General features: G+C 48.5%; 28 protein-coding genes and 1 pseudogene across 51 annotated transcripts in view; 13 read left to right on the forward strand and 16 right to left on the reverse strand.

Annotated features, from left to right (window-relative positions):
- The window catches only part of LOC134039826 (ubiquitin carboxyl-terminal hydrolase 2-like), a 12,080-nt gene extending 4,655 nt beyond the window's left edge, over positions 1 to 7,425 (reverse strand). The window contains exons 1-2 of one of the 3 annotated variants that reach the window (XM_062485925.1): positions 7,053 to 7,147; positions 6,298 to 6,809 (exon numbers count right to left, since the gene is read on the reverse strand). In XM_062485925.1, the coding sequence (XP_062341909.1) occupies positions 6,298 to 6,777 (480 nt within the window). In that variant the 5' untranslated portion in view covers positions 6,778 to 6,809; positions 7,053 to 7,147. Of the gene's footprint in view, positions 1 to 1,985; positions 2,403 to 6,297; positions 6,810 to 7,052; positions 7,148 to 7,361 lie in introns of those variants that run through there. The other 2 variants (XM_062485923.1, XM_062485926.1) reach the window with 2 other exon arrangements.
- Positions 7,426 to 9,039: 1,614 nt separating this feature from the next.
- tecta (tectorin alpha) lies at positions 9,040 to 26,847 on the reverse strand. The gene is made up of 24 exons (XM_062485298.1): positions 26,784 to 26,847; positions 25,758 to 25,897; positions 25,166 to 25,453; positions 24,202 to 24,339; positions 23,933 to 24,098; positions 23,411 to 23,823; positions 22,531 to 23,101; positions 21,613 to 22,223; positions 20,920 to 21,453; positions 20,007 to 20,552; positions 17,986 to 18,628; positions 17,463 to 17,662; positions 16,957 to 17,337; positions 16,700 to 16,801; positions 16,319 to 16,503; positions 15,728 to 16,008; positions 15,112 to 15,222; positions 11,584 to 11,786; positions 11,315 to 11,478; positions 10,853 to 11,101; positions 10,601 to 10,763; positions 10,248 to 10,332; positions 10,005 to 10,124; positions 9,040 to 9,258 (listed from the first exon to the last, which is right to left on the reverse strand). The coding sequence occupies exons 1-24, from the start codon at positions 26,845 to 26,847 to the stop codon at positions 9,161 to 9,163; spliced, it is 6,456 nt and encodes a 2,151-aa protein (XP_062341282.1). The 3' UTR covers positions 9,040 to 9,160.
- Positions 26,848 to 34,195: 7,348 nt separating this feature from the next.
- On the reverse strand, positions 34,196 to 42,180 carry tbcelb (tubulin folding cofactor E-like b). 6 transcript variants are annotated; one of them, XM_062485305.1, is made up of 11 exons: positions 42,120 to 42,163; positions 40,824 to 40,876; positions 40,637 to 40,678; positions 40,409 to 40,572; positions 40,043 to 40,182; positions 39,566 to 39,747; positions 38,688 to 38,944; positions 38,395 to 38,521; positions 37,646 to 37,766; positions 35,095 to 35,420; positions 34,196 to 34,665 (listed from the first exon to the last, which is right to left on the reverse strand). In XM_062485305.1, exons 4-11 carry the CDS (start codon positions 40,551 to 40,553, stop codon positions 34,647 to 34,649), a joined length of 1,317 nt encoding a protein of 438 aa, XP_062341289.1. In that variant the 5' UTR covers positions 40,554 to 40,572; positions 40,637 to 40,678; positions 40,824 to 40,876; positions 42,120 to 42,163; the 3' UTR covers positions 34,196 to 34,646. The 6 variants fall into 6 exon arrangements, with proteins under 6 accessions (XP_062341289.1, XP_062341284.1, XP_062341286.1 ...); XM_062485300.1 differs by having other exon boundaries at positions 34,196 to 35,420; XM_062485302.1 differs by lacking the exon at positions 42,120 to 42,163 and adding an exon at positions 41,292 to 41,430 and having other exon boundaries at positions 34,196 to 35,420.
- An 803-nt stretch (positions 42,181 to 42,983) lies between these two features.
- Positions 42,984 to 49,699, forward strand: foxred1 (FAD-dependent oxidoreductase domain containing 1). Its single transcript, XM_062485247.1, has 11 exons — positions 42,984 to 43,373; positions 43,869 to 44,089; positions 44,358 to 44,468; positions 44,743 to 44,861; positions 45,234 to 45,328; positions 45,421 to 45,522; positions 45,730 to 45,806; positions 46,300 to 46,460; positions 47,358 to 47,487; positions 47,755 to 47,859; positions 48,061 to 49,699. Exons 1-11 carry the CDS (start codon positions 43,223 to 43,225, stop codon positions 48,313 to 48,315), a joined length of 1,527 nt encoding a protein of 508 aa, XP_062341231.1. The 5' UTR covers positions 42,984 to 43,222; the 3' UTR covers positions 48,316 to 49,699.
- cry5 (cryptochrome circadian regulator 5) lies at positions 49,675 to 54,199 on the reverse strand. The gene is made up of 11 exons (XM_062485246.1): positions 54,085 to 54,199; positions 53,478 to 53,694; positions 53,162 to 53,356; positions 52,860 to 52,978; positions 52,424 to 52,578; positions 51,999 to 52,139; positions 51,529 to 51,696; positions 51,315 to 51,455; positions 50,535 to 50,686; positions 50,130 to 50,380; positions 49,675 to 49,902 (listed from the first exon to the last, which is right to left on the reverse strand). Exons 2-11 carry the CDS (start codon positions 53,690 to 53,692, stop codon positions 49,844 to 49,846), a joined length of 1,596 nt encoding a protein of 531 aa, XP_062341230.1. The 5' UTR covers positions 53,693 to 53,694; positions 54,085 to 54,199; the 3' UTR covers positions 49,675 to 49,843.
- Positions 54,200 to 56,019: 1,820 nt separating this feature from the next.
- On the reverse strand, positions 56,020 to 56,946 carry LOC134040080 (odorant receptor 131-2-like). The gene has a single exon (XM_062486304.1). It carries the CDS (start codon positions 56,944 to 56,946, stop codon positions 56,020 to 56,022), a length of 927 nt encoding a protein of 308 aa, XP_062342288.1.
- Positions 56,947 to 60,042: 3,096 nt separating this feature from the next.
- Positions 60,043 to 60,954, reverse strand: LOC134040081 (odorant receptor 131-2-like). The gene has a single exon (XM_062486306.1). The coding sequence runs from the start codon at positions 60,952 to 60,954 to the stop codon at positions 60,043 to 60,045; it is 912 nt and encodes a 303-aa protein (XP_062342290.1).
- Positions 60,955 to 70,140: 9,186 nt separating this feature from the next.
- Positions 70,141 to 71,104, forward strand: LOC134040082 (odorant receptor 131-2-like; annotated as a pseudogene).
- Positions 71,105 to 72,521: 1,417 nt separating this feature from the next.
- LOC134039609 (odorant receptor 131-2-like) lies at positions 72,522 to 73,668 on the forward strand. Its single transcript, XM_062485580.1, has one exon. The coding sequence runs from the start codon at positions 72,578 to 72,580 to the stop codon at positions 73,556 to 73,558; it is 981 nt and encodes a 326-aa protein (XP_062341564.1). The 5' UTR covers positions 72,522 to 72,577; the 3' UTR covers positions 73,559 to 73,668.
- Positions 73,669 to 74,523: 855 nt separating this feature from the next.
- pgap2 (post-GPI attachment to proteins 2) lies at positions 74,524 to 78,957 on the forward strand. The gene is made up of 6 exons (XM_062485945.1): positions 74,524 to 74,745; positions 75,135 to 75,303; positions 75,454 to 75,703; positions 76,215 to 76,321; positions 77,358 to 77,466; positions 77,620 to 78,957. Exons 2-6 carry the CDS (start codon positions 75,136 to 75,138, stop codon positions 77,748 to 77,750), a joined length of 765 nt encoding a protein of 254 aa, XP_062341929.1. The 5' UTR covers positions 74,524 to 74,745; position 75,135; the 3' UTR covers positions 77,751 to 78,957.
- Positions 78,958 to 79,641: 684 nt separating this feature from the next.
- Positions 79,642 to 85,953, reverse strand: LOC134039834 (rho-related GTP-binding protein RhoG-like). The gene is made up of 5 exons (XM_062485947.1): positions 85,448 to 85,953; positions 82,396 to 82,562; positions 81,995 to 82,165; positions 80,846 to 81,267; positions 79,642 to 80,591 (listed from the first exon to the last, which is right to left on the reverse strand). Exons 2-4 carry the CDS (start codon positions 82,522 to 82,524, stop codon positions 80,992 to 80,994), a joined length of 576 nt encoding a protein of 191 aa, XP_062341931.1. The 5' UTR covers positions 82,525 to 82,562; positions 85,448 to 85,953; the 3' UTR covers positions 79,642 to 80,591; positions 80,846 to 80,991.
- Positions 85,954 to 86,068: 115 nt separating this feature from the next.
- Positions 86,069 to 100,403, forward strand: LOC134039832 (stromal interaction molecule 1-like). Of its 10 annotated transcripts, none has more exons than XM_062485935.1 (14): positions 86,069 to 86,465; positions 86,823 to 86,943; positions 91,281 to 91,411; positions 91,717 to 91,831; positions 92,064 to 92,175; positions 92,405 to 92,526; positions 93,604 to 93,778; positions 95,622 to 95,799; positions 95,975 to 96,142; positions 96,256 to 96,356; positions 96,452 to 96,687; positions 97,003 to 97,089; positions 97,840 to 98,239; positions 98,675 to 100,403. In XM_062485935.1, the coding sequence occupies exons 2-14, from the start codon at positions 86,832 to 86,834 to the stop codon at positions 99,099 to 99,101; spliced, it is 2,364 nt and encodes a 787-aa protein (XP_062341919.1). In that variant the 5' UTR covers positions 86,069 to 86,465; positions 86,823 to 86,831; the 3' UTR covers positions 99,102 to 100,403. The 10 variants fall into 10 exon arrangements, with proteins under 10 accessions (XP_062341919.1, XP_062341918.1, XP_062341921.1 ...); XM_062485934.1 differs by having other exon boundaries at positions 86,072 to 86,356; XM_062485937.1 differs by having other exon boundaries at positions 86,072 to 86,356; positions 92,405 to 92,520.
- Positions 100,404 to 103,426: 3,023 nt separating this feature from the next.
- dub (duboraya) lies at positions 103,427 to 111,353 on the forward strand (the record flags this gene model as incomplete). Its single annotated transcript, XM_062486030.1, has 6 exons — positions 103,427 to 103,731; positions 109,067 to 109,153; positions 109,329 to 109,406; positions 110,099 to 110,167; positions 110,718 to 110,954; positions 111,153 to 111,353. Coding segments are annotated over exons 1-6 (678 nt in total), but the record flags the coding sequence as incomplete, so codon positions are not given.
- A 4,688-nt stretch (positions 111,354 to 116,041) lies between these two features.
- On the forward strand, positions 116,042 to 118,838 carry guca1d (guanylate cyclase activator 1d). The gene is made up of 4 exons (XM_062485412.1): positions 116,042 to 116,363; positions 117,602 to 117,751; positions 118,330 to 118,417; positions 118,549 to 118,838. Exons 1-4 carry the CDS (start codon positions 116,169 to 116,171, stop codon positions 118,674 to 118,676), a joined length of 561 nt encoding a protein of 186 aa, XP_062341396.1. The 5' UTR covers positions 116,042 to 116,168; the 3' UTR covers positions 118,677 to 118,838.
- Positions 118,839 to 119,811: 973 nt separating this feature from the next.
- alg8 (ALG8 alpha-1,3-glucosyltransferase) lies at positions 119,812 to 126,373 on the reverse strand. 2 transcript variants are annotated; one of them, XM_062485400.1, is made up of 13 exons: positions 126,355 to 126,373; positions 125,166 to 125,244; positions 124,817 to 125,010; positions 124,486 to 124,595; positions 124,115 to 124,182; positions 123,487 to 123,613; positions 123,250 to 123,353; positions 122,979 to 123,099; positions 122,643 to 122,782; positions 121,967 to 122,106; positions 121,651 to 121,748; positions 121,473 to 121,545; positions 119,812 to 121,270 (listed from the first exon to the last, which is right to left on the reverse strand). In XM_062485400.1, the coding sequence occupies exons 3-13, from the start codon at positions 124,918 to 124,920 to the stop codon at positions 121,042 to 121,044; spliced, it is 1,314 nt and encodes a 437-aa protein (XP_062341384.1). In that variant the 5' UTR covers positions 124,921 to 125,010; positions 125,166 to 125,244; positions 126,355 to 126,373; the 3' UTR covers positions 119,812 to 121,041. The 2 variants fall into 2 exon arrangements, with proteins under 2 accessions (XP_062341384.1, XP_062341383.1); XM_062485399.1 differs by lacking the exon at positions 126,355 to 126,373 and adding an exon at positions 125,669 to 125,824.
- ccdc90b (coiled-coil domain containing 90B) lies at positions 125,822 to 128,311 on the forward strand. 3 transcript variants are annotated; one of them, XM_062485403.1, is made up of 10 exons: positions 125,822 to 125,838; positions 126,160 to 126,268; positions 126,402 to 126,521; positions 126,631 to 126,734; positions 126,826 to 126,927; positions 127,031 to 127,072; positions 127,267 to 127,338; positions 127,466 to 127,519; positions 127,594 to 127,708; positions 127,891 to 128,311. In XM_062485403.1, exons 2-10 carry the CDS (start codon positions 126,178 to 126,180, stop codon positions 127,944 to 127,946), a joined length of 756 nt encoding a protein of 251 aa, XP_062341387.1. In that variant the 5' UTR covers positions 125,822 to 125,838; positions 126,160 to 126,177; the 3' UTR covers positions 127,947 to 128,311. The 3 variants fall into 3 exon arrangements, with proteins under 3 accessions (XP_062341387.1, XP_062341385.1, XP_062341386.1); XM_062485401.1 differs by lacking the exon at positions 125,822 to 125,838 and adding an exon at positions 125,845 to 126,090; XM_062485402.1 differs by lacking the exon at positions 125,822 to 125,838 and adding an exon at positions 125,845 to 126,074.
- LOC134040083 (ankyrin repeat domain-containing protein 42-like) lies at positions 128,290 to 130,531 on the reverse strand. Its single transcript, XM_062486307.1, is given in 10 exon segments — positions 128,290 to 128,415; positions 128,580 to 128,714; positions 128,994 to 128,999; positions 129,002 to 129,117; positions 129,283 to 129,410; positions 129,517 to 129,699; positions 129,732 to 129,865; positions 129,996 to 130,103; positions 130,235 to 130,404; positions 130,510 to 130,531. Coding segments are annotated over 10 exon segments (1,071 nt in total). The 3' UTR covers positions 128,290 to 128,346.
- Positions 130,532 to 131,502: 971 nt separating this feature from the next.
- On the reverse strand, positions 131,503 to 140,663 carry pcf11 (PCF11 cleavage and polyadenylation factor subunit). Of its 2 annotated transcripts, XM_062486376.1 has the most exons (17): positions 140,287 to 140,663; positions 138,219 to 138,344; positions 137,709 to 137,879; positions 137,356 to 137,553; positions 136,253 to 137,268; positions 135,948 to 136,125; positions 135,263 to 135,830; positions 134,219 to 135,112; positions 133,716 to 134,182; positions 133,519 to 133,588; positions 133,270 to 133,386; positions 133,058 to 133,175; positions 132,701 to 132,884; positions 132,428 to 132,583; positions 132,202 to 132,294; positions 132,076 to 132,111; positions 131,503 to 131,985 (listed from the first exon to the last, which is right to left on the reverse strand). In XM_062486376.1, exons 1-17 carry the CDS (start codon positions 140,527 to 140,529, stop codon positions 131,779 to 131,781), a joined length of 4,842 nt encoding a protein of 1,613 aa, XP_062342360.1. In that variant the 5' UTR covers positions 140,530 to 140,663; the 3' UTR covers positions 131,503 to 131,778. The 2 variants fall into 2 exon arrangements, with proteins under 2 accessions (XP_062342360.1, XP_062342359.1); XM_062486375.1 differs by having other exon boundaries at positions 133,716 to 135,112.
- Positions 140,664 to 141,690: 1,027 nt separating this feature from the next.
- On the reverse strand, positions 141,691 to 143,151 carry cysltr2a (cysteinyl leukotriene receptor 2a). Its single transcript, XM_062486377.1, has 2 exons — positions 143,061 to 143,151; positions 141,691 to 142,778 (listed from the first exon to the last, which is right to left on the reverse strand). The coding sequence occupies exons 1-2, from the start codon at positions 143,065 to 143,067 to the stop codon at positions 141,730 to 141,732; spliced, it is 1,056 nt and encodes a 351-aa protein (XP_062342361.1). The 5' UTR covers positions 143,068 to 143,151; the 3' UTR covers positions 141,691 to 141,729.
- A 482-nt stretch (positions 143,152 to 143,633) lies between these two features.
- LOC134039280 (transcriptional regulator ATRX-like) lies at positions 143,634 to 159,624 on the reverse strand. 2 transcript variants are annotated; one of them, XM_062485033.1, is made up of 35 exons: positions 159,407 to 159,624; positions 158,796 to 158,896; positions 158,643 to 158,692; positions 158,437 to 158,489; positions 158,213 to 158,337; positions 157,748 to 157,861; positions 157,413 to 157,522; positions 157,224 to 157,291; positions 155,306 to 157,116; positions 155,083 to 155,155; positions 151,650 to 151,807; positions 151,388 to 151,543; positions 151,175 to 151,280; positions 150,969 to 151,074; positions 150,382 to 150,552; positions 150,170 to 150,311; positions 149,974 to 150,083; positions 149,544 to 149,687; positions 149,194 to 149,371; positions 148,957 to 149,094; positions 148,447 to 148,622; positions 147,599 to 147,716; positions 147,388 to 147,518; positions 147,205 to 147,278; positions 146,842 to 146,975; positions 146,475 to 146,631; positions 146,106 to 146,206; positions 145,910 to 146,018; positions 145,581 to 145,758; positions 145,265 to 145,459; positions 144,661 to 144,804; positions 144,457 to 144,570; positions 144,272 to 144,367; positions 144,059 to 144,187; positions 143,634 to 143,949 (listed from the first exon to the last, which is right to left on the reverse strand). In XM_062485033.1, exons 1-35 carry the CDS (start codon positions 159,424 to 159,426, stop codon positions 143,896 to 143,898), a joined length of 5,844 nt encoding a protein of 1,947 aa, XP_062341017.1. In that variant the 5' UTR covers positions 159,427 to 159,624; the 3' UTR covers positions 143,634 to 143,895. The 2 variants fall into 2 exon arrangements, with proteins under 2 accessions (XP_062341017.1, XP_062341016.1); XM_062485032.1 differs by having other exon boundaries at positions 157,745 to 157,861.
- A 934-nt stretch (positions 159,625 to 160,558) lies between these two features.
- pls3 (plastin 3 (T isoform)) lies at positions 160,559 to 173,021 on the forward strand. 2 transcript variants are annotated; one of them, XM_062485373.1, is made up of 16 exons: positions 160,559 to 160,701; positions 165,250 to 165,352; positions 165,505 to 165,668; positions 167,584 to 167,713; positions 168,000 to 168,132; positions 168,223 to 168,304; positions 168,771 to 168,936; positions 169,313 to 169,455; positions 169,944 to 170,039; positions 170,286 to 170,481; positions 170,577 to 170,655; positions 170,745 to 170,862; positions 171,052 to 171,185; positions 171,932 to 172,055; positions 172,452 to 172,576; positions 172,821 to 173,020. In XM_062485373.1, the coding sequence occupies exons 2-16, from the start codon at positions 165,292 to 165,294 to the stop codon at positions 172,951 to 172,953; spliced, it is 1,884 nt and encodes a 627-aa protein (XP_062341357.1). In that variant the 5' UTR covers positions 160,559 to 160,701; positions 165,250 to 165,291; the 3' UTR covers positions 172,954 to 173,020. The 2 variants fall into 2 exon arrangements, with proteins under 2 accessions (XP_062341357.1, XP_062341358.1); XM_062485374.1 differs by lacking the exon at positions 160,559 to 160,701 and adding an exon at positions 161,754 to 161,859 and having other exon boundaries at positions 172,821 to 173,021.
- Positions 173,022 to 175,192: 2,171 nt separating this feature from the next.
- On the forward strand, positions 175,193 to 180,334 carry cnga2b (cyclic nucleotide gated channel subunit alpha 2b). The gene is made up of 7 exons (XM_062485748.1): positions 175,193 to 175,310; positions 176,539 to 176,645; positions 176,820 to 176,930; positions 177,118 to 177,294; positions 177,459 to 177,566; positions 177,679 to 177,785; positions 177,912 to 180,334. Exons 2-7 carry the CDS (start codon positions 176,545 to 176,547, stop codon positions 179,384 to 179,386), a joined length of 2,079 nt encoding a protein of 692 aa, XP_062341732.1. The 5' UTR covers positions 175,193 to 175,310; positions 176,539 to 176,544; the 3' UTR covers positions 179,387 to 180,334.
- A 568-nt stretch (positions 180,335 to 180,902) lies between these two features.
- On the forward strand, positions 180,903 to 186,920 carry nup62l (nucleoporin 62 like). Its single transcript, XM_062485726.1, has 14 exons — positions 180,903 to 181,044; positions 181,529 to 181,864; positions 181,993 to 182,203; positions 182,240 to 182,498; positions 182,607 to 182,696; positions 182,832 to 182,942; positions 183,129 to 183,275; positions 184,311 to 184,425; positions 184,667 to 184,811; positions 184,913 to 184,962; positions 185,105 to 185,239; positions 185,734 to 185,845; positions 186,079 to 186,145; positions 186,244 to 186,920. Exons 2-14 carry the CDS (start codon positions 181,551 to 181,553, stop codon positions 186,333 to 186,335), a joined length of 1,848 nt encoding a protein of 615 aa, XP_062341710.1. The 5' UTR covers positions 180,903 to 181,044; positions 181,529 to 181,550; the 3' UTR covers positions 186,336 to 186,920.
- rraga (Ras-related GTP binding A) lies at positions 186,643 to 190,595 on the reverse strand. Its single transcript, XM_062485736.1, has 10 exons — positions 190,387 to 190,595; positions 189,678 to 189,785; positions 189,406 to 189,505; positions 189,198 to 189,264; positions 188,857 to 189,079; positions 188,507 to 188,602; positions 187,990 to 188,112; positions 187,772 to 187,863; positions 187,569 to 187,684; positions 186,643 to 187,347 (listed from the first exon to the last, which is right to left on the reverse strand). The coding sequence occupies exons 2-10, from the start codon at positions 189,702 to 189,704 to the stop codon at positions 187,244 to 187,246; spliced, it is 948 nt and encodes a 315-aa protein (XP_062341720.1). The 5' UTR covers positions 189,705 to 189,785; positions 190,387 to 190,595; the 3' UTR covers positions 186,643 to 187,243.
- A 312-nt stretch (positions 190,596 to 190,907) lies between these two features.
- Positions 190,908 to 193,897, reverse strand: LOC134039802 (charged multivesicular body protein 1b). The gene is made up of 8 exons (XM_062485888.1): positions 193,735 to 193,897; positions 193,259 to 193,356; positions 193,012 to 193,158; positions 192,674 to 192,742; positions 192,487 to 192,594; positions 192,309 to 192,352; positions 191,891 to 191,963; positions 190,908 to 191,536 (listed from the first exon to the last, which is right to left on the reverse strand). The coding sequence occupies exons 1-8, from the start codon at positions 193,748 to 193,750 to the stop codon at positions 191,492 to 191,494; spliced, it is 600 nt and encodes a 199-aa protein (XP_062341872.1). The 5' UTR covers positions 193,751 to 193,897; the 3' UTR covers positions 190,908 to 191,491.
- An 822-nt stretch (positions 193,898 to 194,719) lies between these two features.
- Positions 194,720 to 198,918, forward strand: LOC134039717 (terminal nucleotidyltransferase 5C-like). Its single transcript, XM_062485749.1, has 3 exons — positions 194,720 to 194,982; positions 196,016 to 196,651; positions 197,924 to 198,918. Exons 2-3 carry the CDS (start codon positions 196,025 to 196,027, stop codon positions 198,500 to 198,502), a joined length of 1,206 nt encoding a protein of 401 aa, XP_062341733.1. The 5' UTR covers positions 194,720 to 194,982; positions 196,016 to 196,024; the 3' UTR covers positions 198,503 to 198,918.
- A 4,495-nt stretch (positions 198,919 to 203,413) lies between these two features.
- On the reverse strand, positions 203,414 to 218,858 carry brwd3 (bromodomain and WD repeat domain containing 3). The gene is made up of 41 exons (XM_062485746.1): positions 218,672 to 218,858; positions 218,464 to 218,522; positions 218,351 to 218,380; positions 218,097 to 218,156; positions 217,441 to 217,591; positions 217,102 to 217,200; positions 216,407 to 216,567; positions 215,803 to 216,024; positions 215,116 to 215,216; positions 214,640 to 214,710; positions 214,343 to 214,443; positions 214,208 to 214,248; positions 213,728 to 213,832; positions 213,104 to 213,254; positions 212,790 to 212,924; positions 212,461 to 212,589; positions 212,115 to 212,340; positions 211,637 to 211,792; positions 211,282 to 211,456; positions 211,064 to 211,157; positions 210,555 to 210,725; positions 210,258 to 210,445; positions 210,139 to 210,226; positions 209,787 to 209,903; positions 209,547 to 209,654; positions 209,326 to 209,450; positions 209,142 to 209,224; positions 208,671 to 208,782; positions 208,296 to 208,357; positions 208,058 to 208,213; positions 207,863 to 207,983; positions 207,552 to 207,677; positions 207,222 to 207,294; positions 207,046 to 207,099; positions 206,640 to 206,783; positions 206,387 to 206,539; positions 206,113 to 206,282; positions 205,937 to 206,037; positions 204,889 to 205,026; positions 204,129 to 204,676; positions 203,414 to 204,086 (listed from the first exon to the last, which is right to left on the reverse strand). The coding sequence occupies exons 1-41, from the start codon at positions 218,703 to 218,705 to the stop codon at positions 203,787 to 203,789; spliced, it is 5,439 nt and encodes a 1,812-aa protein (XP_062341730.1). The 5' UTR covers positions 218,706 to 218,858; the 3' UTR covers positions 203,414 to 203,786.
- Positions 218,859 to 219,093: 235 nt separating this feature from the next.
- Positions 219,094 to 221,751, reverse strand: LOC134039712 (non-histone chromosomal protein HMG-14A-like). Of its 2 annotated transcripts, none has more exons than XM_062485744.1 (6): positions 221,590 to 221,751; positions 220,691 to 220,717; positions 220,491 to 220,520; positions 220,316 to 220,360; positions 220,060 to 220,179; positions 219,094 to 219,840 (listed from the first exon to the last, which is right to left on the reverse strand). In XM_062485744.1, exons 1-6 carry the CDS (start codon positions 221,602 to 221,604, stop codon positions 219,793 to 219,795), a joined length of 285 nt encoding a protein of 94 aa, XP_062341728.1. In that variant the 5' UTR covers positions 221,605 to 221,751; the 3' UTR covers positions 219,094 to 219,792. The 2 variants fall into 2 exon arrangements, with proteins under 2 accessions (XP_062341728.1, XP_062341729.1); XM_062485745.1 differs by having other exon boundaries at positions 220,060 to 220,164; positions 221,590 to 221,750.
- Positions 221,752 to 223,955: 2,204 nt separating this feature from the next.
- The window catches only part of si:ch211-26b3.4 (connector enhancer of kinase suppressor of ras 2), a 27,941-nt gene continuing 24,396 nt past the window's right edge, over positions 223,956 to 227,500 (forward strand). The window contains exons 1-2 of the mRNA XM_062485747.1: positions 223,956 to 224,273; positions 227,420 to 227,500. The exon at positions 227,420 to 227,500 is cut by the window's right edge and continues 83 nt beyond it. Of these exons, the coding sequence (XP_062341731.1) occupies positions 224,207 to 224,273; positions 227,420 to 227,500 (148 nt within the window). The 5' untranslated portion in view covers positions 223,956 to 224,206. The remainder of the gene's footprint in view (positions 224,274 to 227,419) is intronic.

Raw genomic sequence — 227,500 nt, forward strand, 5'->3', positions numbered from 1 at the left:
AGAGAGAGAGAGAGAGAGAGAGAGAGAGAGAGGGGGGGAAGGCATGCAGCACAGGGCCAAGGGCCGGATTCAAACCCGCTGCGGTAAGGCCTCAGCCGACATGCTACGCTCACTTATCCGGCGAGCCAGCAGGACGCCCTCCTTGCTGTCCGTCTTGTGTTTGAAGTAAGAGGAGAAAGGCAGGGACTCTGATGTCACACACTCAGACGGAGGCTCTCATTGGCTCACTCCCCAGCTAAGACCAGAGAATGGAGGCATGCCATTGGTTGGCACAGGCTGAAGTTAGAGAGGAACGCTCTGTTCCAATCTTACTGTAATGCTGGGGGCCAAACATCCTGTGACTGAGTAAAGCACACACACACACACACACACACACACACACCTCACTCTAAAAAAGAACACCAACAGACATTCTTCTGCTCCTAGCAGAATATGTCCTCTCTGGAACAAACACATGTGTACACACAAACACACACACAGAGAGAGAGAACACTTCTGTACATGCCTATCAGATTGTTTTATCTGAACGATAAGACAGTTATTAGCAGCCTGGGCTGATGGCAGCACAGCATGCCATGCCCAAGCTCATAAAGCAGGGCTGTTCAGGGACTCCCTCCTGCATCAAGATAACGCCAGCATTCTCACAGAAGGCCCTTATCTCTGAGTACATAGCTGATGTGCACACCCTAATTGTTACTTTGACACAGGGCAGATATGCTCCTGATTAGCTGAAGGTGTCTTGGTTACGTAAGGAGAACCAGGTTATCACCTGCGGGTGCTGATAGAGGCCTTCTGGAAGCACGGCCACGGAGAACCAGACCATTCTGCCGGTCGGTCACTGTGACCCCTGGTAGAAGAGGAGGGGGGGAATATTTACCCCTTTATGAGGGGAGGGGGGCCGATTTGACCCCCTTTAAGAGGGGAGGGGGTCAGTGTGACCTCTGGTAGGAGGGGAGGGTGAGAAGGGTGTTTGAGGGGGACAGTGGATGAGTTGCCTTCCCCTGAGGTCACTTCAAGATACCTGAAGCAACAGGTTGTGCCTACTTATGACAACAATGTTATTAATGGACACACTAAGGTCAAGAGTGATAGTATATATAAAAAAAAAAAGTTTCTGTACTATGCCTGCTTCCCACTCTCTAAATAGACGTACACACTTAGCTGGTGATTATGACCAGGTTGTGCAAGCGTAGAATTATGTTTCTAGACTCCTTACAGATGATCTGAATATAGGCTTACATTAAGGAGCTAAAGAGTACAGCTGGGACGGCGAAGGTTATGCGTGTTACAGTGTTCACTCCGCCGCCAGAGGCTGAGAAGACGCCTTTTGCTCCGCGTCGTGTTACATAACTCAGCCAGCCGCGCGAGGTTAACCTCGGGGACATGCTGCGGTCAGCTACCGAGCGCCACAACAACGTATAGGAAACCTTTACAGACAGAGTTTTAACAAAACCGTCAATATCGTAATTCCCATTGCACACCCTGAAAACTAAACGAGTTTTATAACAAAAACCAAGGCGTTAAAAGTGCGACTTGCACCGTTTCATTCCATTCATCATCTGCACCGATAGGCCACTAAATCTACAATAGTCCTGTTGGAAACCAGTCCTATAGCAAACCTATCCTGTATTAAAGGCCTTCCGTTTGCGCCTACTTTGAAGGAGCTCAACAACTCAGGGACTGCGTATCGTGTGCTATGCTTCTTGAATTACAATACTTGTTGCAGGCTTTACTGAATGTTGAAACCAAGCCAGTGCAGTTTCACATCTCGAATTTGAGCTTTTCCCAAGAAATCGGATGCTCTCTGGCTACGTCTCCTACGTAGGTGACGAGAACAACATGCGGATTTCTGTCTATAGTTGGTGGAAATGCAACCAAATATGACTGTCCATCAAGTGGCATCATTAATGAGCCCACTGTCCGCTATCACTAGCCCACTTCCAATAAGTCTCAACCCCTACGCAAACACTACAGTTTAGACTCACCTTTGCTTGATTGATAAGGAGACCCACAAATGTTGACACCAACATGGATCGCGACATTGGAGGGCTTTTCCGCCGCAGGTCTTGTTTCATGAAGGGGAACGCGGTGGCCGGAGCCTCCTCGGGAACAGTCACCGTGTATGACTGTCGCATACTCGGCATGATGGCGCGGTGTCGTCTACAGCGGACGCTTCAATGAATTGTCTGTCGGCGATGAAAAGTTGTCTACTACTGCAATCGCGATATAACCTGGTCCTGGGTAGGCTAAGTGTACTTGAAAAGGTAGGCTAATCAATTCTTACGACGTAGCCGATCAATCTAAGTGAAGTGCACCACAGAGCAGACTTGTACAATAATTTGGTCCAGTCTATCCCACTGGCCTGTGGTTGCCTTTTTCCTAGTGCACCGTAGGCTACGTCCTCTCGGTAATGTGTGTAGGTCGAAGAACAAACGCGAACCGGCTTGCTCTTTCGTTTTACTACGCACTGCACACGCCCCCTCGGAGTCGGCTGACGTCACGAAATGCCTCATGCTTGTTGAGACGTCAAACGGAGAGGGGGAGAAATTCTCCCATTCACAGAAGTGGAAGGAGAGAGAGAAAGCGAGGCGGTGGAGACAGGGAGATGAAAGAGAGATTTATCTATCTGAATGTGTCCACATGATGTAGATTACATGCAGATTAACTCATAATGTGCATGAAAACATATTGCACTTAAATATTTAAGTTATTAGACAATTCCTGCATTATGTAAAACAGCCTCTCTCCCTCCCTCCCTCTCTCCCTCCTTCCCTCTCGTTCTCCCTCTATGCTTTCAACACTAACCCTCACTGTTGCCCCTTACCCCTATGGCATTAACCTTTGTTACCTAACCTTTACACAAGGATGCTTTCACTAAACCCACACTGACCCCATTCAAACACAGTGTAAGGCCAGTTCACCCTGCCCAAACAAACACCAACTAACACCCGCAGCCGTTAGGTTGTGTTGGTGAAGCGTGAGACGTGTGTTGGCGTTTGTAGGGGCAGTGGGTAAATCCCAGTTATCTGTGGAGAAGGTTTGGTGTTTGTTGGACAGTGTCCGGACATCGTCCTTAAGGCCTCATTCCAGCCATGGTGGTTAACGCTGGGCCTCCAGGCTACACGGTAAAAGACCACAGGTTGGTGACAGGTGAAAGTACAGTTTACCTGTTCAACCACAGTCCACCACAGTGCCCATCAAGGACTACAATCCAGTTAAAATGTGTTGTTCAGTGAACACTCACACACAAACACACACCACACACACTCATACACCCACACACAACCTCACCCCCCCACACATCCTCTCACCCCCACACATCCACAAACAGAGACGTACGTCTGACATCAGAGCAGAGGAGCGGGCAGTGAGTGACGTGTCTGTATCATACACACCCAGCCCTCCTCCTTGGAGAGAAGCTAAACGACAAACAGCAAAACACCCACAAATAGGCTGGATAATAACGCCACTTCTCTGTTCAAAGGGAGCGCAGGATGACTGTGACTGCACTCCAACTGACAACAGAACACTTTACCCTTCTGCACCCTACACACACAAACAGATCTGACAAGCTCCATTTTCCATTTTCAAACACTTTCATCCAAAGCGACACGCTAACAGTGTGTACAGACGGTCAGGGATCAGGAATGCTTGGTCCTGACAGTACCACGGTAACGCTTGGTCCTGACAGAACCACGGTAACGCTTGGTCCTGACAGTACCACAGTAACGCTTGGTCCTGACAGAACCACGGTAACGCTTGGTCCTGACAGTACCACGGTAACGCTTGGGGCTGGGGCAGGGACTGAGGCAGGAACTGGGGCTGGGGTAGGGGCTGGGGCAGGGACTGGGGCAGGGACTGGGGCTGGGGCTGGGGTAGGGGCTGGGGTAGGGGCTGGGGCAGGGACTGGGGCAGGGCTGGGGCTGGGGTAGGGGCTGGGGCAGGGACTGGGGCAGGGACTGGGGCAGGGACTGGGGCAGGGACTGGGGCAGGGCTGGGCAGGGGCTGGGGCAGGGACTGGGGCAGGGCTGGGGCTGGGGTAGGGGCTGGGGCAGGGACTGGGGCAGGGACTGGGGCAGGGACTGGGGCAGGGCTGGGCAGGGGCTGGGGCAGGGACTGGGGCAGGGACTGGGGCAGGGCTGGGCAGGGGCTGGGCAGGATGCCAGGGGCTCCAGGTCATCAGGGGACAACAGTAGAGCACTCATCAACACCACATCTTCCCCAGAGCCCTGACCGACCACCAAACATCACATCTGTGAGGTCAGGCAGCAGGAGAGGAACAACATGGGCAGGCAGGGGCATGAGAGAAGGGCTGGACTGCTGCCAGAGGGCGAGAGACAGCTGAACACACTGAGACAGAAGAAGAGAGGGGAAGAAAAGGAGTGAGATAATAGCCTTGGTGGGTGAGAGGAGGGAGGAGGGAGGAGAGCAGAGCAAAGCGGGCGATAGTTTACAGCGGAACTTCACAGAGGACAGTCAGGGAACAAGCAGACCCAGAATGTGTCCACAACAAACACCTGGGGACACATTCTGGCACCAGCTTGGCTGAACACCTACATGTGTGAATGTGTGTTAGAAAAGAGAGAGGGAGAGACAGAAAGAGAGGAGGGGAGAGAGACATAAAGGGAGAGAGTGTAAAAGAGAGAGGAAGGAAGAAAGGGTTTTAGAGCGGTAGTGAAAAAGCCCTCACTTGTGTGTGTGTTTCCTTTCATACACATTGCCACGACAACAACTATGTTCTGTTCCCTACGGAACAAGCAGAACCAGCCAGAGGGATGAAGGCAGAATACTGAGTTCCACTGGTGTGCACTGTTCCTCTGCTACAAGGAGCCAGACTGCTCTCCCCCTTTCAGGACACAGAAGAAAACACACACAGGCAGACAGACAGACAGACAGACAGACAGACAGGCAGGCAGGCAGGCAGGCAGGCAGGCAGGCAGACATGCAGACAGGCAGACAGGCAGACAGACAGACAGACAGACAGACAGACAGGCAGGCAGGCAGGCAGGCAGGCAGGCAGATAGATAGACAGGTAGGCAGGCAGGCATATTCTGGTTTCAGTTTCTGACCCAGCGACCTTCATATCAATCACCTGACTTCACAGTCCTAGGATGGGGATTTAGTGCTGACGTCCCTGGCGAGCAGGTAAACTTTATGGTTGTGTCCATGGCTGGACAGAGTTCAATGCCACGTTAGTCTGCTGATTCAGATCTCACTCAATACTGTCAACTAGCAGTAACACACACACACCCACACTTCCACTGTCCACCCACATTGCACACACACACACTGCACAGGCACACACACACACAGGCACACACTACACAGGCACACACACACAGGCACACACTACACAGGCACACACACACACAGGCACACACTACACAGGCACACACACACAGGCACACACTACACAGGCACACACACACACACAGGCACACACTACACAGGCACACACACAGGCACACACACACAGGCACACACACACACACAGGCACACACACAGGCAGGAATGTGGGTTGTGGTTAATCATACGGTGGGGTTCAAGTTCAGCTAGACTCCTGGGAACCCTGTATTTTAAAGGTGGGGCTATGTCACCTAGGCAACGGCCCCTGACAACACACCTTGGTGATGAGTAACACAGCTTGCTATGGATCAGATCATGAGTACTGGAGAAACGTCAATTATAGTGATCAAGTGAACCACACACTGTACTGACACACAGAACAGCTCACAAAACAAAAGCAAACAGCCACTGGTTGAACAAGGGGGATATCATAAAACTGTTGCCTTGCCAACTGTCACTCCATCATGTTGCTGTAGCCAGATCCAGGCCAAACAGGTACGCTCCCAGACTAATCAGAAACAGATTCCACTAAGTACTTGAGTAGCTGTTTGCTCTTGCAAATTAAACATGTAGGCTACACAAAAAGACTATTATTACTATAATAACACAATGGAAGTTTGTTTTTATTTCATTCATCGTTAAAAGAGACTTAAGGAGTATGTGAATCAACGTTAACTTGTTCATCATCCCAAACTGGGAGTGAAAGCAGCTTAAGGTGTTAATAAATAAACACTGCCATCTAGTGGCATGTTGGAAGAACTGAATGTACAGATCCATTACTACCGCCTCGGCTATTATATCCTGACCTGACCCACCCTAACCCTCCCAAGAGAGTTTATACATCTCAGATAACCCAAGTCGAATTGTTTCTCTCTTCAGGTTCATTCTCTCTCAGTTGAATCCACCTAATCTCTCACATGCATGTTGCTTTCGGATAAAAGCGTCCATACCTCATAGCTCCAGAGCAGGGGGCCATAGCGGTCCGTACTGCCCACCTCCAGCCGTCCTCTGGCTGGGCTGGGTCTCCTGGCGAGGGGGGCTGGCTGGTCCCATAGCCCCAGGGAGGTCAGGTCCTGGGTCAGACCAGACTGGCCGGCTTGGCGGTGCCGGTGGGACAGGGGGGAGCAGGCCGCAGGGGGCCCCAGACGAGAGGGGGAGGGGCCCAGACCACCTCTGTTTGCCCCCAGGGCACGGCTGGAGCTCTCGTTGCGCCTGCCTGCCGGAGGAGCCTCAATCCTGGGGAGAGAGAGGAGAGGCCTCCCCCTGTCTGGCTCCAGCGCTGGGAGGCAGCCCAGGTGTCTGGAGGTGTGGTACCTGGAGGAGGAGGAGAGTCCCTGGGAAGGGAAGCCCACAGGGGGCTCGTAGGAAGGGTAGGGCCCCAGCAGGATGGGGCCTGGGTTGCATCGCAGGTTGGACGAGATGCGGGACATGCTGGAGGGCTCAGTGGAGTGAAGCGGAACACCTGTAGGAGAGCAAGGGTTAGGGTTCAGTCCAATCGGCTATATCAGGAAAAACACCTCACACACACACACACACACACACACACACACAAACAGAACAGTCACCAGATGCTCTAGTACAGTCTGCTATCCATGTCCTGTATAGAGACTGAGCACTACAGTGGCAGTTGATGTTGCTAATGTACACATCAAACACAGCTCAAACACATTGTAGCCTAGTCTGCGGTTGCTATAAACACACTGACCTGCTGCTAGACAAGAAAGTGACAACAGCAGTCTGTCGTTGCAATAATAATTCCTCTCGTCACGCGAGGAAAGGGCGAACACCCGGTCGGATTTACCGGCGTTAGATTTACTTAAGCCAGGTACATCGTGATAAAGACGCTGTCTCTAACCCTCTGCACACGTCTTCTGGAACCGCTAAAACTCACAGCTAGACTGTACTTCCCGCTTAGCTGTTGCTGTTGTTGTTCAGGTCTTAAAATAGATTTAAGTTACAGACAACTTTGTATACTGTTGAGAACGTGGATGCGGTTAAAGTAACGATATCCTACCTGTCTCAGTTCCTCACGTGTCGCTCGTTCCGTCCACCCAGCGGTTGTCTTGGTGACAGGACACAGGTGAGCCCCCCCCCCCTTTTTTTTCAAGCTCCCCAGACTGCATCGTACAATTTGGTAACGCGCTAAAAGTGTCCAGAGACAACCCATTACTGATTCCTCCTCCTATCCTCCTCTCCCATCCTCCTCCCTCTCTCCTCCTCTCCCATCCTCTTCCCTCTCTCCTCCTCTCCCATCCTCTTCCCTCTCTCCTCCTCTCCCATTCTCCTCTTGATTTAACAATAACAGAAGTTTCGCGGCCAAGGCAGTGAAATAGACAAAGGAAGTATGAATTTGCTTAATGGTGCATTTTTTCAATAAAACAATAGTTTGATACATAGTTTTGGGTTTGGATTACTTTTAAATGAATTTGAGGGAGACAGGAAGGGCAGTGAACTGCAGTTCAACTATTGTCATGCAAACTAATCACGTGCGCTATTCAAAGTAATAAATAAAAATGCGTATACTTCGACATATTATGAGAACTGTTCAGTTTATTTCCGTGCTTTTCTGACATATGACAGTAACTCTCAAATGAAATGAATACTCAGATGTTGCTATGGGTCACTTATACGATCCAAAGAGCTTATATCAAATGCATCACATACAGTATCATATAAAAAGAATCATATCAATTCAAACTGTACATTTTGTACATAGTGAAAATGTAACAAGATGTCCCCAAACAACTCCCAATGGAATAGCGCACACTTTTTGCTGACATGCAAACCTTGCTCTCGTCAGGGTTAGAGGCAGAGGCAGGGACAGGGTTAGAGGCAGGGGCATGGTTAGAGGCAGGGGAAAAGAGGCAAGGGTTAGAGGCAGGGAAGAGATCGGGGCAGGGTTAGAGGGAGGGGCAGGGTAGAGGCAGGGTAGAGTCAGGGGCAGGGGCAGGTTAGAGGGAGGGGCAGGGTAGAGGCAGGGTAGAGTCAGGGGCAGGGGCAGGTTAGAGGCAGGGGCAGGGTAGAGGCAGGGTCAGTATCTGCGCAAATAGGAGGGCCATACCACAACTGAAGCTCTGTCCATGATGTGCAATAGAACCAAGATCAATTAAAAACTGTATTCACCTGTTATTCAGGATAATTAAGAAATAAGTACAAAATAAAAAGCACTTTGGTATGGGCACTAGAAAGAATGGCAATCAAAATGAATTGGCTTGGTAACATCTGAATGACTTTCTGTTATGCACATCTTAGATATACAAATTATGAGATTACAAAAAATATGTGGTGAATGCAATACCAACAAACCCATCCACTTGCACACAGGGAGAGAAAGGAAGATTGTGGTCAATTCACAACCGTCTCTGACATCACACATAAATAAGAATTTCATACAGAAGATCAGGATTTCCATCTAAGGCCAAAGCAGGACAAGCTAAACCTTTCTAAACATGCTCTGCATCTAGAATCATTCCTACAGTCGTTTTGTGGAGTATACCATTGCTCATCTGGATGGCTACATTCTACGTGAGTAAAAATGTCTTCAGAAGGATTCCCCCCGTATGATCCAGGGGGGGGCTGTTAGGCCTGGGCACTGCTTACTGCACGTGCTCAGAGCTGCGGCTGGCCTCTTCAGGAAGTGAGATGAAGAGTAGGAAGTGAGAGGGACCAGGAAGTGAGAAGAAACAGGAAGTGAGATAGAAGAAGGGTGCAGGAAGTAAGAGGGAGTACGAAGAGATCGTGTCGTCAGCTTGTACTCCACATCTCTCTCCTCCTGTTGCATCTCTGTTTCCACGACTGCCTGCCGCCCTGGGGCTAACAGAGGAGGCGTGGGAGGGCTGTCAGCACGGACAGCCCCAAGCCCAGAGCCAAGCACCACACCTGGAGGTGCAGAACACCACTGGAGCCCACTGCTGTGGAGGCAGAGGACCAACTTCAGTCACACAGACATATAGGATGTGGTTTTATACATCTACATATATGTATGTACTGTATATATACAGAATATTTGTTGTTGTATATCTTGTTAAGGGTATTGAAAGATACCCGTGTGATGTACTTGTGACAGAAGCCTGCACACACAAACACACACACACCCTCTGTTGTAATGGTATCTTTGCTCTAAGGAGGTCAGGAGGTAATGTCTCCATCTCTCCTTACAGCAGCAAGATGTGAGGGTGTAAACACAGGAGAGGAGATGCAGGAGGAACAAACGGGTGTCTTGTATGGGTTTACAGAGATGTGGAACACCAGGAGCTGGGTGTGTGGGCGTGTGTGTATTTGACATGCTGTGTGTGTGTATTTACATTTTACATTTACATTACATTACATTTAGTCATTTAGCAGACGCTCTTATCCAGAGAGACTTACAGTAAGTACAGGGACATTCCCCGAAGGCAAGTAGGGTGAAGTGCCTTGCCCAAGGACACAACGTCATTTGGCACGGCCGGGAATCAAACTGGCAACCTTCAGATTACCAGCCCGATTCCCTAACCACTCAGCCACCTGACTTTGACATGTATGTCTGTAGTTGATGTGTGTGTCTGTAGTTGACGTGTGTGTCTGTAGTTGACGTGTGTGTCTGTAGTCGTGTGTGTCTGTAGTTGACGTGTGTGTCTGTAGTTGACGTGTGTGTCTATAGTTGACGTGTGTGTCTCACCTCGACAGGTCGTGCCATCTCTCTGCAGCATCCCAGTCACACAGCTGCACACGGGCCCCGCTCCCTTACTGCTGCAGATCTGCTCACACCCTCCGTTACCCTCCTCGCACCAGTCAGACTCTGACACACACACACACGTCAGAACACACGCATGTGCATGTCAGAACACACAAGCAGACATCAGAACACGCACATACATATATACACTAATACACACACACTAACACCTCAGCATGTGTTTACCTCTCCTCCTGATGGGGCCCACAGACAGGATGTGCTCCTTGTGTTCACTGTCCTCTGAGTACATTCTCCTGTTGTGTGGACAGTTCTGTAGACACACACACAGTCATATAGATACACACTCCAAGATGCATTAGGGTAATAGAGTATATGGTTAATACGGTAACACTAACAATGTAGTATCAGCGAGAGAGGTGACAGTAGTATCAGCGAGAGAGGTGACAGTAGTATCAGCGAGAGAGGTGACAGTAGTATCAGCGAGAGAGGTGACAGTAGTATCAGCGAGAGAGGTGACAGTAGTATCAGCGAGAGAGGTGACAGTAGTATCAGTGAGAGAGGTGACAGTAGGTGCTCACCACTTTGCAGGCGTTGGTCTCGGAGTCGCACAGAGACACGTCGCAGTGCAGGTGCACCTCGTCGTAGTCGCCGATGAACTTGAAGACGGTAACGTGGAAGCGGCAGGTGAGAGAGACGCCGTTCTCTGCCATGCCGATGGTGTTGTCCTTGATGTTGGGACACCTTTACGACAGGAGAACTCTGTTCAAGTTGCAGGAAGACCCCCAGGTTCCTAACCTCCTACCATCCCACCCTCCTACCTTCCAACCTACCCTCTCTCTATGATGATGTATCTCAGCCGGTCACTGCTGTAGCGAGACGGCGTGGCCCAGCACATGTTGACAATGAGGATGAGCTGGTTCTCGTCCGCCCCCTCCACAAAAACGCCCACGAACAGGATGTCCCTGGTGCTCAGGACTACCTCTCCCTCCCGGTACGGCTGCCGGTAGGTGGAGTTCTTGTACAGCGCCATCTTGGTGATGAAGTTGCCCTCCTGGGTGGGCAGGGTGAGGTTGATCACACTGCAGAGGGGGAGACAGATGAGGAGATTATTGATAATGTATTTAGTTATATTATATAGAATATTGGTCAAATCAGGTACTGGTACTGGCTTCTTGCGAAAACGGAAAATCGTGAAATTATTTTACGTGCAGGGATCGTAGTGGTCGTGTGACCCAAGTAGTCATGTGATCCATCCTGTCAGGTGACCTGAGTGGTCATGTGGTGCGACCCACCTGAGCATGGGCTTGAGCACGGTCTCCAGGGAGATCTTGAGGTCCAGTTCGTAGGCGCAGGAGAACTCGACGTTGATGGTCTTGTCCCTGGTGATGACGTTGCCTGTGTTGTTGACGCTCTCGATCCACACAGTGTTCTTGTACAGTATATGAGTGCCGTTCGACTGTGGGAAACAGAACAGGTGTTCAGAGGGAACTCTACCCCTGTTGGAGCTCTGCTCCCCCCCCCCCCGCCCTGGACAATGAAGCCCCACTAACCCCCTCCTAACCTGGACAATTGAACCACAGTGTCCCTTGGTGTTGTTGATGTGGAAGGAGATGAAGTCTTCTCCCTCGATGCCGGGGCAGTGCTGGTCGTTGATGCGGACGTCTTCACGCTCGAAGCCCAGCTGGAACAGCTTGCACTTGGAGATGGACACCTGCATCTGGGCGTGCTTACATGTCACCTCAGCCTGTAGGATGTCATCCTCTCCTGATGGGTCAGGGGTCAGAGGTTAGGGTCATGGGATGAGGTTAGGTGGTGGGGGGTTAGGGTCATGGGGATGAGGTTAGGTGGTGGGGGGTTAGGGTCATGGGATGAGGTTAGGTGGTGGGGGGTTAGGGTCATGGGATGAGGTTAGGTGGTGGGGGGTTAGGGTCATGAGGATGAGGTTAGGTGGTGGGGGGTTAGGGTCATGGGGATGAGGTTAGGTGGTGGGGGGTTAGGGTCATGGGATGAGGTTAGGTGGTGGGGGGTTAGGGTCATGGGATGAGGTTAGGTGGTGGGGGGTTAGGGTCATGGGATGAGGTTAGGTGGTGGGGGGTTAGGGTCATGGGATGAGGTTAGGTGGTGGGGGGTTAGGGTCATGGGGATGAGGTTAGGTGGTGGGGGGTTAGGGTCATGAGGATGAGGTTAGGTGGTGGGGGGTTAGGGTCATGGGATGAGGTTAGGTGGTGGGGGGTTAGGGTCATGGGGATGAGGTTAGGTGGTGGGGGGTTAGGGTCATGGGATGAGGTTAGGTGGTGGGGGGTTAGGGTCATGGGGATGAGGTTAGGTGGTGGGGGGTTAGGGTCATGGGATGAGGTTAGGTGGTGGGGGGTTAGGGTCATGGGGATGAGGTTAGGTGGTGGGGGGTTAGGGTCATGGGATGAGGTTAGGTGGTGGGGGGTTAGGGTCATGGGATGAGGTTAGGTGGTGGGGGGTTAGGGTCATGAGGATGAGGTTAGGTGGTGGGGGGTTAGGGTCATGGGATGAGGTTAGGTGGTGGGGGGTTAGGGTCATGAGGATGAGGTTAGGTGGTGGGGGGTTAGGGTCATGAGGATGAGGTTAGGTGGTGGGGGGTTAGGGTCATGGGATGAGGTTAGGTGGTGGGGGGTTAGGGTCATGGGGATGAGGTTAGGTGGTGGGGGGTTAGGGTCATGAGGATGAGGTTAGGTGGTGGGGGGTTAGGGTCATGGGATGAGGTTAGGTGGTGGGGGGTTAGGGTCATGGGGATGAGGTTAGGTGGTGGGGGGTTAGGGTCATGAGGATGAGGTTAGGTGGTGGGGGGTTAGGGTCATGAGGATGAGGTTAGGTGGTGGGGGGTTAGGGTCATGGGATGAGGTTAGGTGGTGGGGGGTTAGGGTCATGAGGATGAAGTTAGGTGGTGGGGGGTTAGGGTCATGGGATGAGGTTAGGTGGTGGGGGGTTAGGGTCATGGGATGAGGTTAGGTGGTGGGGGGTTAGGGTCATGGGATGAGGTTAGGTGGTGGGGGGTTAGGGTCATGAGGATGAGGTTAGGTGGTGGGGGGTTAGGGTCATGAGGATGAGGTTAGGTGGTGGGGGGTTAGGGTCATGAGGATGAGGTTAGGTGGTGGGGGGTTAGGGTCATGAGGATGAGGTTAGGTGGTGGGGGGTTAGGGTCATGGGATGAGGTTAGGTGGTGGGGGGTTAGGGTCATGGGATGAGGTTAGGTGGTGGGGGGTTAGGGTCATGGGGATGAGGTTAGGTGGTGGGGGGTTAGGGTCATGGGATGAGGTTAGGTGGTGGGGGGTTAGGGTCATGGGGATGAGGTTAGGTGGTGGGGGGTTAGGGTCATGGGATGAGGTTAGGTGGTGGGGGGTTAGGGTCATGGGATGAGGTTAGGTGGTGGGGGGTTAGGGTCATGAGGATGAGGTTAGGTGGTGGGGGGTTAGGGTCATGGGATGAGGTTAGGTGGTGGGGGGTTAGGGTCATGAGGATGAGGTTAGGTGGTGGGGGGTTAGGGTCATGAGGATGAGGTTAGGTGGTGGGGGGTTAGGGTCATGGGATGAGGTTAGGTGGTGGGGGGTTAGGGTCATGGGATGAGGTTAGGTGGTGGGGGGTTAGGGTCATGGGGATGAGGTTAGGTGGTGGGGGGTTAGGGTCATGAGGATGAGGTTAGGTGGTGGGGGGTTAGGGTCATGGGATGAGGTTAGGTGGTGGGGGGTTAGGGTCATGAGGATGAAGTTAGGTGGTGGGGGGTTAGGGTCATGAGGATGAGGTTAGGTGGTGGGGGGTTAGGGTCATGGGATGAGGTTAGGTGGTGGGGGGTTAGGGTCATGAGGATGAAGTTAGGTGGTGGGGGGTTAGGGTCATGGGATGAGGTTAGGTGGTGGGGGGTTAGGGTCATGGGATGAGGTTAGGTGGTGGGGGGTTAGGGTCATGGGATGAGGTTAGGTGGTGGGGGGTTAGGGTCATGAGGATGAGGTTAGGTGGTGGGGGGTTAGGGTCATGAGGATGAGGTTAGGTGGTGGGGGGTTAGGGTCATGAGGATGAGGTTAGGTGGTGGGGGGTTAGGGTCATGAGGATGAGGTTAGGTGGTGGGGGGTTAGGGTCATGAGGATGAGGTTAGGTGGTGGGGGGTTAGGGTCATGGGGATGAGGTTAGGTGGTGGGGGGTTAGGGTCATGGGATGAGGTTAGGTGGTGGGGGGTTAGGGTCATGAGGATGAGGTTAGGTGGTGGGGGGTTAGGGTCATGAGGATGAGGTTAGGTGGTGGGGGGTTAGGGTCATGGGATGAGGTTAGGTGGTGGGGGGTTAGGGTCATGGGATAAGGTTAGGTGGTGGGGGGTTAGGGTCATGGGGATGAGGTTAGGTGGTGGGGGGTTAGGGTCATGAGGATGAGGTTAGGTGGTGGGGGGTTAGGGTCATGGGATGAGGTTAGGTGGTGGGGGGTTAGGGTCATGAGGATGAAGTTAGGTGGTGGGGGGTTAGGGTCATGAGGATGAGGTTAGGTGGTGGGGGGTTAGGGTCATGGGATGAGGTTAGGTGGTGGGGGGTTAGGGTCATGAGGATGAAGTTAGGTGGTGGGGGGTTAGGGTCATGGGATGAGGTTAGGTGGTGGGGGGTTAGGGTCATGGGATGAGGTTAGGTGGTGGGGGGTTAGGGTCATGGGATGAGGTTAGGTGGTGGGGGGTTAGGGTCATGAGGATGAGGTTAGGTGGTGGGGGGTTAGGGTCATGAGGATGAGGTTAGGTGGTGGGGGGTTAGGGTCATGAGGATGAGGTTAGGTGGTGGGGGGTTAGGGTCATGAGGATGAGGTTAGGTGGTGGGGGGTTAGGGTCATGGGGATGAGGTTAGGTGGTGGGGGGTTAGGGTCATGAGGATGAGGTTAGGTGGTGGGGGGTTAGGGTCATGAGGATGAGGTTAGGTGGTGGGGGGTTAGGGTCATGAGGATGAGGTTAGGTGGTGGGGGGTTAGGGTCATGGGGATGAGGTTAGGTGGTGGGGGGTTAGGGTCATGGGATGAAGTTAGGGTTATGGGGTTGAGGGTAGGGTTTCAGGTTATGGAATTTAGGGTTACATTAGAGCCATACCCACCCCCTGGGTTGCTAGGCAGCTCAGGGCAGCCACACAGATCTCCTCCGTTCTCCTGCTCGCAGGTGTTGTTGGTGCAGATCTCTCCTGCGCAGGGGTCATAGATCCATTCTGCTAAAGACACGTCCACACACCATGTTAGCTGTCTCTGCTTTCCCATTGACCAGCCCTGCATGTGTGTTACCCACGCTTAACCTGTTTACACGTCGCAACCTGCTCGGCTGAACCACCCCTCCCAAGTTGGGAGCCTGTCTTTACAGCCTGCCCCAGAATCTCTGCTGCCAGGAGCCTGGCCTTACAGCATGCCCTGCTTCTCTCTACCCTCCTCTCTGCCTCTCAGTGCTAGTGTCTTACATCAGGGAGTCAGGTGGCTGAGCGGTTAGGGAATCAGGCTAGTAATCAGAAGGTTGCCGGTTCGATTCCTGGCTGTGCTAAATGACGTTGTGTCCTTGGGCAAGGCACTTCACCCTATTTGCCTCGGGGGGAATGTCCCTGTACTTACTGTAAGTCGCTCTGGATAAGAGCGTCTGCTAAATGACTAAATGTAAATGTACATGCCTCTGCCTGTGACCTGCCCCCCCCCCCCCCCGCCCCTGTGATCTGCCCCCCCCCCCCTTACAGCAGTTCTCCTGGGTGATCCACTTGGTGGTGAGTGTTCCCAGGGAGCGGCAGGCTTCTGCGTAGGCCGCCAGCGAGCCGCACACCTGGGCCTTGCGGTGGTTGTAGCAGCCGTCCAGGTAGCAGGACTGGTAGAAGGGCCTGGGGTCCAGCAGGCCGTGGCAGGGCTGGAAGAAGCCCTTGGTCTGGGTCAGCTTCTGGCAGCCGTCCTCCCCCTGCAGGCCCAGCACGGCCGTGTTCTCACAGGACTGGGCCAGAGCCACGTACTGGGTCTCATCACAGCTGTGGAGGGGAGGGGATGGGGGAGGAAGGGAGAGGAGGGGAATAGGGGGAGAGGAGGGGAGAGGGGGGGAGGAGGAGAGAGGAGGAGGAGAATACGGGGGATGAGAGGAAGACGGAGGTGAGGAAGGTGAAGGTGAAGAAGAGGATAGAAAAGATATGCAATCCCATCGTTATAGTATTCTGTAATACTGTAAAACCCTTGTTGCCCTTCTAAAATGACTGCACCCCCATCTGTACAGTATACCTGCAAATCTCTAGATGCCCCCTTCCCCCTATGTCTAGATGCCCCCCTCCTCTCTGCCCCCCTCACCTGTTCTGCATGCCGTTGGTCTTCCAGCTCTGCGCCAGCTCCAGCGCGCTGATGGCAGGCTTGCCCCTGGAGGTGATGAAGTCATCGCTGGGGTCCCCGTTGAAGTTGCCACACAGCCCACACACCTTGTTGTGCAGGCGCGGGCCCATGGTGATGCTCAAAGTGTTGAAGCGATTGTAGCGCACCTGGGAGCACACAGACAACAAGAGAGAGAGGAAGCAGGAAGTTGGGGAGAGGAAACAGGAAGTTAGAGGAGAGCCGGAAATTAGAGGTAAAGGAAGCAGGAAGTCAGAGGTAGAGGAAACAGGAAGTGAGAGAGAGGGAGCAGGAAGTGAGACTGTAAATAAAGTGAACCGTGATGTGTTGAACCCAGGAGCTCACCTGTATGTCAAGGGGCGTGTCGATGACCAGGAAGCCCTCCGACGTGGACACGCGTGTCATCAGCCCAGTGACGAAGGGCACGGTCACCGGAGTCCCGTTCACCTGGGGGAGGATGGACAGGTGAGGGGAGGGGAGAGGAGAGGGGATGTTCAGGCACAGGTGAGGTGGAGGGAGGGCAGGTGAAGTGGGAGTTTGAGGATCTGTTTGTGGACAGGTGAGGGTGACAGGTGAGGTGAAGGAAGAGGCTATTTCCTCACCTTGACGGTGCTGCCAGAGATCAGTATGTTCTCCTCGTTGATGTACAGGTAAGCGTGGGAGATGGTGGTCAGGTTAGGCGTGCTCCACTTGTCGAAGTTGGCGATGAGCTGGAAGGAGAGATCTGGCAGCTTGTGGCAGTTGGTGGACAGGACGAATGAGCAGGAGGCGGGCAGGCGCAGGGACGCCCCGTCGAAGGTCCTGAACACCCCTCCCCCGGACGCCACGCAGTGCTGGGAGCGCCGAGGGAAGCAGCCTCTCACCCCGTACCTCAGAGTACACTCCTCCTCCGCTTTGCAGCGCCGCGGGTCACACTGGACCAGGTTACGGCCAATGCACTGACAGCGCTTGGTGCAGTCACTGTTCCAGAACAGCTGCTTCGACTGGGGTTGGGGTTAAGAGGGGTCAGGGTTGGGGTTAAGAGGGGTCAGGGTTGAGGTTAAGAGGGGTCAGGGTTAGGGTTAGGGTCAGGTCATAGTTAGGTTCAAGGGTCAGGGGTCAGGCTCACCTCAAAGTACTTCCCGTCGGTGTAGCAGCCACAGTTCTGGGGCAGGATGCAGCTCTTGCCGTTGAGGACGAAGCCGGGGTCACATTGGCAGCCCTCCACGCAGTCCGGGCTGCAGTCCCTCTGGCCGCGGGCAGGGGCACACTGGGGCTGGCACACCGGCACACAGCTGGAGTAGTGGCTGTTAGCCGGGCAGGACAGGACTGGACAGAGGACCAATCACTCAATCAATCGATATTTATCTATAGAGCACGTTTAAAACAACCATGGTTGACCAAAGTGCTGTACAGGAGGTAAAATAATTATAGCAGGAAGATAAGGCATATTCTGTATAGATAATGTAGATAGAAGTACAGCAATGACAGGATAAAACAGCTCCCAATGCTTAAGGAATATTAAAGGAAAAGAGACAAAATCCAAAGAGAACATAAACATGTTTAGAGCAGACTGCTCATGTGACAGCAATAGAAGGACACCTGGAGCAGGTGCTCATCTGGGCCTGAATCTAAACCAATCAGCTGCTCACCACAGGGCGTGTCCATCCTCCAGCCAACCACGAGCAGCCCCTGGGTGTGACAGGTGCTGGCGTACACCTGCAGCCAGTTGCAGATGGTGTCCTGGGCTCCCTGGTCCAGACACGTGTCCTGCAGGCAGCTCTGGTAGAAGAACGCCGGCGCCACCTTGCTGTGGCAGCGGGCGAACACGCCCCCGCGGTCCACGATCAGGCCGCACAGCCTCACGGCCTCCGGCTCCACGAACACGTACAGCCCGTCTCCCATGTGGAAGCGCATGCCCACCTCGGCGCCCTCGTTCCCGTCGGAGTTGCCGTCGGCGACCAGGAGCGGGCCGTCTCCGGGGAGCCCCCTCTCGACCACGCCGCAGCGGGGACACGAGTCGCCGCAGCCCACTTGGCAGAAGGAGTCCCTCTCGGCCCAGGCCATGCCCCAGTCGCTGGTGCTCAGCACGGGCGCGGACACGGGGAGGCCCTGGCACAGGCCGCAGGTGCTGTTGTAGAGGCTGCGGGGCAGCGTGAGCAGAAGGAGGGTGTTCCAGTCGAAGGCCACCGTCAGCCCGAAGTCTGTCTTCAGCACCAGCTGCATGCCCAGGGAGAAGATGTTGATCTTGCCCGCTCCCAGCTTCACGGGCATGTGCAGACGCTCTTTGTTCACCTGGGGGAAGGCAACATGTCCATGTGAAGGGCGGGTCTCGTGTAGTTACTGATATGTGTGTGTGTGTGTGTGGTAAGGTATATGATTGTTTATGTGTGCTTGTGTGTGTGTGTGTGTGGTAAGGTATATGATTGTTTATGTGTGCTTGTGTGTGTGTGTGTGTGGTAAGGTATATGATTGTTTATGTGTGCTTGTGTGTGTGTGTGTGTGGTAAGGTATATGATTGTTTATGTGTGCTTGTGTGTGTGTGTGTGTGTGTGGTAAGGTATATGATTGTTTATGTGTGCTTGTGTGTGTGTGTGTGTGGTAAGGTATATGATTGTTTATGTGTGCTTGTGTGTGTGTGTGTGTGGTAAGGTATATGATTGTTTATGTGTGCTTGTGTGTGTGTGTGTGTGGTAAGGTATATGATTGTTTATGTGTGCTTGTGTGTGTGTGTGTGTGTGTGGTAAGGTATATGATTGTTTATGTGTGCTTGTGTGTGTGTGTGTGTGGTAAGGTATATGATTGTTTATGTGTGCTTGTGTGTGTGTGTGTGTGGTAAGGTATATGATTGTTTATGTGTGCTTGTGTGTGTGTGTGTGTGGTAAGGTATATGATTGTTTATGTGTGCTTGTGTGTGTGTGTGTGTGTGTGTGTGTGTGTGTGTGTGTGTGTGTGTGTGTGTGTGTGCGTGTGTGTTAGGGCATATGTGTGTGTGCTTGGGTGTGTGTGGTAAGGTACTGTATATGATTGTTTATGTGTGCTTGTGTGTGTGTGCGTGTGTGTTAGGGCATATGTGTGTGTGTGTGTGTGTGTGTTAGGCCACATGTGTGTATGTGTGTGTGAGGTATGTAGGCTGTGTGTGGACGGGCTGGAGGTAGCTAGTTTCTGGCCCTCTTCAGATCTTTGGGTTGGTTTGTGAAGCCATTCCAAAATGTCACTCAGGTTAAACTTTCTTCTGAGCCCAATCCAGTCTGATAAAAGATGCCGATTGAAATAAGATCCACCTTAAGCCAATCAAAGAGGAATCCGGTCTTTGCTCTGTTATTCTATCGGCTTGATTAGAAATAACTCCCTCCTCACACATTCAACAGCCTTGACCTTCACAAGTCATCAGTCGTACCTTTTCCGTGGAGGGAAAAGTACTTATAGAAATGAAAAGGTGCCCGAACACATGTTGGAATGTTTCGAATACATTCTCTGATGAAAAGTGAGCGTGTTCTCTCTGGTTCTCCTTACTTCCCCCTATTTGACCAATTTATTCTCCTAAATTAACTATTTCTTCTCCTAAACAATTTCTTCTCCCACACAAATGATTTATTCTCCTAAATGAAAACCATTTCACAGCCTGGCTCCGCCCCATTCCCCTGCCCTCTTCCCACCACACCACACTCACCGTAACTGTGTGTTTGTAGCTCCGAGACACCTCGATCTCAAAGTCGTACACGTCCAGGACGAACCCCCTCACCCAGATGGCCTGGCCAGTGTCTCTCTGCTCGTTGCGGGCCATGAGTTTGAACTCGGGAAAGAAGCTGGAGGTCCCAGCCCTAAACTGGTCCCCGTCCTCCTCCGCCTGCCCCTCCCTGCCCCCGCAGGACGTAGTAGCCAGCCTCAGAGTGCAGGAGCTCTGCAGCTCGAAGGGCACCCCGCCGAACGGCAGGAAGTGGCTGTAACCGGCGGCAACGCATATAGCCTCGGTGCGGGGCTGGCAGAAGTAGAGGCCGTCCGTCTCCTGGCAGAAGTCCTCGGGCGCGCAGGACGCCAGCATGCAGTATACGCTGTTGTCCGAGCCGTTGCAGAAGCATCGCTCCTGGCACTCCCAGTCTGTCCAGAAGGTCTGGTTGGTGTCCAGCTGGTGTCCCTGACTGACACAGCCGCAGTCGCTCCTGGCCACGCAGAGGCCATCCCTCAGAGCGAAGCCCTCCTCGCACTGGCAGCCCTCCTGGCAGGGCAGCGGGCAGGGCTCCTCCGCCGGCAGGTCCAGGGTGGCACAGGTCAGGGGGCACGCGTGAGTGCACTCGTCAAAGTGGCTGTTCTCGGGGCAGGGGAGGGCTGGAGGGAGACGAAGGGAGAGAGAGAGGAGAGGGGAGAGATGAGAGAGGAGAGGGGAGGGGGTCCTTAAAAACAAGGTTTTTATAGAAATGTTCCAGCCTAATCTGAGTGAATGCCCATGTCTCCTAGCACATGCATGTCTCCTCCCTCCTCCCTCCTCCCTCCTCCCTCCTCCATCCTCTATCCTCTCTCCTAGCCCTGAGGTGTCATATCTACTCACGGCAGTTGGTGGCGCTCCTCCAGGGTGCGAGGCCCACCTGAGCGTCCTGGCAGGCGGAGGCGTATGCCTGCAGCGAGGAGCAGAGGGCAGAGCGGTTTCCCTCCCTCACGCACATGTTGTACAGGCAGTTCCTGAAGAACGGGGAGGGGTTGACCGCCGCGTGGCACACCAGGAAGGAGCTGTTCCCCGGGTCGTTGATGTTGCCGCACATCCAGGGGCTCTGGTACAGCCTGAGGTCGGTGCACATGCGGTACAGGTCGTCGCAGTCGCCGTTGCAGGTGAGGTCGTCCGCGATGGCGCGCCAGCCGTCGGTAAAGAGCTCGACGGACTCGGCCAGGCGTCCGTTGGGAAGGCGCAGGTCGTCGCTGGCGTTGCCGTTGAAGACGCCGCACAGGCCGCAGGTGGCGTTGAAGAAGAGCGTGGACAGGCTGATGTTGAGGAAGCCTTGGCGCGTGTAGCGCACGCGGAGCAGGCCGCTGGATTCCACCACCGTGGCGTTGCCGTGGGCGCGGTAGATCAGCAGGGTGTCCAGGGGGTGGATGTAGGGCAGGAGGACAGGCTCTCCGTTCAGCTGGGAGGAGGCAACATGCAACACTCTCATTCAAAATGAAGGAATTGTTGATATTATTGATATACTTTTTTTGATACTCATTTGAAGTATCCCCCCCCCTCCCCAAGACCCCCTCCTGGCCCCCCCCCCCCCGGCTACTTCACACAACTGACCACCGACCTTCACAATGTCGAAGTCGGACCCTCCAATCTGGGCCTCCAGGTTGGCAACTCGCACTACCACGGGTCTCAGCCAGGCCGGCCCCTTGTTGGCCAGCCGCCGACCCATCTTCACCTCCACCGACGACACGTTGGGCGGCGTCGCGCCGCAGCTCCTCAGCAGGTAGTAGGAGTTCTCGTCCTGGAAGGGCAGGGAGACCCCGTCGAAGGAGGCCACCACCTGGCTCTGGCCCAGCGAGCACGAGCCCTCCCTGCGAGGGTAGCAGCCCAACAGGCCCAGCTCTGCGCCGCACACCTCCCCCTCCCGGCACGAGTCGTTGAAGCAGGCGATCTCCCCGGCCGGCCCGCACACGCAGCGCAGGGAGCACTCCCCGGCCTCGCCGCCCGGCCCCGCCCAGAAGGTGGCGTTCAGGTGGTGGTAGATGCCGTCTCGCTCGCAGCCGCACTCGTCGCGGCGCACGCAGCGGCTGCCACTCAGGACGTGGTCCGGGTCGCACTGGCAGCCCTCCGTGCAGGGGTGGGTGCAGTACAGGTGGGCCGTGAGGTCCGAGCAGGAGGCGGGACAAGCGCTGGTGCACACCTGGTATTGGCTGGATGCTGGGCATGTCAGGGCTGGCGACCAATCAGGAGGGGAGATGGGAGGTTAGGTGAAAAAGGGGCGGGCCTTGTTGTGGTGTGTGATGTCACAGGAACAGAATACAGAAGTATTCTATGAAGTAATGCTTTAAGGTGGGTTAGGGTTAAGGGATATTCAGGAGAAGGGTTAAGTTAAGGTTAGGGTAAGTAAAGGTTAAGGTAAGAGCAACAGAATACTGTGTAAGTAAAGAAGTACATTAAGGTTGAGTAGGTTATATTATTTAGGATTTGAGTAAGTTAAGGTTAGGGTTAGACCTGGCGACCTGACGAGCCCACGACTCACCACAGAAGGTGCGCGACCTCCAGGGTCGTATGGTGACCCCGAGGGCCTGGCAGGCCAAAGCGTAGGCCTGGATGGCCTGACACAGCGTGGTGATGTTATCCCTGTTGCTGCACATGTCGTACACGCAGCTGTACACGAACGCCGTGGGGTCCACCACCGCCCTGCAGTCCCGGAACGGCCCGTCCGTCTTGTTGATGAGGCCGCAGTAGTCCGAGCGGAAGTAGAATGCCTCGGTGGCTGGTTCGCATAGGCTGCAGTTCTGGGCGCAGCCGTCCGTGCAGCGCCAGTCTGTGTCCTCCGCCCTCCAGCTGCCACCCAGCTCCACCACGCTCTCCGCCAGCGTGCCGTCCGGAAGCACGGGGTCGTCGGCGGGGTCGTCGTTGTAGTTGCCGCACAGGCCGCAGGTGTTGTTGAAGTAGGAGCTGGGGAGGGAGATGGAGGCGTAGTGCTGCCCGTCGTACGTCACCAGGAGACCAAAGTCCGTTTCCAAGGCTACGGCCACGCCGGATTGGTACACCTTCACGGCGCCGAGCTGGAGCTGGACAGGCAGGGTCTTTATCAGCCCGTCCACCTGAACACAGAGAATACAGTTATCACTCTGTCCACCTGAACACAGAGAATACAGTTATCACTCTGTCCACCTGAACACAGAGAATACAGTTATCACTCTGTCCACCTGAACACAGAGAATACAGTTATCACTCTGTCCACCTGAACACAGAGAATACAGTTATCACTCTGTACACCTGAACATGCACTGTTCACACACCGCTTTGGATTAAAGTGTCTGATTAAAGTATACAGTACATGCACGTGTACGTTGTCATGGCGATCACTCGTGACGGCCCCGCCCCCTCGGCAGCAGCCCCGCCCTCCTCACCTGCACGGTCCCCGGGGATCCCTTGGGCAGGGTGACGCGGTGCCCGTACACCTCCACCGTCACGTCGCGGAGCCAGGACACAGTGGCCATGCCACGGTTCTCGTTCTTGGCCTCCACGCTGAAGAAGGGCAGGCCGGCCACCTCCCAGCACGGCCGGGCCAGCAGGTAGGAGCACGTGCCCTGGAAGTGGTACAGGAAGCCGTCGAAGGTGTGGTAGTGCGGGTCCCCGAACACCACGCAGGTGCTGGTGCGGGTGGGCTGGCAGTAGAAGGCGCCCTCCTGCTGCTCGCACGTCTCCAGCTGCCCGCAGGGGGCCTCCTGGCACGAGACACGGTTGTCCAGGTCCAGGCAGCGGCAGCGCTGGGAGCACTGGTCCGACAGCCAGAAGATCTCCCCTCGACGGTAGTAGCGCCCTGGGAAGAGGGAGCTACGGCATGAGCTCCGTACCGGGACTAGGGATGAGGATGTTATTAAGTCTGATAACAGCTCGAGTCATTTCAAGAAGCTCAGGTCAGATGATACCGTTAAAGCTGCAGCCATTGGCCGGATCGATCAGGTCGGTGTCCACCCTGAAGAGCCAGCGCCCAGGCATGTTGACGTTGGTGGTCTGCTCCATGTTCACCACGTCGTTGGACCGCGAGCCCGGCAGGTTGAAGAAATGTCCGATATCGCCTCCGTTAAAGCCTGACTGGAGAGGGTGGAGGGGAAGGAAACAGGGGGTCAGGAAATCGGCACACCACATTAGTGTCCCTCGTCCCCCGTCCTGCACCCCCGGTGCAGGGTGACCCTACCTGTGCTGTCGTGCCCCCCAGCCCTGTAAGCGGGTCCCCCCCGCTGGCTGTGCCCGTGCTCCAGTTGATCTCCCCGTAGTTGAACATGGAGAAGAACGCCGCCCCGTCTGAGATCAGCGCCGTCTGGAACGTGTTCACCTGCACACAGGAGGCACCGCACAGCATCACATCACACAGGAAGCACCGCACAGCATCACATCACACAGGAAGCACCGCACAGCATCACATCACACAGGAAGCACCGCACAGCATCACATCACACAGGAAGCACCGCACAGCATCACATCACACAGGAAGCACCGCACAGCATCACATCACACAGGAAGCACCGCACAACATCACACATGTACAGATAAAAAATTAATTGCTGATGTGGGAGGGGGGGTGGGGGGGAAGGGAGGGGAGGGGAGGAGAGGAGAAGAAAAGAGAGGAGAGGGGGGGAGAGGAGAGGAGAGGAGAGGGGGGGAGAGGAGAGGAAAGGAAAGGAGAGGATAGGAGAGGAGAGGATAGGAGAGGAGAGGGGGGGAGAGGAGAGGATAGGATAGGAGAGGAGAGGAGAGGATAGAAGAGGAGGGGATAGGAGAGGATAGGAGAGGAGAGGAGGGGAGGGGAGGGGAGGGGAGGGGAGGGGAGGGGAGAGGAGAGGATAGGAGAGGGGAGAGGAGAGGAGAGGATAGGAGAGGAGAGGATAGGATAGAAGAGGAGGGGATAGGAGAGGATAGGAGAGGAGAGGAGAGGAGAGGAGGGGAGAGGATAGGAGAGGGGAGAGGAGAGGATAGGAGAGGAGAGGAGGGGAGAGGAGAGGATAGGATAGGATAGGAGAGGATAGGAGAGGAGGGGAGGGGAGGGGAGAGGAGAGGATAGGAGAGGAGAGGAGAGGATAGGATAGGATAGGATAGGAGAGGATAGGAGAGGAGGGGAGGGGAGAGGAGAGGATAGGAGAGGAGAGGAGTAAGCATTTTACCGGTGTGGTCTGACTGCCTCCGTAGAACGTGACCTGGTGCCAGGTAGTAATAAAGACCCAGGTGGCGGTGAACGTGGGAAGGTTCTGGAAGTATTTCCGGACATCTTGCGTGACCCTCTCCAGCAGATGCGGCTCGGTGGACTCCCGGTAGAAGATGTCTCCACGGATACCGTTGTGCACGTCTGCCCAGAGTGGAGCGATGAAGGAGCGGCTGTCGCTGAGAGGGAAGGCCTCGGGGGTGAACTGGCTCACCTGCACGTTGAACGAGATCACGCCGTTGTTGTTGACCTGAGGGGAAGAAAAGTTGCTGTTAAACACAACGGAAATACACTCCAGAGGGTCGACAGGCTGAGAGCATTGCAGTTCAGTTCCTCTTCATTTATTTCCCTCAGGAAATGTGGTTGCCGTGTGTAGGCATATAACATTTAAAAAATCTATCCCATACAACCACAAACCCCATACATTACAGCTAACACACCCCTAACTACAACCCTACCTATCTACAAGGTGGATGATCTCTGGAAGAAACTCATTAATAAAGTTATAAGATAAAGCCGGTGATGAAGAGAGGAGAATGAGGACGAGTGCTTACGTAGATGGACCGGTAGGGGACGTTGAAGAAGACAAACGGCATGAGTAGAACTATTTCAGTTGAACTGCCGTCGTCCATCTTAGGGGTTTCCAGGTCCCTGTGGGCTGGTCCGTAAGGGTAGAGAATGTCCTGAGAACTGGCTAGAGGAGGAGGGGTGAAGGAGGGGGAGAGGAAGGAGGAGAGGAGGAAGGAGAGGAGGAGAGGAGAGGAGGAGAGGAAGAGAGGAGGAGAGGAGGAGAGGAGAGGAGGAGAGGAGGGAGGAGAGAAGGGAGGAGAGGAGGAGGGGAGAAGGAAGGGGAGAGGAAGGAGGAGAGGAGGAAGGGAAGGAAAAGATGAGAAGAGGAGGAGAGGAGGAGAGGAGGAGAGGAGAGGAGGAGAGGAGAGAAGGAGGGGGAGAGTAAGGAGCAGAAGAGGAGAGGAGGGAGGAGAAGATGAGAAGAGGAGGAGAGGACGAGAGGAGAGGAGGAGAGGAGGAAGGGAAGGAGAAGGAGAGGAGGAAGAAGAGGAGGAGGAGAGGAGAAGGAGAGGAGGAAGCAGAGGGGGAGAGGAGGAGGGAGAGAGGAGAGGAGGAGGGAGAGAGGAGAGGAGGAAGGATAGGGGGAGAGGAGAGGAGAGGAGGAAGGAGAGGGGGAGAGGAGGAGAAGAGGAGGGAGAGAGGAGAGGAGGAAGGAGACGGGGAGAGGAGGAGGAGAGGAGGGAGAGAGGAGGAAGGATAGCAGGAGTCAGTGAAGCGAACCCCAGCCCTAACTCTAGCCCACACACACCTAGAGAGTGGGGGATCATCAGGTCACCTGATACATTATTAACTGAGATTTCAGAGAGGATCAGATAAGATCAATGCTATGTTTGTTTTAGCGGAGGGAAGAATAAGAGGTATTGACTGGAAGGGCGCTCAGATATCACAGGAATGGAGGGCTTTGCCTCAGACTGAGGGGAGATTACTCTCTCATGTCTGTGTATTGGAGAAACACTGTAACTGTAACCACTGCAGCGAGTGTAGACTGGGACCAGAGGAAACTTGCTTACCTCCTTTCTGAACAACAACAGCAAGGAGGTGGAGCAGAATGACTGGAGTGACTGGCCACAGCATCCTGGGGGGGAGAAACAGACAGGGAGGGAAGATGGATGGATGGATGGAGCATCACTGGAGATCCTGTTGTGCCACTCGGGAAGAGGAGGCACTCCCAAAATCGAGGATGCACTTCAGATGTCACATGTGGCTGCACTGTATATCATTTTGAGATGTTATCATTGCATTGTAGCTCTGTACTCTGCCTGGTAGCTGAGATTAAGACAAACGTTATTGTCCTTAACTTCATTGAGGGTGAAAGGCTGTGTGAGGCTGAACGAGGCCAAGTGTAAATGCCAAAGGGTCAAAGTGAGTCACGGCCAGTTTCTCATAAAACGGCGCAGACAAGAGCAGAGCTCCAGCGCTCCAGAGCTCCAGCGCTCCAGTGGGCCAGCGCTCCAGAGGGCCAGCGCTCCAGCGCTCCAGTGGGCCAGTGGGCCAGCGCTCCAGCGCTCCAGTGGGCCAGCGCTCCAGTGGGCCAGCGCTCCAGAGGGCCAGCGCTCCAGTGGGCCAGCGCTCCAGTGGGCCTTACGACATGTAACTGCTTTAAGATCCGTCTCCCAGTTGTCCCCCAGGACCCCCCGGCCCCAACCCTCGCCCCGGCACTGTTAGACGAGCCCTGAAAAGACCCCATTATGCCGTTAGGAACAATGTGTGAGGATCACATTCGCCTTGTGACTCCCGTGTGAGTCCACCATGGAAGGGTCCTCCTGGTGCCAGGGTTCCCCCGCCCCCCGCCCCCGCTCCGCTTCACCCTCAGAGACCCAGCCTGCCTGGGACCTCATTACCACCTCTGTTTAAGAGCCCCGTTGCCCAGGAGGGGGCGGACGGGCCTTGTGGCACCAAGGGGGGGGGGCATTAACAGCGGGACGCTAATGGCTTTAATCGAGCAAGTGAGGGTGCCAGGACCCCCGGGAGGCTGACAGTCTTGGATAGCTGCCCGTGGCCGAGCCTGAACATAAAGCCAAGTGGATAGATTGGATGGCAGATGTGGATCAGGGTGATGTGCTGTGGTTAGACTCTCCTCATCCTCTCTGCCTCCTCTGCGGCTGATGTTTCAGTTCTGCTGTTAGGTGGAATGTTAATACACTGGTAATTTGCATACGGAATAAAGCATTCCAAATCCAGTTCACCTCATAGGTGTCTGGGATGAGATTATTTCATTTAAAAAACAGTTCTTTTTAACAAGACACATCTCTGAAATGCTTCGCAGCAACGTCAAGTCAATCCAGTATTTCTCTCTCAAATCTTCATGTCTTTTAAGTAGTTTGATGACCTAATGAGCTGGGGTTAGGTCTGCAGATTATCATGCTGCAGTCATCAACCAGGCAGCACAGATTAGCAGCAATGCTCAGATTAGCACTACAGCTGGTGTGACTGCTTCAGATTAGCAGCAATGCTCAGATTAGCACTACAGCTGGTGTGACTGCTTCAGATTAGCAGCAATGCTGGTGTGACTGTTTCATATTAACACTACAGCTGGTGTGACTGCTTCAGATTGGCACTACAGTTGGTGTGACTGCTTCAGATTAGCAGCAATGCTGGTGTGACTGTTTCATATTAACACTACAGCTGGTGTGACTGCTTCAGATTGGCACTACAGTTGGTGTGACTGTTTCAGATTAGCACCAACGCTGTAGCCACATTTTATCTGACAGGCATTGAGCCAGGCGTGTTGCAGAGCCATTTAGATAAACGCCATTGTCTAACACAAAGGCCCCTGGCTAACAGACCCTCTCCAGAGACGTCGATGACCAAGACAGCCCTACAAAACACAGGAATGTCTTCATCTGGCAGACGCTCTAAACTGACACACAGGAGCGGATTCAAACCTGTGATCTCCATCTGTAGTCGGATACCCTGAACTAAACCCATCCTAATGATCTTCATCATAGCTGTACACATCCCCACATAAAACAAAGGGCAGGCTATCAACCAACTTACCTACTTACAGTAGGTAACACATATGCAGAGTGAACTGTTAGAATATCATATTAATTGCTCATATTAATCTGGTGAATAAAACAAGAAATCACAAACATAAATCCTGCAGGGACACCCATCTTTCACTAGCTGTAGCCAGTGTCACAAAAGCCAACGTGACACAAAACATGCAATATGACGGTGTTACATACTACATGACAGTGTTACATGTTACAATCCAGTGTTACATGCTACATTCCAGTGTTACATGCTACATTCCAGTGTTACATGCTACATTCCAGTGTTACATGCTACATTCCAGTGTTACATGCTACATGACAGTGTTACATGTTACATTCCAGTGCTATCAGAAGGCTTTTCTGTCCTATCAGCTGTGTTTTCCAGCTTCGCTTCTGTCACGCACCGCATTCTCTCACGCAGGTAGGAGACACCTGGCTCGTCATGAGCTCCAGGTGCCTTCACCTGTCCATGGATGGTGCACCTGCCTGACAGATGCAGACAGACAGACGGACGGAGAGACAACTCACCTGCTTTCAGTACACACACATGCAGCTCCTCACCACGTTCACCAGCCTGCCTCCAGTACACAGCTAGCTTCCATCCAAGAGGGAAACATCCAGAGTTTAAAAGGGTGAAGGAGGACTGAGGGGAAGGTGGTTGAGCCGATGGGAGGGGAGGGGGAGAGGAGGAGGGGGGTCTCAGCAGTGGAACCCTTCCTCGTCCACTTACGCAGGATTAGAGTCAATAACCGGTCCCAGAAAGTGACAGAGTCCTCGCCCAGGGCGTCCGCAGGATTTGAAACAAGCAGCGAGAGGTTTCCTTCTCAGTGGGCACAGGGAAGCCCGTGTGGAAGCTTCGGTAGAGAGGCTGGTGCTCACTTCACCAGGGGGTAGTGTTCAACTTTATCTGAGATCCGTGTTTGGAGAGAGGGTTGGTGGAGAGGGTGGGGAACAGAGTGAACGGAGAGAGAGAGGGAGAGAGACTATGTAGGAGAAAGAGTGACGGAGAGGGGGGAACTATGTAGCATAGAGAGAGACTGTGTCTGAGTGAGAGAGAGACTGTAAGAGAGCGATAGGGTGGGGGGACTATGTAGGAGAGATGGATAGAGATTATGTAGGAGAGGGAGACTTTGTAGCAGATAGTCCCTCTCTCTATGTTGGAGAAAGAGGGAAAGAGACTATGTAGCATAGAGATGAAGGGAGAGAGAGGGACTATGTAGACACCTATGTAACAGAGAGAGAGAGGGACTATGGAGGAGAGAGAGAAAAAGACAGAGGGAGAGAGTGAGAGGAGAAAGACTATGAGCGAATAAAGAAAAACTCTGGAAATGGGAAAACAATAAAGGTAAATACTGTTAATAGATCGTATCTTCCTCCAGGCAGAGGGTGAGATGGTGTGTGTCGTGTGAGTCTTGAGGCATGTGTATACAGGTGTGTGTGAACAGTGTGTGTAGATGTCTACTTCAGCCCTGTCACTCTGTACAGCTTTCCAACTGAGCGCTCAGACAAGTCAAAGCAATGCATTATGGGGCATTTATTGACAGAAACAGAGAGAGAGACACACACTAAAACCCTGGTTTTCAAAGACCTGGGGAGGATTGAATTACAGAATTAACATGAGTCACTTAGGACCCACTGTGACTTTCCTTTAATTAGGGACCTCCTTATGGACTCACAACACACTTCATTACCATAGATCCTGGAGAGATTAGGGTGGGGAAATCGCAGGTGGATCCATGCCGATAGCGTCTGGGAAGGAGAAGGGAGTCAGGCGGGTCTTTGTCAAGGTGAGGACAGTGGAGTAACTGGAGAGGGCGGGGTGGGATGCGTGAAAGGCTGTGGACCCTGGTCTCCTATTGACCAGCGAAGGAGGTCTCAGTGGAGGATTCTTTTACACCTCTCAGGCCTTGTTGTGTAAATGCACACATGCTCTTAACCCACTGGTGAAAGAGAGAGACACACAAAGGGAGACAAAAAAAACAACACGATCCCAGCAGGACGAAATCATCTTGTTCCGGAGACGGCGTTTTTCGGGAAGCGATGAAGACGAAGAAGTGAGGGAGATCGAGATGAGACGATAGTCGTGATTTCTCTCTTCTCTTCCCACTCGCAAACAAAACATTTCTTCAGGCACCTGGTACTGAAGGCCTGACTGTCTCTCCTGCTGGTTTGGGGCGAGTCACTGGGAATGGGGACAGGGTTGGGTAAAACTGGACCACATGGGTTCAGAGGAACCGAGCACAGGACAGGTCTGGAGAGACCGTGGTTTGAGATGTTATAAAATCGTGAAAGAAAAAATTAAAACCGTCACTGACAAAGCTGAATGAACTCTTGCTCCTCAACAGGGTACGGTACTAAGGTAGGTGAGGCAGGAACGTTTCAGGGGACCGAAGGCAGAAGCCACCGAGACCATCTCTAAAACAACGTCCAGAGGAGGATTTCAGGTGAGGTTAGTTCGACAGTCATCCAATCCCGTCAGGCGACAGCTCCATATCAGTCCTCAGACTTCCCCTTCTGCCCAGCAGTTGGCCTTGTCCTGCCCTCATCTCCTCGCTCCACAATGAAGAACCTCCTTCTCGTAACCCAAAACTCCTCCTCCCAATGACTCCTTCGGTTGGGAACACAATGAGGTCCGTTCAGCCCTGGTTGCCCCTTGCTACAGCTCCATAAAGCAGCAGGCCAGATCAGGATACCTGCTGCCCAGACCAAGATTGGGTGCGGGACAAGATTTCAGGGAGGCTCTGGAACAGCTCCCCCTGTCTCCAGCCTCAGTCTGACCTCCACTGGGGGCACACCCTCCATCACCCTACGGGCCAGGGAAACATCCTGGTCGAAAGTCCAAGTTTATAGTCCAGGTCACTGGTCCAGGTCTTGAAGCAGAAGTTGCCCGTGTGGTCTACTTCCTGTCTGTGTGGTCCACTTTCTGTCTGTATGGTCTACTTCCTGCCTGTGTGGTTCACTTCCTGTCTGAGGGGTCCACTTCCTGTCTGAGGGGTCCACTTCCTGTTTAGAATGGGTGAAGGAAGGAGGAGGAACTCTTGGCACTTCAAGCAGAAGACTAACATTTAAAGTCTAAGGAGAACTTACTTACGAAAAGTAAGTAAAGACACACTCACACCTACAAAGGAAGACACGAGTAGAACGGCCATTGAATCAAGAGGGCAGGCGACTTCATCGTCAGACAACTCACCTTACACAGGTGAAAGCCAAACAGAGAAAGGGGCTTTTTATTCCAGTAGACCAAAGCATGGCATGACATCATATACGTCTGTGAATCAGAAACCACAGAAGTCACCTGTAGGAGGGAAACTTTGACCCCACTCTGTGCATTCCATTTTCGGGATTCGAGAAGCACATTCGTGGCTAATATGAAACCTCTAATGGGCTCTGAGCTGCAGTTAACACCGCAAATCGGGATTGCATTTCCCAGGGTCATGCTGAGAAGGGGTCTGAGGCAGGGGGAGGTGTCGGTCTCTCAGATATACCCCTCAGATATCAGGATTAGACTCTGACGAGAAAAGACCACGGAGGGGCTGTCCCAGTAACCAGGCACCTGACGCATGGAATGGAGACGTAGCTGCCTTTTTAACACATGCATACCATGAAGACAACAGACAGGCTGTCTGCGCTAGCTAGCTAGCTGCTGATCACTTGTACGCGCTAGCTAGCTGCTACCAAACAAACACAAAATACTGTTTTTGCAATCTGCTGTAGCCTATATGCCAAAATAACGCAATATAATGTCTGCACTTGCTAGCGGCTGAATATATCAAACTAAAAACATACTGTCTGCGCTAGCGCTACTGCTGCTGAATATCAAACTAACACGACCGTGACACGGACACGAGTTCCGGTTGCTGTCGTAAATTATGCCATTATTTTCATTCTACCCAAAGAAATATTCTCTATGGCACAGTGTACAGTATACTTTTTTTATTGTTTATTTAACCTTCATTTCACCAGTCAGGTCCATAAAAAAAAAAAATCTTATTTACAACATGGTCTGTCAAGAAGCAAAATGTAGGCCTAACCCTATAACCGCACGTGATTCCCTAAAACTAGTAAAAAACGTAAAACTAGTTACCGTTTGATACTTGTTCAATTAAAATAACTGCTGAAAGCAACATAGCTACATATAAGGTACAGTATTGCCTCAGTATTACAGGTAATACAGTATTAACCCTTAACAAAATAGATTTAACCTATCTGAATATCGTCTTTCAGCGTGGCGGTGGTGACATTTCATCCACCAGCGATGTTTAACCCTTGTGTTATCTTCGGGTCATTCTGACCCATCAGTCATTGTGACCCACCGTCGTATTGCGACAAATTTACCGCATACAAAGACAAAGTGAAGCATTTTCTTTTAACAGCTAGGCTGTCTCAGACCCCCCACATTGCGATGGTTAAAAGAAAATTATTTTAATTTGTTTTTGTATTGGGTAAAATTGGGTAAACACAACGATGGTTCGTTATGAACCTTTGGGTCATGTGACCCGAAGGCAGCACGAGGGTTAAACTACTACTGTGATTACAATCATTAAGGATGCTAGTCTGTCGACTAGCAGTAGTCTGTTCTGCATATCTAGTAATGGTGAATAAAATATCCTTATGTTTTAACAGTGCATGTTAAATATATCAGAAAGGTGGCCTATGTTACTCCATCACTTAACACCATAGCCTAACTTAACATTATATAAAACAAATGATATCTCAAACCTTTTACCATTTTAATCCCACATAAAAACGACACACCCATATAGTAAATAAGGGTCCAATATTAAGAATATTTCCCCATACAAACACTTAGAAATCAACACAGAATAATTATCTAAAATGAAGAGTGGGCTAGTAATTTAACCACAGCAGATAACAAATCAATGGTATCTTTCCACCCCACCCCACTTGGTTAAGAACGACATAGGCCTAAAAATAACACCAAGATAAATAAATGTTTCTCCCATCTTAAGATGTGAGTTAAAAGGAGAGGTGGCGGTTGGGGGAGAGATGGGTGTTAGGTTAGAGGAGGGGGGGGGGGTGAGAGAGAGAGGGGAAGGTGAGGAGGTGTTGGGTAACTCAGTCGGATGTTAGGGTGGGAGAGGAGAGGTGTGGAGGTGCAGGGCAGCAGGCAGGTGGGTGAACCCATTGTAATCTAAGCAGGGGGGGAAGTGGATGTGTCACAGCGGCCGGTGTGGGGTTACTGTACAGGTGGGGTCTCCCCACCACGTCACCAGGGGCGGAGAGCAGCTCTATTCATGGGAGAGACAGAGAGCAGGAGACCTCAAGCAACATGAGTGCCAACTCCCTCTCCTCTCTCGCGCCCTTTCAACCTTTCCACCTCTCTTTCCCGCCCCCCTTTTAACCTCACCCCTCTCTTTCTCTTGCCCCCTTCAACCTCACCCCTTTATCACCCTCCCCCCTCACCCCTCTCCCACTCCCACTCTTGTCTCCGTGGCTGGCTGGCTTCCTGAATTGAGGTCAACATTTTCCGGTGGTCTCTGTTCTCCGGTCCTTTTAACAACACCTGATAGGAGACTTCTTTACTCTGGCCCTTGTGAGGTCAACTCCCAGGTTATCTCAGGACATCTCTCATTTGGTCGAGTGTCATCTGAGCCAGAAGAAGGAAAACTATATAAAAACATGCTTAAACTCAGATCTCTAGTAAAACACTTACTATGAGTATATCGTCAGTCTGTCACATTAAGCTGTTTCTTTATGAAACTCCCACCTTGTTTAAAACCCTTCAAATGAGAGTAAGGACCATGCAAAACCACAACACACGTGGAAAAGAAGAGAAGTAATCTCATAAAAATCTTATTCAGTAGCAGTTTAGTCAGTATTCACAAGGACCCAGGAAGTTGGGAGACTCTGGGGTGTCTACGAGGACCCAGAGGAGGTGGAGAGACTCTGGTGTGTCTACGAGGACCCAGAGGAGGTGGAGAGACTCTGGTGTGTCTACGAGGACCCAGAGGATGTGGATAGACTCTGGGGTGTCTAAGAGGACCCAGAGGATGTGGATAGACTCTGGGGTGTCTAAGAGGACCCAGAGGATGTGGAGAGACTCTGGGGTGTCTACAAGGACCCAGAGGAGGTGGATAGACTCTGGGGTGTCTACGAGGACCCAGAGGATGTGGAGAGACTCTGGGGTGTCTACAAGGACCCAGAGGAGGTGGATAGACTCTGGGGTGTCTACGAGGACCCAGAGGATGTGGATAGACTCTGGGGTGTCTACGAGGACCCAGAGGAGGTGGAGAGACTCTGGGGTGTCTACGAGGACCCAGAGGAGGTGGATAGACTCTGGGGTGTCTACGAGGACCCAGAGGAGGTGGAGCGTGTCTTCAGTTTGGGCACCACCAGGATCTCGTCTCCGTCCTGCATGCTGTAGGAGTGGAGTGCCCTGGACCCGTACTTCATCTCCTCCGGGCCGAAGGAGCCCAGCAGCTCCCGGCTGATGTAGAAGAGACGCATGCCGTTAGCGGGAAGCTGGACCAGGGCTCTCAGCTCCTTCTTGAGGTCGGCCACCGTCTGCTCCATCCTCAAGCTGAGCTGCTCCACCTGTTCGCCCCAGCGCACCTCCACCTGGGCGCAGCGCGGGCTCAGGTCCACCTCCACCAACGGGGCCAAGCGGCCGTACTTCGCCACCAGGCTGTGGTACCTGAGGGCGGGGGGGGGGGGGGGGGGTGTTAGATCTTTGAAGGTGGGTCATTTTTAAGAAACTGAAGAGCTTGTGATCTCTTCATCTCCTTCAGAGCAGAAAAAGAAAGAAGAGGACGGAAACAAACAAACAAAATATATATACTACCCGGAATGAAAAATAATAATAAAGTAACATTATTTGTTCTCATTAATTTGCTAATCAACTCTTCATATGCTGTGGTACAGATTATTCAAATTAACAACAGTTTCTGCTTTAAGGATGAAGGTTTATGTACCTGACCATGATAAAATGGTGAAATTAACGACTGGTGATGACAGTTATATAATATGGTGCCCGATCAAATACACAGCTATGCGAGTGTGTGTGTGTTGTGGACGTGAGTGTGTGTGTGTTGTGGACCTGTGTGTGTGTGTGTGTGTGTGTGTGAGTGTAGTAATAGCCAGCGTACACGGCCAACACTGCAGTCTCTCTGCCGTGAGAAAGCCTCCCCATGGGAGCGCAGGGGTACCGATAAGCCATCAGGAACAATTAAATAAAAAAGCCTTCGCTTTCAAAGGTACTGTAACAGCTGGACCAATCAAAGCAATTTCCCTTCCCTCCCCAAGAAGCCGTCCCACAAAGCCTTGTCCCTGGTCAGGGTTTCAGTCTGGCCCACAGGGCTCGCTGGGGAATTCCAGTCCGGGTCCACACAACACACAAAGTCCCATTCTGTAAGGAGCCATTTTGCTCAAAAGGTCTGATTTAATGTGCTAACTGCACGTATACTTTGCTAAATAACATTGCTGCTGATAACGCAGGGATCCCCAAATGCCTTTTCTAAGTGTGTTGGCTTAGGAGACCTGTGGCATTACGGGCAGTTCCCTCCAAACAGGCGTCAGCTCTGGGGCTCGCTCATATCTAGCCTAGATCTCTCGTCCTATCGTCTGTTGTTTCATCCTGGCTGTCTCTCCCTCCCTCTCTCTCTCCTTTAATCCACTGTTTAAAAGATTTCCTCCCCCCCTCTCTCTCTCTCTCTCTCTCTTTCCCCCTTTCCCTCTCTCTTTCCTTACCCCTGATCCCCCTTTTCTATAAGTCATTCTGTTCATTTCCAGTTTGCCCGTTCTATCCTCGTGTCTGGGCCTGTAGAAGGGCTGGCAGGCCTGTAGGTACCCACACACACACACACACACACGTATTGATGTGAGGTAGAGAGAGTGCGAGAGGGGGAGAGAGTGAGAGAGAGAGAAAGGGAGAGGGAGTGAGAGTGAAAGTGAGAGAGTGAGAGGGAGGGAGAGAGAGAGAGAGAAAGGGAGTGAGAGTGAGAGGGAGAGAGAGAGTAAAGGTACATCGAAAAATCAACCTGTTACCTTGTGTATCGGTTTTCCGATCAGAGTATTCCCGGCACAAAGGACTCATTGAGTGGGGAGAGACTGGCTGCATTGTGTCTCTAACCCTAACCCTCAGTGATACATACACAGACTGGCTGCATTGTCTCTTCCAAAGGTTAGTTTCCCCAGTCAGGGACCACACTTCCCCCATCAATACCCAATATACCTCCCCGAATGCTGCTAAGGTCAACACCTCCCACATGCTGTGACGGTCAACACCTCCAACCAGGCACCCCAAAGTTATGGTTGTAAGGCCTCCAGATCTTGTTAGTAGGTTTCTGATGGACAGTTTTAACATTACCATGGATGTTAGTTGTACCGTCATCTCATAGCTGCACTGTTACACTAAGTTTATCCTGAGAGACAAGGCCTAACCAGATCATTATAAAAGGGGTGTTTCTTGTTATGTAAGAATCACTCTTTGACGTAAAACCACGCTGAAAATGGTTGAGGACCGTTCTAAAAATATATATTATGTGTAATATGTGAGTGTACATCTATGCATGTGTGTGTGTGTGTGTGTATGCGTTTATATACCTATGTATGTGGGGCAGATGGCTGAGCGGTTAGGGAATCGGGTTACCAAAAAGAAGTTTGCCGGTTCGATTCCCGGCCGTGCGAAATTACATTGTGTCCTTGGGCAAGGCACTTCACCCTACTTGCCTCGGGGAGAATGTCCCTGTACTTACTGTAAGTCGCTCTGGATAAGAGTGTCTGCTAAATGGCTAAATGTAAATGTAAAAATGTGTGTGTGTGTGTGTGTGAGGTACCTCTGAGGCAGCTCCTCCTAAGGACAGTCCAGGTAGTGCCTGGTGTGTGTGTGTGTGTGTGTGTGTGTGTGTGTGTGTGAGGTACCTCTGAGGCAGCTCCTCCTCAGGACAGTCTAGGTAGTGCCTGATGAAGAACCGTTCTGCGTCTTCCCTCTCCCCGTCGGTCACCACACTCCCGTTCAGCACAGACACCGTGGGCAGCCTGCGAGGGGTCAGAGGTCCCCATGACTCAGCTTCTACATTTAGGCCACGCAGATCAGAGGTGCTCATATGAGGACAGTAAACTAAGAACCGAAGGACCTTGTGGGGACATTCCTTAGGCCCTACAACTTAACATGCTATTTCTAGAGGGTGTTGAGGGGGAGGGGGGGATAGAAATTAGTTTTAGGGTTGGAGTTGGGGACAGCACCATTTTGAATGTGAATTGCGAATTGTTGATCCTCACTAGGATAGTAAAACAAACCTGTGTGTAGTGTAGGTGTGTGTGGTGTAGTGTAGCGTGTGTGTGTGTAGTGTGTGTGTGTCTCTCACTGCCACTATGAGGCTGCGTCTCTCTGTGTAGTGTGTGTGTGTGTGTAGTGTGTGTGTCTCTCACTGTGCCACTATGAGGCTGCGTCTCTCTGTGTAGTGTGTGTGTGTAGTGTGTGTGTCTCTCACTGTGCCACTATGAGGCTGCGTCTCTCTGTGTAGTGTGTGTGTGTAGTGTGTGTGTCTCTCACTGTGCCACTATGAGGCTGCGTCTCTCTGTGTAGTGTGTGTGTGTAGTGTGTGTGTCTCTCACTGTGCCACTATGAGGCTGCGTCTCTCTGTGTAGTGTGTGTGTCTCTCACTGTGCCACTATGAGGCTGCGTCTCTCTGTGTCGGAGTAGGGCCGCAGCAGGGGAATCCCCATCACCCTGACCTCCTCTAGCTTCGGGAAGAACTGAAGTCTCCCAATGTCCTCCCAGCTACTTAGCCCTGCGACACACACACGCACGACACAGCAACACACACAAAAACACTCCTTATCCAGTTGTTTTTACACTAAAAACGTTGTTATTCTACCCTGACGACTGATCCTAACCCTACTCTGACGACCGCCATGTCCTGGTGGCAGTGTGAGATTGTGTAGGTGTTGTGGTACCGGAGTTGTTGAGGTTGATGCTGCGCAGATTGGGGAACAGCCTCTCCAGGGTGTCTGGGGGTTCCTGGACAGAAGTCAGGCTGTTGTTGGCCAGCACCAGGGTGTCCAGGCCAGGGTACATGGGCCCAAACTTCCTGACCTGCTGCCAGTCCCGGAGCTGGTTGTCGGTGATCTGCAGCAGGCGCAGGGATGGACAGGGAGTGTTGGACTCGTTCACGCTGTCAAACTCGTTCAGGCACAGGAAGAGCTCCTCCAGTCTGGAGAACGCATGGAGAGAAGACTCACACTGGTGCACAGGTGCACACACACACAGGTGCTCGCACACAGGTACACAAAAGGTAGATACACATCCAGGTGAGAGGAGGTAAGATAACCCTAACCCAGAGGTCAAAGGTGAGCTGACCCAGACCAGAGGTATCCAGATCGAGTGGAGCTTTATCACTCTCTGCGGAACGAGGAGAGCACAGCTGACTGTGACCTGGTCTTACTCAGGGGTCTGTTGTGTGACCTGGTCGTACTCAGGGGTCTGTTGTGTGACCTGGTCGTACTCAGGGGTCTGTTGTGTGACCTGGTCGTACTCAGGGGTCTGTTGTGTGACCTGGTCGTACTCAGGGGTCTGTTGTGTGACCTGGTCGTACTCAGGGGTCTGTTGTGTGACCTGGTCTTACTCAGGGGTCTGGCGTGTGACCTGGTCGTACTCAGGGGTCTGTTGTGTGACCTGGTCGTACTCAGGGGTCTGTTGTGTGACCTGGTCTTACTCAGGGGTCTGTTGTGTGACCTGGTCGTACTCAGGGGTCTGTTGTGTGACCTGGTCTTACTCAGGGGTCTGGCGTGTGACCTGGTCGTACTCAGGGGTCTGTTGTGTGACCTGGTCTTACTCAGGGGTCTGGCGTGTGACAGTGTGCACCGTGTCCCAGGTGACACGCGTGTTGATGAGGACGAGGCGACGGACACTAGAGAACACCTCGGCCAGGGTGGGCTGCAGCTCCACCCCGCTCAGGGGGTTCATGCTCAGGTTCAGGAAGTCCAGGCGGGGGATGTTTGAAACGATTGTCCCAATCTGGCAACCCGGGAGCAACAGAGACAGACACGAATGAGTGAACCTCAGTCCCTGAAGGATGTTGTGTGTTAAAATGTTAATGACCGATTGATGTTAATACTCTAGGTAGTTCAAATACATCTAATTTGAGTGAACAAGCAATAGCTACAGGCTCCTGGAGCTCTGGAGCCTAGTGAGAACCCAGCTCTGGAGCTCTGGAGCCTAGTGAGAACCCAGCTCTGGAGCTCTGGAGCCTAGTGAGAACCCAGCTCTGGAGCCTAGTGAGAACCCAGCTCTGGAGCCTAGTGGAACTCACCTCTGCCCAGTCCTGCAGCTGGTTGTGGGACAGGTCCAGCTCCACCACGTGGGCACAGAAGGCAGCGACCTCTGCCTCATCTCCAGCCTTGGTGATGCCACAGCCGCTCAGCACCAGCACACTGGGCAGGTTCAGACGGTCTGGGGGGGGGGGGGGGGGAATTTACATTTTCTGCTTTTGATCTTTATCTTTTTACCCATCATGTGATATGTTTTGTTGCACAATTTGTAGTAGAGTAGTCACCTATTACACATTATGACCATCATAGTTTATATAATATGTATAATATATATAATATGATAATGTTTCTAGCATGTAAAGCAACTCTGACATCCACAACCATGTAATGAAGATTTGACCTCTGACCTTTGACAGGCGAGCCCTTGGGGCTAGGCAGCAGGACCACGCCCATCCTGTTGCCACGGCAATAGGGGAAGTTCTCCGGGCTGTACTTCTCACTGACCACCTGCACGAAGGTACGGCCCTCCTCGTCTTCGCTAGAGGACTCCATGACACCTGGCCGCTGCTACCTGGGAGGGGGGGGGGGGTGAGCGGCACATTTGGGTTACAGTGTGTAGGTGGCCCATGTCACACCTGGAGAGGAGGGGGGCTGTACCTGGAGAAGAGTACCTGGGCCTGGAGGCTGGTGGATGGCTGTGCCGGGCCTGGAGGCTGGTAGATGGCTGTGCCGGGCCTGGAGGCTGGTAGATGGCTGTGCCGGGCCTGGAGGCTGGTGGATGGCTGTGCCGGGCCTGGAGGCTGGTGGATGGCTGTGCCGGGCCTGGAGGCTGGTGGATGGCTGTGCCGGGGCCTAACACAGCAGGGCTCATGCAGCTGAAAGAGAGAGAACATGTCACATGACTGACTCCCGTTACCCCTATCCTTTGTGACATCATATGTTCAATTAAGTCACAATGACCTAGACAGAAGGAAGACGGAATCGAAGACTATAGTTTCAAAATACAAGCTCATCATAACCATAGACATATATGTCTATGATCATAACTGAATGGGGGCTGGGGGTCGACGTAGGCCAAATCTTCCTGAGGGAACAAACTTCCTCTCAGGGTGTAGATTTAAGAAGAGAATAATACGGGGCCTGTAGTTGGCAGCAATGACTGTTCAGCTGTCTGAGACTCGTCTCTTCTCGTATCAGGTTGCTGTTGTCTGTCCCACAACCATCCTCACTTTTCTCTAGTGCTTATGTTCAAAGACCCAAATGAGATCTGTCGAGATCAGGTGCGAATACCTGTCAAACACGCTCTGACATCAGAGAGCTAAATATTTGAACTGATACACATGGGATAAAGGGGCCGATTTTCCTTCCGCAGTCGTTGATATCGTTCTCTGAGGAGGATCGCTGGTCTGGTACAAGTGCATTGGCTAACCATTCCCTGAGAAATACGTTCACTCTTATATCTCAATCGTGAACTTTTAGTGCTGCGCACGCACCTGTCACCAATTGGGAAGATGTGTGTGAGATCGTCGTTGATTGCGTAACTTGGCTACAAAACATTCGCTGTAAATTGGAACAATTGAGAAAGGTGGGGGAGGTGTGTTCAGGACACAGCTGCCATGACAACTATGTTTATTGCGGTGCAACCGTGCGTTTAAGGGACATAAATGTTCCTTACGAGTGATAGTTCAACATTCTGTATTCTGTAATGCAATGATGTTGGGTAACAGTGAATGGTTTGGCCAGAGATGCATCCGTCAACAAGAACGAAGAGATTGTAGATTAAAGGACAATATTGAGAGAGTTCAATAACCTTAAATGCACGGCTTTGTACGTCAAATCACTTTGCCAGATTACCAAACGCGATTAAATTAAATACAAACTACAAAAGTAATTTTGTAAAAATGACAAGCCAGAAATTGGCAATGTGACTGACATAACAGGTTGTCGACACTATTATAACCCTCCTGTTTTTTTTTTAAACGTTACACTTCTGGTAGCTTTCCTGGGACTATTTAAGTTAGACTATTATTTGGGTCTTTTCAGAACAAAGTGTGCATTCGAAATATACGGTGAATGGCATTCAATATGTGCGCAGTCAAATACTCTTGGTTTACTTACCGTCTGCACACGGGAGTCGAGACAGCACTTTAAAATATCTGTTATTGTTGTTTGGTTAGGTGAAATAAGACCCTCCCCTTTGACTAGGAAGTGACGCTATTCAACAGACAAGTCAATCAAGATCTTAAACAAAAACATTGTATAACACATTTCCGCCCACCAATGTGGAGCATACATTCAGTAGCTGCACACGCAAAAAGCATGCGTTTATAATTCAGATATTCATCAGGCGTTATTAAGTTCTGGACTATTAATTAGGCTCGAGACGATGTTTATCACCAGTTGAAGATTGGAGCTTTCATTTTTTTCTGTTTTGGTACACATCTATTTGTCAGTTCCAACACTAAATTGCATTATTGAGGCAGAACCATTGACAGAATGAAGTAGTCCTCTCTTATAAACACCATAGACTTCCTCTGCTGGCCGTAGGTAGTACTGCTCCTCTTGACCATAGACGTATCATTATTATGATTGTCCCCAAAAAAATAATAGATAGCATTTAGTCTTAATTCAGTCTCGTCTGGTATTAAACTGACATGTTTTGGCAACGTCTTTCTAGGTGAAACGGGTTTGGATGTAATGAATTACACTTATTTCCGGATATAAATTGCTGTTATGTGTGGTTCAAATCCTACATAGCTCTTGTTCACTGTACGTGCTTGAGGATGCACCCATGAGATTCTTCATATATGTGTAATTTAATTTTCAGGCGTAACATTTACAAGCGGCGGCGCAGTAAGTGCAACTGTTTTTCTTTAGTTTGATTTTTTGGTCGGTTTAACTGAGGTAAAGGGCCATCGGCCGCACACTCCCGATCTCGAACAGTAGGGAGCGGTGATGCGCTTCAAAAACGTTTGTTGCAATCTGCCAAAACCTCAACACGAGAAGAAGAGTGATACTGGTTTTGGTAAGTGGCCAGTGAATGACGTGGACAGTTGCTAGCTTTCTAGAACTCGTATGAGATCCCTTCTGAATTACTTTCACATTGAGTGTCGCTTGTTAACGCAAGGTTAACAAACTCTTGCTTGGTGGTCGAAATCACATTCGCTTTTTATCAATGACAACTTCACCGCAGTCTCCTGCCAGCTACCTAAGACATTTCAATGTGGCGAGGACTGACAACACGTCTGACAGCACGGGCGACTCACAAGAATCATGTATGTTCGCAGTTGATTCCGTGTGACACGCGACTGTGCGCCGCTGTCTGTAGCAACTTCAGCACAGGTAGACCCCTCCACAATGACATTTTCAAAGGTAGGTAAACGGCAAAACAAATCATCCCACTGCTTCAGCTTTGATAGTAAACCCCTCTTATATCCAGTCTTAACCCCACTCTTATTCATTCTGTTATCGTTGAATTTCAATTTAAATGTGCTGTGGCCACCTACGCAGCCTGTCCAAAGTTCAGTTGTAAAAAGTCCTAAAAAAATATCCTGTTGCCAGGTGTTTCTTACGATTGTAGGCAGGGATTCTTGTAGATGATATAGATCAGTGATTTCCTCATTTGACAGTCTGGTTGACCTCAGTAGTTTAGAGGGAGAGCAATGAGCCTGAGATACAAGGATGGAGAGGGTGATTCAACCCCAGGTTTGGGTTAGTCTACCAGTTGATCTGAACCCTGGTCTTCATGCCCCCCTGTCCTGCATGTTTTAGATGTTTCCCTGCTCCCAACACACCTGGTTCAAATGAATGGGTCGACCCAGGGAATGACATGCTGGTCTAGTCACACAGTTTTCTTCTGGCATTCAGAGGTGGAGTCCCAGTTCAAAGCGTTCAGGCAGAAGGCGTCCGACGCCCTGCCCGGCAGTGACTGGAGTCCGTTTGAGAAGAACACCTCGCTGCCTCCGGAGAGGGCGGACATCGTGGTGGTGGGTGGAGGTGTGGTGGGCTGGTCCATAGCCTACTGGCTGAAGAAGAAAGAGCGTCTCAGGGACGGGGTGCGGGTCGTGGTGGTGGAGAAGGATCCCACGGTGAGTTGCTCCTTCGGGAGGTTCCTCAAACACAGCCTGCAGACACTTCCTGTTTACCTCACTGTCACACTACACTTTAATGATATTAATAATATTAAGTCTCTCGATTAATGAGTATAGCATCTGTGAAGCTTAGGCAGTTTTGATCACACACGTCACTTCAGACCAGCATTTACCAAGGAAGAAGAAACTGGTCCAGGTGTGACAGGCCTGTGACAGGAGGCCTGGTCAGTTCTAATGTGGTCGTTCTCCCTCCTCTTCCTCCCAGTACGCCCAGGCCTCCAGTGTGCTCTCTGCTGGGGGCATCCGTCAGCAGTTCTCCCTGCCAGAGAACATCCACCTGTCTCTGGCCTCCGCAGACTTCATGAGGAACATTAACGTAGGTCCACCACATGGAACTAGAACCAGGCCAGACTAGACCCAGGCAAGGCCTGACTAGAACCAGGCTAGACTAGACCCAGGCAAGGCCTGACTGGAACCAAGCCAGACTAGAAACAGAGATACATAATTGGTCTAAAGTGAGTTAAAGTAAAGAGTTAGTTAGTGCCAGGCAATGTTTACGTCAATGTAGGTCAATGGTTGTTTATAACTGAACAAATAATGACTCTTGAGTGTTTGGTTTGTGTTTTGGTTTTGTTTGTTTTGAACTCCAGGAACATCTGAGTGTTATGAATGAAGACCCAGTGGACCTTCAGTTCAACCACTCTGGTTACCTCTTCCTGGCCAGCGAGAAAGTGGCCCACATCATGGAGGAGAACTACAAAACCCAGAGGTGCTCTTCTGTTGACTACATCTCCCAGGGTTCCTCAGCACAGCTGACACCACCCACTCATACCCTGTCTTTGTACACTTACATTTAGCCATTTAGCAGACGTTCTTATCCAGAGTGGCTTACAGTAAGTACAGGGACATTCTCCCCGAGGCAAGTAGGGTGAAGTGCCTTGCCCAAGGACACAACGTAATTTTGCATGGCCGGGAATCGAACTGGCAACCTTCAGATTACTAGCCCGATTCCCTAACCGTTCAGGCACCTGACTCCTTACACCTGACACTTAAATGGTACCCCTAATCCCTATACCCCTAACCCCTGTGCCCCTACACCTTGTACCCCTGACCTCTTAACCCTGGTTCCTCTCTGGTTCAGGGAAGCGGGGGCCAAGGTCTCTCTGTTGTCCCAGGTACAGCTGAAGGACAGGTTTCCATGGATCAACACTGAGGGAGTGGTGCTGGCCTCCTACGGTAACTATGCGAGCCTAGCAACCACATTCATAACCTTTGTTAGTAAAAAAAAAAAAAAAAAAACGAACTTCTTTGTTTATGTATTACCACAGGGCTGGAAAACGAAGGCTGGTTTGATCCCTGGACTCTGCTGAATGCATTCAGGCGTAAGGCCATATCCATGGGGGTCTACCAGTGCTTTGGAGAAGTTACAGGTCAGACGCACACTACACACACACTACACACATCAACATTGTGTATCGCATTTATATTTACATTAAATTTACATTTATTCATTATATTGTTATATAATCAACATGGTCAGTGGTTCACAGTTCTTGCCAGGATGAGCATTTTGAGTTAATGGTTATCTTGACCCATCAAAATGAGTGATTTAACTTTTATGTATCATTCTGCTGAAGGTTTCAAGTATGTCTCGAATGCCATGACAACTCAGGATGGTGAAATGGTGGATTTCAAAAGGATCAAACATGTTAATGTAAGTATTATTGATGGGTGGAGTAGCAGTGTCCTTTTTAAATGGTGAATGGTTATTGTGATATGGAAGTTTATGGTTTAACCCTTGTGTTCTCTTCGGGTCATTCTGACCCATCAGTCATTGTTACCCACCGTCGTATTGTGACAACTTTACCGCATACAAAAACAAAGTGAAGCATTTTCTTTTAACCGTCGGGCTGTCTCAGACCCTCCACATTGCAATGGTTAAAAGAAAATAATTGTTATTTGTTTTTGTATTGGGTAAAATTGGGTAAACACAACAGTGGTTCGTTATGAACCTTTGGGTCATGTGACCCGAAGGCAGCACAAGGGTTAAGGGATGTGGGTTATGTTGGTATGGAGGTTTACACTATAATATTACATTTGTGTCAAATTACTGTGCTACTCTAAATACGTTAACACGACAAAAATGGTGAAACGTTTTTATCTTGCGGATATTTGCATGGAGCTCTGTGTTTGTGCCCCTGCCGCAGGTCCAGATGCCCAACAGTCTAGAGTATCAGCCGGTGGAGTGTGCCATCGTGGTGAACGCAGCCGGTGCCCACTCCGGCAAGGTGGCAGAGATGATGGGCATCGGCGCCGGGGCGAAGGACACCTGGGCCGGCATCCGTCTACCTGTGGAGCCCAGGAAGAGGTGGCTAACGCTATTCGCTAGTCTCCCGCTAACGCTACCTGCGGTCTCTGCTAACGCTACCTGCGGTCTCGCTAACGCTATCTGCTGTCTAACGCTATCTGCTGTCTAACGCTATCTGCTGTCTAACGCTATCTGCTGTCTAACGCTATCTGCTGTCTAACGCTATCTGCTATCTGCTGTCTAACGCTATCTGCTGTCTCCCGCTATCTGCTGTCTAACGCTATCTGCGGTCTCCCGCTAACTCTACCTGCGGTCTCTCTAACGCTATCTGCTGTCTAACGCTATCTGCTGTCTCCCGCTAACTCTACCTGCGGTCTCGCTAACGCTATCTGCTGTCTAACGCTATCTGCTGTCTAACGCTATCTGCTGTCTAACGCTATCTGCTGTCTAACGCTATCTGCTGTCTAACGCTATCTGCTGTCTAACGCTATCTGCTGTCTAACGCTATCTGCTGTCTAACGCTATCTGCTGTCTAACGCTATCTGCTGTCTAACGCTATCTGCTGTCTCCCGCTATCTGCTGTCTCCCGCTATCTGCTGTCTAACGCTATCTGCTGTCTAACGCTATCTGCTGTCTAACGCTATCTGCTGTCTAACGCTATCTGCTGTCTAACGCTATCTGCTGTCTCCCGCTAACTCTACCTGCGGTCTCGCTAACGCTATCTGCTGTCTAACGCTATCTGCTGTCTAACGCTATCTGCTGTCTAACGCTATCTGCTGTCTAACGCTATCTGCTGTCTAACGCTATCTGCTGTCTAACGCTATCTGCTATCTGCTGTGTAACGCTATCTGCTGTCTAACGCTATCTGCTGTCTCCCGCTAACCCACACACAATGAGAGGAGAACAGAGAAGCCTAAGACAGAGTAAAGCAGAGTGTTTTTCTTTCAACCGTTGCAGGTTTATCTATGTGGTCCACTGTCCAGACGGACCCGGCCTAGACACTCCTTTCCTGATCGACTACTCTGGTGTTTACTTCAGACGGGAGGGCCTGGCCGGCAACTATATCGCTGGGATGTCTCCCGAGGAGGTCTGGATCTCACAGCCTTTTCCTATCACGTCAGGAGTCTGTTTGGCTCATGAAACCACATTCAGAGCTGTCCGTATAGTCCAAATGCCTCCTCTGACTGCTCGTGTTTGGATGGTTTTGGCGCTATTTTTCATGCTGTATTAAGGCCCTATTCTAACCCAGGCTGCTGTATTAAGGCCTCAGCCTACATGGTACACACACTTATCCTGTAAACTACCAGGGCGTCCCTGTGTGTAGATGTTGAAGATCTGAATGTTGTGTTGCCAGGCTGAGGAACCAGATACCAGTAACCTGGAGGTGGACCACAAGTTCTTCCAGGACAAGATCTGGCCTCATCTGGCCAATCGCGTTCCAGCCTTCGAATGCCTGAAGGTGTGAGGAGTACAAGATGACCGATTCTAAACCTATCGCATGTCGAAATGTTGTCAGCTGCTATTGAAATGGAGTAATCTCCTCTCCTTTCTCCGGTCCCCCCACCCACTCCCCTTCCCGTGTCTCCCATCTTTCTGGTCAACCCACTCATGTCTCCCCCCCCCCCCCCCTCCCCTCTCTTCGGTCTGTCCTCCCCCTCAGGTCACAAGCGCGTGGGCTGGTTTCTACGACTTTAACACGTTCGACCAGAACGCCATCGTGGGCATGCACCCGCTGGTGAGCAACATGCTGTTCGCCACAGGCTTCAGTGGTCACGGCCTGCAGCACTCCCCCGCCGTGGGCCGTGCCGTGGCCGAGATCATCCTGGACGGAGGGTTCCGGACCCTGGACCTGAAGGCCCTGGGGTTCAAACGCATCCTGGCCCAGGAGCCCATGCTGGAGAGGAACATCGTCTGAGAGGAGAGCGTGGGTGGACTGGAGCCCTCCTCCTCTGGTGGGGTTCAAGGACTAGAGCCCTCCTCTTCTCTGGTGGGGTTCAAGGACTGGAGCCCTCCTCCTCCTCTGGTGGGGTTCAAGGACTGGAGCCCTCCTCCTCTGGTGGGGTTCAAGGACTAGAGCCCTCCTCTTCTCTGGTGGGGTTCAAGGACTGGAGCCCTCCTGTTCTCTGGTGGGGTTCAAGGACTGGAGCCCTCCTCCTCTGGTGGGGTTCAAGGACTAGAGCCCTCCTCTTCTCTGGTGGGATTCAAGGACTGGAGCCCTCCTCCTCCTCTGGTGGGGTTCAAGGACTGGAGCCCTCCTCCTCTGGTGGGGTTCAAGGACTAGAGCCCTCCTCTTCTCTGGTGGGGTTCAAGGACTAGAGCCCTCCTCTTCTCTGGTGGGGTTCAAGGACTGGAGCCCTCCTGTTCTCTGGTGGGGTTCAAGGACTGGAGCCCTCCTCCTCTGGTGGGGTTCAAGGACTGGAGCCCTCCTCCTCCTCTGGTGGGGTTCAAGGACTGGAGCCCTCCTCCTCTGGTGGGGTTCAAGGACTAGAGCCCTCCTCTTCTCTGGTGGGGTTCAAGGACTGGAGCCCTCCTGTTCTCTGGTGGGGTTCAAGGACTAGAGCCCTCCTCCTCTGGTGGGGTTCAAGGACTAGAGCTCTCCTCCTCTGGTGGGGTTCAAGGACTAGAGCCCTCCTGTTCTCTGATGGGGTTCAAGGACTAGAGCTCTCCTGTTCTCTGATGGGGTTCAAGGACTAGAGCTCTCCTCTGGTGGGGTTCAAGGACTAGAGCCCTCCTGTTCTCTGATGGGGTTCAAGGACTAGAGCTCTCCTCTGGTGGGGTTCAAGGACTAGAGCTCTCCTCCTCTGGTGGGGTTCAAGGACTAGAGCCCTCCTCCTCTCTGGTGGGATTCAAGGACTACAGCCCTCCACCCCTCTCCAACATGCATCTCATCGAGCTAGAGCAGATAGCAGGGTCGGACTGGCCGTCGGGAGATTTCTCGAACGGCCGCGTCATAATGAAGAAAAAAATTATTATAATAATCCACGGTCACGGGCCGGTCTGCGTTTCAAAGTCCCGGGCCGTTTTTCAGTCCCAGTCCTGGTAGGTAGTGTGTAGATATATATACACGGCTAGAGTAGAAGGTGTTAGATATGAGATAGATATCTTATGATTGTGGAATTATTAAATTCCGGAATGTGACCCTGTCTTGCACTGTGTAATTGTCATTGGTCACAACTGTGATAACCGATTCAGAAGCTGCAAAATGTGATCAGAAGACTCAAAAGCATGTATCATGTTAAAAAGAAAAAATACTTCAAAAATGACTTATTTCCAGTATAATAAAGGACGCATACTGTTTATTTTTGTGTGAAGAACACATGCATGTAGAAATCCACCACCTTGTTCTACAATGCAATGACATAGACAAGCAGCAGATAGGGTACATGGAATAGGATGTGTATCGTACAGACAGGTAAACACAGATACAAAAAACAGTATTCATCTTACAAACGCTTCTTCTTGGTCAGCATATCCAACACAGAGGACACCTTCCGCTTTCCACCTACAGTTAGAGGAACCATTATTTAGAACAATTATACAATGAACCAAGGTGAGCACAGATAGTCAAAAGACGAACTGTTTTGTCAAGTGCACAGTATTGCATAAGGTTATTCTGAGCAATGAAAGTCTTAGGGACATGGCAAACAACTAATGCAAATCCCTATTTTATATATTCACCTGCTAGGGTGTCTGGTCAGTCAGTAGATATAGATTCCTTGCTAGACTCACCTGACTTCCTGCCATTGGTCTGGCCAGGATCTGTAGATCTCTGATTGGTCTGGCCAGGGTCTGGAGATCTCTTGGCATAGGCAGCCTTCATCCTTTGAATGTTCAGTTTGCTGATGACCTCATGTTCCACGATTGGCAGTGGGTAATCCTTTCCCACAATGCACCCTGCCTGCTGCTGGACACTCCGAGGAGCTTTCCAAGGCTCGTAGATGTACTGGGCCGGGAACTTCTTCAGTAGGGGGAGGTACTTCCTGTTAGAAGGACATAAACACAAAACTGCTCTCTGTGTGCTGACGTGTGTGAAATGGTAGAAACTCAAAATATATTTCGAATGAAGATAAAAACAGTTTCGCTCTGAATGCTAATTCAAAGGATGTTAACGCGAGAGGGGTGGCTGATTCCTACTTAATGTAGTCCCCGTTTTTGTCTGTTTTCTTGCCGAAGGCGACAGGTGAGTACACCCTGTAGTACTGATGGAAGAAGGCGCTGGCCGACAGCCACAGCCAGTTCCCCCCGTTCAGAGCCCAGTCTCCATCCAGCAGCAGCTCCTCAAACACCTGCGTTCACAGGAGTCAGGTGTTACCCTCCATGCATCTGACCCAGAGCCTCCTCCTCCGTCCCCTCCTCCCTCCCTCCCCCTGCCCTTTCTACCCTTTCCTCTCTCTCATCCCTCTTTTCCTCCACCTCTACCCTTCCATATCCCCTCTCCTCATCCCTACCCCCCCCCTCATCCCTACCCCCCTCCTCCTCACCCTCATCCCCCCCCCTCCTCCTCACCCTCATCCCCCCCCTCCTCCTCACCCTCATCCCCCCCCTCCTCCTCACCCTCATCCCCCCCCCTCCTCCTCACCCTCATCCCCCCCCCTCCTCCTCACCCTCATCCCCCCCCCTCCTCCCCCCCTCATCCCTACCCCCCCCCCTCCTCCCCCCCTCATCCCCCCCCTCCTCCCCCTCATCCCCCCCCCTCCTCCTCACCCTCATCCCCCCCCCTCCTCCTCATCCCCCCCCCTCCTCACCCTCATCCCCCCCTCCTCCTCATCCCCCCCCCTCCTCCTCACCCTCATCCCCCCCCCCTCATCCCCCCCCCTCCTCACCCTCATCCCCCCCCCTCCTCCTCACCCTCATCCCCCCCCCCCTCCTCACCCTCATCCCCCCCCTCCTCCTCATCCCCCCCCCCCTCCTCACCCTCATCCCCTCCTCCCAGCTGATCCACAGGTCTCCTCTGGTGAGGAAGCAGGCGACCGCGTGGCGGGCCAGGTGGTGGATCCACCCCTCCTTCCTCAGCTGGGTCATGATGGCGTCGATGAAGGGGAAGCCCGTGCGAGCCTGTGGAGGAACGCGTCAGTACACCCCCCGTGTCTGCTAAATGTATAAAATGTAAGCAGGTGAGCAGTGATACCTCCGTCCAGGCGGCCAGATACTCCGGGTTGCTGTCCCAGTCCACCTGGGTGCACACAGTGTTGCCCTCCATCCTGGAGAAGTTGGGGACTCCAGTCCCGGCCGTGTAGTAGAACTCTCTCCACAACAGCTGACCGTGGAGCGAGACTGGAGGCTGGGAGTGCTTCCTCTGGGATACAGACAACAGTCGAAACAGATTCCTCTTGTTTGGAGTTAACCTAGAGGCCGACACTCACCCCTAAGGTTAGTTAGAGGCCGACACTCACCCCTAAGGTTAGTTAGAGGCCGACACTCACCCCTAAGGTTAGTTAGAGGCCGACACTCACCCCTAAGGTTAGTTAGAGGCCGACACTCACCCCTAAGGTTAGTTAGAGGCCGACACTCACCCCTAAGGTTAGTTAGAGGCCGACACTCACCCCTAAGGTTAGTTATAGTTAGGATTAATCTACTGCAGAGTTGGCGGACACTCACCCCCTTATAGATGTCCGTCAGCCTCCACCAGAAGGTGCGTACGGACAGGCACCCGAGGCTGACGTAGGGGCTGAGGGTGGTGGTGCTGGGGCTCATGGAGTTGGGGGAGGTCTGGGGCTTCTCAAAGCCACACACCCAGCCCTGGGGAGCAGGCGGCACACACAGACAGTTACACCAAGTGGGGCGTGACACAGACCCACGAGCACCGCTGATCTCGTGGTATCGATTCATACATTTATGTTCAGGCGGGTGTGAAAGATGTAGACGATGAAAGAATGTGATTCCTGTTTGATGCAGTCTTTTCTTTTCTAACCGATGCATCTTTCTACCTGATTAACAATTAGGGTCAGAAATTGTTACCATACTCCCTTTTTACCTCTGAAAAGCATAACTCTAAACCTTGGGAAGACCTAACTCTAAAGTACCGTTCTCTCCATGTGATGATCCAGTCTGCGTAGAGCCTCTGTTTCTCCTCCTGGGAACAGCTCCTCGCCTCCAGAGTCCAGCTCTACGCCCAGCTCCTCTAGAGTGGGGATCCCATATACCTGGTCACATTTCTCTGACCAAGGCGTCTTCATACCTGTAGATGAGAAAGCCAGGTACATTAAAACGCAGAGCAAACTTCCTGTTGTCTCTCCTTCTCTCATGTGACTGTAAAGCTGGGAGAATGTTCCACAGCTTCTCTATCCCACTCAGATATAACAGCTTTCTGTCTTTAAGACCCTCCTTCCTGTCCGTAACACACAGCTTCCTGTTTCTAATCCTCAGCTTCCTGTCTGTAACCTACCTATCTAACCAGAAAGGAAGGCTGTGTCAAAGGAGCACTTGTGTGTGTGTGTGTGACAGTTGTATAGGCTCCACCTCTCATGTCCTCCGCCTTGGGGGCAGCGACCGGTCTCTGGGGGGGTCCGATGCTCTTCACAACAGTCTGCAAGCGGTTGAAGGTCAGCGGAACCTTCCCGTTATTTTCTTCAATTATTCTTGAAGGTGAAAAATGTAAATATGGCTTCAGTCACAAAAGTGGTCCTCATCTGTGCGTTGTTGGAAAAGTTTAAATGAAATAAATCGTTCTGCATCCACCAATCATTTTGCGGACACATTCTCAGCATTCATGACTACTCTCATTGATGTTCCGCTCCCCTGTCTATGTTGTGGAGATGTACCTGTCTGTGTTGTAGAGAGTGTGGGAGATTTTGTAAACGACGTGTACTCCATGCTCTGCAGCCACCTCGGTCACCTTCCCATCTCGACTGAGGCTGTGAGGGTCGGTGTCGTATTCGTAAGTCAACCGCGTCACTTTCCACTCCTCAAACAGCTTAGGAAGAACTTTTTCAGCTTCACCTCTGACAACATATAGCCTGGGGAAACACACACACAAAGAAATACAGCTTTGTTTAAAACATCTCAATCTACAAGCCAAAATAAAGAGCAGGCCACTGCCAGCCTACGACACAACCTCCGCCAGAGTTCAGCTCCTACCTGGAGTTGAGCTTCCTCAGGCTGCTGTCCAGGTCTCTCAGGGCGCCGAGGAGGAATCGCCAGCGATTGTCGCTTATCGGGACCCTGCTAGGGGTACCGGGCTCCAGTACGAACACAGGATAGATCTCCTTGCAGTCGCGCAGAGCTGCAGTTAAAGCCGGGTTGTCGTGAAGTCTGAGTCCCTTGCGAAACCAGTGTAGAGAAATATGTGCCATACCTGTTTAAGTAGAATTGAAGAAAACATTATGACCAAAAAAAGTCACGGAGACTGCCTGCGGAATCGATACGAATATGATATTAGAAAAGAAATCACGTTGGGATTATGATGTTAGCCTACAAAATTTGCAGGGGAATATCTAAAAACCATGAAACTAAAAACAGCGAAATTGATTTGGGGTGGGTGTCATAACCGATTGATTAGCAACGCATTGCCTTTCAATTGTAGGCTAATTTACAAGTTTATTTACGTTCAGCTGTACAATCATTCCCCGAGGTGAAACGGCTAAAACCTTTTACAAGCATATTTAGCGATGGGGAAACCACAGTTTTACTGCAAAGTTGGCTATCATGCAAGCAATATTCCATCCGGCTCTACATAATTACTTACTTTACATGCAACGTGAAGGAAGACATAAACAACAATCTTCTGTAAGCAAAATGTAGAAGTTACAAAACGTTTTTCGTTCGAGCAGGGCTCGACCAATAAGCGGCCAGCAGGAAACCCAAAGCAGGGTGTTTCGCTTGTCAAGTCTAACGTAATGGCCATTTCCGGAAAATAAAATAATATTATTTATTTATTATTATGTTTGGTTGTCAAAATATAAGTGATTTTTACGTATATTAAGTTTTGATTTTAATGATTTTAATTCTTCCCCCCAAAATTGAATCAAGCAGAAACAACACCTTCTGTCCTAGTTGGTCAGAAGGTTGGTATTATCCGATGTTATTACAGTTTTTTTCAAATGCTTACACACAAATTCCTTACTTTTCACACAATTTCTGAAACCTGACACTCAAACACCAGAACCACACCTCAAATCTGCAAAACCATACGCACATTTTGGGCCTTTGACTCAGTTTTCAATTTCATAAAACACTTTTTGCAAAACACAACACACAATTCTCCACGTAACACACAAAATTCTAACAGGAAGCATCTTGATTTACTTTTTCAAACACAACCAATCAAAATGCCACACTAATTCATCAGTACCTCACACTAACTCCTCACATGTGCAAACACTCATTGCTTTACTCAACACCAACCAATCATGGCTTTAGAATAGGCCTATAAATAGCCTAATTTAAGTTGATTTACAGTGGTGGGTATAATTTGAACCTTTACTGTAGAAAAGATAACAGGTATGAAACAATGTACTGTAATGTATACATGTTCTAATGAACACATAATAGCTGTTTCAGCACAACACACGGTATACTGTACACAAACATATTTTAGCACCCATGCATCCATTGACTGCAGTGCACTGCATGACTGGTCACAGTCTGGTGGATTACTGTATCATACCGTGCAACAGTACAGTGACTGTAATAAGACATTCTGACAATATTGTAGAAAATAGTATATATTACTGTATGCTACAGTTCATGGCACACACAGACACACCATTCCGTAATCACCTTTTTCAAAATTAGGTTTGGTTTCTGTCCTACTACACTCTTTCTTTTGTACTGTGTAATACTGTATTCACAACCACAAATGCTTATAGTGAAAAAATAAGTTTGGTTTCAATCTTGTTTTCGTGTTTACCATGAATTTTTCATAATCTCTGCCATTTACTTTCAATCTTGTACAGAAATGTACAAAGGAGCTCATGAAAGAAGAGCTTTAGGTTTTGAATAACTGTGTGTATATGATATATCCAAAAATGTAATATAATGGCAAAAGTGTTTGCAACATGAGACAAATGTGTGCTTTTGAGACGTGTTTGTGATATTTTGAATGCAGTGCTTCATTTTGCAAGAGAAGCGAAGCATTTGGCATTTTGTGTGTGCAGTTGTTGGATTTGTGTGTTAAGTTTTGAAAAAAAGACGATAAGTAAAAAAAAATTGTGTAAGCATTTAAAAAAAAATGTAATACAATAACATTTGTACAACAAATATATATTGTCCAAATCAGCAATAAATATCTAAATCGTAAAGTAAAGCCAGCAGACAGAGAAAACAACCTGTAAATGGAACTGCATATTTGCATGATTTCACAGAGACATAAATGTATGAGTTCATGATCTTTATTAATTTATTACTTATTTGTTCCACTTTATCCTACTTATGTTTGTCTGACAACTTCCATTCAGCAAAAAGAGTGTTGTTAAACCAACATCAGATACTGGTGTCCCTTGAAAATTGTCCCTTTAACAAACACACAGTAGGCCTATAGCTGCAAATGAAAAAATACATATATTTTTTAAGCATGTCAATCTTCTCAAATGTGTAATTGTTCCATTGCCATACAAAGTATTTTGATTTATTTAGCATAAAGACCATGATAAATGTCATTTCCATTTCAGTAATGTGGCCCTCAGTGTTTATCTGTTGCTAAACTGAGCCCACCTGTCCAGAGAGCACACCTGAGGTGGTGCAGGAATACAAGTCTGATAGTTTGGTCTCTCAGACCATATATCAGACTGCTCAGGCACCTGGGCAAGGTTACAATGAATATAAAGAAAATATAACCAACAATTAACCTTGCAGTTCGATTCAGTGTTCCAAGTCTATATATATATCCCATTAGTATACCGGAAAGAGAGGTGGAGAGACACAGAAGCAGCTGAATCATGTGGAGGAGAACTGTGTTGCGGGCCTTGGTGGTCGAGGCTTTGTCTGAGGAAGCAGATCTGGCTACTGTCGTCACACCAAAATAGGAGCACATGATTATGATTCCCACAAATGTAAAAGTGATAGCAGTGAAGGCTTTATCATATTCATGTGCGACTGTTCTGTGGAAAAGTGCATCTATAGCACAGAATTGCTGCATTATCTGATCCGCAGAAAATGTCTCATAAAGAACCAGAAGAATGAACCGTATGAGCGGGTCAATGCTGGAGAGAGCCCATATCACACCAATAGACACACCTATGTTGTTGACGGTGACGATGGCAGAGTGCCTCAGTGGGAAGCACACAGCCACATACCTCTCCAGTGACATCACCGCCAGGTTCAAGGGAGACACAGCAGTCACTGTGACAGTTATCAAGACCATTATTGCACATGTATAGTGAGTCACAAACACTGGAGGTAGAGACAAGATCAAGAGCAGTTGACCCATTGCCAACTGGAAGGTGTCAGCAAAGAGCAGATTATACAGCAGGAGGTATCGAGGAGTCTCTCTAAAGACTGACTTGCTCCTCAGGGTGAACAACATGATGCCATTGATGTAAAGGAAGACAAAAGATGGAGACACAGAGAAAGCTCCATAAAGTCCTTTCACCAGATAAACCTGAAACATATCGGGCGTTGTGATGTTGATTTGCTGTCCTGTTGAATTTGACATGTTTGAGTTAACTCTGAGGAGTAAAAATTGATTTTTTATCATGTAAAGAGAACACCAGCACATATATCCTGCCAACATGAACAAGGCTTATTAGGGCTGACAGTACTGTTGTTTTAGAGAAAATGTTCGGTTACTTTAAATGCAAGATGAATTTCTTAACAACTGCACATTTGAAGAAAAATGCTCTTGTCATTCTCAAATACAGTTTAAGATGAAAATAAACCCATAAAAATTACCACATAGATCCTGTACTTTTGTCATCAGCATCACAAAACTAAAATGAGGTAAAATAAATACATAATTACAAATGTCTCTATAAGATGATCCTAACTGTGGGTTCTAGCCTTGCTGGCTGAAAAACAATCATTCAACTTGATTGCCTGAATGTCTTCACTTCAGATTATTACAGGTGTTTAACCCTTGTGTTATCTTCGGGTCATTCTGACCCATCAGTCATTGTGACCCACCGTCGTATTGCGACAAATTTACCGCATACAAAGACAAAGTGAAGCATTTTCTTTTAACACCTAGGCTGTCTCAGACCCCCCACATTGCGATGGTTAAAAGAAAATTATTTTAATTTGTTTTTGTATTGGGTAAAATTGGGTAAACACAACGATGGTTCGTTATGAACCTTTGGGTCATGTGACCCGAAGGCAGCACGAGGGTTAAATACCCTGACCTCCAGTGAGCACAACCATGACTTGTTGCAATGATGTCAATATTTACTGGCAATGAATACCTAATTAAGTTCTAGGATGATATCACATTTGAATGTTTATTAATGAGGGGACAGGGGAGTGTATCAGTCTTCTTGAAAATCTCCCCAAGCAGCTGGTCCCAGTGCTGTGTGTCCCATTGGTTTCAAGTCACAATGAACTGGTCAAACTGGAGCAGCCAAGTGCAACTCTTCTTGTGGTACCAAAGCTTCTTCTGACCCAAACCCTACTACCCATAACCCCTGCTGCCCACACCACCTAACTAACCCCCTGCTACACACACCACCTAACTATCCCCCTGCTACACACACCACCTAACTAACCCCCTGCTGCCCACACCATCTAACTAACCCCCTGCTACACACACCACCTAACTAACCCCCTGCTACACACACCACCTGACTAACCCCCTGTTACACACACCACCTAACTAACCCCCTGCTACACACACCACCTAACTATCCCCCTGCTACACACACCACCTGACTAACCCCCTGCTGCCCACACCAACTGACTAACCACCTGCTACACACACCACCTAACTAACCCCCTGCTACACACACCACCTGACTAACCCCCTGCTGCACACACCACCTAACTAACCCCCTGCTACACACACCACCTGACTAACCCCCTGCTACACACACAACCTAACTAACCCCCTGCTACACACACCACCTAACTAACCCCCTGCTACACACACCACCTAACTAACCCCCTGCTACACACACAACCTAACTAACCCCCTGTTACACACACCACCTAACTAACCCCCTGCTACACACACCACCTAACTAACCCCCTGCTACACACACCACCTAACTAACCCCCTGCTACACACACCACCTAACTAACCCCCTGCTACACACACCACCTAACTAACCCCCTGCTACACACACCACCTAACTAACCCCCTGCTACACACACCACCTAACTAACCCCTGCTACACACACCACCTAACTAACCCCCTGCTACACACACCACCTAACTAACCCCCTGCTACACACACCACCTAACTAACCCCCTGCTACACACACCACCTAACTAACCCCTGCTACACACACCACCTAACTAACCCCCTGCTACACACACCACCTAACTAACCCCCTGCTACACACACCACCTAACTAACCCCTGCTACACACACCACCTAACTAACCCCCTGCTACACACACCACCTAACTAACCCCCTCTCTGACCAGAGACAACACAGACATGACATGAATAAATACAGTATGAATCCACTGATTTATTCAAAGAAAATCACAAACAAACTTTTAAAATTGGAATTGAGGAGTAACACACTTGCTGTCCTACTAGTTGGTCCGACGGTTGGAAATATCCGTTGTTATTAATACAATAACGTGTATCCCAAAATGATGTTGATATTGTCCAAATCAGCAATAAATATCAAGATCGGGAAGAACATCCAGCAGACAATAGGGAGAAAACAACCTCTTAATGGAACTTAATGATCTACTTAGATTAACTGTTGCGTAAGGATTACAGAAATGGTGAAGACTCATGGAAATCAGCACTACTGTGCACAGCGTCTACTTGTGTTAATTTCTCCATGATCAGTTTTTAAAGTCATGGAAACCTGTAGTCAATTTGAGGTAGATACTGTTAATTGAAGCACAGCATGAATACAAACAGCATGAATACAAACAATTTTGTTTCAAGTGTGCAGCACATCAAAATGAGTAAGAACTCCAAAGAGACAATTAAAGCAGTTAAGTCCCTCCTTTATTATGTTATACATTTGCATGATTTCACAGATATGTAAATATGAGCTTCTGATCTTTATTAATATATTACTTCTTTGTTCCACTTTATCCAACTCATGTTTGTCTGACAGATGCTTCCATTTAGCCAGGAATGTTGAACCAACATCAGATACTGGTCCCTTGAAAATTGTCCCTTCAATAAACACACAGTAGGCCTATGTCTGCAAAACATTTTTTTAAATAAGTCAATCTTCTTAAATATCAAATTGTTCCATTGCGATACAAAGTATTTGTATTTATTAACCCTTGTGTTATCTTCGGGTCGTTCTGACCCATCAGCCGTGTGACCCACCGTCGTATTGCGACAACTTTACCGCATACAAAAACAAAGTGAAGCATTTTCTTTTAACCATTGGGCTGTCTCAGACCCCCCACATTGCGAAGGTTAAAAGAAAATTATTTTTATTTGTTTTTGTATTGGGTAAAATTGGGTAAACACAACGATGGTTCGTTATGAACCTTTGGGTCATGTGACTCGAAGGCAGCACGAGGGTTAAGCAGAAAGACCATGATAAATGTAATTTCCATTTCAGTAATGTGGCCCTCAGTGTTTATCTGTTGTTAAACTGGGCCCACCTGTCCAGAGAGCACACCTGAGGTGGTGCAGGAATACAAGTCTGATGGTTTGGTCTCTCAGACCATATATCAGACTGCTCAGGCACCTGGGCAAGGTTACAATGAATATAAAGAAAATATAACCAACAATTAACCTTGCAGTTCGATTCAGTGTTCCAAGTCTATATATATATCCCATTAGTATACCGGAAAGAGAGGTGGAGAGACACAGAAGCAGCTGAATCATGTGGAGGAGAACTGTGTTGCGGGCCTTGGTGGTCGAGGCTTTGTCTGAGGAAGCAGATCTGGCTACTGTCGTCACACCAAAATAGGAGCACATGATTATGATTCCCACAAATGTAAAAGTGATAGCAGTGAAGGCTTTATCATATTCATGTGCGACTGTACTGTGGAAAAGTGCATCTATAGCACAGAATTGCTGCATTATCTGATCCGCAGAAAATGTCTCATAAAGAACCAGAAGAATGAACCGTATGAGCGGGTCAATGCTGGAGAGAGCCCACACCACACCAATAGACACACCTGTGTTGTTGACGGTGACGATGGCAGAGTGCCTCAGTGGGAAGCACACAGCCACATACCTCTCCAGTGACATCACCGCCAGGTTCAAGGGAGACACAGAAGTCACTGTGACAGTTATCAAGACCATTATTGCACATGTATAGTGAGTCACAAACACTGGAGGTAGAGACAAGATCAAGAGCAGTTGACCCATTGCCAACTGGAAGGTGTCAGCAAAGAGCAGATTATACAGCAGGAGGTATCGAGGAGTCTCTCTAAAGACTGACTTGCTCCTCAGAGTGAACAACATGATGCCATTGATGTAAAGGAAGACAAAAGATGGAGACACAGAGAAAGCTCCATAAAGTCCTTTCACCATATAAACCTGAAACATATCGGGCGTTGTGATGTTTATTTGCTGTCCTGTTGAATTTGACATGTTTGAGTTAACTCTGAGGAGTAAAAATTGATTTTTTATCATGTAAAGAGAACACCAGCACATATATCCTGCCAACATGAACAAGGCTTATTTGGGCTGACAGTAATGTTGTTTTAGAGAAAATGTTCGGTTACTTTAAATGCAAGAGGAATTTCTTAACAACTGCACATTTGAAGAAAAATGCTCTTGTCATTCTCAAATACAGTTTAAGATGAAAATAAACCCATAAAAATTACCACATAGATCCTGTACTTTTGTCATCAGCATCACAAAACTAAAATGAGGTAAAATAAATACATAATTACAAATGTCTCTATAAGATGATCCTACCTGTGGGTTCTAGCCTTGCTGGCTGAAAAACAATCATTCAACTTGATTGCCTGAATGTCTTCACTTCAGATTATTACAGGTGTTTAAATACCCTGACCTCCAGTGAGCACAACCATGACTTGTTGCAATGATGTCAATATTTACTAGCAATGAATACCTAATTAAGTTCTAGGATGATATCACATTTGAATGTTTATTAATGAGGGGACAGGGGAGTGTATCAGTCTTCTTGAAAATCTCCCCAAGCAGCTGGTCCCAGTGCTGTGTGTCCCATTGGTTTCAAGTCACAATGAACTGGTCAAACTGGAGCAGCCAAGTGCAACTCTTCTTGTGGTACCAAAGCTTCTTCTGACCCAAACCCTACTACCCATAACCCCTGCTGCCCACACCACCTAACTAACCCCCTGCTACACACACCACCTAACTAACCCCCTGCTACACACACCACCTAACTAACCCCCTGCTACACACACCACCTAACTAACCCCCTGCTACACACACCACCTAACTAACCCCCTGCTACACACACCACCTAACTAACCCCCTGCTACACACACCACCTAACTAACCCCCTGCTACACACACCACCTAACTAACCCCCTGCTACACACACCACCTAACTAACCCCCTGCTACACACACCACCTAACTAACCCCCTGCTACACACACCACCTAACTAACCCCCTGCTACACACACCACCTAACTAACCCCCTGCTACACACACCACCTAACTAACCCCCTGCTACACACACCACCTGACTAACCCCCTGCTGCACACACCACCTAACTAACCCCCTGCTACACACACCACCTGACTAACCCCCTGCTGCACACACCACCTAACTAACCCCCTGCTACACACACCACCTAACTAACCCCCTGCTACACACACCACCTAACTAACCCCCTGCTACACACACCACCTAACTAACCCCCTGCTACACACACCACCTGACTAACCCCTGCTACACACACCACCTAACTAACCCCCTGCTACACACACAACCTAACTAACCCCCTGCTACACACACCACCTAACTAACCCCCTGCTACACACACCACCTAACTAACCCCCTGCTACACACACCACCTAACTAACCCCCTGCTACACACACCACCTAACTAACCCCCTGCTACACACACCACCTAACTAACCCCCTGCTACACACACCACCTAACTAACACCCTGCTACACACACCACCTAACTAACCCCCTGCTACACACACCACCTAACTAACCCCCTGCTACACACACAATCTAACTAACCCCCTGCTACACACACCACCTAACTAACCCCCTGCTACACACACCACCTAACTATCCCCCTGCTACACACACCACCTAACTAACCCCCTGCTACACACACCACCTAACTAACCCCCTGCTACACACACCACCTAACTAACCCCCTGCTACACACACCACCTAACTAACCCCCTGCTACACACACCACCTAACTATCCCCCTGCTACACACACCACCCAACTAACCCCCTGCTACACACACCACCTAACTAACCCCCTGCTACACACACCACCTAACTAACCCCCTGCTACACACACCACCTAACTAACCCCCTGCTACACACACCACCTAACTATCCCCCTGCTACACACACCACCTAACTAACCCCCTACTATACACACCACCTAACTTACCCCCTGCTACACACACCACCTAACTAACCCCCTACTACACACACCATCTAACTAACCCCCTGCTACACACACCACCTAACTAACCCCCTGCTACACACACCACCTAACTAACCCCCTGCTACCCACACTACCTAACTAACCCCCTGCTACACACCACCTAACTAACCCCCTGCTACACACACCACCTAACTAACCCCCTGCTACACACACCACCTAACTAACCCCCTGCTACACACACCACCTGACTAACCCCCTGCTACCCACACCACCTAACTAACCCCCTGCTACACACACCACCTAACTAACCCCCTGCTACACACACCACCTAACTAACCCCCTGCTACACACACCACCTAACTAACCCCCTGCTACACACACCACCTAACTAACCCCCTGCTACACACACCACCTAACTAACCCCCTGCTACACACACCACCTAACTATCCCCCTGCTACACACACCACCCAACTAACCCCCTGCTACACACACCACCTAACTAACCCCCTGCTACACACACCACCTAACTAACCCCCTGCTACACACACCACCTAACTAACCCCCTGCTACACACACCACCTAACTATCCCCCTGCTACACACACCACCTAACTAACCCCCTACTATACACACCACCTAACTTACCCCCTGCTACACACACCACCTAACTAACCCCCTACTACACACACCATCTAACTAACCCCCTGCTACACACACCACCTAACTAACCCCCTGCTACACACACCACCTAACTAACCCCCTGCTACCCACACTACCTAACTAACCCCCTGCTACACACCACCTAACTAACCCCCTGCTACACACACCACCTAACTAACCCCCTGCTACACACACCACCTAACTAACCCCCTGCTACACACACCACCTGACTAACCCCCTGCTACCCACACCACCTAACTAACCCCCTGCTACACACACCACCTAACTAACCCCCTGCTACACACACCACCTAACTAACCCCCTGCTACACACACCACCTAACTAACCCCCTGATACACACACCACCTAACTATCCCCCTGCTACACACACCACCTAACTAACCCCCTGCTACACACACCACCTAACTAACCCCCTGCTACACACACCACCTAACTAACCCCCTGCTACACACACCACCTAACTAACCCCCTGCTACACACACCATCTAACTAACCCCCTGCTACACACACCACCTAACTAACCCCCTGCTACACACACCACCTAACTAACCCCCTGCTACACACACCACCTAACTAACCCCCTGCTACACACACCACCTAACTAACCCCCTGCTACACACACCACCTAACTAACCCCCTGCTACACACACCACCTAACTAACCCCCTGCTACACACACCACCTAACTAACCCCCTGCTACACACACCACCTAACTATCCCCCTGCTACACACACCACCTAACTAACCCCCTGCTACACACACCACCTAACTATCCCTCTGCTACACACACCACCTGACTAACCCCCTGCTACACACACCACCTAACTTACCCCCTGCTACACACACCACTTAACTAACCAGAAAAAAACTGACAAATGTTATTAACAGTGATGTTGACCTGTTGTTGTGTTGACATGTCTGAGTAAAATCTAAAGAGAATAGCAGATTTATCATTTTATAGAACACCCAAACACATTCTCTGGGACATGAAACATGTCCATTAAACATTAACCTTACATATGCAGTTTGTCTCATATTGTATTCAGTGTGTAGAAGTTAAAGTGTTTCTTGAATTGTCAAAGTACAATATTTATACAATATTGTATATATATTATACAATATACATACAATATTTGATTGAACTTTGAACTTTTCCACCCAAACAGGTTGAAAAGATGTTGACCAACCCCTGACCCCTGACCCCCTGACCCCCTGATCCCCTGATCCCCTGACCTCTTCTTATTACAGTTTTTTACAGTCGCTAGGACATATTTCTCAATACTTAAGTCACCTTTTCAAAACTTGTCACACAGTGAGCACAACAGAAGTATATGTGCGTTAAACTGTGGATCATTTATCATTGCTTTGGCACAAAAAACATTCAATGACATCTTCTTTCAAATTACATTCATTCTTTTCTCACTTCGACACAACAACCGCCAAAACTCTACAGGCCAATTTGCACATGCTTACATACTGTTTTTAAAACTGTTAAACTTAAGTTCAAAACAATAACAATACAAAACTGAATAAGACAGCAATTTGCTACATTTCTACAGTAAAATTGTAATGAAATATATTTAGAATCTAAAAATGTAATGCTATAAAATGATCTCTACGGAAGGGTTGTGCTAGGTGAGGAAAGGGATGCAGAGAGAAGAAATCAGCCAACATTTGTATGGGACAATGTGGCATTTCACCACTCCCATGCAGTCACCAAGTGGTTTGCAGCCCATCCCAGAATGGTGTCACTTTTCCTCTCACCTAACTCTCCATTCTTCAACCCCATAGAGGAATTATTTTCCTCATGAAGGTGGAAGGTTTATGACCACCATCCACATGATCAAATGTCCCTCCTGGACGCAATGAATATTGGATGCCTGGACATTGCCAGGGATGGATCAGGCATGCCAGAAGATTCTTTCCTGGGTGTATTGCCCTAGATGACATAAGATGATTAGCACTGCAGAGGCAGCCTCGCCTGGCAGCCTCGGCGCACGAAGACTCGGTCGAACAAAGACAGGGAGTCTACCTGCGGGAGTCCACCGAGAATGGCCGACGTGGTGGATCACCTCTTCTGACAAGTATCACCCTATTTGTATTCTAATCCACCTAGAACATATTCATAGCTAGCATGTGTTTCTTCAGCATTCCCGTTCACTACACTACCCGTAGACGTAGATATATCACAAAGTATATACGGTCAACTTCTAACCTTCACTACCTATCCAGATCTTCTCCACCTGCCCTCTCTCTTTCTATAGGGCTCTGGAACTGCCAGTCTGCTGTGAACAAGGCAGACTTCATCCCAGCGTTTGCATCTCATGCTTCTCTTCATGCCCTTGCGCTGACAGAGACATGGATCCGCCCTGATCTCTGACCTCATTCTCTCTCATCGCCCCACCTCCTGTCCCCTTGATCCTATACCCTCCCCTCTCTTTCAAACCATCTCCCCCTCCATCATAACTTTTCTTCTCCATGTCCTAAACTCCTCTCTTACCTCTGGCACCTTACCCTCTGCCTTCAAACAGGCTAGAGTTACCCCTCTACCCAAAAAACCCTCCCTTAACCCTGCCGTTCTCCAGAACTACAGACCGGTATCACTGTTACCCTTCCTTTCAAAAACAATTGAACGTCACGCAGCTGTACCTGTCGTTCCCCCCGACAGATCCGGGGATCTCAGCTAGGATTGAGGCCTGCCTCACAGACATCTCCGCCTGGATGACCGAGCACCACCTCCAGCTGAACCTCGCCAAAACAGAACTTCTCATCATCCCGGCTAAACCCTCCATCTCCCACGATCTCTCAATCACCCTGGGATCTGCGACGGTGACCCCTTCATCCTCTGCCAGGAACCTTGGGGTTACCATGGACGACGAGCTCTCCCTCACGGCCCACATTGCTGCGGTCTCCCGGTCGTGTAGATTCACCCTCTACAACATCCGGAAGATCAGGAGATACCTGTCTGAGCACTCCACTCAGCTGCTAGTCCAAGCACTTGTCCTCTCCAAGTTGGACTATTGCAACTCGCTGCTCGCTGGTCTCCCAGCATGTGCAACCCGCCCTCTTCAGAGGATTCAGAACGCAGCGGCCCGCCTGGTCTACAATCTACCCAGACGCTCCCATGTTACCCCGCTCCTCATCTCTCTCCACTGGTTACCTATCATGGCCCGTATCAGATTCAAGACCCTGGTATTTACCTTCCGAGCAGTGAGCGGGACTGCACCCGTCTACATCAAGTCTCTCCTGCAGCCCTACACCCCCACCCGTCACCTACGGTCTTCTTCAGACAACCGCCTGGTGGTCCCACCGCTCAAGACCGCCCGGTCCCAACACAAGCTCTTCTCCTGTCTGGCCCCCCAGTGGTGGAATCAACTCCCCACTTCCATCAGAGACACTGACTGTCTCTCCACCTTCAAGAAAAGGCTCAAGACGCACTTGTTCCGGGAGTACAACGGTACTTAGGAATGGTTCGCTTGACCCGATGTTAGTTTCCTCAAGGATCACAATGACTCTTGCTTAGAGACTTGTTGCTCTTGTGGTTAGTGGTAACTGACTTAAATTTTTGTACTCGCTGTGATATATTGTTTTATTATTGTTGCTTGCTTTTCTTTCCACAGGTACACTTGCACTTATAGCAGTTCATGTTGTTTAATTGTAACTTGTTTAACTACATGCTCTTATGGTTCTTCCCTTTGGCACTTATTTTGGTTGTTCACAATGTGTGCTTCATGTTTTGGCTACTCGCAATGTTTTGTGGCTATCTCGTTGTTATGATCAGTGACCTATGCACTTTGTAAAGCTCTCTCTTGGAAGTCACTTTGGATAAAAGCGTCTGCTAAATGAATAAATGTAATGTGATGTGGATGAGAACCTGTGGCCAAATGCAGAAGGCCGAGTACACTACATTTACATTTAGTCATTTAGCAGACGCTCTTATCCAGAGCGACTTACAGTAAGTACAGGGACATTCCCCCGAGGCAAGTAGGGTGAAGTGCCTTGCCCAAGGACACAACGTCAGATGGCATGACCGGGAATCGAACTAGCAACCTTCAGATTACTAGCCCGATTCCCTCACCGCTCAGCCACCTGACACTAGCATTCCTATTGTATCAGTGGATGGTGTGGATTACTGTATTCTGGAATTACTCAGTGCAACAAAGACATACAATATATTGAAGCATACTGGATACTGGTCTGATTCATTCCAGTAACATATATTGAAGTGAATTCTAAACAGTAGAGAGGTGTCCTTGTTTTACATAAGAAAACATTGTATAATGCTACCTGTTGTTAGTGGTTTTAGGTCATTGTTTTTTGGGTGACAAAGTGTGTTTGTTGGCTGTCAACCTTTGCTAGTGTTATGGAAGAATGAGTTGATTTGAGACATGTATGAAGTGATTTGGTAGTTTTAATGCATTTTGAATGGGAAATTAACTGCTGTGCCAAGCTGAAAGTTGGTTAGGAGAACTATGTGAAGAGTTTGAAAAAGTATTGAGAAATGTGTCCTAGCGACTGTAAAAAGTCCCTAAACAAAAATAGTTATATATATATAACTATTATATATATATATTGGATGAACCATCTGTCTATCACTGTCTGTCATGGGAAAACTTCAACCACGCCTGTAGCTGCCAGTAGTTCCTCAGAGGATTCTGATTGGTCCGAACCACTGTGGTTTGATTCTTATTGGTCCAAACCACTGTGGCTCGAGTAAAAAATTGATAACTTGGAGCTTGGCACGATGCATTCTCGCAAGGTCAAGATCTGTTGAAACCAGCTGTCTCCCTCCTTCCTCCCAAAAGTGTTTCACAATTTTGTTGATTTTGCTGATACAGGAACTTCTGTAATTACACTAATTAATGAGACAAACATTGAGCTGACTTTCGTGAGTTGTTGTTTATCCTGATTCAGTCCCTATCTCCTTATTATCAAGCATTAATATTTAATGTTGTAGTTTAGAACTGAAGAATCCCTTGTGCTTTCATTAAAGCTCTTAGTAAATGTTGACATCATTGATGTACTATTGCATGGTTTTATACACAGCAGTACTTTGCCTGATTGACAGTGGGGGTCTTTTTGAATGTTAAATCTAAATTTAAATCTTGTCTAGTGAACAAGACAAACACTCTGATCCATGTCCCCCGTCCCCTCATTAAAAATCATTAATATTTAATGTAGTTTAGACTTTAATTATTCCTTAAGGCCTTCATTAAAGTTCTGAGTAAACATTGACATCATTTATGTTGTGTATGGTTTTATTGACGAGGGATCAATGTTTCCTTGTGGACAGATGATGTAATCTAATCTGTGACAATAGAGAGTAAAGCATGTATGTGGCCTTCACCATGACATCACTGCGGTCCTCCTGATCTGACCACAAGACGAGAATTTATCTACAGTCAATCACAAACAACATATTAACTGTTTTGTGTCACAAGTGATAAGTTGGAGAAGGGGTCAATTTCACAATCTAATATAACTTAACTTTGACCTCTAACTGTGCAACTGTTTATTCTTGTATCTTTTTCAATACAGTATTTTTAATTATAAATGTTTGCAAAAAGGACTTCAGAGAAGCCATCCATGTCAGACAATCCTTTCTTCCTTGATACAATCCTACACCTACACAAACATGCATGCAGAAGCCGTGCTCGTGTTTCATGTCGGACCATCCTTTCCACCCTGATGCAAAGAATCCTACACACACACAAACATGCACACTTTAGATATCCCTTATGTACGCCACAGTTGTCACTTAAACCACACACACACTGTCTCACACACACACACACACATACAGAGATACACACACTGTCTCACACAAACAGACACACGCACACAAACAGACACGCACACACTGTCTCACACAAACAGATACACATACACACATACACACACACACATTAGATGTCACTGATGATGCAATCATATTGGTGTCTATGTTATTGGTGGCCTCAATAAGGATATGAATGAATTTAAATAGGAGGATTTCATGCAAGCCTCTCAGATCATCTGCTGTAATTCTATGGGCATATGTGAAGCCCTCTGTGACATGCTTGCGTGTAAAAAGGGCTATACAAATAAATTTGATTTGATTTGAATCCCAGCACCACCACCTTATCAAGCTTCACACTCAAGACATCAGGTAAAACTGATCAGGGCCTTTACAGTAAATGGCAACTTATTTTTATTTCAGATTTGTTTTATTTATCTTACTTTAATGCTCATCTTGTAGTCAGATGAGCAACCATAAAGAAAATTATGCTCTCATGTGAATTATTTCTTTACAAAGATGCTTGTTTATCAAAAATATTTGAAGACAAAACTCCTAATGTGAGGCTAATAACATCCCTAAACATTCTTGTTCATGTTTGCAGTGCATTTGTTGGTTGTGTCTAACAACATAACATCTAACAATGTCAATGTGTTTTCTTTCTTTCAGATGCAGCTGTGAGATGTCAAACGTAACACAACCCAAAGACAACATCACAATAGTTTTCTCCCGAAATATCCTCTTTGGACCTGTGTCGGTAGCACCATTATTAATCTTTATTTATATCAATGGAGTTGTATTATTCACTTTAAGGAGCAAGTCAGTCTTTCGAGAAACATCTCGATACGTCTTGTTGTACAATCTTATTTTTTCTGACACCTTCCAGTTAGCAGTGGGACAACTTCTGTACATACTGGCTTACGTCCACGTCTATATGATTCGCTACCTCTGTGTTATAATTGTCATATCGGCCATGATTACTACTGACATCTCCCCTTACAACCTGGCGGTGATGTCACTGGAGAGGTATGTGGCTGTGTTCTTCCCACTGAGGCACTCTGCCTTCGTCACCGCCAAGAACGCAGGTGCGTCTATTGCTGTGGTGTGGGCCATCTGCGGCATAAGCACCATCATCCGAATATTTATGTTGATCCTCCTGGAGTCTATGCCTCTAGATCAGTACATGCTGGTTTTCTGTGCTAAAGAAACACTTTTCAAACAGAAACTGTTCTATGATTTTGATAAAGCCTTCACTGCTGTCACTTTCACATCTGTGGGAATCGTAATCTTGTGTTCCTACTTTGGTGTGATGATAGCAGCCAGATCTGCTTCCTCAGACAAAGCCTCGACCACCAAGGCTAAAAAAAACAGTTGCGTTGCACATGATTCAGCTGCTTCTCATTCTCTCCTCCACCCTCTTCTCCCCTATTGTAACAGCCTTCAGTGACAAAGTGGACAGACCCACACTTGAACGTATATATTATATTCTGTTTTTGTGCCTTGTGAACTTGCCCAGGTGTCTGAGTGGTCTGATATATGGCCTGAGAGACCAAACCATCAGACCCTGTCTTCTGTACCACCTCAGTTTTGGTCTCATACATCCCAAACTGGGACAAACATCCACTGTGCCTTCTAACAAACATTAATTACACCCCTTTGTACCACTATATCATCTATTATGTCTTCTTGCAAATGTTTACATCATTTTCTGACTAAATGAATGCATGATAGCTGCTTTTTTTTTCTTGTAGTAGGTTGCAGAATGTAAGTGTAATACACAATAGAAGTTTGCATCAATTGCTGATTGTTTCACGAAATTGGCTACAAATAGTTTTGTAAACCTGTGGATTATATTGAAAGTAAATTTTACTTAAAATAGATAGTTTCAAACCGTGACGTTGTAATTCATGCGTTCCTTTTATCACTATGTGGAGTTTATCGAGAGTCTCCTCCTGCTGTATAAACTGAAACAAACCATTTCTGGTCTGGGAAATCAAGTAAATGACATTCATTACTAAATAACGGATTTACTAACAACAAAACATTTTTTTAACCAAATGTACAAAATGCATGACATCATTGATGTACTATTGCATGTTTTTCTACACAGCAGCAGTTCACCTGTTTGTCAGTAGGGGTCTTTTTGAATGTTAAATCTAAATTTAAATGTTGTCTAGTGAACAAGACAAACACTCTGATCCTGTCCCCTGTCCCCTCATTAAAAATCATTAATATTTAATGTTGTTTAGAATTAATTATTCCTTTAGGCCTTCATTAAAGTTCTGAGTAAACACTGACATAATTTATGTTGTGTATGGTTTAGGAGAAGTAAGCGTAAGGAGTTAATTAATATAACTTAACTTTGACCCCTAACTGTGCAACTATTTATTATTTTAACTTTTTATTCAAGACATTATTTAATGCAAATTATACATTTTGTCAAAAAGAACTTCAGAGAAGCCGTGCTCGTGTTTCATGTCAGACCATCCTTTCCACTTTGATGCAAAGAATCCTACACCCATACAAACATGCACACTTTAGATATCCCTTATGTACGCCATAGTTGTCACCTAAACCACACACACACTGTCTCACGCACACACACACACACTGTCTCACACAAACAGACAAACGCACACACTGTCTCACACAAACAGATACACATACACACATACACACACACACATTAGATGTCACTGATGATGCAATCATATTGGTGTCTATGTTATTGGTGGCCTCAATAAGGATATGAATGAATTTAAATAGGAGGATTTCATGCACGCCTCTCAGATCATGGACTGTAATCCCAGCACCACCACCTTATCAAGCTTCACACTCAAGACATCAGGTAAAGCTGATCAGGGCCTTTACAGTAAATGGCAACTTCTTTTTATTTCAGATTTGTTTTATTTATCTTACTTTCATGTTTATCTTGCAGTCAGATGAGCAACCATAAAGAAGCTTATGCTCTCATGTGAATTATTTCTTTACAAAGATGCTTGTTTATAAAAAATATTTGAAGACAAAACTCATAATGTGAGGCTAATAACATCCCTAAACATTCTTGTTCGTGTTTGCAGTGCATTTGTTGGTTGTGTCTAACAACATAACATCTAACAATGTCAATGTGTTTTCTTTCTTTCAGATGCAGCTGTGAGATGTCAAACCTAACACAACCCAAGGACAACATCACAATAGGTTTCACACAAAGTGTCCTCTTTGGACCTGTGTCGGTAGCACCATTATTAATCTTTCTTTATATCAATGGGGTTGTATTATTCACTTTAAGGAGCAAGCCAGTCTTTCGAGAAACACCTCGATACGTCTTGTTGTACAATCTTATTTTTTCTGACACCTTCCAGTTAGCATTGGGACAACTTCTGTACATACTGGCTGCCACCCGCGTGTATATGATTCGCTATCTCTGTTTCTTAATTGTCATAGTGGCCATGCTTACTACTGAAATCTCCCCTTACAACCTGACGGTGATGTCACTGGAGAGGTATGTGGCTGTGTGCTTCCCACTGAGGCACTCTGCCTTCGTCACCGTCAACAACACAGGTGTGTCTATTGCTGTGGTGTGGGCCATCTCCGGCATAAGCACCATCATCCGAATATTTATGTTGATCCTCCTGGAGTCTATGCCTCTAGATCAGTACATGCTGGATTTCTGTTCTAAAGAAGCACTTTATAAACACAAAGTGTTCTATGATTATGATAAAGCCTTCACTGGCGTCACTTTTGTATTTGTGGGAATCGTAATCTTGTGCTCCTACTTTGGTGTGATGATAGCAGCCAGATCTGCTTCCTCAGGCAAAGCCTCGACCACCAAGGCTAAAAAAACAGTTGTGCTGCACATGATTCAGCTGCTTCTCATTCTCTCCTCCACCCTCGTCTCCCCTATTCTAACAGCCTTCTATGGAAAAGTAGATCGAGTCACACTTGTACGTATTAGTTATGCCCTCTTTTTGTGCCTTGTGAACTTGCCCAGGTGTCTGAGTGGTCTGATATATGGCCTGAGAGACCAAACCATCAGACCCTTTCTTCTGTACAACCTCAGTTTTGGTCTCAGTCACCCAGTTATGGTATCTGGTAAATAAACTGCATCACCTGTTTTTGTCCCTCAGCAGCATTCAAAGCACATTTTCATCACACACACACGCACACACACACACACACACACAGACAGAGCTGCCATGCAAGACGCTGGCCTGCCCATTAGGGGTGACTTCGACACACAGACAGGAGGAGGCGAGGATCGAACCACCAACCTTGCAATTACTGGATGATCCTCTCTACCTCCTGAGCCACTGCTGCCCCGATGCCCACTGTCATTTATGACCACTCTAACTTCTAATGAACACTAATTACAATACTTTGTACAAAAATATTATGTATTATGTCTTCTTGTGAATTGATACATTATTGTCTGGATACATTAATGCATGATAGCTGTATGTTGTTTGGTTTTAATTGTACTAGGGGACTGAGAATGTAAGCGTTATTGAGAATAGAAGACATCAGGTTGCATGTACTGCTCAATGCTTCATGAAATTGGCTACAAATTGGCTTTATGTAATAGGCTATTGGTCTGGAGATGTGAGGTACAGTTTGTAAATGCCCTGTTTGTATGTCACTATGGATAAAAGCGTCACAAAAAAAAAAAAAAAGAGTGTTAGATAAATGAAATGCCCAGGTGTCTGAGTGGTCTGATATATGGCCTGAGAGACCAAACCATCAGACCCTTTCTTCTGTACAACCTCAGTTTAAAGATACAATATTTGCCAGGAATCCTTTTTGACACAGACTATATAAAGAAAATGGGAACAGAAGTTTCCAAAGGTTAAAACTTTAAACTTTAACGTTAAAACATTATAATGTATGCAATTCCTTCATATGGGGAGTAAGTATTAGACAGACAAAATAAATGTATAAAGTAGAATAGCTGCTCATTTTATCGTGTCTGATTGATCGGTGCCTGCATTACATTGTGTGTGTGCGTGTGTGTGTATGAGGGGAGGGGATACGCTGGCATACGCATGACGTCTCCATGACGTCTGCCTGATTTCCTGCTTCTACCTGTTGCCTACTCATCTGGTTGTACTGTTACAGTACAGTAGAGCTAATGCATGGATAACCGCTGGGCAGTAGGCTACCGTTACAGCTAGCGTACTATTTTTTTGAGTAGCAGTGATTAGTTGGCTAGTAGTTGACGATAAGACATGTCGGATGGATGGCATTAAAAAGCAACAACGTTAGCTCGTCAACGAGTTAGCTTGGGTTTAAAGTACGTGGAGCTACTGACAGTAGTAGTAGAGCTAGCACTAGCTAGGCTACCGTGGTGAAGTAGATATTGGGGGATTACAACAACATCTTTCCATCTATCCAAGTATATGTATTTGAGCATATCGTATCATATCATACACAGCACTAAGATTGCGCTAACGTCACAAACTAAGATGGTTCAGCTTTATTTCCACCACCGGCGGAAGCGTCTTAGCTAGTCTAGCTAGCTCTAGTGTTGGCGGTAGCTAAGCAATATCACTAGTTAGCTCGAGTTGCTAACAGTTCACACTAGGTAGAGCCGTTAGCGATGCTATCAGGCTTTTATTAACAATCCAATGCCATAGCCCAATGGTTAACGATGCTTGCTAGCTAACGTAACTTTGTCTGTAGGATGCTTCAAGCACCATATGGGAGCCTGGACCGGGACAAGCCGCTCATACGGCTGCCTTTCACGCACTTTGCCGTGGGTACGGTCTTGATGGCGCTCACCGGCTTGATAGCCAGTATTGGCATTTCTTTGATGTATCATTTCGAGGAGTCTACCTACACTCACTGTCAAGTAAGTCGGTTGAAGCACCAGTTCAGCTATTGTGAATATATTTTTTTAATCTAGTCGCATGAATATTTCCATTCTGTTCTTGACTCCCTCTTACAATATAGGGTATAATAACTGATATTACTCATCAATCTAGCCGTTGTGTCTCACCAGGTGCCGAACTACCTCCCCTCAATCAGTGCGTCCATCAGTTTGGTGCCTGAGAGGTATATCTGGCGGTTCTGCATCGGTTTGCACTCGGCGCCACGGTTCCTGGTTGCGGTAGCCTACTTTACCTTCTACCGTGGGCGTTTTGCTAAGAGACAGCTGGATCTGCTGTTCAGCGGACTGGCTCTGCTTGCTTCATGGGCAGAGAATGTAGGCCTTCTGATGTTGACCTATGTCTCCTCAACAGAAACTTACAGTGAGTAATGTTGTGTAGGGGGGTCAGATGGCTGGGCGGTTAGGGAATCAGGCTAAATGTAAATGTGTACTGTACGCAGGACCTGAAAACACACATACACACGTTGATCGCCAATCTATTATTGTCTGTTATCCTCGCTTGACATGCAAGGTTTCTCTAAACATCCAGAGAGCATAGTGCATGCCAGTCTCTCCCTTGCTCTTGTCAGTACTTATCAACACACTAGACTGGGATGTCTTTCTATCGATCATTCTCAGTTTTCCCCACATTAAATAATAATGTCTTCATTTAGCAGACACTTTAATCCAACGTACACTGTCGGGATTTTAACCTGCAACTTCCTGTTCGCAGTCACATGCTCTACGACTTGAGATGTACTCACACAGTGTTTTTGACCTAAGACGAGGATAGAGCTGCCATAACCTTTATCAATATTTCTGTTTACATGTGTAGATGTTTGCTCCCAGCATCGTTCTAATGCACAGAGATGTATACTGATGTGTGTTCACAGGTGTGCACAAGTATGGCTTCATCGTGTTCATCGCCAGCTCTTTCCTACACATGCTCATTACCTGCAGGCTTTGGCAGGTGGTTAAAAAGTACTCTCTGAACCCTGAGGTAAAATAACCACTCTTCCCTTACTCTACCTGCGTGTGTCAGCTGTCAAATCAGGTGTTTAATTTGTAATTTCTAATCATGAACAGTACGCGTAGGTATGTGTGTGTTTGGCTGTGCACAATCCCTGCCTAAGCTTTTCCTATTTAAGCCTTGAGTCCTGGTTGTGTTCAGCATATTTTGTTGGTTGACCTTGTTAAACTGAAATAAATCAATCAACAACACTCCTTTGAGTGCTGTATCGCTTCTCACCAGCAGATGGCAGTGTAGAGGACGTGATCAAGACGGTACACACTTATGCAATGCACTTTGTTGATCCTGCCATTTAAACAAGTCAGCATAATAAGCATTAGGTTAGTGAACTTTTTGCGCCAATTGTGGTTACATTGACGCTGAGGCGTGCTAGCAATAGAGATGTAGGGTGGTGAGGTTGAAGATAGGCCTTCTCGTCTCACATCAACACACTAATGGGGTGGGGTGTCAGATGGCTGAGCTGTTAGGAAATTGGGCTACCAATCAGAAGGTTGCTGGTTCGATTCCCGGCCGTGCAAAATGACGATGTGCCCCTGGGCAAGGCACTTCCCCCTACTTGCCTCGGGGGGAATGTCCCTGTACTTCCTGTAAGTCGCTCTGGATAAGAGCGTCTGCTAAATGTAAATGTAATATTCACACATAGATCCGACTTGCTTTTAAACAAAGGGCTTGAATAGCTTGTAAGATTCGGCTTATATGTTGAAATGAGAGGAAGCCCTACAAACCCTCCTGTGTAGGGTGTGTATCTGCAAAGGCGCTCGGGGTGACCACAGATGATGAACACACTGGATTTTCTGAGCACGGCAGGGGAAGTGGCTTGCAAAAAAACGTATCATTCGGAGGTGAAGTAAAGCACTCTGTATCAGGACAGCAAACCTCTGGTTGGTCTTTCTGTATAAAACATTTAAAAATCCTATTATAGATTTTTTTCTTCGTACAGTGGTGATGACAAATGACACATGACACTTTTAAAATGCTGCTCACCTTCTTCTCTTTAACCATTCAGGAGATGACGTCATATCGTTGGAAGCTCCGGTTGTTTGTGTTCAACGTGATCTGCCTTCTTACCACCTTCTATTTCTTCAGGCGACACAACAAGTATTGCGAACCAGGAAGTGAGTGCTGTAGCCCCGCCCCCTCCTGTCTAACTTCGGGCGGTTGGATATCATGTCATGACATCTTGCGTAATCAACCCTGCTTCAGAGGAAATGGTTTAAAAAAAAGCACTTGTCCCTTCACTTACTCTCTCTCTTTCTTTGCTTGTCTAGTTTACACTTTCTTTGCGCTCTGTGAATACCTGGTGGTCCTCTCGAACATGGCGTTTCATATGACGGCATTCTGGGACTTCGGGAACAAGGAAGTGATGGTAGCCACACCCCCGGAAGACAAGCGTTTTTGAGGAGGATGAGGGAGACTTCATCATTTACAACACTCCCAATCCTGGGGACCGACCAGTGGTGGCCAACTGTGAAAGTGTGTGTGTGTTCGTTTGTATGAAAGCAAATGCCATGATTATTTTAATGCCTGTTTTATGGCAGCAACATTCATGGGTTTTCAGTTCTGAAATGGGAACCTGCGATGGATATAGAGAGACTGCAGTGAGGCTGTGTGGATTCTGCTCATCGTCACTGGTGATTACCTAACAGTCTTTGCTGGCAGTCGTTTTCCACAGTTCCCACCACACATGCACACACACACACACACACACTCTCACACGTACACCGGTAAAGGCCTAGGAAGATGACATGGACATGTCCATGTCATGTTTTTCTCAGGAAATGAAAACCCCTTTAATGGAGTGTTCTAGCATGTGTTCATCAGGTGTGACAGGTGCATATTTGTGATGATGTATTTTAAAGTGTGCATGGTGAGTGGTAGCAGTGACAGCAACACACTGGTCCTCACCACCTGGTCCTCACCACCTGGTCCTCACCACCTGGTCCTCACCACCTGGTCCTCACCACCTGGTCCTCACCACCTGGTCCTCACCACCTGGTCCTCACCACCTGGTCCTCACCACCTGGTCCTCACCACCTGGTCCTCACCACCTGATATCTTGAATGGGGCCCCAAACTTTAAGGATCCAGGTATCAGGTGATTTTAGTAAAAAAAAAAAAAAAAAAATGGATACTGGACCAGAATATTCAGAAGCTGCGGTTTTTTAGTTTGTTGTGAAATTATGATTTCTAACAAGAAAGAATCGTCGGTAGCCGATGAAGAACTAAGATGATTACTCAAAGAATTCATAACAGATGTTTTAGTAGTACAGGCCTGGAATCGAATCAATCATTCCATCCTGTTTGTGATACCAAATATTTGTGATGTTGTCCAACAGGAAATAACCTATAACCTTGGCACACCAGGTGCTAAAACAGAACAAAAGAATCCTAGTATCACTCCGTCTGACGTGTAGTATGAACAGCTGTCCAGTTTCATAGCAATTACTCAACCGTTATTACAGTGAAGAAACAATTGCTGCTCCAGTCAGTGTAGCACTGCCTAAATATGTGTCATAGCTTTTATAGATTTAATTAAAATTTTAAAAGCATACAATGGGGTTGTTTCCGTTTCTCAAAACTGTCTTGGATGAGAAAATGAGCCGTATCTTTTCTAGTTCTGTAAGGTCAAATCACGACTGACAGCTGTAGGACATCTCGGGGACCTAAGAAACCACATCATGACCTATCCCTGCCTTCCTGTTTATTTGACTGCAGTATTTTAATCACAAGATATGGGGAAGGGAGTGGTTGGGTGTTGTGTCAATGGAAGCTCAGGGTACGACCGATAACCGTTTGAATAAGTAAACAGATGATTTAGGGTCACATGCTCGCGCTTAGACAAACGAGAATTGTAAACCTGCAGCTTTTGACAGGAAGTGCAGAGACTTAATTTGACTGTCAAATCAGAGAGGTGGAGAACAGTGCTGCAGCAGAGTAGTGCAGATGGATTTCATGTGTCGTCTGAACGTGAACATTCCTACCCTATGTGTTTTTGACCTTTGTATTCTCAAAAGTCATGTTGGTAGCTGGTATGAGAGTGAAATATACGCTTCGACTGAGCCTGGGGCTATAACTGCAGCGATGGCGGGTTTGGGCAAATGTGAGGAATGTGTAGGTTTTGTGACTGTGTGAGTCTGTGTGTGGGTTCAGTCCCTCGGAATGTGAAACTTTCGGATGAGTGTGACTCACAGCAGGGATCTTTATTGTGAGAGCCGTCTTCCTGCCGCGTGGTTCCTCACCCCTGCCTCCAGTTTCCTCTGACAAGACACAGTCACATCACACACAGCGGGATCATGGTAGGATTTTAATTACAGGAATTTAATTCTCAGTTTAATATCAAATGTACTATGTTTCGGAAGCACAGACTCCTACAGTCAGACACTTTATTAAGTTGTATCATTGCATGTTCATAGACAAATTAGCAAAAATATTTAAATCGTGTTAGAAAAACAAACATAAATTACAGATTTGATAAATATTCTACATAAAAAGGTGCGTTCAAGCACAGCTCACAGGAAGTGGACGGGCTATGGGGGGCATGGAGGAGACGTGTAGGTTCCAGTGGGCCTGGTCAGGTCGCTACTGGAGGTCTAGGGGACGAACGACAGCCTTGGAGGAAGACGAGAAGGCCCGCTTCCTCCCAGAGAAGCCCTGATGGAGAACGTCTTCCTGCTCTACGGAACAGCTGCCCAGTTCCAGTGATTGTGCCTTTTGAAACGTCACTATCGCAGAGCTAAGGGATGAGAGGTCATTACGGGGCGCACGGATGGGTGCAGCCTTGACCAGGAAGTGGGAGGAAAGGGAGATGCTTGAGGCTGTTCGGCAGAGTGCGACGTTAGGATACGTTTACATTGGAGCGCAGGTGTTTACATAGGAGTCGGTGTAGAAGGATGTTTTAGAGATGCTTCACCTCTGTGAACACACTCCCAGTCTCCACTGACCAATCAGCCTCAAGTAAAGCCAGAAAGTGTCACTGCTCTGGCCTATCAGAACTGACTAAAAGGTGGGAGGTTTGGGCAATTCGTCATTTGCAGAGCAATGCTACTCATTTAGCAGTTCAATTTACAATCTTTACATCTTTCCAAGATGACATCTTTCTTGGGGCTAACTCAACTTGACCTCCAATGTTGGAGATTTCTTATCCCTGTTCCTCTTCTGGGGCAGTGAGAATTATATAAACACCCAGTCAGTAGCAAGAAGAAAAAATGTTCCTGATAGATTTAGAATGAACCCTATTAACCCTTGTGTTATCTTCGGGTCATTCTGACCCATCAGTCATTGTGACCCATCGTCGTATTGCGACAACTTTACCGCATACAAAAACAAAGAAGCATTTTCTTTTAACCGTTGGGCTGTCTCAGACCCCCCACATTGCAAAGGTTAAAAGAAAAATTATTTTTATTTGTTTTTGTATTGGGTAAAATTGGGTAAACACAACGATGGTTCGTTATGAACCTTTGGGTCATGTGACCCGAAGGCAGCACGATGGTTAAACTCTAACCCTGTATACCGTATATCTCCGTCCACAGTATTTCAGATCTAACAGGGTCTCTCTCGCTCTTTCCGTCCCTTCTCTCACCATTTCTCTCACCCACACCCCTCCTTCCTGTCCTCTGTGAATCCGCACCCAGCCCTCTCTCCCTACAGCAGAATGCATGATTTCTTGTGGGCTGTGGGTTGGGGGTTGAGAAAAGCCCTAACTGCCTCTGCAAACACATCTTTTATCCCGTCCTGATTGAGGGCGGAGCATTCCAGGTAGCGAGCGGCGTGGATTTGCCGAGAGAGAGCCACGCCCTGCTGATGCGTGACAGGTGATTGGTTCTGCTCCTTCAGCTTCCTTATGGTGTCTGCGTCATTCCGCAGGTCGCTCTTGGTGCCCACCAGGAGAATGGGCACCCCGGGACAGTGGTGGGAAACCTGGCACACACACACAACCCCTCCTTTAACACAACCCCTCCTTTAACACAACAACTCCTTTAACCCTTGTGTTCTCCTCGGGTCGTTCTGACCCATCAGTCATTGTGACCCACCGTCGTATTGCGACAACTTTACCGCATACAAAAACAAAGTGAAGCATTTTCTTTTAACCGTCGGGCTGTCTCAGACCCCCCACATTGCGAAGGTTAAAAGAAAAGTATTTTTATTTGGTTTTGTATTGGGTAAAATTGGGTAAACACAATGATGGTTCGTTATGAACCTTTGGGTCATGTGACCCGAAGGCAGCACGAGGGTTAACACAACCCCTCCTTTAACACAACAACTCCTTTAACACAACCCCTCCTTTAACACAACCCCTCCTTTAACACAACAACTCCTTTAACACAACCCCTCCTTTAACACAACAACTCCTTTAACACAACCCCTCCTTTAACACAACCCCTCCTTTAACACAACAACTCCTTTAACACAACAACTCCTTTAACATAACTCCTTTAACACAACAACTCAACATTCTACTGGTGGATATTGGGGTTAGAATGTTTTGTATATATAACTGTTACTTTCACACTGCCCACACAAATGCCAACAGGTGTATCACACCAAACCAACACAACCCAACAACTCCTGGCTGTTTATCTGTGTTTATTGGTGTTTGTTTGGGCAGTGTGAAACCCACACACACTAGTAGGGAGTCAGGTCTGACCTCTGGGTGCCACTTGTGTTTGACGTTCTCGTAGGAGGCGGGGCTGGAGATGGAGAAGCAGATGATGAAGACGTTGGTCTGTGGGTAGGAGAGGGTGCGGAGCCGGTCGTACTCCTCCTGCCCTGCCGTGTCCCACAGGTTCAGGCTGATGGAGCGTCCGTCCACGGTCACCTGCAGCCCACCAGGATCACACAGCACCATCACAAACCGGTTTGTTGCCAGGTAAGTTTTCACATACAAGGATATTGCTTTGGGGATGTTGGTGCAGACAATAAACATAGTAGTAAAATATATATATCAAGACAAGTACTGTGGTGGGAAAAAAGCTGTATCTAAAATATAAAACCCTGTTAGCTACGGTACTCTAAATGAGCTCCTTCGGTGGCTGGGCCTAGACTGACCTGGCTGCTGTAGTTGTCAAACACGGTGGGGATGTACTCCTTGGGAAACGCTCCGGTGGTGTAAGAGATGAGCAGGCAGGTCTTCCCCACCGCCCCGTCTCCTACCACCACACACTTGATGCTCTGCATGCTGAGCCCTGATCACGCCCCTCTGCCCCCTCAGCAACCTGAAATACACACACCAGCATACACACAAACATCAACACACACACCAGCATACAGACATACACACACACCAGCATACACACAAACATCAACACACACACCAGCATACACACACACCAGCATACAGACATACACACACACCAACATACACACAAACATCAACACACACCAGCATACAGACATACACACACCAATATACACACACACCAGCATACAGACATACACACACACCAACATCCACACACACACACACACATACAAGTTAAGGTCTAGTTAAGCTTCTGTCCCCCCCACTTGTCTCCTGTCCTCTATAGCCATGGCTGGTTTAGCAGCTTTGAAGAACCCAGATGAGTGGAAGTGATAAATTATTACAACAAAGCGGTGCTTCTCCCTGTCAATGTTTGACAACAAGCGCTAATAGAACACAGAATCCATCTGCATTCGAACCCCCCTGAACAGGACAGTATGGTACGGTCTGGGCAGCACAGACAATGATGGAGAGTTTATGTATTTGTGTTTATGTAAATGAAGAGTACACAAGGAAACAGGAGCCAAATCTTAGATGTTATCCAGGGTTTACACAGTACAGCCAACTGACTAACTTACTCACTGGAAAACAAACACACATTACCCAGAAGTAGCATCCTCATCTAGTGTAAAATAGAATTATTTACATTTGTTGACATAATTTCCATAACCTTTCTCTCTCTCTCTCTCTCTCTCTCTCTCTCTCTCTCTCTCTCTCCCCCTCCCTCCCTCCCTCCCTCCCTGTCCTTCTCTCTAACTTTTCTCTCTCTCTCCCCCCCTCCCTTTCTCTCTCCCCTCCCTCCCTCCCTCTCTCTCTCTCCAGATGTTTGGATAGTGAGAGTGACTCGGCCCAGTCTCCAGGGAGACAGTTAGACCCTACTCCACCCTCTTCTCAGGGGTGTGTCCCAGTTAGCTCACTGTGGCTGGAGCCAGGGCCTGATCAGGGGCTAGCTTACAGGCTAGCTAAGCTGACAGGCTAGCTAAGTGCTAACAGAGATGATGAGGAGTAGCGACTGTTTTAATACGTCTGATATTTGAAGAAATCATGACAGGTTAGAATATCACACTTTCGTTTTCTCAATTTGCAAGGCTCTGAAGCAAACTCCCTCCCTTCCTCAAAGCAGAAGTGAGACCGGACACCCACGCTCCCCTCTCTCCCCCTCTCTCTCCCTCTCTCTCTCCCCCTCTCTCTCCCTCTCTCTCCCCCTCTCTCTCCCTCTCTCTCTCTGTCTCTCTCCCTTTCTCTCTCTCTCCCTCTCTCTCTCTCCCTATCTCTCTGTCTCTCTCTGTCTCTCTCTCTCCCTCTCTGTCTCTCTCCCTCCCTCTCTCTCTGTCTGTCTGTCTCTGTCCTCTCTCTCTCTGTCCTCTCTCTCCCTATCCCTCTCTCTCCCTATCTCTCTGTCTCTCCCTCTCTCTCTCTCTCTCTCTCTCTCTCTCAGTCCTCTCTCTCTCCCTCTCTTTCTCTGTCTCCCTCTCTCTCTGTCTCTCTCTGTCCTCTCTCTCTCCCTCTCTCTCGTAGCAGCAGTGAACAATACAATTAAGGATACACAACAGGGTGAAAGAGAGAGGGAGAGAGGGGGGGAGAGAGAGAAAGAGAGAAAGAGAGAGGGAGGAATTAGAGGATGTAAATGGTTCAGAGTAGAGTGTGTTCCAAATGAATAAAACAGAGAGTGACCATTGGTCCATCGTCGGTCAGCGTGTTGCGTAACCCTACAGCCCAAAGACAAGTGGTCCCGTATTCACACGGACAAGACACGGTGGCTTCACCGCTCCTGTCAGAGTGAATCTGTCCTCTGCCAGCACTGGTGCGAGGGAGGTCAGGCCTCAGAAGGGAAGCTGAAACAGGAAGGAAGGATCCGGAGGGATGGACTCCTGCAGCTAGCTGAGAGACTGTTGGTCTCTGTGATCCACTGTAGTCTGAGCAGGGAGATATCAGCTAGTCGTTCTAGTTCATCTTAGTCAACCATCATGCTGCTAGAAACAAACCAACCAATAACGGAAGACATCAAACCTGTGATGTCATCGCCCGGTGTGTAACACAGCTGGATTTACACACAGTTACAAGCAACCGGATGAAGAACAACCTAACGTATCTGTGTCGAGGGTGTCGAGGGGCTGATGAGTGAAGCTGTCAGACTTCCAGCTTTCCAAACACTAGAGGGGGACAGTCCCTGCTTCCAGTCCAGCATTCCTCCCCCACCAGGGGCTTGGAGTGTCCGAGCAGCCCTGACCCTGGGCCATAGGTACAACACCCACTTCCTCTTATTCTGTCTGGCAGCGTGGGTCCCCCTTTTTTTAAATATATATCTGAAGTCGGTAGACCAGTTTTATTTACGTGAATAGATGCTTAAGTGATTGTGTCGTCTGTGTCCTCATCACTGATGGTAACGGGAGTCTGCCAGTCACAGACCACTGGGTATTAAACAGACTCTGACACAAAACCTGGACACCTAAAATCACAAACACCCACACACACAAACATGACACATTCAGACACGTTCAAACACACTCACACACAGACTAGGAGCTAAACTAGGCCCCCTCACCTTCCTTTAGAAACGTGAAGGAAACATGTCTGCATTCTTAGGGAGTGGTCGATAAGCTACATCAATCAAGTTGCTCTCATCGCGGATAATTATTGATTTATGTAGGCCTACTGTACACAGAAGGCAAAGTTGTCCTTTACTAACATAATAATGGCAAACGGCTCTGAACACAAAAGTTAAGAAAAAGAAATAAGGAAATGGATGGGTTTAGGAAGGACGGAAAAGTTTACCAACCTTAACTGAAGTAGCTATTAATGAAACGGTCGTAAACACATTTTATCATTAGCCGACAATTTCTGATGCGATTGACTTACCGTGCATAGTCTTCCACTAAGTTCAAAATAGTCGGGCGCCTGGAGCGGATCTCCCGTTGTCTTCTATCTGCCGGGCAGAGCTGCGCTATGAAGGAAGTCTGTTCACTTCGTGGAGGAAGTGTATAAAACGACTCTGGTGTAGTTTGAGGAAGTTTACATGTAGATGAATTCGTCCTACTGTAAATGCGTCTCCCCCGCCCCATAACGTTAGTTCAGATGTCATTTTGAGGAAACGGTGGTTAAGGGCAATAAATTAGCTTTTAAAACCTGAAACATTTACCTAATGAAGGCTTGATGAAGGTTGTCCAACTTGACGATGGTTTACCCTAATTTAAATTGCCTAGGGGAAATTAGTTATCTATAAAGTGTGCAATCCTGTCCTTTGTGTCTAGAACAAAACAAACAAGCACTGAAATGTAAAAAGGAGATTAGGGGGGGGGGGATTCTTACCAACCAAATTTAAAACTTTTGTAGGTTGATGTCTCAGTCGACTGAAGTAGAAAGATTTTGGCGTTTGAATTCCAAACATCGGACTGCATGCACATCCAGCAACAGCCCTCAAGGTGTCTCTAAAACACCACAGCAACTAATATGACTACGTCGACCTGGTCGAAGAGGGAGATGTTTTTTTACAGTATAGACTTCTGACTTTAGTTTTCATTTTTTTGTGGGAGGGACCTGCGGAAATAGGACACAACATTGATCCCTTGTCTCGTCGACGGTAGCCTAACATACTACCTGCGCTCGGGACAGCAGCTTGGGCGAGCGAGGTCTTCATGAAGAACATCACATAGCCTTCCGCTAAAAGTTATCTAATGGACATCTCGGACATGAGAAGTTTCTGATTACTCTCTCCGTTTTATAAGCAAGAGATCAGAAGGAATCACATTGCATTGTCTCACATTGACGGTGAGACCGAAAACAGTTTAATAATACAAGTTGGAGGTGCGATAGCCGGATTTTTCCTACTCGTTACTTGATGGCAACTTCGCATCGAGTGTGATTAGGCCTACTTTGTGTAAGCGTAACTACTTTGAGCCAGCTAATTATTGACACCAGTCAGTGTTTATTTAGGCCTACAAATTGTATGATGTTTTTTTGAGGAAGTGGCTATGCAACCATATATGGCTGCCATTGTTGTGGGGTTTTTTTAATATTAGTGGCGGTTACAAATTAGGTACAGTCAGCCAGTGAAAGTATAAATAGGGTTAACCTACCCTCGATTAACCTTGCTTCTTTCTTGGGCCTACTTTAAGTCAATTTGAGCAATATTCGGTCAGAGTTACTACTAAGCACATACCTTAACAGGAAATGTTACAATTGTATCATACTTTATCATGAAATGATTACCGATAAACTTATGTTTCTCTCGCAGAGCCGCGGGATGGGTCGCGTGTGGCTGTCGACAGTGTGTTTGATGAGCGCGTGTCTCTGGGGTAGGAGCTGGGAACAGACCGATAAGAGTCTTGCCGCGCATCATGGCAACGAAGCCTCCGGTAAGAGTCTACGCCTCTCATCATCTTAGCACAGCTTCATCGGTAGGCTACGGAAGGCCATCACCAACTGACGTCTCAGCACTTAGTTGTTTAGTTGTTATTTAATTAGCTCGGGCTCTGGTTTAACCAGAAGCTAGAACAGAGTGATAGAGCACGTGATTTCAGTCAGGTTGGCTCATGCTGCATATTTCTTTACGTCTGCATGTTTGCATAGGCCTGTTCCATCCATCCCATGTGAGTGGGTGTGTTTGTTCGTGCCTAGGCCTACTGACTTGCATGATCCCAGAGTCCAAAACTGGTTCTTTGTAAAGCTGAAGCTTAGTATCTCAGCGTAGTTGGGAAAATCAATTCACTTTAAAGACTTCTGCACAGCTGTGGACTACTATAACCAGTTTCCCGAAACGTGGAAGTTTCATGCATGCTCACACACACACACACACACACACACACACACCCAAACAGAACTTAGTATTTTCTTACAAGATTCTTCCACAGTGTGTGTGTTTGTGTGATAGCCTTTTCTTCTGCGCTGGAGTGATAGTGTGAGAGGTGGGCGGTGTAGGTCCACCACAGTTTCCTGGTTTAGACAGACAGTGAGAGGAAGTGTGGAGAGACAGAAATAGACACTGCTGTAGAGTGTAGGCGACCAGGGGGGTGCGGAGCGAAGGAGGATGCTAATGACGTTGCTGACTCCCTGCTAAACACTGCTGAACACTGCTGAACACTGCTGAACTCTGCTGAACTCTGCTGAACTCTGCTGAACACTGCTGAACACTGCTGAACACTGCTGAACACTGCTGAACACTGCTGAACTCCCATGCTGGGAGACAAAGAGAAAAAGACCCAGAGAGAGAGAAGTGGAGGTGGCTATGTTGCTGTCTGCACAGAGTGCAGCACGGTTTGTTTGTTGTCAGGCAAGTTCCTCCCAGGCTTGCTGGTGCCCACCATGTAGTAACACCTCCCCTCCCCCTTCTGGCCCGTCTGATGACCCTGATCAAACAGACCTGAAAACTGCCCTGTTATTTAACCCTGGTTCCAACCAGCTGACCCATCCTCTCCAGCAGCGAGCTGTTTACTCACAGGCCGTCTCCGTCTCTGCAGGAAAGGCTTTCTTCGGTCTTCTGAAGGCAGGTACCGTATGAGGAGAGAATGGAGGGCTGTGAGATCAAGGATTACCTCAAGGAGGGAGGGAAGGAAGTGAGAGCAGCAGATGTGTTTGAACAGGCCCCGCCCCTCTTCTCTATCTCCTGTTCTCAGGAACTGAAGAGGATGTTGACACCAGGCTCCATGTAGATCTATCACGTGACACACATCCTCCTGTTCCTCTTCCTCCTCTTCTCCTCCCCTCTCTCTTCCTCTTCCTCCTCCTGCTCTCCCCCCTCCTCCTCCTCCTCTCCCCCCTCCTCCTCCTCTCCCTCCTCCTCTCCCCCCTCCTCCTCCAAGCTAACAAGCGGAACGCGCTAAAAATAGTGTTTGAAGATTCCGTACTGAATGTTCAGGGAAATCATATGGTTCTGCATCACCTCAGTGTTGCCCCTGTTGAGAGTGCAGCGATTATCGAATGTGTCGCCTGCGAAGACGATTCTTATCTACACAAAGCAGTGCACGTGACTGGGAACACAAACACGTTTACTCATTGTCACATTCAGTGTCACATTCCTTTTCTTGGACATAAGCACAGGCACACACTAAACTGAAAATGGAAATGAGTGGGGTTCTGTTAACGTGGGCCTGTTCTGTTTACCTTGCCCATGTAGAGAGGGAGAGAGGCCCTGACCTTACCTTAACGGGATTCCAGTAAAACATTTCCTATGTTCTTTCAATTGAGCTCACATTACCAGACCAGCTTGGACTGTTATCAGGCACCTGACATCTGTATTTGCTGGAGGGAAGATCCCTTTTCATTTTTGCTCCCTGGTTGTGTCTGAGGGCCCTGGCCGGAGTGCATGTCCCACAACAAGCTTTCCCTCTCTGGGCTGAGTAGGGCTCCAGCCAGCCCCTCTCCTCCATACCTCCACGCTCTGCTGGTACCTTGTCTTAATATTTACCCCCTCGGTTCATTTCAGCTGAGGTTTCTGCTGACTGAACATTAAGAGACAAGAAGCGATGAGAAGCAGAACCACAGCTCAAGCCCTCTGCCAAACACCGACCCACCATGTTCCTCCCCACGGGTCTTCAGCCCTGCGGAAATCCTTCATACACAATACATACTTTATTACTAGCTACAGCCACTTAGTGGAGGGCAAGATCACATGTTGGCGATTGACAGGTTATGTTGCTGCATAGTTTATAGGTTACCGTCTGTAGATGAAAACATTTCTCCAGCTTTTATTCACATTTTGTAACGGAAATGCCTAGCCAGGTTTTGTTTGACGGACCAGTTGAAATATAGATAGTAGGCAAAACCTATTCCCTGTCTCTGAAGTACAGTCATAGCACTGACAGTGATCAGATGGAAACCCTTCTTATCGCTGGATGAGTTTCCCCCCCCTGCCTAAGTACGTCCGGCCTGACATATGCATGTGTGTGAGTGTGTGTGTTTGCAAACTGTCCATTAAGACTTTATTTGAGAGTGGACAGATGTGAGTTTATTGCGTGTGGGATATGGGGAGTACCTGTTTGTAGAGGATGGGCTGAGCCGGGTGTTTGGTCGGAGACAGATAAGCAGGGTTACTCTGCGGGGCTGTAGCGAGGCTGTAGCAGGGCTGTAATGGGGCTGTAGCGGGGCTGTAGCGGGGCTGTAGGGGGCTGTAGTGGGGCTGTAGCGGGGCTGTAGCGGGGCTGTAGCGGGGCTGTAGGGGGGCTGGTCACGTTACAGCAGGGTGTGGGGCTGTAGCGGGGCTGTAGGGGGGCTGGTCACGTTACAGCAGGGTGTGGGGCTGTAGCGGGGCTGTAGGGGGGCTGGTCACGTTACAGCAGGGTGTGGGGCTGTCTGTCAGAGAGCTCCCGGAGAAGAGAGGGAAAGAGTTGCTTTTGTTTGGTATTAGTTTAACTCTCTATTTCCTTCACTGTCGTGAAGTTATTGAGTGTCTGTCGTCTGTCTATGTGTGTGTGTTGGTGTGTAGAGAGAGAGTAAGATTACAGAGTTGTGTAAATCCTGCCGTCTCCTTTCATCTGTGTCCAGATCCTTTTACAGGCCGTTACTGGCTTGACTTTTCTCTCTCTCTGTTTTCTCTATCAAGGTCGTTACTGTAGCGCTCTAGCATCAGGAGAACCCTGTGTGTGTGTGTGTGCGTGTCATTACTGCACGGTGTGTGAGGTGTGCCTGCGTGCCTTTTAATAGAACAGGATGTAGTGCTCTCGCCATGGGAACACTCAACTAATTTAATCATCTAGCGATCTCTCCCATAGCTTACTCTCTGAGGTTCTCTCTCTTTCCTTCTCCATCCCTCTCTCTCTCGCTCTCTCTCTCTCTCTCCATCCCTCTCTCTCTCTCTCTCTTTCTCCATCCCACTCTCTCTTGATTTGGAAAGGAATGCACCATAGCGTCTCTCTCTCTATCTCTTACATCCGCTCGCTTTCTCTTTTCATTTGTAAAGGAATGCAGGAAGCTCATCCCTCTCCCTCAGTTCACCTCCGTGTGTGTGTGTGTGTGTGTGTGTGTGTCTGTGTGTGTGTGTGTGTGTGTCTGTGTGTGTGTGTGTGTGTCCGTGTGTGTGTCCATGTGTGTGTCTGTGTGTGTGTGTGTGTCTGTGTGTGTGTGTGTGTGTGTGTGTCTGTGTGTGTGTCCATGTGTGTGTCTGTGTGTGTCTGTGTGTGTGTGTGTTTGTGTGTCCGTGTGTGTGTGTCCGTGTGTGTGTGTGTGTCCGTATGTGTCTGTAAGAAGAACCCTAAGAGGGATTCTGAGCTGTCTCTGTGGAGGCCATGTTCAAGAGGTGTATCCCATAGTCTAACATTCACTATGACCCACAGGACACACACACACACACATATGGACAGCTGAGAAAATCCCATTGTTATAAATAGCATTAGCAGGTAGTGTTACTGCACCAGAGAGAATTGTGTGGATGGTGTAAATAGTAGCACTCCTATAGTCTCCGTCCATAGAGAGGAATACACACCCCATCCTGGCCTGGGATGGGGTGTGTGGGGTGCTACCAGCCGTGGAAGTATTCTACACACACACACTCCTCACACACCCACACACACTCCATACACACACACTATACACACACCCACGCACAGCCCCCCCCCCTTCCTCCTGGTGCGCCCTTCCTCTCCCTCATGTCTCCTTCCTGTGCTGATAGATCTGTGTTTTATAGATCAGGTGTTAAGGTGTGTGTCCCTCTGTAGATCTGTGTGTTATAGATCAGGTGTTAAGGTGTGTGCCTCTGTAGATCTGTGTGTTATAGATCAGCTGCTGTGTAAGGATGAGAATGAGCTCCTGAGCTTCGAGGCCATCAGGAGCATCCACAAGCTGATGGACGACGACGCTGACGGCACCGTGGACATGAGGGAGACAGACGGGGTGAAACACACACACATGCCCCCCTATATGTCTCACGCTCTCTCTCTAATTCTCTCCAATTCTAAAGCTAGCTTTTTGTGATTTTTGGTTTTCACTCTTTCATTACTTTATTTTGTTTTGTTCTCTCTTTTTATAAATGATTTGTGTTATCTCTCCCTCCCTCTCTCTCCCCCTCTCTCTCTCTCTCTCTCTCTCCCTCCCTCTCTCTCTCCCCCTCTCTCTCTCTCTCCCTCCCTCTCTCTCCCCCCTCTCTCTTCCTCTCTCTCTCTTTCCCTCCCTCTCTCTCTCCTGCTCATGTTCCTCAGTTCCTGAGGGAGGACCTGAAGTATAAAGACCCTAAAGGAAAACACAACAGCTTCCATGGAGCAGACCTGCTCATCAGTGTGGAGGATATGTGGAACACATGGAGATCCTCCAGAGGTGGGGAGGGGAGGGGAGGGGAGGGGAGGGGAGAGCAGCAGCTGTCTGTGCTTACAGAGGGGCTGATAAGGCTGCCTGTAACACAGTAACCCAGGCCCCTTCAGGCAGCAGATAAGGACAGGACTGTGATTGCTCTCATCTTCTCTTTCCTCTCCCAGATTCTGACCAGGTGAATCAGTAGGCCCTGCTGTAGTGTGATCTTACTAAAGTGTGTGTGTGTGTTGTGTTTTAGTGTATAACTGGACAGTGGATGAGGTGAAGGACTGGCTTGTTGAGTATGTGAAGCTAGCTCCCTACGTAGAAGCCTTCACCAAACACAGCCTGAACGGCAAGGCTCTACCCAGGTAACACACACACACACACACACACACAGGTAGCACACACACATCTATCCACCTCATTCCATGTTCCAAAGATAACATAGCTCCCCTCCCTCCCCCCTCTCTGCCCCCTCCCCTCCTCCTCCCCCCCTCCCCTCCTCCTCCCCCCCCTCCCCCCTCTCTGCCTCCTCCCCTCCTCCTCCCCCCCTCCCCTCCTCCTCCCCCCCTCCCCTCCTCCTCCCCCCCTCCCCAGGCTAGCGGTGAAGAACACCACACTGACCCTGGCTGTTCTGAGGATCATGGACCGCAGCCACGCCCAGAAACTGCAGCTTAAGGCTCTGGACACGGTCCTGTTCGGACCTCCACCCAGTAATTGTGTGTGTGTGGATGCCTGTGTGTGTGTGTGTGTCACATTCCTGCCAGCTGAGACCGCTCCCATTACTGTCACTTACTGTTAGTTTACTCTGCGGCGCAGCTGATTAAACAGCGCAGGAGGATGAGCTGCTCGTTAGCGGTGAGGAGGGATGTACAGGACGAGCACGCTGTCCTGCCCGCGCTCTCTCCGCTGTACAAGTCTGACCGGCACAGCCACGAGCCGGACAGACACGGCTGCTGGGAGGATGTCAGTCCGTAAAGATGGACGACAATCTGTCCGAGCAAGAGTTATATATGGGCATTGTGTGAAGTTGACCATGTGACCTGTGACCCCAGAAAGAGAAGACTGACCCAGAGCAGTGAGCAGGCAGCAGCAGCTCAGAGGGAGTACCTCCTGTACTTTCATAAGCTGTTCTATAAACAGGCCTCTTTTACAAGAGACACTCTTGTACTATAAAGACACTCAGAGTTTAGTGTAGATATCCCTTCCCATTACACCCCCACCCCATACCCCCCCCCCCCTTACACCCCCACCCCAGACCCCCCCCCACCCTTCAACCCTAACCCCAGACCGACACAAATTATTCTAACCAACATGGTGAACTCTAACAAACCATAACCTAATTTATATCTGAGGCACCCCAATGTCTGCTCTTGGCCTGCCTCTGTCCAAACTGCCTCGGTCCACGCTGCCTCTGTCCAAGCTACCAGCTGTATATCAGACCTAATCAACGTATGCCTTCGGTGGCCAGAAATAGCCTTTCATAATCCAGCCATCTGAGCCAAGGATGACCCAAATCACACACATACATACAGTACGCATACTAGAACAAACTCACAGAGAGAGACAGAGAGGGGGAGAGAGAGAGAGAGGGGGGGGGGGGGAGAGAGAGAGAGAGAGGGGGAAAGAGAGAGAGGGGGGGGGGAGAGAGGGAGAGAACGAGGAAACAGAGTTCACCTGAGAGCAGGGGGCAATGTACAATCTCTCTCTAAACCCAACCCACGATCACACTAACCCTAACTATCCTGTGGACTCTCTCTTTCTCCCTCCCTCCATCTCTCCCCCTCTATTCTCAGTAAAGCACAGCTATCTGAAGGACCTGGTACTGGTGGTGTCCATCCTGGTGGGGGTGGGAGGGTGCTGGTTTGCCTACGCCCAGAGCCGGCACTCCAGAGACCACATGGGCAAGATGATGAAGGACCTGGAGGGGCTGCAGAGGGCTGAGCAGAGTCTGCACGACCTGCAGGAGAAGTCAGTCCCCCACCACACACACACACTCACACACACAGCACAGTGTGTGTCAGCACTGTGCAGAAAGGATAGTCTGTCTACTGGTGACGTGGTTCACTGTCTGGGGCCCTTACATGGTCAAAGACCAGCCAGCTCCCAGAGAATACTGCCTGGTTGTCTCAGGCCATCACACACACTCACACACACACCACACACACACACACACAATTCACACACACTCACACACACACCACACACACACACATCACACACACTCACACACACCACACACACACACACACTCACACACACATCACACACACACACACACATCACACTCACACACACACCACACACACATCACACACACTCACACACACACCACACACACACACACATCACACACTCACACACACACCACACACACACACGTCACACACATCACACACTCACACACACACCACACACACACACACACACATCACACACACACACACACACCACACACAGACACACACATCACACACACTCACACACACACCACACACACACACTCACACACACCACACACACACACCACACACACACATCACACACACTCACACACACACATCACACACACACCACACATCACACACACACCACACACACACACACACCACACGCACACACATCACACACACTCACACACACACATCACACACTCACACACACACACACCACACACACAGTGTGTGATGCATATACTGTATACACTGAGACACCGAGGATCTATCTCTCTGTTTTACACAAAGACACTTTGTTTTATTTAATTATGTAATCCTGGGTGAAATGTGGTGTGTGTGTGAATCTGCACGTGCAGGCATGTGTTTGTGAGCACTTGAGTGATTGTGGTGTCTGTAATGACAAGAGTGTGGTTTCTTAGTTTATTGTTTATTTTACAATATAAAATATTTACTTGCGTGGGAAGTTTAGTGGTAGAGCTGAATGCTAGCCAGGTAGGCTACAGTAGTTAGCTAGTTCAGCGGCAGAACTGAAGGATAGCCACTACTGTAGCTAGCAGAGCATCAAGCTAGCCAGGTACTGTAGCTAGCTAGGTTATTGAAGAGCAGAAGGCTAGCAAGGTAGCCTACTTTAGCTCGCTAGTTTAGCGGCAGAGCTTGCCTGAAGGTCTCTGCCCGAGGAGCTGCGGTTGACATTGCTCAGTGGACTGTTAAACTTGCATAGTAACGTGGTGAGGAAACATATTCACACACACACACACACACAGTATACATTCACAGTACTCACACACACAGTACTCAGATTTATTGGGATCAACTAGGATCTAGTCTATTTCCTCTGCTAATCCCTCTGTTCTATGTGGGTGGGTGGGAGCCTACACTCTCATTTATTACAAATGTTTATTTAAACACTTTCTCGCACTCCCTCTCCCTCTCTCTCTCTCCACTTGGACAACAACCAACTGCTCCCTCTACTGTCCGAGCTGGGACACACGGTCATCCTACTTTCAACCATCTGTGCTTCCTTCCTCCTAACCCTAATCATGACCCCCCTAATTGCTGACAAAGATAACCAACAAACACAGAGAGAGACAGCGAGAGAGAGACAGCAATAGAGAGACAGCGAGAGAGAGACAGCGAGAGAGAGACAGCGAGAGAGAGACAACGAGAGAGAGACAGCGAGAGAGAGACAGCGAGAGAGAGACAGCGAGAGAGAGACAGCGAGAGAGAGACAGTTATGTGAGCTTGTGTGTGATCTGTGATGGATAATGTAGTGGTTTATGTGACGGTTGATGGGTTAGTGGGTTGTGATTGGAGATGAACGTCAGCTGACCCTCCCCCGCCCCGGCCCCGCCCCCCAGGCTCCAGAAGGCCCAGGAGGAGCAGCGCAGCGTGGAGGTGGAGAAGGTGACGCTGGAGCAGCGGCTGCGAGACGAGATCGACTCGGCCAAGCAGGAGGCTCAGCGCCTGTGTGAGCTAAGGGAGGGCACGGAGAACGAGAGGAGCCGGCAGAAGTACGCCGAGGACGAGCTGGAGCAGGTGCAGTGCCGCCCGCCCCACCTCACACACGCTCACACACACACGCAGAAGGGCTGGAGAATACAAGCACCGAAACTGTGTGTGTTTTTGTCCTTGGTGTGTGTCTGTGCGTGGTCCATGGTGTGTTTTTGTGTATTCATGTGTGTGTGTGTATTCATGTGTGTGTGTGTTGCAGATGCGTATGGCCCTGAAGAAGGCCGAGCGGGAGCTGGGCTCGCGGGCGCACTGGGGGCCCCCGGGGGCCCTGCAGACCTGGCTGCAGCTCACACACGAGGTGGAGGTGCAGTACTACAACATCAAGAAGCAGAGCGCAGAGAAGCAGCTGCTGCAGGCCAAGGACGGGGTGAGTCACACAGGGTGGGGGTGGTGCTTAGGATGATGGCGGTGATAATGACGGTCATATTGACGGTGATAATGACGGTGATGATGGTGATAATGATGAAGGTGATGTGGCAGGCTGAGAAGATCAAGAAGAAAAGGGGAACTCTGTTCGGGACGTTCCACGTCGCTCACAGCTCCTCCCTGGACGACGTCGACCACAAAATCCTGTCCGCCAAGTGAGTCCACCCTGACGGAGGTTAAACACCACCCAGACCACCCAACCTCCCCCACCTCCCCTCATTAACCTCACCCCTCTGTCCTCCCCCCTCAGACAGGCCCTGGGGGAGGTGACGGCCGCCCTGAGAGAGAAGCTCCATCGCTGGCAGCAGATCGAGTCTCTGACCGGCTTCACCCTGGTCAACAACCCTGGTCTGGCTGCCTTGGCAACTGCCCTCAACCTGGACCCCTCCTTTCTGGGCCTGCGCCCTCCGCCCCCCCAGCACCTCCTCCTGTCGGACGACCTGGACGACATGGACGAGGACATCCTGTCCCCAGGGACGATGCAGTGTACGTGTCATCAGAGGGCGCCGTGGAAGCGGTTTGATACGAATCACAGCTCACAGAGAGAAGATCCCTCCGCCAGCTCCAGTCAGGAAGAACAAGAGGAGAGAGAGAGAGCAGGGAGGGGCAGAGGGGAGGGAGAGAGACAGTGGGAGAGAGAGAGTGCGAGAAGACAGTAAACTAGGTGAACAGTGGAGCGACTGCTGTTTCACTTCCCCTGGCTTTGGCCCTCTGTCTCCTGATTGGCTTGATGTCTCATGTACTTGCTTCCTGACTGGTCGGTCTCCTCACGTATGTGTTCCGTCATTTGCTACCCCCTAGACGCAGCCTGGCAGATGGATCTGCGAGTGAGCGACCTCTGGCCCATGAGTGGCGTCACCGACAACCAATCCCCATGGAAGCATTCTGGTTGGACCCGCCCTCCTTCACTGTCCCTGCCTATCCTAACCAAGCATCAGCTTTCTATCCTCCCAGTCCCCTGGTTCTTTTTCTCTGTGGTCTGTCCCTTCATCTTCCTGCCTGTGGACTGGGCTGACAGTGGGAGGGGCATCGTTTATCTTGTGTGGAGGCGGAGACAGGAAGTTACATCGCTACACTAACCAATCACAGCTGTTTACTTCCTCTCTTTTACGTGCTGCTGTTAGCGCCGCCGGTCTTGCAGAAGCACTTTCTTGTGGGCGTTTTTCCCCCAATTTTTTTCCCCCTCTTCCGTCGGAGCAGATGGACTGCTACCTTTTCTCCACCCTTCCTCCATCACTGACTAACCTCTGACCTCTGATTCCAGGTCTACAGCTGTTCACAACCCCCTCGTTGCATCATGATGCGGCTGCCATGGCAACACTGAGTCCGACCTCCTTGCCCCTTAGTCGTTTTGTTGTAAACTGTCAAAGTCCAGTTCCTACTCTTCTTCATTCAAGACCTGGCTCAAATGTATTAGTTTGGTAGTTTTGCTTAAATAAGCACAAAATAGCACAAAGGGTCCAGACTCAGTGGGCCATGGCTGTTCCTCACGTGATAAACACAACTCTGAGTTCTGTGCTCTCCGTAACTGTGTGTACCTAGACGTGTTACCTGTCTCTTCCAAGGGAACGTCAGTCCTAATTGTGTTGTTGTGTTTAAACCAAGTACTAATCTTCCCTGTTCCTCTCCTCCTCCCAGCTCCCAACCTGATGCCCCTGCGACAGCGACCAGGAGACCCCACGCTGGCGCTCGGCTCTCAGAGGTTGGTTGAAGGGCGGAGCTTATCCAGCATCCTGCCAGGCGAGGGGAGTGGCTTGTACATGTCCCGCCCCCCTCGTCCTCACCCACGCCAGTCGCGCAGCCATTCCATTGGCCAGCTGGACTTCCTCCCTCTGCCTTCTCTCTCCTCCTCCCTCTCACATCCCTCCCTCCACCCCCCCCTCCTCTCTCTGTCTCCCCCCTCCTCCTCCGACGGCTCTCGTCTCTCTGCTCTGCTCCTCCGCTCCTCCCTCCCCCACTCCCTGGAGGTGGGGCCTGGCCTCCCCCCAGCAGGGGGCGCTGCAGCCAGGAGACAGCGCCCTCGCTCTGGCAGCTTCGGGTACTTCTCTCTGCACGGGCTCGCTATGATGCATGACATACACACACACACACAAATACATGCATATATATATATATATATATATATATACACACACACACATACGTATACACACATAAAACGCGCAGACGCATGCGGGGGTGCAGACTGAAACAGACTCTCAGCTTGTGTGTGGGAGCCCAAACTCAGTAGTGGATCAACACAGATTCATTCCGCTCAGGTGTTTGGGTCTCATCCTGTCGTGGCTGTGATTGACAGGAACGTTGCGGGGTCTGACACCTGGCCGGACGTGTCTGCAGACGGACTAATCACTGGATCAGACTGACTTCTAGAGGCTCTGAAAGGGTTCTATGACCCTCAAACACTCTCTTTTTTTCCTCTCTCTTTCTCTCTCAATCTCTTTCTCTGTCTCTCTCTCTTTCCTTTTTCTCTCAGGGATCTGAACCGCTCAGACTCCGACTCCTCCCTCCCTCTCTCCCAGAGCGAATCACAGCGCTCCTACGGCTCTCGGGCCACGTCCCCCAAGCAGCTGTCCGGCCTCACGTCCAATGGGAGCCGGCCACGCGTCTCCCACGGCGACAGCCCCTTCGCCACGTCATGCGGCCTTGAGAAGAGCTCCAGTTTAGGAGAGCTTCGAGGAAGCCACGTCCTCTGCTCTTCCTACTCCACCCACTCCCTCTGCCCCTCCGCCCTGGACCCTGACCCCACGGCCCCGGGGCTGGGCAAGATGACCAGTCGCATCCCTCACCTGGGAGCCAAGAAGGGGACCCTGGAGGAGGACAGCTACTCCACCGGAGAGGAGAATGACTCGGCCGGCGGGCGCAAGAGGAGCACCTTCAAGATCTTCAAGAAGAGGAAGTAGAACCAGGAGACTTTGAGTCCTGTCGTCAAGGGAACCGGGCAGCCCTGAAATTTATTTATTTTTTGGGGCATTTTTCATGCTTTATTGGACAGTTTTTAATTGATGTTGACAGGAAAGGCAGGAAGAGAGAGATAGAGGAGAGAGAGAGAGAGAGATGCAGCGAGGGGCCCATCGTAGCTTATCGTAAGAGCATGGGACCCTCGTTTCTCACCGCTACATATTCATACCTTTGGGGTTTTGTGGCTGTGTGGCCCGCTGCAGAGTAACTAGGTACAGCTTCCTGTCCTGTCTCTGACAGCTTCCTGTTCTGTCTCTGACAGCTTCCTGTTGCCTTTTATACAGGCCATGGATAATGCTGAAGGATAACTGACCTCCTGCTTGATCACTGTGGCTAGTCCCAAAAAATTTTTTTTTTTTTAAAAGGTTTAAAAAATGATTTGTATAGAGCACACCATCATGCTTTGTATAGAGCACACCATCATGCTTTGTATAGAGCACACCATCATGCTTTGTATAGAGCACACCATCATGCTTTGTATAGAGCACACCATCATGCTTTGTATAGAGCACACCATCATGCTTTGTATAGAGCACACCATCATGCTTTGTATAGAGCACACCATCATGCTTTGTATAGAGCACACCATCATGCTTTGCTAAGCAGCATATGGGTTAGTGGTTAGTCCGAGGTTTATTTATGTCATCTGGTTTATAAGCTTTAAGGGTTATTCTCTCATTTCTAAGAGTTTTGTTTTTACCAGGTACTTCTCTGTTTCAGGGACAGTTGGAACAGATATTTTGAATACAAATAGGAAATATATATTGGCTAATTATGTTTTTGCATTGATGTCATGGAATATAAATGTGTTTGCACTTGGTGACAGCAGTTATTTAATAACTTTTAAGTTTGCCAGGTTAAGAAACTATACATGTACATTAAGATTATTGAGATTGTATTGTCCTACTAAATGGAAAATGTGGCATTTTTGACATGTGCACACACACATCCCCTCAAATATTCACTTTGAAATAATAAAAAAAAAAGAAAGTTTGGTATTTAAGACAGATGTCTATAATCAGTGCGTTCTGCTTTGTCAGACTTTAGGTGGTAGATTTTAATGTTAAGGTTTAGGTGAGTGTGTCAGGCAACAGTATGTACTGTATGTTGGGACATAAAGGTGTGTGTGTGGCAGGTCATGCTTCCTGTGTGCTTTTTCCTACTGTTGTTTTGGAAGCTTAGAGCATCGAACCTTCACTTTTTATACTCATGCTGCAAAAATAAACCCGCCTGTTTGAACCAAAGTGTTTGTGAATTTGAATGAATTGGTACCTTTTCGTGTCAAAGTTTTGCAGTTTGTTTGACTCTAGCAGTGTGTCCAGCAGTGGAGGAACATCTCTATTGGCATCCTCGGTCTCACCATAACATAGATAACATCTCTTTGTGACACAAATTTCCGTTTTCCCCTCATGACCACGGAGCTCGTGTGACCTCCAGTCAGGTGACCTCCAGTCAGGTGACCTCCCAGTCAGGTGACCTCCCAGTCAGGTGACCTTCCAGTCAGGTGACCTCCAGTCAGGTGACCTTCCAGTCAGGTGACCTTCCAGTCAGGTGACCTTCCAGTCAGGTGACCCTCCAGTCAGGTGACCTCCAGTCAGGTGACCCTCCAGTCAGGTGACCTCCAGTCAGGTGACCTCCAGTCTGGTGACAGGATGTCTCACAGTGGGATGCCAGGTAGCATTGCTGGGTATGATTTCTAAAATATATTTTTAACCTTTCAAAACCTATTTTCTCACACAACTCAACACAAAAACGTTTTTAGTTTTTTCGAAAATACTTTTTCAACTTTTTCACACCTTTTTTTCCCCCAAAAAATTAAATCTTTCAATAACCTTTTTGGAAAAATTAACTTTTGTTTCACACACAACACGACGTATCAACATAATAACAGTGTAACATCAGTGTAATAACAGTGTATGATAGTGTAAAAACAGCATATCAATAGTGTAACAACAGTGTAATCAGTGTTATAACATCATCATAATGTAAAGACAGTGTAACAGTAAAGAAAAAATGAAAGTTTGTTAAGTACTTGACTCAGTTGAGTCAATAGCAGATAGCCCAGTAGAGGGTAGCAGAGGAATGATGAACATGCCATAGAACCCATGATCACACACACGCACACACACATGATCACACACACACACACATACTTACACATGTTCACACACATGATCACACACACATGTACAAGCACAAATCTGCTTTAATCTGTTAGAGTCTCCCTCTCAAACACCATCACATAAGGGTAGGTTCTAGGTCGTCTGCAAGAGAGAGTTGAGAAATGCAACTCTTGTGAAATCCTTGGATCACAGACAACCAAGAGGGGAAGTAGATTGAGAAATCCTTCAAACCGTCTGAGAAACATACTACATACCAGATTTGACATATAACATGTGCTGACATAGTAAAATATCCTGATCCCCCTTCAGACCTGAGCATTATACGCTCATCCATAACTGTTCATGTTTGCTTGGTGTAGCACCAGATAGCACACTACATTCATGATTGACTCTGCAAGTCTGGGAGTCAGGTGGCTGAGCGGTTAGGGAATCGGGCTAGTAATCAGAAGGTTGCCAGTTCGATTCCCGGCTGTGCCAAATGACGTTGTGTCCTTGGGCAAGGCACTTCGCCCTACTTGCCTCGGGGGGAATGTCCCAGTACTTACTGTAAGTCGCTCTGGATAAGAGCATCTGCTAAATGACTAAATGTAAATGTAAATGTGTCATCTCCAGCTCCGCCCCTCAGCACATGCACACAGGAAGTAGTGAGAGGGGGGGGCGGAGATAGGAAGACAGAAGGGACACACAGACAATCGTGTTTGTCGTCAAGGCCCTTATCCAAACCCCTTATATGGAAGACGAATGTCTCTGTAGGGCTCTGAGGGCTTTGCTCAAGCCTGTGGAGGTGTTGCTTCATAGGCTGAGGAAGCCATGGATTGTTCCTTCGTTTGTCTTTGTTCTTCAAACATGAAAAGACTTGAACGCGTCCACCGAGCTGGATGTCATCAAGACTTTCAGCCACACTGCGGTAAGGGGGGAGGCCATGTTGTGAGCAGGGTGGATGTGATCGTGTTGACATCCTAGTGACTTGTTCCCTGACTTTGACCCTCCGGATACCCAACCCCCAGTCCCTAGGCCTCCCAGCCCCTAGCCCCCCCAGTCCCTAGGCCTCCCAGCCCCTAGGCCACCCAGCCCCTAGGCCACCCAGCCCCTAGGCCTCCCAGCCCCTAGGCCTCCCAGCCCTAGCCCCCCCAGCCCCTAGCCCCCCCAGCCCCTAGGCCTCCCAGCCCTAGCCCCCCCAGCCCCTAGGCCACCCAGCCCTAGCCCCCCTAGCCCCCCCAGCCCCTAGGCCTCCCAGCCCCTAGCCCCCCCAGCCTCCTGAGAAAGTAGCTACTTGAGTGACCTCACCCTCACCGCCCCGGTTCAGTTTCGTCATCATGTCCTGCTTCTCACTAAGGCCTCGTCTAACTGGAATCTGTTTCTGAGTCAGTGATTTATGTTGTGGGTGTGGCACACAGAGGGAAACCTCACTACTCTCTCCACCCTACAGGATCCCAGTTAGACCCGTACGACAGAAGCGAAGCATTGTTCGAACTGTGGAGATCTGAGACCATTTAATCAGTGTGTCAAGTATAACACTTTAAGTCATCGTCCAATCAGCTTTATGGAATCTCAACTGATTCTTACATCAAGGGCAAAGGTCGTAGGCCGTAGGCCGTATGGCCCAAGGATTAACTGTGACATAGTAACTGGTTCCCAGCCCAGTCCCTAGGGTAGAGAGACCTCTCCCTTGGTTTCTGATATCAACGTGATCAGGCGCAGGGAGAACAGACTCAGCCAGTCGGCTGTGGGCTTAAGATTGATGGTGGTGATGACTCAAAAGCAGATGAACAAAAGCAGAAACGAAAGCCTTCCCTTACTCAACTTCCTCTTAGCGAGAAACACATGTTGACACCATTGAATACACTCTTAAATATGATTCAATATTTATATTATTTATTATATTTGTAAGTATTTAATTGATTTGCTACAACCTGCAACAAGGTCTGACTGGTTGGCCTGTATTACGTTTGTTTTGAACTCTCAACAAGTTGAATACTGTCTGAACTATGATGTTTAAAATGGGTAAGCCTCGAAAGTTGAAGAAACTCTGTTCGATGTCATGAAAACGTGACAGTCCCAGTCAAACACAGTCCTGTAGGCTACAACTGCGTGCGCGCACACGAGCACTGCTTGGAGGCGCGCCATGGCGCGCAGATGAATTTCTACCACCTTCACAAAATCTAGCTTAATACATAAACGAATGCACGCGACTGCAACTGTGCCATGCCCACCGCTCACTCACGCCCTGGACATGTTGTGAGAGTGGAGGCTATATATAACCACTGAGACCACACTTTTCCAGCCTACTAAGCGTTCTCGCATAGCTCACGCGCGGCTTGGGGACAGCGGGGTGTGAGGACCGAGGACTGAGGAGGGCGCAACTTTGACAAGTCCCAAAATAAAACTTTAGCGGGAGACCGCGACGTAGCCTACTGCAAACGACACCAGCCTTCTTTGGAGGATGGAGGTAAACATCATTTGAGGTGTTTCGTGGCTTAGTTTGTGTCATAACAGTTTCGTACACCGTTTGGATGTGTGTGTTTCGTTATGTTTTATTATTTAATGGGTTGGAGACGGTGGATGTACCCGGACACGCACTCGGAGACCTACGATCAGTGCATCATACATTTGCATCAAGACTTAACGACACTTAAGTACATTTTATGTCGTGGAAATGCTATACACATTTGAGTGATTATGTTTAAAGTAGGCCTGCTATAAAGTTACAAATGTGGACAAAGTCGTGTCACTTATTTGAAGTTGGCATCTGCTTTGTGTGCCGTAAACAAGGTGTCGTCTGGAGATCAGTTTTGGTCGCAGCAGACTTCATGAACAGAACATTCTCTGTTCTCTGAATAGTAGATTAGGTTAATTCTACTACTTTTGGTCGTGCATGTTGTCACTTGCCATGGGGGTGTAGTAACTGCCTTTCTGGAGATTGTCTCAGCTGATCTGTGAGATTTGACTCTAGATACGATTACTGCACGTGCTGTGTAAATCAGACTATTTAGACGACTCACTGATGCCGTTTCAGTACGCTGCTCATCAACAGGAAATATAACAGGAATGGACGCGCGCACACACACACACACACACTCTCTCTCTCTCTCTCACACACACACACACACACACACACACACACACACACACACACACACACACACACACACACACACACACACACACACACAGGAAGTGGTGTAACTGCCTTAGCATCAGTTGGTTTTTCATACTTGTATATTTTAAGTAGTGTGGGTTTGTGAGAGGTTTTTAATCCATTTCATTTTTTATTATTTTATAGATTCCTATTTCTTAAGCTGGTATAGCTCATTGTTCCCCAGCTTTAGCTCAGTGGTTAGAGCACCTGACTGAAGATCAAGAGGTTGCAGGTTCAAATACCCCCACACCCGTGCAGCATGTAGCCTTCGATAAAAGCCTCTACTAAATGACTGCATTATTATTACATTAGTATGATTAATGTAAACAGCGGCTGTGTAAGTTGAGTGCTTCCAGGGGAGATTCCAGCAGCCCTGGTACACCTGCAAGAACACGCTCGCTCCAGCAAGGTGGACGAGAGGTAGTGTAAACACGCAGGTTCAACACATGAGCTACGGACTTCATGGAGCCTTTTAAGATCACATGCTTAAGAGTGTGAGTGTGTGTGTGTCTGGCCTCCAGGCTATGTGATTTCATTATCTGTTGAATGCCAGTAATGCAAGACCTCCAACCAACCGGGACATGCATCAACCCCACATCAACAGCTGTGTGTGTGTGTGTGTGTGTGTGTGTGTGTGTGGGAGTGTGTGTGTGTGTGTGTGTGTGGGAGTGTGTCTGACTGTTTGTGTGTGCACTTTAGAGGAAGAGTGTTTGACCAGTGCTGTCGGAACTGCAGATAATGAAGGACGATAAGTCAGGAAGCTGGTTAGGGGTTGGTCTCGGTATGTACTGTCATTATAAAAAAACTGCGACATATTTTACTGGTGTAAGTTAGAGGCCAGCTAGTTTGTGGGCTGGAGTCAAGGTCTGAACTTTCGGTTAAAAGCTTGTAATCCGGAGGGGTAACATATCTGTTAGACATGCATGCACACACGCGCACACTCACAAACACACACTCACACAAACACAGAGAGAGGACTCCACCTCAGGCCCACACAGGGCTGTTGGAGCCAGAGCATGAGTTCATGGTGGTGAGGTAGAGAGAGAGAGGGGGGGTGGGCTCTTCCCCTGTGGCTCCATACTGCCTCCCTGCCTCATTCCCTTCTACCCTCCCTCCCTCCCCCATCTTTCTCTGCCTCCTTGTCTCCCTCCCTCTCCCATCTTTCCCTCCCTCCCTCCTCCCTCGTTGTTTACAGGGGCAGAGGGCCCCACGATGGAGACACCACGCTGGTTCCATTTAGCCACAGCGCCCCCCCCCCTCTCTCTCTCCGTGAGAAGGGGACTTTCCTACCCTGGTGGTTCAGCCGTTAGCTGGGTGGTGGGGGTTAGGGGTGTTTATTTACCGTTGTAAAAGCCTTGTAAAGGAAGAAAACAGTGGTGCAGCGTGGTCCAGGCGGGGGGCCGAGAGGCCGACGTCACTGTCCCCTCCCCGGTGCAGGTCAGGTGTGTCTGGGGAGAGCAGGTCAGGTGTGTCTGGGGAGGACAGGTCAGGTGTGTCTGGGGAGGCCAGGTCAGGTCTGTCTGGGGAGGCCAGCTGTGTTGTAGCGTTCTCTCATCAGAGAGCCACACAGGAGTTAGAAGACCTGGACAGGGAGCCTTCACAGGTCACCTCCGCAGACTGTAACTCAGATGGAGCTGTGATCACAGGTCACCTCCGCAGACTGTAACTCAGATGGAGCTGTGATCACAGGTCACCTCCGCAGACTGTAACTCAGATGGAGCTGTGATCACAGGTCACCTCCGCAGACTGTAACTCAGATGGAGCTGTGATCACAGGTCACCTCCGCAGACTGTAACTCAGATGGAGCTGTGATCACAGGTCACCTCCGCAGACTGTAACTCAGATGGAGCTGTGATCACAGGTCACCTCCGCAGACTGTAACTCAGATGGAGCTGTGATCACAGGTCACCTCCGCAGACTGTAACTCAGATGGAGCTGTGATCACAGGTCACCTCCGCAGACTGTAACTCAGATAGAGCTGTGATCACAGGTCACCTCCGCAGACTGTAACTCAGATGGAGCTGTGATCACAGGTCACCTCCGCAGACTGTAACTCAGATGGAGCTGTGATCACAGGTCACCTCCGCAGACTGTAACTCAGATGGAGCTGTGATCACAGGTCACCTCCGCAGACTGTAACTCAGATGGAGCTGTGATCACAGGTCACCTCCGCAGACTGTAACTCAGATGGAGCTGTGATCACAGGTCACCTCCGCAGACTGTAACTCAGATGGAGCTGTGATCACAGGTCACCTCCGCAGACTGTAACTCAGATAGAGCTGTGATCACAGGTCACCTCCGCAGACTGTAACTCAGATAGAGCTGTGATCACAGGTCACCTCCGCAGACTGTAACTCAGATGGAGCTGTGAGCTTAGTGACACGGCTTCAGACACTGTACGTCAGATATATTTTATATGTAATAGTCAATAGACAAGACAATAGTCTTGTTTAGATAAAAAGTTGAATGATGAAAACAAATGAGCCTCTTTGTCAGGCAGGAAACAGCAGGACCTTGTCAGGGAGGGACCTCCGTGGGAACGAGGAACGCTCCATGTTTTCACAGTTGTAGTTTTAATTGGGTTAAGAAATGCCTGGAATCCTCCTGGACCACATGGCTGTATTGACCGGGGGTGGGGCCTGGTTCTCCCCCGGGGGTCAAAGAGCAGGAGGCCACGCCCCCATCTGGGGTAGAGAGCAGAAGGCCATGCAGAGATGGTTGTCTCTGCTCTTGGCCTCGTGTGTAGATGTCACTGTGAACATGGTGTGTTTCTGGGCCTGTAGTTCTTCATCTGACGGGTGCATTCCTCTGTTCAGCCTCCCCAGACCGGTTTATCACCTCAGTATTTCAGAGAGGACGGTTGGCTGGACAGTTCTGGGGCTGTCAGTTACATGTCTTCATTTCTCCAGGCTGTCGTATTATATTCATGCTACTTTAAGCAACACACAGTATACCTTGACATACAGTACATAGCTCTCCATACAGCATAGCTTAGCATACAGTCTATAGCTTTCCATACAGCATAGCTTAGCATACAGTCTATAGCTTTCCATACAGCATAGCTTAGCATACAGTCTATAGCTCTCCATACAGCATAGCTTAGCATACAGTCTATAGCTCTCCATACAGCATAGCTTAGCATACAGTCTATAGCTCTCCATACAGCATAGCTTAGCATACAGTCTATAGCTAACCCTACAGCTCTCCACAGCTTGTCAGAGGCCTCTGCTCTGTTGCTAACACCTATCAGGTTCCTTCAGCTCAGTGAACACCAAACGAGGGCAAGGCTGCGGTTTGTTTTTGTGTTAGCCCACCCACAGACACCCTCTCCAAACACACACACATGCATGTTGCGCCTCTAGCCTAGTCCCCCCGCCAGCCTCCTACTGGAGGAGACAGGCTTTTATTGAGGGCGTTTCTGTTTGTCGACCAGTGAACATCAGACGAGAGCCGTGGATGGAACGAAGGGATGTGATCTCAGAGAGAGAGAGAGGTAGAGAGAGAGAGAGGTAGAGAGAGGTAGAGAGAGAGAGAGAGAGAGAGGTAGAGAGACAGAGGAGAGGTAGAGAGAAGTAGAGAGAGAGAGAGGTAGAGAGAGAGGAGAGGTAGAGAGAGGAGAGGTAGAGAGAGAGGAGAGGTAGAGAGAGAGGAGAGGTAGAGAGAGGAGAGGTAGAGAGAGAGGAGAGGTAGAGAGAGAGGTAGTTCTTGGCCACAGTCATGGAAAGGGGGAGGAATATGACCTCAGCCTGGGAAGGGAGGGAAGGAGACTGAAGAAGTGAGTCTGGATGGAAACATCTGAAAACAAATCCAAAGTTATATGATTACAGTCGTTTATTTACCCTAATCTGTGTTAGCTGTATAATGAGCTGAGACATAAGCCTGCTGGAGTTTTGGTTGCCTTGACAGAGCAACAAAGACAGGGAGATAAGCGAGAGTGTAATGCTCTCTCTATGAGACTGGGATAAGGCCTGGAGGAGATACGGACAATGAGGTCAGAGGGTGGTGGAGGGAGAGAGGCCCTTAGAGAGAGAGAGACAGAGAAAGAGAGGCCCTCAGAGAGACAGAGAGAGAGGGAGAGACAGAGAGAGGCCCTTAGAGAGAGACAGAGAGAGGCCCTTAGAGAGAGAGACATAGAGAGAGAGAGAGACAGAACGAGAGACAAAGAGAGAAAGACAGAGAGAGAGAGAGAGAGAAGTCTCTCAGACAGCAGAGCCAGCAGGAGAACTCTGTTGTCTGAGGTTCCTTCATCCTCCAGACCACTCTCTGTTTTCTTTTCATTGTTCTTTTATGAACGTGGAGATCCCCCTCTCCAGACTCTCTCCACCCTGCCGGACCCCGCTCTCCTTCGCAGGCGTGTGTCCTGCCGTATGAGGTCATTTCCTGTTGTGGAAACAAGGAAATAGTCCTGGCACGGGGCTGTGGGACGGCTAGTGGGAAAACCATGTGTCATTCCTCAGGCTATCAGCCCTACCCACAGACCCCCTCCTGCCAGGAGGCTTGGGAGTCGGCCTGTCTCGTATCAGTGACGGTTCCCAGACAGGTTCCCCGTGACGATGTGATGTGTTTGTCACAGAGACCTGCACCAGTAAGTGGGACAGCTAGAGATGTTTTGGGTTGCTAGTGACAACGGTGTCTTGTGTTCCAGGAAGATGTCCCAGCCAAGCCGTCGGTGGCGGAACTGGCTGGAAAGTTCAAAGGTCATGCACAACCCATCACAACTGGAAATGAAGGGGTGAGATCTTTGTTACATTTTAATCTTTGTCTTTCTCTACAGTGTGCATGGTCTCTCTGAGTAAGCATTCCTTTTGATGGATGGATAGATTGATTAATTCCTGGAGTTGGTGTGTTCGTGTGTGTGTGTGTGTGTATCATGCTGGTTCAGACCCTGGTGTGTGTGTGTGTTTCAGAGTAAGCCTGTCAGGAGACGTCCTCCTCGAACCCTGCAGATCTCCACCCGACCCCCGGGACAGGGGGAGGAGGAGGAGGTGAGAGGGGCTGGGGGGGTGTGTGTCTGTGTGTGTGTCTGTGTGTGTGTCTGTGTGTGTGTCTGTGTGTGTGTCTGTGTGTGTGTCTGTGTGTGTGTCTGTGTGTGTGTCTGTGTGTGTGTCTGTGTGTCTGTCTGTGTGTCTGTGTGTGTCTGTGTGTGTCTGTGTGTGTGTCTGTGTGTGTGTGTGTGTCTGTGTGTGTGTGTCTGTGTGTGTGTGTCTGTGTCTGTGTGTGTCTGTGTGTGTGTGTGTATGTGTGTGTGTGTGTGTGTGTCTGTGTGTGTGTGTGTGTCTGTGTGTGTGTCTGTGTGTGTGTGTCTGTGTGTCTGTCTGCGTGTGTGTGTCTGTGTGTCTGTCTGTGTGTCTGTGTGTGTGTGTGTGTGTGTGTCTGTGTGTCTGTGTGTGTGTGTCTGTGTCTGTGTCTGTGTGTGTCTGTGTCTGTGTGTGTGTGTGTGTGTGTGTATGTGTTTGTGTGTGTGTGTCTGTGTGTGTGTGTCCTCACTTTTGTGCTTAGCAGTGTCATTTCTGTGTAGTATTTTTCCAATCAACTGCAGAATAAAAAGATTGTTGTCATAGTAGTAGTAAAACTTGAAAGTCAAAACGACTGATCCCAAACCTGGTGTGTAACACAAACCAAGACTGTACAAGTAACGTCTGCAGGCTTGTTTTTCATCCCCTATTGTGTGTTTCAGAAACCAGCCCTAACCAGCCCACTTCCTGCCAAGACGAAGAGAAACTCAGCTCTCATTGAGAAACTTCAGGTTGGTGCGAACGTGTTCCGGTTAGAAAGAGTGACTCATTACCCTGTTTGAGAATCCCCTTCCCTCCCTCACGTCTTAAGCACTGGAGTATCTCAGAGTAACAGTTCAGACAGGAAATAGCAAGGCAGCCCCACTGTGGGTCAGATCTTCTGAACATGAAGTGATTCAGTTGCAGTTCGTTTCAGAGCTTATCAAAACTAGCAAGTGCTACCCCCTGCTGGTTGTGAAGGAGAAGTGCAGTTGCACATCACATACTGGAGTGCTTCAGCCTCACGGTTCAGGTTTACAGTAAAAGTGAAAGCTGCCATTTTCTGCCACAGTCCTTAGGAAAAAGAATCTGAAGCTCTATCTTGTGAAAAACAATGTTGAAGTTTAATCCAGCTTCTCTCTCTCTCTCTCTCTCTCTCTCTCTCTCTCTCTCTCTCTCTCTCTCTCTCTCTCTCTCTCTCTCTCTCTCTCTCTCTCTCTCTCTCTCTCTCTCTCTCTCTCTCTCTCTCTCTCTCTCTCTCTCTCTCTCTCTCTCTCCTCATTCTCTCTCTCCTCTCTCTAGGCTAACCTGGCCTTATCCCCCACCGCCCTCCACCCCTCCCCTAAGAGCCCTGGGCTGAGGCTCCTGCCCCAGTCCTTCACCCCCCCCTCCCCCTGCTCCATCAGGCCCGTTACCACGACAACCTCTCCGGGAAGCATGGCGGGCCTCCCTCGGTCCGGGGGGGAAGAGGAGCCCCCCGCCACCTTCCAGATCCCCGCCTCCCCCACGGAGGGATCCCTGCTGCCCAGCATCAACAAGGTCTGTGAGTGTGTGTGTGTGTGTCTGTGTCACTATGTGTAAGTGTGTGTGTGTGTCTGTGTCACTATGTGTAAGTGTGTGTGTGTGTGTGTCTGTGTCACTATGTGTAAGTGTGTGTGTGTGTGTGTCTGTGTCACTATGTGTAAGTGTGTGTGAGAGCTTCCATCCTCACCCTGTCCTGCTGCTCTGTGTCTCCAGAGCAGAGCCCGTGTCTCCATCCGGCGACGCCCACCCTCTCGGCGACACAGGAAGTCCAGCAGCGGAGAGGAAGTGGGCGGAGGGGCCGAGGGAGAGGACACGCCCCTCTCTACCCCCGATGGTCCGGAGGCAGGGGGGAAGGGGGAGGAGGTGTTTGAAGGAGAGAAGGAGAAGGAGAAGAAGAAGAAGGAGGACGAGAAGAAGGAGGACGAGAAGAAGGAGGAGGAGAAGAAGGAGGAGAAGAAGGAGAATGAGCAGGAGGAGGAGGAGGAAGGAGCTGGGGTCGTCTCTTCCTCCAGAGCCGAAGCCTGTGCAACAGACCCGGGCCCTGCACACCCTCACAGACCGACGGACCCAGCAGGGGCGCACCTGGGGGTGAAGACTTCCACAGAGCCTCAGGCAGAGGAGGGGGGGAGGGAGGAGGGGGAGGGAGGGGAGGAGGGGGGGAGGGAGGAGGGGGAGGGAGGGGAGGAGGGGGGGGAGGGAGGAGGGGGGGGAGGGAGGAGGGGGAGGGAGGGGAGGAGGGGGGGAGGGAGGAGGTGGAGGAAGGAGGGGAGGGTCTGGGCGAGGAGGCTTCGTCCCAGGCCGGGCAGGTCCCTGGAGAGACAGGGGAGGGGCGCTGTGAGGAGGGAGGAGAGACGACCCCTGAAGAAGAGAAGGAAGGCAAGGTGATCTGAACGGTTAATATCAACTCGTCATTAATGAATGTTTCTCAATATCGTAGGGAGAGCTATGGACTGTATGCTAAACTATGCTGTGCTTAAAAGTAGCACAAATCCAATACGACAGTTTAGAGAAATGAATACTTGTTTGAGGTGTGTGTGTTCATGTTTGAGAGGGCTTGTTGTCTCCACTACAGATGACAGCAGACTGAAGACCTGACGGGATCCTCCTCACCCCTGTCATCCCCCACCTCACCCTGTCACTCCCCCACCTCACCCTGTCACACCCCTGTCACTCCCCCACCTCACCCTGTCACTCCCCCACCTCACCCTGTCACACCCCTGTCACTCCCCCACCTCACCCTGTCACTCCCCCACCTCACCCTGTCACACCCCTGTCACTCCCCCACCTCACCCTGTCACTCCCCCACCTCACCCTGTCACACCCCTGTCACTCCCCCACCTCACCCTGTCACTCCCCCACCTCACCCTGTCACACCCCTGTCACTCCCCCACCTCACCCTGTCACACCCCTGTCACTCCCCCACCTCACCCTGTCACACCCCTGTCACTCCCCCACCTCACCCTGTCACACCCCTGTCACTCCCCCACCTCACCCTGTCACCCCCCTCCTCCTCACCCCTGTCACCCCCCTCCACGTCACTCTCTCTCCCTAACCTTCCTCCTCACCCCTCCACCTCACCCCTCCACCCCAGGAGAACAGAGGGGCAGACTGGTGCTCGTGGCTGGGCAGGCCCCCTCTCAGGCCCCCTCTCAGGCCCCCTCTCAGGCCCCCTCTCAGGCCCCCTCTCAGGCCCCCTCTCAGGCCCCCTCTCAGGCCCCCTCTCAGGCCCCCTCTCAGGCCCCCTCTCCCTCCGGCCTTCCAGGAAACAGACACAGCTCCGCATGTTAGGACCCCGGGGGACCCAAGACCTCCTCCACCGATCCTGTCTCTTTTTATTTGTATTCTTTTGTGTCTTAAGCAGGGTTCAGATACAGCACTCTTGATTAGACGTTCGTTTTATGCCATCCTGACCTGCATCTTTCCTTAAGATGTGACCTTGCAGGTCTGAAACAGGCCAGTTTGGAACTGGAATCCTTCACGACGGCAGTCCCGGAACAGTCCAGTTGTATTCTAGAATAGTTTAAAAATCTCTCTGGTATCTATGTGTCTGAACCAAACATTAGCCTGCGTTTTATTTTCCCTTGATATTTGGCCAAAAGGACTGTAATTATTTTGTTTTTGAACTGCTTTTTGAACTGCATTTTATCTAATTGTCATGTGACACTTCTCTGTACCACATCCTTAAAAATGAATGCTGGTCTATTTATTACATATGATCTATATTCAAGATTATAGGATTTAGTAAAAGGAAGAAAAAAAACATTTACTGTAAGTGCAAGGCTTATGAGTCACGTTTCACCAAAGCTGTGGTGTACTACAGTCTCCACAAGGGGGCAGTGTTGCGGCTTCTTCGCTGCATCTACAGATGCAGTCGTTAGTTTGAAATTGTGCCAAATACTAATGGGCTTAAATCACCTCAATGTCGTTTTTCTTGCTGTGAATTAGGCAGCTTGCTCTCACCCCGAGAGTAATAGGATGATCAAGGACAATGTCCAGTTTTTCTCAGTCAATTTGGCATTTTCACAAACTGTTTTCTCAAGATGGATGTAGCCATCTTAACTAACCGCAAATGTAGCGCCAGTTCATCACACAACAGAACACATTATGATTAATTCCAAATCATTAATGGTCTGCTGCATCTAGCAAAGTATGTGTAGAACATGTCCCTTGTGTGTACAGTAAACTGTATTCTGAACACCTGTTCTAATGGTGTTGAGAGCATCAAACTTTGGTTGAAGGAAAATGTCAAAATTAACTGCTGCTCTAGCCTGTAAACAGGCTTTTTAATCCACTGGAAATGACCAGTGATGGTTGTTTAATACGGAATCTGGTTACTTTTTGTATAAAATTGTTGAAAAAGTAAAATCCAATTTAACGATTGCTTAGAAGTGATTTTTTTTTACTTCCTGTTTGTCAAACTGCAAGGCCAAATCTGTATTTTTGTTGCGCATCATCCTTGAAAGACTGGTTGAAAGAAAGATGATTTAGAGATGAAAAACTGTGCTGTCTTTACTGTAACTAATGATGTGTGATAAAGTGATTATTTTGTAATTGATTGTATTGTCAGTAATACGACAAGTTTAAATACAGACTGATTCATGCCTATCTTTTTTTGTTGTTGCTTTTCACTGAATCTGTGAGAAAACGTCCTGGCTCCTGAACAGTATATGACGTGTGTTGTGTCTTAGATACACCCAAACCGTGCCAAATCTACGCCGTGTCAACACAAATGTGGTCACCGTTCCCTGTACTCACCGTTCAATGCGGTGAGCCAGGCTAATCACCGTAAACGCCACCCGGAGCTGAACACATCCAGCACAAGACTGACGACAGCAGAGCGTGCTTCCTGCACTAAACTTTCCGCCATGGAAGATGTCTCTTGACTTTCCTGGAAGGGGTACTTGAGCTAAAAAGGACTGAATTAAATCAGTGGATCCCATGGAAAGATTAGATCGAGTCAATCAGTTAGACTGACGAGTGATGTCCGTGTTCCTGTACAGTAGTTCAAGTTCAAGTATTTTATTGTCAGATGCACAGAACAACACAAGGTCAGACTGGGCACTGAAATTCTTGGGACAAGACAACGCAAAGCAACCTGGCATTACATAACATATAAGTATTCAGTTTAACATAGATTACATCTATGATAAACTATAAATCTATGTAGCTTTATAACTCATCACAGTGTACAACGGCAGTTGCCAGATATTAGTTAGGACTCCCTGGGGATGAAACCTTGAGCTAGATAAGGTTGATTTAAGGATACCTTCCACTGTAAACTATTTCGTATATTTAGGAGGTTTATTATTATTTTATTTCTATTCTATTTTAGCTTATCGTAGATGTAATCTATGTTCTTAGTACTTATATGTTATGTTATGCCAGGTTGCTTGCGTTGTCTTGTCCCAAGAACTTCAGTGCCCAGTCTGACCTTGTGTTGTTCTGTGCACCTGACAATAAACCCCATCCCCATGAAAACAGGAAACTCTGCTGTTGGCATGTGACCCCTACCCTCTGCTAAACCAATGAGAAAGTACAATTACATGTATTAATTTAGAAGAGACTTTCATCCAAAACAAAGTACAAATAGCGCACGTGCCAGGCAGAAAATCAAGGACCAGAAATGTCCAGTTCCAACGGTATTTGAACGGTTAGCGCCAGGTTTTACTGAATGCCATGAAACTATTTGCCATACAAACAAGGTCAAAGACGATTAAAAGAATCCAGCTCTGAGTTCTTCATTAATTGATAAGACAAATCAGGTGATGCAATACAATTAATACAAGTCTCTTAATCAAGGGTCATCTAGAAGGTCCAGGAGAAGCTGGATGTCTGCACCAAGCCCAGTTCAGGAAGCGGCCACATTCAGTATGTAGGCCTTTCAAGTGAAACATGTAATGACCAGGAACTGTCCTGCTGGTATTCAGCATGAACACCATACAGTGTCCTTTTGGAGGCTCCTAATCCCTGATTCACATCAGGAACAGGGGAGTCAGAACGTACCAAACCATGCGAGCCAGTGGAGGGGCTAGCGATTGTATCAGGGTGGCCATGTGCCCCCCCCCCCCCTTTGGAGGTGCCCCTGAACGCAGGTTCTGGAAGCTGGCGGTGTACCCAGAAACCAGAAGGCGCGCCTGACTTCAGCCTCCTCAGTGTCTCTGGGTTGGTGTTTAGGGAGAGGCAGTGGAGGCAGTGGAGGCAAGATCTCCTAGCTAACAAAGGAGGAAGCCCTAGGTGGAGGCAGACTGAGAGGCGTGTTACATAACCAAGGCTATTTCAGTGCCAGTGCTCATGCCTGTCCTTGTGTGTTTGCTAAAGCCTGTTGGCCTGATTCAGTGTGAGGCGAGGGGGGGGGGGGGGGGGGGGGGTTATCTAATTAGGGAGTTATCTTAAGTGTTTCTCATGTCCCCAGCAGGTAGTAAGAGGTTTAGAGACTCCTGAGTTCTGCTGTCTGCCCAACCGTGCTGCACAGCTAGTCCGCAGGGATCGCAGCCACCACACAGCCAGATCAACACTGCTTCTCCTGGTCTCTTCCTGGTCTCCTCCGCCGTCCTCCCTGGTCCTTTCCTGCACTCTCACCCTCCAGGCTCAGGGACAAGTCAAGGGCCGTCGTCCCCTCGCTACTGACCTCCAGCCTCCCCTGCTCTTCCCTGCAGAGGCTGCCCTCTCCAGCCCAGCCTCCCCTGCAGAGGCTGCAACCTCCAGGCTCCTCGGCCCCCCAGCAGAGCCATGGGGAACCACGGGTCCAATCTGGATGATATCCTGGCCGAGGACATGCATCACTGGTACAACATGTTCATGAGGGAGTCTCCATCCGGCCTCATCACTCTGTTTGAGCTGAAGGCCATCCTGGGGCTGCAGGGCATGACCGAGAACGCCAACAGCTACGTGGACCAGGTGTTCTTTACCTTCGACATGGACGGGGTGAGTACAAACAACAAGCTTCTGTTCAGATACGCAGGCGCGAATATCGGGGCTGTTTGGTGTGTGGTTTGGTCACGGCTGAAAGGACGCTTTTGGTGGCATTGGGACGTTGTTAGCGATGGTGGTGGTTCACATGTGGAGGGAGGATAGGTGGAAGATGTTGACTCTCTAAGATGTGTAAGAGACTGCAGACCTGTCATCTGGTCTGGGTGGCTCCAAGGTGAATGTCATGCAATGTGTGTTCACTGACATTGATCACACTCATCCAACCAATCAGAACCGAGTCCAACAATCATCGATAATCAATTTTGGAGAATTCATGCAAGCCCTGGTGAAAGGTTAAAGGTCAGCCTGAGACACCTAATGTGCTCAGATATGGAGCTAAGTACAAGATGTTCTCTGAGGAGGTTCATGTCCTAATGAGTTTACTCATGGATGAGAAGGATCCCATTTAGGATCTCAGTTGGTAGGCTAACCTTAAGGGATTGTCTCTGTCAGGGCCTGCTGTGTGTGTGTGTGTGAGTGTGAGTGTGAGTGTGAGTGTGAGTGTGAGTGTGAGAGAGAGAGAGAGAGAGAGAGAGAGAGAGAGAGAGAGAGAGAGATGCTTAATGACGATCCATGCAGAAAGTGGGTCTGAGTTTATGGGATCAAGCTGCCAGCGTCCAAGCAGCCAAGCATGCCTTTAAACTCACATTCTTCTACACTGACTGTGTGTCTTGTTTCCCTCTGTCTAAATGAGTGTGATTATTGGCTGTAGTAGAAATGTGAGGGAGATGGGGTGTTGCTGATGGTGCTGTTGGGAAGGCGTCACACTAATCATCAAACTAGGCGGAGCAGGCAATATAATGGTTGATGCTGCACGGGTAAAACCATAGCTCTGGGTAATCTGTAACAGAGAGAAAAGGTCAGGTTATCCTCTGGGGATTATGGTTTGATAATATTACCCACAGACATTTAAAACACTACTGAGGAATCCCTACCATAGGTCTACAGATGAGATCATTATCACCTGACAGGGCATACCTTCATCAAAGAGTGATCTCTGATGATATGTCATTTCCTCTCAGGGGAGGAAGTGAGGGCTGCTTTGGTCTGTGCGCTGTAGTGCTGCTGCATTCTGGGTATCATAAAATAGTTGACCCAGTTTGATCAGATTTTATGTAAAGTAGTTTGGTTTTATGTGAATTGAGTGGTAGTATGTTTCTCTGAACCTCTGTCTCCCTCTCCTTCCTGTTTAGGATGGGTACATAGACTTTGTGGAGTACATCGCTGCCGTCAGTCTGATGCTGAAAGGAGAAATCAACCAGAAATTAAAGTGGTACTTCAAACTTTTCGACCAAGACGGGAACGGAAAGATTGACAAAGATGAACTGGAAACAATCTTCACGGTAAACGTTTGTTTGATTGATTACACTGTGTTCTGGTTCCAGTGGCCGTTATGATGAGCTTATGTGGAAGGTAAACCGCCAGACAGATCTGAGGAATCAGAGATGAGAGAGGAGGCTGTTTCACCACCTAGAGCCTCGCGTCACTCTCAGACGTTCAGGTTCACCTCGGGAGAAAGGTTCATTAGCTTGTTGGAAAAGCTGAATGACATCAGCCGACTTGATCTGCCTGGTGATATCCACTGAGATTAATTGAGAGAAGTAGGTTGGATTAGAACCTAAATTAGTCAAGGCCACCTAATCTTTGGGTGAGCTCATCCAATCAGTGCCTCCAATGGCATGCTAAGGGATGTCATAGATGAATGACCTCATTTGCGCTCTGACCTCATTGGTTTTGCCGCTCATGAATAACTTTTGAAGAGGACATAATTTTTTAATTATCATGATTATTGATTACTTATCAAAGCACTTACTTGCGTTTGTATGTGGTACTTTGTTTTAGGAAACTGGAATAGAATGTGGATGCACACTGTTCAGTAAACAAACATGTATTTGTTTGTTTTTCTATGTGTTGTCCTCAGGCGGTTCAGGACATCACACGTAACCATGACGTCACCCCTGAGGAGATCGTGTCGCTCATATTCACGAGGATCGACGTGAACGGAGAAGGTGAGGAGAACACAAGGACATGTTGATACCCTGACCTCAACACTGTCTAACTGCAGCACAAAGACCACATTTAACATCCACAGGATGTCATGAGAGCTTTGTTGACTGTAGCTGACCTTGTTCCCCTGCAGGTGAGCTGACTCTGGAGGAGTTCATAGAGGGAGCGAAGGGACACCCTGACATCATGGAAATGCTGAAGAAGATGATGGACCTGACTCCTGTGCTCATCATCATCGTGGAGGGACGCCAGGCGGGATAAGAGGGTGCGCTGGCAGGAGTGTGGGACACTGAAGAAAAACGTCCTGAACATTAACCCTTTAAAGACTAATTTTGAGATTACCCCATGAAGAACCAGAGGAGGCGTAATACAAGAAGCAGCCAAGCAAACTATGTGGAGACAGCTGGGGAGACACACCTGGGAGACACACCTGGGAGACACACCTGGGAGACACACCTGGGAGACACACCTGGGAGACACACCTGGGAGACACACCTCTGGGGGAACACTCTGAAGCGAACATGTTCCGGTGCATTTTGTTTCCTCATCTAGCGTCACAGCCCAGGATGAACGCTCGCTCTCTGATCTCCGGCTTCCTACTTCCTGCACAGCGAGGTCACCAGCTGGGCTCCCCTGGGAGGTCAAAGGTCACGCTGCAAACGTCCCTGCTGGAATCAAGCTTCCTGGCTGCCAAGAGAGCGAGCCTGTCCTTGGACTGCCTCTGATCCTGCTAATGCTGTCAAGGGTTCAGTCTGAGCTCCCCTCCTACCACCCCACCGGGATTTACAGCTTCGTCATGGCAACGTGGTTTCTTATTTTAGGAGGGATTCGAGACCGGCACAAGCAGCTCTCTGAAGGACTGCCAGGGATGAGGGTTCTGTAGATACGCATACCTTTTGTTAGTTTGTTCACTGACACTGAAATCTTTGAGCTCCTGCCTGCGCTGCGTTCCTGCATCCCTGGAGAAGCACAGGTCAGACGGTCACCTTTCCAAATATTTCCATGCTGGATGTCGATCAAACACTGACGATGAATCAGGTTCTCTCTATTCCTCCAGCTGGCAATTACAAAACCCTGTACATGCTGAACTGTGCATCGTGTGAAGGAGTCTCTTACACGATGCACAGTTTGACTCTCAGTCGATATCTACACCTCCTGCTGAACTTCCTCTGGTCTCTGTCATAGTTGGCTTGAGTTTATTCCGTTTTCCTAGTCTTGCTTGTTGAATGTCACAAAGGGAAGTGGCATTGTTTATTTAATCATTACAATATTGCTACTGGTCAAGCTATGAGACTTGTGTATATATCAGTACGTTACTAAGCAACGAAGAGGTAGATAATACCCCATCACAACCTTTCAGACAACAAATTGACACACAGTGGAATGTTATTATACAGTAAGCTTTGAGGGAAGACTGACTGCTGGTTATCAGTTCTCTGTGAGGACTTCTCTGAACTACAGACAGTTGTTTTTTTGTCTTCTGTTTTTGTCTTTTTATCTATTTTTGTATTCAGAGAATGGAAGGGAATGCACACAGCAGAGGAGAGAACGTCAGCGTGTTGTACATAATGATGCTTGTGTTTTATAAAGATGTGAATTCCGACGTTGTACTGAGTGGACTGTGCATATTCATGAAAGGGTCTCAGGCTGTGACTTGTGTGCAATAGGAGAACTCAGTAAGCAATCATTTAACATTACTTACTGATTATAAGTTTGATTGATTTATATTAATCAATTGGTGTTGCCTTATCAATAAACCTTTTAAAAAGACACTGATTATTTGATATCTTAAATACTTATTTGTTTATAATATAAATGAAACATGGAGCTGACAGTTGAAGATCTGAGTCACGGACACTCAGGACATTAGAGATGGAACTCTGAGGGCATGATAGTCACCTCCAGCTAACTCAATTAAACTTAATTTTAATTCACACCAATTTACCTAGAACCCATAAATTACGACTAACCGACAACAACACTACTAGAAATAACGTGTTCACAACACAAATGTTTTACTTCAAAAAGGTACAAAACAGAGTTTTAAGTTTAAAGATGATTTCACATACCGTCCCTAAAAAGTTTATACTTTTGGTCCATCGTTGGAGAGAATTCTTATATATTTATCCTACCCCTTCCCGGGCTCTCCTTCAGCTATTCCAGTGATGATATTACTATAACTACCCCAACTCTGCTCCTGCTGAGTGGATTCATATCTGCTTGCTCCCTGCTGCAGCTCTGAGCCAGGTCTGTACAGATCTAATCCCTAACCCACCTGGATTACCTGAACTTTAAACCAACTACCATAATGGTAATGATAATACCTGTGCAGTTACCGCTCAAAAAAGACCACCACAAATCCCCTCACCAGTGGACTAGTTGCATTTGGAAAAAGACACGCTACCTGTACACACACTCAGCACTTCACAGGGGGGGGCGTTTCGGGTCGTCCAACACCTGCCGGGGCACACCTGCCGGGGCACACCTGTTCCCACACAAACATCTTCCCCAAAGACCGGTCGTTAAGCGCTGTTCTGGATCGGTTGAAGCGACACGTCGTTGCCGTGGAGCCCTCCAGAGCGTGAGCTAAGAGGTCAGGGTTTGCTGGGAGGGAGGAGACGAGCTCTCACAGGCGTTTGTGTTTGTCTGACGGCCGCCGCAGCAGGGACAGGTAGAGGAGGAGGAAGGAGTAGGCCACGCCCACGGAGCAGTACACCGACGTCACCAGCAGGGGCACAAAGGGCAGGGTCTGCTGCCACGGCGACAGAGGGTAGAGAATCTCACAGATGATCTCCACGGCAGAAAGGCCCAGGAGGTAGGAAGCTTCCAGAAGGTGCAGAAGGGGGCCCTGGCCACTGGGAGAGAGACAGAGACACCTGGCTTATTTGTATGGAACGAATCATTACTTACATCATTAATCAATGTAGCTATGCTGATGAGCTGAACAGCAGCGTTGTGTTGACCTCTGCTCTGTGGGGATCTCAGAATAAGACCCCACCTCGCTACCTCCACCGCCTTCAACACCACCAGGACAGAAACACTGAGGTGTTAGCTGACCTGAAGAGCGTCCTCAGGGAGGAGAAGCTGTAGAGGGTGAACAGCAGCATGAGCAGCAGTTTGACGGGCAGCTCTGTGGGAGGAGAAGAGATGTTCAGCCTGACGCCCTGTTGATCACATGAAACACACACAAGACCAGAGGCAACAGGACTCGGCTGGTCTCAGTCGGGCTCCTCACCTGCAGGTGTGAAGAGAAGTGGGAACAGAGAATAGTGTCCGGTGGTGGCCAGCATCAGGAAGATCCTAGCATCCTCTCTGCTCTCGACCGCTAGTATGCTATTAAACACAAAAGGGATAAAGCACAGCGTTAGAATAACACAACGGGGCACACAAGGGTGTGTTGGAAGACGGAAACATTCTAGAACATGCAGGGCCGAGGTTGAGGAAGGCTGATCTAGATGAAGTTAAATAAGAATGTTTATAGGAGTGTTTTGACTGCGATACCGACTCACCTGAGGGGACTCACCTGAGGGGACTCACCTGCGGGGACTCACCTGAGGGGCAAGATGGCGATGAGGATGGCCTTCTCGTGGACGTGCCAGCCGAACATGAAGGTGCTGAGGGCACAGACCACCAGGCAGCGCAGGAACCCACGGGCGCCGCGCGGACGACGCCAGATACTCACCACCGCGGGCTGAGGAAACACAGGAGGGAAACCATGGACGTGATGGACCATGACCCATCCAACTCTCTCTCTCACACACACACACACACACACACAAGCTTCTATCCTGTCGGATCAGCTGACGATTCACAGCTACGGGTAAAAACCAAAACATCACTGAAGCTTAACCCTCGTGCTGCCTTCGGGTCACATGACCCAAAGGTTCATAACGAACCATCGTAGAGTTTACCCAATTTTACCCAATACAAAAACAAATAAAAATAATTTTCTTTTAACCTTCGCAATGTGGGGGGTCTGAGACAGCCCAACGGTTAAAAGAAAATGCTTCACTTTGTTTTTGTATGCGGTAAAGTTGTCGCAATACGACGGTGGGTCACAATGACTGATGGGTCAGAACGACCCGAAGATAACACAAGGGTTAAATACTTCTGGCACTGAGCCGTTTGTGGAACACAGACTCCCACGATCACGGGGCGTTCCTGGATGAACTGCATGAGACTAAAGCAGAGGCTGAAATCGGAGAGATCAGAGAGAGATCAGCTCACCAGGACGGATGCCAGAGTGCAGATGAGGGTGATGGAGGGAGAGATGGAAGGCAGGACGGAGTGCTGGAACTCCTGCACCAGTCCGCCGGTCATCGAGGCTTCTGGAAGCTTCTTCACATCCAGCAGCTTGAGACGCACCCCTGAGGAACACAGCAGCATCAAACATCCCTCAGTAAAAACACTAACTCTACTGGACTACTGAAATAAGCACAATTCATTTATTATCTGAAACAAAAACGACTGATTGCATTTCTTGATTATGACTATTCATATCTGTTAACTGTTCAGGTTAGGGTGAAGGGTGACCAGAGGTCGTGAGAGGGATGGGAGCCTCACCCAGGACTGACAGAACCTTGTCCAGCCCGTTGTAGAGGGCCCAGACGTTGGGGGCCCAGTAGGCGTGGCAGAGACCTCTCTTGAAGGGGAAGAGTCTGGACAGGACCTGGGGGAGCTGGCCCTGCACACAGCAGGGCCCACAACACAGAGAACAGTGAGGTGTTCACAGAGAGCCAGCGGACCGTAAGAGGCAAAGGTACCGTGAGGCGTATCACAAAGTCTCCTTGACGACGTTCACCAGGGGCTGTACAGAAGACTGAAGGCTACTCACCATGGCTATGAAAGGACCGAACGACAGAGCGAAGACAGAGACCACCATGCTGCCCAGAGCCACCAGGCGCACGGGGCTGAAGCTGCTCCACCTCAGCGAGCCGTCTGCACAAACCCAAGAATCACCACTGACACGACCAATCACAACACCAAACGCTCTGAGCGGTGAGTGGACATGTAACAGCCCTTACCAGGGTGGCACATTAAGTGCATTTTCCTTAACATCCCTGGTCCTTACCAGTGTTGTCCTGGGTGAAACAGAAGCTCCTCAGCAGGAAGATGCCGTACGCTGGAGCGACATACAGGTAGATGTGTTTCAGGTTCAACAGGACTGCAAACAGCAGCGCTCCCTCCAGATGTCTGGCCTGCTCAACACAGACGTGTCACATTTACATTTTACATTTAGTCATTTAGCAGACGCTCTTATCCAGAGCGACTTACAGTAAGTACAGGGACATTCCCCCGAGGCAAGTAGGGTGAAGTGCCTTGCCCAAGGACACAACGTCATTTTGCACTGCCGGGAATCGAACTGGCAACCTTCAGATTACTAGCCCGATTCCCTAACCGCTCAGCCACCTGACACCCGACGTGTTACAGGTGAAGAGAAGAATGTGGTTTCAGGAGCAACATGTTAGGTACAGAGATGGCAAAAGTACACACATCCTCCACTCAAGTAGAAGTACAAATACTAATGTTTAAAAAGAATATTTAGCAATGTTTATTGTCAAATCCATAATGTAACTTTTTTTTCTAAAATATCTTTTCAACCTTTTGAAACTTTTTTGTCCACACACAACATAACAGAAAAACCTTTCTAGTTTTTCGAAAATATTTAGTAACTTTTTTTTTCACACACAAAATGATACCTGTAAATGTCTTGCGATGGACAGTAGCAGAACACCAAACAAGAAACCATTGTACTGGAAATGAATATCTGTGCACAATGTTAAGGCCTCGATACAGAGCATGACAAGCACATATCTTAATCCTGTCATCACTTTACAGTCCTTGAGAGTTTAGGTTGGTTTAGGACCGAGGTGAAGTTCTATGGGTGTGTGTGAAGCCCGTTGTGACATTGCTTGTAAAAAATACATTAAAAACACTTTACAAACAAAATGTGATTTTATCTACCCTGAAAACCCAACTGAGCTGGACTTAAACTCCTTCTTGATTTCAACACAAAGGGAAACACATCAACTGTCAGATTCAACCATGTCGTCAGAGATGTGAAGGATACGATCGACAACAAGGAGGCCGAAGTTCCAGAGCAGCAGAGCTGCCAGGATGAAGCTGGGCTGCCCCAGAACATCCCTGGAGCTCCTGTTCTGACGGACCGTTCTGCAGCACCTGACAAGAACACACTCATCCGTTCAAAAAACAAAATCCTTATGTTGTTCTGTCTGTAATTGTGAAATGATTTGAAATGGCTGCTGCCTATAATGGCCAGGATGCTCTTGAAAAAGATATTTGTAATCTCAAGAGCCTTTCCTGGATAAATAATAATAATAAAAAAGATTCCTTCCATAACTAGAACAGCACTTTTCCAACTCCCAGGTCTAGATACTCACTCTCTGACAGCGTAGATGAAGACAATGTCGGTTACGATGACCGAGAGTCTCTGGAAGAGGACCGTGGCAGAGCTGGCGTAGGCCAGGTTCTGCACCACCAGCATCTCCTTGTCAAAGTGCTGGGCGACATGGGACAGGCCATATTCAAACCAGGCAAAGAGGGGCGGGTAGTCCAGGGTCCACTCTGAGGTATTCTACAGAAAATATACAAATATTGGTCAGTTAAATGTGTTTACTGTCATTTTAACTGACATGTACTGTGAATTGTTTTTGCGGAAATAGTTAAATACATTTGTCAAACACTTCTGCAATGTGGTGATACATTTTAGTGGGGATCACATTAACAGACCTCATAATACCACTTGGACACTGGTAAACTATGTGTGATGGCGAGCCAGTTTCTATGCACCTCGAAGTCCGTGGAATGACTGAAAAGCAGAAATTACATTGAAAACATTCTAATTTGGCCTCTGCAAGAAGTGGCCTATAATGTACATTCAGATCATTTGTCAAATGTAACGTAGCCTACTGTCAGCCAATTAAAATATGTTCCAACTAGTTTCATATATTATCTTGTCCATATTTTGTGATATTATGTTGAGAACTGTATATACAACGACATACATTTTAAATTAGCATAAGATAATCTTGCAAGTTGTCCCCGCCAACCGCTTACTATCAATAAAGTTACATTGACAACGCAATAGCTATGATGAGGTGGCTGGCAGAGTGCTAACGCTAGTTAGGATTAGCTAGCTAGCTTTACAGATTAAATACGCGGTCTACAGATTCACTTTAATCATCGACTTTCAAAATGAATGACGGACTCATCACTCCACATTCTTCACTTACTATGCGTTTATCAAAAGACATTTTAAGAAAGAAACTCCAAGCGCCAATGCAGGGAACCAACTCCCACTTTCATCCATGGGGGCCGCCATGATGTGTCTTGTTTTGTAAGCAAAGCTTTATTGATAAAATGTTTGTTCCGAGTTGTTCGATTTGAGAAGTCCGATAGTGTGGTAAGGTTGAAGGCAGTACATCATTCAACAAACAAATAATAGTGAAACGTATGGATTAATAATATGCATAGAAGATTTCGAGTGTCCATTGAAAATACATTTAAAGCTGTTACGTAAATCACTTTGTTTATATCCGGTGTCACCAAGTAAAAAAGTATGTGTGGTTGGAGGTGCCCTGTCTGAATGAAGAACACGAAGGCTTTGTCCCCAGTATAATGCTTTTTACTTAACCTCAGGTGGCTATAAGATAACGTAGGTAACATTTTCAAGCCTAGTTTCTTACCCAGCAATAACTGGATCGCTAATTTTTTACATTTTCAGTAAAAGTTGGTTCAGATCATGGCCAGGATAAGGCACTTAGCAACTATTTTGCGGTCAGTTTCGCGGCAACTACATATTGGTAGTCCGTGGGGACCACGATGCTTGAGAGGTGAGTTTAAAAAGTGATTTGGAAGCGTCAAACATAATTAAAATATCCATTATACAATTAACCTCAAAATGTATCGGCTACCTTACTTGATTCTATCTCTGTCTCTCTTGTCTGTTTTGTTTCCCACCCATAGAGCTCCATTTTACAGCACCTGTTGCAGCTTACGACATGAGAAAAGTGGAGTTGATACCTCTCGAGCAAAGAAAACTGACGTTTGACTCGCATGCCATGGTCATAGAGTTGGAAAACAACGGTAGGCTACGCCAGATCTTAAATTGATTGTATGACTGCAGTTTCTTCATTTCTTCAATCTCACGATCCTCACGATAACCCCATGGTAAAACGTCTTGTCAATGTTCTAGGGTTTCAAAAGAATCAAGCAGAGCTCATAGTATCAGCGCTAGTGACTTTGACAACATCAAACATGGATATTGTATACAAGGACATGGTGACCTCAGCCCATCAGGTAGGTTTGAGGGTGCACATGCCCCGTGTGTATATAGTAGGCTAGATACGCGGATATTAGACATGAAGTCACAATCAATCACGTGTGTTAGGAGATCGCGCTGCAGCAGATCATGGCGCACCTGGACTCCATCCGGAAGGACATGGTGATCCTGGAGAAGAGTGAGTTTGCCAACCTGCGCTCCGAGAATGCGGTACATAACCTCCATTAGCCACATAATCATCTCCACCGTGCCTGTTTGGACTCATAGCCTGTCCTTGTCCATTCAGCCTTAATGAGGTTGAGTCTCATTACAGAAAATGAAAACCGAACTGGACCATATAAGAAGCAGATTACTGGTGAGTGTCTATGGTATTTTATCATAAAAAAAAAAATATTATATAAACTGGCAAGTCATTAAGAACCAATTCTTATTCACAATAGCAGCCTGTCAAGTGGCAAAAGTCATTCCAGGGGGAAAGGGGCTTCAAGCTACTGATGTGTAACTCTGTATTGCTGTGCTGATCCCAGATGTGATGTGTTTCTGCTTCAGGAAGAAAGTCAGAAGATCAGAGCTGAGGCCAAGCTGGACATCAACCTGGAGAGAAGCAGAGTCACAGATCTGGTGTGTGTGTGTGAGCGTGTGTGTGTGAGCGTGTGTGTGAGCGTGTGTGTGTGAGCGTGTGTGTGTGTCTGTCTACCTGTACCTCCTCACTCTCTCTCATACAGCCTGTGTGAATCTGTTTCCTCAGTTTACCGACCAAGAGAACAAGCTGATGGAGGCCAGCACAGAGTTCCACAGGAAGGTAATCCTGTTTACAGTTATGCTACCGGGCCGCACCCGTCTGCACTCCTAACCCTTCGTCAAACTTCCCCTTAGAACGCAGACATCGATCACGACACAATGGAGACCAATAAGAAGATCGACCTCGAGGTTGCGTCCCTGAAAACCATCCTGGAGTCCCTGAAGCTGGAGACTATTCGCTACCTCGCAGGTACGGCAGGGCGGGAGACACGGGCGGAGGGTTTATTAGACATGGCACTTTTTGAAAACGGCATATCTGTTAAGAAAATCCTATTTAAACCTACACCCCTGGTTTGATGTGCTTTAGGTAGGTACACAAAACTCACGATTTTAATAGGCTACTGTTTGTAACTCCTGTCGCTTCTCTCACAGCGTCTGTGTTTGCCTGTCTGGCCATAACTTTGGGGTTCTATCGACTTTGGAAGTGACTGGACACCTTCGGGAGTGTTTTTCGTGACATTTTATACATGTTTATCCTGATATATCACAAAGTAAAACGTGCTGTACCTGTGAGGTTTGCAGGTTTCCATTGGGAACTGTAATGAGTTGTTTTTAGAGCATGCATGGTCACTGTGTAATTACAACACGTTGAATTACGTTTTGAACAGCATTTATTTGCATGTCCTAAAACCTATAAGCAAACTGCCATAATACTTATTACAGTAGACTTTGCTCACCAATTCAATTTATTTTATAGACTCTGATTGTCCAGAGCAGGAACATGTTCACAATCTTGTGAATTTCTCAATGTATTGTACTGTGCATGAATCTAAATAAACATTGCTCAAACATATTATCCATGTATTCCTTCACTTTTCTCACAAACAGTCATGCAACATTCGCTTTTTTCTTGGTTGTTTTTTTTCTCTCGATGATGGGAAGACATGGGGCGATGTCCTGGAGAGAGAACCAGAACTTACGATGTCCTGGAGAGAGAACCAGAACTTACGATGTCCTGGAGAGAGAACCAGAACTTACGATGTCTGTTGATTCTCAAATATGTCAACTAAGAAAACAACATTTCAATGACATGTTTTAGGGTTGTAATTGACTCCTCCTACCTTAGAGACCTTTGCATTCTTCCGGGCTTGCTCCAATTTTCTGATCTGCGCTCTGTGATCGTCTAGCTGGGTCTCCAACCTCTCTCTGCGCTCTCGTTCTCTCTCTCTAGCTGAGCCTGCAGGTCCTGAAGGAGGCTTTGACAGACAGGGTGCCCCACTCACAATCAGTCAGAAGTCCAGCTATCCAACAGGAGATGTTTTTAACCCTTGTGCTTCCTTCTGGTCACATAATAATTTTCTTTTAACCTTCGCAATGTTGGGTGTCTGAGACAGCCCAACGGTTAAAATAAAATGCTTCACTTTGTTTTTGTATGCGGTAAAGTTGTTGCAATACGACGATGGGTCACAATGACTGATCGGTCAGAATGACCCGAAGATAACACGCGGGTTAAGAGGCGGTGAGGGTGGAGGTACCTCTGAGTTTCTCTCTCTGTGTCCGTCCTGTCGGTTTCTTCCAGCTCTCCACCCAGCTGTCGGTAGTTACTCCGAGCTATCTCCACCTGCATCTTCAGCTCCTCCAGTCTCTGGCGTGCCCTCTCTGCACAACACACGGAACACAGAAACACCCTTCATACGTTTAAGGGTGTTTCACGTCTGGTGTTTCGAAAGCGTTACGATTCTAGGGAAGCTGAACAGAAGGCCTTTCGGGCCGTCACAAGACACATAAACACATTGACGGAGAGATGAACCTCAGGTCACTGACCTCGTCCTTGTCTTCTCTGTGTCGCCATCATCGTCTCCTGACAGCACCTGCTCCCCTTCACTTGACCTTCATCATCCTCCTCTGAGCCGGCCTGCCCCAGCATCTTCACAGCAGCCAACTGACCAAACCTGACAATACACAGACTGTTGAACCCCACCACCATGTTCATGTAATACCCGCCCAAGTCATTCTACTTCCTGTAAACCCAGTAGATGCAGCAGGTGTCATGTCGACCTCTGAGCTGTGTCTCTGGGAGTCTCCTCGTCGTTGTTCCTGATGCGATGGTCGGCTCCCATCTCCACAAGCCATCGCAGGCATGTCAGGTGACCCTGTACAGCGGCTGAACGTGAACACAGCTCCAGTTCAAACCCCCAAGATCCGGGCCCAGTGTCAGAGGCTCCAGGTGATTCTGCTCCTCTGTGTGGTGTCTGAGGGAGGAGGAGGAGGAGAGGGCATTGCTCACCGCTCCAGTCCTCAGCAGGGCCTGCAGGGTGGCAGGGTGGCCGTGGGCAGACGCCAGGTGAACCGGAGTACAGCCTCTCTGGTCAGGGACAGACAGGTCCACCCCATTCACTATCAGAGCCTGGAGAGGGAAAGAGGGAGGGAGAGAGAGAGAGATTCAAATGAATTATCAGCTAAGGGTGAGAGCCTGGTCACAGATTTCTGTCATAAAACACTGAGGGACTGAGGGACTATCAGGGTGGTGGTGGTACCTCCAGACAGGCTCTCTGTCCTCTGATGGCGGCCAGGTGTGTGGGGGTCCAGCCCTGAGGGCTCTGACGCGATGGCTCCGCCCCCTGCCACAGCAGCCAATGGAGACACTAGGAGAGAAAGCCAAACTCAGTACAAAACTAGCCAAACTAGGGGGGTGGGGGGGGGGGGGGCAGATTAGCCGTTTTCATGTCAAATGTACGCCCCTACGTTGCGCTATTACACGTTACACAAGCCGTACCTCCAGTCTGCCATCCTGAGCAGCCCAGTGCAGGGGCGTGAAGCTGTATTCCTGGTCCACGTCGTTAACGTTAACCGCTGACCCGCTCCTCGCTAAAGACATCAGCGCCGTGACATCACCGGCTCTGACCGCATCGTGAATCGACAGACAGACCGTTTCCTGCTCTGACACTACGGTTGAGGATCAGAACACAACACAGAATGATGTCTAATGTAAAACATTCATGAGGAGGTTATGCATATCAAATCATGTTTAAAGACAGTAGGCTTACTTGCTGATGGTTTTTGTAGCACTCATTTAGACTGACATATTTTGGTAAAAAAAATAAACTTTCATCGAATTTGAGGCAGTTGCAAATGATATATCGAAGCAGATTTTCTCAGTCCACTGTCTATACTCGATTTGAGTTACGTTGCTGCCTTCAAGTTTAAAAAGAAGAATGCAAAGATCATATGAAAGATCAAACTTTCCTTTAAGCCGAGTGCTTCAAGTTTCTTTTTTTTCTAGTAATGTTGACGCTTTGCCTTGACAACCTGAGCCCTGCAAGCTTTTCTGCTCTCCACTAGGTGGCAGTGAACACCATTGTTGGAATCTTCTTTGTCCTCAACTTCACCGTTACAATCACATCAAATTTTTCGCTACACAAGCAGAACCATGACAAATGCTCATTCTGACTCGGTTGACAATATGAACGGAATAAAAACCAACAGCACAAATACTTAATTTTTACTTCACTTTATTAATGATTCAAGCAATATGACAACGAAAATTAATATCAAAGGATGGGGGATTCTGGGAGAATTAATACAGAAAGCCACACCAATCACTATTCACACAAACACTTTTTAATATATTTTTTTATTGAAAACCAGTATTACCAAGCAAAATAGCTTTTTTTTTTTTTTTTACTTCTGCAAAAAACACCTGAAAATTCGGTTTAAAGCAGTTAGAAAGCAAGATTACCAAGAAACTTGTATAAAGGTTAGCCACCATGTTATGCGTCCTGTTTACTTTTGAATAATTGGTCGTATTTCTTACCTTCTTCAACCTTAGAGATCTATCAATACTTTTAAACAGCCTTTTGTCCAAATTTCAAGGCTAGTTCTGAGGCCAAATTAGTCAACATACATTTTCCATTGTTTCAAATAATTTTTTTTACCTCACCAACAAAACTAATGTACAATTTCTTAACTCTCGCAGAAAAATCATAAACTATTAAAGCAATCTTGTTGGATCCTTCTGTAGCCTCTTACCAACATTACACAAAGTATACCAAAAATAGCTTTATTTATAAATTAAATATGACATCTTTTCCTCAGTGTACAGTTTTTTGCAAGGTACATTTTCAGTGTTCATTCATTCATCCATCCACACGCAAAACACCTGAATTGTACAGGCATATTCCAAATACAAAAATGTATTCAAATGTATGGCAATCTGAGGGCCCCGCCTCAGTCAATTATAAAAATATCTCTTCCTTACAAAATAAGGGAGGGGCTATGAGCAGCCAATAAAAGTGGACAGGAAAAGGAAGCAGCGTGGTTTCAGGAAGCAGCCATTTCTGTTCCTGCCTCCACCTTAACCTGAACCTCCTCTTCCTTCGGAGCCACGCCCGCCTCCAGCTCCGCTTCCTGTTTGACGACGAGCGCACAGCTGGGCGCCTGCGGTTCCTCTTCCTTCACAAAGGCGCTCAGCGGGTGGTCGGTCAGCAGCTTGGTGGGAGACGGAGAGGCGTCTGGAAATGATGACGTCTGGAGGAGCAGGAGGAACGGCGTCAGTCAAATAACAACACATTCAAAGATAGGAAAATACAAATCAATCAATCACAACGTGTTACTTACATTCTTGTAATCTTCAAAACACGAAGGATGATATGTCTGTGGATAAATAAATAAAAAAAGGAACAATTGAAATGTTAATAACGTAAAGTTTATCCTCGAGTCGTGTGTTCTTGTCCAGACACCCACCTTCTCGTCGACGCGGATGGCGTCCCTCAGGTGCCACTCCTCCTCCTCCTCCTCCCAGTACATCTCAAACTGCTCCTGGCAGATCTCACAGGACTGGGGACACAAGCAGAAGGCCCATCAGACAACATCTCCAGCTGCGGCGCATCCAGGAGGGGGCCGGCCGGACACGCTCCAAAACATCGAGACCAGGAATCCCAGACTGGCCCGGTTCCCCCGGTCCGCTCACCTCGTCCACCACGTCGGCCGCCGCCCTCACGCTCTGGACCTCCTTCTCCTTCGCTGCTTCCTGGGTCTTCTGCACCACTTCCTCGTTGACCTTCTCAAAGAACAGGCTCTTCGCCCGCTCCTCCAGATCGGCGATCTCCTCAAACTCAATCCAGTCCTGAGGGCCACGAAGTCAGGGACATCGTCAGCTTCACAACAGTGGAACGGGACTTTGGACCTTTTACATTAAAAAAAAAAAGGTGCGTTTCCTGCCTGGACAGGAAGTGAGACTCACCGTGAGGCTGTAGTACCAGCGGCGGTGTGTGACCTTCTTGCTGACGTCCTTCTCCGAGCGGTTCAGCCGGTAGTGCCAGTCCAGGTGGTCGGCGTAGACATCTGTCTGCGAAGAGGTGAAGCGCATGCCGCAGGAGTAGCACTGGATGCCGGTGTAGAGTTTGGTCACCACGCTGTCGTAGCGCCTGCAGGGAGGAAACAGCCATGAACACCAGGCTCCCTCAGCGACGCCACCGTCACACTCACGTGAAGAACACTCATCCTCAACAGCGGCAGCACTCTCTCCCTGTCCTCCTCCCTGCGAGGAGCAGGTGAGGAGCAGGTCTCTCAGAGAGAAGTGTTGACAGGGTGAACTTACAGCTTCATGTCCTCTATGGTGAAGCCTGTGAGGTCTGGAAGGTTCTCATCCTCCTCCTGCTCCTCCTCCTCCTCTTCCTCCACCACCACGGGAGGCGCCGGGGGCAGGGCAGCCGACTCTGCAGGGAGGGACAGCAGCATACACACGTCAGGATGAGCACTGGTGTGTGTGTAAGAGTGACTGGGTGTGAGACAGTGTGTGCGTGCACTAACCGGTTCCACTGGGAGCGGTCTCTGTCTGAGCAGGCTTGATGATGCCGGTAGAGATGAGTTTCGTCAGCAAGTCGTTCACATCCACCTGGCCGAAGTGGCTCTCCGGAAACTGAGGACCTACACAACCAACCAATCAATCAACCAATCAATCATCTGGTCAATTAGGTACATGGTGTCTGGTTGGGTTTAACTTGAGTGTATGACTAATAAACCAGACTTCATTTCACAACAGGTTAAGAGACCACTCACCTGGTTGGTTGAAAGGCACTGGGTTTTGTGGTAGGAAGGGCGGCTGGCCCAGGTTTGGCAGCATATTCATCTGTAACGAGATCATACATGATTATGGTTGACACCTCATCCAGTGAACAACTCTCTCACACACACACACGTCTTAGTGAGCGTGTATCCGCGGTAACCATCGTCCTTCAAATCCCGGAGGGTCTCACCGGAGGTTGCATGTTTCCTGTCTGGGACGGCGCGTTCATTCCTCCCCCGGGGGCCCCGGGGCCGTAGAAGGAAGGACCGGGTTGGACGAAGGAGTTGGGGAACCCTGAGGAGGAGGGCACGTTGAACGCCCCCGCCTGGGGCCCGCCCGGCTGCCCTGAGAAGCCGTGCTGCCCGCTGCCGAACGCAGGGTTGTGGGGCTCTGGGAAGTGCTGGTTGGCCATGTTGAACCCGGAGGGCTGCTGGCCCCCTGCTGCGTTGGCCATGGGCTCGTAGACGGGAGCGCCCGGCCGCAGGGGAGGCTGCATGCCGGGGGGCCCGCAGAACCGGGGGCCCTGGTGCCCCGAGGGCCCGTCGAAGTGGGGCATGTCGAACCTCATGGGTCCCTGCTGGCCGGGCGCGTCGAAGCAGACTGGGCCTGGCTGGTTCCCTGGCCCGTCAAAGTGCATCGAACCCGGCTGGTTCGAAGGCCCGTCAAAGTGCATCGAACCTGGCTGGTTCGAAGGCCCGTCAAAGTGCATGGGAGTCTGGAACCCTACGGGTCCCTCAAACCTGCCTGGCTGCATGTGTGGACTGTCAAACCTGCCCGGCCCGTCGAAGCGTTTGGGCTGCATTGGGCCGTCGAAGCGCCCCGGTCTGGGGCCTGGGCTCTCGAACCTGGCTGGCTGTGGGCCCAGAGGCCCATCGTAGCGGCCACGGCCCTGTGAGGCCAGGGGGCCGTCGTAGCGACCCTGTGGATCCCCTCCCCTCATGGGCCCGTGGGGCATAGGGGGCCCGTCGAACCTCCCAGGCCCGTCGAACCTGCCGTGAGCGTGGGGGTGAAGGTTGTCGTAGCGACCGTGGGAGCCGCCTGGCCCGTCGTAGCGGCCTGGCCCGGGCCCGCCCTCGTACCGACCTGGGAGGTGAGGCGGTCTTCCGGGGCCGTCGTAGCGGGAGGGGTGGCCTTTGGGGGGGCCGTCGTACCTCTGCGGGGCAGCCGAGCCCCCTTCGGAGACATGCGGAGGGGTGTGTCCGGGGGAGTGGGTGTGCCGGGGGAGGGGCCCTCTGGAGGGGGGTTTGAGGATGGACCTGGGGGCCTCCAGGGGCCCGTCGTCAGAGTGCTCACTGTTGGGACTCTCGAACCTGGGGACGGGGCTGAGCCCGGCCGGGTCCAGCTGCTCCAGGGGGGAGAGGCGCTCTCTCTCGTACCCCACCGGGGGCTTCCTGGTGGGGCCCTCGGGCAGGGCGGGGCTGACGGAGCCCCTGTGGACCAGGCTGGCCTTGGGAGGGGCCCGGTCGTGCTTGGGGGGGTCGTCGCGGCGGGGGTCGGGCGTCCCGGTGTAGCGCCTGGGCGCGTCGTAGCCGCTCTTCTGCTCCTCCCGCTGACGCTCACTCAGGGGGGAGGTCCACTCCCTCTCATCTGAAAAACACAAACACCACCATGAGAAACTGCGTGAGCTAGCCACCCAACACAGAGCTAATCACTACCATCCAGCCTGTCGTTTCTACTAAAAGGACAAACAAAATAATCTAAGTAAAATACAAAAATGAATAAACATTTCCCACTTACTCTTGAGCCTGTCTGGCCCAGCGGACTCCCTGGGGTCGGCCCTCCTCCTGAAGCGCAGGCCCTGCAGGGACTTGATCCTGGGGAACTCCCTGCCGTGGTTATACGATCCCTCCATCATGGCAGCCGGGGGTTGCTGCTCCTCCGGTGGCTCCTTCCCATGCCTCTCCCTGGGCTGCCTGGGGAACGGAGGGACCGAGGGGTGGACGGCCCCCCTGCTGCCCTCTGCCTTCCCCCCAGGGGGCGCGGCGGAATCCACCTCCTCCTGACCCTCCTCCCCACCCTCCCAGTCCTCGCCCCCCTGGCGCTGGGGCAGCTGGGTCCTTCTCAGGCGGGACTTGTGTTCGAAGTAGCTGAGCTCGGCGTCAGACAGGCTGTCCTGCGGGGCGGAGCCGGGGGTGGAGAGCAGGGGCTTCTTCTTGTTGGGGAAGTGCGGGCCGTCCTCGCCGGAGCCCTCCCAGGAGTCAGACCGCTGCTTCTCCTCCTGGTACTGGAACAGCTGCTTGATCTGGTGGGCCACGTTCAGGAAGTCCTCGTTGGAGATCTCCCCGTTCTCTAAACGCCTACTGGCCTACAGAGATCCAGGAGGAGAGGGGAAACTGATGAATATTAGGACATAACACCTAGAGGCATGTTAGCTTAGCATAGTTATATGGTCAGCTGTAGCTGTCCAGGTGGGCTAGCGTACCTTCCTGAGCAGGTCTCTCTTGCTGGCAGAGTTGAGGGCCTCTGGTATCTGCAGGTTGGCGTCCACGCTGAGGCGGTGAGGCTTGGGGGTGCGAGGGGTGCTGGGTCGCTGACCGCCAGAGAAAGACTTGTGTCTCTGAGGGCCAGCCTTCCCATGAGCCTCCTCTGACAACTTCAGACTGAAGGGAGAAAGAGCTAAATGTGTTAGAAGGACTAGGTCGGTGGGATTCAAACGACTAGAATTTCACAGGGATACCTGCGAGACAACCAGCTAAAATTAGACAACTGAAAACATATTCCACTCACTGTTTGTTCTCTTCCCATCCACTCTTCCACCGGTGGGAGTTATCCTTGCTGTCTTTGCTGTCGTGGGGAACCCGGGAGAGCAGCGAGTCCCTGGCCTCCATGTGCCTCTCCTCCGCCGAGCGCTTCCCTCTCCTGGGCTCCGACGGGCCCTTCTTGGGTGTGGCCCTCTCGTCTCGACCCTTCCCATGCTGGGTGGAGTCCTCCACGTGACAGTGTTTGCCTCCAGACATCCGGGCCTTGCTCGGCTTGTGAGGCGGAGGAGGAGGAGAAGCGGAGGAGCTCCTGGTCCTGGTCTTAGGTGACCTCCGGTCCTTCCTCTTGGGGGAGGGAGGGGCAGGGGAACGTGAGCGGGAACGGGAGCGTGTGCGTTTCCGGGCGTTGGTCCTGGCGTTCCCTCCAGTCTTGCTCTCCGACTTGCTCTCAGGGGTCTCGACGCGGTCGTGTTTGCTGATCGAGCCATTAACCAGCTTCCCCCTGGCTGCTTTCTGAAGTTCCGGAGCTTTCCCGGGATCCTCTTTCTCCTTCTTCTCAGTGCATCTCTTCTTCTCCTTCACCACCTCCTCCTCTTTAGCTTCACCCTTCTCGTGGACGTGTTTCCGCAGCCTGGGGTCTTTCTTTCCGGCGTCTGCCGACTTCACGCTCTCAGACTCCGAATGCTTGCTTTTAGCCATCACCCCTTTAGCCAAGGGAGACGGCGACTTGGACTTTGGCTTCTCCTCCATCTCCTTCCTGGGCTGTCTCGCTTTCTCCGGCCTGCTAAACTTCTCTGGAGCCTTCTTCTCAGGTGTGTGGGCTGGTGCTCCCATGTTGTGGGCGTCCCGCTTGCTGTTAGGCTGCTCTTTGGGCTGCGGGGTGGGGGGGCCAGAGCGGTTCAGACGTGGGTCTCTTGTGGGTGGTTTGCTCTCAGCCTGAGGGGGGACCCACTGCTTAGGAGCGGTCTGGGGTGCCTTTGGCACTGCAATACTGTGGGCTGGAGTCGTAACTGCTGTTGGCTGCGTCAACACTACATTTGCAGCCTGAAAGAAAACAAATATTAAAAACACCAGAAGCTTTTTAATTAGTACTGAAATCTGATTATATGGTGTGGAAAATGCCGGTCTCACCAGCTGTGCTTTGGTCTGTTCCAGCTCCAGTTCAATCTTCTTGTGCTGCAGCTCCAGGAGTTGTTTCTGCTTGGCCAGCAGCTGCTGTCTAATGAGCTGCTCCTGGGTGATGCTCGCCTCGCTGGGGGGGGGCACGGGGGCCGGGGTGGGTGCAGCAGGGGGGGAGGGGGCAGGCACAGGCGAGGCGGCCTCCTCGGTCTAACCCAAAACAACACACAACCAGTTGGTGCTACAGTACACAAGGTGTGGAACAACCCCCCCCGAAAAAGAGTCTGGATTTTCAGAGTACAATCAAGGTGGGAGAAGTCACAGAGCCCTCCCACCCATCCTCCTCGCCTTCCCCAAACACTCACCGGTTTTATGAACCTAGGATTCACGTGAATGTTGGCCGCCAGTGGTTTGATAGGCCAGGCCGGGTCATGAGAATTCACCCGTACGTCCAAAGCATAGAGTTTGTTTAGAGGAAATATCTCATCCCAAGTGGAGCGCAATTTGAACAGACTTTTCCTAGTGTTTTCATCCACCTACAAAGAGAGAACATGCTTGCTTACTCAAAATCTATGTTCTGTTAACTTCAGGACAGTCAAATATTACATGGGACAATATTAAAAGATCTTCAGAAGTAGATGCCGTTTACTATTAAGAACATTTTACCAGAGAACTAGCAAATTTAACACTTTAAAACGACTTCTTCCCAAATCAAAAGGGGACTCACGCAACCCCATATTTTTATTAGCACAAAAGCAGTCGCCAAATGTACAAGACTAAAAACACACATCAAGCCAGTGGGGAGGTTAGACAGCACATTTGAAAGTTGTTATTCTTGAATGTCAATATGCCAAACATAATAAAGGAGTGTGTACCTTTTCAAAAACACATATAAATGAAGAGACTAGGTTTTTAGCAAACACTGCAAGGTATTCGCCTCCGACATTCTTCACTATGGAATCCACTAAGTACAAAACAGGAAGCTTCTCGGCAGGTGGGGCCTGGAGCAATAGAAAACTTGATAAGTTTAGAAAACAACAGGGGTTAAATCAACAATGCATCATATACACTATATAATGGTAACAATACAAACTTTAAACCCATATATTTGGTGCTGGGAAAAAAAAATCCTGCTAGCCAAAAAGATTGAAGGCTGTTGCCAAAACAGTAACAGGTAAAAAATTGTCCAAAAATTCTCATGTTAAGTAGACTACGGCGCAAAAATCAGTCTGCGGTGCTGCACAGCGGATGTGTCCCAAGTAAAGAAAAAAATAAATGGCCAAAAATGTTTCTTCTTCTGAGAATATAAAAGCTGTAGAGTTCAAATGTCTTTTTTTTCTGCACCAATTCACTCTTCACTGCACAAGAATTCAAGAGGAAAAAAAGTCCATTCACCAACACTGTTCAGTCTCTTCAAGAAAACCTCTCGATTACCTCCAAAGAGCGTCTCAAGAACTGAGAACACTCTTTGTACCTTTACCCATTAAGTGATTTACATCAAGCCAAACCATCCCAATGTGAAAAATTAGTTCCATCATGGAATTGAAGTCCATTGTGGGAGGCCCTTTGAGGGCAAAAAAATTGAGCTAACCCAGTCAAAGTTACAAAGTAAAAAAATTAAGGCATTTTTGAAAAGTTTTGGAATGACTTCAAACACAAAATGCTGAAATCTAATTCCACTTAACTTACAGGGAACCTTTTCACCTGCATAGACCCACATATCGGTACTAGTAAATAATTTGCCTAAACTAGTCAAATGTGCAGCTCAATAGCTGCAAGTAAAAGACCAATGTCCTGATTCAGATGAGTGATACTGATCACTAACATTGTGAAATGAGTCTCATTCCATTCATTCAATAACCCAGAGATTGATACCAATAAATTACACTGGGAAATAAAAAAGACAAAAAGCACATTTCATAATTTTTATTATCACATTTTACCATCCATTTGACATTTCAAAATTCAAATAATTCACTAGTAAACTAACGTTATATCAAAACTAGGGTAACGTTAGCTGGCTGATCATTTTAAATTGAGACCAGTAATGTTCCAAATGAACAGATTTCCTCTTAATGCAATGTCTACTGAACGGATAAATGTACAGAGTACGTCTGGTCGAGTACCTCAACATTAAACTAAGTTAGCATAACTCGAAAAATAAAAGCTAGCATTTGAGCATGCGACTAGCCGCTTAACTGGCAACCTTGGCTGGTCTCACTAGATCACAGACAACGCAGTCACGCTGTTGTAGGCCTAGGTACCCTGGACTAATTAGTTTATCTACGTTAGAATTACAAATGTTAGGCGACGTTTAGGGTACATACAATTAACACTCCACTCAGGCTAACTAAATGTTAATACCAACCCACGTGTTCAGAACTTGAAACTAACTGAAAGGACTAACGACGTTAGTCGACCCAGAACGTTTAAGATAGCTAGCTAACGTTAATTATCAGCAGAATTGACATTAATTTACTATTTTCGTAATACGTTCTAATATGCGCAAGACTGGTAACAATGGAATGTTGCCACGCGCACAGATTGATATCGTTAGCCAATTCCACGTCAATTCATACTTTCAACTAGTGTCTACTAGTGGTGGATACGACAACCCGAAAACATTGTTACCTAACTTGTTCTTTGAATTATAACTATAGAGATTAGCCAACTGCTAAAATGGCTAAACTATGCGACATATTAACCAATAATGGCCACAATCAATATGAGAATAGTCGAAAGGTAATTAGTCTACATAATAAGAAATTATTGCCACGCTGCTGACAAATGCGTTTCTACGCTAACAAAGCAACAACGACTACAGACTAGTATTGCCGCCATGTTGACCATATGGCTAGTGGCGTTAGCTATAGCTAGCGAGGCCTACTGTTAACGTTAGCTAGCTTCGTTATCTGAAAAGGAAAATTCTATATTCATAAAAACCTTATTGATTTGTGCTTCAATTATTGCGACGATATCCTTGGCGAAGTGCAGATTCTCCTCTGCCAGAATGGTCAGCATATTGATGTGAGGTTTACTGTTGAATGTCAAATCTTCGAGGGAGGATTGATACTCTCCGCAGGCATCTTCCCTCGCCGCGTCGTCATCCATCTTTGCGGTGTGTGTTCGGTCAAATACTAAACCAGCGTTTTCGTTAACATAACAATTTATTACCAGGCAGTCCATGAACACATTTGACTATTTCTTTTGTGACATTGACCAAATGTTTCAATTTTCCATTACATGTGTAATCTACGCTTCGTCCGTTCGTAGTTCAACTAAGAAGATGGCTGCTGCTACTCGAACGAAAACTACTGCGTCATGAAAAATGTTGCTCAACGCCTGACGTTGGGGTAATTCTATTGGCTAGTTTCAGTTACGTCAACGTTTTTTTTTTCCAGGAGTGACTCATCTTATGACTGTAATTGGTCAAAACATCTAAACGGCAACCCGAGTGAGCCAATGAAAGTTAAGTATATTACATAAAAACAAAAAAGCTACTTAGAACATGACGTCGGAAGTTACACGAGCAAACTAGTTCTGAAAAGGTAGTGTAGCATTTGAAAATGCCCTAAATATTTTGTATTGGTTTCGATCGATTAACGAATTATTTCTACCTAAACTGGTTCGGGTTTGAATTTGAACAGTAGGCCTATTAAGGATGGTTTCTATTACGTCGCTCCATAGCCTGTTGGGCGTCAAGTAGGCCAAAATGTGATCGGTCGCAACATCATATTTTTACTGAAGAGCAGCATTCTAAAAGGTTGGACGATCGTCGCCAAGACATAAAAAGTATTGAACTTTGACCCTGCCGTCGAGGCCGCTGCCGTTACTTGAGAATATTTGCTTAGATTTTATCTTGTCACGTTCATCTTACGGATGTTACTAATATTTAATCATTTATTGACGACAATAAACGCCCGTCAACGGTCGTCCGACCTGTCATGCATCGGAGGCTTTTGCTCTTACTGTTGAAGTCAGACAAGGTGGTGTACAAAAACTTCACACCTTTTAGTTTTACTCAAACTAGAAGATGGAAGTACAGAGTGTATAACTACATGGCAGTAATAAACAAAGAGAATATAGTGAACCAAAATATATTAACATGACAATCAAGCAATAAACAAAATATAAACAATTGGCACTATACCTACTACTATGCAACATATGTAAATCTGGCTTTTTTTAACCTGGAAAACACTGACACAAAATACCAACAACAAAAAAACATGTAATAATTAAAATGTTTATAAAAACTTTTTTTTAGGCTATTGTCAGACCATCAATTCACAGTTAATTCCATGCAACATGTACATCTTTTACCTGGAAAAAATACAAAATACAATAAAAAAATAATAATAAAAAATAAACTTTTTCAAGCTATTGTCAGACCATCATTTCAGTTAATTCCACAACTTGCAATTCTTGAGCCTCAGCTTGTCTTTCTACAATTCCCGATCTCCGAGCTTTTCTCATGCAGATATCTCTGAAGTTTTCTCCCACAAAAAAGAAAAGGAAAGGGTCGAGGCAGCTGTTCCCAGCAGCTAGACACAGCGTAACCACGGCAGCCTTACGAATACCATTGATCCCACTGCATGGGTCCCGACACCCGTTTTTCTGTGCATTTTGTTCAGCCTCCAGGAAGATAGTTCTCACCACATGGTATGGCAAGAAACAGACCACAAAAATCAAGAGTCCAAGACCAACAAGGGCGAAAGACTTTCGTCTGGAGGGTCTGTTGCCATCCCTGCCAGCCCTAGGCTGGCACAGGCTACGTAACACACACATGTAGCAGACAGAAATGACAACAAACGGCAGGGCAAAGCCCACCACAAAGGCAGCACTGTTTAGGATGATCATCGTGTCGAGCCCCATTTTGCCGAGTTCCAGGCAGTGGATCTTCCCTCCCTCACCCTTCTGGATCCCTGAGCTCAGTAAGGGGGCCGAGACCAGCGACACAAAGACCCAGATGAGGACACACCCCACCCACCCCCAGGGTCCATTATCCAGCCTCAGGAACTTAAAGGGGTGAGACACAGCCATGTAACGAATGACACTCAAGGCCAGCAGAAAGTAGACCGAACCGTACATGTTGATGTAGAACACATAGGAGGCCAGACGACAGGCAATGTCCCCAAAGGGCCAATAAGAGTCCAGCAGGTAGTATGCTGCTCTGAGTGGCAGGGTACACACCAGCATGAGATCAGACACCAAGAGGTTCACCATGTACAGATTTACTGTGGTTAACCTTCTGCCTTTTCTGCACATTCTCAGAAAGACCCAAAGGGAAGCACAGTTAGCTGTCAGGCCCATGAGGAAAATGAGCAAGTAGGCAACCGGGAACACCGCACGTTTGAATTCATCGATCGAACAGTCACAGGTTTGATTCTGCACTCTGTCAGACTCTGTCATATTTGGAAAGTATTTTGTGTCACCTGAAGAGAAAGAAAATAGTAACGTATAGATGGAAACCTGCACTATGCAAACAATAACATCTGAATAAACTTTGATGTCTGTGACATACATTATTAATTCACTTGACACAATTCCAAAAAATTAAAAATGTCATCTCCGCTCATCATATAGTCAAAGGCTACATCGTATATATGCAAATAAATCCAAAGAACTTAAATACAGATGGTGCAAAATAGATACACAGGGTTTACAACAAAAAGGATGTATTCCCCAACCTTTTATATGTAAAAAATAAAGATTACCTGTCATTGTGGTGTAGTCCTGTGTCTTGTTTTATCAGTTAAGGTTCTAAGCTTGATGAACTTGTCTACTGATGGCAGACTTGGTTGTGTGTCTTCAGCGCGGGATGACAGCACTAAATTCCTCATTGACAGAAAGACTTCCTCTGCTCTTATCTACCACTTCTCTTGGCCTACTTTAATTACCACATTTCCATTTTAAACAGATTACTGGCACCATTCAAGAACAATACACAGTAGGTGTCTGTTGAAACTGTGGTTATGTTGGGACAATCGGAACATTTGCATTAATTGTCATTTAGTTCCTGAATGCATTGGTTCGACTGAAGTATTTAAAAACTGTAGTTTCCGCATTTTTTCAAGACAAAGATCTTGAAAAAGATCTTTGATTCTACACAATATACAGGAAACATTTCCTGGCCCCAGACAGTTTTGAAGTCAACCCTGGACCCACAGCCCACTAGCATCATGACCTCAATCTTTGCGATTACTCAGACTATACAAAAGATGAAAGACAAAAACTTTTTTTTATAGCAAGTTACAACTTTTATTATAGCAAGTTACAACATGCAATTTCCCCAAATCTCAATCCAGGATATATCTTAGACAAAATAATATACATTTTATTTCTACAGTATTGATGAACTCAAAAATAATAATAATTCTGTTGAAAAAACAACAAAAAGACAATTCCTTTGTTTCTGTGGACAGTTCCCTTGGATTCCTCTGCTGCTATGTGTCTACTGGTGCCACAGGGAAGCTAAAATAACCCTTCCTGCTCAACACCATAGTTGTGTTCGAGCAAAAGGGCTGATTTTATATTCATGACCACGACTGTTTATGCATCGTTATTTTTTCGGCTGCTCAAAATCCTCTGGATGCAGAAAGTCAGCTGTGAAGAGGAAAATTATGGTCTATTTAATACAGTACTTTGGTCTTCAAAGTATTTGACACATAATGGGTGTAGAAACGGTATAAATAAGTAGAAAACTGAAGCTCACAGAGTGCTGTTTTGAGAGAAGCTCTTCGTATGTGGTCATCCTGCGTTGATGCTCTGTGTCATTGCTGCTCTTCCATCTCTCTGCCATGGTGCTGACATCTGCCTCTGTCAGCATGGGGTTATCCTTCCACTGAGACAGCACGTCACGTCAAACACACACACATGCTTTTTAAATAATAAACATCAAGTAAGTATACATGACAAGTTGTCTTACCAAGATTATCTTGTAGTATTCCAGGGGGCGGTTCTCTACACCTCGCAGTGCCTTGATGGCCTCAGTGACCTTTGTACGACTGTCATGAATCATCTTCTGCAGAGACATAGAGACTAATCTTGATACATGTATACAACGTTTACTGGAAAGGTTCCTCCCCCCCGAAACGAGGTCAGGTCTCATACCTTAAGCTGCTCGTTTGTTTTCTTGCTCAGCATGTTCTGGCTGAACTGTCCTGGCAGGTTGGAGGGGCTTGGAACAACTGCGTTGCTCGACTGCTTGTTCAAGAAGATGGCCCCCTTTTGAAGTAGAGAGACAGACATCCATGTCATTGACATTGACGAGCCCGCAGGTGCGTCTGTGTTCCTCACGCTGATCATGGTCATTACCTCAGCCTCATATTCGTCCCAGGCTGCTTTGCGGTCAGCCTCGCTTAGCTCCTCCTCCTCCTTATGGTCGAGCAGCGACTCGTGTTCGTGGTAACGCACAATGTGTTCTCTGCAGCCCTGAAGCAGATCCGCCAGAATCAAGTCCTGAGAGAAACACACGGCAGAAAGACGTCAACACAATCTAACGGCGCTTAAGAGGGGCGTGGGTACCGTACGAGACCTCATACGTGCAACTGACGTCCTCCTGGTTTTCCCCTGCCCCTGATGTCCTCTGTGTCTCCCTGTCCTGGATGTGTCCCTCTCCACTGGTGCCTGGTTCCCTGCACTCCTGTTTCATCCTAATCACTCAGCTGTTGTCCACTGTGTTCACCCTGCCCTCTGTATGTCTGTCTGCTCCCTCTGTCAGCCCTTTTTACGTTGCCTGTCCTTGTATGTGCAAGTATTCCCTCCTTTTACAGTTGGGAAAAATAAATGCGTGTGGGTGCTGATCCTGCCTCGCTCCTGCCTCGCTCCTGCCTCGCTCCTGCCTCGCTCCTGCCTCCCTCTCGGTCCAAACCCCCACTTCCACACCGTGAGAGTGTGTGAGCTCTGAGGCTCCGCTTACCTTGGGGAGCAGGTGAGTGGTCTTCTTGTTCTTCTTCTCTGAGTTGGGCTCCTCCAGCAGGTCGGGCTCAAACATGTAAAGTTCGGTCAGCTCAAACAGGGTGAAGTGTCTCTCGATCTGCTGCTGGTCCACCACCCTGAACGACAGGGACTGCTTGGCCACCTGCCTGTCGTAAATCTTCTCCTCCATGGTGCCCTGAAGCGCAACAAGTAACGAGAACAACGGGAGAGCGGTGAATTTCAACAGCAAGTCTGAACCTCCGGGTCGTTCCTGCGATCGATCCGTCTCAGACAGGAGGGACGACTCGCTGGGTTACCTGAGCCAGGAAGCGGTAAACGAACACGTTCTTCTGCTGACCGAAGCGGTACACCCTGAAGATGCTCTGAATGTCGTAGGCAGGGTTCCAGGAAGCGTCAAAGATGATGACTCTGTTTGCAGCCACTAGGTTGATACCCAGGGATCCAGCTCTCGTTGAGATCAGAAACAGGCGGCCCCTGACAGAAAAATAAATCAAATTAAACTTAAAAAAATCAACCTTCAAGTATGACATCGATTTATTTTGCTTGTTAGTTGTTGATATAGTTAAAATACCGTACAATTCTGCGAGATCACTAGTTCAGTCAGGAGTTAGGTCTTTTATCCTACCGTGTGTTGATTGAGTCATTAAAATCTTCGGCCCATTTCTTCCTAGATGTGGCGCTGGTGGACCCATCTAGACGGTAGTAATCTGTGTTTCTGATCCAGCTTCCAGGTCCTTCAGTCACAGAAAACTGAATCAGACGGTTATATCAAAACGCAACTGGTTGTCGTCAAACTGAGTAGGTTACATTTGAAAGCGCACCTTTGTACGGGGAGGTTTCTCCCTTGTTTCTGGCTTTGTTGGCGAGGTCCAAGAAATCTTCCACCAAATCTAACGAGATCAAGGATTGACTGAACACCAGCCTGTGTAAGGAAGGGTCAGGGTTATCTGCTGCGCCACATCTAGTCATGGTTGATAATCACAAATCTGCGAACCTCACAGTGACCCGGGGCCTGTTCCGTAAAGCAGGTTTACCAAACAAGGCTTTTCAGGGAACGTAACTGACATAAACCTGGCTTATTCGGTAAACTCGCTTTACGGAGCAGGCCTCTGGTCACTTGGTGATGATAAGTCAGTAAACAAGACGTGTTTGATACCCCCTCCCCAGGTTGTCGACTCCGACCAGCTTACACTTTGTCCCCCAGTTCCTCGGCCATCCTGAGGATCTCAAACAGCAGCACCATCTTGCCAGAGTGCTCCAGGACGCTGGAGTCAGTGTCCGACAGCAGGACCTTGAACCAGTCGACCGCAGGACTGTCCGCCCGGGTGCTGCTGCCTGCTTTCACTGCTGATCGTAAGACACAACACATCCTCAGCACCAGAGACTCATCAAGCAGGGTTAGAGAGAAGAAATCACTCTGGTCTGGAGCTACATTCCTCTCTCTCTACTCTCTCCGTCTCCCTCTACTCTCCCTCTCCCTCCCTCCTCTCTCTCCATCTGTCTCTGTCTCCCTTACATGTGGTTTAGTCCTGGGTGAGGTACTAGAGGAAGGACTACCTTCTACTGCTGGATTTGCTGGTTTGTCCTTCTCAACGTGGGCCCCCTTCAACACGCTGTCCCACACGATGATCACGTCGTCATCCTCATCGTCCCCAGGCGGTGGCAGGCTCCCCTTTTCCTCTTTCTCTTTGCTAGGCGACAGAAGATAAGAAAGGAAACCATTTGATAGTCAAAATGAAAGTAATGATAGGGCTATGCAAAATCTCACCTGTCAAGCTTGACTCCCCCTAACCCCTACTTTTTCTGTCTCTCTGTAACTATCACAGTCACAATAAAGCAGAAATGCTTTAAAAAAAAACATATTTGTAAGAATCAAACGAATCTAGTTGATAAACGTTGTCAAAAAGAAACCCTACACACCTGTCGGACACAGCTGGTTCGTCCGATCCCAGGAGATGAGCAGCTCTAATTTGGTTCTTTCCTTCAAAATGGCCCTGAAAACAGCACAGTGTGAGACCGCCACCTAACACACCTGTTCAGCTGGACGACATCAGCAACTGTTTATTTTACACTCAAACTTTAAAAGATTCCTAATTTCAATACCTTGTTTTCTTTGCTAATGTAGTTGAGCTGCAGACACCAGGGATGTGTCCAGATGCGGCTGAGAATCTGGAAGTCCTTGAAGAGGCTGGTCCCGGCCTTTACCCTCGCCCCATCCACCAACGACCCTGCACCTAAACACACCGCCATTTTACCATGTGTTACGTATGGGGAACAGCCTTTGATTTCCTGAGGAGGAAGACTATTGGCTTACGTGTGAAGTTGTCCAGGTAGTATCGATACAGCCTGATCTGTAGAGTTGTCACCCTCACGGCCAGAACATACTCCACTTTGGGAGGGAGGAACTTGGTCAAGGCAGAGTAATCTCTCCTCTGAAACAAGGAAAAACATCCACAAGGTTTTGCGAAGAGCAGAACCCAAATGTATTTAACACTTTTGTTGTTACCAATGAGATGTGTATGTATGTACAGTACTGTGCAAAAGTCTTAGGCACAAATACAACTATGTTAAAGTAATAATAATGAAATAAGAATAAACAAAATTGTACTTTTGTTCTGCTGCACAAATACACAAGACGAAAAAAATATTCAGTACAACATTCCTTGTAAAACATCTTTGGTGCCTCAAACACTGGCACAATCCTGTATGTTTTCCCAGATCCAAATCTATGACTCTCATGCGCTCACCTCTGCAAACAGACCTTAAAATCATGGCCATCTGTTAGAGAAATTAAGGATGTAACCATTATACTGCATGAAAAGAACACTGTGTAAATATTTCCTACCTAATAACTGCTCTGGCGGCAAAATAGATATGAAACACTCAAGGCCAGTTTCATCCACAACCCGTGATAAACAATGTTAGTTCCTTGAGCTAAATATCACCCGTAGGAAGAATACTATCATCAGCTAGACAGCTGCTATGCAGGGGAGGAGAATTCTCACCAATGTTGTATAATAATCATGCATGAAGACTAGATTTTAGACAAACTCTGAACCGAGTCAGACTTGTGTCCTTGCTGGCAAAAATAAAACTATTGGGCTTTCTTTGAACCCGACGACTCTGCACTTCTTGAGAAAGATTCACCTAACACCATCTCACCTGTACACATCCCGCCAGCATCGCATGCAGGACGTGGGCGCGGTTCTTCATGATGCGAACGTCTCTAGGGGTGGAGTCGGCACACTGGCCGTTCTGTATGGGATTGATGAAGCGGTTCCTGAACTCCTTCAGCGAACCCAGAAGGTTCTCCTTGATGAAGTTGACCATGCAGTGGTCTGTAAGGACAAACTTTGGCTGATTTGCTGAAATAAACTTAACATTCTGACAAAAATAAATTAATAAAAAATTATCTGGCAGTAAAATTAATCTGTTATCTGTGGCTGTTGCAGGACTGGTAGTGACAATAACGTTATCTAAATGGCGGTAGATATTTTTATAGCGGTAGCGACAATAACAAAATGGCGGTAGATATTTAGATGGCGGTAGCGACATTAGCAATATGGCGGTAGATGTTTAGATAGTGGTAGCGACATGGCGATAGATATTTAGATGGCGGTAGCGACATTAGCGATATGGCGGTAGATATTTTCAGAGGAACGGGGATCTCACACTCGTTGAGGTTGTTCTGGAGCGGGGTGCCAGTCAGCACCACTCTCCGCTTGGTCTTGATGGCACTCATCGCTTTGGAGATGTTTGACGCCTCATTCCTCAAGATGTGGCCCTCGTCGCAGATCACAAAGTCTGGACCTGAGGTAAAAAAAAGTTTAGAATTCAAAACGTTTTTGAACTAATAAAAATACACGCCAGGTAAAAAGAAAAAATTATATTGACAATTGTAAACTTCACCTGGGTTGACAAGTGTGCAATGGAAGGTCTTCTTGAGCTGTTGGTTGTTGACTTTGTGGCCCAGCGTGAGGTTACGGTACATCTCGTACCCCAGGATCATGACGCCTCCATCTCTCTGCCACTTCTGCAGGGCGATGTACCGTTCCTGGGGTCGCTTCAGAGTGGCTAACTCCGTCACCTACGACAAGTTTACGTTTAGAAGAAGTCTTGAGTATGTGTAGATCATGGGTCTCCAATCCTGTTCCTGGAGAACTCCCTACCTGTAGGTTTTCGCACAAACACTAATCTAGAACACCTGATTCTAGCACACCTAACCTGCCTTGTTAAGTTTAACCTGCGAGAGTCGTTACCTTGACTTTATCATCTCCCATGTTGTCTTGCCATTTGTCGAACTCGTTGACCCAGTTGAGGATAGTGTTGAGGGGACACACCACCAGAGCGGTCCTGAACATCAAGATCTTCGACTGCAGCATCGTGTGAAGGAAGGTTACAACCTGCGCGGAAAGACAAAGACACAGTCAGACAAGCCTCGGTGCGGACGTGAGAAGAGATCAGAGACGGTATCTCTCAAGTTTCAAGTTTTTTTTATTGTCAGGTGCACAGAACAACACAAGGTCAGACTGGGCACTGAAATTCTTGGGACAAGACAACGCAAGCAACCTGGCATAACATAACATATATAAGTACTAAGAACATAGATTACATCTATGATAAGCTAAAATAGAATGGAAATAAAATAATAATAAACCTCCTAAATATACACTGGACCCTGTCCATTACCTGCAGAGTCTTTCCCAGGCCCATGCAGTGGGCTAGTAGACACCCAGATCCAGGGGTGGTGTTAGCCTTCTTCACCGACTCACAACAGCAGTCCCATATGAACTGAACACCTGTCCAGGACACAACAGCACAACAGTAAACACAACGGCGATAATCATCAGACATCCGTGCGTGATGAGAAGACCGACCGACTGACCGTCGACCTGGTGGGGCTTCAGCCTGGTCACCAGGTTCCGGTGCACCTGGATGAGAGGCTCCTTGGTGGTTTCATCCTGGTCCAGCACCAGCTTGGTGGTGATGGGACAGGCCACCTGCGACTCGTCGTCTATCACGATGACCTGCGTGAGCGCCTGGGTTAGTCACGGAGAGAGACGGGATCAACAGCATACGTCAGCCCGACTCGTTTACCTCTCTCAGGTCCTCCCTGTTCTGCTCTCTTTCGGCAAGGCGTTTGCATCTCTCCTCCTCTTCCTTGAGAGCTCTCAGCGTCTCCGAGCGCAGGTGATCGTCGTCGATGATTTTACGGATCTTTTTGCGGCCTTTCGACGTCTCTTTGGAGTCGCCTTCCCCGTCGCCTTCCTGTTAGCAGAGGAAGCTCTGTCAATCTCCGGCCAATCACAGGGCCGAACAAGAACCCATTCAAATACAAGTATGAGACAATTTGATACCGAATCAGTATTTGAAAACCCCTGCACATAAACACACATTACATTTACATTTAGTCATTTAGCAGACGCTCTTATCCAGAGCAACTTACAGTAAGTACAGGGACATTCCCCCTGAGGCAAGTAGGGTGAAGTGCCTTGCCCAAGGACACAACGTAATTTGTCACTGACGGGAATTGAACCGGCGGCAACCTTCTGGTTAATAGCCTGATTCCCTAACCGCTCAGCCATCTGACCCCTATGACCTCACACACGATGAAGTGTGATTACACCTCTGAAGTTTCGTTGTTCAGAAACCTAACAGTTGGATAAATGACAGCAGGCGGTTACCATGTCCGTGCTCGAGTCAGACAGCACGATACACGACGGCTGCTGTTGCTTCTTCTGCAGATAACTGCGGAGGACTTCTTTCTCCATTTTGGACGATGATTTGGAGCTACAGAAAAACGTACACAAACGTAGCCCATAAAGACACTCAAGCGAAGGGCAACCAGTGATGGAGCTACGACTCTGAGAAAGAAAACACATTTACATACTTTTTGGGCTTATCTTCATTTTCATTGTCTTCTGATTGGCTCAGCTCCTCACTCATGCCAGATTTCTCTTGCTCCGATTGGCTGTCATCTTCACCACTTTGCGAATCTTGATTAGAATGGATATTAGATGTTAGACAAATCAACGTATATTAAAAAGTTGTTTCCAAGAAATGTCATCAACTGTGATTTATCCGATCGATCGCATCCACAAACCTTTGCTTCGCTCTTTTCTCCTGACCTGCTCATTCCCCTTCTCCGTCGGTTTGGGATCATCTAGGGTTCCCTCGTCGAGAGAGAGCTTGTGTCGGAGCAGGCGGTGTCTCCGCCCAGTCTTACTCTCCTCAGAGCTGGAACTCAGAGAGGTCTCTCCTGCAGCAGTGACAGCAAGGCACAGTCAAGAGAAACGGCTTCTTACTCCTCTCAACAGTCACAGACTTGGATGGTCCGTCCTGGAGGCTGCGTGAACGTTACTCACCTTCCTCGTCCACACTGTCGTCAGTCCTCCCTCCTCTCTGCCCCCTGCTCTTCCCTTCCTCTGACTCCTCGTCTTGCGTCGACTCTTCATCGGAAGAGAATTCTTCCCCAGAGGAGTAGTTGGCTTTGATCTGGGCCAAGAGCATTTTCTTGGCAATTCTTTTAAAGATAAGAGACAGAAGGGATAGGGACCTGAGGATCATTTTATGATCATCACATCCCTGCCAAGGCAGGCCTAGTCAGCTTGTATTATCAAAAAGACCCCTTTAAATGATTTAATCATGATCATGATTTAATGGATTCAATGGGTAATAATGAAACAGGAGACCCATTTACTGACACAAGTATTTAATGAACAAACAACGCAAAGCTATTCATTCATTTTTGCAGAAATGAACATTTTCACATCCGTAGAGGGACTGTGGTGGAAACTAACAACTTTAACAATGTAGGCAAGCTACATCACCCTCTGTGGACTGGTTTCTGGCCTATTTTGTGCTTTGTGTGGAGCTCCTGTACTAAGCTTCACAAACCTCTGGTCAAAACATACTAATTCTCGATCCCTCAGTCACCGGTGCGATGCAACAAAACCAAATTCCACATAAGGAAGACATAAGCCACATCAAGTGTATTCATTTATTACACCTCTTACAGATTTACAAAATGACCAGGGAAAGACGCATGCTCATTAAATAAAATAAAATAAACTACAGGCTATCATTACAGAACCTCTGGACTTAATCTAACACTATTAATAATAACAAAAAAAAAATACAATAAAAAAAATACAATAAAAAGTCTGTTGTTTTTCCTCACAAACGAGCGAGACTTCAGAAACGGGGCGGAAAACTTCAGTGATTAGTCCTGCCCTGTTCTGTGAACGAAACTGATCAACACGTGGTTTTTCAAGGACCAATCCTGTTGGCAGAGCAACACTAGGACTGAGGCTCCAGACGGAGCAACATGAAGAAGGCCGCTCTGACAAGGCAGAAACTAACAGCAGCAGCCTCAGAGCAGAGCCCCTACCTCATGTGTTAACACTAGGAAAAGAGAAAATGGAAGGAGAGAGAAAATGGAAGATAGAAAAGCACAAACAAAAAAACACTTCACTACAAAAGCAGCAATACTGTGTTAAGGCTGACTAGTAGTCAGTTCCATGCTGAACAAACTACAAGACTACAACCGAAGCGAGTTTTCATAACGGTGCCCAGAGGACAGAGACCTTTCATGATTCAAACATCTGTAAAAACATAGCACAAAAAAATTACCCAATGAGATTGGAGCATTCCCATGTGACTGAATAGACCAAGTGTCTTAAAACGTTGTCCTATGCAATTTAAACATATCACATATTTAATATGAAAAGGATGTCTGACTACTTACATGTATCCAGAATATGACTAAATATGTTGGTTCTACAGTTGGATAAGAAAAACTGTTGTCGGTTTTACTGACAAAAGTTACAAGAATATACATACAGGCGCAAGTCTCTCTTTGGTTGGCAGAAGGAATCTTTCTGCCTTTTCTTTGCATCAACGTGGGAGAGGCTTTCTTTAACACCCCCCCCCCCCCGTCTCCCCCCGTCTTCCACCCCCCCCGTCTTCCACCCCCCCGTCTTCCACCCCCCCCGTCTTCCACCCCCCCCCTGTCTTCCACCCCCCCCCCTGTCTTCCACCCCCCCCCCTTCCACCCCCCCCTGTCTTCCACCCCCGTCTTCCACCCCCCCCCCTGTCTTCCACCCCCCCCCCTGTCTTCCACCCCCCCCGTCTTCCACCCCCCCCGTCTTCCACCCCCCCCGTCTTCCACCCCCCCCCCCGTCTTCCACCCCCCCCCCGTCTTCCACCCCCCCCCCGTCTTCCACCCCCCCCCGTCTTCCACCCCCCCCGTCTTCCACCCCCCCCGTCTTCCACCCCCCCCGTCTTCCACCCCCCCGTCTTCCACCCCCCCCGTCTTCCACCCCCCCCGTCTTCCACCCCCCCCCTGTCTTCCACCCCCCCGTCTTCCACCCCCCCCGTCTTCCACCCCCCCCCCTGTCTTCCACCCCCCCCTGTCTTCCACCCCCCCCGTCTTCCACCCCCCCCGTCTTCCACCCCCCCCGTCTTCCACCCCCCCCGTCTTCCACCCCCCCCCCTGTCTTCCACCCCCCCCCGTCTTCCACCCCCCCCGTCTTCCACCCCCCCCGTCTTCCACCCCCCCCGTCTTCCACCCCCCCCGTCTTCCACCCCCCCCCTGTCTTCCACCCCCCCCCTGTCTTCCACCCCCCCCTGTCTTCCACCCCCCCCCGTCTTCCACCCCCCCCCGTCTTCCACCCCCCCCCCTGTCTTCCACCCCCCCCTGTCTTCCACCCCCCCCCTGTCTTCCACCCCCCCCTGTCTTCCACCCACTCCTCCTCCCTGTCCCCCCCCAAAGAGACGGTGGTTTTACCTGACTGCTCCGTTAAGACAACCGCTAAGCAGACTGATATATTACAAAATTATTTTTGAGCAACTACCAAGTTTAAATTACTTTCTAAGTCAAACTGTTGTGTTGTTTTGTGTGGGGGAATAGCAGATTCATAAGATCTGAGTTGAAAATCTGTGGAGTTCCAATGAATCATACAGAACTGCCCATCATAAGAGCTTCATACTTGCGTGACGGTCACATGACACCACTAAGTCACTTCATGACAGGTAAGTACAGGGGAAGACAATACTTTCGCGATGGGCGGTTTGGTTAAAACTCATTTAAAAGTCCCTTTTCATTGAGAACAACGACACGTAGTTATACTCAACCGATCTTTTGAAGGAAAACAAAAAACATGTCAGCTTACAAAGAGCACTAAGCTCTTGACATGTTTGGGTTCCAAAATGGAAACTGGTGCAAAAAAACAACAACTTAAAAACAATCTTCAATACAACGCATGCCAAATATGTATAAGAGTCAAGAAGTCATATCCAACTCAAAAGTAAAAATGCAGAAAAACAATAATAAAGGGGACATAAACATTTAAATACAGATGAATGTTGGATGAACTATGATTTATAACACAGCCTAAGCGAGGACCTTATTTTTTTCACCAAAAACTTATTTCGTTTTCATGTTATACTGTATGTAGTAAGGCCTACCGCAAGAACTTCAGTGCCCAGTGCTACCTTGTGTGATCTAATGACAAATGATAAATAAAATACTTTGACTTTGTACTGTATGTGAAGTTTAACCGCCTCAAAAATGTTTTTTTCAATAGTGTCTTCTGCGCTTTACAGCAAAATTCTAAAACCTAGAAGGTGTATTTGATAGCTGCTGGTTTAGCGCAGCTGCGTGTGAGGCGAGACTGGGACCGAGTCTTGAGAGCGAAGCGGTCCCCAGTTTTACTGGATTCAGGGCTTCTTGCTGTGGCTTTTCTCCCGTGCCTAGGGTGTGTTACAAACGCTAAGTCGTCTCTCTTTGAACCATACCTATTTTCTGGGTCATCATCATCATCATCATCCGCCGCCCCAGATGGCCCAGAGCAAGCCTGATCATCCTCTCCTACAGGGTGCAGAGAACAAACGTTTGTCAAGGGGTGGTTCACCTAACTTCATCCCTTCCGCTGTCAGTCAGTGTGATGTGGGAGGACGGGACAGTGTTGTCTGCAGGGCTGGAGATCAGAGGGGAGGGGAGGGACGGGGGCAGACTCACCGGAGGACTGGTGGAAGCTCGAGGGCCCTAATAAACACACATCCTCTGTGATGGTCTTGATCTTCTGGACGTCGACATCATCCCCGGAGTCAGAGTCCAGGTCACCTTCCTCGTCGCTCGTGGTTGAGGTCGGCTCTGTTTTCGTCTGGGCCCTGGGAGTGTCTGATGCCTTTTTGGGCCCCGGCCCTTGTCTGCTCGGCTTACCGTCCACACTGGCTCCCTCTGTCTGGGCCCTGCGAGGCGCCCCTCTGGGCGTCAGCTGGCTCAGAGCCTTGATCTCCTTCTGCAGGTCGGGGTCATCACTGGAGGAGTCGCTGCCTCTGGCTCTCTGGACCTTCGTCCTGTTCTCACTCTCGTCCGAGTCGGAGCAGCGGTCTTGGGTTTTGCGTTTGCGGACCATCCTTTCCGGGGAGAGCGGCTTGTTCTTGGTCAGTCCAAAGAGGCATTTCTTCCTCACGCGAGTGGAGCCCTCGATTTCCTCGTCGCTGTCGGCTTCGTCAGAGCCGTGTTTCACGGCTCCCAACTGCAGGAGAGCAGCGGGAACCTCGTCCGAGTCGGAGTCTTCCGTGATTTTGCCGACCTCTCGGTCCTCAACACCGTGAGCGGCATCGGCAGCGGGGTCGTCGGGGTCAGTGTCGCTCTCGCAGGCTGCGCCCGGAAGGGAGGGCTTGATTTGGTCGCCCGGGCGGCGCAGGGGGGTGGTCTTCACCCGCGGGGAACGTCTGTTGTCGTGCTCTTCTTCCACAACTAAACATTCTCTCACCTCAGCGGGGGGTTCGTCCTTGCATTCTGCCACGTCAGGGGCTTCGTCCTTCTCCTCTTCCATTTGTTCTTCCGTATCTTCGTCCTGCTCCTCCGTCTTCACGACAGCGTCGGTCTCCAGCTCGCTCGCTGGCGTCTCGTCCACGGCAGGCACGGGCGTGAGCTTCACCACTAACTCTTTCGTCACGTTGGCCGAACTTTCTGAAGGCTCTGCGGGGGTTTTGCGAGGCCTGCCTCGGGTCCGTCGCTGCATCGTCTCCCCTCCCCCCTCGGAAGACTCAAGGCCACCTTTCGTATCAGAGAACAACGACTCTCCGTTAGCTGTCGGGCCTTTGGAGTCCGAGTCGTCCTCCAGCACTTGCTCGGTGGCCATTTGCTTAGGTTCATTTAAGCAATTTTCGTCTGCGATATTCAGCTCCAACCCGGCCGGTTGAGTGGCGTCTGAATCTGGACACCCAGCTTCATCTTCACTGTTCAGCATTTCGAGCTCGCTGGCCTCCTTCAGGGCGTCCTCGAGGGCGTCGTGGGACGTCCTCAGATCTTTAAGCACGGACTCAAAAGACCTCAGGTACATTCGACGGTCGTTGGTTGTCTGTTTGTCTTTGCCGCTTTGGACGAGCTTGACAAATGTTGCGTTTAAGGAATTTGTGGAGTGGACTAGGAATTTGACCTTTTCAGTGAGATCATCTGGGATTGGTAGAGAGCTGCTGAACTCCTCATGACCTTCCATGATACTATGACTGCACCCACCCAAGTGCAGGTTTTGAGAGTCCCTTGGTATTGTGTTACTGAGTCCAGATTTATCATTTTCTCCTCTGCTCCTCTTACGATTTTGATGACAAAGACGTTCTAAGTTGTCAAGGACACTGTCGCAGGCGACCACCAGGTCTAACAGGGGTTCTGGACTGCATACATAACAGTACCATTTACTCTCCTCATCCAGAATCCCAGACAACTCTTTACGCCCCAAGTTCCTTAAAATACACTTCTTACAGAAAGCATTGCTGCAGAAATCACAACAGATCAAGTTTCCACCCTCCGCACACCACCTGTAAAAAAAAAAAAAAAACAGAAATGTAATATTGTAGTAAAAATCTGTTTACTTGCCAATGTTTTCTTCAGGATCATGTTGCATAACACAAAGCACAATAAATACCTGCACTGCTCATCCATACCATCTCCATCCTTGCTGATGTCATCGCTTGAGTAGTATTTGAAACATGACTGATGGAAACAGAAATGCACACTGAATCAGAATCCAACTGACAAAAATCATAATTAAATGACAGCCCACATACAGGTCACTGGATCTGGTACTTCCATGGCAGGAATAGGATCCACCCACCTTGCAAATAAGTACTTTAAGTACAGGGTGCTGATAAAAGGAGTCCCTCTGGAAGTGGTTCACTTGCTGTCCGCATGCAGTGCAACTCACTATTTCTAAGTGTTCACCTCCTACAAAACAGGTAAACAGAATCTTCAGAAGTTTGAATCTTGCATATTATTTTATTGGTAGCGATTTCCAAGCATATTTGCCCGATGTTGTCTATAGGATTGAAAGATATTCTAATTCAGAATTTGTTGCAAAACCATGTATAGTCAATAATGGCCTTAGTATTCAGAATTAACCGGTTTGGTTAAATACAATTAAAATAAATGAATAAGTAGCTGTCTCACCACCTCGTCTCCGGGGTAAATCTCTTTTCAGTGTTCCAGATCTGCGGCTTCGAAATTCAGGACCTCTGAAGTCGTCTCTGCCCTGGTCCACTGGTTCAGGCCTCACCACAACAGTGCCTGGGCACATTCCACAGGAAGTAAGGTATTTTCTAGTGCCTTCATTCCCACATTGAGTCTGACATACCACCAGAACTCATTAGGATTACAACAACAGTAGGCATAATCATCCTCGATCCTACAACTGAAATCTAATATCAGGGTTTGCTCCCAGAGGCCTGATTAGAGGCTACAACGATCAATGTTTTTACAGTTCTGTTCTGAAGGAAATAAGAGGAATTCATTGTTTCTTCTCCAGGCATCTATCCCACATCATTCAACTGGACAAGATGTACATCTGTAAACTTTAACATGCTATACTTTGGTGCACACTGTAACAAAGAAACAGAGCAAATAATTAAAAATATCTACCTTTTGGCAATCTGGTTACATCGAGACGACCATTTGAATTGAAGTCCAAATCCCAGTCTTCATTAGTGTCGTTTGAGTCACCAGATTCATCCAGGCCAGAATGTTTGGTGACAACTGAGGGTTTCCTGTAATTAGTAATAAAACACAAATACACAAAGTGAATAAAGTTTGGATGTGTTTCACTCACTGTGGGGCGGAACCAAAATGAAATCATAAAATCCCACCTCCGTGAACCGAGTGCTGCAGAAACCTTAGGAGTCTCTGCTGAAGTACCCACCTGAAACGCACACAACATTCAAAAACAGAGGATAATCTAGGCAACTAAGAATGGGTCTGACACAGTATAATTTAAATCGTTTATGGTAAATTTCATTTAATTGAAACTACTACCACAGTTTCAACTTTCTGACATGACTTTCCGTATTCATACCTCAGTATTATCTGATGAGTGGGGCAGCCCATTGCCCTTATTTTTTATACCTGTGAATCATGAGAAAACCAATTCAAGTTAAAACTATGATTTAGACAGTAACTGGTCTTAGGTCATAGCAGAATTAACGATTAGCTATGTTTGAATAGTTACCATCAGGACCTCGAGCCCCCAGTGAATCATCGTTATCATCCACTGATGAATAAGACAAATACTCGTGGAGTTTGGTGATCAACACATTGAGTTTGCTTGTACTGTCAGAATTAGAGTTGATGGATAGAGAGTCATTTCTAGATTCCACTGTGTGAGAATGCATGGACATTGTTTATGTAGGCTGTAAGTAGTCTACCTAGTTATCAACATAAGGACAAGTTAGGATAACAACATAGCAAGAAATAGCTACACTACTGTAGGTGGAGACAGTTAGATAGGAGACAGTTAGATAGTAAGGCAAAAAAGATTAAGTAAATCCTCGTCTGAAATTAGGTCTTACTGAATACGTAACCTGGAACGTAGACAGTCTTTAATTTAACAATAATCGCGAAATCGGAACTATTTAGCTAGATGCAATTTCTCAAATCGTTAGACCTTCGTGTGGTCTAGCTGTAACAGACACACGATATTAAACGGATATATAAGCATATGCTAACAAGCTTACTGCAACATTTTTCTTATCGTAATCAGCAGCTAATTGAAGTGTATTTTACTAGAACTAACGTTAGTTAGAAAGACATTGCATGCTAGCTAATGTTGAAGGTAGCTACCTTAGCACCTCTCCTGACATCTTCGGCGACCGTAAAACAAATGTGTGCACTTTATTTCCTCAATTTAAGTCCATAAAAAAAATATATAATAATACATCCAAAGAATTACATTTCTGTATCTTAACTCAATGCAGGAGTTTATGTGTATTTCTCAGTTTCACTCGTGGACACCAACGAGGCCAGGAGTTGGTTCCAAAAAAAAAGAATCGATATTTCTTCTTCTTTGATCGGCGGGTCGCTGCCACTTAAACCTGTATATTCCGCCACCTACTGGTCACTGAGTGTATGGACACCGGCCTCATCACATTGTCAGGGCATCAGAATCTATTTGAGGTTGGCGAGTATCAGACTTGAAGTTTCAGCCAACGCTCGTCGGTAGAGGGCACCCAAGTCCAACCAAAGAAATTATGAAAAACCGTTATTATTACCATTTGGCTCGGTGGCGCACAGTCGTTACAGACTAACTTAAGACCAAAGACTCATAGTAGCTCCTAGGGCCCATATAAACAGGCAAATTGTGGACGTTTTATCTCGTTATTATTTGTCTATATCTTTGAAGAAGCACAATGTAGTGTAGACTGGGCTTGTTTGAGAGATAGAACGACAAGCGGAGACAATCAGCGCTTTGCTGTGCTCGTGACAGCTGCATGAGATTCCCAAGTGTTGTGAGACAACAGGCCTTTGACCAAAGAACCCCTTTGATGGAGGCACCCTGCTAGCATAAAACGGTTGTTCAGAGGCTGCAATAAATATCTCCTAGGTGTCAATACATAACACATCCTAAAGGAATCATGCCCCTTTATCTCACGTAGAACTTGATGAATATCAATGTGTGGCCAAACAGGTGTCTCATAGGTCGCGACCTTTCACATACGTAAAGATGGCTTAATTTCCCAATTATATTGTACATATGTATGTAGGCTACAATATACATATTATGTATATGTAACAATTTATTTATCATAAATATGTATAACCTTAGTTCACTCTGACTTACTTTTGGAGTTAAATATAATCATTTTCTATTCATGAATTAATCTTGAATATCATGAAACCACGTAAAATAGGCTAACTTAGTGTAGGCTACATTTAATTTCGGAATTAATTGTCGTTCCCCTATGTGCTAGCGAATTTATTTGGCAATGGGCAATCTGCCATTCATTCCTCTGAGCACCTCAAGGGTTGTCGGTCGGTGGGCGGGGGAAGTGTACATTCCACGCGCTTACTTTTCCGTGGATGAGGGAGGAAGTCTGGTCTCGAGCTGGACGCTGTCTGGAATTTTGGGGGCATCAAAAGTAAGTTATTCTTACTTTTAGAGTGCAATACAAAGCACGTTATCTTGATTCATTTTATAAACGTGAGCGGTATAAACTTAAGCAATATATTTGTATATGTTTGAAACTTGTATTGGCTAGTTAGGTTATTTTACAGGTAGAGCTTGTTTCTAGCAGAGCTTGATGGGTTTGTGTAGTTGGTTTAGCAGCAGACAGCATATTACATTGTTAGCAGCTAGCTTGTTGGTTCTTTCAGCTAGCTTGCTATTAGCTAGCAGGGTTGCGAGCTATGTAGATGACTAAGTACATTGACCAAACGTACCTGGTTAAAGGATAACATTATGGGATTGAATTGCAAATGTTCAGTGAAGCAGTTTAGTGAAGGATTTGGATAATGTGAATATGTAATCCTTCCGGAGACTAGACGCGAGCAAAGAGGAGGGGAAACATGTTTTACCCGTAGACAATACACCCTTTTAATCACCATCTGCACCTGGAAGAATAATCAGCAGCAGCTAGTAATTACGTCTCGTGAAAATCTATAAACTTTTAGTTGTTTGCAAATTTCAACGTGCGTATAATTGTCAAGTAATCCACTATTGAGTTTCCCTGTGAAAAAACATAGGATACTCAAGACTCGTGCGTAACCATGGTGTTTTCCTGCCACATAGCTGATGTGTTACATAGCCCCATCCGTGCGCCTCGAGCATATGTGCGACAACTGCGCCCAGCCGTTGAGCGTTATTCAAATTATGCCAGACACTCTTGAATTTTAATTTCAGATTTGTGCTTAATATTTGACATAATAAAGAAAACATGGTAGTGTATTGATTTGGACAACGATAATAATTTATCATGTTTTCTGTGACATTAATATCAAAGAGGCTAACATCTGTTAAATACATTGAATTGTATAAGTTCGTCTGCCCTAAGTAGTCCAAAACCATTTAGTTGGGCTAAACTGCCTTAACTGTAGCCTGGTGACATTCTTTCTTGCGTATTTAGGATTCCTGTTTTCGCACCTGTGCTCGCAGGTGATGGTTGAGTGTCATAGGAAGGATGAATGGGTTCTAGTACATAGTTTTGTAGCGTAAGGTTTCAGTCCACGTGAGGGAGGAGATTGTATCTAAATCATTAACCCATCAGCGTGATTTTAAACGTTCTACGTTTATAACTTAGGTGAGTTGTTTGCTGTATTGGTTTATCATAATATTTATAATGTACACATGTAATCTAATCCTTCACTTTCGATTAAGTGTGACACATTCAGTCACTATTTGTTTTTCTATTTTGTGTAAGCAATCACCTTTACTTGAGCTGCACAGAATACTCACAAGCTCATGTATCATTGAGCCTGTACATATTGGAATATATACAGTTTGTTTGTTTGTTTACTTGATTTTTTTTTTTACTGTTTTACCTTTTCATACTGAAGCCCTGAGTTTCAGTTATAGGGTAAAGACAGTTGAAGCTGTTTGGCCGGTGGTTTTGCCAGACACAGCAAGCAGGTTATTCAGCTCATCGAGGTGTCACCGTAGAACAAACACGACCATGTTGATCCTGTGCTGTGTCCTCTAAACCACGAAGGAAGTCAAAAGCTCACGTTACCCACAAAGTGTGAAACAGACCGGGCAGAAAATCTCTGTGTTCCTGTCGGCCATGTTGGGTGTGTTTGTAGCCTGTGTCCCAACCACACTTGGGAGGGGTTCAGATTCTATTTGTGAGGCTTACGTATGCGTTCTAATTGAGTGGGTGAAGCCGGGCAGGCCTGCTGGCTCTGCCCTTCCCCTCCCATCTGGGAACCCTTCCCTGAAATGAATTGACGGAAAGATCGGTTGAAAGATCTAGTAAAGAGTGCTGACGTTTTGTTGTGGCTTAGCGATTTACAGCTGGCACACATTCACACTGTCTTTGAGGATGGATCTAGCATTGCGATCTCACCACTCAGCCTTTGAGTCACATAGTATAGCCGTTTTATAGTCCTGACTGAAAATATGGTGTTGTGCTGTGATTTGATGAGTACTTTTAAAGCTGCTGCTTTAGCAAAGTAGGCTTTACTTTGCTAAAGCAGCATTTGAATACTGAATTTGAGTAATATCACTAGCTGTGATCATGCACATGCTCATAGGTAAATTGACTTTGTTCATGTCAAAGGGCTTGGTTTCTCTCTAGCTGTTTATGGTGTTATCAACTGAAAGCTTGTCAAAAAACAGCCTTGCCCAGCTGTCAAAAAAACAACAACTGTGTCTGGACCCCCACACTTGGTCCCAGCATTTGCTTTTCTCATCTGCGTCTTCATAGACCTGGTGATGTATCAGATTACAAGCCCCCTATTCTTCTGTGCTACTAGAGATTAAACTCATTCTGTGTGTTCTGTATACTTAACCTCTCTCTCTCTTGCTCCCTGCCTCTTGACCTCTGCTTCTCTCCCTCTTTCTCTCTCTCCCTCTTTCTCTCTCCCTCTTTCTCTCTCTCCCTCTTTCTCTCTCTCCCCCTCTCCGTCTCTCTCTCTGTCTGGGGTGTGACAGGAGTTGGCATATGAGGTTATGTTTAGACTGGTTTGGTTCCAACCGTCGAATTTCACATGCATTACATTTGTATTGTAATTTATTTAAATGTTAACTAACAATAGACATGATGTCACCTAAGGGGAAGTAGACCTTCTGGATTCAGGGAGGAAATGGCTTCTGTCTGGAAAAATGCCTAGGATAGTTTGGTTTGAATGTTGAAACACAGCAGTGAGCACCACATGATAGAAACAGAAGGGCCGACTGACCTCTGGAGGTTGTGCCTGTCAAGTACTTCCTTTCCTTCAGACTATCAATGGCCCTCATTCATGGCAATTATTTAATTTCTGTAGTCTTTTGTCCATTGTCTTGTAGCATGTGTTCCTGGGGTGCAAATTATGAGAAGGGACATTGATTTCATACAGATACAACTGTAAGGTATTTCAGGGTTGGTACAGATATATTTTTATAAGGAATATTTATTATTTATAATTGTATAAACATTGAAATGACCTACCTGCAACTGCCTACATTCTGTACTCATTGGCATGTGACAAAAATGGTACAGCAACCGGGACAGTGGTCATTTCTCATGTGTAGAGGCTTGGTATATCCCTCACTTAGAAAGGATTACTAGGCCTAATAGTACAGATGGTACTCTTACTGCACTCATGTGGGCCTATGAGGGAACTGATCCAGTTAGAGTTACCTAACTGTTACCAAACGTGGCAAAACTCTACAATCATGTTCTGCGAGCAAGACTGAAGGAATCCAGGCCCAGTCTTTGGGGAGCAATGATTTGCAAAAACTTTTGAGCAAGTATTGCTGATAGGAAAACACTTTTTTTCTGTAGGAAAAATTATGTTCTTAGCCAGAGTAATTGCAGTCTAAACTCTTTTGTGTTGCCAGAGCCTTTCTGCGTCCTTTTGATCGTAGAGGAATGTTATCATTCTGGTTTAGCCTTGGGTAGCCTGGAGAATGAAAACAATATGCCACTCACCTCTGTTACAACTGAAGCACATTCAACACAGACCTGCCACTTCCTACCACAAAACAGAGAACTACACTTTCAAGTTCTCTATTTAGAACAAATCAAACACGTTTTATGTTGGGAGTCATGGTGTGTGAAAAGCCTCAAATAAAAAAATATTTTTAAATGACCTCCGCCACCCTTAACTCAACCACTACAGAAACCAGGCTTCATTAATACAGAAGATCTTTCAAGTACAATAGACCAACAGGACTAACTACATTCTGTAGAAAGTATAATATCTGTGTGCTGGAATTAACCTAGGTTTTGAGTTGGTAGTCATTGGGTGGTGGTAGTCATGTGAACAGCCCTTTGTAAGCTTTTCACAGAACATCCTCAGGTGAAACATAACTCTATAGTAGGCTTGTTCTATAATATCTTGCTAATTAAATGATCACATTAGAGACAATTTCATAGTCTAAAATCTATCCCCTCCTTCTGGTGTTTTTTTCCTGTTAAAATTATTTGAATAAACAGTCAAAGCTATCTACTGGTGTTGCTATGGTTCTTAACTGCCACTTCCTTTTCAACAGCAAAAGAACCATTAGTTCACAAAATCTGTTTGACATTGAACAGCTTTATGTCGTTTAGTTGAGTCAGACGGTGTTTTTTGTTTTCCACATTTCAGCGAACCTTGAAGTGACTTCCAGTAGATCTGCAGTTAGTTTGACTCAGTTGTTTTTCATGCCAGTAATGTTAAGGCCAAATGGAGTCTAAATATTCAACAGGATTAGTCTTTACCCCGTTATCAACCCCCTGCCCCGCCCCCCCTAACCAAAACAACCCAACACACTTTGACCAGGAGTAGAGAAATGGATGCTGACATGCCAGTTTAGTCATGTGGCTGACTCTGCAGTGGAGAGGCAGCGCTATAGAGGCAGCGCTATAGAGGCAGCGCTATAGAGGCAGCGCTATAGAGGCAGCGCTATAGAGGCAGCGCTATAGAGGCAGCGCTATAGAGGCAGCGCTATAGAGGCAGCGCTATAGAGGCAGGACGTTTTTGAGTTGTCTTGACCTTTCCCCTCTCTGCAGGAGCCAGCTGTCTGACTCACCAACTCGGGTCGCTTCGTCAACATGGCTGGAAAGATCTGCAAAGATGAACTAGAAGAACTGAGAGAGGCCTTTGGGAAAGTTGGTAAGTCGTTTAGGATTTTCCACAGTGTTCTACGTACTCAAACGTCTGACACAGTTTTTTTAAGGCTTCTTTAATTTTGTCTACGGAAGCCCCCCTGTTTACCTAGTGAAAACTCTGACTAACACAACATCCTGGGTGTCTTGTCATCGCAGACCTTGACAGTAACGGCTTCATCTGTGACTATGAGCTCCATGAGCTGTTCAAAGAGGCCAACCTCCCTCTGCCGGGATACAAGGTGAGGGAGATCATCCAGAAGCTGATGCGTGAAGGAGATCGCAACAAAGACAACAAGATCAGCTTCGAAGAGTTTGTGTCCGTAAGTAATGCGTCTGTAGAGCGTCAACTTTACGGGTAGTTGGCATCAGCAGGTCAACTTTTACAAGCTGCCACCGGCAGCTGGGACGATGATGTCACTCATGGCTGCTTGTGTGTAGCGAGTTTCCTCTCAGTCTCACTCTGACTCCATAACCCTGTCTGGCCGGCCCTCAGTCTCACTCTGACTCCATAACCCTGTCTGGCCGGCCCTCAGTCTCACTCTGACTCCATAACCCTGTCTGGCCGGCCCTCAGTCTCACTCTGACTCCATAACCCTGTCTGGCCGGCCCTCAGTCTCACTCTGACTCCATAACCCTGTCTGGCCGGCCTACAAGTCATGTGGCTTTTCTATTCCCAGACCAGGTAGTTGAAAGGGACATTTGTATCGATTGTGTGTTTCACCGCACAGTGCGTATTTTCTCTGTCTCTCTCTCTCTCACTCTCTAAGAAAGAGGAAATGAGGTCAGCACAGTTGTGTTGGTTCCAGTGTTTGTTTTCTCCCTTGAGGAGGCAGCAGTCTTAACAGACCTGTGTTGCTGTGGTCTCCTTGTAGAGTAATGTGACCACTGGAATCCAGAAGAAAAAACCTCATCCGTAATCTCGCTATTTTAGGCCATTTCACATAGCTCCATGATGAGTTGGACGTTTTCTTTTTTAGTATTAATATTATTCTATTTTTTTCATCCAAGGATAGCCACAGCTGTGTGTATTTGCAAGTTTGCTGTAGGCTTGCATGATTTAATTCGTTTTTCTGTTTTCATTGGCCGTTTTCGGTATGGTGTGATGTGGGGGTGAGGTTGTTCAAATGTAACCAGCGATATCAAGCAATGGTAGTGCCAGCATTAGAAGACAACAGAATATGTGGTGTTATCTGTTGAGACTATTTCAATGACGACAGATAAGGATAGGATTGCAGAGAGAAGTGCTTCGTGTTGTTTTGAGATCCCTGCCTTTTTATATCCTGGCTGGAGTGCCCAGCAGCTGTAACCTGACACAACATGTCCTTGTGTTTGTTTGCTGCTCTGTGTGCTGACAATTTAAATGTGTCACTCGTCCCCCGGCTGAATGGCTCATTGTGGCTTCAATCCACACAGAGGTCTTGAGGTGTGAGGTCACGAACGGGCCGGCGAACCTCCCAGAGCCAGGAGGAAACCGAGCAGTCAGCTGCTTGTTTTCTTATTGTGGAGGGTGGAATGTAACAGGTTTAGAAGCGAGGACTCGTTCTTTGATACACAACGACGTGACTTCCTGGTCAACATCCATGTTGTTGTTGCTCTGCCCTTCCCAACTTAGATGACCCAGAACCACAGAACCGGAAAAGAGCCACTGGTCAAGAACACAGTCTTATCATTTTCCCTCCTTCCCTTTCTGGCATGGGACATCCCATAATGAGTTAGTGGTTGTTGGTTACAAAGCTGGAGTCAAGTAGTCAACTTCACTTTTACTGAGTGTAATGTAAAAAAAAAAAAACATGTTTTCAAGACGGCTTCTTCTGTAATGTTTCATTGTGTCTCAGCACCGGCTCTTGTGCCCCCCGTCCTGCATGTTCTAGATGTTTCTCTGTCCTGCATGTTCTAGATGTTTCCCTGCTCCAACACACCTGATTCAAATAAAAGTTTGTTTTCAAGCTCAGCAGAAGCCTGGAAACGACCGTACATTCATTTACTGTGTGTGTTGGGACAGGGAAACATCTAGAACATGCAGGACAGAGAAACATCTAGAAACATGCAGGACAGGGGGTCCTGAGTAATGGGGCTCAGAGTCAGTGCTGTAATGCACCTCCACCTCTGCTGTAATGCCCCTCCACCTCTGTGCTGTAATGCCCCTCCACCTCTGTGCTGTAATGCCCCTCCACCTCTGTGCTGTAATGCACCTCCACCTCTGTGCTGTAATGCACCTCCACCTCTGTGCTGTAGATATTCCAGGAACTGAAGAGCAGTGATATCGCTAAAAGCTTCCGGAAGGCCATCAACAGGAAGGAAGGGATCCTGGCCATCGGAGGCACGTCTGAGCTGTCTAGCGAAGGAACACAGCACTCCTTCTCTGGTACGGTCACACGGGACTGGAAGTTTCTAGAACACCTCAGCATTCCGTACTGTGTAATGATGATGATGATGATGATGTCTTAAGGGCCAGTCAGTGTTGATGTATTTTGTAATAATTGCGTCCGTACTGAAGATGAATGGTGCAGCCTGAGATCCATGAAGGGTTACGCAGGGTTTAAATCTGACTGAGGGAGTTTCCTTCTCTTCGCGTCTTCTCTCCCTGCTTTCATGTCTCTCACCAACTGTCCTATCAATACATAAAAGCTTTTCCCTGGTCACCTGTGTAGAGGAGGAACGCTATGCCTTCGTCAACTGGATCAACACAGCGCTGGAAAAGGACCCTGACTGCAAGCACGCGCTGCCCATGGACCCCGACACTGACTCCCTGTTCAAAGCCATGGGCGATGGCGTGGTGCTCTGGTGAGTAAACCTGTCGTGATGTTAAATAACGACACTTCCTGCGTTTCCCCCCCGAGCTGCCTCGTAACCCCCCGCCTTGTCTCTGTGTAGTAAAATGATCAACCTGTCGGTGCCAGACACCATTGACGAGAGGACGATAAACAAGAAGAAGTTGACTCCGTTTACAATCCAGGTTTGTAGCAGCTGCGCACCCTGAACAAACCCTCCGAGCTTCACGCCCCGGAGCCGTCTCACGCTGAGCGCTCACACTGTTCAAAATACAGTTGAATGCAAATACTGGGTGGAGACATTTTGAATAAATGCGTAAATTGAAGTGATAATATGAACTTCCTTATATAAATAGAGCCTATTCTGGCCTTTGGCACAGACTGGGTGGTTTCTCCTCCTCCCCAGATGGGTGGTTACTCCTCCTCTCTCCTCCTCCCTCCTCCCCGCTCCTCCCCAGACTGGGTGGTTTCTCCTCCTCCCCAGACTGGGTGGTTACTCCTCCTCTCTCCTCCTCCCTCCTCCCCGCTCCTCCCCAGACTGGGTGGTTACTCCTCCTCTCTCCTCCTCCCTCCTCCCCGCTCCTCCCCAGACTGGGTGGTCTCTCCTCCTCCCCGCTCCTCCTCAGACAGTGTGATTTCTCCCCCCTGCAGGAGAACCTGAACCTGGCCCTGAACTCGGCCTCGGCCATCGGCTGCCACGTGGTGAACATCGGGGCGCTGGACCTGCGGGAGGGGAAGCCTCACCTGGTGCTGGGCCTGCTGTGGCAGATCATCAAGATCGGCCTGTTCGCAGACATCGAGCTGAGCAGGAACGAAGGTGAGGGGAGGGAGGGCAGGTGAGGAGAGGGAGGGGAGGGGGAGAGGGAGGGGAGGGGGGGCAGGTGAGGAGAGGGAGGGGAGGGGGAGAGGGAGGGGAGGGGGGGCAGGTCAGGAGAGGGAGGGGAGGGGGAGAGGGAGGGGAGGGGGGGCAGGTCAGGAGAGGGAGGGAAGGGGGAGAGGGAGGGGAGGGGGGGCAGGTCAGGAGAGGGGGAGAGGGGGGCAGGAGAGGGAGGGGAGGAGGAGGGAGGTTAGGGTTAGGGGTGTGTCATCTGATGAAGCCTAGAGAGTTTCAGTTGTTTGTCATCAGTTGTATGACTTGGAGAGACGTGTGTGTGTGTGTGTGTGTGTGTGTGTGTGTGTGCGCTGCGCCCCAGCGCTGGCGGCCCTGCTGAGGGACGGGGAGACTCTGGAGGACCTGATGAAGCTGTCCCCAGAGGAGCTGCTGCTGCGCTGGGCCAACTACCACCTGGAGAACGCCGGCTGGCAGAAGATTAACAACTTCAGCTCAGACATCAAGGTGCGTGGTGCCACGGTCAGGTGACCATGGGGGTAATGGATGTCTGGCAGCTAAGACTGGAGGTCATGAATAATAGACTGGAGCACTTTTTCCTTTCTGCAGGGAATCTTGAAATGGACTTTGAAATGGATTCCCAACATTTCCTTTCTCAATACAGTGACTGTGCTTGTCTGTGTTTCTGACTGAGTGTATCTTCTCTTTAGCTGACAGGCATTTCAACCTGTAAAGGTACTTTATAGATCAACTTTCTTGCTGTGTAGGAACTGACAACAGCTCCATACATCAGTCATCCAGAATAGAGCATTAATATTCTCATTACCTCCACGATCACTGCATCACCCTCCACTGTGTCGCTCCGTGTCTCAACTCCTTGTGTTCTCATGTGATGCATTACCTTGCATGTCATGCGTAGTGATGTCATATCCCATCCCTGTCTCAGGCGAAGTGTGTAGTGATGTCATAACCCTGTGGTGTGCTTCCTGTTTCAGGACTCCAAGGCCTACTTCCACCTTCTGAACCAGATCTCCCCGAAAGGCACAGAGGAAGACCAGCCTCGCATCGACATCAACATGGCTGGCTTCAGCGTAAGAACCAGGAAGTGGCCACACAATGTTTACCTTCAGGAGAACCAGGAAGTGGCCACACAATGTTTACCTTCAGGAGAACCAGGAAGTGGCCACACAATGTTTACCTTCAGGAGAACCAGGAAGTGGCCACACCTTGTTTACCTTCTGGAGAACCAGGAAGTGTCCACACCTTGTTTACCTTCAGGAGGTTCAGATGATCCTATGATCATCCGGTGATCCTCTCTCTATGTCTGCGCCCAACAGGAGAAGGACGATCTGAAGCGGGCGGAGAGCATGCTGCAGCAGGCCGACAGGCTGGGCTGCCGGCAGTTTGTCACCCCAACCGACGTCATCAGCGGCAACCCTAAACTCAACCTGGCGTTTGTGGCTAACCTGTTCAACAAGTACCCCTCCCTGACCAAGCCTGAGGGCGAAGATATCGACTGGGGGCTGCTTGAAGGTAAGTGATGAGGGATACCGGTCTGTCAGACGGTCATGTGACTGTCCTGTTCCTCCTTCTTACGTTAACGCTCCTCGTTCCTGTGTGCTCCTCAGGTGAGACGAGAGAGGAGAGAACCTTCCGGAACTGGATGAATTCTCTGGGTGTGAACCCGCACGTCAATCACTTGTATGGGTATGTACGCCAAACTCAACCCATCATCTGTGTTTAGTGGCCTTTTTTGTGAAGTGAATCCTAAGTGAAGTGTGTTTGTGTTCCTCCAGGGACCTGCAAGACGCCCTGGTTATCCTGCAGCTGTATGAGAAGATTAAAGTTCCTGTGGACTGGAACAACAAAGTGAATAAACCACCGTACCCCAAGATAGGGACCAACATGAAGAAGGTAGACTAACTCCTCATCCAGCTCAAACAAAACAGTACGATTAGTTTCTGTCAACACAAAATGACTCTCACTGCCTAAAACAAAAAAGGTGATGTTATTGTTTGTCAATCTTTCGATCCCGTCTGCCCCCTCTCTTTCTCCCTCTACCTCTCTCTCTCTACCTCTCTCTCTCTACCTTCTTCTGGACAGCTGGAGAACTGTAACTACGCCGTGGAGTTGGGCAAGACAACCGCCAAGTTTTCCCTGGTTGGCATCGGAGGGCAGGACCTGAACGATGGCAACGCCACCCTGACGCTGGCCCTGGTCTGGCAGCTGATGAGGAAGTGAGTCACCTGGTCTGAGCCTGTCTGAGCATGCCCAGAGAGCTCTCTAGCTGTTCCCAGGATTCAGTTCACCAGGGAAGAAAGATCAATGCTCTCTGAAAATAAGAGATTAGTGACACCTCTTTTTTTTTTTTTTTCACTTCACGTTGACTCATAGTCATGATCTTTCAGCTCTCCTGTGACCCACCCATGTCCCGGTTATGGATGTTCTGTCGACCTGCTAGGTTGGGCGTGCTGCTGGGTGACGAAGGGGGTGCGTGTGCACAGACTAGAATTCCCTGTTTTGGCTCTGTGCTATCAGAGGCATCAGGACTCGTCAGCGGTATTTACGACCTGCTGGGTTCTTCTCCTGTGCAGTTGTGTCTGCAGGGTTGATCAGAGTGCTAGACGACACTGGTCATGGTGGAAGCAGTGAGGGTTGAAGCTGACAGCCTGTCTGTTGCTTCCTCTGGAGGGTGGTGTTGTGTGTGTTTGCTGTTGGTCTGCTGCAGGCTGGCTTCGCTCTGTCCTTTTATTTTTGATTCCTAATCCCTAAGGGTACAAGAGGCATTTGTCCCTTGCCAATACGTTTTTAGTAATTAAAAACATCTTCCTAATTGCCTTTCCCAGGACTTGTTCCGTAAAGCTAGTTTACCGAATAAGACAGGCTTGTGTCAGGGAAAGTAACTGTCAAAAGCCTGCCTTATTTGGTAAACTCGATTTGATGAAACTTGCCACTGGTAAAATGAAAATGCGCTCATCCCCAGATACACGTTGAATGTACTGGAGGACTTGGGAGATGGACAGAAGGCAAACGATGACATCATCGTGCGATGGGTCAACAGCACCTTGACAGAGGCTGGGAAAGCAACCAAGATCTCAAGCTTCAAGGTTCGTCGAGATGTTCCACAGCAAATTCATGTCGCTTGCGCACCTGTTTTGTTTGTTTATGACACTTATTTATCACAGTTTATCATTCACAGTCCCATTCAGTTTACAATTTTTCTGTTCTCTGTATATATTTATCTCCAGTGTTAACTATCACTCCAAATTCATGACTATTTACTGCCACCAAACTTCTACAGACCAAATATGGTTCAGCAAGTGCACATTTTCTTCAATAAATGTACAATTTCTCAGAGCATTTAATGCTTAATTAATTTAAAATGTCCCCTGGGGGCGCCTGGGTCCAAATCCAGTCTGCCTTCCCTGCCTTTCCTGTCACACTAACAAACTATCTGATAAAGCATGAAAAAGCTGTATTCTTAATGTCCCCTCGGTTGTCAGGACAAGGAGATCAGCACCAGTCTGCCGGTGGTGGACCTGATCGACGCCATCCAGCCAGGCAGCATCAGCTACGACCTGGTGAAGACTGGAAGCCTGTCTGCAGAGGACAAGCTGGAGAACGCAAAGTAGGTCCCAGCCAATGGCAGCCGATGGAACCACAGTACAAACATTTAGAGGATTGAATCATGGCTGAAAGGTTTATAGAATCAGTAGAAGAAACAGAGTCATAGTTGTACATTTAATAGAATCACTGTAGAAAAACCGAAAACCATTGAATTTTACAATTAATTTACATCTGTTGTCTTGTCGCCATGGAGCCCCCTGAGACCTGCTAACCGTGAATCACCCTGACCCTGCTCTCCGTCCTAGATACGCCGTCTCCATGGCGAGGAAGATCGGCGCCCGGGTCTACGCCCTCCCGGACGACCTGGTGGAGGTCAAACCCAAGATGGTGATGACCGTGTTTGCCTGCCTGATGGGCCGGGGGATGAAGCGAGCCTAGGACACGCCCCGCCCTGCCCTCCCCCCAGTCCTGCCCGCCCCCCAGCCCCACCTACCCCCCCACCACTCTGGCCCTGCCCGCCTAACCCCCCCCACCCCCCCGCGCTACCGGGTCACAGGAATGAAGATCATCAGGAATTTGTGATGAGAATGATGTTACCAACAGACATTTAAGACCCTTCAATCAATCAAACCCTACTATGTTCATGTCGCTATTTTCCACCTCTGTGGAAAGCAGAGGTGTGTTTACTTACTGCTAAATGAAGGGATGTCCTCCTCAGACAGGAAGACTAGATTCTAGTTTTCTGAAAACGGAGGACTTGGTATGATACTTCTCAATATGCAATATGCCTTGTTGATTATTAATGTATAAGATGCTGACTTAAGTATGTATTCTCCTGCTCCCAGTTTGTCGTCTCAGACCGGTCGTATGTTATAACCATCATGTTTACACAAACGCATAATTCACATATTGAACGGCAGTGCTTGAATTGGCGAGCTGAAGTTTGAGAGGTTATGGGTTCAGGTGTTAGCACCTTGAATAACAGTAGAGACGATCTTTCAGTTATTGAAGTGCATGTATGTCGTTTTGAAACTGGCGTCATTAATAACTACATATCTCTATGCAGAAGCCATGTACCGACCAAGCCTGATGCGTGTTATTGTATTTGCTTTTGTTCCTTTTTTGGGGATTATGGAAGAGTTGAGAGTGGTTTGGTGTCTGACTGTCTTTTGTATTGGGATTATAGATTTGTCTTTATTATGTTGGATGAAAATGAAGGGCTTTCTAGTAGTTCAGTGCTTGTGCTGAGCTGGCTTGTGTGTGTGTTCATGTCTGCCTCTTCTGCCTTGAGGCGGCCCTACCTATTCTTTTGTACTCGACGTCACCCTCGGAAAAAAATGTAGCAACAATATCTTAGTTCCAGGTAGCTTCATGTGTACATGGTAACTCCTGTGCAAGTGCTTTATATATAACAATAAAAAAAGGAAATGAGGAAAGAAAAACGAATCCCTTTTTTAATTGAACTTTGTGAAACGGATTGTGTCTACTGAGGAAGCTGATAATGTTACTGACATAACACAATATATTGATATTAATCACTTCAGGATTGAAAGCAAGGCTTCCCACACAAGGAGGGAGTTTCGTGGTCAGAAAGCAGTGCTTACTGTTTTTATGACATCCTACAAAACAGTTGCACTGATTGGCTTAATTTCAGTCTTGTTTTGTTCGTGTCTTTGCGGTGTACTTTGGTGTGAAGCCTTCTGAGACAGAAGTCACTGAGGACCAGCTTGGCTGCCGGCTTAGCCCCTCTGTGGACATGACAGAAGGTGACTCCTGCTCTTGACTAAGACACTTGGCTGTGTTGGTTTGAAAGGCGTCCAGCCCTCTGTTGCTACCCTAACCCTTAACCCTAACCATACGAAGGACTACTTCTGTTCTGCCAATCACACTTGACAGTTGGCTGGATGTTTTGTATCAGAGGTGTTGCGATTCTGTGTTTGAGAAGTGATTATACAGAAGGGACTACCAGTGGAAAAATGTTCTGTCGCAGCTCACTAGCTTGTATCCCAAACAGATGTCAAAACTGCCTGTGACAATCACCCTCTGGGTTTTCCAGAAGATTCTCATTCTTTCAGTGTATGTTTGGTGTGTTGATTCTGCCACGGTCTGTCAGAGAGCTTGATGAGAGAGGTGATGGGAGACAGCTGGCTCTCCTGGGCTTTGTCACCGATAGTGCCACAGTACTGAGGTGTCTGAGCTCAGCTACTAGCAGTCTGAGGCAGTCAGAGACTTGAGATCCAATATAAAGGGTTATATAGCAAAGCTAAATCTCTGTAGGTGATGAGGGGTCACTCACCAGAGACCAAAGTGATGACTGGTTGTAGCTAGGATTATCTTCGAGAGAGACACCTACTGCAGCAGGGTAGAACAAACATTTGCCCCCCATCTGGAAGAATATATATATTATATTATATATATATATATAAATCATATATCTTTCGTCCTCCCTCCTCCCCCGTCTGCATTTCCCCGCCCCTTCTCTACCCTTCCGCTCATCCTGCTCTGCCAAAGCCAGTCCCTCCTTGAGACCAGGTAACATGCAGGTGGACCTGTCACACCTGCGCCGAGGTCAGGTGAGCAGGCGTCCAGAGATGAGACACGCTGGAGAGGGGACATGTTGATGGAGAGAGGTGGAGGTACGCAGCCTGTTGGCATCACTGAGGGCAGCATGCGCTTCCGCAGATTCAACCACTCTGCAAGGAATTAGTTGTACTGGAAAGGAACCCTGGATTAATTTGTGACATGACAAGGACCTTGCTGGACTGACTGGAGTGGAGCGCCTTAAGAACTAGCTGGTGAGTCTCTGAGTCACCTCAGGTCCATCTGCAAACAATTCTCTCCTACAGCCTGCGATCCCTACAGATAAACACCTTAGTTTAAATCAAACACCCCTTGGAAATCACACAATAATTCATTTTAATAGACTATCGACTGTGGCAACTTGCGTGTTATTGTTTAGGCAGCATGTACAGGACACACAGTGTTCAGGCATTCTAGGAGATAATCCACCTGTTGTGAGCTGTGATGATGCAGGCAGCTGTCTGGGGAGCAGAGCTGCCTTGCTAGCTGAGTGCAGCCCCTGGCTGTTTGTTTTGCTTAATGATCTTCAAATTACTACAACAAGGGTAACAGTGATCTAAACACCAAACTAACTGTCTGCCTCTTCTTTATATCGAGTCGATGAATTGTCATCTCCTTCTCTGTTTTCAGTGGTATTTCTTTTTTTATATTTATAAAAAGACATAAAGGTTGGTAAGAAATCATTCAAACGTCTTCTTTAAAATTCACGTAAAAAATTCCTACATATGTCCGTATTTTTCTATGTATGTTTACATGTCTAAGTCCTTTTTGTATCCTTGTACCAGTTCTGTCTTATTCTTTATGAGATGTGTGAGAGCTTCGAAATCCATGTCAGGGGGAGGAGATCATTCGAGTAAAACACCTCGCTACATACCTTTGTATCTCATTTCCTGTAAAATGCAGTCTCCCACCCATAAGTATACAATCTTGGTTGACTTAAGTGGTTGCTATGGGTGATCAGCCGGTCGCCACGGCGACCACAGTTTCTCCGGGAGGCCCCTGATGAGGCGGTCCCGGCAGGCCTCCATCCCCCATGCGCCAGCGTGTCAGACACACCCGGTAAACACAGGAGAGACGAGCCCAGCAGCCGCAGCCTCTCCCTCTCTCCTCCCTCTCCTGTAACGCCTCACCTCAGTTCAGAGGAGATGTCGAAGCAGCCTAATAAAAACACCTCCCGGCGTCGCCGGGACAACACCGGTGCGCGTACGGTACCGGCCCTGACGCAGCGGCGCAGGTTTGAATCCGGCTTGGGCCCTTTACTGCATGTCTTCCCTTTCTCTCTCTCTCCCCTACATCCCCTGTCCATCTCAACAGTCTAATAAAGTGTTTTTTTTAAGCCAAAAGTATATATAATTTAAAAATAAATAAATAACACAGATAGATCCCCAGACTTGTGGTGGTGTGTTGGGGTCAGGTGACAGGTGATGTCCTCTCCCTCCACAGCTGAAGATGACGGGGCAGGTAGCCAACAGAGACGTGTCTCCTCATCGCCTCTCGGTGAAGACCACGGTGGAGGAGGAGAGCGAGAGAGCAGACAGCACTCTCAGCAGGTAGTTCAGTTAAAGCACAGCACAGAAAACATTTCCCTAATCCTCCACACCTCCTGCCCTCACAGCCATATCCCAAAACAAACCACCCATAACGATGAGCAGCGTGCGTAAATGAATACCCGCTCCTGTTTAACGCTGAGGCCTTCTGGGTCCGTGTCCGCCTCTGTTCGTCAGGGTGCCGTCAGCGTGCGATGACACGTCGTCAGAGCTGCAGAGAGTGGCGGCGCTAGACCCTCAGGGGGGGAACTCCAGGAACTCCTTCAGAGGTCAGGGGGCACTCTCTAGGTATGTATGAGACGATGACATGCTCGTCCTGTGGTACGTTTGAGCAGGAACACCACAGACTGAGGTAGTCTCCTGCATCCAGGGGGTTTTCTCATCTGCCTCAACCTATCCCCTCACCCCATCTTATATCTTCCTCACCCTGCTCCTCTCTGTCTTACCTCCCCTCCTCTCTCTCTCTCCATCCCAGACTGGTGACCCTGGTAGTTACTCTGAGGGAGTGGGCCCATAGGAGTCTTCAGGAGGAGGAGCAACGCCCAGACTCCTTCTTGGAGCGTTTCAGGGGCCCTGATGTGAGGACCGCTCCGAGTCGCCTCAGCAACACCCAGCTCGACGCCAACGGCAACCAGACCAAAAAAAGCTTATGGTACATTCTGACTGTCTTGTGGTTTGCGTGAAGCAGTTCAAATCAGGGCCGTGTAAATCAGAAGGCAGTTATTGTTTAAGAAGGCCTACAAGCATGCGATGGAAGTTTGGCACTGGGATCGCTCTTAGGTGAAACTGAAGAGGTGTGAACATCTGTGATTTCAGGAAAAAGTGGGATGTGTTTGTGGTGGCCCCTTCAGATGATTTCTACTATCGTTGGCTGTTCTTCATCGCCATGGCAGTGCTCTATAACTGGGTCTTAGTGGTGGCAAGGTAATAGTTACTGGTAATAGTGTGGATCATCGGAAACCAAATTAGTAAATGGTGTTGGTGATCATCGTAACCCAAAGTAGTAAATGCAATACTTTTTCCTCCATCTGGGCAGGGCATGTTTTGACCAGTTGCAAACTGAAAATTATATTGGCTGGTTGGTGTTGGACTATATCTTTGATGCTGTATACATCCTGGACACCTTTATTCGACTTCGTACAGGTATGTCCAGGAACTGAGATGGTTAAAACAGACAAATTTAGTTTTTGCATTTGGTATGAAAGATTCTTTTGATTAATGTTGAAGTAGTGGTCACTCGATACCAATGTTGTCATCCTGATTCTGCAGGGTTCCTGGAACAAGGTTTGCTGGTGAAGGACCTCTCCAAGCTCAAAGACAACTATGTCCGCACCTTCCAGTTCAAGATGGATGTGGTCTCCATCCTACCCACCGACCTGGCCTACATCGTCACGGGAATCCACACCCCACAGCTCAGACTCAACCGTCTGCTGCGGTTTTCGCGGATGTTCGAGTTCTTCGACCGCACCGAGACGCGCACCAACTACCCCAACATCTTCCGCATCTGCAACCTGGTCCTCTACATCCTGATCATCATCCACTGGAACGCCTGCATCTACTTTGCCATCTCCAAGTCCCTAGGGCTCGGCTCTGATACCTGGGTCTACCCCAACATGTCCAGGCCTGAGTTCAATAGCTTGACCCGGGGTTACGTCTACTGCCTGTACTGGTCCACTCTCACCCTCACCACCATCGGGGAGATGCCCCCACCTGTGCGAGATGAGGAGTTCCTGTTTGTGGTATTTGACTTCCTGGTTGGGGTGCTCATCTTCGCCACCATTGTGGGAAACGTGGGCTCCATGATAGCCAACATGAACGCAACTCGCGCAGAGTTCCAGGCCCGCATCGACGCCATCAAACATTACATGCACTTCCGCAGGGTCAACAAGGAACTGGAGACACGAGTCATCAAGTGGTTCGACTACCTCTGGACAAACAAGAAGGCAGTGGACGAACAGGAGGTTTTAAAAAACCTGCCCAACAAACTCAGGGCCGAGATCGCCATCAACGTTCACCTGGCGACCCTCAAGAAGGTTCGCATCTTCCAGGACTGCGAGGCTGGATTACTGGTGGAGCTGGTGCTGAAACTGCGCCCCCAGGTGTACAGCCCGGGGGACTACATCTGCCGTAAGGGCGACATCGGGAAAGAGATGTACATCATCAAAGAGGGGAAGCTGGCTGTGGTGGCGGACGACGGGGTCACACAGTACGCCCTCCTAACAGCCGGCAGCTGCTTCGGGGAGATCAGCATCCTCAACATTCAGGGCAGCAAAATGGGCAACCGGCGGACAGCTAACATCCGCAGCATCGGCTACTCAGACCTCTTCTGCCTCTCCAAGGACGACCTGATGGAGGCGGTGATCGAGTACCCGGACGCCAAGAAGGTGCTGGAGGCGAGGGGCAGGGAGATCCTGACCAGCCAGGGCCTGTTGGATGAGAGCGCTCAACAGGCGCCGGTGGGGGAGGACACGGAGGAGAAGGTGGAGAGGCTGGAGTCTTCGCTGGACACCCTCCAGACACGCTTCTCCCGGCTGCTCAGTGAGTACACGGCCACGCAGCAGCGACTGAAGCAGCGTATCACCGTCATGGAGCGCCAGTTCTGCCACACGGGCTGTGCCGGTGTCTCAGACACAGAGACGGAGCCAGACGCCAAGGCGGGCACGGACACGGACAGCCTGACGGCTCCCGGTGCCGACGAGAACAGGAAACAGGAAGTGCTCACCAAGACCAACGATCACAGCTGAAAGCCGCCTCAGTCGAGAGGACTTAAGGTCGAGTTTGGGCTGCTGTTATGATTGTAGGCTGAAACACTGTACTTTGAGACATGTAAGAGTATGTCTACGGGTCTATGGTGTAGACATTTACCTGAAATAATCCCTTCACACGACATAAATACCTTTCATCGTGAAGTTCTTCACATGAAGGGTGGGAACCCTGATGTTATTTTGCTCCAACCTTCTACAACTATAATTAGGACTACTGACACAGCATTTTTTTAGATGTTAATTGAATGTTTGTTTAGAACGCATAAGAGGTACGGAGTACCAAGGTCTCTGGCACCTTCGCAAATATCAGATCTCCCTGGAAGAAGATAAATAGGGAGGTTTATGTTTAGCGAACAAACAAACACACACAAAAAGTAATGTGCAATTATTTTCGAGTATCCCTAACCGCAAAGGTTTTCAACAAGAGTGTCGGTGACAGCCTCGCTGCTATGACTCATTGGAGATTCTAACCATAAACTCCTTCAATTTAGTAGTTCAATCAGTGACGATTCGGGGAGAAATAATATATACATTGTTACTGTTGTACAATTGTAAACGTTAATTAATCGGGCAGTAGAGCTAATTATTTAAATCTGAATAGTTCTAATATGGAGAACTTGCACACTTTATGAAAACATTTAAGTAAACAGGTGCACGGTCAACCGAACGATTTGGAGAGCGGTCGTTCTATCAGTGTTGAGTATTCCCACGTCCTCTGTTATTTACTTTAAAATATTATAAGCAGTCGTTAAAAGCCCACGTGGCTTCAGAACTGTACTCCCTGTGATTGCAACCTCTTATGACCTCAATCTAGTCCATAGTCGAGTCCATTCATGCAGTAGACATTTATGTTTTACTGGTCCCGCACAACATGACTGATCGTCCGGAATGGAAAACCTTACATCTAATAAAACCCACTTGAGAACATATTGTGAGTGTGATTCCTTTGGAGCTGACATGGAATGTTTTAGTATTGCTGTGATGTTTTGATCATTTTAATATAAAAGAATATTACATAATAAACAAAATCACAGAAGTATTCAATCAACCCATTTTTCAAACAGGCTAGTAAATGCAGATGTTCTACCAAAATCGATGAGCTATCGAAAACTGTGACCAGGGGTCGATGTTCTAACTTTACTGTTCAGCAAATGTTAGGGTTAGGATTGGGACCGGCTAGGTTAGGGTTCGAACATCACCTAGTCCTATAGCAGGCCGTTAGAAGGGCGCCCCCTGGTCAATTTTAGATAGGTCACCAATTTCGGCACCACACTGCCCGTCGAGTATTGAAAAGGGCTTGGGGATATTACCCAAAAAATGAATATAATGAAAATAATAATGAAAATAAAAAGATCACATGTAGGAAATTACTAGCCTATAGCTTCTGTAGTGACCTTACAATCACGATTTTATTCATTTTGAATAGAAAAATCGAGCAGGGCCTCTTTATTTTTGAGGAATAACGCTCTCCTACAAGGCTGGAGCCCTCCGTCGGTAGAGGTCGCACCACCACCACAGCTCCTCATATCCCACCGCTGCGCTCCAACAAGAAAATAGTCACTAACAAGCGCGCATGCTGCATGCGCCATCTATTAATTCCGTTGCGATTCAAACAAGGGTAAACGAAGATTACTAAGGTAGTTAGAAAACAATCTTTTATCCTTTTGATATTCTGCTCTTGTCGTTGTCCTGTTTTTGTTGTTGTCTAATATGAATTAGATTGAAAAATCAAGCCATAGCCGGTTGTTTCAAGCCAAGTCGGGTAGTAGTTACTGTAGTTAGCTTGTTAGCTGCCTAGCCAGAATCGTGTGTGGTGTTGTCTAAAGTTACCTGTCACTCAATGGGCTCCACGTTTCTAGCCTGGTTCAATATACACACAGCCCTCCAACATGTTCAGCTTTTTTAAATGACCTAGTTACTGGGATCGCTACAAAATGTTAGCTAGCTGCTAATACTGGCTAGCCAACTAACAGCTTATGCTAGGCTACCTAAACTAAATACTGTAGATCACGTTGTCAGTAGTGGTGTCAAACTAAAATCATCAGTCCACTTTGACATGCTGTAAGTGTATCATGTCAATGGGAAATATGACCTTATTTAGAGTATTTTCGTATGTTTCAGTGTTCCGTTTCCTGGTAGCACCATGAGTGGGTTCAACTTCGGCCAAGCCGGCAACACTGGGTTCAGTTTTGGGACCCCCAAAACCACGGCCGCCCCAGCCCCGGCAACAGGCTTCGGGATGGCGGGCTCCACACAAGCTGCCCCCAACAGCGGCTTTTCATTTGGGACCCCAAACCCTGCCCAGCCCGCAGCTCCACAACAAGCCGCCTCACAGAGTCTTTTTGGGATGCCCATGCCGCAGGCCAACGCTACCCCAGGTGGAGGGTTTAGTTTCGGGACTCCAGCACCCGGCGGTACCCCTGGAGGAGGAGGAGGCAGCGGCGGCTTCTCATTTGGGTAAATAAGTCAGCATTATCATTTTTAAGTTGCAGCCAATGCTGCCAGTAAACAGTCATCTTGAGATTTGACTTAAGCAGCTGTAGGATAATTATGAAGTGGTCATTTAATAGTTTTCTTTGTCTCAGGACCCCCACCACCAAACTCAATCTTGGGACGCCAGCTCCAACGCAAGCATCACCAGCAGGGATGACCCTAGGGGCGGCTTCCACCGGCTTCACGCTGGGTGGGGCTCTCTCCACACAGACCACAGCCTCCATGCCTGCTGGAGGGGGCTTCAGCTTCGGCACCCCAGGCATGGGAGCCCAGGTCCAGCCCCAGGTCCAGCCCCAGGCCCAGGTCCAGCCCCAGCTCATGGCCCAGGTCCAGCCCCAGCTCATGGCCCAGGTCCAGCCCCAGCTCATGGCCCAGGTCCAGGCCCAGCCTGCTGCAGCCACAACCACCACCATGGCCCCAGGAGGGATGTCCCTGGGCGGGGGGTTCAGTTTTGGTGCAGCTAAGGTCCAGGCCACCACAGCCCCTGCCCCCACCATGGCCCCTGCCCCCACCATGGCCCCTGCCCCTACCTCAGGAGGAGGGTTCTCCTTTGGGAGCCCAGCTCCATCCACACTCTCCATGGGCATCCAGCCCGCAGGTGAGCTTTGGTCGTCTCCCGGCTCAACACACAGTTTGTACTGGCTTGTGTGTTTATGAATGCGTTTTCCTTCATGGTAATGACTGCTGTCTTGTGTTGGTGTCTCAGGGCTGAGTCTGAACTCTGTCGCCCCGGCCCTGACGGCTGCAGTCACCTCGGCCCAGGGCGGAGGGTTCGCCTTCGGAGTCAAACCAGCTGGTAAGGCAGGACTGTGTTTTAGAGCCATTTTCTGTCTGTAAATATTCTACAGATGGAGTTAAGATATTGATGAGACACTTGGTGCCTTCGGTTGTTTTATGGAGATATTGATTCTCAGATGTTTGTTTCTCAAAGCCGCTCCGGTGATGTCTGTGCCGGCCAGCCAGCCTGCTCCGGTCCTGGGCTCTTCTCTGTTCGGTGCCCCGGCGTCCACAGCCCCCGCCATCACAGGCTCCGGCTTGTCACGTAAGATATAGAGGTCAACAACACACAAAATATCGACGTGACATTTTGCCATGCTATCGGCATAACATTCCACTTCATAACAGGGGAAAGAATACAGAGAAATATCAAATGTTGTTTTATCTCGCAGATCGTGGTTGAAGGTTTAGTTCTAAGTGGGCTCTGTCTCCCCTTTCCCTACCTCTTTAGTGGGCAGTGTTGCTGCCTCTATCGCCCCGGCCGCCTCTGTCGCCCCGGCAACCGCTTCTGTCGCCCCGGCAGCAGGAGGGAGTCTGGGGTTCATGCTGAAGCCCCTGGGAGTGGCCTCAGCTACCACAGCTGCTGCTGCAGCCACAGGTACAGACCCTGAACCACACATGCAGACCAGACCCTGAACCACACATGCAGACCAGACACAGACCCTGAACCTCACATGCAGACCAGACACAGACCCTGAACCACACATGCAGACCAGACACAGACCCTGAACCACACATGCAGACCAGACAGAGACCCTGAAACACACATGCAGACCAGACACAGACCCTGAACCACACATGCAGACCAGACCCTGAACCACACATGCAGACCAGACACAGACCCTGAACCACACATGCAGACCAGACACAGACCCTGAACCACACATGCAGACCAGACACAGACCCTGAACCACACATGCAGACCAGACACAGACCCTGAACCACACATGCAGACCAGACAGAGACCCTGAAACACACATGCAGACCAGACCCTGAACCACACATGCAGACCAGACACAGACCCTGAACCACACATGCAGACCAGACACAGACCCTGAACCACACATGCAGACCAGACACAGACCCTGAACCACACATGCAGACCAGACACAGACCCTGAACCACACATGCAGACCAGACACAGACCCTGAACCACACATGCAGACCAGACACAGACCCTGAACCACACATGCAGACCAGACACAGACCCTGAACCACACATGCAGACCAGACACAGACCCTGAGACACACATGCAGACCAGACCCTGAACCACACATGCAGACCAGACACAGACCCTGAACCACACATGCAGACCAGACACAGACCCTGAGACACACATGCAGACCAGACACAGACCCTGAACCACACATGCAGACCAGACACAGACCCTGAACCACACATGCAGACCAGACCCTGAACCACACATGCAGACCAGACACAGACCCTGAGACACACATGCAGACCAGACACAGACCCTGAACCACACATGCAGACCAGACACAGACCCTGAACCACACATGCAGACCAGACACAGACCCTGAGACACACATGCAGACCAGACACAGACCCTGAACCTGGGGAGTATTCAGCAGCTTGTCTGATGTCTTTGGTTTCCTGTTGTCTTTCCTCCAGCTGCAGCCGCTGCCAGCACCACCTCAGGCTTCTCCCTGGGGATGAAACCTGCCGGGGTCGCTGGCATTGGGTTAACGGCACCCATCACTGGAGTTAGCACAGCTGTCATCGCCAGGTACGTCCCGTCATATTCAGCTGGCACAGAACAAGATGTAGAAACACGTTAGAACGTTTCACAAGATGCCTACTTATTTGTACACGATGAGCGTTTGCAAGTGACCTGAGACGTTTTCAAACTGATAAAGCTCAATCTCCCAGCTTTGGGACTGTTAAAGCGATCCTATCTCTAGTCGTGAACCTCCTGGTTCCACTGTGAAGCGACCTTAACTGTAGCGGTGAACCTGTCCTGTTCCCAGCACTCCTCCCCTGATGTCCTATGCCCAGCTGGAGGGGCTCATCAACAAGTGGAGCCTGGAGCTGGAGGAACAGGAGAGACACTTCCTGCAGCAGGCCACGCAGGTCAACGCCTGGGACCGCATGCTGGTGGAGAACGGAGAGAAGGTGAGAACATCCAACACTTTATCACTCGAGTAACGAGTAGATGGGTTTTTTACCTCAGTTGGTTTGAAGGCCCATGACTGACGATTGTCTACCTGTCACAGATTACATCGTTGCACAAGGAGATGGAGAAGGTCAAATTGGACCAAAGAAGGTAATTTCATTTTTTTTCTTTTTTTTTACCTTTTTTCCTGAATACTATAAATGTTCTACCACAGTGTGATGGGGTGTAGATGATGATTCTAATCTAGCTGTGTGGATTCATCCCTCCCTCTACCCCTTCCCCATTCCTCCAGGCTGGATCAGGAGCTGGACTTCATCCTTTCCCAGCAGAAGGAGCTGGAGGATCTGCTGTCTCCTCTGGAGGAGTCTGTCAAAGAGCAGAGTGGAACCATTTACATGCAGAACGCTGACGAGGAACGCGAGAGAACGTACGTGTTTACTGGAGACCTGAAACACTGTGTCCTCACAGCTAGCATGTTTACTGGAGACCTGAAACACTGTGTCCTCACAGCTAGCATGTTTACTGGAGACCTGAAACACTGTGTCCTAACAGCTAGCGTGTTTACTGGAGACCTGAAACACTGTGTCCTCACAGCTAGCATGTTTACTGGAGACCTGAAACACTGTGTCCTAACAGCTAGCGTGTTTACTGGAGACCTGAAACACTGTGTCCTCACAGCTAGCATGTTTACTGGAGACCTGAAACACTGTGTCCTAACAGCTAGCGTGTTTACTGGAGACCTGAAACACTGTGTCCTCACAGCTAGTAGGCGTCCGACTTCCAACACACCTGATTGAAACGAATTTGGTCATTATCTAGCTCTGCAGAAGCCTGGTAACAACCCATTCATTTGAATCAGGTGTGTTGGAAGTCCGACGGAGTCGTGATTGGGTGACGTGACATCTGTTCCTTGCTTCCCAGGTACAAGCTGGCTGAGAATGTGGACGCCCAGCTGCAGAGGATGTCTCAAGATCTGAAGGAGATCATCGAACATCTTAACACGTCCAGCGGCCCAGCAGATACCAGTGACCCGGTAAGAGATGATGCTTGTAGAAGAGAACATACAGCTCAAGTTTGAAAAGGGAAAGAGATGACAACTGTTGTGTTTGTGTGACGACATGAGTTTGAGGTTCGTACCCTGATCCATCAAGCTCAGACTGGGAAAGAGATCTTTTAAATAAAGCAGGATAGTCTTTAATTTCCTTTGGGGTTAATATAGTTAATGGAAAATCTGCTACGTTGTAGACATGATTGTTTTCTTCTCAGCTTCAACAGATCTGTAAAATTCTCAATGCCCACATGGACTCTCTTCAGTGGATTGATCAGAACTCGGGTATGTGAAGACCACCTTGCATGTTCAATAGGTCAACAGTGTCTAGTGCCTTCAAGCCATGCTAATGTACTGGCCCTAACCCATCCATGTCTCTTCAGTGCTTCTACAGAGGAGAGTGGAGGATGTGTCCAAACTGTGTGACAACCGCCGCAAAGAGCAGGAGAAGACCTTTCGTATTACATTCGATTGAGAATTATTAGCATCAGAAATGTTAATCTAAATGTGGATTATTATACTTTTTATACTCTTTTTTTAGAAGTCAGATTTGTGCTTTTAATGCACTGGAAGTTGGGCTTTGTAGGATGATGTTAAGTTGAATACAGGGGACATATTTTGGCTCAGTAAACCAAAATTGACCCAATAACTTAAGGGAGAATTATGATATACATTGTGAACTATCCCTTTAATGTTGTGAAATATGCTATGAGCAGGCTTAAATAAAGATAAGAAAAGAAATGTACACGTTTTTTCCGACATAATTTCACACTGATCTGAAATAGCTTTTTTTATTTTTTATTTGCAGTTCAAAAAAAACAATGAATCCACATGTCCGAATGTAAGGCAGCAGAATGTTTCCCAGTGTTCAACAGTGTGTGTGACTCCCACCCATATCACACACCTTTCAATTTGTATTCTCTTTACAAAGCCATTATAACAAAACTCAGCGTCCATCTTCATAGTTGGCACAATGCCAGAGCGTAGTAGAACTATCAATTCCACTCGTTTCCTGGGCAACAGTCAACTGATCATTACAGGTATTGTAAATATTCCTTCCCTCATGACCAAAACATTTTTATTTTCACAGTCTTTTACACCTAAAGACTGCAATGGTAGCCCCTTAATAAAATATATATAAAGCATTCCATTGATATCTTTGTGTAGATTTACGACATACGCGTCCGAGTACAAGCATTGATTTTCATGATATACAAGATCACCGTAGAAACAAGGACAAGAACAAGGTCAGAACAGGGTCTTGGAGCTAAGAGTTGGAGAACGTGATTGGGTCGCTGCTCATGCAAGGGGGCGGGACCGGAAGCCTGGTGTCTGATGTCTGGAGACTGATTGGTTGAGACGGTACCCACGTAGAGCCAGAGACTAGCGCATTCGCATGTGCAGACTGTGTTTGGGCCCGTCCACTCGTTCCAGCTTCTCAAAGTGCTTCCTGGCGTTGCGGATGTTGATGAGTGTGGCTGCAGAGGCTACAGGAAAGACAACTCCAGTTATTACTTTATTTTTAAGAGATTTTGTGAATTTTTCGTGCTTCACTGGACAGTTTGTAAGTTAAGTGTTACAGGAAAGGCAGAAAGAGATAAGGGAAAGCCAAGGCCAGATTAGCATTTTATTTTTGTACAAAAAATATTTAGTAACCACATCCTATACAACCATCTCAGCAAGATACCTCTCGTCATGGGTAACTTACGTATGGAGGGGTCAGACATGATGACCATGACGTATGTGTTGGAGGTGAACACATCGATGAAGGCCGCAAAGTTAGAGTTTCTAACCTCCATGCTCTGGAAGGAGGCCGCCAGTTTGCTGCGATCAAACACAAACACCGTGATGTGAAACAGACGTATAAGGCAGCATCATAGAGGACAGGGTCCCCTTCCAGACTATACTCACCTGCAACTGAGCTTGAACTGCTTGATAATGTTGCTGATTTTCTCAAACCGGTGTGCATCACGCTGCTCTTTGCATTGATAATGAGAAATTACCTGAAACACACACACACACACACACACACACACATTGAAACACCAAATCACACAAGTTCCCACATCCTTCACAACAACAACAACCTACTTCCTTAAAGATAAACACCCAATCCATGAAACCGTTACCAGAAACGTGGCTCGCTCAAACAAGAGCACTTCGTCTGCTTCGATAATCTGGGCGAAGTTCCTCAGGTTCGTCTCCAGCTGCTGAACGTTTGGGATCAGCTGGTACACGATACTGGACCACGCCTGAGGGGGAAGGAGAACACTCAGTCAAGACTTCCCCGAGAGCACAGATCAGCAGACAGACAGACAGACACAGATCAGCAGACAGACAGACAGACACAGATCAGCAGGCAGACAGACAGAGACAGACAGACACAGATCAGCAGACAGACAGACAGACACAGATCAGCAGGCAGACAGACAGACAGACAGAGACAGACAGACACAGATCAGCAGACAGACAGACAGACACAGATCAGCAGGCAGACAGACAGACACAGATCAGCAGGCAGACAGACAGACAGAGACAGACAGACACAGATCAGCAGACAGACAGACACAGATCAGCAGACAGACAGACACAGATCAGCAGACAGACAGACGGACAGACACAGATCAGCAGACAGACAGACAGAACCTTGTACAGAGTTTCATCCCAGATGGAGGTCCTGAAGCAGGTACAAGCCAGCGGTCTGGACAACCTCCGCAAGTCTTCTTCACGTTCTTTGAAGATCTGTAGAGAGAGGTAGAGAGAGAGCGATATAGAGGCAATCAGTCACATGAAGACGAGGTGTTACTTAGTAGGACAATACACACCTACATGCTAAGAAAGAGTAGAAGACCTCATGACATTCAAAGGTATTTTAACACTTATAGTTGAAATACTAACCCCACATTCCTGGCGAGATATCTACCTCATGTATTAAACCCATTGATGTGTCCAATAATGTGTATGTGTGTGTGTGTGTAGTGTAAACATCAGCTCACCAGGTCTCTCTGGTCCTCCTGCACCAGGTCCATTTTGTGCACGAGGCAGAATACTTTAGCATCAGGAGAGTTCTGAAGGATGGCTTCCAGACAGGACTGATAGTAGTGCATGTCTTTCTCCAGCTCACGGCTCTCAACATCAAACACGTAGATCAACACCTCCACGTTCCTGAAAATGTTGTCCCTCTGGCTGGTGAAGTAGTTCTCCATGAAGGTGTCTTGTCTGAGGAATTAAATCACACAAGCACACCATTACTGACTACCATGAAGTAAGTGCTGATCAAATGGTTTGACCCTGAGGGTTTGACGGTGGTTGATGGTAAATCAGCTGACCAACCCACCCTCCACAGTCCCATAAGTTCAGCACCAGGTTGCCAAGAAATCTCACATGGGAGTGCTCCACATCGACTAGGTTGAGACAAAAGCAGAAGGAGATTTGAGTCACTAAAAAGGGGTAAATTCGTTTATTTTTATTTTTTATTAAGCAATACTGCAATCATAGGGTTAGTGCAGAATAAATCTCTGTCGTATACAAGAGCAGGCACTTACTTGTGGCTCCAAGGCGTCGCGTGTCTCTGGCTATGTAGTTGGCAAAGATGATGGATCTCATGCTGGTCTTCCCAGAGCCACTCTTGCCCATCAGCAACACCTAGAAGTTAATCCACGTAGTTAAAAGATATTCGTGAAGGACACAACCCGACAAACCTGCTTTTCGTAATCGCCCTATGGTTAGCATTGAAGTAGGCCCATTGAGCTGTTTAATAATCGACATACAACGGTTCCCAACGTCTTCTATTGGGTTGTAGATGTAGTAGTGTTACCTTCTTCTTCATGGCTGTGCTTGACATCCCCTTTATAGGTCAGGTTGCAAAATAATACTCAAATTTCTGCCCCACTGACGTCTCTGCAGATGGTATATTTTCTTGCAGCTAAAAAAAGGGCAAAAGAATGATGTTAGCAATGTTAAACAGTGGAGTAGAAAGACAAATGTCATTGATTCACAGTAGTTTCAGGGTCTCTGTTAACCATCAAGCCTTAGATAATTACACACCAACTACACACAAAACTCCTGAGTGAAGTAAGATTGCTGCAAGCTAGGCCCTCTAGCTAACTGAGTTCTCTATGGCCAAAGGCTAACTATAGATTTAGCGTCTGTCTGCCTTTCCAGCATATCGTGGCCCACGAATAATACAAATCATTGGAATCAGATTATACCTATTGATAACTTGTTAGCTAGCAAGATATGTTACATCTTAGAAGCTAGCTAGAGATATCATGGGCTAAATGTTTATCTATTAGCCATACAGCCATTTCACTGACTTGTTAGTGCAGGCAAGCCAAATAAACGTCATCTCCTCGTAGCTAGCTTAGCTAGCTTAGCTATCTAGTGGTGCTAGCAGGTTGTTTGTTGCGTGTAAATCGGTTTAGATGTCATTCCCATTTTAGCAGGTTAGACTGTGAATTACCATGTTGTTGCCGAAATAAACAAATTAACCAAATATTAATAAAAATGTACAAGTTTGTTATTACTTGATGTTGATAGACGCGAACTGTCACTGGTCGGGTTGGTGTTGACTAACTGCTGTTCACGCTTCTTTCATGATGCTGCTGTCAATTGGAAAGACAAAAACAAAGTTCTCGTATTAACTCCTCGAATAAAAAGCAAGCTATTTCACCTCCTCCTTGTCAAAACGCAGAGAGTTGCCGATTTCATTTAACTATAGCATCACGCTTAAAACACCTACCAAGCTTTGTCACTTACTGAGAAGTTACTGACTAGCTTCACACATATTTCACGTGATTGCACCACAGCAGGAGGGGGAGGGGAGGGAAGGGGGGGGGGTGCAGGAATGCTGTAGTTGAGGTGTCAGACTTCCGAGTGTAGATGGTCTAGTCAACAAATCATGACGCTCGCTTTACTTTTCCTTTGTATCTTCAGATGGTATCCGTGGCTAATTTCACAATATTAGACTGAAACAAAATATAATTATCAAATATTTACTAAAGTTTGACTTTGCTTTTTGGGTTCAACAAGGATCCAGACACAATCACAATGTTATAAAAACTTTATTCTCCAATAGACCTAAACAGTGAATAGGAATCCCTAAGGACTCTGAGCTGTCAATCAAGATATGAATAAAATCAAGCAACCATTTGTTTACTTTAAACAAGTCACATCTGATACAGGTTATAAGAATATATATACACATCTTTAAACTCCATTATTCACATGTAATAATTGTATAAGGACATAGATAAACCACAAGACACCAGACAGAAGGGGAAAAAGGCAACTTTTGTTTTGACATGAGGAATGTCTTACAAATCACAACAATTAAACAAACATAATGTACACCAGCTGAATATAACCATCGCAATTTGAATATTCTCATACATCTCTACAACCAGAAAGTCTTCGTTTTAGTGTTGAGGTTCATGTTGGTCTGGATCTCTCTACCGCTCACCAAAAAAATATAAGTAGGAACCAGAGCTTTCAAATTGTTCTATTTTGTGGAAAAATCAGTTGCAAAGAGAGGCAGAAACATGACGAAAAGATCAGGCCTTATTCATTTACAGTCAGAAAGCATGTCCATCCGAGATCTGTGTCGGGGCAGCAATAGAAAGACGTCCTCTCTTACATCTGGTCTCTGAGTTTGGCGAGGCGTTGAGATAGTTCGTCCTGCAGACAAGTAGAGAAGGTGTTTAGAATTAGTTAAAGGTAGGGCTGGGCATCTGTGTGCAGTATGACAAAAATAGTTGTTTACTTGTACTCTGTCTAAAATACATGTACTCTGTAGTCCTTAAAACCAACTGCATATATCTGTTTTGAGTATAATTTTATGTGAACTTGTGCTCTTAGGACCGGAGGAAGTGATTTCTGTATATTGTATTCATTAGGTGTAAATTGTGCATTGTGTTGTGTAACAGATGTGTTCATTTGTGTCATTGGAACCCAAGACACCCAAGACTTTCACACATTGTTGCACTTGTGTATATGGAGTGACAATAAAATGATTTGACTTGGTTTGATTACCTGTTCTGCAGAGGCCACACTGGTACCCACAGACCCTGATTGTCCCTGTGGCAGCTCCATGTTCAGGTCCAGACTAAACCAAACAGCACACATAGGCACAGACATTTACCACTAGGTATTGACAAATACAAATATTTTCCAGTGATGTGCCAGATATTGTCAAAGGAATGACATTTAGTATTTTTTTTTTTTTTTAAATTAGCAGACGCTCTTATCCAGAGAGAATTACAGTAAGTACAGTAAGTACATTCCCCCCGAGGCAAGTAGGGTGAAGTGCCTGGCCCAAGGACACAACGTCATTTTTCCTGGCCAGGAGTCGATTATTGATGATTACTATCCCAATTCCCTAACCGCTCAGCCACCTGACTCCCTTTAATGACAGTGCCTCTCCTTAGACTACTGATGGATGCTTTCTTACCCGGCTTCATCCGCCATTTCATGCATCAGTGAATCCACTTGATTCTGAAACACACACGACAGACTTCAGTGAAACCTCTGTGTTTAGAAATGCTACATTTGACGTACAAACAGAACAACTTAAGCTAAGTGCATGGGGGCCGTGTATGTGATGAAGGCGGGGTGCTTTAGCGGCGTACCTGAGGCGTGGTCAGCGTGGTCGTGCTGCTCATGGTGTCCTCCATGTGAGCCGTCTGCACATCCAGGGTTTCAAACTGATGCTCAAACTTATCCATGAGGCCTGAGATCTGAAGAGGACATTTGGTTTGTTTAGTCACAGTACATTATCAAATGTGTGCCACCTCGAAACATACACACACACACTACCTTCTCCAGGTTCATTGACTTCAGTGTAGCATCCATCCCTTTTACCACTCCTGCCATGGATTTGGTGACCTGTAGGGGGAAGAGAAACGCTGCAATATTGCTGTGCCAGTGTCCACTTATGGGTCTCATGGATTTGTGGCCTGGAGTTTTCAGGTACCTGTTGCACATCGCAGGGTGTATAACCACCATACCAGGGTGTATAACCACCATAGCAGGGTGTATAACCACCAAAGCAGGGTGTATAACCACCATAGCAGGGTGTATAACCACCATAGCAGGGTGTATAACCACCATAGCAGGGTGTATAACCACCATACCAGGGTGTATAACCACCATACCTTGTTCATCGTAAGAGCTGTTTGGACCCTGGCAGCTACTGCATCCACCCGGGCACTCATCCGCAGGAAGTTCACAGACTGGTTCTTCTGTCTGATGGCGTTTTCTGCATGAATTCTGGCCACTTCCAAATTACCTTTTTGAACCGCCTTTGGGAAACATACACATCAGCATCACTACAGTAATCCTGTTTCCTTAGCAGAAACAGTAGACCTTATACTTCACCCCGGAAGTATCGGCAATATTTACTTTTTTGACTTTGGTCTTCTCTGCCTTTTCCTCTTTGTCACATTTCTTGGAGCTTCGTTGAAGTTCTTTGGCAGCAAACTTGAGGTTGAAGAGATGCTCTGTAATTGGTGTTAAAGACTCCAACAAGCACTTTTAAACGTTTTAACTCACCTTTTAATTCATATGAACTCAGCCGCTCGTTCCGTGTGAGACGTAAAACTTAAGATTACATATTAGAACAAATACCTCAAAAAACTTAATGGCGAACATAACTGGTTACAATAATATCTTAATCTCAATAGTAACGTTATAAAGTTCGGCACCTACAACCAAACACACAAGTAAAATTAACTTAAAATATAAATAAAATATATCCGACCACAAAGCAAACAAGACGAGGATGACTCGTCACTTACAGGCCGAAGAAAGCGTAGCTAACATTACTTTTACTGAATGATAGTTACTTTCCGCATTTCGAGTAATCTTTGAAAGGATACTCTCCATATTCGACATGTTGGTAGACTCCTTAAACAGCTATATGTAATGAAATGTGTGTATTGTAGTTAACTCTAACAGGGAGTGTACTAGCTCTTCTAACAGTAAAACTGGTGTTTCTGTTCACTATTTTCCTCTCTCCCCTACTTCCGGATACACTGGCATATACGTCATCCAGTGTCACATGTTTAGGGGAGTATCCCATTTGACGTCACATATATCTGGAGCATGAAAATGTTGAATGTACTGGAATGTAAAACGAGAAACTCTCCAGTAGTATTTTAAACCTCTAAATCATCGTTCATACGCATTTCCCTTTGCATGCGTTGCCGTAGTATCATTGCCGTGTCAGAGCAATTAAGGTTAAACTGGGGGTTCCGCTTGTCAGACAGGTCACAGCTTGCGTTGGCGAAACTGGAGTGGGCGGTAAGCTTGATTGATGATTAGGTTTGCGTCTCTGGATCACAGCAGCGAGGATGAGTCACACTGATGTGATATTCACTCTCCTTTCAGCAGCATACACAGCCAGCGCATACCTAACTCATAGTCTGTAGGATCTGAAGGGTAAAATAAGCGTGATGAACAGCAGTCTTATCTTCTTCTTTTTTTACCCTGGCCACCAATTTTTGCCTGAATTTGATTAGGAACTTGTGAGAGGATTAGTCTATAGATCTATTCGTCTTCTGAATTGGTAGGTTTAATTCACTGACAATTGAAACAATTAGGCTACAACAACAGAAGCAGCCTAGCGCTTGTGTAAAGTTTTTATTTGTAAACTAATGACAAATGTTTATTCAACTTGGGCCAACTAAGTAGTGCAAAGTAATACATGCAGAAAGGTCATCTACAAGTCCAGTAGCATAGGCTTCTACAACTAGGCTAGTTATGTAGGCCTCCTATTTTAGATCTGGACTTTTTTGAGAAAGACAGTTCGACAGATATTGGCTACGTATATAGGCTACCCATACATGCATAGCATATTATGCTACATAGATATTGAACAGAGCGCATCGTGATTTACTGTTAAGTCGTGACGCTGGATTGCCATGGAAACAACATTAAGCTCCCCATTTGAGAGAAACTGCGCGGTAGAACTTCAGTTTGTTCAGCACCACTGTGGCGGTGGACAGCGATCAAGCATGAGCGTGTAGGTTCGCAAGAGTACCGTGATCTGTGCCGTAGGGTCGGAGACTGAAATCAAACCTGTTAGATATCTACTTTTACCGAGTTCGTTACGCTAGTTACATCAGGTAAGTTAAAGTTAATTAGGCTATCTCATTATTTAAACGCAGTTATCGACAGTAAAGCAGGCTGAACGCTGGCTTCGTTTTTCCCCATCAATGCTTCAGGATAAATGCATCTAATCTCATCAAAATAATTTTGGGGAAATATGTAACTCGACCATTTAGGGATTTAGGGATGATGCTGTGGGTATTGACGGTTAAACAAGGAATTTATGGCTAGCCATAAATACGAGGTTACCATAGTATTTATTGTGGGTTGAGATTATTATTTTTTGTAAACCTGTTAGCTAGATCTACCCCATATGGATCAAGTCCTTGAGTTAAATGTCGCCTCATAGGGTATTGCAAATCTTGCTTTTGCTTTTGACGTCGGTAAAATAAAGATGATGATCACCCGTTAAACTCAAAGCGAGACCATGTAAGTTCTGTATCAGCCAATAAATGTCCCCTTGAGTCGCATTACTGTACTTAGTTTTTTTACGTACAGAGAGAAAAAAACGGCGACTCGACGAGAAGCTTCATTCAGTAACTGTATGACTCATGATCTGACATGCGAGCGGGCGGTGCGACGGGCTAGGATAGCCTACTGTGATAGCAAAATCCTCTTAAAAAAATATAAGTTAGTCAATATTTTAATTTCATAACTGATCTTGAACACTTTTGAATGAGCCTATTGAATGGCAGGGAATCTGTCATTTTTATGCAACCTGATTATATATTATACAATATGCTTACATACAAAATCCGATAAGACAGCCAAGTAAGGTTGTGTCCACTGAGAGGATGTTCTGTGACTTCCTGTTAAATTTTTAATTTCACATCTCCCAACTCGATCTTTCTTGTTTTCTATTTCTCTCTCTTTCTCGGTATGTTCAGCACGTTATTAAAATGAAAACACGTAAACTGCACGTAGATATGTAAATCCAAACAAAGTTTATACGCATAATAGACTGTCAAAAAACATATTACAATGCAACCAATGACCTTTGGAATAATCAGCCGTCATTCAAAAAACCGTTATACTCTGTCTCTCTCACAGGTGAGGAGAATGGAGGTCCAGACTGGTCGAAGATTCCACAACCTAACTCTGGAGCAAGTCCAAACTCTGGACCAGGTATTGACGGAGGTCATCCCCATTCACGGGAGAGGCAACTTCCCCACCCTGGAGGTGAGACTTAAGGACATCATCCGTGTGGTGAAGGACCGGCTGGTGGAGAGAGAGATCAGGGTCAGGGACATCCGCCTCAACGGCTCCACAGCCAGTCATGTGATGGTGAGGGACAATGGGATTGGCTACCGGGATCTGGACATCATATTCGGGGTGGAGCTTCCTCGACATGAGGACTTCCAGGTGATCAAGGAGGTTGTTCTGGGGAGCTTACGTGACCTTCTCCCCCGAGGGGTCAACCGACGCAAGATCACCTGCCTCACCATGAAGGAGGCCTATGTGCAGAAGATGGTAAAGGTCTTCAACGACCACGACAGATGGAGTCTTATCTCGTTGTCCAACAACAGAGGAAAGACCATGGGGCTCAGGTTTGTCAGCTCACTGAGACGACAGTTTGAGTTCAGCGTCGATTCCTTCCAGATAATACTGGATCGCATGCTGGAATCATACTGGGAAACCGAGAGAAGAGAACAGCTGTTTGAAGGGCCGGAGCTTCAGAGGGATCCGGTTTCAGATCCGGACAGACGGGAGCTAAAGAAAGAGTCAGACACACCCAAACATGTCGCCTGTTGTCGTCCGACAGAGGATAATGAAAAGGAGCGCTGCTCTGACGGCCCGGGTCAGAATCAGGAAGTTGCTGCACAGCAGGAAGAGTTACCCCTCCTGACGGATGTGCAAGCGAGTGGAAAACAAGACTCTCAGGAAGTGTTAGAGACGGAGAGCGTGGGCCTGGGATCTCTGGAGGATGAGGAAGAGGAGGTTCACTTGGAGGTGGAGGAAGAGGAAATTCAGTTGGAGGAGGAGGTGGAGGACGAGGAGGTTCACTTGGACGACGCTGTGTTTCAACTGTGTGGAGAAACACTAGACAACAAAACACACATCATTAAGGGTACAGATTACGGTTTAGTCACAGCCGCGAAACCCTTTGTAACAGGAACAGCAGAACCCCTAGCATCTGTAAACCCTAAGATTACCACAAATGATTTACTAATCTCCGAAGACTCCAAGGAGAGTAAACAGGCCTCCATGTTGTTGAAAGAGAAGTCAATACTGCAAGAGAATACCCTCAGTAATGAAACGCTTCCATCCGCATCAGAGCTCTGCCCCTCGGTCTCCAAAAACAGCAATCTCGAACACTCCTTTCCTCCCCCAGCAAAGAAAACCTGTCACTCATCTCAGGAGATTACCCCAGATTATTGTCCTTCACCTAAACCACCAAGGAAAATGTCAAGAAAGATGAGAAGTACATCATCTCTTCCTGAAAAATGGTCTATGTTAAAAGATTTATCAGATCTCACAACACAGTTGTTTGAACCTATAGAAATACCGAAAACAATTCAGGCAAAGCCTCCCTTTTTAGACAACGGGCAGAACCTCTTCTCCCGTCGTTCAGGCTGCAGACCCAAGACCCTGGAGGGAATGAAACCCTGCTCAGATCTTCTACATCCCATAATGTCACCCAGAGATGAGCATGCGTCAGGGCAAAGTGTCAGGGCAAAACACGTCAACAAACCTCTGGTTTCAGCTGCTCCAGCAGAGACATCAGCTCTTCTTCCAGCTGCAGTAGACATTAAGTCAAAGCCCACTGCTCAGGGACTAGTGTTATTAAGCACAGACAAAGGTCCAAGTCTCAGTCTCAGTCATGGTTCTGGTTCAGGGAACGGTCCCTGTTCCAGTTTAGGCTCAGGTTCTGGTCCAAACCCAGGCCCAGCCCCAGCTCCAGTTTCTGGACCAGCCCTAGATCCAGACCCAGGGGCTTGCTCATCTCTTAGACAGCAGCCCACCATCACAGTAGTGGCAGAATGCATGTTTGGGGACTTTGAGCAGGCCATGGACCACCTTCGCTTCCGTCTCATAGCCACCCACAGCCCGGAGGAGATCCGCGGAGGAGGCCTGCTGAAGTACAGCGACCTGCTGGTGAGGAACTTCCGTCCGGCCAGCGAGACGGAGATCAAGTCTCTGGAGCGCTACATGTGCTCTCGCTTCTTCATCGACTTCCCGGACGTCAGCGAGCAGCAGAGGAAGATCGAGGCCTACCTGCGCTGCCATTTCGTTGGCAACGAGGAGACGAGCAAGTACGACTTCCTGATGACCCTGCGCCGGGTGATCGATGAGAGCACAGTGTGCCTGATGGGGCACGAGAGGAGACAGACCCTAAACATGATCACCGTCCTGGCTCTCAGGGTGCTGGGGGAGCAGAACGTCATCCCCAACACAGCCAACGTCACCTGCTTCTACCAGCCCGCCCCGTACATGGCAGACCCCATTTTCAGCAGTTACTATATCTCCCAGGCCCAGCCTCCTCTCCTGTACCACCCATACCCGCTACACGTCCACATGCAGACTGGCCTGGTCTAGCCCAAGCCTCTCGCTAAAGGAGAACATGCAAGGTGCATTAAGTAAGGTTAAAATATCTTTGACCACAGGCTCAATGTAGATTTTGTTATGAAACCGGCAAGCATGAGCACTGTTTGTGGCATGAATAGACCCTGCAGACGACGTGAGCTGTAGCTTACTCTTCTGATAAAGGTAGTGTCATCACTGTTCAGAGAGGAAAACGCTTTAGAACCTGATAAAATAGCTGATTCCTCACGGTGAGCAAACTGTGAGGACAAATGTCACTGAGGAAGAAGAACATTCTGGAAAGGTGATTGAGATATTGTGGTGGCAGGCCAGGAAGGTGTTTACAGGGGAAGTAATGATACGGAAAACAAAACTTAACCAAAATCAAAAAAAAAAAAAGGAAAATAACATTATCAGCAGACTAGTTTAGCAAGTATGAAAACAGAAATGTTGTTCATGAAATGGTTTCACGTAGGAGGGCTTCCAAGTTGCTATCGGCACGACAACCGTGTCCAGCACAATGAAGGAAGGGAAGTGTGGGACTGAGGAGGATAACAGAAACACGGTCAACACGTTGGGTTTAGGTGGTGAGGTTCTTCATATAGATGATGAATAGTTGTTCTTAAAGAAGTCAAACTTCAAGCGATCATACCGGTGTTTCTTGTCATCCTGATATGGTATCACCTGCTTCGATCTGAAAAAATATGAAGTGTAGTAAATTTACACAGATGTCAAAAAATATTAATTCGCTTCACTGGTAGGTGTTAAACTGTATGTTAGACGTCATGACTAATCTGATGAAATCAGAATCATAAAGAAAAGATGTCACTTAAATGTTGATCAAAGCTGTCTGGCACTACAGATTATTACAAAATACAACTCTGTTGCACTCTGTCACTTGACTGTATCAATGTTCATCGTTTAAAAAACGAAGTAAACACTCAGTTCATACTTAAACGCACAGAATGTATTTTCTGCACAGGCATGACAGTAGGCTGTCCAAGTCATTGTTAAACCTAAAGCACAATGTAAACGTCTGTATCCGTGGTGACTGAACTTGACGTTTCTGATGTATTATTGTAATCCGTTTAATATGGAAGTCTAACATACGGTGGAATGTGGTGTGGTAATGTGGTACTTTTAGAATATCAGAGTTCCTTTTCTGACTGTAATGCGGAGTTCCTCTGCTAGATGTTTGTATTCATCCTGATGTCATATATCTGTCATCACAAATACATTCACTTTCATTAAATAATCACTGGGTCAGTGTGCGTTGTCATTTTGATAAGCGACCTCGTACGTTTCACTTCACCATGCTGGCAGGCTGCCTGGGGAGTGGAGCAGCTGGCACAGAACTTGTTGAGCCCATTTCTGAGGCGTGAAACACACAGCAGAGGACCCTTCAGTGTTTCAAAAGAGACATAACAACCTAAACTGATCCATTCCTTTGTTACCCGAGACCCTGTAAACCACTGCAGTCACTGAGCATGTGACAGCCCTGTGCGTCAGAGCGCCAAGAGCCGTGGCGTAGCTTGCTCTAGTGTCTGACTCACATCTCCAGTTCTCAGTGCATTAGCTAGATTGGTTGTCCACATGCAAGCTTCTCCAGCTTAGTCTCCTTCACGCCATGCTAACCGCTAACAAACCAGGAAAAGCACCAGACAGGGCGATGCTGCTTCATCCAGCCAGTGCTGTCTGGATGCTGTGACCGGCTGGGGGGCTGAGATGGGGGCCTGGGTGGATGAGAGGGGGGCTGGTGTTGGTCAGGGTGGATGAGAGGGGGGCTGGTGTTGGTCAGGGTGGATGAGAGGGGCTGGTGTTGGTCAGGGTGGATGAGAGAGGGGCTGGTGTAGGTCAGGGTGGATGAGAGGGGGGCTGGTGTTGGTCAGGGTGGATGAGAGGGGGGCTGGTGTTGGTCAGGGTGGATGAGAGGGGCTGGTGTTGGTCAGGGTGGATGAGAGAGGGGCTGGTGTAGGTCAGGGTGGATGAGAGAGGGGCTGGTGTTGGTGAGGGTGGATGAGAGGGGCTGGTGTTGGTGAGGGTGGATGAGAGGGGCTGGTGTTGGTGAGGGTGGATGAGAGGGGCTGGTGTTGGTGAGGGTGGAGGAGGGGGGCTGGTGTTGGTGAGGGTGGAGCTGGTGTTGGTGAGGGTGGAGGAGGGGGGCTGGTGTTGGTGAGGGTGGATGAGAGGGGGTTGTGTGGTGCCCCTCACTGCAGATCCAGGACATGGTGCATGCTTATGACTCATCACAGCTTTGAGGGGGCAGCTAGAGATGACTCATCCAGTCTGGGATGGTCCTCCGACAACCAAAGAAGAGCGGCTATTGTGAGATTTTAGTGATTTAGAAGGATGAGCATGTTGCAAATACCAGCAAGCCCTGCCGTGACAAATCGACGGCAATCAGGAAAACATCTGGAAGGCTTGGCAGGAGAACTGTTTGTTAACCTTTTATCTTTTGGGAGTGATGGAACATTGACCATTTTATTTTCCAAAGTGCTATTAACATGCTGAAAGAGAATATCTGGGTAAAAGCTTAACGTTAGCGAGAGAACAAAACACATGTACAATCGGCATAACCTTGAGAGAAAATCTACTCTGATCCTTTTTATTAAAAAACACACACACACACACACACACACACACAATCAAAACATTGTGTATAAAAAGACAGTCACAAATAAGCATTTTACACCTAGAATGTCATTTTCTGGTTCCTACTGATCTGTTGTTGGAGACAGATCCCTTAGACCATCTATCAAAAGTAAAGAATAAAGTTCCCAAAATATGAATCTTATGTATTGGCCCAAGGACATCATCTCAAATCTACCACCATTTAGCAGAATCAGCTAGCACAAGTTAATGCTAACCCCTTAATTGGCTACCAAAAAAACAGTAAAAAACAAAAAACAGAGTTTTGCTAATGATTTGATTTCCCAGAGTACAATCTCCTTCCCTAGTTGGGAGGCTTGAGTGGCAGCAACATGGCCTGAGATGGGGTGGGGGGTGAAGGTAAGGAGGCGGGGCTATGGGGGGGTGAAGGTAAGGAGGCGGGGCTATGGGGGGGTGAAGGTAAGGAGGCGGGGCTATGGGGGGGGTGAAGGTAAGGAGGCGGGGCTATGGGGGGGTAAAGGTAAGGAGGCGGGGCTATGGGGGGGTAAAGGTAAGGAGGCGGAGCTATGGGGGGGTAAAGGTAAGGAGGCGGAGCTATGGGGGGGTAAAGGTAAGGAGGCGGAGCTATGGGGGGGTAAAGGTAAGGAGGCGGAGCTATGGGGGGGTAAAGGTAAGGAGGCGGAGCTATGGGGGGGGTAAAGGTAAGGAGGCGGAGCTATGGGGGGGTAAAGGTAAGGAGGCGGAGCTATGGGGGGGTAAAGGCAAGGAGGCGGAGCTATGGGGGGGTAAAGGTAAGGAGGCGGGGCTATGGGGGGGTAAAGGTAAGGAGGCGGAGCTATGGGGGGGTAAAGGTAAGGAGGCGGGGCTATGGGGGGGTAAAGGTAAGGGGACCATCTGGGGACCAGACAACCTGCTTCCTGAATGACATCAGAGCACCAAGGCTACACAGTGGAAGACCTGGCTCTCCCCAAGTGACGCTGTGTTGCAGCGATGGCTTACGTTTCACCCCAGGAACCTCCGTAAAGCTCTCAAAAACCACATCTGTCAACAGTTCACCCTGGAAGGTGCATCACAAAGCAGGCTCAATGAATTAGCAGGAAAAAAAATGAATTTAAGAAATAAACTTGAGGTCTTTTTTGACAACAAATTATGTACATGACTACCTTCCATACATTTTCTTATTAAATTCAAATTCAGCTTTGTGGTCCCTTAGGTGGATCCAAATGAATATAATATTGGCACAATGTCCTGTTATCTGTATGTATTGAACCTGCATGAAAACACCTTGCTCTGTGGCTTGTATGTTGTGAACATGATCAGGAGCTAACTGGTACACAGACCATCTCAGCTGCCTCGCACAATACGTCATGTGCAAATATCTCACCCTTATTATTAGATAAGAAGTAATTGCAAAGTGTATAATACAGTGAAAAAATAAATATCTGTAGTAAAAAAAAAAGGTCTTCATTTGAGTAAATAGGGGAAGTGAGAGGATGCATAAACCATCTACCCATAATGCACTGCGCTTGCAGGGGCAGAGTTGAGCGAGGGAACCCAGGAGGTTGAGTCTTACATCTGATCCAACAAGCTCTGGCCTGTTCAGACACTTGCAGCTATACACATTTACACACTTCACCATCTATTAAAGAAAATCGAACTCAAGCCCAAACAAACGACTGGATGAGGGGAAAGTCACGCCTATATCTGGGGTGTCTGTGCAAATACATAGTAAGTTTACACCAGTGTGAAGTCGTTTACAGTGGGGGAGGGAGAGCATTAAAACGCATCTGGCCTGGAAGCTCAGGATGTCCTTAATGACAGGTGACAGCAGGCATGCAGCACTTTATCAACAAACAGGGAAACAGAGAAGCCCCTTTAACTTCCTCTCTAAAACGTCATGACGACAGCCCTCTGACCAGGCCTCCGCACATGTGCACCATGAACGTGAATTAATACGATGACTCACCTGGTCAGCTAAAGTCTATGAATGGGCTTCAGAGAGGAGGGAATACAGGCCTTACTCACTGGATCATCCATCAACACAGGCTCTCCATGGAAGAGGGGGACCGATGAATACATACTTTATGAACAGAAGACTCCAGCTAACATGATTGTATCAACCTGATGAATCCACCTGGGGAGAGAGGTGTGTCTCCGTTTCCCTGGTGGAAACAGAAAGCCACCTTGAGATAGAAAACAAGCACCGTGTTTGGCATGTGTGAACTCCTGCGGTATGACCACAGCTGAAACACGACCAGGCGGAGGGAGGGTGGGAGGGAGGAAGGAGGGATGAGGATGAGAGGGGGCAGGAGATGAGAGAGAGAGGTAAGGAGAGATCGAGAGAGATTTTGAGAAAGAGAGAGATATTGAGGCAGACGTGGGGAAGACTCGGACTACACCGGGCCGAAAGCGGTAAGGCGGTGGTGAGTGAGGGAGTGTCTTGTGTATGTCCATGTGACTGTACGGACCAGGGAAGGAATCCTTGGTAAGAAGTCTACAGCACCACTGCCCGTTTAGAGGCGTAAACAGTCTTCAACACAAAGTCAATCATCATCATTACAACAATCATACAAAAGAAAAACAAAAAAAGAAAATCCCTGCAGTATTTTGTTTCATTATTTCCTTGTAGTTAGTCGACAGTCTTGGTTGCAGCCCTGGGGGGCGGCAGGGGGGGGGGGGGTTGAAGGTGTCAGTGGTTCCAGCCCATCAGGTGACTGACGCGAGCCTTCTCCGTCATGCGGCGCACCCTCCCGGAGCGGGACAGACCCAGGTTGAGCGGGTCCTCCCCAGCAGGGGCCTCCTCCTCAGACTCGTCGTTGTACAGCACCGTCCTGCGCCCCTGGTTCCTGGTGTTCACACGCAGACCTTTCCTCTGCCGGCGGCTCCTCGGTCGGAGCTCCGCCGCCGTCGCCCTGGTAACCCCCCCCTCCTCCTCCTCCTCCTGGTCCGTGTCCTCCCCCTCCTCCTCCTCCTCATCAGGCTCCTCCTCCTCCTCCGGCTCCTGTTCCTCATCCTCCTCCTCGCCTGCTACCTCCTCCTGAGGCTGCTCCTGCTCCTCCTCCTCCTCTTCCTCCTCCTCCTCCTCCTCACCTTCCTCTTCTTGGCCCTCCTCTTCCTCCTCCTCCTCGTCCTGGCCCCCCTCCTCTTTCCCTTCCTCCTCCTCCTCCTCCTCCTCCTCCTCCACCTTTCCTTCCTCGTCCTCCTCTTCCTCCTCCTCCTCCTCCTCTTCCTCCTGCTGTATCCGGGCTCGTTTAGCCCTCTCTGGGAGCCTCTCTCCTCTCCTCCTCCTCTTCCCTGGGGCTGCTGCCTGGCCCCTGCTGCGAGTGTGGAGGCAGGGAGCCTTACTGTAGTCGTGGTCGCCCCCCTCCACAAACTTCTCCACGTCCGAGTCGGACTCTCCGTCCCCGTCGGACGAGGAGGACGAAGACGAGGATGACGAGGAGGATGAGGATGATGAGGAGGACGATGAGGAGGAGGAGCTGTTGGACCTGCCAGACGCCTGCTCCTGATTGGCGCTGAGCAGATGTCTCCTCAGACTCTGTCTGGAGCCGTTGGTTAGAGGTCCGTTACGCAGCGGCGCTGGAGAGAGAACACACACACGTCACTACTGTACCACACCACGACAGGAACTAGCCCACTTCTGAGCCACACATCTCTCCTGTGCCACGTCAACACAAACAGACCCACTTCATGACCGTCAAATCAGGTTCAAATCATTTCCATAGCATTTTCTAGAAATGATTTGATTACAACCTGGTTGTCTTTCATCCAGGACAAGGTGGTGGTCGTACCTGCCCTGCTGCTGGGCGCCCTGCGGCCCGGGGCCCTGCTGCGGGTCTGCCTGCTGGGGCCCTGGGAGCTGCTGTGGCTGGCTGGCCCTGAGCTCTGGCTGTCCTCATCCACCAGCCCGCCGCTGGACTCTGATGCTGCTGAGGACACATCCACAGTCAGAGTCTCCCTGCAGCATCACACCTGGCCCTCACACACACGCCTGGCCCTCACACACACACGCCTGGCCCTCACACACACACCTGGCCCTCACACACACGCCTGGCCCTCACACACACGCCTGGCCCTCACACACACGCCTGGCCCTCACACACACACGCCTGGCCCTCACACACACGCCTGGCCCTCACACACACACGCCTGGCCCTCACACACACGCCTGGCCCTCACACACACACGCCTGGCCCTCACACACACACGCCTGGCCCTCACACACACGCCTGGCCCTCACACACACACGCCTGGCCCTCACACACACACGCCTGGCCCTCACACACACACGCCTGGCCCTCACACACACGCCTGGCCCTCACACACACAGGCCTGGCCCTCACACACACACGCCTGGCCCTCACACACACACGCCTGGCCCTCACACACACACGCCTGGCCCTCACACACACACGCCTGGCCCTCACACACACACGCCTGGCCCTCACACACACACGCCTGGCCCTCACACACACACGCCTGGCCCTCACACACACACGCCTGGCCCTCACACACACACGCCTGGCCCTCACACACACACGCCTGGCCCTCACACACACACGCCTGGCCCTCACACACACACGCCTGGCCCTCACAAACACGCCTGGCCCTCACACACACGCCTGGTCCACACACACACACCTGGCCCTCACACACACACGCCTGGCCCTCACACACACGCCTGGCCTTCACACACACACCACACCTGGCCCTCACACACACAAACATACCACACACCTGGCCCTCACACACACACACACACACACACACCTGGCCCTCACACACACACACACCTGGCCCTCACACACACACACACGCACACGCACACGCACGGCTTACCTTGAGACGGCCGGCGAGGTCGACTCTTGGATGAGGTTTTGGATGAGGTCCTGGATTTGTTTGGTTTGGTTTTCTTCCCTGACTTGTGTTTCCCTCTGGGACTGGACAAGATACTGGGTTAGAAGCAGATAAGATGGGGGTGTGTGTAGGGTGTGTGTGTGTGTGTGTGTGTGTACCTGCAGGGTGTGCTGGGGGGAGGGGAGCTGCCTCCACTGTGAAGTCTCTTCCTGTAGTTCTGCCTCTGGCGGCTCCTGCGCTGGTTCTGAAACGCCGACTTGTAGTCGGAGATGATGGCGATGATCTGCTTCTCAAACGAGGCCGACAGGCTGAGGGTCATGGTGTAGATCTGGGGAGGGGTCACCAGGTCACAGGTCAGACACCGTTTTATTTAGGTTTTTTTTTGGTTTCCATGTCATCTTCCCTCGTGTCTCCATGGCGACAGGCTCTCACCTGGGACTTCTTGTTGGGCGTGTAGGCCTTGGAGTTGCTGAAGATGAGGCGGACGTCTTTGGAGAACTCCATGGGGTTCTCGTAGTTCCCCTCCAGCAGGGTCTCCGACACGGTGCCCAGGTCCATCGGGGTGTCAATGATGTCCCTGTAGTCCTGGGTAAATGAAGAGGTTTAGAGAAGATCTTACTGGGTAAATGAAGAGGTTTAGAGAAGATCTTACTGGGTATATGAAGAGGTTTAGAGAAGATCTTACTGGGTATATGAAGAGGTCTACAGGCTGTCTGAAGGGCTCAGAGTCGGGGGAGTCCACCATGCGCCTCACCAGCTCCAGACACTGCCCCCGCCACGCTCGCACGTCTAACACCACCCCGCGCTTCTTAGGAGACGCCCGGGGGTGCTGCCAGAGACAGGAGACACATTCAGGACAGGACAACCCTAGGGAACGCTCACCAGGTTCTGACAGGGCCGGGTGGTCCTGCTCTAGAACATGCAGGGCAGGGAGTCCCTGAGGACCAGGGTTGAGAACCCCTGCCCTAGGGTTTACAAATCACTAACATCTTTCTCCTGGAGTCTCCTGACAGCAACAAGGTGTACCAGTGTTTAGGTTCTGACTACAACTGAAGCGTTCCTGAGGAGGAACCACAGCCTGCCGCACTCACCCGCTGTCCTGTGGACGTGCCTGGGGTGTCCGAGTCCACATCCACCTCCACGGTCTGCGCGCACACACACACACACACACACAGAGTAGTTAAGTTTGGAACACTGAAAACATGACACGTGTAATTTCCTGGGTGAAGCAGGAAGCGTTGTGAGCCAAGTGGGCTCCTCCCCTCACCTCCTCCTCTCCGCTGCTCATCTCCGTCTTGACCCGGTGGTACAGATCCATGATGTCGAAGCTGCTCTGGTCCCTGCAGACAAGCAGGAACACACAGCTGTTTAACATCTACAGGGTGTTCATCATGGCAGCTGCTTAACATCTACAGGGTTCCCCTCATCTCTGAGGGTCTTAGGTCCACTAACAGGAGCTGATCTGTGGGTCTCTGTGAGGTGTAAATAGGCTGGCTGGCCTCAGATGCGACTGGAGGCTGGCCTCAGATGCGACTGGAGGCTGGCCTCAGATGCGACTGGAGGCTGGCCTCAGATGCGACTGGAGGCTGGCACTCACCCGATGAAGAGCAGTAGCACGTCGGTCACCACCTTTGCCGCAGCCACGATGGGGCTCTGGGGCTCGTTGAAGGTGCGAGCGTTGTGCTCGATGTAGCGCACCTCCCACATGAGAGCAGAGATACGCCTGCAGGAAAGGAGAAGGTCAGCTCTGGGAGAGCCCAACATCAGGAGTGTGTGTGACACAGAAGGTATGTGAGTGAGAGAGAGAAGGTGTGTGTGTGTGAGAGAGAGAGAGGTGTGTGTGTGTGAGAGAGAGAGAGGTGTGTGTGTGAGAGAGAGAGAAGGTGTGTGTGTGTGAGTGAGACTGACCTGTAGAAGCGGTTCTCCAGCTTCTTGCGGATGGTGCTGAGGTCTGTGAGGTAGGCCACCACGGTGCAGTACTGGGGGTAATCACGCAGGTCCACCGGCACGCCAAACGCCTTCGCCACATCTGCAGACACACCTCAACCTGTCAACCTCAGCCTGATGACCTCAAACCCTCATGGTCAGCGTGTCGGGGCGTACCTAACGTCAGCAGGTCATCGATGGCGTGGACGACCCTCTCACAGTCCTCATCCCGGCTGTGCGCTCCCCACTCCCCCTCCTGCGGCACGTACAGCAGGGACCGCAGCTCCTCCTCCGTCACCGGAACGCCGTCTCCCTCCTCCTCCGGGAACGCAGCTGGGGGGGGGGACACGGTGTGTGTGTTAGTTCTGTATGTGTGTGTCTGGGTGGAGGCCTGTGTGTGTGTGTGTCTACTGACCTTCATCAGGAATGGGCTCCATGTCCCACGGGCTCATCCTCTCTCTCTCCCCGTTGTCCCACCTGAGGAGGGGACAGAACGTCAACACACCTGCTCTCTCTCACCTCCAGGCAGGTCAACACACCTGCTCTCTCTCACCTTCAGGCAGGTCAACACACCTGCTCTCTCTCACCTCCAGGCAGGTCAACACACCTGCTCTCTCTCTCACCTCCAGGCAGGTCAACACACCTGCTCTCTCTCACCTCCAGGCAGGTCAACACACCTGCTCTCTCTCACCTCCAGGCAGGTCAACACACCTGCTCTCTCTCACCTCCACATATTCAGCTGTCTAGGTTACTGGACTATGTAACACTGGAACAGAGTGTGGGTACTTACTGGACTATGTAACACTGGAACAGGCTGTCTGGGTACTCTGACTGTAAGGGCTGCTGGTCCTCCACAGAGCCGAACCACCAGGCGTTGTCGATGATACTCCGGAAGCGCATACCTGACAAATGACACAGGGTTAGAACGAGACACCAGCCCTCTGGGAGGAGGGGGGATGGAGAGATGGAGGGAAAGAGGGCAGGGTGGAGGGAGGCTGGATGGAGGGCAGGGTGGAGGGCAGGGTGGAGGGCAGGGTGGAGGGAGGGCAGGGTGGAGGGAGGGCAGGGTGGAGGGCAGGGTGGAGGGCAGGGTGGAGGGCAGGGTGGAGGGAGGGCAGGGTGGAGGGAGGGCAGGGTGGAGGGAGGGCAGGGTGGAGGGAGGGCAGGGTGGAGGGCAGGGTGGAGGGCAGGGTGGAGGGCAGGGTGGAGGGAGGCTGGATAGCGGGCAGGGTGGTGGGATGGATGGTGGATGACTACTAACCTGGTTGCCAGTTGTGTTCTTTAGCTTCATTATAAAACTGCTGTAGCACCAAGAAATCGATGACGTCAGGCATGTCATGGTACCTGATGGAACAACGTACCGTTAAGCTAGAACACAGAACCCGGGGCTAGAAATAAACAACACTGACGTCAGAACAGCTGAGATGAGCGGGGGTGGAACTGACTTGAGGGAGAAGGACTCGCTGGTCATTTTGCCTGATATGGGGTCCAGGAAGGCCAGCTTCAGACAGCACAGAGTGGGAGGGCCCACCTCATACTTGATGCCAACCACCTTCACAGACTCCTGGTCCTACAACACAGAGAGGGAGAGAGACAGAGGTCAAACGTTGTGCTCCGTCAGAGACAGCGCAGCAGGAAGCAGCGGCACGCAGGTCGTTCCTCTCACCCTGAGGTTGAGCTTGTTCCAGGGCTGCTTCTGAGGGTTGATGCTGTAGGCCTTGGCCCTACGGACGGCCCTGACGTAGGCCTGGTGGCCCTGCCTGAAGTAGATGAGCTGCAACGACACCATGCATCAGACGCTAGCCTCTATAGAATATATTTATTTATCTAAAAACCTTTTTTTTTAATAGAAAGGCTAGCCCCTGGAGGCGTGACCCCACTCTTGGGAGGCAGGGAGCCCGCTTACCTCATCGCCCATCTGGGGCACGAAGGGAGAGCGACGGGGGAAGGTCTCCATGATCCAGGAGGGGGGCAGCCACTCCTCCGCGTCACACCCAGCCAGAGAGAGAGACGTGCTGGGCTTCTGAGCACACAGAACACCCTGGGTCATCATCCAGCTCAGCCACAGGACAACACTAGTGTGTGTGACTGCCCTGACGTTGGGATAGGATCCCCTGTGTCTGACTGCCAAGCATACGACTGATCCTCTGTACCCTGGTCTTGTATGTAGTTAGGTTATAGTACATCATTTATGTGTTGACTGCTTTAGATTAGAGGCTGTTCCTGTGTGTGGCACCGCTGGAGGTGTGTGGACGTACCTTCTGTTTGGTCTGGGTTGGCCTCTTTTTCTTCTTCTTATCCGCTGGTCTCCGGCTGGACTCCCCCTCCCCCCCCTCTCCCTCTCCCCCCTCCCCCTCCCCCTCCCCCCCCCTCTCCCTCCTCGGAGCTGCTGTATCCCGGGGGGCGGACCTGCCGCCGGCTCGTCCGTTTGGGAGGCTGGAGGTTGATCCCAGCGTCAGCCGTCCAATCAGAGTAGTCGCTGGACGACTCGCTGGAGCTGCTGTCGCTCTGCCACCTGGCTTCACCGTCAGACGACGCATCGCTGGCCTCCATCTGCTCCTCTGCCTGCGCGCACACACACACACACACACACTTAGTCCAACAGTCCTTCTGGTACAGTTCTGCTGCTGTACCGTCATGACTAAACTGTGACCACCACCTCCCCCTCCCTCACCTCTCCATCGCTGTCGGAGTCCGCCTGGCTGTCGCTCGCCCTGGCCCCCCCTCCCCTGCCCCGGTCGGCCGGGCGCCGCACGCGTGCAGAGCGAGTCTGGTAGGAGTGCCTCTGCGGCTTCTTCCTCCGGCTCGGCCGCAGGGTGCGAACGGACGACACCTGGGGGTCGCTCTGGGAGAGAGGAGGGAGGAGCCAGCGTTAGTTTCCTGTCTTGCTCTGGGATGAAGGAGAATCTGGGCTGGGGGGTTGAGGAAGGGAGGGATGAGGAAGGGATGAGGGAGGGAGGGATGAGGGAGGGATGGAGGGATGGATGAGGGAGGGATGGAGGGAGGGATGGAGGGATGAGGAAGGGAGGGATGAGGAAGGGATGAGGGAGGGATGAGGGATGGATGAGGGAGGGATGAGGGAGGGATGAGGGAGGGATGGAGGGAGGGATGGAGGGAGGGATGAGGGAGGGATGGAGGGAGGGATGAGGGATGGAGGGAGGGAGGGATAATGGAGACTCTCACAGGGGTGGCAGCAGCCACAGGCTTCTTCTTCCTCTCAGTGTTGTACAGAGAACACTCCACCTCCCCCTTGGCCCGCCTCGTTTCCTCCATCACCCTACACACACACACACACACACACACACACACACACACACAGAGAAGACAAACACATCGTCTTAGACTGAGCCTGCAGCAAGGGGAATGTCTGTGTGTGTGTGTGTGTGTGTGTGGTGTCTCACCTGTGGACCCCCTGCTGTACCTCCGTCACCACCACCCTCCTGCTCCATGCGAGCAGGTCTCTCTCGGTGGCCATCTGGCTGCGGGGGGCGTTGTGGTGCATCTGACGCACTCCCTGCACCTGGCCGCTGCTCAGCGTGCCCGCGCTGGCCTCCGCCGCCACGCCCTCCTGCTCACCTGGGCCACGGGACGACACGTTAGCACCACACCACACCCGAGCACGCTAGCCAATCACAGAAGCCGGATTCTGCCCATTGGACCTTAGCTGCATGTCTTCCCTTCTGCCTTCCTGTCACACTTCACTTAAACTGTCCAAGAAACTAAAAATGTATCTTTAGAATATATATCTAAACGTACCCTCCGGAACAGGCTGGGCCTCTGTGTCCAGATCTCCATCTCCATTGTGCTGGTCCTGCAGCTCTCTGATCAGGTTGTCCAATAGGCTTCCTGCCCCGGCCTGGTCACGCTCTGCTGTCTGCTGACCAATCACCTGCTCCACCACCTCCCCATCACCTAGGCAACGACACCAAACACAGAGGACATGTGTGATCTCACTGCTGAAGCTGACAGGACGTTTCTATACAAGTAGGAAGATCAGTGTTTGCTGAAAGGAGGTGTTAGCTACGTAGCCTAGCTGTGCTACAAGGGAGGTGGTTTAGCATTAGCTACGTAGCCTAGCTGTGCTACAAGGGAGGTGGTTTAGCATTAGCTACGTAGCCTAGCTGTGCTACAGGGGAGGTGGTTTAGCATTAGCTACGTAGCCTAGCTGCGCTACAGGGGAGATGGTTTACCGTTAGCTACGTAGCCTAGCTGTGCTACAGGGGAGATGGTTTACCGTTAGCTACGTAGCCTAGCTGAGGCACCAGCTGCTCCTCCTTGCAGCTCTCCCTGCCAGGAACCAGGCGCTGGTAGTGGGGAGGGTGTGGGTTCCCGTCCACGTCCACCAGGAAGGGCGGGGGCATGAGGTGGGGCGCCTGCTGGGTCTGCTCGTCCAGGACATAGTTGTTGGCGTCACGGATCAGTGGGCGGAAGTCGGTATGGAAGAACATCTGGTCTGGAATCTGGAGCGGGGAGACCGTAAGGTGTTGAGTGGAACTGAACTAGATAGAGCTGGTGTAGAACTTAGCTTCTCTCCCCGGCATGCTAACATGCTAACATGCTAGCAGGCTAGCAGGCCTCACCTTCTCGTACGGGCCGCTACAGCCGAAGCCAAAGACGAGCAGATGGCCGTGGGAGTCTGTGCAGGCGAAGTGCTGGCCGTCAGCAGAGAACTTGCAGTCGAACACAGCACCATGGCCCTGGCCTTCAATCTGCAACCACAGTGAGGACAGAGGGATGGTGAGAATGTCGCTGAGGGCAAAAATCATTATTTAGTCCTATATTTTTGGGACTATGGGCTATAAAACAGTCTTCCCAAACATGGATTAATCTTAGTCCTGGACTAACAGACTTCAAATGCAGACGATGAAGATTCTCAATGAATGAAATAGGATTTCCGTGAGCCACCCACCATGTTGAAGAAGTTGCGTATCTTGTCTCCCTTGGACAGGTCCCAGATGAAGATGTTGCCGTCGTGGCCAGCAGACAGCATGATGCGCTGGTCAAAGGGGTGAGCTTCCAGGACAAACACCTCATCATCATGGCCCTGGGATGTGTGTGTGTGTGTGTGTGTGTGTGTGTGTGTGAGCACCGTTTGTGTGTTGGTGTGTGTAAAAAGAAGAAAAATCCATGAAACTCAACTCAGGGGACATGAACATGTGGCGTTTGTGTACGGAAAAAGGAAGTGACAGCGCTGGGGGCGGGGCCAGAGGCCAGGAGACTCACAGAGAGCACGTGCAGCAGCTGTCCAGAGGTGGAGCTCCACACCTTCAGCAGGTAGTTGGAGACGGCGGTGATGACCGTACGGTCGCCACGGTCCCACGCCACCATGGTAACCACCAGCTTGGTCTTATCATCTCCGTTCACCACAGCAGTCCTGGGAGGACACACACGTCAACACACTGACCTCAACACACACACACGTCAACACACTGACCTCAACACACACACACACGTCAACACACTGACCTCAACACACACTGCCCTCAACACACTGACCTCAACACACACGTCAACACACTGACCTCAACACACACTGACCTCAACACACACTGACCTCAACACACACTGACCTCAATACACACTGACCTCAATACACACTGACCTCAATACATTGACCTCAACACACACTGACCTCAACACGAGACACAGCCCTCATCCATTCACTCTGTGTAAGGGATCAACGTATAGAGACTAGGTCACTACTGCTAAATGCACCCTGTGTTGTGTTCCTGCATCTAAAATGTATCTTATTGCTTCCGAAAAAACCTTAGAATGCCCCTAAATTGACCAATCAGAAACGAGTATTCAACAAAGCAGCCTAGCAACCGTTGCCGTGTGCCCTCTCACCCCGGTAGTCTGGCGGCGATGTCCAGACTGATGCTCTTCCACTCCTGCTGCTGGTAATGCCAGACTCTGGCGGTGCCGTCACGACTGCCGCTCACAAACCTCAGGCTGGGAACACAGGAGACACACAGCATCAGCAGCAGCCCACAGCCAATCAGAAACTCAGGTTTACATTTAGTACATTTAGCAGACGCTCTTATCCAGAGCGACTTACAGTAAAGTACAGGGCCATTCCCCCCGAGGCAAGTAGGGTGAAGTGCCTTGCCCAAGGACACAACGTCATTGGCCTGGCGGGGAATCGAACCGGCAACCTTCTGATTACTAGCCCGATTCCCTAACCGCTCAGCCACCTGACTCCCTCTTTTGGTTTGAATGGAAGTCTGTGGAAGGGGGGTAACCAGGGGTAGGCAGCAGTGTAGCTGCCAAAACCTAAGTCGGCCTTGAATGGAAGTTTATGGGCGGGATCTTTGTCCATACACTCACCTGTCACTGTTGTTACAGAACTGGACGACCACAACCTTGTCCTGGGAAAAGAAGAGGGTTTGATGGACAGTAAGTATCATTGTTTAGGATACCACAGTGAGAGGTACGAGGTCTGCCCCTCCAGGCCCTCCTCACCATGTGAGCATCCAGCTCCGACAGCTTCATGGGGATGTCAGAGCCCAGGTAGTACACCCTGATCACATGGTCCGTGCTTCCTGTGGCCAGGAACATCCCGCCTGAACACCACAGAAGAAGAAGAAGAAGAAGAAGAAGAAGAAGGAGGATAAGAGACGGATATTAGGCCGAATAAACGTCCAAACGCATCTAGTGTTGTGACTCGAGTTCACCCCCCTCTCATAGGGAACTCTCAAGGTTGTCTTGGTGCCGTGTTTCACAATTAACCGATAGAAGGAGAGGAGTTGGGCCACATACCACTGCTGAAGGAGGAGGAGGAGATCTGGACGCCGGGACGGGAGCGCTCGATGAACTTGACAGGACGATCGCTGCAGGGAGGACAGATTTAATGTTTCGCTACACGGACCATGAAACACAAAGATAAGCGGTAGCTCTGAGCCAGGGATGAAAGCAACATTGCAAATCTTAATATAGTAATATCTAAAGAGCGTAACTTACACTGTGTCAGAGCCCAGATCTGAGTTCCTCAGATCAACAAAGCAATTGTTACTTGTATAGAGGCAATATCACAGAGGGCTTCACATACGCCCGCAGAACTGCACCTAAACACCCTCCATATCTCTGCAGAACTGCACCTAAACACCCTCCATATCCCTGCAGACCTGCACCTAAACACCCTCCATATCTCTGCAGAACTGCACATAAACACCCTCCATATCCCTGCAGAACTGCACCTAAACACCCTCCATATCTCTGCGGTGCGTCACACCTACCTGAACTTCATGGTGAGCGAGTGCCACAGCCAGAAGCACACCATGCCGTCCGCTCCTGTGGAGGCCAGATACCGCATCATCCCTTTGACCCCCGGACAGAACTGAGGAGAGACAAGCCAGAGTCACCTCCCAGCCGTGGAGAGAGACAAGCCAGAGTCACCTCCCAGCCGTGGAGAGAGACAAGCCAGAGTCACCTCCCAGCCGTGGAGAGAGACAAGCCAGAGTCACCTCCCAGCCGTGGAGAGAGACAAGCCACAGTCACCCTCCCAGCCGTGGAGAGAGACAAGCCACAGTCACCCTCCCAGCCGTGGAGAGAGACAAGCCACAGTCACCCTCCCAGCCGTGGAGAGAGACAAGCCACAGTCACCCTCCCAGCCGTGGAGAGGGACAAGCCAGAGTCACCTCCCAGCCGTGGAGAGAGACAAGCCACAGTCACCCTCCCAGCCGTGGAGAGAGACAAGCCACAGTCACCTCCCAGCCGTGGAGAGAGACAAGCCACAGTCACCCTCCCAGCCGTGGAGAGAGACAAGCCACAGTCACCTCCCAGCCGTGGAGAGAGGGGCCACCAGACCACGGGCCCAAACAGGGGATGCTGTTGGGGGTAACCACGACAACATCCCCCAGGGAAAGTTTTTAAAACACAGAAAAGCAAGAACCCGAGTCAGCGCCTGGGGGAGCGTGTCTCACCTGTATGGAGGTGATGGAAGCGGCGTGCCCCTGCAGCACGGTGATGGGCGCGCAGGTGCGGAGGCACCACACCCTGATGATCTTGTCACAGCTGGCCGAGGCGATGAGCGTGTTCTCGTAGTTCACCGCCATGTCGGAGATCTCGGCCGCGTGGCCGCGCAGCGTGGACAGCAGACGCCCGTCGTCTGTCGACCAGATCTTCACCAAACAGTCGTCTGAACCCTGGAGGACCAGCCGGGAGACACGCGCTCTCGTGTGAAAAACACTCGTTAAGCAGACGCTCTTATACAAAGCCACCCACGAGGGAGTGAACCTGGAAGCTCAATGATTCGCAGGTAAATGCTCTGACCCAGTCAGGTAACAATAACAATAATAGCTCAATAACTCAATCCTGGTCCTCGGGACCCCCTGCCCTGCATGTTTTAGATATTTCCCTGCTCCAACACACCTGATTCAAATAAATGGGCTTGATAACGACCCATTCGTCTAAAACATGCAGGACAGGGGGTCCCGAGGACCAGGATTGAGAACCACTGATGTAACAGATGTGGTGAGGATTTATAACACGATCATGTGTTATCATAATATTCCTAGCGAGCCTCACGGTGAAGATGCGTCGGCCGGTGCGGTCGAAGGCCACACAGTACACGGAGGACAGGTGCCCCAGGATCCTGCGGTGAAGCTTCAGGCCAGAGTAGCTGGAGGTGGGCTGGGCGTGGCCGAAGCGGGCGGAGCCTGTGGTCTGCCGGGCACCCATGATGGAGACTGGACGGGGGAGACACAAGGTCAGAGGTCAGCCTGGGCGGAAGACAAGGCTGCTCCCCAGTCCTGGAGAAATAACTAACTCTCTTTTTGTACGTGAAAGTCTGTGTAACATTTACATATGTTGATGTCTCTCAAGTCACGCGTTGCTGTACAAGGAGCACACTGCCAAACATGTTATTCTATAGTTAGGCTTCTCTCTCTCTCCTTAGACGGGGTTAAGGTTAGAGAGGGCTAATTGTTGTTGTGTGGTTACTTTGCTTTTAATCTGTCTATACGTTCTGTGAGAAAGTTCTGGGTAGAGAGGGTCGTAACAGTTCCACAGTCTGGGTGAAGTTGAAACCTAACCTTGGAGCCATCTGACCTGGGAGGTCAGATGGCTGAGCGGTTAGGGAGTCGGGCTATTAATCAGAAGGTTGTTGGTTCGATTTCCGGCCGTGCCTAATGACGTTGTGTCCTTGGGCAAGGCACTTCACCCTGCTTGCCTCAGGGGAATGTCCCTGTAGAGCGTCTGCTAAATGACTAAATGTAACCTACCGACGCTGGGAGGGGGGGTGTCGCCGGCGGGGGGTTCTGGCGGTCGTCCCCGGTGAAGCGCAGCAACGGCGGACCCGCTCCACGCGACATGGCTGCAACCTGACACACACAAGCAGCATTACATCGTTTCATGTGCGACAACCCGGTAGACTCCAATCACTGCACAACAACATGGCTTTAACTACAGATCATAAGAATAACAATGTAACCACAACACATTGTTTTACAGCACATAGCTACGCTGAATAATATGGGTGTAAATCTTTCAATTGTATGAATCAATACTCTCGATTTAAATACATGGAGGCACTGAAGTAAGAAGATGATAGAAGGGCTCACTTCTAGATGTGCGGAGCAGAGACTGTTTCCCCACCCCCAGCAGGGTTTGCACCCCTGGGACGCAAGGTGGAGCCGCCTTGTCTATGAGAGGCCCTATTTGCCGGCATACTCGCAGGAGATAATCTGCTGGAATATGCTGGTTTAGGATCACCTGTGGACAATATGAAGTGGAGAGTAAAATGCATAAAAAAATTATAATTAGCGATGCAAACATTATCAACTAATTTAAATAAGGAAGTAATCTAGTGTAGCAAGTCAAAACACACACACACGCGCACGCACGTAGGCACGCAAAGGCGGCGACCAATCACATTCCCACTTTGTAAATTCTCTCCGCTCGCTCAAATAGTAACTGGGATTTCATTGGCTCGCAAAGGTGATTGACATTTAACAAGGCCTTGTACATCCTCGTTCTGTTTGCCCTCGGTTAACCCCTCCTCCATACCACACACACAACACGGCACTTATTGTTTAACACACACATAATAAAATGTATTTAAATGTAATTTATTTGTTCATATAACGAATTGTGTCTTACAAATGTGTACACAGAATTGAAATGCTTCAAAATTGTGATTTTTTTATTTTACGAATACACGATCACAAAAGTTATAAATATTAATCAGTCGGCTATAAGTTATCATAATAACACTCACCCAGTCTTCGAAGTTTCGTTTGTATCGCTTTCCGTTCCAACTCCATCGTTCAGGAATCAACTAAAAAGGTAGACACGCGGTTGGAAAAGCGCTTCGAAACTCGGTAACGTTATCTAGCAATCTAGGATACAATAGCTGGCTACTGTAATATCTCTACGTATCAGTAGCACAATATTACAAACCACTATACAGCAGAAAGTGGTCAATTTCACGAAAACGCAAGGTACAAGTAAATAAGAGCAAACGCGTCTCACCTCATACTCTTCCAGTTCCTCAACAAGGATCTGTATGGGGAGAGTTTCTAGTAGTAAGAACAGACATATTTTGTAGTAATGTATAACTGATGTACATTATCGTTCGGTGTTACCTGTGCCGCCTTTTTACAAGGTCCCGACTGCAGAAATCTGGCAATGAGGTAATACAATTCTGAAAGGAGAGAGAAAAAACATTAGCTCGCTAGCAACCATTCAGCTAGCGTTAGCCAACTTGCTAACAATTAGCCTACTGACTAGCTAACTGACATCAATAATGTTTCGCTGCGTTGATATTCCAGTGAACCCTATGGCAGCACTCACCAGCTTCGATTTGTGAACACTGTTCCTTTGCCATCACTTGAGAGAGACGGCGGCATTAGACTATCTGGTGCCTTATTTAGCTAGCTAGCTTGCTACTAGTGATAGCCTCTGAATTGTTCCCCACTGTATTCGGCCTTTCCTTTCTCAAGCTTCTGTGACCACCTGGTGCTCCGTTAGCGCCCCCTCGCGACCGATGAATCATCAATGCAGTTCGGTAGTTCTTGCAAAGGCCACATGGGGGTCCCCACAAAGAACAGCACTTCATCCTTCGTTCGTTGATTTTGGCTGTTAAACTATAAAAAGCAACCGTATCTGTACAATAAACTAATCCACAATATAAGGTTTTGAAGTGGCTAATGATTTCTAATGATAAACAATTAGTATTATTCAGTTTGCACAAAGAAATGACACAGGTTGCAACATGAGGAAAAATCCAATAACTGCATTTATTTCCAATTAGACCTCCAGTACTTCAGTGGGTAGCTTCACATTTGTCATCAGAATTGTCTGTTAAAAATGTTTTTAACAATTGTTTTCAAAAACATTCTGTATACATGAAAAGTCTCTTTCTTTGTGAAATTAATTTAAAGCCAGTCAAATTATGAAGCAGGTGATTCCATGCTTTTATTATGCCTGGAATGTTGTCAGAAATTGTTTTTAAATCCTCTTTCTTACAGATAATCAACTTTAAAAGAAATCAACCCCCCAAATAAAGAATAACACTGCACATTAAGGGTAAAAATACAACTTACTAAAGTCAAATGTTATGAGTTGGTAAACTCACAATGTGATATAAACTGCACCAGTTGCAATTAGTTTGCCAGTTGTCGATTTTCCTTTCTGTGTCCAACATAATACAAATAAAACACAAAACAGAAACTCATTGTTGCTTAAAAGCGACGTGACTACGTCCTAACAAAGACAAACCCTCCAAATTTAGCTTTTTTGCTTTTGTGCTAAAAACCTGTACCAATAATTACAAAATTCTTGATAAAAATATTCCTCTGTTAATAAGGTAATTGATGTTTTGGGGCAACCACATGAGAGTTGGGGGCTGTGTGGTTGGCGAGGCGGGGCAGGGCGAGGCGGAGCGAGGCTGGGCGGGGCGAGGCAGGGCGGAGCTACTCGGCTGCTGTGTCATCTTTCTCTGGTTCCTTCGGAGCTTCCACCTGGAAACCACAAGCAGAGCCTACATGACCACACGGCTGCAGATTATATTTTAAAAGGACATATAGTCATTTTGTTTATTAAAGTACAATCTCCAGACTTTCGTTTGACCTTCTCTGGACAAAAGTCATTTGATTTTACCAATGAGTCATTTTGTAACAAATTTTGCAGTAACATAAATTCCCATGCATAATATAAATGTCGTAACCATGATGGCGTACTTCGTTCGTCTTGGTCTCTCCATTCTCAGGCTTTTCCTCCTTGGGCTCCTCTGCTTTCGCCTTCTTCTTCTTCTCTTCCGTCTTGCTGTTTACCTCTTTAGCTTTCTGCAAGGACAGGTCCTGCCATGGGTTAACAAACACTCGCGAGGGCCGAGTGTGTCGGGATCTTATTCAAACTAAATCTGAGTGAGACGACATATCAGAATGGATGTCAGTGGTGATGCAGGGTATCGCAGGTTCTTGACAGGATACATACCTTCACTGGCTTCTTTGGCTTTGGTTCTGGTTTGGGAGCTGGTTTCTAAGAACAGAGCAGGAAATGTCAAAGACATGCATAGGACACACACCAGTTTGTTTTGATTTAATACAAACATTATTTGGCATGAGATGAATGTTACGTCAAAGTAAGATGTGTAGAATTTTGCTCCTACCGCTGATAGCCTTGCAGATCTTCTCTGGGGCTGAAAGCAGGGAAAATAATGACAATTAGACCTGAGGTGAATACTAACTTTTTGTATCTAATTGCAAGGGCATAAACCTACCTATTGTTCCAGTGCTCCAAATAGCAACAGCTCTTCCATCAATACATATTATTACAATCACAGATCAGTATTTGATGAACTGAACATACCTCCTCTTTGACCTCTTCATCTGTTCCCTGAAGAATAAATAAATACAAATGGTATATGAATATGTCCTGAAGCAGCGTTAAAGCACTGAATTTATGTTCATTGATTAAACTAAACAGATGGCCAAACACTAGACCTGTATGTAGAAACGAGCAATAAACAAAGTAAACTGTTAATCAATTGAGTCTCGTTCAGTCAACTTTCGACATTACACACGTTTAATGATCTGAAGCTTCACTACTCAGATTATGGGCTTCGGCGAGTTCTTGTCTGGATCATCAGTCCAGTGGAGCGTAGAGCGCCGCTTTATTGGGACAGTCTATTGGTTTTTACCCAATTTGTCAGGGGGATGGGCAGCATTTGGTTATGCTTTACTTCGCCACCTGGCGGTAAGAAGGCGTAATAGCAGTCCTTTGACACGATGAACAAAGAATGCATTAAAATCGTTTATTTTAGCGCCAATCTTAGAATCAAATAATGTCGACGAAAAACTAGAGTTTTCCCTTTATTTTTCAGTGCCATTTTAATGCCAATCGGTGCGATATTTAGGTCAAAAAGCACCTTTCTTGCTTGACTGTCCGCGATGGAAAGGCTAGGAACTGCAAAGCATGGCTGCTTGTGCTTTCAGTAGCATGGAGATTTTGCTTGACTCGGACCGACACAAGACTATGAGCGCCTCTCAAGAAACCAGAAATAAACATCCATATGAACTGGAAAAGGGCGCCACTTGTTAACCAAAAAATTTCAAGAATTATTTCGAACACATTTTGTCAGCTGCGTTCATCAATGATTGCAGCAGATTTGTATTAAATCTCTCTTGTCTCGTCCGCTACATATTATCACGACTGATTTATATGGGCAAAAGTATCTAGTCAAGACTGTTGAATAGGTGTCTACATACCTTTCTCTTCGGCATGTTGGACTTCGGGGGATTCTTGCTCGATAGAAACTAACAGGCAATTTTTTCTGACTGAGTTCACAGTTTTCAAGAGACTGGCGTTCTCTTATTACTAATACTGTAGTAAACATACAGCACAAGTAGCACATCGAGCCCAGCGGTTGGATGGGGGCAGGGTAGGTGCGTCTAAAACGTGACTGATGTTTCGCTTGGCCAATCAAAGGCTGAGAATAGATGTCACAAAAGAACAGGATTTTCAACATAGATCTTTTTAGCGCGAAATTCTTTAATGGAAGTGAATAGCGGTAACGTTTATATGGTGTTTTTGTATCTGACTCAACACGATGGCTACATTAGTTACATGCACATCGAGTCCTGGATTATGTTTAAGATGTTGATTGACATTTGAAAATTGAAATACATGCCCTACAATGTTATGCATGTTATAAAATGCATGCATCCACATTTTGACCTTGATGACAGGCCTATTTGACGTCCTCTAGCGACATTCGGTCAAAAGGCCTTTACTTGTAAGGACAGATGACCACTTTTCATACCTTCTTAAGAGATGAAAGATCTAGATATTTTCCTTGTGGAAACCAGAAAACAGCATCTACATTTACAGGAAGTTAACAAATGCAACACGTTTTATGTAATTACAATGAAACGCAAAAAGCATTGTTTTTATTTTCTACTTCATTATCGCCATAGGCTACTGTTTCACAAAGTAAACGACTCAAGAAGAGGTCAAGTAGGCCAATAAGAGCGATAGATTCAAGATATATTCTCGGCAGATTGAGCGGATGCTGAACAGCAACACGAAGGAATCAGCTCCAATGCCCCATCAATAGATTCTAAGAGCTATGTCTAAAATCTTGTAGGCTACATTTAATAACAGCTTCATAGCTATGTAGGCTACCTATATGTGGACTGAAAAGCATCTTGTCCATATCGTCTATAGTTTGGGTTATAGTGATCATGAGCACTTTTTTGGCGATTGGAGTCAAACTCCTCCACTACTACTAATTTTCACTAGATGGCAGTATGGATCTATTTAGAAAAGTGTCACCCGTCATGAAAACAACAGAAAAAGATCATCAAGGTGAACAATAAAGGGGCCCTGCAAAAAAAAAAAAATAGGACATCTTAAGTGATGGTACTGGGGCGGACCACTGCGGTGCTTTGAAAATGTCCTCTCAGATTAGTGGGTTGATGCCATCAAGTAGGCCGGGGAAACCAGGGACTGAACCCACAGTCACAAGGAGAGAAGATCTCTCAACGGACTCTGGTGGTGATAGAACTTTCACAATGAAGACGACACTTTTTTTCTTCAAAACACAATACCGAAAGGTATTTTTATAAGACTGATTTGTGTTTGTGTAGATCTAAATAATAAACGGTAAAGTGTCAAACTGCTTGAGCAAAACAGACATCACTACTATGCATGCCTGCTATACCGTTTTTTATACATTTGAAGTAGTAAACTACTGCCATCTTATGTTACATGTAGGTATGGCATGCACAATGGAAAGATGGGAAGCAAAAAGGCGTTTAAACTGTAGGCTCAAATTGTCTTTGAACGTCTGACCGTAAACTTTACATCGCGGTCTTTTAAATGTAATCAAACACCGATCTTACATGGGCTTTGCCAGCGATCAAGCAGGCATGCGGTTTGGGCAATAGACTGAGAGGATGAACAGTAAACTGTGGAGTGTCAGTGTACTTCACACACACAGTTGGTTGCCGCTGGCTCATGGCTCAGTCTTGCCAGGATCCATCGGTAGACTGGATCCAGCAGACAAACCGGCGACGAGTTTAGAAAGTGGCCTCTAACAACTTAAATGGTTTTCTCTGACAAAACTTTTAATTAAAGTTGATTGCAACAACTTTATCAAGCGAATATTAAATACAGTAAAATCTCTCTGAGCACACTGAAAGTGGTGGATGGGCCGATTTCAGCACAGAAGAGTGAAATGTAGCTCTTAATAGCAATATGACATAGTAGGCCTAGGCCATTTTTCGTGTAAGTGCCCCCACGCTCAGAGATTAGGATGCACCACTTTAAGTTTCCATTGGTCCCAAAACAACGGATTCAATGAGGATGCAAACGCCTATGGCTGGAAGAGTATTATTCGATGAGCACAGGTAAGCAAAGGTACATGCAATCACACGTAGACAACTGTCATACATTATGTATTATGGATATTATTGTTGGGGGATAATGAAGTACTTTAGTATTATTGCACCAATCAGTGTTCATGGAATCCAACATAAGATGCATGTGATGCTGCGGTGTGCGCGAGGAGGGAGGAGTTGCTTTCTCTCAGCGCGACCCTCTTCTCTACAGTACACTGGGGTGTGCAGGTGCTGTGTGAATATGTGTGTGTGTGTGTGTGTGTGTGTGTGTGTGAGAGAGAGAGAGAGAGGGGCGGGGGAGTCGTCTGAGTGAGCGCGTGGACTGCACCATCACATTCCGTTCCCAGTCCACTGTCACCAGCCATGCCGTTACCGAATAACACGCAGCTATGTTGTATGATCTGTGGCTTACCGATCTGCTGATTCTTACCACGCAGTTCACACGGTCAATCTGTTCCCCTGTCCGGAGGATTTCAAAACATCGATGATGGCCTTGGTAATGGAACCTATAAGCAAATGGACACCCAAGCAAGTATTAGAATGGATGAAAGGTAAGATAACATATATTTTTTTCTTTTGATTTATGTGTTAAAAACATTGAAATTAGAAGGAGTATGGACTAGGTACCTAGGTACCTGATCCAGTATATAAGATGAACCGTGTAATAAAGCACCATTAATGTAGCTAACATTGATTCTTTGCATTGTAATATATTGATCGTGTGCCATTTTGTGAATCCGACTCTTGATGTAGAAACGCGCTAAAGGGTATCAACCGCCAGTCAGAATTCCCGGATAGCTTGTTTCAGAGAGAACAACCAGATCAAAGCCACAGTTGGGATTTACAGATGTTCACATCTGACATTGCTTTATCATAGCACACAGACTGCGTGCTCTCTCTCTCTCTCTCTCTCTCTCTCTCTCTCTCTCTCTCTCTCTCTCTCTCTCTCTCTCTCTCTCTCTCTCTCTCTCTCTCTCTCTCTCTCTCTCTCTCTCTCTCTCTCTCTCTCTTCTGACACAGACACGCGCGCACACACACACTCACTCTCACACTGAAATCTATTGTAAATTGAAACGCTGGCTCCAGGGGAAACGGTCACAAAACTAGCACCATGGACAGCAACGTGCCGTGCTAATGTGCACGAGGATCCAGTCCAATCTGACGAAAACCTTCTAATACTAATATCTTTGGTCTCTCAAATTGAATCTGTCATTTTTTCAATGTATGTTACTGTATGTTACTTTGTCTATGGATGTTATTGTAAAATACTTGTTGCGGGATCAGATCACACATTCATAATCACAATGATGTTGCTTCCCCCCCCCCCACGGTTGGCCATCTATCTGCCCTTATTTCAATATTCAGTACTTCCAAAGGTAGCCTATGGGATATAAACGTGTCTGTTTCCAATCACAGTGACATGGCTATCATGCACGAGAAGATAGATTCAAAATGCATTTTCTTCTCACTTACAAACTTACATCAGTAGTTGTTGATTATTAGTCACCTCAGCCATCGTGGTTGTCGTTTTCCCCCGGTCTTTGTTTGAGAGATTAGTATGTGAGCCCGACATTCTTACCAACCTGTAAGATCTCTCTCTCTCCCCCTAGCCCAACTGCTGTGTCTACAGTAGCATGAAGCTATTATGAGTGTCCACGGACAGACTGTCCTGTTTGTCCTCTGCTTGCAGTACATTTACATTACATTTTATATTTAGTCATTTAGCAGACGCTCTTATCCAGAGCGACTTACAGTAAGTACAGGGACGCGAAGCAAGTAGGGTGAAGTGCCTTGCCCAAGGACACAACGTCATTTGGCACGGCTGGGAATCAAACTGGCAACCTTCAGATTACTAGCCCGACTCCCTCACCGCTCAGCCACCTGACTAGCAGTAGTTTGTGTCCAGAGGGGCTCTGCCCCCCTGCAGCCCTGCTGTCCCAGACTTCCAGCTGTCTCACCAGGGGCCCAGGCCACACAGTCTCTCCACACTTCAAACACCTGTCAAGGGTCTGAAAATTCTCAACACACACACAAAAAAACAAAACACGTCACAGATATTTGATATCTTAATACTCTGTAGTTAGTATCCATTTATGCAAGCCCACAGCAGATGTCCCTGAAAGCCACACAACTGAGAGAGAGAGAGAGAGAACTGCGTAGTTCCAAGATTCTCTGTAGACAGAACGTTTACAATGTGTAATCTGAGATTGAGGGTGTTTTTACATACAATCTGAGAGTTTTACTTTGCTGCCACAGCTGTAAGAAAATACACACATTTGCCACAAGGATCTCTTGTGACTGTGGGAAGAACAGCTATACTAAGTAGAAATTAAGTTGACTGAAATGAAGTCACATATGTAGGCTATGCAGCTTGTGACTAGATCTGATACGACCTGTTGAGTTTGAGGTGCAGTGTCATGTCCATGCATAACTCTTAGCTGTTGGTTTCTGAATAGGAACGTCCTACTACATGTTTATGCTCTTCACAAAGCACGACTGTGATCCTGTAGGTTCCCTCAGCATCTCTGAACCAGACTGTTGGAGTTTGTCAGATGTTTGATCCTGGAATATGGAAGCACATGATTGATAACCTTGGCCAATGCTGGCCAAAGCAGTTATCAGACCATGGGTAGGCAAGTTTGTACTTTGAGGGGATTTACCTCTTTGTCACCAAGCAACTGTTGCCATGGAGCTTTGATAGCCAACATAATGGAAATCCTACAAGCAGTTCACTCTGACATGAAAGAAATGATTCAGGATCATTAGATACAAGGACCTTTACAGAGATGCATGAAACACACAGACAAATACTCACTCTCTCTCTCTCTTTCAAAACTCAGTTTTGAGTCTCTATCACATTACAACGTTCTAACTCGCAGATGCACCACATTTCTGCACTACGATGCGACAGTGGGATTCACCCGGTCGCAAAACGTTATTGAACATTTAATCTGCCCCAGCCTCATAATGCTGTTAGTGTGAGCGTGCACCGTGGTGTCGTGCTGTGTTGACGTGGCACAGCCGGTCTGGGTAATGTGGGTCAGAGAAGAGGCCCGCTCCAGGGCACGGAGTGACTCATCTCCCCAGAGCGGCGCTGTGGTTGGAAGAGCAGCCAGGTTCTGTCTCTGGTCTCCCTGGGAGGATCCTGGTGGTTCAGACACGCTCAGCGCTGCTCTGGTTCAGTGGGCAGCACTCAGGAGGACGGCTGATGTCTCAGAGAAGGACTTCTTTACTGCTGTTCTGCTCTGGGACGGGCACTCAGAGAGAGTTAGCAGCAAGGCTAGCGCAAAAAAGTGAAGATGTTTTTGGGGGGCTTTTTTAAACGTTTATTGATCGGACAGTTTACATTTAGTCATTTAGAAGACACTCTTATCCAGAGCGACTTACAGTAAGTACAGGGACATTCCCCCCGAGGCAAGTAGGGTGAAGTGCCTTGCCCAAGGACACAACGTCATTTTGCACAGCTGGGAATCGAAATGGCAACCTTCAGATTACTAGCCCGCTTCCCTAACCGCTCAGCCACCTGACAGTTGGAGAGAGACGGGGAAGCAGGGAGGCTTACCGTGTTGTTTTGGAGAGCCACTCAATTAAAGCAGTTTGTTTTCAAAGCATTTCTAACGTTATATTTTCAGAAGTTATAGATTTGAAGTGAATTGTGAGGAACGCGTGCCTCACCCACCCTCTGCTGCCCCCACAGGCCTGGATGACTGTCTGCAGCAGTACATCAAGAGCGTTGAGCGGGAGAAGATCAGCGGGGAGCAGCTCCTGCACATCAGCC

This window comes from Osmerus eperlanus, chromosome 19, assembly GCF_963692335.1.
Source record: "Osmerus eperlanus chromosome 19, fOsmEpe2.1, whole genome shotgun sequence".
NCBI lineage: Eukaryota > Metazoa > Chordata > Actinopteri > Osmeriformes > Osmeridae > Osmerus > Osmerus eperlanus.

Excerpts from the sequence above, each read along its gene's own strand:
- tecta (XM_062485298.1), bottom strand. The coding sequence starts at position 26,847 with ATGCTGTGGCCAGTCACTCCAGTCATTCTGCTCCACCTCCTTGCTGTT. Across the intron at positions 25,898-26,783 it reads TGTTGTTGTTCAGAAAGGAG|CCAGTTCTCAGGACATTCTC; the intron begins GTAAGCAAGTTT and ends CTCCTCCTCTAG. Across the intron at positions 10,333-10,600 it reads AGACCAACGCCTGCAAAGTG|AACTGTCCACACAACAGGAG; the intron begins GTGAGCACCTAC and ends GTGTGTCTACAG.
- tbcelb (XM_062485301.1), bottom strand. The coding sequence starts at position 40,553 with ATGGAGTCCTCTAGCGAAGACGAGGAGGGCCGTACCTTCGTGCAGGTG. Across the intron at positions 40,183-40,408 it reads CAAGGGCTCGCCTGTCAAAG|ACCGTCTGAACCTGCCCAGT; the intron begins GTCAGAGGTCAA and ends CCCCCCCCCCAG. Across the intron at positions 37,767-38,394 it reads CGCAGCCTCATAGTGGCACA|GCTGCCCACGGTGTCTGTGC; the intron begins GTGAGAGACACA and ends GACCCCTCGCAG.
- foxred1 (XM_062485247.1), top strand. The coding sequence starts at position 43,223 with ATGTGGCGAGGACTGACAACACGTCTGACAGCACGGGCGACTCACAAG. Across the intron at positions 44,469-44,742 it reads ACTTCATGAGGAACATTAAC|GAACATCTGAGTGTTATGAA; the intron begins GTAGGTCCACCA and ends TTTGAACTCCAG. Across the intron at positions 46,461-47,357 it reads CCTGTGGAGCCCAGGAAGAG|GTTTATCTATGTGGTCCACT; the intron begins GTGGCTAACGCT and ends CAACCGTTGCAG.
- cry5 (XM_062485246.1), bottom strand. The coding sequence starts at position 53,692 with ATGGCACATATTTCTCTACACTGGTTTCGCAAGGGACTCAGACTTCAC. Across the intron at positions 52,579-52,859 it reads CAAGGCGGAGGACATGAGAG|GTATGAAGACGCCTTGGTCA; the intron begins GTGGAGCCTATA and ends TCTCATCTACAG. Across the intron at positions 50,381-50,534 it reads AAAAACGGGGACTACATTAA|GAAGTACCTCCCCCTACTGA; the intron begins GTAGGAATCAGC and ends TCCTTCTAACAG.
- LOC134040080 (XM_062486304.1), bottom strand. The coding sequence starts at position 56,946 with ATGTTTCAGGTTTATCTGGTGAAAGGACTTTATGGAGCTTTCTCTGTG.
- LOC134040081 (XM_062486306.1), bottom strand. The coding sequence starts at position 60,954 with ATGGTGAAAGGACTTTATGGAGCTTTCTCTGTGTCTCCATCTTTTGTC.
- LOC134039609 (XM_062485580.1), top strand. The coding sequence starts at position 72,578 with ATGTCAATGTGTTTTCTTTCTTTCAGATGCAGCTGTGAGATGTCAAAC.
- pgap2 (XM_062485945.1), top strand. The coding sequence starts at position 75,136 with ATGCTTCAAGCACCATATGGGAGCCTGGACCGGGACAAGCCGCTCATA. Across the intron at positions 75,304-75,453 it reads CTACCTACACTCACTGTCAA|GTGCCGAACTACCTCCCCTC; the intron begins GTAAGTCGGTTG and ends GTGTCTCACCAG. Across the intron at positions 77,467-77,619 it reads CAAGTATTGCGAACCAGGAA|TTTACACTTTCTTTGCGCTC; the intron begins GTGAGTGCTGTA and ends TTGCTTGTCTAG.
- LOC134039834 (XM_062485947.1), bottom strand. The coding sequence starts at position 82,524 with ATGCAGAGCATCAAGTGTGTGGTGGTAGGAGACGGGGCGGTGGGGAAG. Across the intron at positions 82,166-82,395 it reads TTGACAACTACAGCAGCCAG|GTGACCGTGGACGGACGCTC; the intron begins GTCAGTCTAGGC and ends GGTGGGCTGCAG. Across the intron at positions 81,268-81,994 it reads AACACAAGTGGCACCCAGAG|GTTTCCCACCACTGTCCCGG; the intron begins GTCAGACCTGAC and ends TGTGTGTGCCAG.
- LOC134039832 (XM_062485935.1), top strand. The coding sequence starts at position 86,832 with ATGGGTCGCGTGTGGCTGTCGACAGTGTGTTTGATGAGCGCGTGTCTC. Across the intron at positions 92,176-92,404 it reads AACGGCAAGGCTCTACCCAG|GCTAGCGGTGAAGAACACCA; the intron begins GTAACACACACA and ends CCCCCTCCCCAG. Across the intron at positions 93,779-95,621 it reads CTGCACGACCTGCAGGAGAA|GCTCCAGAAGGCCCAGGAGG; the intron begins GTCAGTCCCCCA and ends CCCGCCCCCCAG.
- guca1d (XM_062485412.1), top strand. The coding sequence starts at position 116,169 with ATGGGGAACCACGGGTCCAATCTGGATGATATCCTGGCCGAGGACATG. Across the intron at positions 116,364-117,601 it reads TTACCTTCGACATGGACGGG|GATGGGTACATAGACTTTGT; the intron begins GTGAGTACAAAC and ends CTTCCTGTTTAG. Across the intron at positions 117,752-118,329 it reads AACTGGAAACAATCTTCACG|GCGGTTCAGGACATCACACG; the intron begins GTAAACGTTTGT and ends TGTTGTCCTCAG.
- alg8 (XM_062485399.1), bottom strand. The coding sequence starts at position 125,757 with ATGGCGGCCCCCATGGATGAAAGTGGGAGTTGGTTCCCTGCATTGGCG. Across the intron at positions 124,596-124,816 it reads TTCATCTACGCTGTCAGAGA|GTGCTGCAGAACGGTCCGTC; the intron begins GTGAGTATCTAG and ends TGTTCTTGTCAG. Across the intron at positions 121,749-121,966 it reads ATCGCCATCTTGCCCCTCAG|CATACTAGCGGTCGAGAGCA; the intron begins GTGAGTCCCCGC and ends TGTGTTTAATAG.
- ccdc90b (XM_062485403.1), top strand. The coding sequence starts at position 126,178 with ATGGCCAGGATAAGGCACTTAGCAACTATTTTGCGGTCAGTTTCGCGG. Across the intron at positions 127,073-127,266 it reads ATATAAGAAGCAGATTACTG|GAAGAAAGTCAGAAGATCAG; the intron begins GTGAGTGTCTAT and ends TTTCTGCTTCAG. Across the intron at positions 127,520-127,593 it reads GCACAGAGTTCCACAGGAAG|AACGCAGACATCGATCACGA; the intron begins GTAATCCTGTTT and ends ACTTCCCCTTAG.
- pcf11 (XM_062486375.1), bottom strand. The coding sequence starts at position 140,529 with ATGGACTGCCTGGTAATAAATTGTTATGTTAACGAAAACGCTGGTTTA. Across the intron at positions 133,176-133,269 it reads GACCGCTCCCAGTGGAACCG|AGTCGGCTGCCCTGCCCCCG; the intron begins GTTAGTGCACGC and ends CCCTCCCTGCAG. Across the intron at positions 131,986-132,075 it reads GTTTTGAAGATTACAAGAAT|ACGTCATCATTTCCAGACGC; the intron begins GTAAGTAACACG and ends CTGCTCCTCCAG.
- LOC134039280 (XM_062485032.1), bottom strand. The coding sequence starts at position 159,426 with ATGTCAGGAGAGGTGCTAAG. Across the intron at positions 157,523-157,744 it reads TTTACCCCGGAGACGAGGTG|GAGGTGAACACTTAGAAATA; the intron begins GTGAGACAGCTA and ends CCTGTTTTGTAG. Across the intron at positions 145,759-145,909 it reads AATGACTCAATCAACACACG|GGGCCGCCTGTTTCTGATCT; the intron begins GTAGGATAAAAG and ends TTTTTCTGTCAG.
- pls3 (XM_062485373.1), top strand. The coding sequence starts at position 165,292 with ATGGCTGGAAAGATCTGCAAAGATGAACTAGAAGAACTGAGAGAGGCC. Across the intron at positions 170,040-170,285 it reads TCAACATGGCTGGCTTCAGC|GAGAAGGACGATCTGAAGCG; the intron begins GTAAGAACCAGG and ends TGCGCCCAACAG. Across the intron at positions 172,577-172,820 it reads GACAAGCTGGAGAACGCAAA|ATACGCCGTCTCCATGGCGA; the intron begins GTAGGTCCCAGC and ends TCTCCGTCCTAG.
- cnga2b (XM_062485748.1), top strand. The coding sequence starts at position 176,545 with ATGACGGGGCAGGTAGCCAACAGAGACGTGTCTCCTCATCGCCTCTCG. Across the intron at positions 177,295-177,458 it reads CAGACCAAAAAAAGCTTATG|GAAAAAGTGGGATGTGTTTG; the intron begins GTACATTCTGAC and ends CTGTGATTTCAG. Across the intron at positions 177,786-177,911 it reads CTTTATTCGACTTCGTACAG|GGTTCCTGGAACAAGGTTTG; the intron begins GTATGTCCAGGA and ends CTGATTCTGCAG.
- nup62l (XM_062485726.1), top strand. The coding sequence starts at position 181,551 with ATGAGTGGGTTCAACTTCGGCCAAGCCGGCAACACTGGGTTCAGTTTT. Across the intron at positions 183,276-184,310 it reads AGCTGCTGCTGCAGCCACAG|CTGCAGCCGCTGCCAGCACC; the intron begins GTACAGACCCTG and ends TCTTTCCTCCAG. Across the intron at positions 184,426-184,666 it reads AGCACAGCTGTCATCGCCAG|CACTCCTCCCCTGATGTCCT; the intron begins GTACGTCCCGTC and ends TCCTGTTCCCAG.
- rraga (XM_062485736.1), bottom strand. The coding sequence starts at position 189,704 with ATGTCAAGCACAGCCATGAAGAAGAAG. Across the intron at positions 189,080-189,197 it reads AACTTATGGGACTGTGGAGG|ACAAGACACCTTCATGGAGA; the intron begins GTGGGTTGGTCA and ends TTAATTCCTCAG. Across the intron at positions 188,113-188,506 it reads GGGATGAAACTCTGTACAAG|GCGTGGTCCAGTATCGTGTA; the intron begins GTTCTGTCTGTC and ends CTTCCCCCTCAG.
- LOC134039802 (XM_062485888.1), bottom strand. Across the intron at positions 192,595-192,673 it reads AGTCAATGAACCTGGAGAAG|ATCTCAGGCCTCATGGATAA; the intron begins GTAGTGTGTGTG and ends TGTCCTCTTCAG. Across the intron at positions 192,353-192,486 it reads CCACGCTGACCACGCCTCAG|AATCAAGTGGATTCACTGAT; the intron begins GTACGCCGCTAA and ends TGTGTGTTTCAG.
- LOC134039717 (XM_062485749.1), top strand. The coding sequence starts at position 196,025 with ATGGAGGTCCAGACTGGTCGAAGATTCCACAACCTAACTCTGGAGCAA. Across the intron at positions 196,652-197,923 it reads CGGAGCTTCAGAGGGATCCG|CCCACCATCACAGTAGTGGC; the intron begins GTTTCAGATCCG and ends CTTAGACAGCAG.
- brwd3 (XM_062485746.1), bottom strand. The coding sequence starts at position 218,705 with ATGGCAAAGGAACAGTGTTCACAAATCGAAGCTG. Across the intron at positions 207,678-207,862 it reads CTGGAGAACCGCTTCTACAG|GCGTATCTCTGCTCTCATGT; the intron begins GTCAGTCTCACT and ends CCTTTCCTGCAG. Across the intron at positions 206,038-206,112 it reads CCCCCCAGCACACCCTGCAG|TCCCAGAGGGAAACACAAGT; the intron begins GTACACACACAC and ends TATCTTGTCCAG.
- LOC134039712 (XM_062485744.1), bottom strand. Across the intron at positions 220,521-220,690 it reads ATGAAGAGGTCAAAGAGGAG|CCCCAGAGAAGATCTGCAAG; the intron begins GTATGTTCAGTT and ends CCCTGCTTTCAG. Across the intron at positions 219,841-220,059 it reads GAGAGACCAAGACGAACGAA|GTGGAAGCTCCGAAGGAACC; the intron begins GTACGCCATCAT and ends TGTGGTTTCCAG.